The sequence below is a fragment of the Oenanthe melanoleuca genome, chromosome 8 (genome assembly GCF_029582105.1).
Source record: "Oenanthe melanoleuca isolate GR-GAL-2019-014 chromosome 8, OMel1.0, whole genome shotgun sequence".
Classification (NCBI taxonomy): domain Eukaryota; kingdom Metazoa; phylum Chordata; class Aves; order Passeriformes; family Muscicapidae; genus Oenanthe; species Oenanthe melanoleuca.
Window position 1 is genome coordinate 26,839,454 of NC_079342.1, and position 253,397 is coordinate 27,092,850.

The 253,397-nt window shown below is 48.2% G+C and overlaps 9 protein-coding genes and 1 long non-coding RNA gene across 11 annotated transcripts; 5 read left to right on the forward strand and 5 right to left on the reverse strand.

Annotated features, from left to right (window-relative positions):
* Positions 1–53,928: 53,928 nt before the first annotated feature.
* On the reverse strand, positions 53,929–91,458 carry LOC130256456 (uncharacterized). Its single transcript, XR_008841120.1, has 3 exons — positions 91,144–91,458; positions 89,132–89,386; positions 53,929–54,014 (listed from the first exon to the last, which is right to left on the reverse strand). It is a non-coding gene; the product is annotated as an uncharacterized LOC130256456 (long non-coding RNA).
* An 11,945-nt stretch (positions 91,459–103,403) lies between these two features.
* On the reverse strand, positions 103,404–116,533 carry NUF2 (NUF2 component of NDC80 kinetochore complex). The gene is made up of 13 exons (XM_056498017.1): positions 116,320–116,533; positions 115,455–115,529; positions 114,499–114,575; positions 114,276–114,337; positions 113,294–113,391; positions 112,823–112,896; positions 111,488–111,584; positions 110,517–110,579; positions 109,709–109,846; positions 108,699–108,839; positions 107,776–107,951; positions 106,239–106,374; positions 103,404–106,007 (listed from the first exon to the last, which is right to left on the reverse strand). Exons 1-13 carry the CDS (start codon positions 116,440–116,442, stop codon positions 105,858–105,860), a joined length of 1,410 nt encoding a protein of 469 aa, XP_056353992.1. The 5' UTR covers positions 116,443–116,533; the 3' UTR covers positions 103,404–105,857.
* A 1,749-nt stretch (positions 116,534–118,282) lies between these two features.
* On the forward strand, positions 118,283–120,965 carry LRRC52 (leucine rich repeat containing 52). The gene is made up of 2 exons (XM_056498056.1): positions 118,283–118,892; positions 120,706–120,965. Exons 1-2 carry the CDS (start codon positions 118,283–118,285, stop codon positions 120,963–120,965), a joined length of 870 nt encoding a protein of 289 aa, XP_056354031.1.
* A 1,882-nt stretch (positions 120,966–122,847) lies between these two features.
* Positions 122,848–128,404, forward strand: MGST3 (microsomal glutathione S-transferase 3). The gene is made up of 6 exons (XM_056497587.1): positions 122,848–123,580; positions 125,648–125,771; positions 126,606–126,679; positions 127,231–127,288; positions 127,955–128,027; positions 128,187–128,404. Exons 2-6 carry the CDS (start codon positions 125,655–125,657, stop codon positions 128,306–128,308), a joined length of 444 nt encoding a protein of 147 aa, XP_056353562.1. The 5' UTR covers positions 122,848–123,580; positions 125,648–125,654; the 3' UTR covers positions 128,309–128,404.
* A 206-nt stretch (positions 128,405–128,610) lies between these two features.
* ALDH9A1 (aldehyde dehydrogenase 9 family member A1) lies at positions 128,611–136,584 on the reverse strand. The gene is made up of 11 exons (XM_056497583.1): positions 136,287–136,584; positions 135,605–135,750; positions 134,404–134,533; positions 134,017–134,151; positions 133,373–133,569; positions 132,470–132,610; positions 131,592–131,780; positions 130,633–130,720; positions 130,174–130,315; positions 129,561–129,673; positions 128,611–129,457 (listed from the first exon to the last, which is right to left on the reverse strand). Exons 1-11 carry the CDS (start codon positions 136,474–136,476, stop codon positions 129,363–129,365), a joined length of 1,566 nt encoding a protein of 521 aa, XP_056353558.1. The 5' UTR covers positions 136,477–136,584; the 3' UTR covers positions 128,611–129,362.
* A 26-nt stretch (positions 136,585–136,610) lies between these two features.
* Positions 136,611–154,554, reverse strand: TMCO1 (transmembrane and coiled-coil domains 1). The gene is made up of 7 exons (XM_056497586.1): positions 154,310–154,554; positions 153,511–153,588; positions 150,419–150,478; positions 146,465–146,511; positions 145,760–145,827; positions 142,481–142,625; positions 136,611–136,938 (listed from the first exon to the last, which is right to left on the reverse strand). The coding sequence occupies exons 1-7, from the start codon at positions 154,377–154,379 to the stop codon at positions 136,840–136,842; spliced, it is 567 nt and encodes a 188-aa protein (XP_056353561.1). The 5' UTR covers positions 154,380–154,554; the 3' UTR covers positions 136,611–136,839.
* Positions 154,555–160,883: 6,329 nt separating this feature from the next.
* Positions 160,884–181,621, forward strand: UCK2 (uridine-cytidine kinase 2). Of its 2 annotated transcripts, XM_056497585.1 has the most exons (7): positions 160,901–161,209; positions 170,848–171,007; positions 171,954–172,050; positions 172,849–172,991; positions 176,874–176,971; positions 178,809–178,857; positions 179,670–181,621. In XM_056497585.1, exons 1-7 carry the CDS (start codon positions 161,111–161,113, stop codon positions 179,807–179,809), a joined length of 786 nt encoding a protein of 261 aa, XP_056353560.1. In that variant the 5' UTR covers positions 160,901–161,110; the 3' UTR covers positions 179,810–181,621. The 2 variants fall into 2 exon arrangements, with proteins under 2 accessions (XP_056353559.1, XP_056353560.1); XM_056497584.1 differs by lacking the exons at positions 176,874–176,971; positions 178,809–178,857; positions 179,670–181,621 and having other exon boundaries at positions 160,884–161,209; positions 171,954–172,941.
* Positions 181,622–186,056: 4,435 nt separating this feature from the next.
* Positions 186,057–213,510, forward strand: KLHL20 (kelch like family member 20). Its single transcript, XM_056497413.1, has 13 exons — positions 186,057–186,155; positions 187,956–188,016; positions 194,526–195,099; positions 199,053–199,211; positions 200,246–200,340; positions 201,548–201,663; positions 202,409–202,592; positions 203,642–203,785; positions 203,986–204,119; positions 204,645–204,853; positions 208,102–208,208; positions 210,517–210,597; positions 210,684–213,510. Exons 2-13 carry the CDS (start codon positions 187,994–187,996, stop codon positions 210,712–210,714), a joined length of 1,857 nt encoding a protein of 618 aa, XP_056353388.1. The 5' UTR covers positions 186,057–186,155; positions 187,956–187,993; the 3' UTR covers positions 210,715–213,510.
* Positions 213,511–214,620: 1,110 nt separating this feature from the next.
* Positions 214,621–218,053, reverse strand: CENPL (centromere protein L). The gene is made up of 4 exons (XM_056496974.1): positions 217,907–218,053; positions 217,559–217,810; positions 215,506–216,048; positions 214,621–214,692 (listed from the first exon to the last, which is right to left on the reverse strand). The coding sequence occupies exons 1-4, from the start codon at positions 218,051–218,053 to the stop codon at positions 214,621–214,623; spliced, it is 1,014 nt and encodes a 337-aa protein (XP_056352949.1).
* DARS2 (aspartyl-tRNA synthetase 2, mitochondrial) lies at positions 217,958–232,338 on the forward strand. The gene is made up of 17 exons (XM_056497412.1): positions 217,958–218,322; positions 219,367–219,466; positions 220,212–220,278; positions 220,548–220,649; positions 221,710–221,805; positions 222,900–223,023; positions 224,062–224,108; positions 224,773–224,879; positions 225,652–225,721; positions 226,258–226,437; positions 226,804–226,911; positions 228,042–228,104; positions 228,276–228,428; positions 229,262–229,480; positions 230,381–230,491; positions 230,711–230,786; positions 231,444–232,338. The coding sequence occupies exons 1-17, from the start codon at positions 218,052–218,054 to the stop codon at positions 231,629–231,631; spliced, it is 2,082 nt and encodes a 693-aa protein (XP_056353387.1). The 5' UTR covers positions 217,958–218,051; the 3' UTR covers positions 231,632–232,338.
* Positions 232,339–253,397: the final 21,059 nt, after the last annotated feature.

Genomic DNA, 253,397 nt, shown 5'->3' on the forward strand with positions numbered 1-253,397 from the left:
GCCCCCAGGAGTGTCCTGAGCCCCTCAGAGTGCCCAGAGCTGGGGGTGAGCCCCCGGGGCTGTGTGCCTGGCACTCAGCCCGTGACTCCTGACCCTCGCAGGTTATCGGTCCCCGAATGTTTCCCAGTGTCAATCAGGCCTCTCCTTTGATCACTGCTATAATCAGATACAGCACTCCAGCATGGATTATTAAGTTTTAACAGTTGACACATCATTTCTGATACCATAATCTGGCAGCACTTTACAATAAGTGACAGGTCCTCACTAATTCCTTTTGTATTCACTGTAGCAACGTTAATCATGAGTGATGAACTTTGCGTATTCATATGGATGTAATAGGCAGTTCCCAAGGACTGAGACTGTAATTTAGCTTTAACCTAATGGGCACTGATTGTAACAATAAGTAATTATGTCAGCTAAATGCAGTGTTGATGGCAATTGATGACAGCAGAGAAAGCCACGACACCATTTTGGAACTAAGCTTGGAATAGTCATTTGTAAAGGCATAACGGCCAAGACTGGGAACAACGTGTCCTCTCCTGTGTATCCTATCATCCAGCTACCTTCAGCCTGGTGAGGACAGTCCCAGCTGTGACAAACACCCTGTCAGCTCCCTGCTTTACTGCTCTGGCAGCTAATTTCAGGGTAGCCAAAATTCCGACCCGCTGGGTGGATGGGATCAGTGGTGCCCTGAAGCTCGAGAAAAAGAAGAGAGGCAGCTCATCTAAATTGGGGTATTGGGATCAATCCCCTGGATCACCTTCAGGTCCTTTGGGCAAGTCACACAGGGGGACACCTGGCCAACATCTGGTAATGTCACCTTTCCACAGCTGCTGGCTCTGTCCCCAAACAGCAAAGCTGCAGAAGACCTGAGCCCAGTGCTGAGCCCAGAGGCAGCTGAATTCAGCAGATGTACAATTAGGATGCACAATTAGGATGTACAATCATTCTCAGGCCTGAGAAGTGTGCTTGATAACCTAAACCACAGCACAAGTACATCCAGAGAAAGATGCTCTTCCATTACCCAGAAAGGCTGGTGTGACCTCTTTTTGGGTTAGAGAGGAAAATGAGGATGGGATATTTTTAAGCCAGAATATTTGGATTTGAGTTGCTGTCTTTAGGAAGGGGAAGTGTGGCAAAGTCATAATAATAATTCTGTTAATGACAGGAATAAGACTGTGAGTGCTGGTATCATCTTGAAAGGGTGATTTGTGCTGCCAATAAGAATCCTGCTTCACTGTAATCATTAATGTGGTCAAAAAATGTTCAGAGAACATGAAGTAGTGATAATGAAGTAGAAAGGACACCTTCAAGGAAACACTTTTGGGGGGGCTCCTTCAGGATGACATCCCTGTCTCTACCAGACTGTGAGGAAGAGGTTGCCTCCCTTGACTTCAGCAGGACCTTTGGGAAAGCAGCAATAAGTACTTATTAAAAAATGCCCATCTTAATGCCCCAGATTATCTATTTACTTACTATTTTAATTAATTTCTTAAATTCAAAACAACTTGTTGTTGTTGTTGTTGCAGGTAGTTGAGTGAATTTAAGAGAGGATAAATTGGGTAAATGCCTCCTGGTGTTGCATTAAGCTTGTGGCAGTCATTCCAATGGTCCTTATGGATAACAGTGAGCTGTGGGCAGGCAGCTGCCTGCAGGCTTTGCTTACCCCATGGATGAGAACAGCATCTTGCTTTTGGCATCACAGGCCTCTGTGATAGGGAAAAATGTTCTAGGGTATCCTAGAATCATGGAATTGTTTGGTTTGGGAGGGGTCTTAAAGCTCATCCAGCTCCCACCCTCTGCTTTGGCTGAGGGCATTTTCCATCAGACCATCATTGCTCCATCCAGGCTGTCCTTAACACAGGGATGGGGCAGCCACAGCTCCTCTGGCAACCTCTGCCACCTCCCTCAAAGGGAACAATTTCTTCCAAACATCAGTCTAAACTGTTTTCTGTCAGTTTAAAGCCATTTTTCTTCCCTGGTTTCCTTGTGGAAGGGGAACATGGGCAAGAAGCACAGCACAGATGTCAGGGAGCCTCGAGGGAAGGAAGGTGGGGAAACCATCGTGGAGGGCATCACAGCTGAGGAGAAATCACCTGAAACCTCACGGAGATCCTAAAGCACTGACAGCCATCCCTCATCCTGGGGTTGGCCAAGCATCAGCCCAAAGCACTTGCCACAGGGAGTGGTGTCAGTGCAGCAAAAACACACACAGATTATAATGCTTTCTCTTGATGACCAGGTCCAAAGCCAAAAACATTTGCCTTAAGTCTCTGATTTCAAGGGATGAAGAAGCTGTTATTGCTGAAAATGCAGTGGGGATGTGCAGCCACAGGTAAGAAAGCCTCCCAGTAAGTGCAGATGTGTGGTCAGGGGGATGCACTGCTCCTGATCCCACACAGGCAGCAGCAGCCCAGGGGATGGGAAGGTGAGAAGGGGTGCTGCTGGCAGTGCTGATGATGGAGAAGGCAACACTCCACCTCTCTGGCCAGCCCTGCTGCTGAGAGGGGCTTTCATCAGGGCTGTAATCAGTGCTGAAATGCACTGCCACACACAGCCACCGAGACCAGGGCCTGAGAGGAGCTGGGCAAAACGTGGGAGAGGCCCTTGAAAACAGCTCTGCTGGGGGAAACCTACAGGGGGGAGGATGAGGAGGGCTGGACTGCAGCAGTGACACAGGGCTGGCACACCCAGAGTTGCAGCATTGCCCTGCTGCAGTCACCTAATCTAATAAACTCTGCATCAACTCTTTACTCCACACACTCTTGGCTGGGATGCAAATCCCCATCCCAAACTAAAGCAAGGCCAAACCAGATCCTGGAAGAACCAGAGGTTGCTGACAGCAGCTTGTCAAACCTGCTGGGACTGAGTGGGTGAGCAGAGCAGGAGCAGCATGCCCAGCCCTGCTGCTGGGGCACATCTGGCAGCAGTGTTCAGGGCCACAAGGACATTTAAGCCTCTCTAAATGAGACTGGGGGCAGGAGCAGTACCTGCAGCTCCTGAAGGCACACCCAGGTGTGAAATACAAAACTCAGGGACATCTCCTGTGGCTGGTGTGAGCTGGCAGTGCTGTCAGTTCACCTCCTTGTCTCAGCTTGGTGTGTGTGTGACTGCAGAGCATCCCCAGTGCCAGCACCAGCCAACACCTGGCAGGTCCAACAGTGCTGGGAAGGATGAATCAGGAAAATCTTATCAAAATGATTGCCTAGCAAAAGATTTTGAGAATATGGAAACCATAAGTGAGATTGAAATGAAAGCCATCCTTGAGATACCAAACCTTAGTTACTAAAAGACTAGAAGACAATAGGATGACCAGCCAAAAGTAATCCTCTCTTGACAGAACAATGCCTTCTGCTGGAGAGCAGGTCCAAAGGTCAGAGAAGACCCTGCTAGATTGGCAGAAGGGGTCCAAAGAGTAGTTTTTAGGGTTTAAAGTATAACACATCATGGAATTGTAATTATTCTTATATGCTGTATGTAAATGCTTTAGGATTTGTATCTTGTATTAGATTGGTTAGTGGAAATTAGAATTTTCAACATAGATTTATTGTGTTGTAAACAGGAAAATCTCTCTCTTACTTCCCTCTCTTACCTCTTAGAGTTCTTACTATCCCCACTCTCTGCCCTGCTCCAAGCTGTGGCTGGCAGCTCCCAGCTGCTGCCACACCCGATGCAATACACTGCAAACTTCAAGACCAGAATACGGAGAGCCCCTGAGTTTGTCCTGACCACCGTCCCCCACCAGCTCCTACACTGGTGGCACCCCAAAATTCTCCGTGGGCGAGCTGCTCCATCATTTCGGATGGCTGCAGAGTCACCCCTGCCTCCCCCATTCCCTTGGCAGAGGATGCTGCTGGAGGGGGGACCCAATTACCGCTTGTCAGTGCCCCGGCACGGGGCGGGTGGCACGCACGGCGGCAGGGCGGTGACACACACACACACACGCGGTGACACACACACACGCGGTGACACACGCGGTGACACCGCTGACGCGATGCCGGGAGCAGGGGCGGTGGGCAGCCGGAGGGGAGCGGAGCCGCCCGCAATTAGCGCGGCCGGAGCGTGTCCCCCCGCCGGAGCAGGGATGCTGAGCACCGCCGGGATTGCTGCCCAGCCGCGCTCCGGATGAGCGGCTGCCACGGCTGGGCTGATCCCAGCGAGGTGGGCAGTGAATCCCGGCTGGCAGCAGCCTCGGAGCCCGGTGCTAATGACACCAGCTTGTCACAAGCTGCACTGTCCCCCCTGCAGCAGATGTGACAGCCCCCAAGTAACCAGGTACCCACCATGTCCCTGCTTGCTCTCACGCAAAAGTGACAGCCGGGACAGGTAATAGAAGTCCAGGCCAAATCCCTGACAGAGATCTGATGGCTTGAGCCGACTCAGGATGCTCTGCCCTCCCTGCCGGCTTCCTTTCTGATAAACAGCCACCCCAGCGGGAGGGGCAGCCGGCCAGAACGTGCCCTCAGGTGCTGACAAGAGATCCCAACACCCTCCCCTCGCTTCCTTTCAGCTGTCCCAAAGGCTCCTGCATTCTCAGAGGGGAAACTGAGGCAGGGCTCAGCATCCTCTCCCAGCCACCCCATCTCTGCAGCCAGGCACAAGGAGCCAGCCTTGGAGCACTGACAGAGCCCATCCAACAGCATCCTCTGGCCATCCACGAGCCTTCCTCCCAGGCAGTTTTCAGCCAGCTAAAGCCCAAGCTCTCCCATCACAATCCTCCTGCTGCTCCTTTGCTGACTGCAGCCCTTCTGTAGCCCAAATCACGCTGTAGAAAGCAGAGCTGTGGTGGTTACACTGAAATAAGAAAGCAGCAGCTCTGCCAGTGGCTGGGATGGGGTGGCTGGAGCTGCCCTGCCAGCCGAGGGCAGCAGCAGCAGAGGGTCCTGGCTGCTCTGTGCAGCCAAATCCTGCCCCGTGCCAGCTGGGATGCAGAGCAGTTCTGTGCCCCAGCTGCATTCCCTCTGCTCACAGAGCTGTCTGTGTAAGCCACCAGACCAGGGAAGTGCTCTTTCCTCCTGGTTGGGGTGGATGTGGGCAGTCACAGAGGAACTGACCCTCCCTTTCCCACCACACCAACCTCCCCTTCTGCTGCTCAAACACCTGTGAACTCTGCCTCGTTCACAGCAGCAAAGCCTCCTGCACCAGGCATCCACATCTGCTCCCTCATTACTGACCTGAATTCTTCTTTCACACCAAATTGGAGCAGCAGACAAATTTTTAGGCCGGCTTTAGGCTCTCTCATCCCTCTTTCATCCTGTATCTGCTCCAGCTCTTCCTTCCTGGGAAAACTCTGAGGTATTTCTTCTCCCGTGGGTCTGTAGCAAACCATCATTTGGTACCAGCAGGAAAGAGCTGGATTTCCATCATGGTATCACGTTGTTTCCAATTCTGTCACAAGCCCTGAACTTGTTCTCTTCCTTTAAGCCTCAGGAGATACAGCTTAGAGACAAGGAGAGGCTGCCTACCCAAAAAATCAGCTTCTAAAAGGCACATGAAAGGAAACAGAGGGTCAGGTGCATTGGGGGGCTGAGAAAATCCCCCTTCCAGGCAAGAGCTGTGCTGCTGGGGGCCACATCCCTGTGGGTCACAGGAGGTGCTGGCTGCTGCTGCTATCCCCACTATGCTGGGGATAAATAAGGAGCTTTCATCTCCAGGAATTCACACCAAAAGCTGGGAGCTGGGGTGAGCTCACAGGCAAAGCTTGTCACTCACATAAAACCTCCTTCCCTGCCTTTTTGCTTGCCTGCAGGACATCTCCCAGCTGACAAACCCCTCGGCCAGTGTGGACCTGCCAAGATGACACCAGGTTTCCAGCAAGGGGGACGCTCCTCTAGAGCAGGGCAAGCAGCTGAGGCACTGTCAGGAGAGACAAAGGCGCTGGCAAACTTTGAGAAATGCCTCTCATTATTTACAGAATGACACAAGAAAACTTCAGACTGAAACAAGAAAGGCAATTAGTTTCCTGTACGGAAACAAAGAGACATCTGTGCCAAGTATGCTAACATATACACTAGGGGCAGGTATACAGTACATGAGGAATTTCTTCCAGCTGCAAATCCACCCCCAAATTCTCAAGTCAATCTTGAGTACTACGATGCTCAGCAATCCTCTTAAAAGTGTCCAGATGCTTTAATAACTTAATTCTAATCTTCTCAGACACCATGTTCCATTTAACTGCTGAAGCACTGGAATAAGGCAGAGGGGTCAGGAGTGAGGAGTGGGGAACAGCAGGTTTTGGAAGTCTGAGAAGTCCAGTCCAGTGGCAGACAGGGTGATCAGGTTTATGTGCCACAGAGCACTGCTGGGACTCGGCCTCTGTGGTGTTGGACTCGAGGCTGGACCTTGCAAACAGAATCATGGAATGGGTTGGGTAGGAAGGAAAATGAAAAATCACCTTGTTTCAACCTCCCTGCCATGGGCAAGGACACCTTCCACCATCCCAGGTTGCTCCAAGCCACATCCAACCTGTCCCTGAACACTTCCAGGGATGGGGCAGCCACAGCTTCTCTGGGCATCCTGTGCCTCCCTGCCATCATAGGGAAAAATTTCTTTCCAACATCCAATTTAAACCTGACCTGCTCCAGTTTAAAGCCAATGCCACTTGTCCTGTCCCTCCATGCTGCTGTAGATGAAGAGCTGAATTTCCCTGCTGGATTGGGCTATGGGGTGCACAGCTCAGGCTGGGCCAGATGCATCCAGACCCCACCAAAACCAGTTTGGTTTTGTGCTAAAAATGCTAAAAGAGCTTGAGGTCTCCTTGCTGCATGTCTCAGCTCCTCCAAATTCCCATCTCAGCCAGCTGCCTCTCAGACAACACTTTCTCAAGATTGCTTTAATCGAAGGGAGGAAATTTTGGTGACACTTTAATACATAAAGTGCCTCTCATTTTCTCTGTGCCAAAAAGCAGAGCTCTCTGACACGCTCCCCAGTTAACATCAGGTGTTAAACAGACACACACGTTGTTTTAGCAGGAGCCCACCTTCTGTAATAGGCTTTCTCCCTAACAGCTTGATGCAGCCTCTTCCATTAAGCATTTATTGCTAATGCTTTGTAAAGTGCAACATGCTCTGAAAGAATGGAGCTGCCACGTCCTCCCCCCGAATAATGAAACACTCATGAACAGAACTGTAGGTTAGAGAGTTGTGAATAAAGTTCGGTCTCAGGGAGATCATCTAGAGCTCTGCCAGGGGATCCCAGCCCCTGGGGAACCCTCCTTGCCTTTGCTTTGGAGAAGTCCTTGGTGAAAGTGCTCCCCAAGCAAGAGTTTGCCTAAATACCACCAGGCTGATGGAGAGCTTGAGTTCTTCCTCAGAGGGACTCCCAGAGAGCCAAGTTCCCTGATTATTGACTCTCAAATAATTCAATACAAACCCCAGTAGTTAGGAAACCTTTCAGGTGACACCTCCAGCTGAGCATTATCGTATTTTTTTCTTATTATTCAATAAAAAGAAAATTAACCTTTTTTTTAAAAAAAAAAAAAAAGAATTGGAGCACACTGCCTTCCCCTGGCAAGTAGCCAGGGTTTTTACACAATCCTTGCCTAGATAAGGGCACAAGGAGCAATCACGGGGTAGAGCCATAAAAGAAAGTGGTGTCAAGACTGTTCCTTTGGAAAGAGAAATCATCTCAGTCTCTCCCCTCCCGCTGGTCTCACCCTCCCAGGGATCTATTTATACTCACACTGCTGCACAGCAAGTCCTGCCTTTGTTCCTTCTCCCTGCAAAAGCAACCCCCAGAGCTCCAAAGCCATCACCCTGCAAGCCCTGCAGCAGGGTCTTGGCAGAAGGCAGGAGTGGCACTGCACTGCACAGCCACCTGTCCCCTGGCATTCGGTGGCATCGGGACAACCAACTTGTGTGAACGTCCTCGAGGATTTAATTCGCACATTTTGGGGTGGGACTGACCTTAGGCTGGGTTGGCAGAGGGTGTTTGCAGTGAGGGATAACTCAGTTTTCATGGGGCAAGAATGAAGAACATCTTCAGCAGCACTTGCCAAGCTCACAACTGCTGGGCTTTTGCCCCACATCATGAAATTCAACACCACTGGCTTTTTCCAGTGTCAGAGCTGAGTGGCAAACCCAAAGCCTCAGTGACATCTCTGGGGCTAGCCAAATTGCAAGGCATTTTGGATGGTCTGGGCTAGTTCAACATGCTTCTGAACCAAAGCACTGAGCGCCTGGATCACCTCCACAAAAAAACAAAAAAACAAAAAAAAACCACAAAAAAACAAAAAAACAAACAAAAAAAAAAAAAAAAAAAAAACAAAAAAAAAAACATTGAGTTGTTGAAGAGGCTTCTGTGTGATGAGCCCCTTACCATGTGCAAAATCCCTTCACAATCTGAAAACACTTAAAAGAGACCTCCACAGACTGCTCCTTGTCCTGGAAGTCAGATCAAAAACGAATGCAGAGCCCTGTGTGTTCCCCCTCTTTGGGTGATGCATTTTCTAAACTTCTACCAAACTTCACCCCAAGTGTTTAAATGAACAGAGGAAAAAGTTCATCCCAGGCTGACACATCAGTGCTGTTCACACCCGCGGCAGCTCTCTGAGAGCCTCTTGGCCCGCTGAGCCCCACAAAATCCCCCTGGCTGTCACTCCCTGAGCCCAGGGAGGGTCCTGGGAGGGATCCATGAGGTTCCCCCCAGGAAAGGACAGCCTCCTTCCCTCCCGTGGTTCCCTTTGTGTTTACGGTAACACAGGGATGCTTTATTGCATTCCGCCCGCCCGCTGCCATGGCAACCGGCAGTGGCTGCGTGCTGCAAAAATAACCCTCCTTCTCTGATAGATCTCACTTGAGCGAAAATAACCCGTAAAAATAGGCTGAAATTTCCATACTAACTCTTGCAGGAGGTTCCAGGGAGGTGAGAATGAATTCCTCCAGCCTGGGCACCCGGCTCTCAGAGAGGAGCCCGTGGATGATTTTGGGGAGCCCCCACTTAGCCAGGTCCCCCAGGGTTGTGGTGGTGCTGATGGCACAGAATCATGGAATGGTTTGGATTGGAGGGCACCTTAGGAATCATCTCGTTCCAGCCCCTTTGCCATGGGCAGCTCACCTTTTGCTAGACCCAGGGCCCATCCAGCCTGTCCTTGAGCACTCCAAGGGATGGGGCATCCACAGCTTTGCCATGGCCTCACTACCCTCACCAGGGAGAATCTTTTCCTCAACCTATCATCTTTCAGTTTTAAATCAATCCCCCTTGCCCTTTCTCTAAACACCCTTGTAAAAAGTCCCTCTCCATCTTTCTTGTAGGTTTCCTTCAGGTACTGGAAGGCCAAATTTAGGTCACCCCAAATCCTTCTGTTTTCCAGGCTGAGCAATCCAAATTATCTCGACCTTTCCTCGTAGGAAAGGTGCTCCACCCCTCTAACCATCTCAGTGGCCTTCCCTAGGCTCACCCCAACAGGAGCAATGCAGGTGGAAACAGGTACATGGAAAAAAGGGCCGTGTCCAATGTCACCACATGGCCCACAGTGCCATTTCTGCACAGCCAGAATGAATGGCCAGTGCATGTGCTGGATCTTCTGGGCTTCTTGGTATTTACTGCAAAAGAAGAGGTGGTGTCCCCTCAGTGCTGTTTGGGTCTGGTTGGGATACAGCTCAGCTTCATCCCCTCAGCTCCTGTGCACCACAGCCCCTAAAAAAGGCTCTTCCCTTCCCCTAGGCACAGGGACTAGAAGCTGGTGCTGTCCATCAGCACATTTTACAGCTGGGCATCAGGAAATCTTCATGTGTTTTGCATAGATAGATCAGAGTGCATGATCACTCCTCAAAAAAAAGCTCTGCTCATGCCTGGGAGAGCTGCCATGGCCATCTCTCCACAGCCCCATGCCCAAACTCCTGGGACAGCAATGCTGTGAGGCTCATGGCTGATGCTGGCAGAGGCTCAAGTCTCCTTCCCTTGCTCCAGAGCACCTGTACCAGCCCCAGCCAGCAGAGAGGCACCCAGAGCCCTGCTCTGGACCAGTGAGGCTGCTGCTCTCACACACTCTTGACTCATCCTCGGCCCAAAAGGTCTTTTTCTCTCTTCTGGCCCATTTCTTTCCTTTTTGCTCTTCCAACCACTCAACTCCTCTACCTCCAAATAAAAGCCAATTCACATTTTAGAGGTGGCCCCTGATTCCTCCCATGAGTTTAGGTGAGTCGAACCATAAGAAGTGGAGTAATGAGATTATGATTAAAAGCACACCTTGATAGTGGAGCATCCATCAAGCTGTCATAGAAATCGTATCTTGGAGGCTGCTCTCATCAATCTGACCTTTCAATTATTACCCAGAGTTCATGACTCTAAGTGTATATAATTCCTACCTCAAATCTGGGAATACACGCCTTTGTTTTTTTGGCCTTCTGAGTGGCTGTGCAAGGTCCCCATTCCCTGGCACATCAGTGCTGCTTCACCATGCAAATTAACTTAAATTAGCTCTTCCCTCACCCAAAAGTTTGGGAACAAGATTAAAATGCTACCAGGGCACCTGAAGGCAGCTGTTTGAAATTTTTATCAATATTCTTTTGACTTTTTCTCAGCTATTTTAAAGCCAGTGGTCACTCAGACAACTCCAGGAGTGCCCCCAGCCCACACCCTGCTTTGCCTCATGTCCTTACAGAGAGAGGAGGCTGCTCCAGCCATGCCACAGCACTTCTCCAATCCACCCAAGCTCGCCCAGGCATCAGTACAGATGATTTTTTGCAAAAACACCACTGGAAAAGCTTGGTTTTGTGAGCTGCACCTCAGGTCACACAGTATTTCAGGAGCAGGATGGAGTCAAATTCAGCTTTCCATTGGCATCATTTGAGGATTCCTCTGCATATCCCTAGGAGCAGAGCACAGCTCACCTCCAACCAGCTCCATCCACCCCACCACCTGTCCACAGCAAGTTAGGAAGTTGTTCCTAGACTGAATAAAACAAATTAAACCATTCACTTTATAGGTTTCCTCCAAAGGAAATCTTGTGGTTTTTTTATAAAAGCAAATTCCCTGCTTTCCCTGTTTGTGACTTCTCACAAACAAGAAATCATAGCACACACATTGTAGGAGAAAAGAAATCCATGGTTGGTAGAGAAGAGGCAGAGGAAATAGATATGCCTTGTTTTGGGACAAATCAGGGTGTTTGTATAATTGTGGGGTCTGAGCAGCTTTCCTGTATGAATGACTACTGAATGGAAGATGCTTTTGCAAAAATCTCTGCACTGCTCAGGTGCCTGAACTGTGGGAATTCCCACAGCTGCCAGGCTTGCAGTGTGACCCTCGATCCTGCAGCAAAGGTGCTCAGGTGAGGTCAGGTGAGACCAGAAGAGAGACAAAGACACCCTCAAAAGAGGGAGCAGCTTTCAGCAGCGACCCTGAGCCCAGCCCAGCATTAGGGCACCTCTCTGCTAACTCCTGCTGATCCACACTGCCCTTCCCAGGGAAGCTGAGGGTGGATCCCACACCTCCCTCCATCCCAGCCTGGCCCAGCTGGCTCTCTGCAGACTCATTGCTAAGCCACTGCCATTACTGGCAAAGCAGACACCTCTTCCAGGGAGAAAACACTAAGCAACATTTCAGGCATAACTCTGTCTTGAAAGCCTAACAAAAGCCTGACTTACAGAAAGATGAAAGGCAAACAGCAGTGAATCCCCAGCTCAGTGGTGGGGACAGTTGTCCTTCAGATGAGCAGAGGGCAAGAACTCATCAGCCACGCAGCCATCACAGTCTCTTTTTTCATATAACCCTTGTCACCAGTTGTCTTTGGTTGCAGTACAGGATGTGGCCAGAAATGTGTATTCTGTCCCCATCTGCTGAGCCGGGTGGGGCAGTGACCCTGATCTCCTGGCACATATTATCTGCTAATGGGCCAGCTTTAAACCAGCTGGGCAATCATCTTTATCTTTCCCACAGCCCATCCTCCCTCCAGGAAGATATCATCTGCTGCTGGCCCATTCAGTCCCACTGCATGGCTGATAAAATTCCATCATCCCACTGGGAGATGCTCCAGCCAGGGGAGCAGCCAAGCCTTTCCTACCCAGATAAAAACTGAGATTTTGGACACCAAGGGACCTTCTTTCCACTGCATTCCAGAGGAAAGCCAGACCTTTCCACATCATCCCTGCACCTTCAGAGGAAAACTGCACCTTCTCCAGGAGCACTGCTCCAGCTGAACCACATCTGCCCCTGCAGGAGGATGCAGCCACCATTGAATGGGACTGTGCCAACACCCTGACTGACTGACGGGTGTCAGCTTGGATTCTGACTCTGGCAGTGTTTGGGATTGTTCTTTGTAATACTGTATTTCTATTTCAATTTTCCTAGTAAAGAACTGTGATTCCTAATTCCCATATCTTTGCCTCAGAGCCCCTAATATCAAAACTATAATAATTTGGAGGAGGGGGTTTACATTCTCCATTTCAAAGAGAAGCTTCTGCCTTTATCAGCAGACACCTGCCCTTCAAACCAGGACCCTGGTCCCGAATGCTGCACTGCAGAGCTCTGAGAATATCCCACAAATTCCAGTTTAAATGTCTCCATGGCACCTAAAGCCATCCAAGAGATCCCATCCAGCTGATGGACCAAACACCTCTCCCTCATGGGGCTCAAAATAAGCCTCAAGAAGCTGAGCCCAGCACTCACAGCCCAGCTCATGCCTTGCAGACTCTGAGGGTTTGGCTCAGTCTTGCTCCTGGAAGCCCAATCCAGATTCCTTTCTGACTGAGGAAGAGGCCAGAGAGCCACACACCACCACTGTCCTTTCTCTCCTCCCATAAACAAGCAGTCTGGAGGCCACTACATCTGCAGTGCAGCCACAGGTTGCTCCCTCCCAGCCCAGCCTCCCACACCTCATGCCAGCAGAATCTGATGACAGCACCAGCTGGAGCCTCTCTGTCACAAAAACGAGATGAAACCTGCAAAAACCCCGCTCCCATTTTCCCATCCTCCCTCTGAGACCAAGCCTTCACTCCCAGCAGTCACACCTCTGCTGTTTCAGGGGAAAATATTTCACTGACATCTCCATACTGTCCCAAAAGGAAGAGGGTGATTGCAGCTATCAGCTGTGGCTGCTGCATGAAACGAGCTGGTGGGCTCTGGCCAAGCAGTGTCCACCTCAGCCAACCCAAAACCTGTCCCTGCAGAAAGGTGACCCCTTTGGCTGTGTCTCAGTTGTGTTCCTAGGGAGAGGAAAGTTCCCTCTCTCCCAGGGAACTTCACTCCCACTTCACCTCCACGCTTTAAACGATGCTTAGTGCCTCCCTTAAGGTGGTAACTGCAGTCGAGCTGTGCTGTCAGGAAGGCTCTAATCCTGTGCTAATTTATTTTATCAAATTAAAAAACGAGCATCCATGGAACACCAGAGACCTCCTGTTCTCAGGGTCCTAGCAGAAAGCCGCATGATCCCCTTGTAGAGAGAGCTGGGAGGGGGAGTTGTTGTTTTGCTTCTTTTTTTTTTCTTGCCAAGAATATAAAATTAATAAAACAGGATTAAGGGAGATATGGTTTTAACCGATTCCTTAATCCCAGAGAATAATTAATGAGAGCAATGCACCACTTGGCTCGACTCTCCCCACATTTGAATAATAAATAGCATCCCAAAAAAAAAAAAAATAAAAAAAGAGGAAAAAGGAACAAAAAGGTTGAGCTGTACATTCTTAATACAAAGACCTTTTGCCATATGTACGTGTGTATGGCCTTTTGGTCTCGGATCCAGAAAAAAAGATTATGAAGAAAGCAGAGACCAGTTTTGGCCACACACAGATGTGTCTAAGCCAAGATTTACGGGAATCTCCACACTTTTAAGAAACAAAATACCACTAAAAGTCTGCATAAATTGCCCACACTAAGCTCTGCACGCAAACATCATCCAAGACTGACTTGGGTGCCATGAACTCAGTGCAAGGTACCAGCCTCAGTCAGAGCCACTCTTAATATTTTATTATTCCTCTTAATTCCCATATTCACTCTTAATTCCAAACTGCATCAATTACAGGACCTGAGCTCCTGTGACATTCATCTTTGTGCTTCCAACACCATGTGCCAAAGGAGGGCTGGCCTGCTGCAGGAGCAGCTCTGGAAAGATCTGATTCAGGCCTCTAAAACCTCTTTGAACCATTGAATAGCTGTTTAAGTATGAACATAATACAAGATCTTCAAGTCAACAGAGCAAGGGGTGTGGGGTCCTCCAGCTTAGGCAGCTATTTTATGGTGTGAGGAACCATCTTTTGGAAGGACAAGGAGCCCTCTGGATTCAAGCCCCTTAAATTCAAGTGTGTCCCTGCTGCCTTTCCTTGGAGATGGGACACGGCTTCCTGGGGCTTACTCCAAGAGTTTCCAGGCAGCACCCTGTCTCACAGGTGTCTCTCAGCTCCTGGCCTGAGGAGCTGCTCCTCTGAGGAGTGCCAGCATGCAGAAGGAAGTTTACCACCAGGCAGTGATGGTCTCACTGCTCTTTGTTAATCTTGGCTCTAAGAGGGAACAAGGATCTCCTGATTTTCAGATGACAAGCTGATACCCATAGAAGACTTGTGTCAGACTGCCCTGTGGCACCACCTTGACCTAGACAAGACCAGGTTTGGGGGTAGGATGGCTGGATCCTAGAAGGGCAGCTCAGCTCTGGAGGTCCCCACCAGGTCAGGGACATGAGGAGGAATAAACAGGGCCCCATCCCTGCCTGCAGCCCTCGTTAGGGCGGCCTCTGCTTTGAACTCCTTCCTGATGAAATGATTAATGAACGCCGTGCAGACTCTTCCCTTCCTTCCTCTGCTTTCACCTGCCACACTGAGCAATACCAAACGAGGGGATCATGACAAACACAGCTCTAATTCTTTATTAATATTAATCAGAGGCAACCTTTCCACTGACACCAGAACCCCTGCCTGTGCTGGCAGGGAGGGGATAACACTGCAGCAGTGACATTTCTTGGGTAGGCAATTTTATTTTATTTTAAAAAATTTTTTTCATCTCGCACCTTCCCTTCCCCCCCCCTTTAATATGGGCGAGCGATACCTTGTACAAACAGAGGAAGGAAGAAGCTGATTAAATAGCAGAGTTGGAGCATAATGAAAGAAAAAGCCCACTGCAAACATCTGCTGATTGTTTTAAACGGGAGGCACCGCGAGGTGGATTTCAGGTGATACCACGGTGGCTTCTCTCATAATCCCAGCTAAGGCAGCATTAGGGCTTTGGAGCTCAGGGTGAATTTCATCCAGTCCCTGCTGGCAGGGAAAGAGGCTTAGGCAGGATAGCAAACCTCGGTCCCATCTCAGAGCAGGGCTGGGAGAAACACAAAGACACACCACAAAGCTGCCCTGAGCCAAAGGGGCCCTTCCCTCCACCCAAAGGGGAGCTGTTCTGGGCAGCAGTGTGGACACTGCCATCTCCCCTTCGGGTACTCACCAACACACATTCCTGCTGCCCATGTGTGGCTCGACACTGGAAGCAGAAGGTGAAGGTCTCCAGGGCCACCTGCAAGATGTGCACCTTGCCAGCTGCAGGTGGGCTCTCAGGAGCTGCCACTCCCTGGGATCCTCGCTGGTGAAGATCCCTTTGGGCTGCAAAGGACCTTTAAAAGTCACCTAAATGTCAGCAGGGTGAGGGTGTTTGTAGAAGAAGCCATCCAATCCATAAGGAATGGGAACAACCACCTCCCACTCCTTCCCCCAGGGGAGCTGGGGCAATTTTCCTCAACTGGGAGGATGGTCACTGAGCACAGGCTAGTCCTACAGGTTTCCTTTGCTGTCCAGTTGTTGATTTTCCAGCTTTCCCCATCCTAATAGCCAAGGGACTACAGGGAGATCTGTACCAAGAGAAGCCCCTGGTTCTCAGCTGAGTGCAACTTCCCTCTCTCTGTCTCTTAAAACAAATAGATTTTCATTGAAATCAACATATCTTTCTGAATTGAATAGGTTTTCATGGGGACAATAAATTTCTTCAAAACAATGCATTTTTATTACAACATATTTTTGTTCAAACCAATACTTTTTGACAACCAGATATTAATGACCAGGCCAAAGCCATAAATTTGCCTCAAACTATGTGTTTACTCATGGAAGGAAATAATTTTTCTCATACAAATACATTTTTATTTGAATCAATCCTCTTTTTTTTTTTTTTCCCACCCCCAAAAATCAGATGCACTTCTGGGAGGGAAGGGGGAAAGCTGTGTACCCAGGAAAGCTCCTTCACTTTGAGAGGGATCAAGTGCTTGTGAGGATTGTCTCCCTCCCACCTTCCAAAGCCCAGAAGCTCCAGAGGTCACGTGAAGCTTAAAACATGAGCTTAAAACATGAACTGTTTTTCCCATTGCCCATGTAGCCAGGTTGTCAGCTTCTGGTAGGTCCTGCAGAAACAAAGGTTATGTCTTGCTGCCCTTGCTTTGCAGTTTGCTGTTTGAAATTGTGTTTGCAGAACCCAGTTCAACAATCCAGAGCAGGGCAGAGATGCTCAGGCAGGGCAGTCCATGCAGCATCTCCACCCACTTGGAGGAAGATTTTTGTTTCTCTTGGTTTTGGGGAATGTTTGCTTCTGAGGTGGCTGCTGCAAGGCCCTGTGGACACACACAAGGGACAGATATGTCTGCTCAGTCCTGCATCTTTCCTTGCAACCCACCTCTCAAACCTCCTTGGAGCCCATGTGAGGGACCTGAGCCCCCCAGGGACAGGGCCAGCACACCAGGTGTGCACATCCCCAGCCCTGCAGAGCCCAATCCTAACCCAGAGCACCCAAAGGCATCAAAATAATTCCAGCCAGAGAGATGCAGCTCTACCTGGGAGGGCTTGAGAGGAATATGGACAAGGGGCTGGCATCAGGGCTGAGTTTGCTGGAATTGCAAAAGCTCTGGCTGCTAAATTCAGAGCCTAAGCAGGAGCAAACCCCTAATCTCCTCCAGATCCCCATTCCCCCAGCTGACCATCCATACCAGACACACCCCCCCACCTCAGCAGCTGCCCACACTCACAGACACCTGAGCCCTGATGGAGAAAAATCACTTTTTGGTGGCCAGTAGCAGCATCCAGCCGCTTCGAGCCACGTTTCCAAGCCTGGCCTGAGTCAGAGCCTGGGGATCCCCGGCGCTCGGAACATCAGGGGCTGACAAGGGTTCATTTCCCGTGGCCCCCGTTGGCCACTCTTTGTTGAGCTTCCCCAGCCCATGTAAACATGCTAATTGCTTGGGCTCAGCACAGGGCTGGATGCCGCGCTGTTTGTTTTCCGTTGAATAGGATTAGGGATTCTGACACCGATGATTAATCGCCGTGCTGCAGACGGCTGACGAGCCCGGGGAAGGCGTCCTCTCCGAGCGGAGAGCGCGCACAATCTCTGCCAAGCAGCTGCCACCGACTTCTATCTAGCCCTCTGCATCTTGCCCTTTATCCTCCCTCTTCTCCCAAAATGTTTGCCAAAGCCAGCCCCAGGCTCCCAGGGAACAGTGGGAGAGGGGCCCTGGGCACCCCCTGCCCTGCTCTCAGCCACCACCATGCCCCATGCTCTGTGCCGTTTCCTACTTCAGCTTATCCCTGCATCCCGTGTTGCCAAAACCCTCCCAACCCTCCCTTCTCACACTTCCTATTAATGGCCAGGGAGATTCACACAATTTTTCCAGCTGCCATCGCCAAGGCACGGAAACATCGTGCAACAGCCACGTCTCTCTGCCAAGCTCTGTAAAGCCCCCAGAAGCCTCACCAGTGCCTCTCAATGGGCACAGGGCACCCAGCACTAGCCCCCAGACCCCTTCCAAGACCAAAGGATGTCAAGGGACCTGAGCAAGAGCAATGGGAGCACTGAATGCCTTTGCCACATCTACCCTCTGCTTGTGGCCACAGAAACATTCCTGTGCTCCCATTTTGTCCAGCAGCAGATGAAGAAGGGATGAAGTAGAAGAGATGGGAGAGGAGGAAGGCTGGAGAAAGCGGCCTTGCAGGAGGCAAACCTCAAATAGATGCAACCTTTGAGATTACCTCTTCTCCTGACCTTGCAGAAGGAGTGCTGGAGGCAAATCCACCCATCTCTGCTGGTGCCTTGTGCGACATACTGTCACTCAGACAAGCGACGTTCTTAATGGGTTTGTGGGAAAGGCCTGGCCTGCCTTTCCATCTGTACCTTCTGCCGGCTCCCCTCTCCAGCACTGCCTCCCCATACGACATTCCCTTGAATTATTTAGACTGGTAAATCTTCCTGCATCTCACATCTTTAGTCCATCTGTTAGCCGGGGCTTTGCCTTTATAGGAACTGTCCTTTATGCATGCCGGCATCTGTCAACAGTACACTTGCCTCTTTTATTCATGATCTTCCGTGGGAGATGGTACAAGCTGCAGAAATGCCTCATTTCTGGTATGCATTTCATTTTAATGGAAGATTACATGACTGGGGCCCATTTTATTACTTCTTGCCCTGCACATTCATCCATCACAGGCCCCATTTGCTGAGCCTGCACTGGGACGGCAGCCATCAGCCTGCTCGCGCCGGATTCCTCCCGTGCCGCTCTCTCCCCCTTTGGGATGGGAGGAAGCGCCTCCTGTTCGAGGAGGGGAAGGACAGCGAGGGGAGCTGATCCACCACGGGGCTCAGGGTTGAGTCAGCTGAGCCAAGCTCTGGGAAGCAGGCCTGGAAGTCCAAAAATCTCACCTCACATTCCCTTCCCAACCCACGCCAGTGATGGGTGTTGGGGTGCAGCCGCCCAGTACCTCTTTGGAAAGGCTCCACACCCCCAGATAAACACACACCATCTCCTCAGCTCCCTCCCTCAAGCCTCGAGCCATCCATGATTCCCTGTGCATCCCACCTTGCGCTCACACGCAGCACTGGGAGCAGCATAAATAAAATCAACGTGAACCAGCAGTGGTAATTAAACTGCCGGTGGTATTTGCAGCCTCTCTCTCCTGTAAGGAAGGTTGCATGCAATTAGTGAAAACATTTTGGACTGGGAACAGTGCCAGTTTGCTCTGTCCTTTCTTTCAACTCCCACAGAAACCCGAGGACCCCTGATTATCCTCCAGACTGCAGAAATAAAGCCCCAGTAAAAACATTCCACTTCTACGTTGTGTGGCTCCCTGAATTAAGGGTTTGCTGTGACCTGAGGCAGCAAGTGGGGTCAGAGGGGCCAGAGATGGAGGTGACCTCTTCAGAGATGTGGGGACCTCCCCAGCCCACAGTCCTTGGGCAGCATGAGACACAGTTGACCATTTTAACCCAGAAAACAGTGTCTGTCCTTAAAAATCCCAGCCATGAGACTTTTCACCAAGGACAATTTCGTCTCCATCTTGCTCAGAAGACATATCAATGTTTTCACTAAAGATTTCCTCCAAAAGTTAGGGGAACCCTGGTGTCTTGATGAGGTTCAGACAACACTTTTAGTGTAACTTGGTTAGAAAATGGGACTTAGACGAAGTAATGTGAGCCAGTCCTCAGCTGAGACTCCAAGTCAGTCCTTGGTAGGCTTCAAAGCATGGAAAACGTGAACAACAATCATTTGAAGCATGGAAAACCTGAGCCATAGTCATTGCTGTTGGCTGGGATGCCAGTTCTGGCTGGGAAAGAAAAAATGAGCAGCTTTTGGATGACAAGGAGCCCTATGGAAAAGCCAATATTCTTGTGCAACCTACAATATTAGCACACACTAAAAAAAAAAAATAGGAAAAAATTGCCATAAATAACGTGCTAACTACCACAGCGGAAATTCAGGGGGAGAGAGCCCAGACATGCCTGGAGAAGAAATCTGTGAGGCAACTGTCTCCAAAGTGGCTGGGATGAGCTGGAAGAGGCCGAGCAGCTCCTGCAGACGGGGAAGGAGCCGTCGCCAGAAGCCGCTCCCACGCACACGCACGGTGGGGAAACCTGCGAGTGAGAGCTCCTCACCTAGCAGCCAGGAGGAAACAGCACCACGTGTGTCCCATATGGCAGGAGAAACTGGGAAGAGTCTGGGCAAGCAGCTACAGCAGAGACTGAGGGAAGCAGATGATAGATTTCGTCAGGTTGCTCAGCTAAATGGTCACGGTGACTTCCATCGAATATTCAAAACAACCTCAGCTCTGCCCCTGTTTCACACCCCCCTCTAGTAGATGCTCTCCGTATCGTCCAACCTGATGGCATAACTCAGCAATTTCCTTCCAGGAATCAATGAGAACAAATGAAAATTTAATACGTTCTCCAGACAACCCAACTCCTTTCTCTCCCCCCATGGTAAATAAATAATGTGCTAGTCAAGTGATGGATGGAGCGCTCGGAGATCGGTGGCCAAGTGCTATTAGGGGCCAGGGAGGACGGTGGAGATGTAGCCTAGCACAGGATGAGGTGGTGGCCATGTGTGATTTGAGCACATAAAGAAACCAGGAGTCACAGGAGAGGTGTCTGGTTGATGCAGGAAGGAGGCATGGGCTCTCTTTTTTGGCCTTATGCACAGAGTTTATTTGGTTTCTCCAGAGGAGTAGATCCAAAGCCTGGTGCTGTCAATGAGAAAGGAAAAAAAAAAAAACCCAACAAAAACCACGTGAAACTTCTTTTGTCTTCAACCAGGTTTGGATCAGGAGATTTTGCTGGATGTGGGATTTTGGCTTGCCTGGCAGCAAGTGGCTGGAGAAGGCTGAGAATGGTCTGAGGGATCTTCAGCCAGCACAGCAGAGGGACAGGTGAACACAGATGCACTGCACGTCTCTCAGAGCCAACAGCAAAGGTGGAAAAGTGGAGCTAAGGAACTAAGGAGGGGAGACCTGACTGCAACATCACCTGGACAGGAAAGAGATGAAGTTTCTCACTCACTCCCCAGGTTGGGTGACCCTGTACAACCCGTGTACACATGCTTGCCTAGGAACTGAATCTGGCCTCGACCTAAATGTAGAGATTTGCCTTTTCCCTTTGGGCTGTGAAAAGGGTCCCCAGGGCTCCCCAGGTGGAATCAAAGTGGGCTCTGGGAGATGGAGCTGGGATGAACTAGCAGGACCCCTTGGAGAAACAGCTCCCAAAGCATGTGGTGGACAGGACAGGTGGTGGCTGCCACATGAACCTGGGCCAGACCTCCACATCTCCACCAGGACAGGACACTGCACTCATGAATTCCTACTAATCCGTACCTTCAAGCCCAGGTTTGGGGCTCGGGTCTAGGAGCCTGAGGGAGCACTGCTGGCCCCATTTCTCACTGCCAGCCACAGAGCAAACACAACATCTGTGCCTCCAGGGGCCAGGGCCCAGCTGGTGTGTGTGGTCCTGCTCACATCCCCCTCTCCCACCCCACACAGATCTGGCTCCTGATCCCGTTGAACTTCAGGATGCACAAACAACAGTGCCTGCTCTGCCTGGTCCCACAGCTGTGCTTATCTCCTGAGCTGACTGTGTACCTCCTTATCTCTGGGGAGAGCCTCTGTGTAAATATTGCTGTAAATTCTTTGGCTTCCCTTCCAAGTCGCGCTGTTCTTTAATGCCTTCCTTGTAAGACCTGCTTGCCCTACCCCAAGCCATTAGCTGTAACAGGACGTTAATAAGGAGGGGGTTTGGTATCTCTCAGGGATGTTGACCTCTTTCACTAGAAGCAAGGCACCCATTACAGAGCAATGATAAATCACAAGCCTTCCATTCCTTCCCCAGCAGGCACTTCTTTGCATGCATAAACACACGCGACTCGCGCTCCCTGCATTAACTCTGGCAACACCCAAAAGCTTTGCCAACCCTGGGGCCAGCTCATCCCCTCGGATCTCCCCCAGCCTCACAGAGCAAGGCACCCTCCAGCCTCTGGCTCCCAGCGTGGTCCTCCTCTGTGCAAGTCATAGCTACTCCCACGTGAGCCAGAGAGAGCATCAGCCCTTGAAACCATGGTCACACAGCACCAGGTGGACACCCAGCAGGCCAGAAAAGGACAAAAATCATCATTGTGCTCCCTAAGGATGGGACAACACCTCCCCATCACCTCTGCCAGCCAGGTTGTCTGCTGCAAATCCCACAGACAGAGCACAGACTCCACCCAAAGCTTCCCAGAGAAAGCAGCATCTCTCCACCCAGATCATTTTTTGTTATATTGAAGAGCTCTTGTGTTTAATGGTGAGTGCAAGCTTTGCCCATTGAGCTGAACCAGCAGAGAAGACACAGCAGGCCTATAATAACCTGCACAGGCAGTGGGACACACTGACAGGGGCCTTCAGATGTCACCAGAGCTGGGCTGCCACCATCCCTGTCCCCAGGTTCACAAAATCATAGAATATCCTGAATTGGAAGGGACTCACAAGGATCATCAAAGTGCAACTCCTCCCCAGGACCACCTCAAGAATCACAAGCTCTGCTCCATCTGAACCACCCTCAGACCCACAACTACGACCCATCAAAGAGTTTTACAGAAACAAGGCCCCCAGAAATTTTCCTGACATCCTTTAACACCTGTTTTTCCACCGTGACAATCAGTTCCTCCATTTCTCTTTTTTTTTTTTTTTTTTTTTTTTTTTTTGGACATAAAATCAAAAATACACTTGGAGACCTTGCTGGCTTGAGCATTCAGATTCAGACTCTGAGAGCTGACAACCCTGTTTTCACCATTGTTTTTTAAGCAAGGAGGAAAAAAAAAAGCCTCGAGCACCGAAAGCAAGAAATTTGGCTGAAAAAGAAGGAAAAAAAAAAGAAAACAAAACCAACATCTGCTTGACAGAGAATTGCTTTTGACAGGAAACTATTGACCAGGTCTAACAAGCAGGACTGGACCTGTTGGAGCAGGAGCATGGGTTTCCTCATCCATCCTGCAGTGTGCAGTGCTGAGTCCAGCCAGCCCCTGTCTGCTTTAGCAGCCAATTTGCTCTCACCCTTCATGGAAGAGCTGGAAAGCTGGAGAGCATCCCAGCCGTGCACATCCTGGTCCAGGGTCGTGCTGCCGTGCAGCAGCTGGAGCTGGGAATGGAGCATCTTCCCGGCATGCCCTCCCCTGCTCTGCTAAACAGCCTCTTGCAGAAGCCTCTGCTCATCCTTTAATTACATTAAGGCAAGATTTCTGCTGAGCCCAGCACAAAGCTGCATGCCTGGTGGTGCAGGGAGATGTTCCTCCTGGTCCTGGCTCTGCCTGCCCCATCCTGGGGTCCTGCCTGTTTCCTGCCTCAGTGTCCTGCTTTGACAAGTGTTCCTCACCCTCACACAATATTGCTGTCATTTACTTGCAGCTAAATAGTAACTCACCCTTGCAGTAAAATTTTTTTTTGCTTAGTTTGAGCAAAAATTAAGCCCCAAATTATCACCAGTAAATTTAGAGCAGCAAGTCTGGCCAGAGCGGCCTGAAGGGCTGGATCCAGCCTGCTGGGGATGGATGGATCCCCTCCATTCCTGCACTGTGTCCAGGCACAGCTGTTTCCTCGGCTGCTGTTCTACTTTGGACTCTGGCTGCTGCATTTGAAACTTCTCTGCTTTTCCATGCTCACCTCCTTCCTGGCAGCTCAAGGGCTTTTGCTCCCTGGGGCTGTCATTAATCGGTTGTGATCAGAGGTCGGCTATAACCCTTTCACAGCAGCCTCTTGACTTCACTCTCACCCTGGGGGATGCACTCAGGGACAGAGCAAGAAGCATGTTGAAATATAGCTTTTTTTTTTTTTCCCTTCCTTACAGTAAAGCCCTCGCTGTCATCAGAGTAAGGAGCTGTTCACACTTGTGACACAAAACCAGGAAATCAGGGCACTCTTACTCCAGACTCTGCAGCTGGTTAATGACCTTGGGCAAAGGGCTCCATTTCTCTGTGCCTTAGTTTTCAGTGATACATTTAAAAATATGGGTAAGAGAAGGGTTGTATTTCTAAGAAGGGTGCTGGCTCCAAAGGTGAGACCTAGAGGGCAAAGTCTGACTGTGACACCATTAGAAAGCCATGCCACCAGCTCCTGGTAGCAGGGGGAGTTTCCAAGGAAGGTCCTTTCCAGCCTAAATGTGATGGGAAGGCACAGGCTGGTGGTGAGAGCTGGGTAAGGCTCATCAGCCCTGAGAACTGAACGTGGTGGTCACAGAAAATGGGGTGGGGACAACAGGAATTCACTGAGGGATCAAGATCCATCTAAGCCACATTCACAGGAGCACACAAATGCAACGTGGGCAGATCACAACAGCCTTGGTGCAGTCCAAGCAGCCCTGTAGGGGCAAACATGACTTCAGCTGTTTGTGATATAGGCAGTCTGGTGTGGCAGGATCTGCTCTCAACCTGCAGCAGCCTCACCATGAAACCTGATTGCTCCCAGCACATTTCCATCCCCTGTCCCACCTGGAGCAGCTTAGCACAGGAAGATCTCTCTCCCAAGGAGCAACACAACAAGGCCCAGGCTCCAGCTGGGCATTAATGCCATATAAATTACCACAGAGCCATCAGAGGTGCAAATCCGCTGCGCTGTTCTACATGATAACACCTTTATAAAGGGACAGCTCATTTGGCAGGTTATTCCCTGCCAGGATGAGGGGAATGATAAGGACTTCGTCTCTTCTAACCTGTTGGTAAATTGATGGGAGATAGATTCCACACAACCCCATAAAATTAATACCTACAGATCAATCTCTCCTCACCCATTTTCCTGCGATTGCGTGGCAGGCAAAAACATGCACAAGTGATGATGAGGTGTATCCAATCTTCTGCTAGTGGGAGATGGGTTTCCACTCAAGCCCAAGACTTCAGGATGCCCATAAAGGCAACTCTCCAGCCTAGTGTGAAAGAGAGCCTTCAACACCTCATTATGCAGAGGGGTAAATTATGGCATGGTAAGTCATCAGTTCTTCCCATTTCTACTGGACAAGGATGGCTGAGAGGACCTAGCAGTGAGGATCATGTTAGGAAGGAAGGGAAAAAGAAGCCAGGGCAGAGGCATTGGTTAGGATATGCTTTCTGCCTCTGTGGGTTTCTCAGTAATGCATCAAAGCATGCCAGGTCACAGCAAGAGTGACATTGTCATACACATACAGGTGTGTTGTCACCTACCTACAGGTTCAGCTGGCCAGCCAGATCTTTAGTGGGTGAAAACTTGAAGGTTTTAGCTCAACCCATGGGAAACTGGACTTTTGCCAGGAGCTTTGTTCCTGCTGGGTGTTTAAAATGGCACCAGAGAGAGGGAGGCAGCACCACTGAGGGATGAGTGAAACATCAGGGGGCCTGGTAATAGAGCTGGGAAATCTCAGAACATTCAAATCCCTTTTATCTGGACACCTCTGAGTGCTGCTGCAGGCAGCAGAGGAGCTCAGAAGCAGGGTTAGCAGTGGGTGGGAATGCCACTTGATCCAAGCACAAGTGCAAGGGCTTTAAACACGAATTTGTACCTGGGATAAGTTCACATTGGCTTCAGGAAAATGTCAGGCACAGTACCTGCCAGAGCCAGGAATCCTCTCCAAGAGATGGGGAACCCTCAGCATGCAGTCAAGCAGAAAACTCCTAGAGGTATTAATTAAATAAACTAATTCACATATCATTGGTGGCTAAGAAGTTTAGGGGGAGAGTCAGGGATCAAGTGGCATAGGCACATATAATATGGAGAAGAGCCAGGATGGCTCTGGACCCTGGAAGTCTCCCCTCCTCCTTGATCTTGAAAATCTCTTCCAGCCCAGTGATTCTGTGGGTGATTCTGTGTAAAAGGAGCAGAGAAAGAAAGGGGCTGTGCCAGGCAGCACAGGGGCTGAGGACCAGGCAGGAGACCACTGAGAAAGGAATTAGAAAAAAGCCAGACAGGGCAAAAGAGGACAAGGAGTGACCAAAAGGTGCTGGGACAGGCTGGGAAAGGAAGGCTGGTTGCAAATCACACCTGGAAAGGCAGATCAGCCCATGTTAACCCTTAAAACTCACACAGCTTTTCCATGGAGGGATATTCCCAGCTGCTGCAGTCAGAGGCTAAGGGTTGTAGGAAGCATCCCACAGATGTCAAAGGTTTCTTGGCTTATAACTCTGCTCAACAACACCTGCTTTGCTGGAAGAAAAAAGCACAAAAAGCAAAGGCCACTGTGTGTTGTTTCCCAGTGTGCAAGTACTCATCCATCTGTAAACATCTGGAAGCTGGTGGAGTTCAGCACTAGCTGTACTTCCCCAAAAGAAGAGGACAAAGGTTTTGTGAAAGGTTTTGTGACATGGTTTTGTGAAAAACAAGGACATTTACAATGAGATCCTTCTGGGAATCTCTTGGAAGCTCTTGAGTGGGTTAACTCCTGTTGAAATGAGAACAGCAGTGAGCAAGGGCACAGGGACCCAAAAAAACAGAACTGCAAAACTCCCTGCCCACCAGCCAGAATTTGGGCTTTTTAATAAGAAGTTGCAGTTCTGGCCACATCAAGTCCACTTACCTTCCTGGCCTGGAGACATGACTAGAGCAGGGTCTCTCATGGACAAGTCCTGCAGGCTGACACGGCCCCTGGATCAATTTTGAACCTGGAGGGGGACTTCAGCCTCAAAGCAGCACATTTGGGTCACCTCTCCTGCTTATACTGGTACCAGTTCCTTGGCCCTGGAAAGTTAGACCTGCTCTGTGTCAGAGCTAAGCCTTCTAGAGCCAGGTTTGAACACTTCTGTCCCTGGAGCCTCGCCTGAGCTGTCAACGGAGTGAGGGGGAAGGAGAAATGTACTGTCAGGAAATGTAATCTCTGAAAAGTGCAGAAATCCAACTGTGGGAGGATTTACAGGAGTTCAAAACTAAGGGACGCCAGGAAAGACAGCTAAATAAACACATAGATCATGCATCTTGAAAGCTGATGTCAAGATCGTAAAAAATCAACTCGATTATAGGAGCAGACAGGTGGCGATTGGTGCAACCCCCACGCGCCGTGTCCTGCAGCCTTTGGCTGGCCCTGTCCCCTGCAAAGAGCACCCAGCAGATGTTTTCCTGATTATAAATGCTGTATAATTTATAATCCACAGCCTTGCACTTAAAACGATCCTGGGAGGCCGAGGGGTAGGGAGGCCAAATCCCTCCCATCCATTAAGGCAAGCATGCCCCGTCACTTCCCAGTGACACTGGGATGAGTTAGGGACTGGGTGCTCTCAGCAACAAGTGTGGGGGACCTCAGAACATCATTTTGATGCCACTGAGGAGTTACCTGCTTTTTCACCCTGCCACCAGGAGCATCCACCATGAGACAGCAGCAGAGGTGTGCTGCTCCCAGGAGGAAAAGCCCCTCTCGATGCTGTGCCAGGCTCTGCAAAGGGCAGTCAAGCTCTTTCCATCCTTTCCTCTCTCTTCAGAAGTTGGCTGAGCCTTGCCAAGGTGTCCGTGAGAAGTTTGCAAGTGTTATGGCTCATATCACTCAGAATTTGGAGAGCAGCACCTTGAAATGGAAAATCCAGCACTTCCTCCCCCTTTAGAAAAAAAAAAAAATCACATGTAGGGGCCCACGAGGGAAAACAATGAGCTATAAAAGTGTTCTGAACATCTCTTCTCATCTTGGCACAAAACACTGCTCTGGGCTTTGCTAGCAGAGGAAATTGAGCACCTCCAATGCCTGGTTTCAGAGACAATAAACAGACCTGCTGCTGGCCAGCTGAAATTGCTCCAGTGATCCCAATGGCCTGATGCTCCTGGGCAAACCCCAGTGCCTCCCCTGCAGGGATGGCTGAAGCCACACACCCTGGGCTGTGTGGAGTGGCACTGGGCTGTCACTTCGCAGAGCCACAGGACTCCCAGCTCCCTGCTGGGACATCAGCACAGCCTGATGGGGAGATGTCCCAAGGGCCAGAAGGGCTGATGGGGTCTTGCCCAGAGCTGCCTCAGGTGGTTTCAGGCTCAAGAGCAGACTCTGGGGGACACCAGCTTTGGGGACAGCAGCACTGTGGGTCACAGAGCCCTCCTGGGCTGCGGGGACTCGCCAGCCTGACTCCTGCTAGCCCAGCGCTCCCTCCCTGCTCACGGCCACATCCCCATGGGGAGGAAGCGGGGCAGAGGCAGCCAGCCCGTCCTGCAGCACTGCCCCTCCCCAGGGAGAGATGCTGGCACTCGCTGGGGAAGGGCTGCCAGCCCCCCAGCCGGGCTTGCCCGCAGCCCGCAGCCCAAGCCAGCAGTCTCTGACCCCCCTCTAGTGGCTATAAAACATAGCCAAGTTCACGAACCCGCTGCTCTGAGCGCAGGGCAGGCTCTGGGTGCTGGCAACCAGGGCTGGGGGGCAACTGGCCCCGGGCTCTGGACCAGCAAGAGCGAGGGGATGCCCAGCCCAGCTCCATCTGCTGACCCGTCAGCACCAGAGGATGCTGAGCCATGGGGAGATGGTGATGCCAGGGCTGTTTCCCATCCTGCCCCCTTGGTTTATTAGCAAATAAATACATTAAAATATGAAAGCAAACATCTTCCTCCAAGTCCCGGCAGAATGGTGAGGGGGCCAATGTCCCTCCAGACTGTACAGCCCCGAGAGGCTCTGCCCTTGCTCTGGAGCACAGGACACACCTGGGAGGAGCAGGCACACCTGCACAGCAAGGCTGCAAGCCCTGCTCCACCCCTGAGCCTTCTCCAGCACAGCTCTGCAGCCACTGCCAGCTGGGACAGGACAAGGAACCAGGCAGCACTTCCTTGCTGCAAGGCCCAGAGGAGATCCTGCTCCCTGATCCTGACAGGATGGGAGTTGGGGTTTTAACCTCCTCATGGGCAAGCAGCAGCCCCTAGGCAAAGCAGCACAGAGGCAACAGCATCCCCTGAGAGCTTCTTCTTCCCTCACCCCAAGGACAACACAGGGGGAGCAAGGCCAGCTTCAGAGGAGGCTTTAGTCGGTAACAGGCACAGCCTCACCATCAGGGCTGATAGCAGCATCTCTGCAGGGCTGGGATTCCCAGTCCCACAGGCTTTCCTGCTGCAGCATCCACACTCAGGCTCCCCAGGAGGCCCACGGGCTGTGTACCCCTCCAGCACTCCTCGAGCTCACATCCAGACGCTGCTGTGAACATTGAAGCAGACACACAGTGATTGTTATAATCAGTGCTGTAAAACATGCTGCTGCTTTTTAGCTGGGTTCCCAAGGAAAGTGGCTTATGCAATTACACCGTAGGCCTGTGTGTTTCAATCGCTTTGGAACCTGTCAGCTAATTTTAACCCAATTTAGCAGAGAGACAGAAAACTCGGGGAGTTTTAGTTTCACTAGGCTGTCAGCTAAAGGACAAACACCTTCTTAGTGTCCTCCCTTGAGCAAGGGCTGCAGCCTGAGCTCAGCCTCTTACCAGACACCAGAGACTACCCATGACCTTAACAAGCAGCCCAGTGCAGGAAATTGGGGTTACAAGAGCTCCCATCCCTCACCCAGCCTCACAACAAACCTGGGTGGCAAAGCTGCCTTCCCACCTGCCTCAGTTCTAGCCACTAAACACCATCACATTTTGTTTTTCTCTGGGAAGCTTAGTTCTTTTCATCCTAAGTTTTCTACAAATTAAAAACATTTCCGTTGGCTAGTGATTACCATCAAACATCATTATGAGAAAAACTCGAGAATGCCAAAAACCAAGTTGTTCTTTTACCTCTTTTTTTTTTTTTTCTTTTCAATTCCTTACTAGGAAAGGGAAAGAGCATTTTAAGACAAAAGTGAAAAAAAAAAAAAAAAGTCTGATGAAATACAAGGCAATCCAGTCACATTTGGATGGAAGAAATGTTCTACCAGCTACAGAGTGTTGGCACCTGCCAAACATCTGACCTTGAAAGATCAGGCCAGGCTTAGTATGTGTGGTACAGACAGAGTTTTAATACAAGAGTTTCAGCTATATATAGGAACCCATCCATTTCCACTCTTTAAAACAAAATGCAGAAGAAAAGCCTTGCTGGAGCCAGGGTGTTTGGGAGCCAGTGTGCCCTGGCAGCGCCGAGAGGCTGAGGATGCAGCAGAGCCCAGAGGAGGCAGCCCAGGAAACCACTCCAGGGGACGTGGTGTGAGACCATGGTTAGTGGTCAGCTCTCAAAGCACTCTGCTTGTGCTTGGCTGGGGCTGTCAAGATGAAATTAATCTTGCCTGGGCAGTCAAAGTTTGGATCTACCTTCGCTGGCCTCTAATGAAAAATGCGTAGTGGCAAGCGTTGGAAAATCCCTGACACTCAGCACCAGAGGGTACATTTAAATAATTCTATTAATATAGATCAATAAAACTAATGCACTTATAGCTGCTGTGTGAAGTATTCAAACTAGAATAAAAGTCATCTTGTATTACAAAGCCCTGTATTAATTCCTTGCACCTATTGTTTTACATATTCAATTAATCTTAGTCGGCAGAGAGCAGCTCATACACAGTATTAAAAGCACAAGGCAGTATCAGGGAGCCCAGACATCTTCATAACCAGGAGAGAGCTTGGAGGAAGGTGTTCCTGCAAGAACCCACTGCCTGCAGGCTGGAGGATAAGACACCACGTGGGCTGGAGGCTTGAGACATGCTGGGACTCCCAAATCCCTGAGTGTGTGGTGTCCAGGACACCTCGTGTCTCTGGGGACTTCTCAGAGCATCAGAGCAGGAACTGCAGGAACTGCACCTTCCCAGCTGAATGAAGACCTGGAGCACTGGCCACTCCAAGACCCAGCCATTTGCTGTGATTCACTTCCAGCACCAGCCAGAGGAGCAAAGGAGATAATCCATAAGGTTGTGGGGCTGGCTTTCCAAAATCTGTCAAATGCCAGCACCTCTCACTTAGCTGCAGGGAAAAGCTATTCATTGAGCAGCTATTTTAGGGATCTCCTCAGGGAGTTTGGAACAGAAATCTGTAGGACATGATAAAATGTTACATTAGAGGTCCAGACCATCAAACCAATTAGTCTAAAAGCTGTCAGCCTGGACTTGCCAGCCCCTGCCTTTTCAAAACCATACTTTGTGCGGACCCAAAACCACTCCAAGCCACATGACTGTTGGTATTTGAGTGCCCCACATTGCTGTGAACCCAGACCAGCCTTAGGGCTGGGCAATCAAATCCAGCCATGGCTTTGGGAAGGTTACCCCTCAGCTAGGAACTGAGGGAAGAAGGGGCAAAGAGTTCTCTGGCATCTTCCATGGGGATACAAAGGTTTGGAGGCCTTGACTCCACTGCAGGTCCCCTCTCAACTCCAGCAAACATCCAGCCCCACTTCTCCACCTGTGCTGAGCACTCTGCTTGCTGTGATGAACCTGGTGTTGGAGGGCTGCTCTGCTCTGGCACTGGACAACAGACTGCCCTTCAAGGTGGCACAGCTGATGCTTTAGAAGGCAGCTTTTATATTTTTCAGATCCTGTATTGCTTTAGTGTACAACTCTAAACTCCATACAGAGTGTTAGCCACTGCCTTCACATTTTTGTCAGACAAAGCAATCCCTCTAGGCCTGAAACTCAAGGACGCCCTACTGCCTCAGGCCCTGAGAGATGTAAACAAAAGTGAATTGGGAGGGGCAAACTGGGGGAATATGACTTCATTACCTGAAGCTGCAATTGGAGGATTAACCCCTGATATGTAAATGGACCAAAATTACAATTTTCTGAAAGACTCATGACCATTGTCCATACTGGGTGTAGCCCCTCCCAGAGGCTTTGGTGTATCTGTTTGAAGATTTTCAATAAACACCTGCTTTTATTCTCCTAATCTTGTCTAGCCTCTGTTCTAGGTGGCCACTCCAAGGCATCACCACTGGCCCACCCTCAGAGCTGCTCACTGTGTGTCACTCCTGACACCCAGCACTTCACACACCAGCCCTGGACTCTTGACCAAAATGACAGCACACTCTACATTGACAGCAAAACCTCAAAACCTACTCAGTGCCTTCAGAAAAGCCCTGTACCACCATCTCAAAAGACAAAGGAACGCTTAGAAAAAATACCCCCCAGAAAAGCTCACTGAAAGCACAGCATCCAGTGTGATCCAGCAGACAGAGAGCACCACTGACAGAGATCTGTGTTAGCCTATTAATAACACAATGCTAGGCTTGCATCTGGACTCATTTTGCTTGTATATTAATCATGTACATTCTGTATAATAAGCCCTGTGTGTTGCCACAAGGTAGGACACCCTTATTCCCACATGGCAGGTTTAACGACTTTGCAAGCCTAACAAAGCCCCGCTTTCTGATAGGAGGCTGGAGTTGGGTCCCTACCAAAGTGAGGTTCTCAGGAGGTAATAAAACACCAAGGAGATGCTATCTAGTGGATTTGGAGCATTTCACTCCCTTGAAAGTCAAGTCGACAGCTGATTTAAAGTTTCCAGCTAGGTCATACAAAAGTCAACAGCGGCTGCATCCAGCCAGGTTCAGAGTTTGAATATTTATGGTGTCAATCTGAAATCCAGATAACCACAAATAATCCAAGCCCATTAACTCTCCCTCATCCAGAGGAGAAAGCTCTCTGGACGTTAATGCCAATATTTCTAGGGTTACCACGGGATCATGGGCAGAAGGTTGTTTTTTGTTTTTTTTCTCTTTCTTTTTTTCCTTATTACCCTTTTTTTTTTTTTCCCCTAAGTGAGGGTTATTATGCATCGATGGCGGTGTGTCAGGCAGTTCCCGCCAGATCCGCCTGCCTTCCAGGAAAGCAGGAGTGGGCACCACAGAGGAGCTGTTTGGAAGCACTGAGACTCTGGTGTCCAGGTCAGGTTCAGTCCACCAGGGAACAGCCTGATAAATTGCCATCAGCACTGCACTGCAGTGCAGGAGTGCATGGTAATCATCCCTGCTCGCACACCAGCACCAGGGAGGAGGCACACACATCTCCCAAGGCCTAGAGGTGATGTGGGGCAGCAGGAGATGCCAAGGAAAAAAAAAATAATAGACAAAATGACAAAAATAGAGGCTGGATTATGTGAGCCTGAGCAGGGCTGGCATCCCAGCAGAGAGACTTGGTGAACGAAGCTAGAGAGGGAGCAGAGCTCCTTGCCTGCCCACCCACCAGCTGGATCAAGCTGAGGAATCACATCACAGTGACACCCCGGCCCTGGGGAGGCTGTGCCTGGAGCAGGGAACGGATCCTTCCACAGACATCCCGCAGAACACTCCAGTGGGTTACAGCAAGGGTTTCACCAGCACGAATCCACTGCAATACCCCAGACAGGAGCCATCCTGGGAGACCTTGGCACGCTGCCTCTGGCCTCTCTGCAAAAGCTGCTGAAGAAATCAGTCTCAGAGCTTTCAGTGCTGCTTTCGCATCTCCGTTGGCAACTTGGACGGCCCATCCACCATGTCAGCTGTTAACCCCATCTTTATGGCTTCTCCCTGGCACAAAGGTTTGGAAGAAAGCCTTTCTGTAAGGGAAAGAGGAATGCTGCTGGCGAGCTGGTGTGCTCAGGAGACCTTTGTGGGCAGGGTTAGGGTTCCAGTGCGATCCCAGGAACGGGGAGCGAGCACCTGGAGCAACACAGGGCATGCAGGAGCAGCAGCATTCCAGATTTTGACACGGCCACCACAGGGACAGCCCCACACAGGTGTGTTTTGGAACAGATCTGCAACACAGCTGCTGGTGCTTGCCAGAGCCACCAGCAGCCCGAGGCATTTGCCAAGTCCTGGGACTTGCTAGAGCAAGGTTGTGGGTATGGCAAGCCAAAGGAACCAGCGGGATGCTGGCAAGGAGGGCAGAGCAACTTGAGGTATGAGCAGAACCAGAGAGAACTCAATGGGTTATTCTAGCAAATATCTTCCCATCCAGAAATACGCCCCCAAAGACTCAGCTGAGTTTTCCTCTGCTGCTGGAGAAGAGTTAGTGCCCCTCGGTGGGTCTTAGGAGGATTAGTACAAGTATTAGGGTTAAAAACAGTTTTGTAACTGTCTTCGTGGACGTAGAGGAGCATGCCTAAATATAACATTAATTTCCATATGTCATCCAAATGGCTGCTTGATAAAAGCAGGGACTGAAACAACATGAAGAGCAGTTTTCCCATCAGCTCACACGAGCTCCAGCGTGCACCCTGTCGCACAAACAAAGCAGCTCCTGCTGAAGCCAGCAAAGTCAATGTGGGCTGGAAACATTTTGCTTTTTCACCTCTGCTCAGATGTCTGGCATGAGGCTGCTGTGCTTTTACTGGCCCTCCCTCCGAGCAGCTTTGGGAATTACTGGTGGGTTTTACTTCTGGGCTTTACTGGAGTGGTGTTGGATGTCAGGAGTTACAACAGCTCTTTGGGGCTGTTCTAGGTACCCAACCCCAGTGAGAAACCAGGAGGTTCATGCAGGTAAGGGTTTGAAGAGAAAGGCAGGCAGAGGCTGTGCATGTGCATTCTACCCACTGCACGATTGTGAAATTACGTTGAAAATCGATTCATCTGAAGAGGAAAGGAAGTTTGTTCCTCCTGTCGTAACAGCAAATTGAGATGTTGATACACGTCTCTGTTTTGACAGATCTGCGGGGCAAAGTTAAGCCTGAGCGGGTGGTGGAAGTCATTTGGGGTGATAATCAACACACAATAATTACAAGGCAAAAGGGGGAGTTGGCTGGATACCTTAATTATGCATTTTCAAACTTTCTGAACATTCAAGGAACTCACTAAATCAGCCTGCTATTTTCAGAAAGGAAAATATTATTGTGCGGTTGGAATGCCATCAGAGGAGTACACAGAAATATCGGGATGTGGAGTGCAATTACACTCTGCTTCTTCTGGGGCTCAGAACAAAGAGATTCAGGAGAGGAATTGCCCCTATTCTGCCCCCCCAGCACACGAGTGCCACTGGGCTTCACCAGGATCATCAGCTCAGCACATTTTTGGGGTCAAAGCAGAGAAGGGACAGGTCACCTGGACCTCAGACCCTCAGCTGAGGGGTTTCTCCTGGTGCTTGCAGAAGGGTCAGGCCATCCTCCAGCTGCTGAGGAGTTCAGACTGGGGAGAGCAAACTGGCCAAACCACCATCCCACTTATCCCTTTTTATCAAACTCGAGGGTAAGAGAAAAACTTTCTTTCCTTCAAAACAAACAAACCAAAAAAAACCCAAAACAAACTTCACTTGGACTTAAAACCAAAGTTCCATCTTTGGAGACTTTTCGTCTCTACTTAAAGCCAATCCTCCACTTCAGAACAAAATGCTGCTCCTAGAGTGAAACTAAAACATTTCGACTTGCCAAAAACTTCTTTCCCAAAAGAGACTGTTTCAGGTCAAGCCAAAACATTTTTTGGACCTGCCAGCAAATTTAGCAACACAATTCTTTGTGCTGCTGTAATTAGTATGAATGGGCTTCCTTAGCACCATTGTTTCAGGAGCAGCTGTGCTGCTTTGATGAATACCCATATTTTTGTGTGTCACATGCATTTTCTGTGGCCTGTTTATAAAAGTTTCAAATCATACAGTCAGGGAGCAGAAGAGAAATAATATCAGGAGGCTCGGGTGATCAATCACAGGCTGCAGACAAAGAGAGAAGACAGGGGTCTTGTTGTGGGACATGGGACAAGGACTCAGAAAACCCAGCTTTGGTTCTTGGCTCGGCCAAAGACTGAGCTGGGCAAGTGAAAAATGCTCTTCTGCTGGCAGGCAAAATTATCCAGAGATTAAATAACCTGCCAGCTTGTCTATTTGAATTCTAAGTTTTTTCACCAAAGGACTGTGCTACCTACTCATTTACTGTGGAAGTAGGTAAAAAATGTTCCATTACCACACACACATACTGTGTCTCTAAGCAGGGGAAAATGCAGATTCAGGAACATCGAAATACTTCTCAAATCACTCCACACTCCTTCCCACTGAAGGCTCCTCACACTGAAATATTTTAATTCTGCAAAATCAAGATGTCTAGCTGCAATATTTCTGAGCCCAGCAGTTCAGTTTTCCTCATCCTGAAATGCCTTTTGCTTCAAATTCAATTAAAATTATATTTCAAAAGAAGCATTTCAGTGACAGCACTTATTACTAAATATCAACAAAAATATCAGTGCTATTTTATCAAAAAAAATCTATTAATTATCCAGAATGAAATGCTGTATTTCCTTTTGGCTTTCAATTGAATTCTAAACCCTTAAACAGTTGTTTTTCCTCTGAACCTGGATGTATTTGCAAGATTCAGACTTGCCAAGAAGCCAAGCTCAATGAGACAAGGTTTGGCTTTAGCAGAGGGGCTGATGTAAAGGGAACAATAAATAAAGCAAGTCAAAACCCAAAGCCAGCAGGGTGGGTTTGAGAGGCAGCAAAGAGCCTCAGTATACTGGGACAAGAGGGGCTGCAGCATTATCCAAAACATCTTTCTCCAGAAACCCAGGATCTGCAGGTAACTCATATAAGTCAGGAAAGATCAACAAAACTGAACGGACCAAAATATTGACCAAACTGTTCCAGTCACACATCCAGCCCACCACACACTGACCCTCTACCTGGGCAAGCTGTCTCCCACCTTTTTACACCAAAGCTCCCATCCAAGAAAAATCTCACCTCACATAGTCAGTTTTAATTACATTTACACAAGTATCCTCAGTTAAGCTGATAAATGGTTAATGACCTCTCATTAAAACGAGATGCAGGCAGCACAACTGGCCAGTACCCCTGTGCTTCGTGGAAGGGCTCTTCCACCAAGCCCTCTCCCAACACAGAAAGTTGGGATGACAGCAGGAGGTGACAATAAAAATAAAGGCAGGCACACAGAGCACACGGAAGTGCAGCTAACATTTCATTTCTAAGCAGGATGGGGTTTTTTTTTCAGTGAGCCCCATTAATTTCTCCAAGGTCCACGGGCCTCACTGTCTCCCATCTGTCTAGCAGGGAATGAATATAGTGCCCTGCCTTAAACACTTGGAGACCTCAAGTTGCCTCTTTGCTCTCTGCTCAACCCACTGGCGAAGTCACTAACCCTCTGCAATATGGACACATTAATACTCAGCACTATGAAAGGAGTTCAAGGCTGATTCATAATTCACCTGGTCCAAAAAGACACTGGGTTTCCTAAGCATGGGGCCATAACTTTAAAATGTAGATGCTGTCAGGAAAAGGAAAAAAAAAAGAAAAAAAATCGAAGCAGTAAAAGGCTGCGAAATTTGCACACAGCAAAATTATTCCCCTTTCGCAAGGTTCATTTGAGAAGTTACTGTAAATAGTTCCCGCAATTCACACACAAAACAACATTTCCAGAACATTAATGAACCATTTTTTAAAGCCCTCCCTTAAAGTTATTCCTGGCAGAAAAGGGGAAAAGATGCAAGCTGTGGAGTCTGTGACTGCATAAGGGAAGAAGCTGTCGGATCCCATCTGTCGATGGGGAGGATAAACGAGCGCACACATCTCTCCCCTGAGTTAGCTCAGAGCCTGAGTCTGAGGAGAGGGAACCTGCTTGGTCACAGCTCTCAGCACAAGGATGGCAGCAAGTGGGAGTTTAACCCACATAGGTCTGCTCCCACCGTGCCTACACCCACAGCTTGGGAGACGACAGGCTCTGGATTGGCTGCAAAATGAACTAAAAATGAATTAAAGTGAGTGCTCTGCGTGGCAACAGGGATGGCAGGGAAGCTCTCCACCATGAAAAACCACGAGATGATGGGAGACACTCTCCTGGTGGGCCTGAGTGGAGGCAGAGCCACCCCTGTGACATCCCCCCATGCCACCACTGAGCACAGCCAGCAGGAGAAAGGTCCACTCCCTCCTGGGCACAGAAGAGCCCTTCAAAGCTCTCAGAAGAGCCACAGAGCAGTGCAGACAAGGACAACACGGGTCAGTGCTCCAGCAGATTCCAGCAGTACTCCTCAAGGCTGGCATTTGATATATTGGGATTAAGAGCCTGCAAATTGCAGCATTCCTCCACGGCTGTCTGGCTGGGAAAGAGCTGAGGTCAAGACCAGGAGTTACCTAAAGGTCAAAGTGCTGCCAAGAAAAATAGTGAAACAAAGGCCAGCATTTCTCCAGTCAATTGCCCAGGCTTACAAAGACAGCGTTAAACTTAGAGTAAGGAATTTAGGATTCACTTTAGACCTTCTCCTTATTTTAAGAGGCTTTTCTCAGCAGCAACACCATTTCATTTCAGTACCCAGCTAAAACCAGCCAACACTAACTTGAACTTCTGGGGTGCTGAGAACTAGAGGGTCTGCAGTTAATTTTTTATTTCCATTTGGAAGTGTTCTTTGGTTTGTGGGTGTGTTGACTTTTTGTTGGGAATTTTTTTGGGTTTTTTGGTTGGTTGGTTGGTTTTTACGTATAATGGACATTTGACATATCTGTGAGGAGTTCTGGTGGGGTTTTTTGTGTAACTGGCCTGAAGCCACAATTCTGCCCTCAGTGCAACAACAAAGCAGGACTCTTATGCTCAAGCAAGGGGTGGACAAATCCTTCATCTCCTTTTCCACATGGCTGCAGTCAGCTGGAGTTGAAACCCTGGCAAGAGGACAGCCACAATTCACCACTTCTGTTAACACCACCTCAGCAATACAGGATTGGTTTAGCAGCTCCTGGAATTCCCTTCCAACACCCAGAAGACATTATTTTCTGAAGAAACTTGCCCACTACAATCCTCCTCCTCCTATTTATCTTATAGCATTCCTTACACTGCTTTATCTGCACACAAATAGATTTTTTTTAAAACAGCTCTCAGCCAAAATCCTGCTTTGGGAACCTGTCAATTTCTCTCACAAAGCTCTCTTGTGTCAAAACTGTGACTTCCCAAATATTCAAGTCAGAGCATATCCCTATAGGGTCACAGCAGGCCACCAGAGTTCCCAAGTCATGGCTTTGCTGGAACACAGACAACCAAACTTTTTCTTCCCTCCTGGTTTTCTGTAGCAAGGAGAAACAGAGCATCTTCTTCCTGGTCTCCTGGCCATGCAACACCAGGTTTCTGAAAATCCTTTTGCATACTACATACAGGATTTCACAAGGAACACAAACAGAAATTGGCTCTTCTCTCTGTTATGAAGGTTAGCAGCAAATGGAGGAGTTTGGGCTCTACTGGACTTTAAAAGGAAATACTGTGCCATGTATTACATTACCAAAGAGACCCATTAATGGTTTCCCAGTGGGCAGTCTACAACCAGTTCAGCCCAGTGCCAGCTCAGATGACAGCATGGAAGGCCATCTGCAACTCTGTGAACTCAGCAATTAGCCCCTGAGCCCGGGGAAGAGTTTGTCAAGATCCAATCGCAGGCGAACAATAACACAGAAACACGGCTTTGAGGGGGAGACAATTTATCAAGCTGACCACAGACGTCTCCCTCGTTTTTTCTTTAATAAATCCAGCCTAGCTCTTGGCTGTGCTCAGTATCTTGTCATTGCTTTCGTCTCCTTTCAGGAATGCCTCCCACCTGCGGTCTTCAGGCCCTTTGCAACCCTGAGGCCATTTATTTTCTCCAGCATTTCTCCATAAAGACACACAGACTTTGTTCCCATGGAGAGGAGGGAAACTGAGGCACAGCAAAGGAGCTCCCTGGCCCTAAGCTGGGGAAGGGGGCAGGAATACCTGCTCATTTGGGGTGGGCTGATTTGTGCTGGCCATTTCCTCATCTGCACAAGGAGCATCAGGAGGCTTTCACTCCCTCTCGTGAACGAGCTGTTTAGGAATTACTCAGATGTTCTTTGCAATCAGATTTTAATCACCAGGAGTGCCTTCCTTGTGGGACTCCATGGGGTTGCTCAGGCAGCCAGCCAAGCTCCTGAGAGCCAGGCTTCATCTAAATACACGCACTGGTTATTTTTAATAATGGTGGGCAGCCACCAGCTTGGCTCCCATCTCATCTCCACCTCCTATCGCCAGCACGGCGTTTCTGTCTCCATTCCCACATTCCCGTGGTCATTGCAAGAGAGCAACAGGCAGCTCCAGGCTCAAATCCCTTCTCCAGCCCTTGGAGACACTCCTGGGAAGAGCCACATGTGGGTGGCCCTTGGAGGTCCGAGGGGAAGGTCCTGCTCAGGCTGCAGCTTTCGGGAGCACCAGGTATCAGCGCCGCGAGGCTGCCGGCAGACACGGCTGCCCGGGCTAATTTCACGCCCATCCTCTTCCCTCTCTGCGAAATTCCAGGCAGGCCTTCCACTTTGGCTGACATTCAAAACTGTCACCTCTCTGCAGACATTAACTTGGAGGCCTCTGTCATCCCTCACATTAAAATGCTATCACGGGGAGTCAGCACAGCTCGGCTAAGGGGCTGGCTCCGGCCACGCCGCGGGGACAGCCGGCTCACGCTTGACATCCGTGGTCAATTTGACAGTGATGGACATGCTACTTAGGAGTCATTTGCTGATCTCGTTTCCCCAGGTGGGAGGTCGTGCCACGGAGCTGCCTTCCCTGGGGAGGAGGAGTGGTGATGCTCTCCAGCCTCTCCAGGAGCAGGCACGCACAGATGGGCTGCTGCCCTGGCTGCTCACTGAGCGGGAGACAGCCCGCAGAGCCTGCTGTGAGCCCAAAATGCAGCTGCTCCTTCTGCCACACACAGAGGTGTCTTTGCTCACTGACAAGCATCTTGCCTCCCAAAAAAAGTGGTGTATGTTTGTGTGGACATTCCCTACATCCTTGGTTACCCCTTCCTGGCCAGGACAGGGAAGTCTCAGTCTTCTCAACAACTGCTTGCACTTTCTGAACCACACATGCTGTCAAAGGCACGAGAGATGCTGCCAAGCCAAGACACACCTGTGCTCATAGACAGGGCCTGGTCATCACACCCTGACCTTCCTCATGGCAAGGCACGATGCTCATTAAGCTCTAAATCACTCTTTAATGGGCATATCATCATCCTCCTTGTTCCAGGTCGTGTCTCTGTCTGGAGGTGCCCACCCTGCCACTGTACTCCCCTCAGAGCAGGCAAGGATCACAGTCACAGCCTTGGGGGAGCAGTGCTCCAGAAAGCAGTGGGATCTTTAAACGTTTACCTTCCCCAGGAGCCTCTGGCATCACCCCTGGTGTGCCCAGCCCTGGAATGGGTCACCATGGCATACTGCTGACTTCAGAGTATTGGGTCCTTCAGCATCCAGGGCCTCATTATCACTCAGACAGGGCAGCAGGCTAAGCAGACACTTAACCCAAGCTTAACCACACTTCCCTTGAGCCTGAAGGCCTCCCAGCACCTGATGCCCAAGCACGTTCCTGCCATAGCTCAGTTCCCAGCAACTCAGGGACAGCGACAGTCTCCAGCACCTCTGCAGGCATCTCTACAAACAAAGCCCACCTGCAGCTCAGGGGGTGCCAGCTCTAAACCAGCTGGGTCATTCTGGTGCAAAAATTCCAGCTAAACCACGCTGGGTTAAACTAAACTAAAATACACATGGAACTAGATAAAGGTGAATTGAAAATACAAGTTTCCATATAGGCACAAGGCCACCAGAGTGTGGTTTCCTGTATCTTTATACCACGGGAAAAGCACCTTTTTTTTTTTTTTTTTACTGTACAGAGAAATTTATAGTCTAATCACCTAAAAACTCCCTCCCACTTCTTACTGCCCCAGCACAGTGTCATTGGTAACACTCAAAATCCCAGGGCTGCAAAAGATAATTAGGGCAGGGGAACTCGGCCAGCTACTACTGGGAACTACTTCCCAGCCTTTCCCAGTTTTGGGAAGCCTGAGTTGAGCCCTGTCCTAAACACCCTGTAAAACAGATGTCTTGTGCAGCATGCCCAGAAGGCCTTCCCCAAAACTAGACACTTTTGGATCAGACAGAGGGAGCAAATTCCAGCATCCCCCGGCCCTTGCGGCGAACATGGCTCCTGTGAGAGCGGAGCTTGGAGAGTGCCCGTCCCCACAGCTGTGGCTGCCTGGCTCGGGGACAGTGGCTCACTATTTCTGTCACTGATGCCACCTGTCTCCAATGAAGGGGGCTGAGGAGATTGATTCCCCCCAGAGATGCCCACAGAGTTGATCCAAACCCTCAAAGACTTCCTTTCTTTCTCGAAGGTGACCAAGCACCAAGGGCACGGCAGTGACATCCTTACCCAGGCTAGTTTGGTCTCTTCCCTGGTTTCCTGTCAGCAGAGCTGGCATGGCTGGGTGGGAAAGGACCCACTGACAGACAAGTCCCAGACCTGACACCTTCCCAAGCACAGCCCCAGACCCTGACACTGCTACTGCAGGGACAGCCTGGCTCTGCTCCACCACCCCCATCCCCATCCCCAGGACAGGACCACACTCGCCTCCCAGTTCCTCTGCAGTCCTTTTATGGGGAAGATCATTTTATAGCAGGGTCTGGTAGAGTACTCAGCTCTCCCTTCCAGACTCCAGCAGAAAGAACTTGACCTGTGTCCTCGGACCCTCTTAGTCATCGGGCTGAGCCGCCTTCCCCTCCTCCCACCACCCTCCTCTTTTATGGAGTAGCAGCAGCAGCAGAGCATGGGGTGAGAAGTCAAGGGAAGGACAACTTGACTGATGGAGCTCAGGTTGTGGGGTCAGCGCAAGGCGTTGTGATCTGGGCTCAGACAGAGCCATTTCCTCTGTGATTTTATCCGCTGTGATTTTTATCTTTCGTCTGTTCACACGTCATGCCACCTGGACATAATACAGAGCAAGCCGAGTGCTGGGCTCCACACTTAACCCCTTCCCTGCTTCCCAGGAAAGCGGGAGGCCCCAGGCACGGCTCGATTCTGCGCTTGTGGCTTTGCCTGGCAACAAGGGGCTTTTCTTTACGGGCCCTTTTTATTGCCTGGAACATCTGTAAGTGGCAGGTTTATCCTTCTCTGCTGACCCCGTGAACCACATTATGATTTATCCACAAATTTCACGTTCTCGACAGCATTCATGAGATGAGATTTTTGGTGTTTGTTGTAGGAGACACATGCTGGTTTCAGTTCCCACTCTAAGCCATGCAAGCACAGCCCTGGTAGTTGGCAGCACAGGCTCCTCAAGTGATAGCACAGACATGAAAGGCAGGCAGGAACAATTTCCTCTTAGTGCACCAAAGATGTTCAGCCTTAGCAGCTGCTTACAAAGGGCTGGAGTAATGAGGACCAGCCTTCTGCTCCAAAGAGCCCCAAACCAAACCCGTGGGTGGAATTAGGTGGTGTTTGACATGAGCACAGGTGTTCAGGCCAAGCTTCACCAAGTTAGACCAAGAGCAAAGAACATTTTGTTCACCAGCTTAGATCAAGAGCAAAGAACATTTTGAAAGTCTGCAGGGAAACTGGCAATAATCCCCCTACCAAAATCTCAGCCATTGAACATGTCAGATCTAAAACTCTTCAAAAGGCAGATGAAAACCATCACCCCTTTCTGCAGGTGAGGACCAGCATGAAGAAGGAAGCAGAAGAAAGGAATATTAAATCCATGACCAGTTCCAAAGCTGTAGCATCTGATACCTCACTGACCAGATATCAGCTCACCTCCTCAGGCTGGGCAAGAGTCCAAGCACCTTCATGTGACATCCCCTGACCTTCCTTTCAGGTCCATGGAGCACCAAATCCCAAGGTCCAAACAGGATGCACGTGGGACACCCAGCCTGTAAAGAAACAGTGGAGGGACCTGCAGGAAGCCTGGTGACCCCACAGCACACAAACCACCCTTCTCCTCCAGACAGGACTCACCTTCCCAGCCTTTCCTGGCTCCAGCAGAGGGCTGGCTCCTGCATCCGTCAAATTCCACCACCATAAATTACCACCGGATGGGACAAAAGTAGAAACTGCTTTGAGTAGGGGATATTTTAAGGTGCTTATGGTTTTGGGGGTTTTTTGTTGTTGTTGTTGTTGTTTGGTTGGTTTTGTTTTTGTGGTTAGTTTTGGTTTTTTTTCCCAAGTTTCCTTATTTGTTTCCTTTCCTGCTCCTGATCTGATAACAGGAGAGATAGATAAACAACAGGGAGTTTCCATCTAGAAAGTCTGGGGAAAAATACAAAGTGCAGCCAGCCACAAAAAGCTGTACAGGCCTTGAGGTTATTTTTATTTTAATTTCTGTCTTCTTAAAACCAGTGAGCTCACTTTTTGAATTAGGCAAAAAGATATGGATAAAACAACACATCTTCAAATAAAACCCTGCTGGCCTTTATGTGTGGTTGCCAACTAAGCAATCTATGGGTGGCAAGGTGCAATATTTTTAATGGCCCTTTCACACCAAGTTAAAGCATCTTAGAAGGAGCTCTAAGCAGTCACAGTTCTGGTTCCCTTTTAGGAGTGCTGTGGTAGAGAACAGGGATGACTTGCTTTTTCAATAAACTGTATGCACAGTGGACGCATGAATTTTGAAATATTACATAATTCTCATGCAGAAAGTAAAGTCCTTTTTGACATTAAAACTCCTTAATTTGGGACAGTCCCTACATCAAAGCCAGGTAGATAGAGTGTGAAGGGTCTGCCCATAAATGCCCAGCTCTCATACACTCCCAAAGCACTCTGCTCTTGGCCACTGTCAGGAGGAGTTTGCTGTGTCAGAAATGATCCATCCAATTTGGCAGCTCTGATCTTTTTCTTGCAGGCACAGAGAGCCAGGCACACAACTGACTTCAAGAGAAATGGGCCCACTTAGCTGCAGCTCAGCACTCACCCCGTGGAGCATCAGCTCTGTGGGACAGGGGATTTGTGCTCCATGTCTCCACTCCACACAGTACAGGGGGAAGTTTGCACACATCCAGGAGTGTGAAACCCAAATGTGCAATAGCAGTAGTAGAAGTTTTACCCTCCACCAAAACTTGACACAACGCTCAGTTTGGCACAAAACAAAAACGACTCTTGTGCAGGAAGCTGAATGCATAAAGAAGTTCGGTGTTGTCACACCTACTTCAATGCTGTCCTCAGGCAATTCCCCTTGGCGTCTCCCCCTTCCTCTAACAGTTTGCATCAATCACCCACTCTCTGGCTGTGCCCTTGTAGCATGTCCCCAGAGACAGAAAGACTCTTGCCACTCCTCTCCAGTGAGGACACAGACAACTGGTGTCACTTGTGCGTATTCAAACAATATGCAACTAAAATGTCCATCCACAGACCTGCTTCTCTCCACACACACGCAGAAAATCACCCTGAAAAAACCCACATCACAAGAACAGTCACAGCCTCTCCCTCTGGACTGGTATCACAGCCACTCCCCCTCCCACCTAAAATGACCTTTCTGGATTTTTAAGAACTCTGGGTTTCCAAGACATCCAAAAACCAAACCCAGGTTTTCGTGGGAAGAATCACACTGTGCCACCAGGCTGGAGGCAGCAAATGCTGCTGTGCCTGCATCTGGACAACACCCCGGCAGAGAACAGGCAGTGAAGCCAACCCCAGACCATCAGACCATCTCTCTTCCCAGCAAGCTGCCAAGGGAGCCCTCCAGCCACATAAATTTTGGGGTGCCCTTGCTCTGTGGTCAGCCCCAGTCAAAGACATCTTATCGCCGGCCGTTTCCCCATGCGGCACAAATTCATGTCCCTATCATTAAAGAGACACATGGTTTATTTACTCATTACCATATCCAGCTGTTGGCTTTCCTTCTCCCCATATTTCAGGGTAAGTAGTGATTTGACATAAATAATACCTCATTCAGCTATGGCCTGAAAGATATTGTAAATATAAAAAAAACCAGTCTTGGGCTACAATAGCTCTTTCCAAGTGCTCAGTCCAAATCCTACTTAGTATGGGAGTGGGGGGAGGTTGGGAAAGAGAAAACCCAACGCCATTACCTAAATAGCCCCATTAAAAATGAGCCCAGAGTGAGTTACAGCTTTATTAAATAGATGACATTACATCAGGAATGATGAATCATAATGTTTCTTTTCGGGATTACAATGCTATACGACCTCTTCAGCTGTAATTGTTTGCCTCCTATTCCCAGCCACCACCAGGTGTGGTGGCCCCTGTCCCCACCACATCAATGCCAGCACTGGGGACCTGTGAGCATCTCATCCTTAAAGGCTCACAGACTGTCTTAGGGAAAGGAATGGAGGGGGACAATCCTTTCAGAAGTTCAAAGGAGATCCTGGTTTTTGTTCCCTGTCCAGAATGGGCAGGGTTACCTTCCCAGGAAAGCACAGGGTGTTTCTCCACATTTACAGACAGGAGGGGGTTTGGATTCTCAGACTCACCCTCTTGCTTTGGCCTCTCCTGCATCAGAGCTGAGCAGGGTGAAGCTACAGGAGGGACCTGTGGTGGGAACCAGATTTCAGGGCTGTGCATCTGTGCTGCTTTCAGCTGGGGTAGAGGTTTTGCTCCACATTGCCAGTGCAGGGCTGTGTTTTGGAACACAGAGATGTTTTTGTTGTGGCTGGGCAGGGCTCACACAGAGCTGAGGCCTTTTCTGCTTTTTATATGGCCACCATTTACATGGTGAGGGGGCTGGGGGTGCATGGGAGGCTGGGAGGAGACACAGCCAGGACAAGTGACCCCAAGTGACCAAAGAGATGTTCCAGACCACGTGACATCATGCTCAGCATATAAGGTGGGGTGGAAGGTGTTTTTAGTCTCTGTTTTTATTCTCATTATCCTGCTCTGATTCTGTTAGCAGCAAATCCAACGAGTATCTCTGATTCGAGTCTGTTTTGCCCATGATGGTATTTGGTGAGTGACCTTTCCCAGACCTTAACTCATGAACCCTTTGTTGTATTTTCTCTCCCCCATCCAGTTGCAGAGGGGAATGACTGAGTGGCTTTGGTGGGTGTCTGGCACCCACCCAGGGCCAGCCCACCACAGCATCCCAAGACTTTTAATACCCAATTAATTTTTCCAATTCCCTTCCAGGATGAGGGCTGCACTGGGGCACGTAGTAGGATTTCAGGAACAGTACAAGTATGGGAAATTTCACAGTGCAGAATGACTGGGACCATACAGGGTACAGCAATAGGCTGTAAAAGAAAGGACTACAGACTGCAGCTGCTACAGCACTGCTCTGCTGGTTCCCCCAACACAACTGCAGATCCCCACTCACAAAACCCACACATGGAGCTGGCTGCTCACTGCCTCTCCTTTGCATTGTGCTTCATCAGCTCCTTCAGTCCATCCATCCATCCATCCATCCATCCATCCATCCATCCATTCATCCATCCATCCATCCATCCCTTCTTCCCCTGTGTGTTTAAATCCACAGTGTCCCCAAGGCTGGTCACATACATGGGTCAGAGAGAAGAGCCCCTCTGAAGATGGACTGTCCTCCCTGTGTCGTTCCTTGCAGGATTTCCATTAGGAAAAACCCCAGGGTTCCCAGTGGGTACCAGCACAGCCCAAAACCACCATATAAAACATTTTCCACATTTTGCTCCTCTCACCCTTCTCCCAAGGTTTGCTGCCACCTATAAATAACCAGGAGATCATGACATCCCCTCTCCCAGATAAAGCAGCGCCGCAGCCCCACGCGAGCCAACAGCTTCTATTTTTACATCTTTGGTGAGAACCACGTGGCAGCTTTCAACAACACACACAAGGGGGGGAAAAAAAAATAATAAAAAAAGAGCCCCAGCACTGAGATCTCCACTCCCCCTCCTCCTTCTGCTCAGGCAGACCTCAGACAAGCGCCCGGCAGCCCCATCTGCTCATCACCTGCTGGCATTTGGGTAGCAGCTACGTCAAACGCCCGGCTCGCCTTCTCACATGTAGGAGTTTGCTGTTCTGAGTGATGAGGCTGTCTGTGCTCCCATTGTGCTCTGCCATCCTGAAGGTTTTTCGGGAGCCTTTAACAAAATGCTGTGTGCCAGTAGCTCTTATGTAAGTCATCAACCTCTTTGCCCCCGTTTTACAGACTGGGGAACTGAGAGAAAGCAGAGACCTGTGACTCCCTGCATCCCCAACCCTCTAGCCCTCTGCCCCGCCAGAAACTCCCTCCTTTTGCTCTGGATTATTCCTCTGTCCACTCATTTTCACAACTGCAGCTGAATCTGAAATGAAAAATTAAAAAAAAAAAATAAAAGCAGCATCCAACAATAAAAATCTGCCAAGGGAAGTTGAGCCCTGGCTTTGGCCCACAGAAAGGTCCAGATCTCTTTGCAACCCTGATCACACTGCAGGAGGCCAGGGACCAGGACTCCTCACCTACCTTGTCACCAGTAGGACTCTTTCAGTCTGCCCCAAACAGACACTCCTCTCTTCCCTCAGGTCTTGGTTTGACCTCTCAACCCCACCACAAATTCTCAAGTGCTAAAAAAAAGCAGAGGTGCAGCCCTAGAAAAGAGTCACTAACATGATAAGGGATCAAGCAGTCAAGGTCTCAGCTGTGATTCCCACCCCCTAGGTGAGCAGCAGCATTGACAGAAAACTGTGACTGCACATAACAACAAAAAGAAAAATAAATCCAGCGACTGTGAAGTTGGTAAGTGGACAACTTAAGTTCAGCTTTGGTGCATTAAAATCAACAATGGCAATCATTTCTCTTTCCACTGTAATTGTTGTAACAGCATTGAGTCTAATCTTACAGGAGAAAAAAAAATACCCACCCCGGATTTCGCTCCAGTCTGGAAGTGAGTCAGCTCTCAAACCTCAGTGAGAAAGAAAGGCACTTGCTAGGAAGGATGTGGGAAAATAGAGGGTTAGATTCACCAGGCTCCTCTTGGGTCATGCTAAAATTACTACGATTTAAGTTAATGAATAGATTTCCTTTTGTTCCAGCCCAGCTTCATTCTGCAGTGTTACAGCCCTTATCCCAAGCTGGAAGCAAGAGCTATTCAGATAAAACAAAGCCCAGCTTCCCTTTAGCATTACCACCAAGACTTCTTCATAATAATATTTATAAAATAGCTATTAAGATGGGAGGGGATAGTAAAACCGTGTCGGTAAAAGGCACTCAGGTTATAAAACACCAGGCATTAAATCCGCCCTGCAACACACATTCCCTTCCCACCCACGTGTTTGCTTGTTTCAAAGCACCTCTCAAGGCAGAGCTGCATCCTGCTAATTCCTTGGGATCTCTGGCTCACCCAGGCTGTGGGATGAGCAAAGGGGTCCCTGAAGCTCTGCTGGTGCATCTTGACACATCTCACTGCCCTGGGCTCCAGGCTCTGCTCAGACCTGCTTGGCACTGATTGCAGAGGCCATTTGGGTCAGGGCACATCCATTTGGATTGTCCCCAGCTCCCAGCAGAGCAGGGAGGGTCAACCAGGCTCTGCTCCGAGCTCCCCAGGGCAAAGAGGGAGGGAGGCAGCCACAGAGCCACAGCAGAACCACAGGGCAATGGGCCTTGCTCCTTTCCAGGCTGGGTTTGGCACCGTCTGTGCTCCTTCCAGGAAGCAAGAAAGCGTTTTTGTGCTGCTTTTGGCAAGAAGAGTTTTCCAAGGACAACCTCCTGTGCAGCACATCCCACCAGACTGCAGCAGCAGGGGAAACCACTCAACCTGGAGTCCACATCTGCCCCCTGATGCCTCCCAGTTCTTGCCCTACATCCCCACCTCCACCAAAAGGCAGCTCCGGATCACTGGGAAGCATCAGCCTCCTGGGAGGTGTCAGCAGCCAGGACAAGAGCTAAAAAGGTGAAGGCTTCCCCCATAAGGTTAATTTGCTGGAACTGAGCATCAGTGCAGTCACCAGGACAGCAGAGGGAATAAAAAGCACACTGCCAGCCCCCCAGGAGCAGCACAGACACGAGGTGAAAGCACGAGCCCGAGAGGACAGGCTGCAGATCTGCCCATCCAGCAAGGCAGGACCACAGCAGCACCTCTGGCTGGAGAGCTTTCCAGGCATTTTCCAATGTCTGCAAGACCCTGATAATCCCAAACCAAGAAGTATCATCTCACTGCAGAAACCTTACTCTGGTTTCCAGCACAATCTCAGCGCTGGAGGTGACCCAGCAAAGAGTCAGAGAGCAGGGCTGCAAGTACCAGCAAGCCAAGAGCCTGGGAGGGAAGGCTACACCTAAAGCCTGCACTAGCACTCCCTGGCTTTTTCCAGCATCTGAAAGGTAAGGAGGGAGCAGGAGAGGGGATTTGAGAGAGCAGAAAGATGCACTGTGTTTATCCAGGCTGACACCTCGCAGAGCACCAGCCAGAGCATCTCAGCTCTAACCCCTGCGCCCGCCAAGCTTTGACACTAATAGGACAACAGCTGAGCAATTAAAAGGAGGGGAGACAAGGAGATATCAAGTCAAAAAGGCTCATGGACAAGAGACAGAAAGCCCTAATTTCTGCTTGTTTGCTTTGGTGAGTGGAATACTGTCAGGCACATACCATTCTCAGGAAAAACTACATTTCTGTCACCACCAATTAATGCCTCTTTCTTAGGAGACTGGAATCCTCCTGCCTTTTTTGCTGCACCAGGTTTTTTCATGGACCTTATAGAAAGGGTGTCAGAATTTGGAGTGCACAGCATCCTTCTGTACAGGGAAGTGTCTGAGACAAGCCACTGGTCCCGTGCTAACTCTCAATTAAAGGCTGTTCACAAACAGTGGGAAACAATAATTTACAGCCCCTTTGCTAGGGGTAGAGGCTAGGGAAACACAGAGGAGAGCCTCAGGATCAGGAGGCAAACAGCATTTCCCTGAGGTCTTATTTAAACCCTTCCCCAGCAGAGTTAGCCAGCAGGACAATGTGGAAGTGGTTGTACTGGTTTGGGGGCCCCAGCTATAACTACTTCAAAATCCCTGTGCATGGGATTATTCATCCCTAGCTCTGAAAATCCTGGGCAGCTTTGGCTGGTGGGAGAGCCCTGGGGGGAGCAGGGCTGCAGGTTTGGGCAGGTGTCTCTTCTAACCCATCATCTACGTGGGCAATGGGGAAAAGCAAAGGGGAAAAAAACGGGGAAAAGCAAAGGGAAAAAACAATGGGAAAAAGCAAGCAGCAAGAAAGAGCTCCCTCCAGCCAGGCACAACTAATGCCCCTTACATCCAGCCCAGAGCCTCTGAACCCCTGTCCTAACAAATCCCACTGAGGTCTCGCTGCAAAATCCCAGTAAAAGGCACTGGGAGGGCTGAGGACAAGGTCAGGAAGGAAACTCAAGGTCAGGGAGGAGGGGCAGACAATAAGCACAGACAGACTGAAGAGCTGGACATCAAACCTGGTGCATGGCAGCAGCTGAGGAAGAAAAGCAGGGCTGGAGGCTGTGTGTCCGACCACTGCTTTCACTAGATTAAAAAATGTAAATTCCCTGTGCAGCAGTCTGCCTTGGAGATATCAGGAATAACAGGAGGCAATTAGGAGTAACAGATCCACAACAATGGCAGCAACAGGCAAATGTCTTTGGGAAAAGAGCAGGTTTGGGTGAGAGGCACAAATCCCCCTCTTTGAAAGATGCATGGGGAGGGGTGTCTGGTCCAGCTCCCAGTTTCCTTCCCTGCCAGTTGAATGCTTCCTATCCAGCAGTGGTTGTACCAATTTAATCTGGGTTAATAGAATTGCTGGCACGCTCAAGGGAGACATTGCTGGGAAGCAGCACAGCCAATGTGACCTGTGGGCCTTGGAAAGCCATGGACACACGTGGCTTTAGAGCCAGATGTGTGCTCTGCAGCTGGATCCTTAACAAACCTGGGAAATGCCTCCCAGTGATCCACTGGGAGTGGGCACAGCCCATGAGGGAGCAGCACCACATGGACAGCCCGTGGGGACAGCCCCACTTCCACCCAGCCAGGAAGTTTAAATGGAGCAGAAACCCAAGATTTAGACAGGAACAGCCAAAGCTGAAGGGAAATACCAGGAAAGATGGGACATATAAGGGGATGGAAACCCCCAGCAACCTGGAAAGCAGGGGTGAAGGAAATCTGAGAAATAAGAGATACAGGAGTGCTGGTGAGAAGGAGATGGAGTTATGTGGAGGCAACTGGGTTATAGGCAATCTTACATCAGTTTATGAAAATATCCCATTAATCTTCATAGCGCAATCTTAATTGCAAAATCTTTCATCAGCCTTGTTATTTGTGCACCTGTCACTGGAGACACTCGGAGTTGTTTTGTCGTCATTTCTCACACTAATTAGAGGGGCTTGGGGTGGTTTGAGGGGTGGGGTGGGGAGGAGGGGGGGGCTGTTGTTTTTTAATTGTCCTCGAGCATGGCTCAGCTTTATGGTAACACTGCCAATTAATGTCCTGCCCTGTGCAGGGCTTGTAAGCCTGCTAGGCACGTTGCACAGGACTAGAGGGGTTGTTTTAATTAAATACCCCCAGACTAGTAGAGAAATATTTAGAGCAATTTAACAATCTGCTGCAGAGTTGTTAAGCCTCCAATATATCTGCTTAATGTTCATTTGGGTATTTAATAATCTCCCTACCTTATCTAATCCTGTTTAAATTTAAAGAGATGCATCTAAGCTGGTGAAGTAGCAAGCGCTTATTAACAGCCGCTGGTTATTAAAACATATTTGAGATGTCATCACCAGTGAGCAGTCCCAGCAGCAGGCAGGGGACTTGGAGCCTGCTGTAGATGTATTTCTTTCTTAACTGGGGCTGCCCAGGGACAAGAGCCAGTGGTTTCCTCTTAAGCTCTGCTGTCACCACACTGGTACCTTTAGTTCCCAGCCTGCTTCCCCTGCCTGTGGAAGAGAAGGTGGTGGCTTTCCAGGGTAATTAGAGATACCGGTTGTTTATTTTTAAGGCTATTTTCCAGGTCTGCAGCTACTCAGGCTGGGGCATTTTTAAAGAACTGGATGTTTTGTTTTCGCAGTTTAATTAAAGTTGTGTTTTCTTCTGCTCAGACAGTTCTTCACAACTCAGTGAGGTCCAAATAATTTGCTTGAGGATAGCCTACAAGACCAGAAAGACTATTTTGCAAAGTTTTAGCCCAGCTGTGCTTATATAATCTGCTTATATAATCATGTTTCTGGTCTGGCTGCTCTGTGTTTGTAGCCTCCTTACCTTGATCGGATGCACCCATCCTCTCCCACCTCTCTTCTCTCCAAATCAGGCAGTTCCAGCACACTTCAGAGTGGTGCTGCCCAACACCCTGATTAGGGCAGGTTTCAAAATGCTGCTATCACAGACGAGAAGAGGCTGTTATAGAACACACAACTCTCAACTTGGACGACTTACACAAAAGGAGAGTCAAGCCAACAATTTAAGTTCCTGTGCAAAATGGCCTCCAGGCAAAACAAACAATTTTCAGGACACGAACAGTAAGTCACTCTTAAATCCCATGAAAATGAACAGCCCAGACTATTTCACAAGCACTAACCCACACAATTTTAAAGCACTTTCAACTGCCGAGGCTGGAAATAACAGCTGTGGAAAGAGAGGGAAAAACTCCGCCAGACAATTTAAAACACGAAAACACATCTGGGAGAAATCTCCCTGCCCAACAAGACAGGCAGCTCTGAAGAGCTAAGGCCATGATGCCTTGAAGGTTTAATGTCAGCATCCTCAGATGAGAGAGGTTCCCCATATATCTTGTTCAAGGGAGAGTATCTCAGCTTCTTACCTTAAAGGCTGATTTTCATCATAAGTCTGGTGCTCTGCTTTTGGCCACCGTGTTTTGAGACAGGAATGGACCATTTGGAGAGAGCAAGCCCAGAGGTGACACATCTGTCACAGGCATTGCAGAGGAGCACAGCCATCCAAGTTGGTCCTCAGTGATCTGAGAGCAGCTTTCAAACAGCCCCCTGGAAACGTGAAGGAAAATGTTTCCTCAGCCATAGCCACCACAGAACACAAACAACAGGCTCAAAATCGAGGCAAGGAAGAAAAGTTAACCAAAAAACCCAACACACTTTATGTGCTTGTAACAATGATGATTCTTAGAAGTCGTGGAGGAGGTATCCCCTTGGGTCTTCAGAAACAGATTAGTACAGCAATGACAGAGGTGGAGATGATCTTACCTTGAGGCAGGGAGAGAGAATCACACGACCTTGGCAAGCTCTCCTTGGGATGCTTGTGAAGCACCAGCAGCAATGCCCCATCCCCTCTTCACCCCACTGCAAGGGTCTGGTTGTGGCACCAGCCAGAGGAGCCTGGACACCAGAAACAAGCTAAAACAGAGACAGAGACTCCACAGAGTCCAGCAGAAGCAGCGTTCTGGCCTTGCTGGTCTCATGTGAACAAAGCAAACCCATCTCACAGCCCCAGCAGAACCTCAAACCCCAGCCCTCCTCCACAGTCCCCAACCATGTCGGGCTGACAGATGACCAGAGGGGACCAAACCGAGCAGATAATTTTATTTGTTTCCCCTTTGTTCCTCGTCTCTCAGACTCTGGTGTCATTCAGGATTTTTTGTGCAGACACATGAGCGCAGTGACGGGTCCTGTCTGGTCCCATCAGCGCGGCGGCGGCGTGTCCCCAGAGTAACGCGAGGGGACTGCCGCTCCTGCAGGGAAGGATGCTCAGCAGGAGGTGTCAGCCCGGGAAACACCACAGTTGTTTCTCTCCCGTCACTTCGGTGGCACTTGGAAACTTTCAGGGTGAGGGGGAAGGCTGAGTCTGAAGCCAGAGGTGTGCCAAGGACTTGCACTGAAGGCAGTGGAGCAGACTTCACACCCAGGCATCATCATCATCATCATCTCATCCCTGTCAAGGGAATAGGAGTAAGTGTACTTCAAGTGGCTGTTTCCTACAGGATGTGCCCTGCAGGGCAAGGAATGGAACTTCTGAGCCCTCCTCCCACTAGCTGACACTTCACCCTGCACTCCCTCATCACCTCTGTGTGCAGAGCTGCAGTCACAAATCATGGGGCTGCTTAGACTCTTGCAAAAAAAAAATAATAAAAGGATGCACGTGTTTACAATGCTATTTCCTTAATTCTCAATAAAGGATCCTATTTGCTTCCTCCTCCATAAGTCACCTCTGGCTGAGCAGTGTGGGAGCAGGGTGGAAGGGTGAGTTAACCCTCCAGTGCCCTCTGGCCAACACAGGTTTGGCTGTAGCAGAAATCCTTTATTCCATCAGAGGTTCAGGTTCTCCATGGCTGTGTGGAGAAAAGCCTGGTGGAGTCTTGTCATGCTGCTCTTCCTGCTGGGGACCTGAGATGCACCAGACACACTCACCAGCTGTATATCACCAGCTCTCCAGCCACCAAATCATCCACATTCCCCACCCTGAAGATCTCAGCTAGAGCTGCAGGTACAATTTTATACAGCAGACGAGGGAAGCTGCCTGCAAAACTCATCTTGCATTTGTCTTAGTGGGAAAGGAGCCCCATTCTGGGCTCTTTCCCTGCTCAGCAGAGCAGGGAGCGCCGATATTGAGCACTTGTACCACAGTGCCACATCCAGTCTCATCTCTGCAGCTCAGATGTAGCCAGGCCCTGCCTTGTGCCAGCAGGAGATGCCACGACACGGCTCCTCAGCGGGTGGGAAGTGCTTGGAGGAGCTGCTGGCGAGCAGCAGGCTCAGAGGGATGAAGCAGCAGAGGCATGCACAGAGCAAGTGATAATTTCCGTGCTGTGCAATTACAGCTGGGAAGGAGTAAACCTCTGGTGCACAAACCTGCCAACAGTTTACTGCCGACAAGGAAACAAAACCGACAGTTGACACTGGAACAGCTACTGATACCCTGTAATCATCTTAAAAATAGACTCTTTGCAAACCTGCTTGTTAGTAGTGAGAACATATGCTCTTTTTAAGAGAGTGGGGGGAGAGAAACCTCTCAGCATCTCCAAAGCAACATTTGCATTAGCCAGAGCACGTGTTTGGTGGAGCTGAGGCTGGAAGCTTCCCAGAACCTGGTCCAGTAACTGCTGGGTGACCAAGGCACATCGAGATCCTGCATGGCTACAGCACATTTTGCAGCATGAAGAGCTCTTAGTCCTCTGGGCCCAGCAGCCAGTGCTTTCACAGCTAATGCAGGCAGCCAGCTTATCCCATCTTACTCCACCTGCCTGCTCCCCAGGCTCCTGGTGCACAGCTTTTACTCAGGGTGAGCCCTCCCACACCTCCAGGGTGGGCAGAGGAACACCATCTTTGAGCCAAGGCCTCTGGAGTCTTGTTCCAGCCTGGAGCACTGTCCATCCCACAGAGCTGGATGGCAGTACAGCCCTGGCCCACAGAAAATGCCATGGGTGAGGTCTTTGCAGGAAAGGGAGCACAGCTCAGGGCTAATCCAGACCCCATCAAAACAGAGACTGGAACCAGGATTTGGTCTCCTCTAGGTTGGTTTTGTTTCTTGATTCCAGGCTGATTTTGTTGGATCTCTTAGAAGACAGAGCATCCACCCACAAAGACAGGCCTGTTTGTTTCCTAACACGTTCAGCACAAAATTCACTCACCTGCAAGTTGCTGTCCCCTCTGTGCTCAGCACAGCAGCACTACAGGAGAGAGAGGGACACGTTCCCTCAGTAAGTGCATTTCATTTTGGTATGAGCCACTTAGAGATTATATCCACTTCAATTTGGGCAGGGATCCAAGGTTAACCTCCCTGCTCTTGCTAACAGAGCTTTGCTCTCAAAAAGCCCATCAGCTCAGTTTTACATCTTCCTTGGGAAAGTCAGTGCAATGTTACACTGGGCACCAGGGTAAGGGGAGAGGACAGGCAGATCTTGGGGAGCTCTGTGATTGTTGTTCCCAGGATTCCTGGGCACCCATCCCTGGTCTCCTCTGTCTGCCACCCATGACTACAGACATTGCAGGCTGTTGTTGTACAGCAAGGGGTGTCTCCCCATGGCCAGGAAGGAAAATCTTTGCCAAACAGGTACAACACATGGCATGAGGGTGGCACCCTCCATCCAGGATCACAGTAGCACACAAAGGCACTTGATCCTTTTAAATTCACATTTATGCAAGCCACGGTTTCCCAGTTCTTGGAAATCACTAATCTATTTCTAGGGGGATACGACTCCCTCAGGGTCAGGCTAGCCAATGTACACTTTCCTGTCTTGCAATCCCCTTGGGAAGACTGCAGGCTGGGTGCCAAGGAGCAACTGCAGAGTCCATCCTGAGAACCACCCCATCACAAAAACTATTTCAAACTCAGCATTTCAGCCACCAGCAGGCACAAGAGTCCACCTGCAGGTTATGGAAAGCTGGTCTTCAACAGTCTGCCTTCTCCAACCATTTGCAACCCTCCAAAAAGCAGAATGGGAGCATGCTCTGGGTAACAGGGAGCAGTCTTGGAGAGGATCTGGCCATGGGGAGACTCTTTCCTGCACAACCCCAGCACCTGAGCAGGAAGGCAGCTCATTCACCCACAGCAAGAGTGAACTCAGATCAGCTCCCACCAGTCAATAGCTCCAGCATGAATTATTAATCCGTGTGTCATCCATCCTCGGGAGCTGATACATCCACACCAGGCAGGAGGAAAGCTTTTAGCAGCGCTCCCATGTCAGCACGCCTGGGCTGAGCTGGCCAGGCACCTCCTCAGAGCTGCATGCTGAGCTGCTGGGAGCAGCAGGAGGGACCTGTGGTGGTGTTCCCGCTGCCATCTCCCGCACTGAGCTCCCAGAGCCGGCTCCGTGAGCTCGGCACATCCACCTGTCACGCGAGCCACTCGCTCGGAAAATTATTCTGCTGGAGCATCACCGAGGACACCTTGCCAGTGAAATATCAGACAACATCAGGCAGTGTTTACTTGCTCCAGTGCGGATACTACACATTTATTATTTACACTTTGCAGCGTATTTCTGGAGTTGTGTCAATAAGACTGAGGGTTATCAAGTGATCTGTTTGCAGTCAGTCAGAAGCTGCCGTGATTCCCAGGGAATTTCAGGACAGGGATTTACCTTTCTGGATCGACCTAATCCACAACTCAAGCGACTGAGAATGTGGGAGATGTTGGGATTTGTAGGATCTCAAACTGAGTTTGTGTGCCTTGCCTTCTCTGCTTCCTGCACAAGGGTTCTCCGATGGGAACCAGTCCCAGAGGGGAAAAAAGGCTCCTGAAATGATCTAACAACAAAGTGTAGATCTTCTCCCTCAGTCCATTTGAAGAGATGGTTGGGTGGATGCAGCTCATCCAGCCTGGAAAAACTTGGGAAAGACCAGCTGGAGACTCCCTATACACAGGGGACACCGATGGGTCTGGAGGGTGTGTCGTGGCTGTCCCACCTGCAGATGTCCCCTCCTGTCCTAGACAGTGTTTTCTCCCATCTTTTCTACTGTCTTTTGTCAGAGGTGGGGAAAACCATGAGCTCTTCCAAGTCAGCCATGGCATTATTCCCTCATTATCCCCTTACTAAGAGTTCCCTAACAGTAAATTTAGAAGTATCTTCCATGGGACCTAAACACATTTAAATTTCTTGTTTTGAGCTGCTTCTTGAAATGAAATTTTACACTAAAGCTAGATGGACAGCCTAAACCAAGCCATTCTCACATTTTTGATTACCAGAAGTGCCTTCACAGTTTGGGCTGAGAGACTGAAGCATCCAGCCACACATCCACACAAAGCCACTGGGTGGGTGCTTTAGCAGCCATGATCTGCTGCAAATCCCATTCCCACGATGGGAAATATGCAAGATTTGGTTTCTGAAAAGCCCCTTTTTCATCACTTCTTGAGCTGGGCTGGTTCTAGTGTTCAGCCCAGCTCTGCAGTTTGGCAGCAGAGATTTGAATTCTTGGCCTAGTAATGAGTGCCAAGGCAGTTGTTTTCATCTTATTCAGTCAACAAGAACATGGAAATCAATTTTTCCCAATCTCAGTTATGGCTAGAAATCCATTCCTTTTAGGCCAGCTACAGGATTAATCTATTGAATGGTTTGCAGGCGTTTTGCTGACATACAAACATTTGAAGAATACATTATGCTTTCCCCCTCCTAGTATAGCATTAGTGCTTTTTTTTTTTTTCCCTGTAAACATCTTTGTCCGGGAATCCATGAGACAGGATGTGGAAATGCATGTCTGCCTTGCAAACAAGCCTGGTGTCTGCAAAGTTTCTGCACTTAAAGCTTGGTGACTTCAGGAAAAGAGTCAGCAACACAAAGCAGGAGCTCCACAGCCAGTGCTGAACAAAGGAGCAGCAAGTTTCAATGAAATAAATTACACTAATTCCAATTTCAGTGGAATCCTTGACCTAAAGACTTGCCAGTCTAACAATTAGTCTCCTCTGCTGGCTCCACAGCATCAGGGTGTGAGTGCAAAAACCATCTCACAGCTATCACTGCAGCAGCCTCATGCAATTCTGTCACCCCAAAAGGGGGTACTTGGCCACAGCTTGCTCTCTCCTCATGGAAAAAGGAGAATCTCATCTCCTTTGGTCCTTGCATGGGGCTCCACAAAGTTTCTTGCCCTTGTTACACTTACTGACACAGCTGAATTTTAATTTTTCCCCATTTTACAGGCATGGAAACACGATGCTTGTTTCAGCAGCATAAGCAGGTCTTCCTTTCAACACTAGAACTTTTCCAATTCCCAAAGACTTGTTCCCCACCCAAATCTGAGGATACATCACCCTCTGCTCCAGTATCTGCACTTATAAGGATCTAAATTTCCACTTGTCCAATATCACAGCTTTTCCACACCCAGACTCCAAATATCAGGATTGTTTGTAAAACTTTCCACAGGTGATGTATTTCAGGCCAAGGGCTAAGATTTGCTTTAAAATGTTCTTCACAAAATTTGATCTGGGCAGCAATATCGAAATGGTTTTGGAAGAACAGAGAAGGATAAAGCAATTATATCCCACACAGCAGGACAGCAGAAAGTGAGTGCATCCATCTCACTGCAGCTGTCCTTTCTTCCTGCAGCAACCTGAACCCAACAGAGTGTGCAGGTCTATTTCCCACTGCTGGGGAGGGCAGTGCAGGTATTTCTGAGACAGAAAATACTCCCTGTGCTATAATGTGTTTGTCTGACCAGAAGGGACATATCTAGTTATGAAGATATGAGAGCCCTGCTTGCTTACCCACAAAAAACCCCAATGCTCCAGGGCCACAGGGAGGGAGCAGAGCTGCCCCACAGCTGTCCCCACACCTGGACACCCCAGTGATGCAGGCAGCAGTGAAAACCTCAGCATGTTTACAGGACAGCTCTTAAAATGTCCCAGATATCACCTAAAAATGAGAGCAGGACAACAGCACCAACCACACAGTTCCTGTGAGCAGCTGATGCACACTCCAAAATATTCAAAAATCCAAAATATTCTGTGGACACTGACCTTCAATAGCACTACATTCAGCTGGAGCTTCACACTGTCCACTAAGATCTACTCTAAAGAGCTCTCAAGCAGCCCATGAAATGGATATTTGTACCTATCACAAAATCATGGTGCTCTCCTCCCCCCAGCTGATCTTTCCCATCTGTATCTGGATCATTCACTTGCTGGGCTGGGGCTAAAACAATACATGGAAGCTAGGAGCCAGTCTCCAAAAATGGATTTATCTCAGCAGCTCCCAGCACTTGCAGCAATGCATTGACTCAGGATCCCTCTGAATGGTCTCCAGCTGCCATTAGCACAACTTGGTCAACAGGTGAGTCCCTCCAAACATGAAGTAGGTCAGTTCTGACTATTTCTTGCAAGATTTGTTGCCTGTAGCAGGATATGGTGACCAGTCAAGAGCATGAAGGCACCTACACCCCTCTGGGAAGCAATTCCTGTAGTGGGGAGAGCATTGTGCAACACATCCATGCTGTGCACTGCCTGGAGGGGAGCAGGGGGTGCTCAAGGACTCCTTCAACCACACAGCACCACTGGAGAGCTTCCATCAGGTTCTCTCATCTTGCCAGGGCATCCAAGACAGATCCATAGTAACTGAATAATCAATTAATCCTCCTGTAGAGCTCCATTTACATAATGAAAACACAGCCTCCCAATATACCACTATTTTTCAGTTGTCTAGACCAATATATCTGTCCTGTAGTTGGAGGGGGGAGACCTAACACAGCTTCTATGACGGGTGGCAGAGTTCCAGCTGACATCACGTGGTGGCAATAAAACTTGTATTGATTTCATGTAAGTATTTAACCCTAGCAGAGCAAGCATGCCTTCAACAGCCCACAGTGGACTCCGGGTCCAGCAAGCCAGACTGAATTACAGTTGCACCTCACATGGAGCCTGGGGAATCCCTCCTCTTCCTCTCCAGCTCTCCAGGAAGCCACAGAGAGGCAGAGAGCAGACAGGCTTCACTGCACATCCTGAAATAAGTTTGGATTTCTCAGTTCAGTACCTGCAGCTTATCTCAGACCACAGAGGAAGGTCTCACCCTACAGCTCTCAATGAGAAACAAATCAGCTGCAATTCTAGATCCAGCTCATTTAGCAAATAAGGATCTGGGGCTGAGGTGTGTCCTCAAAAATCTGTTCCCAGACTGAAGACTGGGACCAGTGATGCTGAATAATCCCCTTTCTCCACTTCACACAGCACTGGCAAAGCACAAGGCAGTAGCCAGCAGAGGCTCTAGAACTGAATTAAAGCCCTTACTCTTCCCCCAGCTTTCACCAGCAAATAGGAAATGAAGAGCAAACAGCCAGTACCCCACAGCAGGGCCATTTGCTGGTCCTGGCTCCCAGGGATGGCTGCAGAGGAGGCTGAGGTTCAGCTGCAGCCCCTGGTCCTGCCACAGACTTCTGCAGGTCAACAGGCAAAGCATTTTGCATTTAACTCCAAACCCACAAAGTTAGTGCAAGGTTCTCTGTTAGTCTCAGACCAGACAGAAAGGGAACAGAGCTGCCAACAGCACGGCTGGGCTGCTGCAGATAAAGAGACAAAGCTGTGTCAGACCTCAGTGCTTCCATGAAACAAACTAAACACATCTCTAGGTGAGCTCTAGGCCTGCTTCTTCTCTTTGTCCTGTCCCACTTGACTTTCACCATCCCTCCTGCTCTTCAAAATGTGAATTCCAAGTTTTGCTATAAAAGGTCCCTCCACATCCTCTCTGAGCTCCTAAAGGGGATCAAAGTGTGGACTTACTTAGATTTCCAGGTACAGATTTTCTCTGTATCCTCAGCATAGAAGAGAGCATATCACAGCACTAAGAGCAGAGCAGAAATTCTCTGCTTCCAGAGCATCCCAAAGTTTCACCATGAAGAGAGCTCTGGGCTACTGTGATCATGTTCTACTCATGCAGGAGCACTAATGCCTGGAGTTTTCCATTTGCCAGGGGCACAGCACTGCCCAAGGATGACAGAGAGCAAGTCATTGAGTCTTGGCAGCCCTGTGTGTCCCAGGCACAAGTCTTGGCACAGACTCCAGAGCCTGGGATGCCAACATCTTCCTAGACAGCAGTGATGCTTCTCTGTACTTCTGTCAAGGCTTTCCCTGCTTTGCCCCTCAGGCCCTACATCCCTGGTGTCTTAGGCTGCAATGCAGGATGTGCCCAGAAGTTTGTATTCTATCACCATCTATTAAAAACAGGTAGGGCAGTGTTCTTTATCTTTCCCACAGCCCATCCTCCCTCCAGGAAGATATCATCTGCTGCTGGCCCATCCAGTCCCACTGCATGACTGATAAAATTCCATCATCCCACTGGGAGATGCTCCAGCCAGGGGAGCAGCCAAGCCTTTCCTACCCAGATAAAAACTGACATTTTGGACACCAAGGGACCTTCTTCCCACTGCATTCCAGAGGAAAGCCAGACCTTTCCACATCATCCCTGCACCTTCAGAGGAAAACTGCACCTTCTCCAGGAGCACTGCTCCAGCTGAACCACATCTGCCACTGCAGGAGGATGCAGCCACCATTGAATGGGACTGTGCCAACACCCTGACTGACTGACGGGTGTCAGCTTGGATTCTGACTCTGGCAGGGTTTGGGATTGTTCTTTGTAATACTGTATTTCTATTTTAATTTTGCTAGTGAAGAGCTGTGATTCCTAATTCCCATATCTTTGCCTGAGAGCCCCTTAATTTCAAAATTATAATAATTTGGAGGGAGAGGGTTTACATTCTCCATTTCAAGAGAAGCTCCTGCCTTTATTGGCAGACACCTGTTCTTCAAACCAGGACACTGAGGACCGTGGCAAGCACAAAGGAAGCTCATCTTTTGTATATCTCAGAGTGGCTTTCACAAAATAACTTTCCCCACAGGTCTGGAGCTCTGGAGAGCAGCCTACATCTGGTGTGGTGCCACGTTCGGAGTCATCCCCGCTCCCAGAGGACAGCCTGAGCCAAGCTTGTGCTACCAGCACCAGGAGCATATTCCCCACTTCCTAAACATTGCATCAGGGACTGTGCTGCACATGTGTGCCAGAGGACACGCACGCATCCCGTCTGGAAGCTCCGAGGCAGCTCCATCTGCCTTCCTCCGCCAACCGGGGACGCTCCGAGGCTGTCCCTGCCTGTCCTGGCTGCGCGCTGTGCCCGGCTCCGCAGCGAGCTCCGGAGCCACCTCCTGGCCGAACGGGTAACAGTCCTGCAGAGCGCCCAGAGTGCACATACATTTATTTTAAATGCATTTTAAACCCCCCTGGCGAATCCCAACGTCACCCTCCAAATCCCAGTGCCGTGCTTTCCGTATCGAGTTTCAGCATCACTCCAAAGAGAGGCACTTCCCTGTTCCCAACCCTGCCCCAAATCCAGGATTGTACCCTTGGAGACTTTTACCTGCCACCCTTGTCACCCTGGCTCCAGTGCTGGCATGCCTGGTGCTTCTGTGCTCACCCCAGTTCCATCCAATGTCCCCCAGCCACCAACAGGCTGATGGCAGGCATGGGGGAAGCAAAATGCTGAGACAGAAGCAGAACACCTGCACTGAGGCACAGGAATGTTGGCACTCTCCTTACCCCATCACTTCCCCCCTCTGCACTCGTGGTGGGCAGAGCCCACCCTGCTCTCCCCAGCTTAAAATATTTTTGTTTCAGCCACTTCTGCATCTGTCTGCACCAGGGTTCTTCCTTCTCTGCAGAAGGTCTGTGCCATTCCTTCACCAAGCTCAAGTCACACTGGGACAGCCAGGAAGGACAGACAGGACCACACACTGGTCCTTGGCCAGCACTACAGAAAAGGAAACTTTTCTCCAGACCGTGCTGTTTGATTAGGTTTGTTTCCCGGCCAGGCTGTACAAAACATCCAGGCAGCTGAGCCACCTCAGGGAGAGCAAGATGCAGTTCAAGTCCTTCCCCAGTGCTGCCAAAGGCAGGTACAAGTTTCCCCCAGGACTTTTCTCTCTATGGACAGAAAATGCTCTTCAAATCTGATGCAGCTTTGCACAGCAAAGGGTGCATTGCCCAGCTCTGTAGACAGAGGCCAATTAAAGCACAGATTCAAACTCTAAGCCAAGGCTGAGCACTCAAAAACAGCTGGTAAAACATCTGATTGAACCTTATAAAAAGGTTTTCCCACTGTAAAGGTGCTAACATCAGGTAAAGGAAGGGTTACAGCAATTTATAGTGATCTCTGAGTTTCTTTCATCTCAACCTTCTTTCTTGCTGCCATTTCCAGCTCATCCAGCACAATACAGAATATCCCAAACGTGAGACCAAACTGAGGTGGCAACTCAAGAGGTCTGGAGAGAGGAGAGCAGCACAGCTATAATCCCAGAGCAGGGAAACCCACCTCCAAGCAGGTAAGAAAGGTGAGCAGCACAGCCAGGAATGACACCAGAGTCCTTAGGATGTAAAATCCCTTCCCATGCTGCAGCATGTTGACCTGACAAGGTGCCATTGGAATTCTGAGTGATGTATCCGAGCGCTGGAACCTGCAGCAGCAGCCAGGAGCAGACAGGAGAGGCAATTACCCACGGGCTCCTCCAAGAGCTGACAGAACAGGCTCTCCTGGAGGCTGCAGCTGCTCTTCTCCACGTTTGGGAGGAGACGGGAATGCCCCCACAGGCTGCCCCAGGCTCCTGGGGTCCACCAGCCATGGCACAGCCACAGCCGTGCTGGTGTTGGAAGCCAGAGCACTGAAACTTCAGCAGCTGAGCAAAAACCAGACGTGGAGCTGGCTGGTTCATCACTGTGGCATTTCTAATTCGGGAAGGGGATTTTATTCCTGAGTCAGCATGTGCTTTAGAGCAAACAGAAGTTGTTGCCTTTTTGCCAACCTGGAAATGAGACTCGAGATAATTTTGATATAAAAGGGGATCTTTATTTGAAGGCCTCTAGAGGGAGTTGTGGAAAGATGTCCACAAAAGCCCACTCCCCCCAGGGTTGTGTACATTTTATAGGTTTTAGGAAATTAGTATAATTGATAAAAGGCACCAATTAGCAGGACAAGTGGTGATGCAATCCCCCCTTTCCCTGGACCCCCCCTTCAGCACCAGTTGTACTTTGTCCATGAAAATGTAACTCAAAGAGTTGTTCTCAACCTTGGTTCCCAGGAGAACCAAGACAGCTCTGGGGTCTTGTACCCGTGGGGTTTGGAGCTCTGGGATTTGTTTGGTGTTTCTGCCTAGGGAAAGACCATGGAAAAGTACTGGGAAAACGAGTCACTAATACAACAGACTACAGAGCTACAAATATATGTGTGAAGAATACAGAGAGTGTATAAAGAAAAAAGGCAAAACCTAAATGGCATCGAAGTGATGGAGCAAACTCTCACTCCTTCCCTCTTCCCCATTGATGGCAGCAAGACAAAAACTGTGGGATTCCACAGTACCCATTTCTGCAGCAGTGAAAAAGACATTTTGCTCCAAGAGAGCTGCCACTCCAGAAAATCCAGGGTCTCCTGGCAGCTTCTCAAAAACTGCCTGCACAGAGCAGGGTCTCCCTGTGGAGCACAGATTGTGATCCCATGGCCCAGGACAGCTTCCCTGACAAGGAAAGTGATTTGCAACAGCAAAGGATAAGACAACTTGGCTGGGGGCTCCATGTGCTTCTCTAGTGGCCTCTCCTGGCAGTGACCCTTGCAGACCTGATGGACTCAGGGGACAGGACAGTAATTCCAGCTCCATCCCCCGAGCTGCTGCTGCCCATCTTCCCAGCCATGCATGCACAGGGAGGTTGGGGAATCCCTGTGATGGATTGCTGTCCAAAGGAGGCTGAGCCACTGAGCCCATTTGATGGAGAAAGTGCTGGCTGGACATGAACTACATGAACTACTCTTCCACCCCCTCAGCCTCTTCCTAGCAAAGGCCCAGCCCAGGGAAGCAAATGTCCAGAATAGCAAAGGAGGGGGGAAAACACATCAGTGACCAAGTGCTGCATGGGTGTGAGAAAAACCCTGTGCCCATCTACTCCAGGAGAGGGGACATGGAGCATGTGGAGCCCCTTGAAGACCAAAACAGAGGTACAGTGGTGATGGAGAGCCTGCAATACCTGATTTCCCTCAGTGCTACCTGCTCCCCTGGCTGGTGGCCCAGTTTGAGCCGCAATGGAGTGGCCAGAGGGGGACACAGCACCTCTCTCAGTCAGGTGATGCTGTGTAAAATGTGGTGTAAAACAGGTGCTTTTCTTCCTCACACAGGGCACCACTTGTAAATGTGGTAACTGCACCGCTTAATTAGTGGCTTGTCCTCATTTTCTTCTGTCTTCACTGTCAGAGCCAGGATTAAAATCACGAAGGAGACGGATTTTCTTGTGTTCAGGCTTGGTTGTTTATTAAATCTTATTTAAAGTACAGAGAGTTCTGCAACACTTCTAGCTACCAGTGAAAAATGAGCAAAATGGAGGTGAATTCAGCTAGTTACAAGGTCTCTTAAAGCTAAACAGTCCAATAAAGAGCTGACATCTATATTATTTATACTTTTGACCCAATAACCAAACTCCTGTGACCTGCAGTACAGCACTAACTATCCAACAAGAAACTACTGCCTGAAAGCATGAAGAAGAAAGAAGACAGAAAAGAGACAACACCCAAAATCCTCCATCTTGTCCCATACCTATTACTATACTCTAAAAACCTTAAATTCAAAACTCTTCACCATATGAAATCACACACTTCTATTCTCACTACACATGACTTTAACTCCATCACCCAAATTTAAGAGCCTTCTCCAAGGCCTCAAGTCAAAAGCAGTGTTCTCCAGGGGGTCAGTGTCAGAAAGCACAGAAAGTTCAAAACTCCCAGGTTTGTGGGTACCAATGATGCTGCATGGCTGTGGCAGGTCCAGTGCTTCCCACAAATCCAGGAATTACTATTTTTGCCTCTGGAAGGTCCATTATTAACCAGCAGCTTCCTTGAGAAAATAGAGACCTCACAAAAACAAAAGCTGCAGCACAAGTTGTTGTCTCCCTAGCACAGCCAGCAAACCTGGGCTCACGATGCTGGCACAGGATCCTGGGAATCCAGGGCAGAGGAAAGATGTGTCAGGCTGTTCCCTCCCCACTCCCAAGGAAAAGGACAGGAGGAAAATGTGTATGAATCAAAAGGGTAATGTTGGCACATTATAGGCAGCAAGTTTAATGACACCTAATCATAATGCTACAGAATTTTGGAAGGGATATAAACCCTTGGGCTTCCAATGACCTTTGAAAGACAGAGAAGAATGGGAATAAGTCCCCCCTGCAGCTGCTTGCTCTTCAGTTTCCTCCACCTTCCACTAACCCACACAGAGCTGGAGCCCTCACAAACACCAGACTGAATCAAAAGGATCTTGGTGCAACTCCCACCATCCCTTCGCACCTAAACAATAAAAATGCAGCAAATAATTTCCTTCCTGACAGGCCTTTACTCAGTTGAGAGCCATTTTCTGCCACCTCTCCTCTTCCCAGTCCTTTACCTCAGCTTTTTTTTTTGTTTTTTTTCAATCCAAGCCAAATTCTTTTGGCAGCTTGGGACCTGAGCTCCAGGTACGGTGCTGTGCACAGTAACAGATTTCCCACTGAGCTCAAGGGAATGGGATCAGACTCCAAATGCCTCCAAGAAAGCCTCATATTTCTCTCCACCACATGTCCCATGAGGATCTGTTAACACAAGCAGCTCCTGTGCCATCCTGGTTGAGGCTGTGCTTGAGGAGCCTTAAAATGGAGCATAAACTCCTGCCTGCTCCTGAAAGGATGGGTGGGAAATTTCACACAGGGTTAGTTTTAATGCTTTAAATATTCTGTGAGGTTTGTGTTCAATTTCTCATCATAAAGTTTTAATGGGAACTCCTTGAAATTGCCAGCTCCTTCTGATGCATCTTCAGACAGAAACTGTCTGTCTCTGCAAAACTTGGTGAGGTGCATCCTTGGTTATATTTATCTGTCTACAGTTTTTAGTTTAGAAAAGAAAGCACATCAGATATGCAAGGTTTAGCAACATTTTTAACGAGGATGTGTCAACATTCGTCCCACACTTGCAAGCCTGATAGTCTAAATCCTTGCTGGAGGTTTATATATATTTGATAAAGGTGATTTTATAGTCGTCTCCAGCAATGGGAGACAGGGAGCTCAGGGCATCCAGGCTCAGCTCTGAGCTGCCACAAGTTAAAACCCATTCCCCTACAGGGCACTCAGTTCCTTCTCTCTGCCATAAAACTCTTGGAAACACCAGGGAACAAAAAACTTTGTGGGGAAAGCTCACTGCTATGCTACCTAACAAGCTCCCAAAAGTAAACTCATCTCTTCTCCCCTGAGACCAAGGCATTGCCAGCATGAGCAGAGCTGTGAGAGAAGGATTTCTAAGAGGCTGTGGGCAGCTTTTCTTAGCACATCCTGACTGTTCAGGGCTGGATCTGCACACAAAATTTAGTCCTAAACAGTCAGGGTCTTCAGATAAAAGCAGAGGAAAGGAATTTTAAGAATTGGAAAAAGGAAAAAAAAAGAAGGAGGTGGAAAATGGAGGCAGAGGGAATAACTAGAAACTTAATTTGGTCAGGGAGAAAAGGTAAGAGTGTTTTTTCCAACCTATCAGCTCACCATGAATGTCAAGCGTGCAGATCATGAAAAAAAAAAAAAAAAAAAAAAAAAGTTGCTTACAAGATAGCATGAATTCTGTAAAACAGAAGTGGTGATTCCTGCTCTGAGAGGGGATTTCTGAGCCCTTGCATGTTATGCTGTGGATTTGACCCTGCCTCTCACATGCTAAAGGACAGCACATCTGCTCAGCCTGCACAGGATCCCTCTGCCCCCAGGGAACAGCCACAGCTCCCAGCTCAGATGAAAGAGTCACAGAATCACAGCATGGCCTGCCTTGGAAGGGACCTCAGAGATAATCTAATTATCTGGATGGACAGGGACACCTTCACTAGCCCAGGCTGCTCAAAGGTCCACCCAGCATGGCCTTCAACACCTCCAGGGATGAGGCAATCACAGTTTCTCTGGGCAACAACAGGTCTGCATGGCTCTTTCTGGGCAGGAGCATCACCAGGGCACAGCTGGACTGCAGCATCACTCCTCACCTGGCCCCCACCAGCACAGCACCAGCCTCAGCAATTTTCTGGTCTCTGCCCCTGCTCAGCGTCAATCCCCCCCAAAATCAGGCAGCCTTTGGCTGCAGATTGGGGTGCACTTCATCCAGCATCCCTGGACCACCTCCAGCCCAGGCAGTGGGGCTGCATTTCTCCTGCTCCTTCCCCGTCTCCAGCACAAACACTTTATGCAAATCCAGTCTCTCCTCCGTGGCTCCCGCTGTGCTGCAGAGGGCTGAAGGGGAGGAGAGGGGAAGGGGTGGGAGGAGGGGGAAGAGGATGGAGCCTTGCTCGCTATCAGCTGCTCAGAAGAGCAGAGCAGAGACAAGATTGATGATGCTCTCTGGATATAAGATCTCCTCCTTGTGAAAGGCTGCTTATGAGGCCTGATAGACTTGTCATCTCTTAATAAACATCGCTGATATGTCGGTGAGGAGAAAGCGGAGGCGAGGGGAGGACACACAGAAAGGCTGCTGACAATTTACTCAGAGCACTGCTCCCCTCTTGCCTCGGCCTCCAGCTGCAATTCCACTGGCCTCTTCCCAAGGGGAGCATTCCCAGTCCAGCCTCACCAGTACCTGCCATCCCAGCAGAGCCCAGGAACAGGCTGGACCCAGCATTCCCAGTGGATGGGACAACCCCTTTCCCTGTGAGCCTTTGGCACACAGCTGGCCCTAAACCACAAAGCCATAAGGATTTTCCAACAGCTCCCACAGGAGTTATGGGAGCAGATCCCAGTGGGACAGAGTGCAAGGGAGGCATTTCAGCAGCACCTTGCAGAGTTCAAAGCTGTTTCACTGCTGCTGTGCCCCTTCTCTAAACTGCTCTCCAAATGGAAGTGGCTCTGCTCTTGCCCACAAGGCTGTAAATCAGAGGGACTTGCTCAGGAAACACATCCCTTGCTTTTATTTAACCTCTGTAAAGCAGCAAGGGAAATTTTAGTGCCTCGAGCGGGCATTTGTCCTACCCTGTTCTGGTCACAGGTAGAAAGTGTGGTGGGATCACCAGGAGCTGGTTTGGATACACAAACCCCACATGAGGCACGGGGGTTTGTGTGACTACAGCCACATTTCCCCTGCAGATCTGGCTCCATTTGTATTTAATCAAGCTGTGCACGGTTAAAAATCCTCCAGAGCATTAGCAGGTGCTTAGTGGTGCTGTGTAAGTGCAGAGCTAAGGAATAACGTGCTGTAAGCACAGCTAACATAAGTGTTCATGGCTCCCTGTGGGGATGGGGATGGCTGCAAACCAGCTTATCCACCCTGGGCTTGCAGCTGCCCAGAGAGGCTCCTACAGCCAGGCAGGCTCCTGCTGGGAATGCCTTTGGCCCCTCTGAGGTTTCTGCTGCTCCCTGTCCTCCCCAAAGCCTGCCCAGCTCACTGATGCTTCACAATGTGCTTCATCCCACACTATTTCTCTGTAAAAGAGCAGTGACTTTTTCCTGTCTTACACAAATTCAGTTGCCACTTTATTAGCATGGAATACTTTGGGTTGGAAGTGACCTGCAAAGGCCACCCTGTCCAGCCCTGCACTGAGCAGGGACTGCCTCAACTTGCTCAACTTGAACTCTTTCAGGGATGGGGCCCTCTCTGGACAGCCTATGCCAGGGTTTTATCACCCTCATTGTAAAGAAAATTCTTCTAAAACTATTTCATTAACAAGTTCTGAGACAAACTCACTGAGCTACAAGGACTTGCTATATCTGCAACCCCAATACTAATATTGTTAGTAAAGTAAGTCCTTTCAGGGCTTGGATTAATTTTTCTTCAGAACTCAGCTTATTTTTCACCATGGCACCTGTGTTTGCAGAAATCCAAAACTGGTTCCATCTCTTTCCAAAAAACTTAATATTGGAGCAGATTTTCAAGGGCTGGATTCATCATCTGCAAACACCCGAGCTAAATGAGCACAGGAGTGAGTACCTGGCAGAGGAAACAAATAGATTTCTCCCTGTTTTGCACATGACCTTTCCACCACACCTCCCAGGAGAGAGATATCAGGCCTCCCTCCTCCCCAGAATCAGTGACCCACAAGGAATGAGTTTCCCAAGGCTGGAGCCCAGAGCTCAGAGCAGACCAGCACGGCCTCAATTTGATTAAGAAGGAAAACAACCTCCACTCCAAAAGGTGAAAGTGCAGCTCTGGCATTTCCTCCCCTCGGCAGCCCAAACAAACCCGAGTCCCCAGTGTCCCCTTCTCAGTCAAAAGGGCACTTCAGCACTTGAAACCCTCCTCCTCAAAGAAAATCAGAGGGTTTTTTGCAACATCCAGCACTCAGGCATTGGAATGGGATTGCTCTCACAACCTGGAGTGTCCCTGCTCAGTTCTTGGACAGCCAGCACACCACTCTCAGTACACATTGGGACTCTCTAGCTCATATTTTTAATAAAAAACCAGCTGATTTTGCAGCTACTCTGCACACAAACATCTCTTACTCACATGGCACCTCAGCTCAGATCCATGAAATAGCAGTTCCACAGCACTTTCAAACAGATAAAATTCCAGCTGCCTAATGCAATATTCCTAAATTCTCCTTATTTCGTTGTCTTACATTATTACAGGAGCTTTTTTTACCCAGCTTCAGCAGCTGGTGGCAGGTGAACACATGAGAATCATCATAATTGTGCTAAAGGATAATTATAAGTTTCTAATCTCTATGGCTGGAAACCAGCAACAAATGAAGAGTCTCCAGCTGAATTTTCCTTAAATTTCACTCCCTCACATAGCCCAAATGGCCCTTCTCCTCAACTTAGGACTCAGAGCTCAGCTGGAGTTTCAGATTCGTTTACACATTCTTGCTTCATTGGGATTTTTCATTGCACTGGAAAAGCGATTTTTAATTCTAAATCCCTGCAAAATCACATGCACTTTGTAGTTTTTTCTGCTATTTCCTCTCAAAAAAAAAAACAACACTAAGAATAGAGGGTAAGAGGTTTTCACAAACACGAAAGGAAAAAAAAAGGCTTTGCTGAGGCTACAGACAGTAAAGAACCAATTAACCACCTCATCCAAGAAACTGAATTGCTGGCCATTAAAAAAAGATAGCACCAATCTAAACTCTGCCACAGTGATTAGAAACTTAAAGTACAGTATATACATTTTCTGCTCAGCACTTAACCTAATGGTTATAATGAGGATATCTAAGTGACTGAGGATATTATTTGGTCAGAGGGTCACCACAGAGCCAGACAGATAAAGCATAACTAGAAAATATGAGGGTATTTTCACATCATGTTGTACAAGTTGCCTTCCAATACAAATAGAGTCCAGGAAGTTAAAAAAAAAAAAAAAAATTGCTACACCATTTAGAAATTCTGCACGTTAATATAAATTTAAATAAACAACAAAACTACTGCAATAAAAACCAAGATTCATGAGTGATGAAGAGATGGAGTAGGAGTATAAAACTTGGTATTTGGGAAGAAATACTTAAAAAGAAAAAGTGTAACTGAATGTAAGCTAGAAAAAGAACCCACAAAGGGGAGAAGGAATAGGGAAGGAAAAGGGAAGGTGAAGGGAGGAAAGGAAAGGAAAGGAAAGGAAAGGAAAGGAAAGGAAAGGAAAGGAAAGGAAAGGAAAGGAAAGGAAAGGAAAGGAAAGGAAAGGAAAGGAAAGGAAAGGAAAGGAAAGGAAAGGAAAGGAAAGGAAAGGAAAGGAAAGGAAAGGAAAGGAAAGGAAAGGAAAGGAAAGGAAAGGAAAGGAAAGGAAAGGAAAGGAAAGGAAAGGAAAGGAAAGGAAAGGAAAGGAAAGGAAAGGAAAGGAAAGGAAAGGAAAGGAAAGGAAAGGAAAGGAAAGGAAAGGAAAGGAAAGGAAAGGAAAGGAAAGGAAAGGAAAGGAAAGGAAAGGAAAGGAAAGGAAAGGAAAGGAAAGGAAAGGAAAGGAAAGGAAAGGAAAGGAAAGGAAAGGAAAGGAAAGGAAAGGAAAGGAAAGGAAAGGAAAGGAAAGGAAAGGAATTTGGAGCAAAAGAGAGACTTGGAGGTCTAAGGACAGCTGGGGGGATATATTTCTCCAGCACAACCCTCCTTGAACAGCAAAGCTCTCAAAAATGCAGGATTGGAGCCCTTTGAAAGCTGCCTCCAGCTCGCAGCAGCCAAGATTAAAACCCCAGCAGTTCCCATCCATAACTCTCCCCGTTTGGCAGGGGCATCACAGCACTGCAAACGCGGAGACAAACGGAAGGTGTCAGCTTAGTAATTTCCCAGCTCTGCAGTGAGCAGCATGGAAAATATGTGAACCTCTATTTCATCCTCCACATCATGTCCAAACTCGGGTCTCCAGCAAGAGAGAATGCAAGTTTTCTTCCCTGGGAGGGTGGAGAGGCCCTGGCACAGGGGGCACAGAGAAGCTGTGGCTTCCCCATCCCTGGAAGTGTCCAAGGCCAGGTTGGACAGGGCTTGGAGCAACCTGGGATAGTGGAAGGTGTCCCTGCCCATGGCAGGGGTGTGGAACAAGATAATATTTAAGTCCCCTTCCAGCCCATTCCAGACCATTCTATGAGTCTATGAACTAAGCTCTTCTAGTTTTTGAAAGACAGGGACAGGAATGTAATGCAAGGAGTGTTTTAGAATATGTATTAAAATACCAAGTGGAGGGTGGAACAAAGCTAATGAACTCAAAAGAAGACATCTGAACAAGCAGTTCATTACCCAGATTCCTGCATGCTCAAAAATCATAGATCATTTGCTTTCACCTAAATGTCCATTATCTCTGTTTTGTTTGGGTTGATTTTTGACATAGAAAGACATTATCCCTGCTAAGATCTCCTGACAAAGATTTAATGCTGCCATTTGTCGTGGTTTAACTCAGCCCCACACAGTCTCTCACTCACTCCCCCCCGGTGGGATGGAGGAGAGAACTGAAAAGATAAAAGTGAGAAAACTTGTGGGTTGAGATAAAGACAATTTAATAAGGAAAGCAAAACCACACATGCAAAACAAGGAGTCCATCCTCCACTCCCCATGGGCAGGCAGGGGTTCAGCCATCCCCAGGAAGGCAGGGCTTCATCATATGTGTTTTTGGGAAGACAAACAACTTCACTCCTTGATGACATAAAGCTGAAGGTATGGAACATCCCTTGGGTCACTTGGGGTCCCTCCCAGCTCCTTGTGCACCCCAGGACTCCTCACTGGTGAGGCAGTGCAAGGAGCAGCACAGGCCTTGGATCTGTGTGAGCTCTGCTCAGCAACAACAAAAACATCCCAGTGCCATCAACACATCCAAAACACAGCCCCATCCCAGCCACTGGGAAGAAAATTAACTCCATCCCAGCCAAAACCAGCACACCATTTTGTAGCCTTTCACAGATAAGGAAATATCTCCTTCATCTTCTTAGCAAAAATCTCTCCCCCCTCCCCTGCTGACACAGGGTAATTCTCCAAATCTGCAGTTTCAAGTGAAAGCGAATCTGATTTTGACTCAGGCTCCAGATGGGTCTAGCTGTAAAGATATTGTCATGTGAAAGATTAGGCGCCAGCTTAGACAAAGAGGTGTTCAGCTGCAAGCTTAATAGCCTCTGAAACAGCAACTGCCACCAAAGAGCTTCCAGGTACTGATATTGCTATCCATAATAACCACGGGATTGCAACAGATGATGGAAAGGCTGGAAACTCCCCGTGGGATTCAGCACAGAAAGCTAAGCCCAGCTAGAGCTCTGATCCTTGCAGGTTGCCTTTGTCCAGGCAGGGACAGGCAGGGTGGAGCTCGCTCTGGGTGCCAGAGGGGTGGGATGCTGTGCAGGGATCCCTGTGCAGCTCCTGAGGGCTGGGGACCTGGGACAAAAGGCATGGAAAATGCAGGAGCAGGGTTAATGCCACCCATGCAGCCCACTGACCACCCACTGCTCTCCTCACAACTCTGACCCCTGCACAAGGCTCAGCACCTACGTGGCCAAAGCAACATTAAAGGGTATGAGTGAAGGAGAGATGGAAAATCAGCAGCACCAGGCCTGGGATGGAATTGTTACCTCCTGCCCAGAAACCCCAGAAGAGGACTGGGGGCTGGAATGAATCCCACTGTGCACACTGAATTGGCCTCCTGGCCCCAGCAGCTCAGAGTCATCACACAGGACATTTTCCCTGGAAACACTCTGCATCCCAGGTTTGGAGAGGCCACCTACACCCGAATCACTGCCCTGAGATCCTCCCTCTGCATCCACCTCAGCCAAAATGAGACAGCTTGGCCAGGTGGTGCAACAGAGAAGCCACAATGCCCATATGGCTTGGACATGATGATCACAGGTTTGAAAGCAAGTCCTTCCTCCCACTCAGTGGTGACACAAACCTAAACCTTTAGAAGCAATGGTGAATTGAGCAAGTGGGTTCACCTGGACACCTTCTGCTGGACGTGGAGTTTGTCAGATGGGTGCCAGAAGTGCTGGAGGAAGCTCATCAGGACCCACAAACACAGCAGCTGGTGCAGCAAGCCAAGCTGAGCCCCCCTTCCAAAAATCCCAAACTAGCACAGTGACACCAACAGTTCTGTGTGAAAAAAAAACCCCTCCTCCTAAAGAAATATTGCAAAGGGAGAAACTTCTCTGGGATTCTCAGGGATGAAACAGGGTCTGTGGACAGCAGGAGAAGCTCTGTGTACCTGTAAAATACCATTAAAGAGAATCCAGTATAACCACCTCACACAGCTGCCAACAGAGACAGCTCAAACTGGGAGATACCTCAGCATCCCTTCCACTTCATCCTAGAAAATCCTGGCTGAAAAAATCCCTAAAAAATGCCAAGCTGGAGCAAAGAGCTGGGCTTCCAGGGCATCCCATTTCCATGTTTGTGGAAAGCCACGTTCCTTCAGTGCACAGTGGAGGCACAGAAGTGACCTGGGAGGTGCCACATCACCATCACTCACCCAGCCCCAGCAGCACCCCCCTGCCCAGCCCACCTCCCTGTTTGCTCCACAGGAGGTGTCACTGCCCAGCCCCATGGAAAACAAATGGCCAGAGGTGGGGGGATGTTAGGGGTCCTCCTTTTTCTTTACCTCAGGTTAATTAATCTGCTCTGCTGGGTAAGGAGCAGGTCATACATTACACATGGAATTGTGGAGTTCAGCAATATTCCCTGGCACAGCCATGCAGGTAGAGCTGGGAAACACTAAATTAACCCTGGCTACCATTTGCAGTAGGCAAACACTATGGCTTTGGGGAACAACAACAACAATAAAAGGACTATATTTTTAGGAAATGCTACAGCAGAGCCAAAACATGCAGAGTTTAAAATGACAACAGTTATCCATCCTGTTATCCGTCTTGCCTCATGTCCAAGAAGCCAAAAAGGATCAGGCTAAAGGTACACTACTGGATCATGCAAATACAACATTACTGTGGACTTCCACCACACCAGCACGTACACAAGTGTAGCTGAGTGATTTTTACACAGACAGCAGGAAGAAAGTTCAGCTTCCCTAAGTTCACTTTAGGAAACGAGATCACAGATTTGATGAAGTGTGGGCTAAACTTTGTGCAACTCTTCTTTGTTGCAGTAGGTGATGAATAGATAATGGGGTTTAAGGGCTCTGAAAAGGTCACCTGCAGCATCTCCTTGCCCTAAAACAGGAGCCATAAACCATCTCTGTGCCTCCCCCTGTGCACATTTTATATTTGTGGAGCATCCAGCACAAAAGAGCTCCTTGCTGATGGACACTTTGATGATTTAAGTGTTAAATAACAGATAGATGCTATTTATGTGGAAATTATTTGTGTTGGGACAGAGACAAGAAAGCAACATTTTCTCCAGTGCCTCTGCCTGCCTCACCTGCACTCTCACTGCTCATCCATCTCCCAGGATTGCCTGGAACATTGCACATGTAGGAGCATTTTCAAACAGCTCACATTTTCTTTAGAAAGTCAACCTGTTCAGTAATGGCTCATTCTGCTCCTCCCACCCCCTGCTACAACACTCTCTTGGGACCAAGAGGGGAGAGGATTCAGCCTGCACTGGAAAGCAGCTTTATGTACATTAAAATATCACCACTTGTGAGTCTGATGCCACTGCAGCCTGCAAAGCCAGAAATAGCAGCTTTTTTTCCCAGGGGAATAGAGAAGGGCAAATTTCCAGCCTCCCAGAAGGGCTCAAGGAATGCAGGTGCACTTAGTCCTGCAGTACCACAATCTGCAACAGCAAAAATGTTACCAGAAGGATGGGAAAACATTGGTTGAGGTCATTATATTTTATAGAATGTCCTTGTGCACCTGTACAGTGAACCTCCAGCTTAAAGATTAAAATAAAATGTTTTACAGAGATCAAAGTAATAATCCCACGTTGATCACTTTCCAAAACACTGAAAGAATTTGATGAAGCATTTGGTGGTTTCAGGGACCTCTGTGGGGTGCTTGGGGAGGAAACAAAGATATCATTGAATTATTTGGGTTGGAAGACATCTTAAAACTCATCTCATTCCAACCCAGGGACACATTCCCCTAGGACCTCATTGCCCAGAGCCTCATCCAAACTGGCCTTAAACACTTCCAGGGATGGGCAATATTTGCCTGCAACCAGCCATCACCTCAAAATGACAAATAAAGACCTCAAAAAATTTTATGTTACCTCCTTTCCCATGATAATCAAAATCAATATTTAAATTTTCTAACAAAACCAAAAAAAACTTTCTTGTCCACAAAGGTGCAGGACTCCTGGCTCTGCCACAATCATCCCTGACAACTCATTCAAACCATTCCAGCTCAGATGTGCAAAGGCTTAGATGTTTCCAAAGTTATGCAAAGAATTGGGACAAGCAGGCAATCAGACACGCTGGTGTCTTGTAGGATTAGAAGCTGATGGCAGGAGTGCAGCCCACCCCTCCCAGAGGTTAGAGAGGACAGGGAGTTGCCACAGACTATCAACAGGGCTGTTGGCAGTGGGAAGGGTGAGGGAAAAAACAAGGATGAGGCTTGCACAGGCTTTTCCTCCCCACACTGAAGGAATTGCATAGGGATTATGGGTCTAGATCCTCCTGTGCTTACAGAACCATATCCCAAAAAGATGCTGGAGTGCAGCAAGGTGAGGCACAGCAGCCAGGAGCACGAGGAGCAGCTCACTCTCTTCCCTCAGAGGCCAAAAAGCCAGCAAAATTGCCCATTCCCAAAGAGCAGAGACACTTCAGGAGGACTCTCCAGCCATTCTTAGACACAAATGGAGGGCAAATCAAAGCAAGCCCTCAGTTCACTCCTTCCCCTGTTTCTTTCCAGCCCTTGTGGCCCCCAGGAAAACACTGGCAGACCAGCAGCTCTCTGCAGGAGACAGATCAGGACTGCCAAGGACTGACACCCACCACAATTCTTTATACACCAGGCTTTGGAGCTTTTTTTTGAGATGCACATGGCTGTAGGAGCAGCAGCCAGGCCCACAGAGGGATGTGCCATGTGACTGTATCACCTTTTGGGAAGATTTTGCTGTTCTTTGCCCCAGGAAACCTGGAGGGGACAGGGCTCCTTCAGCACCACAGCAACTGAGCTAAAGCAAGCAGCCAGATATTTAGGCAGGAAGCAGCCAAAAGAGCCCCAGGAGTTAAAACCAAGAGTTACTAACTCCAGCTATCATCTGCCTCTCGGTGCCATCACAGCAGCACACAGTTCTGCATTTGTGCTGGCAAGATGAGAGCCTCAGAGAAGCCAGGCAGAGAGAAAAGTCTTTCACTCAGCAGAAAACACTCTTGGATGGCTTGGATGACTTTTTCCCAGCCCTCCCAGAGTCACTCAGGAGTGTGCACACACACCCCACTGCTCTGCCACAGCCAGGGCTGTCGCCCTTGTGGCAGCCCCTGGGTCCAAGCTGGTGGAAAATGCACTGGCTGCAGGAGGAGAGCACAGTGGCACTGCTGCACAGCAGGAGCTGATGCAGCGGTGGCAGCAGCAGCAGCAGCAGGAAGCACCGAATTCCCATTTAAATAAAATGCCAAAAGGCAGTCAGCGAAAGTGACATTTATGGTGTTACTACAAATGCATTCAGTGGGAAGCTGAGTAGCAGAAGCAGGTTGGGGGGAAAAAAACAAGCTGTAGTGAAAACTGCCATCTGTATATTGTGCCCCATTTTTAATATTCTGTATTCTCATAAAAAGTGTTGTTTCTGTCACTATTCAATCTCCCAAACTCACATGGAACACTGTTAAAAGTCAGCAGTGTGTGAAATGGTATTTTAAAATAAATGAAACCCGCTCGCAAAGCTGCGGAGGAATATTGCAATGCCAGGGTGCTGACAGACAGGCATTGAAAAGTAACAACCGTTATCATCTTAAAGCAAAGCGGATTAAATAAAAACCCACAGCTAGTGGTGCATTACCAAGTCTGATATTGACACAGCTGCCGTGGTGGTTATTTTTCATTGTCTCATCAAGACAAAGCATCACGGGATATCAATCTTCCCTCTGTCAGGCCATGCCTGCTGTAAAGTTTTTCGTTTACATTTTCATTATATCCCTTTTATCTCAGCTGCCAGCAAAAAAATATATATATGTATTTTATATATAAATACACACACATCTACATATATATATATGTGTGTGTGTGTGTGTATCTGTAAGTGTGCATGTATGGATGTACTTTTGGGAATGCTGAGACTGGTTTTCCTTGCCAAGACACAGCCAGGAGGATGCTCCCAAGACAAAGCAAACCCCAACTCGCTGGGCTGCAAGGACTGGGTTACATCCCCTCCAGCTGGGGGTGAGGCAGCGGTGAGCTGGTAAAAAATTGACATTTTCAAAAGTATGATCCCCTGTGTGCTTTCTAGCCAAGAAATCCAACCCACACAGCTGCCAGTGCTGCCTGCAAACACCCCTTCCTGTAACCACGTTTTGCTGGGGGGACCAGCCACATCTGTTCTGCCATCAAGCTCAGTTTGGGGTGTGGAGAAGAAGAAGAAAACGAAGCAGAAATTGCAATTCTCCTTGGAGGGCACTGGCTGTCTCATCAATATTAGGAGCTGTTACATTTCTCCCTGGCTCTGCAGACTGGTCTCTGCAGCTGATCATTCCGCACGCTTCTGTCCGTCTTTAACTTTTCCAGCACACGAAGTGTTTTCAGGCAAGCCTTGGCAGGGCAGAGAACTCTCCCCGAGCACCCCAGAGCTCATCTATCCTTTCACTCCCACTAACACTTTCAAGGCATGAGACAGAGCCAGCTGTTTGCAGCTGGCCACAGCATTCCTCAGAGCAACAGGGACTGCAGTTAAAAAAAAAAATAAAAAATTAAAAAAGTGCTTTCCCTTATTCATAAGAGAGCTCCATCCTCCAAACGTATCCCGAATAGCTGATGTGGCTGCTCCCACAAGCGCTTATGATTTAATTAAGTGCAGCCTACGACATTTCTCGCTCTCGCATCTCCTCGGAGGCAGCTCGGCGCTGCCCTGTACAGCCCTGCAGGAGCAGGAGCTCTGGGAAACGTAGTTCAGAGTGGGAACTCGGGGTGGAGCTACAAAACGAGCATAACAAACAGCGAAGCTCCTTGGAAAGGGGCTGCAAACAGGCAAGTGTCGAAGTGACCACCACCAAAACCCCTGTGACCCTCTGATGCAGAACAACCCCCCCTCCCTATCCTCGGTTCCCAAATAACCAAACCCTCTGCAGTGTTGGGCACACACCTTTGCACCAGCCCACAGGTGTTGTGTCTCTGGTTACAGCTCCCCGTGCTGAGTAGCAGGAGGGAAAAGTCGATTACCCCGTCCCTAAGGCAGGAAGGGGCTCTCTGCCCTGGCCCAGAGGGGTTTTCCCCATCCAGGCAGGGATTGCCTCCGGAAAGCTCATCAGCATCACTGGCACTAGTGCTGGGGTCAAGCCTTCGCTGCTGAAAACCACAGGGCAAGGTAAAGCAGTTCCTCCTGCCACCTTCCCTTCCCTGCCTCAGTTTCCCCTGCATCCCTGGGCACTCCACGATCCCTCTCTTCCCATTTCCCCACTCTAAAGGCCCTGGCAGAACCTCCCATCCCCATGAAGGGTCTCCCCAGCCCTGGGATGTGTGTCCTTGATCCTGCTGCCAGAACCATTTCCCTCTCCATCCCCTTAATTTTTTCCTTCTTCCAAACAACCACAGCCTTCCCAAGGTGTTTTCATTTAAAGAGAGGATCATTAACCCGTAAAAAAGGAAAACTTCTGGTGGTTGAGCGATGCTCCAGCCCTCATCACCGCATCTCTCCAGGGTCACTGTGTTGGTGTCCACTTGAAACCATCCCAAATTCCACCCTCAGGTCCCGCCCCTCCAGCTTGGGGCCCCAGGGCAGCAGCATTTCCACCTCCTCCACGGCACTCGGCACAGCAAAGGGTTACACCCGCTCTTCCAGCAGCGTTCCCTCTCTCTCTCCCTCTCTGCGAGCAGCAGCAATTGCCATTCTGCATCCTTAATAGCAGCGTAATCAAAAGTTATGATGCATTTTTCAGTAATCACAAGAAATGATCCCCACTTAGCGTTAAGTAAAGCAAATTTGCCACTGGAAGGATGGACGAAAAAAAAAAAAAAAAAAAAAGAAGAAAAAGGAGAAGTCAAAAGCATTTCAATTTTCATTTGAAACGAATGAGTCAGAGTCAATTTGGTAAAGCAGTTAACAGCAGCTGTGCTCCCCTTCCCAGCCCTTTAACAGGTACAATTTGCTTTTAACAAACAACCTCGCAGAGGTCTCTGGCACCATGTTAACACAGTGGCATTCAACCCCTCTTGCTGTTGTGTATTTAAATTGGGTAATAGAGTCAGGCAGAGGAGATCCACCATGAATCTTAAGAAGTGCAATTTGACAGCATCTTAAAACAACAACAACAACAACAAAAGTGGGATGAGCCTTTATAAAAAAAATAATAAATGAGTTTGGAGCAGCTTTTGTTGGGTTATTGCAAAGCAGCATATTTAAAAAAAAACCAGAAGTCCCAGAAAGCCCCAGCACGGCAACAAGATCCCATCAAGTTTGGTCCCAAACCTGGGGCTCTGAGCACTCAGGGTACCTCCACAAAGAGCTGTGCAAAGCAGGGCAGGATTTTGCCAGCCAAAGCAACCCCAGGCTGGGTGCATTCGTGGTACTTTGCCCCACACCAAGAGCTTCAATAGAAGGCTGTGTGTCAGAAAAGAAGAAAAACAGCAAAGCCAAAACACAACAGAGCTGCACAACCCATGCCCCAACCCCTCAGGGCATCCTACAATCCCATAATCTGAGCATTTGCTTGCAGAGAGGGGAACCCCTGGGCTGGAATGAAAAATAGAGATATGTGATGATCCTTCTGCACCCCTTGCTATTCCTCCTGACTCCAGAGCAGCCCTGTCCTTCCCTCACCCCAAAGTCAGGCCCTTGACAATGCCCTCATCTCACTTTTGGTCCAGACAGTCGTCATCTCTCATTCATTTGTTCTTTGAAGAAATCTCATTTCATTACTTTCCAGGCTCCTGAGCTTCGTGGGGTATTACAGGAGGTCAATGAAAAATTCATGTTCTCAGTCAGTAATTGGCATTTTTGTTTCCTTTTTTTTTCTATTTTCCTTTTTTTTTTAAGAGGAAGGAAAGCACAGGAAAGGATGTGAGTGGGGCAGACAGCAGGGTGAGTGGGTATCTTCTGCCGGTTATTAAGATAAAGTCTCTCATATTGCTCCTGGCCACTGTACTCTGGTGCTTGCTCCAAGCAAGCCCTGTAATCCCACATATTGAAATCTGAAAGCATTCCTGGTGCTTTCATTAGAGGGACAAGTAATGAAAGCAGACTGGACACACACAATTATTACAGTGTAATCCTCTGGAAATGAAGTCAATGCAATCACCCGGCATTCTGCTTTCTTCTCATTTTTTCGACTTCAAGTAAGTGCTTCCCAAATTCCAGCTGAAGTTACTGTTACAATCAATAGCACAAGGGCTCTCAACATAAGACTCAATTAATATGATGCTTGCAAGTGCTCCCCTATTGATCCCAGGCTGGTCTGAAACTCCAGGCAGCGCTGGCACCAACTGCAGCATTAGCAAGGACGACAAATGCAAAACTGGAGGATGCCAGCAAACCTCTTTAAGGATAACCAAGGAAAAGAGAAACTCCTGAAAGCACAGGGTGCTCTCCAAAACCTAAAATCTGCCTGGCTGCAATCCACTCTGTTGGATTTGCCACCCACAAGCTTGAGAGCAGGATTCCACTCACCCAACTTGATGCCTTTTCAATGTTACCTAAAAACAGAGGCCAGACAAAGTTAAGGGACTAAAAAGCTATTATATTTATTGAAGGGCCTTCAGGTACATTTTGGGCAGACAAATTCCCCCAGGGGTACACCCAAAATGGATGATGAGTCACAAGTTTTTACTCTTATAAGTTTGGTCCATCTGCATATTGGGGGTTCATCTTCCAATTACAGCTTCATGTAATAAAGTCATTTTACCCCAAGTTTGCTCCCCCCCAACTCACTTTTGTTTACATTTCTTAGGACCTCAGGCAGTGAGGTGTCCTTGATCCCAGGCCTAGAGAGGAATTGCTGTGTCTGACCAAAATGGGAGAACAGCAGCTAGCACTGGATATGGAGACGGAGTTATACACTAAAGAATTACAGGATTACAAACAGATTAAAAACAAATCCTGAGGCACCAAAGTCAAGGGAAGAACCTTGGCTCAGTCATCCTCAAGGCCCTGCCCTGCAGAGCTGTGGCTACACCCAAAATGGATGACGGGTCACAAGTTTTCATACTTTTATAAGTTTGGTCCATTTGCATATTGGGGGTTAATTTTCTATTACAGCTTCAGGTAATGAAGGCATTTACCCTCAGTTTGCTCCTTGCCAAAACTCACTTTTGTTTCCATCTCTCAGGACCTGAGGCAGTGAGGTGTCCTTGATCCCAGGCCTAGAGAGGAATTGCTGTGTCTGACCAAAATGGGAGAACAGCAGCTCACACTGGATATGGAGACGGAGTTATACACTAAAGAATTACAGGATTGCAAACAGATTAAAAACAAATCCTGAGTCACCAAGCTCACAGAAGGAACCTGGGCTCAGCCACCCTCAAGGCCCTGCCCCGGCGATTCCCGCTCCGGCTCTCCGTGCCGCTCTGGCTCCCTCGCTGTCAGCCAGCAAACAGATTGCTGCAGCCAGCACCACCAAGGCTTGCCATGATTACATCTATTAGTGCAGTGCATCTGATTCGCCTCCTCCAAGGCCCCGGCGCTCGGTGACAAATGGGGACAGGCTTCCCCGCTTTGCCGAGCGGGGCCCGCGGCACTGACCCCAGCACAGCACCCATGGGAACAGCAAGGATGGAGGATTGACAGCTGCCAATCCAGCTGGTGGTCCCAGAGATTGTGCAGGTGCTTCTCCTTGTCTCCTGCCCTTCCTGCAATCTGCTCCAGTCAGGGTTGTCCCCAGTCCCACCACAGAGATCACTCTACTGGCCCAGTCCCTCCTGCCAGCAAAGGCCCTTGCAATTCCATCTGTTCCCATGTAGGTGTAGAAGAAGATGTAACAGGTGACCTTGCCCCTGATAAGTCACAGTTGTACTAAATGCCAAAGAAGAGGAACAGCCTTGCCCTTAATGGGTTGCATCTGTGACTAATAAAGGTAAGTGTGATAAAAGGGATGGGGTAGCTGGTCAGAAAAGGACCTGGAGGAGGCAGAGGAGCCTTAAGGAAGAAGGAATGATCCAGAGAGACACAAAGGAAGAGTTGCTGCTGTGAGGTCAGTATGGGTCTGATGGAGTTAGAGCCTACAGTCATAGCTGAGCTAGGTGAAAACTGCATTCAGAGTCTGCAAACCAATACTTGTAGCCATAATCCAGCTGGAAATAGCCAGCAGAGCCTGCAGATGGACCCTACAGTAGATACTTGCTGTAGTCAGAGCCAGGATGGCTAAGCTGTAAAGAAGAATAATCCGGGACCTTTTTCATGCTCTTCAGTCAGAGTCTCTGTCTTGGCTCATTTCTACCCCTAGCAAGAGGTTTGCTGCAACATTCCCATTTACTGCTGCTTGGGATCCACGTTTCCCTGAGGTCAGAGGAGGATCTGTTTCTCTGGACTTGTCACCTTCTTCAGAATCACCTCTGCTGACCCAAATCCATCAGCAAGGACAGCCACCCATTGGCAATTCCCTGGAACATGGGCTTCCCTTGAGCTTTTGTGACTCCAGGTTCTCCTGGTACCCCCTGCTCCAGAGGGTGGCAAAGCTCTGGAGGAGGCTGCCCAGAAAAGTTGTGGATGCTCCATCCCTGGAAGTGTTCCAGGCCAGATTGGATGGGAGTTTGAACAACCTGGTCTAGTGGAACACGTCCCTGCTCGTGGCAGGGAATTGGAACTAGGTGATCCTAAAGGTGCCTTCCAACCCAAACCATTCCCTGCTGCCACAGCCTGCCCCATGGCTGTTCCCTCAGGGCAGGGGGAGCATTGCCCTCTGCTTTCTCTACTCAACATCCCCTTGTACTTCCTCAGCACCTATCTCCAGCTGCTCTTTGCCCACCACCTCTTGCACTGAAAACCACAGAAATCACAATTTTAGCATTTCGACCGAAGATGCAAATCCCTACCCCAACCTGCTGCCTGCCTTTCAGAAATCAGCTGAGCTCCACTGCAGCCTCCAGGCCTGATTTACCTGGGGTGAGGCTTCCCCAGCCCCACACCTTGCCCCACAGAGCTCGTGGCTTGCCTGCAGTGCCCATGGCAGGAGAGAAAAGCCAGACAGGCATCGCTCCAGCATCGTCTGCTCCTCAGCCAGGCTGATGTCTCCTTGCTAACAGCTGCAGCCCAGGGTCTGGGCAGGGGGGAGGCACACAGGCAACCTGAAGGTGGACACTTAGCACATTTATTACCTGCTTATTAGATAGCAGGCTCCCATTCTGATGAATTGGCTGAGTGATGGCTCCCGGTGCTCAGCAAGGCTCTCTAATTCCATTTTGCACAAGCTGGGCCAAGGCGAAATTGTTTCCGAGAGGAAGGAACAAGCAGTTGTTTCTCTCCTGCATCCAAAACAATCTGACCCTCTGCACAATCTCAGCAGGACCTTCCCTGCACGCACTGTCTTCCCTCCTGACCACGTGAGTGAGTGGTTTAGACTGGATATTAGAAGGATATTGGGTTTAGATTAGATATTAGGAAGAAGTTCTTCCCTGTGAGGGTGGCGTGGCCCTGGCACAGGTTGCCCAGAGAAGCTGTGACTGCCACATCCCTGGAAGGGTTCAAGGGCAGCTTGGATGGAACTTGGAGAAGCCTGGGATAGTGGAAGGTGCCCTGCCTATGGCAGCTTCACCCTGTACAAAAGGACTCGTGCCAAGCTCTGCAGTAGAACACCACATCCATGAGCCTCCCAGTGCAGAAACTGCAGATGGAAACAGGTATCACGAGGTTAAGAAGTCCTTAGATGGTGCAAAGGCTTTTCTGGGAATGGAAACACTCCTGAAAGACATTTCAGAAAACTGAAACCCAGAGAGATGATTTTGCAAAGGAAAATTACAAGATGATAAGGAAATTCTTAATTGTTCCACAAAACCACTGCTCAGCTCTTCTTTTTCTTCCAGAAAACTGGAATCCAGGAAGGAGATGATTTTGCAAAGCAAAATTAGAAGGAAATCCTTAATTGTTTCACAGAGCCACTGCTCAAGTCATCTAAAAGCTGTAGGGAAAATCACAGCCAACAGGCTGATGGCTTTGGGTGCCTCTCCCAAGGGCTGTCAGTCCTTTTGTGATAATTTCTTCTGTATTCCTCAGTTCTGTAGAAACCTGTCCCGATATCCTTTATCCCTCCCTCAGGCCAGATTAAAAACTTCGTGCAGGGGCAGAAAGTTCAAAGAATAAGAAAGCTGCATTCTCACCCAGCCACTCCCAGACTCGGTGCTTTACACATTCTTGGGCTTTTTCTGCTAAATTTGATCAGTGAAGGCAATCATGGATGCCAAGCCCAGCAGAAATGACCAAGCTTTGCTAAGCAGGGCTATTTCATCACCATTTACCTCTGTTGGCAGGAAAGACACTCCCATGCTGTGGTTTGACAAGTGGCACTGACAGAGGGGAGGCAGTGCCTGTCCTGAAAGACACAAGGGCAACTCCTTGGTTGAGGGACAGTGGCTGTGAGGTGCTTTGTGACCCTTGGAGGTTGGCACGTGTGTTGGGTTGATGTGGCCAGAAATGTGCATTCTGTCCCCATCTGCTGAGCCGAGTGGGGCAGTGACCCTGATCTCCTGGCACATATTATCTGCTCATGGGCCAGCTTTAAACCAGCTGGGCAATCATCTTTATCTTTCCCACAGCCCATCCTCCCTCCAGGAAGATATCATCTGCTGCTGGCCCATTCAGTCCCACTGCATGACTGATAAAATTCCATCATCCCACTGGGAGATGCTCCAGCCAGGGGAGCAGCCAAGCCTTTCCTACCCAGATAAAAACTGAGATTTTGGACACCAAGGGACCTTCTTTCCACTGCATTCCAGAGGAAAGCCAGACCTTTCCACATCATCCCTGCACCTTCAGAGGAAAACTGCACCTTCTCCAGGAGCACTGCTCCAGCTGAACCACATCTGCCCCTGCAGGAGGATGCAGCGACCATTGAATGGGACTGTGCCAACACCCTGACTGACTGACGGGTGTCAGCTTGGATTCTGACTCTGGCAGGGTTTTGGGATTGTTCTTTGTAATACTGCATTTCTATTTGAATTTTCCTAGTAAAGAACTGTTATTCCTAATTCCTATATCTTTGCCTGAGAGTCCCTTAATTTCAAAATTATAATAATTTGGAGGGAGGGGGTTTACATTCTCCATTTCAAAGAGAAGCTCCTGCCTTTATTGGCAGACACCTGCCCTTCAAACCAGGACAGCACATGTGGCCAAGCTGCCTGCAAACCAAGCAGGCACACTGTTGTGTGAACAGTCCAGAGAGGGGCTTTTACTCTCTCCAACTTTACCCAACAAGGTCCTGTGGCCTCTTTTCCACCAGGCCCCCACTTCACTGTTCCAAAGGAATATTCACACAGAGACAGACGGGATGAGGAGCCCCATTCCCAGCGAGCTGAGCACAGAGAGGTGGCTGTGAGTGAGATGAACACCTGCCCCCCTTTGGGACGGGCTCCGTGCTCCAAGTTTCCCTCCCCTCCCATCGCTGGAGGGCCCCGAGCCCCAGCCCGGGGGAGGACCACACGTTCTACATATCCCTGCTGAACTGTTACACATTTCTGCTGTGTTCCTCAGGCAGAGGACTCTGCTACCAGCAAGCAGGAGAGGAGCTGCCATCTGGGACTGCATGTGCTTCCCAGACAGATGGCTGCCTATTCTCGTCGTGTTTTATTTCCAGCAATGGTTCGTACAGCAACAGCGCTAGTGTGAAAATGGGATGTGACAAGATGTGTATTGCTTACACCTTCTGGAAAGTTCAGATAAAACCAAGATGTACAGAATGTAAGAATCAATATAATTAGGTAATTAAGAGAAGCAAGAGCCCCCTGGTTTAATGCTGCATTGTGCTGGTGTGTGTTGCAGGCTGTGTATGTGTGTGTGATATGGAACATACATATGTATGGTTCCACGTCTGTGCATGTACACAATGCAAAAGCAATGAGAAATAATGAATGTATACATCCAGACATTAAAATGAACACAGCTACCTGCTCCAGCAGGCATTTCAGACAGAGCTGCTGACAGCCACACACTGTTTCACCATTTACATGGTGAACATGGGCAGGAAATTCCCTCTTGTGCTGGAGCAGGACACAGGGCAAGGTCCTGGTTCTGCCCATGTTCCTCAAATGTTTTTTTTCCTGTATTCTGCATTGAAGAACACCAACATCTAAAAATGTCAAAGCAGAAAGAAGAGCAGCACCACATGTACAAGCTCCTACTGGTTAAGTTGGGATCATTGCCTCTCTCTGCAGGGCCAGGAATTCAGCTCTGGGCAGTATAAGGACACACATCCACAGAGAGCTTGACACATTCCCAAGTACACAGGAGTGGTGAAACACAACTATAAAACCCTTTCCCTGGTTGTTTTGAAGCTCAGGTTGCAATGAAGGCCTGAACTGAATGTGTTAAAAACCACTGGTCTCACATGGAGCCTGCTGGAAGCTGAATTCCACGTGGGAACCCTGAGCAGCTCACAGCTCAGCAACTCCCATCTCCCACACAGGTCCTCACACAAACTCAAAGAGGAGGAAAAAGATGGCAAGGAAAGATTTCAGGACAGAAGTCCCCTGGCTGCCCAAAGGCACACCTCCCAAGAAACCCAAGAAAAGCAGAGATGTCCTCTAAAATAGCAATGAGGAGCTGTGCCTATAATCACAGTTCTTTATAATGGAGAGACCCACATGGAGTGTAGCACGCTGAGGTTATCAGCATCTAAAGTCCCTGCAAAGTTATTATCAGGCAGGCTAGAGAAAATGATGCAGCTCTCCTAGCATTAAACTGGGACTCAGTAAGGAGTGGGTGGCAGCCAAGACGAGTGTCCTGTGCAGGGACACCAAATCATACTCTGAGATAAATTCAGGGACGCAGAACAGGGGAAATTCAGCTGAGAAGCAAGAGATGAGCCAAACGGGTCAAACCACTGGCTGCAGGCAGGGATCCAAGGAAAAACCTTCCACCTCCACACCCCCCACAACTAACTCCGACTCAGCAAATGGGGCTTTTGTACTTTTAGTTCCCAAAATACCATGAAAAGGACGTTGCATAGAAACCAGACCGCGTTTGGGGAGTTTTGGCAACTCTGTCTTCTTGTCACTTTGCAGCTCCCTGGGTGTCACTCAAAGTGGAACCCTTCAGTCCGGCTCCCGTTAGGTGTAGATGTGTTTTCACACTTGTGCCGAGGCAGGTACTCTCTGTGCTGCTGCTGCTGCTGGTTAATTACTCGAGGATGAATCACAGCGCTCAGCAGGGAGGTGGGGCAGGCAGAGTTGGCTGAGCAGGTCTGGAGTGGGGAAGAAAACATCTCTGCATCAGGAGGGTGGGCACACGTGTGCAGGATTGGCGAGGAATAAATTCAGAGAGGAGCTGCAATAAATCTCCCAGCCTGGCCACTGCGGTGGGAGTTTCTTTTCTCCCCCTCCCCGCAACAGGGAAATTCTGCTCTTTCCACGGGGGGTGGGAAGTGGCACAGGGCTGCATTGAAATGTAAATTCACTCAAATTATTAAGCACAAGAGAGCAGCTCCTGCCAGCCCTTTGTTCCGCAGTCAGAATGTGTAATCTAGAAGAATAAATATAGTCAGATATCAGCTAAACAAAGAGACCCGGGGCCATGCATATTCAGCGACCCTCTCCCCCAGGACATCCCTTCCCCCTTTATCGGGGAGGCTCTTTCTGCAGTCAACAATTGTAGATCAAAATGCCCTCATTAACCAGGGCTGAGCTGGAAACCTTCATCCTGAGGGTGGCTTCCTTTATCCCTCTCCAGGAGCAGAGGTCTGCCCTGCCCCTGGATTCCTCGCCTGTCCCTTTTCCATCCCGGCAGGATAGGGTAGGGCTGTCCCTGAAGCTCATCAGAGAGATGGGGTGGCTGCAGCACAAAGTCCCAGAGTCCAGCAGCTCCTGTGGCTCCAAAAATTGTCCTGTACTTTGCTGCCATGTCCATCCCTGTTCCAGCCAGGAGAACACCCCCAGGAGAGGGCAGAAGCCACCAAATCTACAGTTCAGAACGTCCTGCCTGGACAGACTGATGACCTAGAGACTCAGAGATGCTTTTTAAAAACACCACCCAGAGAAACCATTTCAAATGTTTTTTTTCCCCCACAAGCTCCTCTCTCCCTGCAAACACCACAGCAGCTCCAGGTCCAGCTGCCTTTGCAGAACTGCAGGTCCCCTCTGTGCTGTGGTGACCAAGGATGTCTTACTGCTCTGGTCACACAGGGGCAGGTGACCACAGTGGCACAAAGCCATGCTGGGAACAGTGAGGGACAGCCCCAGCTCCCCACAGCCCTTCCAGCAGCACTGGGAAGCTGAAAAACAAGGATTGCCTCTGCCCCAAGCCACAGGGAGAGGTGGCTGGAGGGGAATAAAGCACCAGGGGAGGAAAAGAGGGTGCTCTCCCCACCACCTAAACACAGCTTCTCATCTCCAGTGCTGTCAGTCTCACACCTGTCACTACCACTGAGCCTGTTGCAAGGTTTAAAAATGAGGTGGAGGAGGGGGAAAGAAAAAAGAAAAAAATCAATTTGGCTCTTTTTGAGTTATATGAATATAATAAACCCTGAGTGTCCTGCTTTTGGATGCAGTTTGCTCTTCCAATAACTCAGCAATATATTCATTAAACAAAGAGAGGTAAAAGCAGCAAGCCATTAAAAATAAAGCACCAGGAGAGGGAAGGCCATGCAGGCTGTAAATATCTTTGACTCTTTTTCAACCTCCATTTTCTTATCCCTGCTCATTCACTAATTGACCTCTGGATCCTGCATCTCAGAACTGTTCCCATCACTGCACTTTGTCCTTCAACCACAGATGCAACAAAGGATCTCAGGCACTCTCTAAATGCAGAATAACCTAGATCTCCAAAGCAGGAGACAGAGCACATTTCCCTCATTACCCTGGTGCTGTCATGCAACCACCCCCTGCACAAGGCTACAGAATCCCCAGGATCAAAGATCAGGTGTCCCAGGTGAAAAAATACCTCCAGTTTTAATCTGGTTATGAACTGGGCACAGACTTTCTGTACAAACACATGAAATCCTACCTTCTGGTGTTTCAGCTTCATTGCACAAAGTCCACCCAGAGCTATGCAGACAGATTCTTCCTTCTCATCCATATGGAGGCATGCTGGCCACAGGACACTGCTCCCTTTGCTGGCCCAGGCAGGGCTGAGCTCCATGTGGCAGCCACCAGAGCCCCACATGCTCATCCAGACTGAGGGACAGCACACACAAACTGGCACCAAACCATCTGGAAGGGAGGGTTTCAGTCCTGAAAAGGCTGGTCCTGTCACATGCAGACCCTCCAAGCCTAATTCTAGATCACCAGCTTCCCAGCCTGGCTGCCAGAAGGGAGCCTCTAACCCATCTGAAAAAAGCATCTGAAGCTTTTCTTACCTTGCCCAGCCTAAGGGCTTTGACTCCCCAGTTAAGCACTAACTCCAATCACATGCCACAGCAGTGATTGAGCACCTGGCTGGCTCAGCACCCTCCAAAAGCCTCCCTAAGAGCTGGGATAGGTCTCCCACTGGCAGGGAGGAAAGTGGTTACTCATCAGGAGGCTCAGCTCCATCTCTGCAGCATCTGGTTCATCTCTGGAGCTCATCTCCCTCTACGTGGTCTCAGTTCTTCACAAGTTTCAGCAGCATCACCCAGTGTGACAGCAAAACAGCAAGTCAGGCTTCCCTCACAGTTTCTCTGATTAGGAAAATTGCTTCCTGTTGGAGGCAGGTTCAGTTTGGTGAGGGCACACAGGTTTTCCTGCCCCAAAACTCGTATGAGATCCCCCTATTCCTTGCCTGCAGGCACTCAGAATGCCACTTTTCCTCCTTTCTGTGGGATTTAAAAGAGCAGCCTCCTTATGTTCTCAATCCCTCCCAAAGCTCACAGCACATGGTGGTTTGGAAGGAAATTGGGTTAAGAGCATAAAGGCTATTACAGGAGTTTTGCTAAGAACTGGCTCTGCAAGGGAACAGTCAAGGGACAGCCTGGGGATGTCACAGACCTTGCTGGGCCTTGGAGAGCAGAAAGCAGGGCCAGGAACTCTGTATCTTACACCTCTTTGATGAGTTATTTGCATCCAGCCCTTGCCAGTGCTGCAGCAGAACAAAGAGCTCAAACCAGCTCTTCTCCCTGCTTTCTCTGAGAAAAAGATGTTCAGTGCAAGGAGGGACAAAGGATGGTGCAGCCCTCTGGTTCAACAACAGTGCTGCAGGCAGAGTGGCTGCAGAGGACCTGGGAGTGCTGTTTTGGCAAAGCCCAGGTGTGCCCAGGTGGCCAAGGGCACCTGGACTGCACCAGCCACAGAGTGACCAGCAGGGCCAAGACAGAGATTGTCCCCCTGTGCTGGGCACTGCTGAGGCCACACCTCAAATCCTGTGTCCAGTTCTGGGCCCCTCACTGCAAGAAGGACATTGAGGGGCTGGAACATGTCAGAGAAGGGAACAGAGCTGGGGAAGGGGCTGGAGCACCAGGAGCGGCTGAGGGAGCTGGGAGGGCTCAGGGGGCACCTTCTCACTCTCCCCAGCCAACCTGTGGCCAGGTGAGGATTGCTCTCTTCTCCCAAGAACAAGCAACAGGAGGAGGGGAGATCCTGAGTCACACCTGAGGAGGTTTAGATTGGCTATTAGAAAAAACTTTTCCACCCAAAGGGTGGTCAGGTACTGGAACAGGCTGCCCAGGAAAGTGATGGAATCGCTAACCCTGAATATATTTAAAAAAAAAAACAAACTAACACATGGGTGCAACACTTGTTTAGTGATGGATGAGTGGTTGGATGTGGTCTCAGAGGCCTTTTCCAATGATAAGGATGCTCTGATCCCACAATTCCTGAAAGTCTTTTTTCCCCACATGGCCCAAGGCTGATGGGAAACTGTCCATGCAACCTCTCCCTGCAGGCACAGCACATTGGACATCTCTGCTTTTTTGGGTTTTTCTCTTTTCTGGGGCTGGGCTGGACTGACTAAAGTAACCCAGGTGCCAACAGCCAGCAGCTTTCACTGAACAGCCCATTTTTAACTACAAATCAGCTAATTTAAAGGAAACTGCCACTTTCCTCCCCTAAAAACCACAGCTTTTCTCTCACTGTGATTTTACAATGGTGCAAGTTTAGCTGAATATAAATCAGAAGCAAAAGAGAGCAGAATCTGGCCTCAACTACTTGTGTTTTGCTCCCTAAACAAAACCACATTTGATCAGGGATCTCCTTTTCCACCTACTCATCACTGGCACTAGAAGACATTTTCAGAACAGCACAGCACTAGGGAGTTCCACGAGAGATTTCTTTACACTGTATTTTTCAGGAGAGTCCAAAAGTTCATCAAATGCTCTTTTACCCCCAGACAGCCTCTGATCCATGCCCCGGTGTGTGAACTCACACACAGATCTGACATGGAACCATTAGAGAGGAAAAAACATAATTCAGAGTCTCTCAGTTTGACTCATCAGCGAATATTAATTTCTATTGTCATGCAGTTGACTTGTAAATCAACTGGATCATTAACTCAGACCTTTTGTGCAGTAACATTACAAGTTATTTAGACACCACGGTGTTTCCTGCACTCCCACTGCTTTGAGCACAGAGTTCTGCTCCCAAGGAAAGAGGAGTTAATGGGTCCACAGAAATACAGATAATACTCCATGAGGCTGTCCTGGCTGTGAGCATTTGCCAAAATAACCACACCATGCCAACCTTGCCAGCCAAATAGTGCCTTCTCCTGGAATTGTAGGATTTGGGGATTAATGGCAGTCCCATTTCTGCCAAGACAAAGGTTTCCACATTAAGTTTACAGGTCTAGGCAAAAGGCTGAAGTTTTAACGAAGGATTTGTGGCCTTGCAGTTTCGGGGAGTGAACAGATCTGTATCGATTCTCAACATCAAAAGGCTCAGATCTTGTCTCTTTCATATCTATAAATAATAAGTATTGACTGTAATAAACCAATTGAGAACAAACTGCTGGATCTCAGGCTGCTGTGAATACTGAATCAGTGGAGTGATGTGAAGCACAGCCTCTTTACTTCCCAGCTTGCTGCTGCCACGGCTGTCCCATCTTGCCAAAGGTTTAATGAAGAAAGGCACAAGCATCCACAGCCTCTGCTGGAAGCTCTGATTTGCTTTTTTTCCAGAGAAAAGTTAAAATCCGAGGTGTTTCCAAGCACTAAGGAATGCTGGCAATAAGACATGGATTCACCTGGGCGACTTGCAGCACGTTCAGACCTGTGGGATTTGATGGGGGTTCCTAAAAGGGGCTGAGGATTTTCACGCGGCAGCCTGAGGTGTCACAAGGATGGACACAAAGGAGAGGGAAGGTGGCCCTGGAGAGGCTCAGGGCTCATTTCCAGATCAACAGCGACCTCTGCTCCCGGCAGCCTGAAGCGCGGGTGGATGCGCTGGCTTTGGGGACACCTTCAGACAGATCACTCTGCTTTATCTATGGGGAATAAGGACACATCTTTCACTCGTGGGCAGCCACCGTGACCTTCAAATCCCATCAGATGGAGCCCAGGGCTCCGCGGCCCCGGCACTTGTTAAAGCATCCCAGGATTTACCTTTTCCTACTTGGCTGATATTTAACCAGATGCCAAGAGAGACAAGGACACCTGGTTTCTAAATGGATTGTTTTCAGCGTGCCCCAAGAGGGAATATAGATATATGTGCACTCTCTCACACACACGAGACTTGCATGGAATCTCTGGAACAGAGCCGTGTAACCAAGGCAAACCAAAAGGAAGGTTCGGCTTCTAAACCTACCAACTGCTCCTGTGGGCTGGGGGCATTAATGGGAGTGGTGGGACAGCTGAAATTCCATGACACAGCACTGGGATCCCGCATACAGCAGGTCAGTTTGAGCTCTCCAGCCTGCAGAACCATTCCCATTATACCAAGGCTGAAGGATCTGCCCCAGCTCTTCAAAGCAGAGCATCCTTAGCTCTCAGCTCTCGCTCCCCTGCTGATCTCACCTCACACTCCCACATCCCAAGATCTGGGATGTCCAGGACTCTTCTAATTCTTCACAAAACATCGAACCAGGTCACAATCCCAGCTGTGAGAGTTCCCCACCCACAGCAGCAGAGGATCCCACAGAAAATTCCTCCTGTGCCGTGCCAGGGGTCCAGCATGCAGATCCTCTGTCAGGCTGCAGAAATCAGTGACAGCAATTCAGGCAAACACCACCTGCCCTGTGTGTCCTGCACAAGAGCAGAACGTGGTTTCCAGACCCTCTGAGGATCAGCAGAATAAATGGACTCCTCTCCCTGGGAACTGAAGGATGCTTTTGGCCATGGCAGCACTTCCAGCTGTGCCTCCCCACCCCAATAAACCCACACACAGCTGCCCCTTCTACCCTTCTCCAAAAAGCCTCAAGCACTGGAAAAAAAATCTATTTTGGGCTAAACTAAGACAGCAAAATGAGAATCTGGCACCTTGCAAGCTCCAGAGGTATTTTACAAGCTCCCCAAAATATTAAGAACAAGCTGAATATCCTAATGCTCTTAGGTAAAGCAGCTTTTGGGACTGCAGTGTCCTCTGTGTGGGAGAGCTCCACTCTGCTCCCCCTTTCTCCATGCCCACTCACACTACTGCAAGTCATTGGGATAATTCTCAGAAAAAGCAGGAAAGAAAATGAAGGTCAGTTAAAATACCCTCTCAGCTGCAGATTAAAAAAAAAAATCAAGCTAAAAATAACTGTTTTGAGCAAGACAGAAGAGCTATTAAGCAACTTTAAATTGCTGCAGCCAAGAGTGTCCAAAGCTTGGACAGAAGTTGGCAGAAAACAGAGAATAGATCTCTGTAGCTCCTGAGGGATTTGTGTGCTCACCCTACATATACATACAGATATATATATATTTAAAAAACCCCAAAACATTTATAAACATCACCCTAACTATAAATTAATGTCACCCCACATATATATATGTATATATATTTTAAAAACCCAAAACATTTATATACATGACCTTACCTATAAATGAATATATTGGTGGTTGTAGGAAGTATTCATATTAGCTTTAACCAATAATTTGCACAAAGTCTGTCCCCTTTTTCATAGCCCTGTGTGGCTTTACTCCAGCTCAGTATAATCCCATTTGTGTTCTCAGGACTGAACCTTCATCCACACCCCATTCACACAGAGCTCCAGAACTCAAAGGCAGAGAGCTCCAACAGGTGAAGCTGCAGTTCACCCAAAAATATTTATGCACAGACTTCTGTGTATTTTTAGATACATTTCTATCTCAAGATCCTACATAAACAAAGTTCTTACAGGGGATACATCAGTAAAAATAGGGATATTATATTCTAATTAAAACCTTCTCTTGTGTTTTGTCCAGGAGATGATTTGCCAGGTCCTGATGGGGACAGGTATGTGTGCATTAGCATCCATTCCATTTTCAGCACTTGGGAAAAGTGCTTCATGACTCTTAACTTCATAACTCTTCCCATTTTGTCACTCTTAATATTTATAAGACATGCAGAAAATGATTGATTTCCTTCGGACCCCCTTGTCATTCACAGTTGCTTATCTCCTGCGTGTGGGGGGCAATCAACAGATTTATAACAGCCCATAAAAGTTGTTACCAAAAGTACAGTTTCTTTGTGTGTGATCATTTCTAATAACTCTCAGGCACGATAGCAATTACTGACAAAAGTCAGCCTCTGGTAATAGAGTTTATCTCAGTTCATCATATATCCTTTGTCAGTGGAAGCATTTTGACAAGCCTGGGGTTAATTAAAACCAAGAAGACAATAAAATACACCTAATCAAACATTACAGGTACAGAAATCAATTAGCAGATTTATGGCACTTTGGAGCCCTCTATAACGTGCAAAATTCAAAGAAACTGTCAGTTCCATCCCCCCCAAGACAGAGTAATTGAATTTCTAATTGAAACTATTTTTCAATAGGTAACACAATCCGCAAAGTTTGATTTGCATTAAAGTGGCATCTGCAAAGGACAGAGGAATCTAAAAAAATAAAGAAATCCCAGGCTGCTCCTGTTCTTACCAGCAGTAATTATTATTATTATTTGCATATTTAATATTTTGCTGAAGCTCTTTAAAGTCTTTTGCCAAGACAGCTCTAGACACTGAGATTTCTGTAGGAAGAGTTCATCAGGGTGAAACAGGGGAAAGAAGAAGATTCAAGGTGGGCAGAAACAGGAAAACAAGGTGGGCAGAAAACATTTTGGGCCTGGTGATCAGAACAAAACCCAAGTGATGATGGTACATCCTTAAGGGAGGGACACTGGGACCAGTGTGTGGGACAGAGCATCCCAGCAGGGAGGGAACACCAGGACAGAGGGACAAGCTGTGTGCTGGAGGATGCTGACAAGAGCCTGGGGACATTCAGACACCTTCACTGGGATGTTTGGCTTTTGTCTCTGAGTGCAAACCTTCACACAGAGCAGCTATTGCCAATAATGATCTTCACAGAAGCGGCATGGTTCAGCTGAAAAAGGACTTCTCAAGAAATCACCCAGCTCCAAACTAGATCTCAACAAGAATAACAAAAAAAGGTTCTAAAAGGCCAGAGAAACAGGGTTCTACCCCAGTTTTTCTCTCTGAAATGCAGTGAGACAGAAAGAACAGGCATGCACAGCTCTAATTGCACACAGTGCTGCTCAGTCTATATTATCTATATTTTACACTGCTTCATTTCTTCTGCTGCTTGTAAGACACAGCTAGGAGCTATCTCTCAGTAATTTACTGGGAAATGGGAAAGACTAGAAATGAAAAGTCAGGAGAAATGAAGACACAAGGTCAACAAAAAGCTTTCCAGCACTTGCATCTCTTTCAGTGCAGTGAACCAGATTAACCTCTGATTTCAGCACTCTGATATCCAGAATCCAATATAAACAAGAGTATGCTATTCAAAATGAAATATTAACTGTTTGCTTAACTTGTAGTAAAATGTTCATTAAATTTTTTTATGTTACACAATAAAACAAAAGAAAAAAAATTAAAATTTGCTTTATTGAAATATTGCAAGTCCAAACTCAATTTCTCTGGGTCCTGCTTTGTGAGAACCTCAGCAGGAATAAGAGCAGAAGAGATCAGATTTTAAAAACAGCAAAGAGAAAAGAATGAATCAACAGCAAAATGGGGCTTTCTAGTGGATTTTCTCCTATTTTAAAGAAACTGAGCAAATGCACAAGGCTCTCAAATTCCACCCAGTTTTGTTTTCCTGCTGTCTCAGCAGCATCTCACGTGAAAGAAAAGCACCTGCAGAGAACACCTCTACAGGAGCTTCACAAGGCATTAAACCTGACCCCAGAGAGGGAGGGCATTCCCAGGCAGCTGCCTTGGCAGGATAAATCAGCAAGCAAGGCACAGGGATCTTCTCCCAGGGAGAACAGGCACCTGCAATGGTGATGGACTTTGCAGAGGAGAGATTCCCCACGTTTCCAAAGGCAGCTTTTCATCTGGATAGCACTCGCTGTGAAATTAAATCCTGGCACATTTGGGAAATGGTCCATGGAGAGGTGATTAATTCTATTAGAGGATGTGGAGGGAACTCATTCTTATTTCCTTTGTTAAGGAACAGAACAGTAGTCCAGAATTCAGATTGTAACAGAGCAGATCCTTGAAATTGTCACTGCCAGCCTACACTGCCATTTAAACTGTTCTGGAGGTCCCAATGTGCCCTTTGGAAGGAAACTGATCCCAGATGTCAAGGAAGCATCACTTTATCATCAACTCTACGAAGGGAGACATTTTCTGATCTCATTAAGGGTCTTTTTTGTGTTTGTTTTCAGTTGTGGTTGTTTGTTGTTGGGGTTTTTTTTTATTTTAGTTTCTTTTCCTTCCTCATCTTTCATTCCTTTCCACTGTGAGACCATCTTTTTGCTTACACTGTTCCTCACAGACACTGCTTGTTCCAAAAGAATTGGAGGATTTCTGGCACTGAGAAATCAAACCTTTCCCCTGGCCATCACCAGAAACAGCCCTCAGTGCCAGCCCCCACTGGAATATGCTGCCAAAGCAGAATGAGAAAGGCAGCAGGGAATAGGAGTTAAGAGTAAAAGCAGGTGGAGTTGGGGGGACAAAGGGCACATCCAGAGGGTTCCAGGTCTTTTCCAGGTGAGCTGGTAGTTGAGAATTGAAGGTTGTGGTTAAGGTTTTCCTGGTATCAGCTTCATTCTCTTCTGCTGCAAGTGAAGTTTAATTTTCTCCCTCTGTAAGGCTTGTCATTACTTAGCCCCCAGATCATGATTTCCCAGTTCTTTCCCCATTCTTGGCTCTTGAAATGCAAGCTGCAAGGCTGGATATGTTCTGCCAGCCTTCACCAGGCAGCACAGAGCAGTCATATCTCTGCCCCGACCCCACAGTTTGCTCCTGACACTCCTATTAATGCTTCCTGGAACGAGATTTCTGTTTAAAGGCACATCACTGACTCACTTATCTGTGATTCACTCTGGAGCCAAACCCTTCCCTGCAGTACTGCTTGCCTAGGCAGCTGTTTCTCATTTTTTTAATCAGATGTTTCCTCCCTAAAGGTAGCATTTGTCATGAATTTCATCTTATTGATTTCTAACCATTCCTGCTGTATAGATAATATTGAACTCAAAGCCTTCTCTGCAGACTGCTGGTAAACTCACACCTCACAGCATCTTCCTGAGGCATTGCAAGGGATTATTTCCTGTATAAACCAAGGTATTCATGCAGGAGAACTGAACTCAGTGTAGGGAATTTGCAGGACTAGGGGAATTTTTTTTAATTAAAAAAAACTTAAAAATCACTGTTTGACAGTAAGCCAAGGGCAACTGTTCTTTGAGAAATGTTCTTCCAATAAATAAGTGTGATTCCACTTGCTAAGCAAATTCAGTTTATGCTGATTTTACAGTGCTGTCCTCAAGGATAACAACTGCAGTCAATAGAGGCATTGCACCAACTGGCCCTTCCCTCACCCACCCAGCAGCCATGCATCCAGAGGAAAAATTCCCTTTGGATGATCCCCAGTCCAGGGAGAGAGGCTCAAAATGCTTCCTTGTCCCACCCAAATGATAATAACCTGATCCTTCCTATCTGGTATTTCAAAAGCCTTCAATCCCAATGGCACAGACCTTTCCACAACCAAACCATCACATTTCAACCCAGACAAAAATCTCTGGTTTTTTACTTCATTTCATAGAACCACAGCCTGGTTTGGGTTGGAAGGGACCTGAAAGATTATCCATGGGCCGGGACACCTTCCACTATCCCAGGCTGCTCCAAGCTCTGTCCAGCCTGGCCTTGGACACTGCCAGGGATGGGGCAGCCACAGCTTCTCTGGGCACCCTGTGCCAGAGGCTCCCCACCCTCCCAGGGATGAATTTCTTCCTGACATCCAACCTAAACCTACTTTCTCTCAGTTTAAGGCCATCTGACAGCAGCACAGAGTGCCAGCACAGCAAAGCCTGACCAGCTGACACATCTCCACTGATACAGGGCAGGACAGCTCAGACAGAGCCAACACGTGCTCTGCAATATGTTCACTGCTGCTTTAGAGCAGCAGATTACACCAATGCCCCATTCAGAAGATGTCAGGCTGTGTTGGCACATGGTCACAATGTGTTATTACATGGTAATTTTCCCCTCAGCCCAAATATCTCTAGCTTACATTCTGGCCAGCCACTGCAAGGTAATCCCAGGCAGAAAAAAAAAAAGAAATAAAAAAAGAAAAATCCCAAATTCATTCTGTGTACAACATAAATCTGTCTCATTTTCCCCCTTTATTTCAGCTTTTTGCCTGGCTGCAAGGAGACAGAGGTTTAAGAGGAATACATTAAAAAATGCTTTCTTAACATCAACTGCAAATTCACCTGTCTCCTCAGTGCTGTTACATTTTTCTTCAAAAGTTTGCATCCTTTGACATCTTTGCAGTCCCTCCATGTTCCTGCTGCTGTTTCTAAGCAATAGATAAGAAACTTCAAAACCTTGCTCTGCAATAATGAGATTCAAAAGAAAAGATTTTTTCCCAATCTTTCTACATAAAAAAGGCCTGAATCAGAGCCCAGCAGTGCACAAATATTACTCATGTCATTGACACTAAGAAAAGGGGAGCTGTGAATAAAAAATGTTAAAAATGAACACAAGGAGCATTGTTTGCATATCAGAAAAATTAATCTACATAGAGAAGTGTAAGAGCCTGCAATTCAGAAAGCAAAGAATTAGGACAGCCCAGCTGAGAATAATTTTCTAGCCAGTTAATTTAATTGCATAAATCATTCCTTTGTTAGCAATAAAGAGATATAATTAAAATGAGATTGCTTCTCATTTCTATTCTCTGGAAACTAAAGGAATTGATTTTGGGGAAAGCATTCTTCCAAATACCAGATCGGCAAATTACATTTACCTTTTTAGAAAGGCTAAATTATTTTGCACTAATATCATGGAGGGTTTAATTAATTATAGATCTGCCATATGATCTTAAAGAAATAATTTACTCAATGCCCACAGAACAGAAGTTTGTAAGTGCGTGTATCCCTCTGATAGATGGTGTGCAGATTTTTACAAACAGGTCACAAGCTGAACAGGTGGCTGTCAGGAGAAATGAGGAAATATAATAAATGTTTAAAGATAGGGGATGGTTTGAGAAGTGATGTTAAAGCCCTGCTTCCTGTTTATTGGCACATACCTGGATTGCTACTCTTTGAAAAGCCCTGAATTGGTCTTCTTTTAAATATTGTAATGATGGTTGTTTTCTATCCACAAATCTTCAGGGCTCAATAAGCAGTAACAGGTTCATAACAGAACAACAGTCAGAGAGAAAAAGAGAAAAAAAAAAAAAACAAAAAAAAAAAACAAACACAAAGCCCACCAATTAAACAGAATATTGCTTTTGCTGAATATTGTAGGGGTTGGCCACTGCCAGGCCTTTAGGAAGCTGTAACAAACACATCAGACAGAATAACTGGTTCCCTGTGAGGGTGGTGAGGTCCTGGCACAGGTGCCCATGAAGCTGTGGCTGGATCCCTGGAAGTGTCCAAGGTCAGGTTGGATGGGGTTTGGAAGTTGTCCTTGCCCATGGCAGGGGTGTTGGAACAAGATAAGCTTTTAGGTCTCTTCCAACCCAGACCATTCCCTGGCCCTATGGCAATACACTCAGCATCCTTTGGGATCCCTGCCTGCTCTTACCACCCTCTCTTTGTAACTACTTTGCATGCAGGGGAGCCCAAAAACTGAGGAAATTCATCCTCTTCCATCCCATTTCCCCCCTCCAAGGGCAGCCCCTCTAGCAAAGCCTGCTCAGAAGGCAGGGAACAGAATCCATTTCCTCTCTGCTGCACCAGGGTGGGGTCTCACACCCACTGTCCACTTCTCTCCTTTCTATACATTTGAGACCAGCAGCCATCCCATGAGCATTTGTGGTGATGTCCACTCTCCCAGTTGTCCTTTTTGTCAGGTAAAAGCTGCCACACTTCCACCTTCCTCCACAAGATACCTCCCCTGCCACCAAAGATTCCCATTCCCCTCAGCTGGGGCTTTGCAACGGGCAGAACACCAGGTACAAATTTAACTCAGGTACAAATTTAAGTCAGGCTTTGATGAACTCTCTAAACAGTCACAGAAAATCTTCCACAGATCTCAGGCAGGGGCTGCCCAGGATCAGCACACCTGGTGAGTCTTTCCTGCACACAAAAGCTGCCTCTGCCTCAAGCTCTTTCTTTTCTGTGTGCTTTGGAACAGAACAGGAGCAGCCTTGTCTCAGGAATGTCATTCCCCGTGGAGACCACCGTGGTGCAGTGACAGCACACCCACCAGAAGGGACTGGGCTGTGGAGGAGACAGGTAAGTCAAGAAAGGCTTTGCATGCAAGAGTTAAATAGCAGATAGATTAGATCTCATCATCTGAGTTTTCCAGGAAAAGTATTCTGTTGCTATGGAAACCCCAACATAACCTGGGTTTTCCCTCCTTTTGTTTGTTCATTTTCTACAAACACTGGCCTCTCCCAGTCCTCCTGAGTTGGACTTGCAGCTTGCAAAAACAGTGATATTTTTTCCCCTTCTAATGCCCATTTCTCTTTACAAGTACATTTTTCAGTGCTTGCCTTTCTCAATATCACTGCCCCAGCCTCCAGACTCTCCCTTTGCAGTAAGGATTGTTTAATGTGCTACCCATTAGAAACTCAGCTCCTGAACACCCTGCTCTCTTTTCTTCCTGGGGAAAAAGGGACAAAAGCCTCATGGCAATAAAACTTTTCAGTAGAAAACCACATGGGAACTCCTGCAGCTGCCACTTTATCTTGTCACACAGTTTCCCCATTTACAGCATCTCAAGAAACAGCATTTCCTTGTTAGCTTTGGAAAAAGGAATTTTGCAGGCAACAAGAATTTGTATGTTCATCTCCAGCCATTTATTTCACTGCATCACAATAAGGATTGCCTTTAAGGAGCCTGATGGAAGCATCAAGAGAATCTTTCTAAAACATGCCCTAGATGCAAGAGACCTCAACACACAGGAGCATTTATCTGCCAGATTCCTTTACTCTGCACCTCACAACCTCTTGATTTACACACACTTGAGCCCCTCACACTCCCTCCTAATTCCCCTGCACAAATAACAGGGAATGGGCTCCCAAGTGCAGGCTCCATCCTCCAGAGCAGCTCCTGCTTTGGCAGCATCAAGGGTCACACCTTAGATGGAAACATCTGTCAGTAAGTTTTAACTTGTAGCTTACCTGGTCCTGGCTAGTCCTAGAATATATGAGTGCCAAGCTGAAAAGCTGTTACCCTGAAGCTGAAGATTCAGCAGGTTTTCCTTTGGCTTCCTCAGCAGAGTTGTGGCAGGAATGGAACATGAATCCAGGGCCACTCTCTGTGCCAACATCCCCACCAAGTGGCCAGCACACCAGTTCATCTCACTTTGTATTTGAAAACACAAACCTGGCTCACTACCCTCACCCAAAACTAAAGGAAATCTGACTTTTGAGATGGAGCTCTGAGATCTCTCCAGCCATGCTCTGGAGTAAAGGCAAAAGAAGAGTGATAAAGAGGTAAAAAGGTGTCACAATCAACCCATTTCCCACCTTAGCCACTATTATTTTTTCTGCTTGCAGAATTTAAAAACTTGGTTAGATTATTGTTAGTAACTCCACATGTTTCAAAGAAGCAGTACAATTCAAATTTGCTACAGGCTTGATGTTGTACATTAAATACTGAAGTACTTACAAAAAAAAATTAAACTAAACCTTAAAACATTAGCTAAGGCAGAAAGATTAACAAATTTTTTTTTAAAAAAGGAAAAAACAAATCAACCAACCAAAAAAAGGACAAAATTTTGACTAACACTGCCCTCTTGAGGGAAAGGGAGCTGTATTTCCTCAGCTGAGCCATTCTCCCTTCCTGCTCCTCAGGCCATACTGAGCTCCCCCCACTGCCTTGCCATATGGTTCAAGGTGGGTAGAGGTTTTTGACAAGCAGCAGTAGGAATCAATTCACACCTAGGAATCAATTATCTCTACATAAATCATACCTTGGTTATGTTTTATTTTTAAGTATTTTACACAAATAAGCACTGTGAAAGCTTGGAAACACAAAAACCTGGAAAACAGAGTTTTTCTTTCTTCATGAATTGCAGGCTTTTATTTTACCCAACAGCTGGTGTAGCAAAATCTGAGAGCAGGACCCAGACTCCAGCTTTTTCTTTCTCCTGAAATTCCTCAGCACTGGGATACACAAGCATCATCTCTCTAGCCTAAGAACCTTGATCTGCTGATTGGAATAATCCCCTGCAGTATCCATTGGAAGTTTTTGGGATTCTCTTTCCCCAGAGCTGCTGCAATATCCAGGCTAGGGAGTGCAGCCTCCAACCAATATTTATAAAGAAGGAGATGGTACAGACGCCTCCAGAAGAGCCCCAGAAGGAAGCACCTGCTCTTCCTAACTGCTTTGTTAGCACCTCCAGCTGGTAAGAGATGAAGAATCAAAATTTTAAAGATGGCTTGGATCATCCTCCTCCTTTCAGCATAAAAGACTGCTCATAGCATACATTGTACAAATGTACAAAGCAAAATTTTTCCATTGAAATGTTCTTCCAAGTGAGTTAGGGGACTGGAAATATCAGAGAGAAAAAGGGTTAAACATCTTTATATCAACTAGTGCAAAAATTAACATTTCAATTTTCCAAATAATGAAAACCACTGTGGCACACCAAGCACCATCACAAGGTACAAAACATCAATCTATAGTTTTTAAGAGCATTCTAACACAGACTGATGAACAAAGAGGAGGGTTCAATACCCCACAAAGCAGACACAATGAGTTCAAGCATTGAGAGTGTACTGTTAACTAAAATGACATTAAAATGATACTTCTGAGTGTTTACAGTTACAGATATTTATGATGAGAGTAATTTGGCATTTAGATGGATGCTACTGCTATGTCAGCATTTCATCTTAATTGAATAATGGTGGTGGAGTATCACATGTGACTGACTTATCTTGAACATTCAAGCCAGACCAAGGCTCCAGGGGTTCCCATATCAAAGTTTGCAGTACGGTTTCTACAAATGCAGGGTTCTGCCTAAAATTTTGGTGTTAGCAAGACTTGCAATATTACCCCCCAAGACCAGGTGCTGACTGAAACAACAGAAACTGAGTGTTTTCTTATCCATATCAGCAAGCTCATGACAGCAGGATCAGCCTGAAAAGCTAAATGTGTTCTGACATGGTTTCTGAGAAAGCTGGATTTGCCTGGAATTATTATCCCTCCCATGCAAAGCAGAAGCTCTTGAGCTCAGGTATGAGCATGAACACAAAAAAATGGAACACAAGTTCAGACAGGCTTAAGGAGTACTTTCAGAAGACTGAATGCTGAGCAGGCCTCCCCTAATTTCAGCAATTTTTTCTGCTCTTGAGGCTGCAGAAGTCTTTACTGCCTTAAGGAGAGATTCATGATACTTGTCCAATACAGACTTCAAAATTAGTTGTATTTCCTGGAAAGAAAAGACAAAGGAGGAAAAAAAAATTCCATCAGCAAAGTTAAATCTTTATCAAGCACAAATGTCAAGTGAGTGGTCTGGTGGATTCAAATGATTTCAAGGGTATCTCATCCATGGCTTAAGAAGAAGCACTCACAAAACACAGGGGAGTCTGTTTAGAGGATCATTGCATTGTCTACACAGGAATGTAAGAAGATTCCTTTGGGAGGTAAAAAAACCCCTCACCTTGTCTTTTGCTGCTTTTTTTTCATAATCATCCTTCAGCTGCTCTATTTTGCTCTTCTGCTGTTTGATTTCCTTGCGAATGGCCATAACTTTGTCATACACAGCACCCCTCTTCTCCTTGACTTTGTTATAAAGTCTAAAGGTGACAGAAAAAAAAAAGTTAGTACTGAGCCTTTGGACTCATTCCAGATTAAACTGAAACCTACCATGAGCAAAGCTTGCATAAAACAGCTTCCAGAAGCAATAATAATGAATTTACTTTCTCAGAAATTGATGTGAATTTTAAACTAGAATAAATTAGGTACAAGAAGCGAAACTCATACTTAGCAGGAGCCCATGTGCACCTTCCTACCTCAAGGGAAAAGTCAGGACACATTGTTTTATTCACCAGCAAAAACTCTTTTCTCCAACCAAGGTTACCTCCCTTCCCCTCTTGCTTATCAAAGCATCTAATTTTATCACTCAAGGGAAATACCTGACACATTAGAAACAGAAATTGGCAGCAACTTTTGACCAAAAGGAGCATTAGTTGATACTGTTTTCATTCCTAAATTAGAGGCTACTTTTCACAAAATCATTGAAGTTGGAAAAGACCTTAGAGATCAAGCCCAACCTATGAACACCCCCTTATCACTTTGACCATGGCACTTGGTCTTTCCTTAAACACCTCCAGGGGCAGTGACTCCACACCACCCTGGGCAGCCCATTCCAAAGTGTAATCACCCTTTCTGTCCAGAAATTCCTCCCAATGCCTAATCTGTTTTCCTCCCAAATAATCTCCTTTAGCTGGTACAATGCACTAAGTGTCATTCTGCACACCACACAAACCTTAAGCATGACTAAATCTTACTTGTCTCTCTCAGCCAAGTGCAAGAAGCTCCCTTCCATCACAGCCAATAATGCTCCATATTCCCTTCCCTATCTGTGTACAAGAAAATTGTTCTAAAATCCATTTTCTGCCCAACAGTTGAGCACTAAGCTCACAGTGAAGCCAGGACCTTCCAGGGCTGCAGTTTGGTGCTGCCTTCAGCATATGGGAGGAAGGAAGAGGGGCTGAGAGGCTTTGATCAAATGACACTCTTCTTTTTGTTTTAGAAGCATCATGTCAGGATAATGCTCCTCAGAGATGTGAGCCCCATTTCCCCATGGGTCTTGAACATCTTTGATAATGAGCAAAAGTGGCAAGGGAAATTATGAAAAATTCATGAAAGGCAAATGGGGCTTTGTTGAAGTCTGATAAGTTGGAAAATTATCCCAATGTGACATTCTCTTTAAGAAGATAAAAGAATCAAGAATAAGCATTATAAATTAAATTAGTGCTCCAATAAAAGAATTGCTGTCAAGTCACATTGCAATTATTGATTTGAGACCCCAACTCCCTGCCTGCAGCATTACTGGTCTTCATCCAGAGCTGTCCCACACTGCTCATTTTCCTTCCCCTCACTGCTAAGCTGTGTGTTTGTAGCAGCCATGAACTTTGGCAGCACATAACAAAGACATAAAGCAGCATCAGGCAGAAGCATCAGCTCCTCCATACTCGAGCTCAGTGCACTTGTACTGCTCAATAACTTCACGGATCTTTTTCAGCTGGATCTCAGCTGTAGCAAGCTTCTCGTGCTTTGCAGTGACCACTCTCTTTCGGGAGGTTTCATCTTCCTTGGCCTTTTTCAGCTCCACCTGAGCACTCTCAAGCTGGTCCTCCAGACTTCTGGCCTAGAGTGCAGAAGTATAGAAATAAATTAAATGGGGGTGGGAAATTATCAAGACAGTATACCCTGCAAATGTGCTAAGATTACAGCTAGCTGGCTGCTTTTTGAAGATCTGATTGCCAACTCCTCCTCCCAGTTCACTGGTCTTTAGCTGATTATAAATACATCCAAATGGACAAGACCCCATCCCTCAGGATGAGCTTCAGAAGTGACTGACTCCTGCTGTAGCTTTTTGCCAAGAGTAATTTGAACACATGCTATAAAAATACCCAAAACCACTCCATACCATTTTTCAATTGCTGCATTCTCCCAAAATCTAGCAGTAAATAGCAAGGGACAGTATTGTGACAAATATTTCATCAGAAAATATCAGGCTTAGTAATATTAATAAAGTTAAAGGCACTTAAGACATGACTTTTCCTGAAGTAACAATTATTTGTTCTTTGTTTCCACTCTCAAGGCAGAAGAAGCTCAATTTCACTTTTCCCATTATTTCCTACCAACACCCCCAAGACAGTTCCAACTATTTTAGGTCAGGTTTCTATGGCAACAAAGGCTTTGACTATTCAAAGTGGTCAATAGCTAGTGCATAGTACATTACCTAGTACCACCAGCAGCAATGTTTTACTGACATTTCTAAGAAAGAATTTGAAAATTTCAAGGTGTCGTTCTTTATAGTGAAGAAGAAAGAGGGGAACATTGTTTAGACATCAAATTCTCCTTCACAGAATATAATTTGGATAATACAAACCTCTGATGATACACTGGCCAGTCTCTCCACATTTTCTCCCTGTATTTCCATCTTCTTTTGGTATAACTGCAATTCCACCAGGCACAATGACAGAACCTCAACTAAATCTCTATAACCTTCATATTTCTCAGTAACTTCTTGCTTTAAAAGAGAGAAAAAGACTGTCAATAAACAGCTTTAGAGTTATTTTATACAGAATTAAGGCATATTGAACTTTGAACCCTCCCCTCATTGTTTAAAGACACTAGAAGTAATATTTAAGAGTTAGTGAAATGAGCTCTTCACCTTGTAAAAAATAATTTTAAAAAGGCATTTATTTGGAAGCAGAGATATAAAGGTGACATACAAATGCTTTACACTGAATTAATCAGTAATCAGCTTTTTCCAAGAGCTTTCAGGAAAGAAAAAGCTGTACAGTGAAGAAATTCTACACTGGTAAAACCAGAGTTATGTAAAGCTTCATACCTGAAATTACAGCAATGGAGTTTACATCTTTGGAACAAAAATACATTCAGAGGCAAAGTGCAAACTTCACTGATGTGTGAGCAACCACAAACCACAGAAATGAGTGGATATTATAATAAAAATATTAAAAAAAAAAAAGCTAGGAGGGAACACAGTGTTCAGCATATTAGTGAAGACAGCCATCGATTCCAGAAACAGTGAATGACAACAGAAGCACTATGAAGCACATGGCCTAAATCCAAAGATATCTGGGAGCTGACAAAATATTGTCTCCTCTGGAGAGCAAACAGCCAAACAGATACAGATTCAAGAGTTCAACACTTGGTTTTACAAGTGACTGCAATCTTGCTTTTCAAAAGGTTAAAAAAAAGCCCATCAAAAATAAACCACCACAAATCTTCAATTCTCTCTGAGGCTGTGATTTCATTTCAGACTAACCACTGTCCTGCTGGTGTTTTACATCATTCAAAAAGCAGTTCTAGATGATGACAGTCCATGCTTTTCCTAACAGAATACCTTCTTGTGTGGACAGAGGAAAACCTCACCTGAGATCTCTTCAATTTCTTAATATTCTCTTTCATCAGCTCGTTGTAATTTTTCCCTTCTTCTGGATTCTCCACAATTTTGGATTTCAGCTGCTCTTGTTCTTCTTTTAAAGCACTCATAGACACTTTACACTCATTCTAGTTAATGGGACAAACACTTTCAATATTAGTGATTAGGTGAACAAAGAGGAATTGTGTAGCAAAGTTTGCCAGGATCTTATGAACAGACAGGTTCTTTGGTGTGTAGTCATTCCTCATTAGGAAGTTCTAAAATTAAATTATTCTAAACAGCATTACCATTCCAAATCAAAGCAATTAACAGCCCATTTTGCTTCCCAGATTTGCTTACAGGGGTGCACAAGAACAGCAGTTAACTGCTTTTTCAACAAAGAGGCTGCCAGCTAACCCTGGAATGGTTTGGGTTGGATCCTCAAGGATCATCTCCTTCCACCCCCCTGCCATGGGCAAGGACACCTCCCACTAGAGCAGGTTTCTCCAAGCTCCTTTCAGCCTGGCATATTGCCAGCAGCTCTCTCCCTCAGAGCTCCTGACCTAGGGATACTGAGGCAGTGACTGCAGCATTCCAGAGCCAGATCTATTACCCTAGGAGAAGAGCAAGTTTCCTGTTGCTTTCCTCCTCTTCTGCCTCATTAGCCCTCTCTATGCATGCAAGGTAAACCCACAGCACCTCAGGTCCATATTTCTAGTGATTTAATTCCAGGAATAATCTAATCCTAGAAAGAGAGATGATCTCTCAGTTGATCTGAGATGGAGGCTGCAGCCAGCACCCACACAGAGGTGTGCTCACCAATATTTGGGTTTTCTCAGCAATATCAGCCTTCTTTTGAGAAGTCACTTCTTGCAAAGCTGCCTGAAAAAAAAAAAAAAAAAAAAAAAAGCATCAAGCTTTCAGCAAGCATTTCTACAGCTGCTACCTGCCTTATCCTCCTATCACAGATCTGTCCACAGAAGAAATCCCATTTATGGGGTTCTTTGGAGTGTCATAACCAGCAGACAAAACTGCAGTCTGTAAGATTTCAAGGACAGGAAGGGAGAATATTGTCACCAAAGCTATTGGAAGCACTGAGGATGCAGCCAGCAGTGGCTAACTGGGAATAAGGATCAGAGATTGGCCCTGGCAGTTATTATACCCCCACAACTTCCTTTGCCAGGGGCCCTGTTCTTCAGGGGAACAATATAATTTAATATAAGGTCCCAAATAATAGTCAAGCACAAGGTTAATAAGGCTAATTATAGAGACATGACTTGGCAAAACCAAAAAATCCTGACCATAGATTATTTTCTTTCTTCCAAAGGAGTTTAAAATGTTATCTATGAGAGCTGAGAAGCAAGTTTCCACTGCTGAAAAGTTACCACCTACTCTTTTTGCCAGGCATTCTCCTGAGTGACTGACGCTTCCCAGGCCTCATTTCTTGCCACAGCTCACCTCCAGTTCCAATTCTTTGAATTCAAATGGAAAACAAAGAGGAACATCCCTCTGTTCCTGTTTGGAAGGGTGATGTGCATCTCCCAGGTCATTGCAGAAATGAATTCCAAACAAGAGTCAACTATACTTTTATATTCCCCAAGTCTGATTTAAAGCACGTTTCACATTCCTTACAGTGAAACAAAGAAGGGTCCAACATCATTTTGCTAAAATGGCCATTGTTTAAATCAGGAAAGTCCCTTTTATCCACTGAGTTAGAGGGAAGGGAATGAAATCAAGAGAGGTGAGGAAGCCATAGCAGCTTTCCAGAGAAAGAGAGAACATGATCCTACTTGTTTCCGACGATAATCCTGCCTCAGCAGCTGCTCCAGCTCCCGAATGTTCTCTGTGAGCTGCTTGACCTCTGCCTCATGTTCAACTGGGACTGTGCTGAGGGAAAAATAAAGATATTGGGCACTTTCAGCATCATTACAGTCCAGTCAGAGTGCAGTAGATAAAACAATCACCGTCTCCACAGAGTTTACAGCCAGAGCAAGACAGTCTCAAATTAATACATCTTATTTTCCTTTGCTTGTAAAATTTTGCAGTTCAAGCATAATCTGAAGAGCTATTTTGGAAAGAAGTGGCACAGACTTAGATAACTAAGTTTAAAGATTGTGTTAAGCAAAGCATGAAAGTACAGCACTCCTACCAATTTTGGTGGTGACTTTCATTTATGAAATTTGCATATTACCTGTCATATAAATAGCTTATATTAGTGTAGACCTATCCCAGCTAGAGAACCCCCTGTGTAGCACATACCAAGAGCAGCTGTCAGAAAAAAAAAAAAAAAAAAAAAAAAAAAAAAAAAAAAAAAACCACCAAACCAAAACACTTGGTTTTGAAAGCTCTCTTGGAAACCAGCCATTTCTTCATCCTATTATCCACAAGCAAAAACAAAACTTAATGGTGCAAAGACACAGGCAGTAGGGCTAAATGGCCTGAAACAGAGATTGTGGCGAACATGTCAAATAACTAAGGAAGACAACTTTACTCATCTATTAAGTTAAAGATGGGCTTCCTCCAGCTGATTAAGGCATAAAGACACATCACTAAAAGCAAAGAGTTTCAACCTAGTTCCCCACATACAAATACAAGATTCACTCAATGCAACCATACACTATAAAAGTGTTTTTTTTTTTTCCTCTCCAGCAGAGAATAAACATCCCCAGCTCCCTCAGCTGCCCTTCACCAGACTTGTGCTCCAGACCATTCCCAGCTTCATTGCCCTTTTCTGGACACACTCAACGTCCCTCTTGCAGTGAGGGACCCAGACCTGGATGCAGCACTCAGGGTATGGCCTCACCAGGGTCCAGCACAGGGGGGTGGTCACTGCCCTGGTCCTGCTGGCCACACTTGCTGATGCAGGCCACGTGCCACTGGCCTTCTTGGCCACCTGGGCAAACTGCTGGATCTTGTTCAGCTGCTGTCAACCAGCACTCCCAGAGCCTTTTCTGCTGGGCCACACCCCAGCCCCTCTTCCCCAAGCCTGTAGCATTGAACCAAGTTATTATGACCCAAGAATGGGGCTCTGCACTCAGACTTGTTGAGCCTCACACAGCTGGCCCACTGATCCAGAACAGGAAAGGCAAGCAGTGCATCTCATGGTGCTTGTTCCTCACACTCACTTCAGTTTCTCCAGCTTCAGTGCTGCCTCCCGATTCACAGTCTCCAGGTGCTGGATTTTCTCAATAGCTGATTTCTGCAAGTTAAAGATTTAATTTTAAAGAGTGTAGGTTCTTTCTGGGCTTCTATTAGAGCCTTTCTCATCATTATTTTGCACGAAATGCACCATCTCTGAACTACTGAGACATCCAGAACAGAAGCCACATACAACTATTGCACCAACTTTTCTCAAAATTATACAAGGAGTCAATCCTTCACTTACCAGGCTAAAACATCCAATAAGTTACTGGGAAAAAAAATAAATAAAAAAACCTTTTAGTAATATCCTAAGTAATAATCAGTACTTCCCTGAATTACTTGGCTACATTTAACATTCAATATGAGGTTAAACCACAAACTTCATGCACCTATCTCAAGGTTAATATCAATTAAACTTTTATAGATATTTGGAATAAAGCAGCACTCAATCTTACATATTCCAGTTGTAGCTCCAGGTAGGCTGTATGCTTGGATTTCATGAAGTTCACAAAGTTGAGCATGCCACTCAAGAAGCGAGAAGTCCTCTTTATCTCTGAAACAGGAATTGCAAGAGCTCACTGAGCTGATTTCTAAAAGCATTGCATTCAAAAAGTTGGGCCAAGCATAATTCAGGGAAGACAGATTACAAATCTAACAATCCAAATTTGTTCTTCCCCCACTTAGCTTGCAAAGATTTCAGACTACACAAAAACTAGCACCAAGCTGGTTACCAGCACTTAGCAATTCTGTGTAATTTAACAAATGAATAATGGCACCTGGGAGAAAAGGCTGCTAAAACACAGCCTCCCATTCAAACAGAAGCCAGGGAGTAAGAATGTCAATCTTGAACTACAGCTCTGAAGAGAGAACCTCTCTATAGCTATCAGCTGAAGGCAGCAATTTGAACTGCAGGGACTTTTTGGCTTTATTCCAAGCAAACTTTCTGAAAGATGATTACAAACACTTTGAATGTCTTAGATAAGACAGATCCAGAAGTGAAAGTGTTCTTCAGAGCAGCCTTTTCCAAGCTGTCTGAATCACCACTATTGGATATTGACAGGAGTGGAGCACAGGCATCAGCATAAGAAATCCTAAAGCATTCCTGAGCTGTCAGGGTAATTTTCATCACCATCTATTATTACACTGCTCTAACTGTGTCACAAGCTAATCTCCAGACCAGCAGTTCAACAGATTTACAGCATTTAAAACTGCCCTCAGTTACTGACCTGCACCAGCCCACATAAGGAATAAGAACTGCTCAGAACTAGAACCAAACTAGAACTGTTTAAGGGTCAGAAGAGCAGCAGGCAGTCAAGGACACTTCTCCACACTAGATGCCTGTCTGGCTATGCCCAAGGAGAAAAAGCACCTGGAATACCAAGCAGCACCCAGCACCCCAGGAAACACAAACACAAGGATTACAAGGCACTTGCTTACTTGGGCTTAAAACATCAGCAATTTGGAAGTCACTAATCCCCCACATGGGCAGCAAGCGCTCCCTGCAAGGAAAACAAAACACAACCTCAGCTGCAGTGACCGTGGCTCAGGTTTTGTGGCCATGACTCAGTTCTTGCCCTGTACCCATCTGATACAAAACAGATCCTCTCCTCTCATCCCAGAACATCCCTTAACAAGCACAAGACAAGCATCTTCTACTTACAAACGAATATACAAATTGCAGAGAGGTAGAAAGCCTTCATAGATCTCTGGGTACACTATGTCAACATTAAGTGGCATCTAAAGAGTAAAAACAGAGTTGGTGCATAAGTAGAGAATACTTAAAACAAAAATTATGCAGCATTTTTCACTGCATAAAGATTAAAAACACTGAGGATGATCTTCCCATCCACAGGGAACACATGTTAAAGGCTGGGAAATGTCATCAGGTTAATCAGCACACTATTTTAAGGATCAACTTTGGCTGGAAAAGATAAAAATACAGTAATAACTAAAGCAGCAACTTTACAAACTCTGGAACTCAATCTAAATGCTTTCTTAATTTGCTCATAACTTGCAGCACAACAGTCTCTGCAATATACAGCTACCAGCACGAAGTTCCTTCTGTAAACACCCCAAAATTGACACACTCAACTGCTTCATGAAGAAGTCTGGAGGAGAATATAGTGGTACACTGTCTCCTTTCTCTGTCATGTTAAACCTCATAGCACAGCATGGCAGCTGATGCCACTGTCTGGGAAGAACAGAGTTACCTCCTGCACATAATACTCGTCTCTTTCAGTTTATCCAGAAAGGCCATGACACAAAACCATTTACTCTCACATTCAAGGATCAGTTCTTGCCTAACAGAGGCCGTAAATAAATGAACTGTTAGCCAATTTAGGTATCAGCCTCTCCTCATTTTCCTCTCAGTTAACAGAGGAGTGGAGATGATCAAATATCAAAGCCAACAATTACATTCCCTCCAGATCAGTCCAACCTCCTCCAGCCATGGCCAAAGGAGGGAGCCCAGTATGGATTTTCATTCCCTCCAAACACTTGTCCAGTCCCTCCTGGACCTTACAGTCATTTCTGGCACCCTTAACATCCCAAAGACCAGGTAGAGTCCAAAATTCTTTTCCTTTCACATCCCAGCACCCCTGACACAGGCAGCCCTACCATGTAGATGTCCTCCAGTTGGATCCTAGACACTTTCTGCAGGATTCTCAGGTAAATCAGGTGTAAAACGTCATGCTGCAGGAAGAGGGGACATGAATCAGTATTCCATGTGTTTAATAAACAGACCAGGCCATGAAAGCATTCAGCTTTTAAACCATGAACACATTATTTCACTGAGCCACCATGACAACCAGGTTTAACTTTCCAGCATTTTGCAGTTCAAGCATTACTTGCTGATAATTGAGTTTGAAGGGGCAGCAGTCAGCTCAGGCAATTACAGCCCTGACTGTGTATGCCAGGCATTGGTTTCCTTACGCTGCTGCTTGCTAAGCACTTTCCAAACCAAGCAATGCCAAAAACCTAAAAAAAAAGTCATAGAAATGATAATCTAGATTATTAACTAGATTATTAAAATGAAGAGGCAAAAAATCATTTACAAGCCAAACAGATTTTCATTTATAGCATGATAGTTTCTAAAAAGCAAAATTATCTAAACAAGAAGGCTCAAACAAGCGATAACAGCACCAGGAATCACTCGGAGGCATCAATTCCACTTCAAAGCCACTTTTTTTCCGCCGACAACACTCACTAACACCAGTGATGAAAGGGGGTAAAGCAGGGAGGGGTTTAAAAGCACTAAGTGGATCGGACAAAACGTTGGAACTAGACACCGTGGCTATTTTTCCCAGTTCCCACAGAACTGGGGAAGACAGGCCGTGTGCTGTGGTGTCACCACGGCGCCCCGAGACTCCTCCGAGCCCACCGAGCCCCGCTCCGCCCAACCCCGCGGTTCCTCGGGCCGGGCCAGCGCGTCCGTCCCACACGGCAGCGAGCGGGCCCGGAGCCGCCCCGCGCCTCCCCTCACCCTGAGGTTGCTGAACAGGTCTTCCTTGACCAGGTTCCGGGCCTCGGCGCCCTCCAGGACATTGGTGCGGACGAGGCCGATGATCTCGTCGGGGGTGCAGCGGGGGAAGGTCATAATCTCCATGGTGGCGGTGGGGACGAGGCGGGGACCCGGCGGTGGCGGGGACAGCGGTGCGCACCCTCGGCTTGAATCCGCCGCGCCCCGCCCCCGCCCTCTCGCTGACCTATCAGAGGCCGTGTCGTAGTTCGGGGGCGGGGCTGGGCGCGTTCCCGCCCTCTCCCGGCCAATCCGCGGCCGCGCTGCGGCGGTGGGCGTGGTCTGTCAGGCCCCGCCCCGCCGCGGCCGTTGGCCGTGAGGGGAAGGGCGGCGTGAGGCGGCCGCGTCCTTTCGGTTCCGTCAGGCGCGGCTGCCACGGCCTCTGGGAGAGTCACAAAATCGCTGTCAGGAGCGTTAAAGCTCACCTAGTTTCCCCCTGCCATGGGCAGTGTGATAATTGATAAATGATTCGTGTTAATCATAGAAGTTTTGGAGTTTGTATAAGCCAGAATACTTAAAATAAGAAAAGAACATGGACCTAGATAAAGGGAAATATATGATTAAACCCACTCTGTTTAAATCCCCCTGTTATGAATATTGTATATACCAGTTTGTACAAGAGAAAAAAAAGGGATTTTCCATACTCTGAAAAGTTTTTTTTGCAGAATTAGATTTTCTGCCTTTGTGTGATCAATCACACATGATCTGCTAAAGATCAGACTTCCCACTTCTGTTTTTTATCTGCCAAGACCAGATGGTTACATGAACAATTGTCCCAAGAGCTGTCCCACGGAAGTTTGGAAGTTTCTTTGACCACCACTGCTTACCTTGCAGAATTACTACAACAAAACAATAACAATTATTGATTACTCCAAGGAAAACCAGACTATAAAAAGGGAGCTGCAAACCAGGTTCGGTGGAAGCGTGGAGTGGGTGGTGACCCCTCACGTTTTCCCCAGCGCTGCTTGCTCTGTCTATATAAAGTAAATCAATTTAAATTTCACTGAATATTGAGACTTTGTTTCTCATTTATAACAGCAAGGACACTTCCCACTATCCCAGGTTGCTCCAAGCCCTGTCCAGCCTGGCCTTGGACACTTCCAGGGATGGAGCAGCCACAGCTTCACTGAGCAACCCCTCATCACCTTCCCAGGGGAGAATTTCTCCCTAACATCCACTCTAAAACTGCTCTCTGCCCGTTTAGAGCCATTCTTCCTTGTTCTTTCATTACCTGCCCGTGTAAAGAGTCACTCTTCCTCTTTTCCAAAAGCCCTTTAGGTGAGGTGTCCCCAGAATCTTCTCCAGACTGCACAGCCCCAACTCAGCCTGTCCCCATACCAGAGTTGCTTCAGGTCTCTGAGCATCTTCTTGGCCTCTCTGGACCTGCTCAAACATCTCTGCCGAGATCCCCAGACCTGGACACACTACTCCAGATGGGATAAAACCTCCTGGCTTCTGAAAGGAGACAATGCCAGTCCAGCACTGCACAAGACTCTCGCCTTACCAGTACCCCCTCTTGCAGTGTGACACCATTTCTGACAAAATTCTTGTTGTTCACACTCTCCCCACAAAGTTCCCATGCTCCCATGCCATGCACAGCTTCCCAGCTGGAAGCAGGTCAGCAAGGTCACAGCACTGTCCCTGAAAGCAGGCAGCTTCTGCAAGCCACTGACATCAGGGAGGTGTCACCTGGCACCGAGTGTGAGACAGAGACGCTCCAGCCACTGTTCCGCACTTGCCCATGTAAAAGCCAGGCTCGGTTTCCAGCTGGGCGCTCTGCCAAGGGCTCAGGTGAGCCACAGACACAAAGTGCTTCCCCACAGCCCCGCAGCCGGACACCTCCTCGGCATGGCTGGGAGGGCAGTGCAGATTCCATAGGGCTGCTTCCAGTCCACCAAGGGCTAAGCAGCCTGGAAGGTCCCAAACCATGTCTCCTCCATGGTGCCTGAGCCTCGTGTTTCTTTTGGGAATGGCATCAGAGGGGATCAGCTGCCCGAGCAGATGTAGCTGTCAGTACCTGGAGGTGAACTGCACCGGGCAGCAGTTGCAGGAGCTCCCTCTGGACATCCCTCTGGACACCAGGCAGCTGATTTTAGCAGCAAACAACGTCTCGTACCTGCCAGCGGTGGAATTGAGCTTCCTGGCTGATTTGGTCTATCTGGACTGCAGAAAGAACCTCTTGGGGGATGACCTGGATTTCACTTTCATTGGCGTGGCCAAGCTTGTCTATCTGGACCTCAGCTTTAACAACCTCACACAGGTCACCTTCAGCACCTTCTCCCACCTCCTCAGCCTGGTGGTGCTGAAGATCTCGGACAATCCCAACCTTGTGGCCATTGAGAAGGATGCTTTTGCCAACAACACCTGGCTGAGGCACCTGGATGTGAGCCGGACGGGCTTAACCTTCCTGGACTCCAGCACCATGCGGGACTTGCCCAACCTGAGGCTTCTGGGGCTCAGTGACAACCTGTGGCACTGCAACTGCTCCTTTTTGGACTTCATCACCTGGATGATGGAGAGCGATGTGCATTTTCCAGGTGAGGGCTGTGTGAGCACAGATTTGTGTAGAACAGAGAGCCCTCTGTTCTCTTTCTCAAAAGTTCAGTTCACAGGACTGTGCCACTGCATGTCAGTGTGGGTGCCATTTTCTGCTGTCACACAAGCCAGGGTGGGAGCAGTTGTTCACATCCCCAGGGCAGCCAGGGAGGTGCAGGCTGTAGCTGGGACACTGCTGCTTCCCTAAAACACCTGAATCCAGCCTCAGGTATCCCTGTGCCTGCACAGCACCCCATGGCTGCAGCACCAAGAGCAAGGAACCCAACACAGCTCCAGGAAGATATTCACTGGGTAAAATCATTGCTCTGAATTTCCTGCCCTGTCTCCACCCCAAAATCAGCTGTTGCCCATCATATTGAGAGATTCTATAAATGGGCCTTGGAGAAGCTGAGACAGGGTAATCACCAGTTCCCTCTCCCATAAAAGCACTGTCCCAAGGGTGATGTTTTGCTTTGCAGCTGCAGCACATGGACTTCGTTTTTCCAGACTGAAAAGACACAGCATACATGAGCAAGGAAAGCTTTGGTTTCAGTAATGCAGGGCACAATGGTGAGAGAGAGCTGCAAGAGAGAAACTGGTTGAGAAAGTCTGTCCACTGAATAAGAAAGGGCCACAAAAGAGCCCAAGGGAAAAAAAAAGGAAGGACAATTAGAAGCTGGTGTTAGGACAGAACTAAATTAAAGACATCTCAGGGTCTTTATCACATGTAGTAAGCTCCTTATAGACAATAAAGGGTTGGATTTTTTTTCCACATACAGGCAATTATGGAACAGTGGAATAAAGTACAGCTCTCAGCAGTGAGATTTGAGATAACCCACTGAACCCTGCAACAGGAGAATAAAGCTCATTGCAGGCTGTTGGGGAGGGGAGGAGTAGGAAAGGCAGCCTTAAACTGAGGGTTATTCCAGGCCAAAGGGGTATTAGGACAGAGTCCTGGAATCTGCTGCAAGCAGACCCCAGCCTGGTCTTTAGAAAGACTCTTGACCTTCAGAAATGTCAGAATTTTGAGCTCAGCCTGGGGGCTGACACAAAGCTGCCCAAGTTTGGATGGATTTAGGTAACAGAGAGATAAAAGCTCTCCAGTTTTACTCAGGAGCAGGAGCGAGATCAGCATGAACAACATCACTCAGTCATGTACAACCTGTGGCTCCCTTTCCCAGGCTATTCCATCCTGTCCATCAAGCAGTGCCCAGCCCGTGCCCACCACGGTGATCATGTCTGTGGGGTCCAAAACCTGCAGAGGAAGGAGGGCCATGGCTGAGGGCACACCCCACACTATATTCATCCCTCACTAACTTGAAAGGGAGCAGGCAGCATCTGTTTTATCACTGCAGATATTGCAATGTGACAGGGTATGGTTGTTATTTCAGTGGAACTGAATCATTGATGAGTTGCCTCTGCTTTTCTCACAGAGCAGGTAAGGCTGTCCCTGACTGCAAACCACCCTCGTTGTCAAACACACAGCAGCCTCATTATTCCAGCATAATTTAGGCTGTATCACTTCAGAAGGTGTTTGAAATTTAAAAATCAACAAACACAGGTGCTCTTATATGAAGATGAAAGTGCTCAATCAGCAGAGATGAGCAGGGCAGGGACAGCAGTTTGCCACAGTGGCATAATCCAGTGGGAAATATTATCCTATGGAGCCAACACTGCAAAAAGCATTCTGGCAATCTGAGAATTGTGCTTTGGCAAGGGGTTAGCACAGGTTTGGCATGAGTTTATTTTAATAATTTTAATTCATTAAATTATGGTACAGGCTAGAGAGTCCTGCTTCTGCTCATCTCTCTGCAGATGCTGACAAGATCACCTGCTACACCCCAGCAGGCCTGCGTGCCCTGAGGATGCCAGCAGCAGAGGCACAGCTCCACTCCAGCTGCCTGACCCAGCTGCACAAGCAGGATTATGTCTTTCTGTGCCTCGTTGGCTTCTGCATATTCCTTGCTGGCACCATGGCAGCCTGGCTGGCCGGCAGCTGTGCTGTCATCTACGAGGCCCATGCCTCAAAGGGAGAGGAAGAGGAGGAGGAGGAGGAGGAAGACACAGCCACTTAGGATCAGCCCTTCTGAGCTCCCATTGTGGGAACTAAAGGCAGAACTTCCTGCCTGATTTCCCATGTGGTCCCACCCTAGATTTTTTTTTTTTTTAATTTTTTTTTTTTTGGGGGGGGGAAGTAAAATAAAACTGCAAGAGAAGGAAGTATCTGTGCTCCAGTTTCCCTTGCTGCTCAAAACCGAGACTTCTGCCACTGGCAAAATATTTATTTTAGGGAGGTGTAAAATGTGTGCACAGTACCAGGCATTTCCACTTCCACCCTGTCTGGAGACCACAGAACAGTAGGCACATAAGGACTGGCTTGAAAAGGTACTGAAATATGGGAAAGGTCCTGGCACTGTGCTGTAGCCAAGGAGGTCATCAGGCCCTTCCTGGCCAAAAGCCCAGCAGGGCTTACAGGGATCAGCCTACACAGCTTGAGCCCCAGGGAATTACTGGATTGCTGGAGGCTCAGGGAGTCCAAGAATTTCCTTCTGTGGAAAGGCAAAGAGATTAAAACCAAGACTTTTAGGAGCCCAGAATCCCATTGGTTCTTCCTTTTTTTCCCATTACAATGGTGTCAGCAGAAGAACCCTCTGTGCTCCTGCAGTGCAGCCAGACCGCCTGTGCCTCCACTGTTATATGAACATTTACAGAACTGGAAAGTCCAGCTCTGCTTTTCTGTCACATAACCCTAAAACTGGAATGTTTTATAAAGTAAAAATACTGCTTACACGCTCTCCAAATATTCTTGGAAATGGGTTGTGTGTCCATACCGAAGTGTCAGAGTTACATCTACAGGGAGATGCAAGATCCTTGCCAAGGGAAGTATCTGCTTACATGAGCCAGCACAGCAGCTCCAGGTGTGAAACACCGGCTACTACAACCAGCACTGCAGGGTCTGCTGAGATAACAGGGGAAACCAGGAGATTTCAGCAAGCACTGTGTGAATTACCAAACTTAGAGCCATTAGACTGCGAATCAAAGCTGAGAGCTCTTAGCTATAATGGGTATGGCAAAGAGGATGTTATGTTAAATTTAGCAGCAATTTATTAATAACAGCAGTGGTATATAAATGAATACGATCAAAATACAGTATTACAGAAATTTGAGTAAATACAAAATTTAGCAGTAATTTAGTATAATAGAGGTTTGGTTCGGTTGAATAAAGCATAAGCAAAACTGACCGGGGGTATGGGGAGGGCCAAATCAGTCAAGCTAAAAATCTCACTTATATACTATTTACTAATACATATTAATACAGAAGCTTCTAGGAAGCTCCTCCTCGTTTCACATCCTAAAATCTACGTCACTATGTTGTGTTGCACATGCTTCACCAGTGGTCGGGGGTCTCTCCTCTTTTCGGGGGTCTTGTTTCTGATGAAGGCTCTGGGTCTTCCTCAGTGTTTGCTGTTTGACCTTGCAGGTAGCGCAGGTGCACTAAACTAGAAGTTATATAATTAAATATATGTTCCCACAACAGGCCTTATTCCAGTGTCTAGTGCCTGGAATGGTTCCAACTGGCCCAATTCAAGGTTGAAAGTTTTATTTCTAGATGCTGTTCTTAGACCTATACCCTTCCTATCCTCACACCTACCAAACATCTGGAGGATGATTCCATCTGCTTTGTTTAACCATTTCCTTCATCCTTTTTGCTTTGCAACAATTAAGGATAATTTTTCTATTGATTATAAACCAACAATTTTGCTAATACAGGTCCAATTACCACGAATCACATATATAAAAAGGTTATGGGAGACAGAGTGAGGATAAGGATGTCTGTGTGCTGGGGGACATGGGCATGGCGAATCCCTCTGCTCAGCAATCGCGATTCCCTTCTCCTGTCGCAGCTGTGAGGCGGATGGCGGCTGGTCGAGCCCCGGCCCCGCCTGCGGGTGGTGCTGAGGCGGTGCTGAGGGCAGTGCTGCAAGCAGTGCTGCAAGCAGTGCTGAGGGTAGTGCTAAAGGCGGTGCTGAGGGCGGTGCTGAGGGCAGTGCTGAGGGCAGTGCTGCAAGCAGTGCTGAGGGTAGTGCTAAAGGCGGTGCTGAGGCGGTGCTGAGGCGGTGCTGAGGGCAGTGCTGAGAGCGGTGCTGAGGCGGCGCTGAGGCAGTGTTGAGGGCAGTGCTGAGGGCGGTGCTGAGGGCGGTGCTGAGGGCGGTGTTGGGGCGGTGCTTGCAAGCAGAGCTGAGGCGTTGCTGAGGGCGGTGTTGGGGCGGTGCTTGCAAGCAGTGCTGAGGGCGGTGCTGCAAGCAGAGCTGAGGCGGTGCTGAGGGCAGTGCTGAGGGCGGTGCTGCGGGCAGTGCTGAGGCGGTGCTGAGGCGGCGCTGAGGCAGTGTTGAGGGCAGTGCTGAGGGCGGTGCTGCGGGCAGCGCTGAGGCGGTGCTGAGGGCGGTGTTGGGGCGGTGCTTGCAAGCAGTGCTGAGGCGTTGCTGAGGGCGGTGTTGGGGCGGTGCTTGCAAGCAGTGCTGAGGGCGGTGCTGCAGGCGGTGCTGCGGGCGGTGTTGGGGCAGTACTGAGGCGGTGTTGGGGCGGTGCTGCGGGCGGTGCTGAGGGCAGGACGGCCCCTCTGCCGCTCCCTCCCCTTCCCCTCCCGGCTCATTCCCGCGCTGCTGGGCTGCTCCGCACCGCGCTGAGGGTGAGTGCGGGCCCGGCGGGCTAGGGGATGCTCCCGGGGCCTGCTAACTCGCGGTGTCCACATAGAAAATGCTGGAAGCGCCGTGGGCACGTCCCAGGCGGGAGAGGCTGCGGGGGAAGGGGGCTGCGGGACGAGCAGGCCGCGGGGCTCTGCGGCAAAAGGCTCTGCCGGCTCCAAGGCTGAGCGTACATCGGGTCATCCAGGCCGAACCCACGCGTGGGTCTGTTCAAGGGGCCTTAATGCGCTCTGCTGACTCAACAACGGCTGCAGTGTTGTGGCAGAGTTGGAAGTGGCCCTTTTTCTGCTGCCGTTCTTAGGCCGTGTCCTGCTCCAAAATCTCCAGCCGGAGCCATCGCAGGGTAAAAGGCAGAAATTGAGTCTTGTGCACTTGGCGGGTCAGCAAAGCCCTCGCAGCTGCGGGCAAAGGTTGCTGAAAGGCCCCGGGCACCACAATCCGGAAACCAACGTGGGAGTCCTGGTGACTTCGGAGTGCTTTATAAGGCTCCAAATTACCTGAGCAAAGGCCTGAGGTACACTGTTATCACTAGTGTAAGAGCAGCAGTTTTATGACACACCCGGTTTAATTCTGTGCCGTGCTCTTTGTTCCCGAGATAAAGGCCCAGATTATGACTCAGTGCTGGAAGATGAAATGCCTGGTTCTCCACCAACCTTGTAATTTGAAGGGGGAAATGCGACCACCAACCTGCTCTACATGTTCTATTTTCAGTGTGTTACCTGGCAGGTGCTAACCTCAATTACAGGTGTACGCAGCTGGCTTTTCTTCATTACTTCAGGGTTATAATATTCTTACTGATAATTGTCTGCCACACTTCCTGTGGACAAAGTCAGTGTTGTCTTCACCTGGCTCCATCGGTGATAATCCTTTGCAAATGAGAAATAAAACCCTCTAGTCCCTGTGTGAGGGATGCAAGAGAAAGATTTTGCAGCAGTTCCCTGAGGTGGCTTTTTCCCCACACTGACAGATTGTGCTGGTGGGTCAGTGCAGGAGATGCCAAAACATCGTGGAGGCACCATCTGGAGACAGGCACCAACTGGGGTCTGATTGGGAGAATTGTCTCAGTGCTGGAGGGAGGTCTCTGCTGTTTTCTGCTGTGCTGTGTCATGCAGCACCCTCCAGGGTCACCCAGACAGGCATCTGAGGTTTGGGGTTGTGCAAGATGGCTGTGGGGAAGGGCCCTGGTGCTCTCTGTGCTGTGTGTGGAGCAGGGCAGGATTATGGGGGCTGGTGAGCAGGAAAGAGTGAGAATGTGGAATGTGGGGCAGCGTGGCAGAGGTTGCAGGATGCACCTTCTGCCCCATGCTTCTGTCTCAGGCCTGCAAGAGGGAGCACAGAACCATTAAACAAAAGCCACATAGACCCTGGTGTCCCCTGGTGCAGTAGCTGTGTGTTGTTGGAGCTGTTCTCCAGTTTTGACTGTGAGAAGGATCCTGGGAGCTGCAGGGCTAAGCATTGATCATCTGGCCAGTGGCTCTTTACCCAAAATTTCAGTTATCATTGCTGTGGTGGTAGGTTTTATTAGTACTTTATATAATGATAACCTTAGCAGTACAAATGAATCATTGATATAGCCCAGCTCCTTCCAGCTCAGGATTTCTGAGCCAGGTTCTATTGTAATTCCCAACTTACCTCTTATTCCCAGAACTTGTCCAGTTTCCTGTTGAATTTATGAACACTGCCTGAATTTACAATGTCCCTTGGCAAGGAGTTCCACAGGTCTGGTTCCTGGTACATGAAGAAACATCTCTCTTAGGGAACAGGCTGGAAATAAACTGACTTCATTTGGTGGCCTCTAGCTCTGGAGCTGGAAAGGCCCATGAGTTTCTGCCCAGGCTGCACTAAGGTTCTCCAGACAGCACTTCCCACCAACACTTAGGTGATTTTTAAGGCTCACTTGACAGGTTTGTGCAGGCTCCAAAAGGTACAAATTCCTTCAGTCAGTCCTTGTGCTGGTCGCTCTTGGGGTCCAAGCCCAGCAACTGTTCCATGCACACATATCATGTGTTGCCCCTTCCCCAAGGTATTCACAGGCTCCCTTTCTCTGGCAGCACCACGATGACTGTTCTCTCCAAGGAATATGGCTACGTCCTGCTGACCGGGGCTGCCAGCTTTGTCATGGTCACGCACCTCGCCATAAATGTGAGCAACGCCCGCAAGAAGTACCATGTGGAGGTGAGTGCTCAGGCTGCAGCCAGGCTGCTGACAAGCTTGGTGACACCTTGAGCAGTTTGGGGTGACTTGCTGACATTTCCTGCCCCACCACTCAGATGTAGAAGGGATGGAGCTGCCATGGCTCTCCAGAAAGCATGACTGAGCTTGGGATTTGGGAGATCAGGTGCTTGGCACCGAGCTGAAAGCATGTGGCTTTGAGGTTGGTAGCACTGATGGGCAAGAAACTGCTCAGCCCTTTTCCCCTGCAGATAAGACTTGATGCAGCACTGGGGGAAGGAGTCATACCAGCACAAAAGTGACAGGAGAGTTTCTCAGACTCGGGGAGCGTGTGAGCTCTGTCACAAGCCTTTCAAGTGACCTTCCCTCAGCATGCATTGGGGAGCCTTTAGGCCAGGCAGAGCAGTGGGCTGGGTGGGGACAGTTGTGAGTCAGGGCCATGGCATGCAGTGGCTGCTGTGCCACTCGGCCTCAGCACAACCCACTGCTGCTTTGCTTTCACCACCTCACTCAGGGAAGTGACAAGCAGCTGTGGGCACGAGGACAGCTCCAGCTGCCTGTTGGGGTGGTCCCATTCCTGCTACATCAGGATTGGAGCAAATGTACCCAGTGTGTGTGGTGCACAGAGGGCTGGATTTGAGGCCTGGGGAAGCCTCTGCAGCTGCTCCAGGAAGGCAGTGACCTTGAACACAGCTTTTGTGGGCCCCAGGGCAGGCACAGGCTCTAACCTTCCACTGCAGGTTGGTGTTGCAAGCACCCAGGCAGCCCTGGGCTCCTGGGGAGAGGAGGTGCAGGCCACACTTGCTGATGCTTTGCTGCTGGTTTATTTTTTGGCAGTACCCAACCATGTACAGCACAGACCCTGAACATGGGCAGATGTTCAACTGCATCCAGCGCGCGCACCAGAACACGTGAGTGACACCTTTGAACAGGGACCTTGGAACACACAGGGCTGAGGGGCAGAGCCCACAGCCCCAGGGGTGCTGCTGCCACTGCTTTGAGCCAGCCTCAGACCTGCAGGAAGCTGTGCTGGCTCCTTCCCATGCCTTGAACCATGGGATAGTACTGTGAATCCTCTTCCCCTGTTCCCACCGATTTGCTTCCATGGGTAGATCTTAAGATGAGAGGAATCTTGTTTCCAGAAGGTATTGATCTGTTGTGCTGCCCAGATCTTCCTAGGGAGAGACCAAAGTCCACCCAGCTCCTGGGGAATGTTCAGAGTGGCTTAGGGAACAAAATGGAAAGAGTGGTGGGTATCTTGGGAGAGAGGCACAGGCTGGGAAGAAGCCCCAAAAACTGTGTGTGCTCAGATCCCTTCTTTCCTCAGGCATAGCACTGAGCACAGACTTGTAATGAGCCCAAAATGTCCTTGGCAGGGGATGTTTGCAGTTTCTGCCCTTCTGGAGTTTTGTCTTTGTAAGCAACCTGAGCACAAACACAACCTCCTCACTTTTATTTTCAGATTGGAAACCTACCCTGCTTTCCTGTTCTTTTTAAGCACTACTGGACTCTACCACCCGGTGAGTGATGCAGAACTCTGCTCTGGCTCCCTGACCTGGGCAGAGTGGGGGACAGGAGGCCACAGCCCCTTCAGTAGCCACATCACACTTAGTGCCAGTGCCCCATCTTAAAATTTAGTTGTAGAAGGTCTTCTGCAGGAGAATCATGAGTAATAAACTCATTGCTGCTGTTTCAATATTAGAGCCCTTTCGTTCCCCTAAAGGTGCCCTGTTAGACAAACAGCCTCCAGTCACTGAGTGGGAAGAATCCTTTCCAAGCCCTTCCAAGGAAGTCAAGAAAAGCCTGGATTATTTTTAACTGAAAGATGCAGACAACTTGGGAGGAGACAGGCACATGGGAGAGGCCAAATCCGGTAGCTCTGTCTTTGCCATCAAAGGACAAATTAGGCCTTTCCTGAAGCCAGACTCCTTTTCCAAGAGGGAAGGAAGCAGCATAGGCACATCTGGCAAATGGGAGCCACACTGGAGCAAGCTCTTAATTTAGAGTCAAGGTGGAAGCTTGGAACACCTACTGGAGGCAGGGCTTGGAGCAGCAGCTGCCTGCACAATCCTGGTCCTCACTCTGGCTTGCTAACTGGGCAGGGGTGAAATGAGATTGAGCACCTGGTTGGCTGCATGACTTTGCTCAAGCCTGCAGAGCCTTTAACACTTCTTCTTTCTCTGCAGAGAGTTGCCACAGGGCTTGGCGTGGCCTGGATCTTTGGGAGACTCCTCTATGCCTATGGCTACTACACAGGAGGTAGGACTGCTGTTGGCAAGAGCTCTCATCCACCAGGGATGCCTGAGCTGGTGCCTGCTGTTTAGCCCTGGGGATTTCCCTTTAGTTCCTGCTCCCTCTTCAATCTCCAGGCTGGGCCAGTCTTTTCAGTGCACTGACAAATCCTGCTTTTTTTTCCAGATCCCAAAAACCGAAACAGAGGGGCCCTTGGCTCCCTGGCACTCCTTGGGCTGGTGGGCACAGGCGTCTATTCAGCCTGCCAGCACCTGGGCTGGGTCTGTGAGCCCAGGTGCAGATGCTAAAGAGAGTTTTCTTCTGTTTTCTTTTAGAACACTTGGCTTCCAGTGTTTGTTCTCTTTTCTTACTCAATAAAGGAAGTTGTTCGTTCTGTGTTTCCATTCTAAAGTTAGAGGGTTTTCTTAAGAAGCTCTGCAGAATGCTAGAAATACTCTGGTTTTGTAGGACTACAGAAATCTGTCAGGCAGAGATGTTCCTTCTAGCTTTTATGATTTTAGTGATCAAAAAGCCACCTTGCAGCTCATTTAACCAATACATCAGCAGCCCCATTTCTGAACCCCTCAATTCATGTCACTCTGAGAAGATGTTCCAGAGTAAGTATTTTATTTGATTACTAAAAAAAGACATAGGCAAACAATTAAAGTTGTTGTTTCATCATGTGTATAAAGGAAGTTTACAGGAAGGAAGAGAGATAGCTTTCACTATTCTGTGCTGGAACTCACCACCACTCTTGTGTGGAGGTGATTCTCAGGGCCATGCCTGGCGCAGGCAGCATCAGCCAACCCTCCTCACAATGCTTTGTCCTACTTTTAAGTAAGGTACAGATAGAAAAAAACAAAACTGGAGGCTACCACGGGTCTAGAGGGAATAAACAATGCTACACTTAAGGCTTTCATGTGGTCACAGAATAGACAAGGTTAGAATAGTTAGAGGATGTCGTTGTGTCCAAGAGCTTATACATGCTTTGAGAAGGGTCTTACCAAAAGAAGCCAAAACTGAAGCTGATGGAGGGTGGAAGGCAATGGGAATTAAGGCACACAGTCTGGGAAGCTGGGCCTGGCCTTGGCCACTGACAAGCCTCTGGTAACACCTCTGTGGCTGCAGGAGCTGCTGCCAAAAGCCAGACTGGTGCCTCCTGCTCTGAGCTTCCCATTGTCCACCAGCCAGGTCAGAGCTGAGCCCTGTGTGTACAACCCCCCCTGCAGGAGCAGGGTGGCTAAATGCTTGCTCCAGCTCTGCTTCCTCCCAGGCACTGACAACTCTAGGGTACTTGATTGCTGGGTACATGATCCACTTCTCTGGCTGGCAGGAAGGAGCTGCCTGGTGCTCCCCTGAGCACTAGAACACAGACTCCACATCACCCATCTCCACACAGACAGTCTTCAGCTGCGAGTAGTACTCGATGGCTGCCCGGCCATTCTCCCTGCCAAAGCCTGCAGGGAAGAGCTGCAGTGAGCACACAGCTCCAGGCACTGCCAGCAGCCACTCACAGCCCCTGGAGCTGGCATGGACCAGGGGAGGTCACACAGAGCTCACCTGAGGACTTGTATCCCCCAAAAGGCAGCTCCACAGGGCTGACGTTGTAGTTGTTGATGAAGCACATCCCGGCCTTGAGAGCAGCCACTACCCTGTGAGCCTTCTGGATATCCCTGCAGGAAAAGGGCAACTCAGCTGCATCCCCTTCTTCCCTGCCAGGCAACATCCACTGGAGAAAGGCCAGCAGGCCACACTGCTTTTCAGAGTCCAACCTGCCCTACTCTGTCTTTGCCTGCTCAAAGAGAGCAGCACCAATTCCCAAGGATGTTCCAAGTGCATTCAACTCAAGAGGGCTGGACAAGGACACCAGCAATATGGAGTGGGGCAAGCAGCCAACAGCAGCCCAGCAGGCTCCTGATGCATCCTGGAGCTGTAGGAAGGCAGGCAGCAGGCCAAGCCAGGCTGGGAGGAACCCAAGGGACAGCTGGGTCCACCCAACACTTCAGGAAAAAAATGGCAGCTGTGCAGTCATTCACAGATTTCCCTTTTGGCAATCCCTTGCTTCAGCTTTTCTGGAAAGAAGATACCCATGCCCAGGCACTGCAAGAGGAGCAGCAAATCACTGTAGTATTTCCCCTCCCCAGAATGATTCCACAGCACTGCCCAGTCATACCTGGTGAAGACACCACCTGCCAGGCCAAATTTGGTGGCATTGGCTCTCTCCACAACCTCCTCCTCCGTGTCAAAGGGCAGGATGGCCATGACAGGCCCAAAGATCTCCTCCTTCACACATGTCATGTCATCCTTGCAGTTCCCTGGAAGCAGGGCAGAGCACAAGAGCTTCAGGAGGAAGAGCAGCAGCACAGCCTGTGCACTCAGCAACCCACACAGCCTTGGAGACAGCACCCAGCATGGCAGAGCAGCCAGGCACACCCTGCACCTCAAAGCACCAACACCACCACTCCTGCCAGGCCCTCCAACAGAACAGATTTCCCGGATACACTTCTTGGAAGCCTCAGCTCTCTCTAGGACCTCCATCCAGACATCCCCCCATCTGGGGACATTACAGAGCCAGCTGAGCTCAGCTTTCTCAGGAGAAATCCCACAGTACCATGACAGAGATGGATCCTACCTAGCACACAGGGGCGCATGTAGTAGCCATTCTTCAGCTTTGGGTCATCTGGCACATACAGGTCCCCACCACACAGCACCTCTGCTCCCTGGAAAAGAGCCAAGAGAGGAAGGGATGCAGGCACATCCAGGAACATCCTGCCCAGCTCTGCCTGGCCCTTGGCCTGTCCCAGCATGCTCTGCTAAAAAGTTTGTCCCTATCTTTCCTGTCAGTTATGTACTGAAATGCTGCAATCAGGTGTTCCCAGAGCCGCCTTCTCTCCAGGCTAAACCACCCCAACTCTCAGCCTTTCCTCATGTGTTTTTCCTGTGCTGAGGATTTCCTTTGCTGAGAAGTGGGGTCTCACCAGAGCAGGTAAGAGGGGCAGAATTCCCCCTCTCCTGCTTTGGATGCAGCCCAGGACATGAGGGGGTTTCTGGGTGCCAGCACACACAAGTCCTTCCTCACAGGGCGCTCCATCTGCTCATCCCCAGCCTGGATTGATACCAGGCATTGCTCTGACCCAGGTGCTGCACCTTGTACTTGGCTCCAACCACCTCTCTGTTTTCCACATGCCTTAACACACCTTCTAGGAGGATCTGTTCCATGATCTTTCCAGTGTCACAGCAGTGAGGCTGATGGGTCTGTAATTCCCAGCCTCTCCTGTCCACTCTTTTTTGAAAATGAGCATTTTTCCTTTTCCAATCACTTGGGACTTCACCTGACTGCTATGACTTTTTAACTATCATGGAAAATGGCTCAGCAACTACATCAGCCAATTTTCAGAGGACCCTAGGATTCATCCCATCAGATCCCACAGACTTCAGCACCCAGTGGTCGAACATACCCACTGAAAAAACCATAGACGACCAAAAAAACCCAGCTTAACTGGGAAGGCACAGGGCAGGAGAGCCGCTGGCAGTGTGTTTGTCTAGCAGGAGAGATTTCAGGGCAGTCATGAGGCAGCATCACAATCTGACCTGTTCCTTTGCCTGCTTAATAAAGCCCTGCACACGATTCAGGTGGGGCCGGTTGATGAGGGCTCCCATCCGTGTATCTTCCAGAAGTGGGTCTCCAATTTTGATCTTCTGGGTGCGTTTCACCACCTCCTTTGTGAAGGTATCCAGGATCTTCCTCTCCACAAACACCCGGGTGCCGTTGCAGCACACCTGGGACACAGGACAGGCAGCTCAGAACAGGAAACAGCACTCCACAGTCCTGCCCTGCTTGGGTCCTGCTCCAGAGGCTACAACAGCTAACTTGTCCCTGGGGACAAGGAACACAAAGAGACTACCCTGGGGCCCTGACTGCACTGAACAGTCCTTGCTGGACACAGTGGTTCTGATGCCACCAGGTGGCAAAAAAGCCACCAGGTCACCAGCAGCAGAGACCTTGAGCTGACTTCTGAATTCCCAGAAACGACCCTGCTGAGCAAATTTGCCAACAGTATTACACAAAACCTGCACACAGATGGATATCCTGAACTGGGGAAGGACAGAACCCTGTCCTCAGGCTCAGCACACCAGCCTGGAACCTGCTGCCCCTCCAAGGGATACCAGCACAGCTTCTCCTGACCTGTGAGTGCCAGACTGGTGCCCAGGGCACAGAACAGCTGTGCTGAGCTGGGTGCTTGGTGCCAGGGAGGCTCTGTGCCTGGGAAGGACAGGACACTGGCTAAGTGTGTACTGGGGGAAAGGCACACTCTGCCCTGGCTCACACAAGGGCATATCCCTTCTGCCACTGCACAGGGAAAGGAGCTTCAGGGCACTTCCAGCAGGTGACAGGCTGGCCCCAGTGCCCAGTCCTGACCCCACCCTGCCTCCCTGGGAAGGAGCACTCCTGCCCCACAGACACTCACCTCCCCTTGAGTAAGGAAGTTGGCCATGAGGGCTCCCTTCACAGCATTCTCCAGATCAGCATCTGAGAAGATGATAAGGGGGGATTTGCCCCCCAGCTCCAGGGTGACTGGCTTTATCCCTTTAGCTGCCATCTCCATGATCTGAGGGGAACAAGGACCCAAGAGTTGTGACCCACTGGCCAAGGGGAGGCTGGTGGGGAGAGGCAAGAGAGACCCAAATGGAGAGTTCCTGCAGGACCATTCACCAACAAGAGAAGCAGCACAAAGGGCAAGCTGGATTCCCTAGATGTGGTTAATTCAGACTGAGGATGGCCTCAGAGGGTTTGGGGGCTGTGTTTTTACAGATAAAACCAACAAAATCTGGAGAAGCATTTGCAGGAAGTCTTGTGCTCAGTGTACGATGCAGGCAATGATAGCTGCCATCTGCCACTCCAACCCATAGGCACACACTTGTAGGGAGCACTCGTGGGACATTTCCCCTTCTTCCAGAATTTATTTCCAAAAGTCTTTCTTTCATTTTGTAATAATAAATTGAGGGTGAGAAGCTCACAGAAACCACCCTCTTACTTAAAAACAGTAGGTTGCATGCAGCTTTAGTGCTTTATAGCAGCCAGACACATATTTTTCTTGTGCTGCTGTTTTGTTTGCTCTCCTCACATCAACACCCACCTGAGCAGCTCACAGACTTCTTTGAAACCAGGGGCTAAGCAAGTGAAGCTGACCAAGGGGTTCCCTCCCAAGCCCATGTCCAGCAGCTTAACTGGATCCCCAGCATGACCCTGCACGTGCTGTGAGCTCCTTGCCCAACCCCAAAAACGCTGACCTACACCCTGCCTCTACAAGCCCCATGCAGAAAAGCTCAGGGAAGTATCAACTAGACCCTTTGTCTCAAGGTGCTTTTACCTTCATGCCAGTTGGCACACTGCCAGTGAAAGAGATTTTGGCCACATCTGGGTGGTGGCAGAGGAACTGGCCTGTGGCAGCCCCACCCTGCACCACGTTGAAGAGCCCCTTGGGCACTCCAGCCTCTGTGAAGATCTCTGCCAACCTCACTGCAGAGATGGGGGTGAAGGGTGAAGGCTTGAAGACCATCGCATTGCCTAAAGGAACCCAGACACAGGCAAGGTGGGGTTAACACCCAAACTGCTTGAGGGAAGGAACAAAAAACAATTCCCACCCCACACCATCAGTTTGTCTCAACAGATCCCAGATATTTCCCTCAAGAGAAGAGGAAACACTTTCAGCTGATCACTGCAACTACCAAAAGGGTGCCCTTCCTGCTGGGGGAGATGGGGCTGCTGGTCTTGCCCTGCAGACATTTCCAGAGACCTTCCCCATCTGGTACAAAGCCAAGCTATCAGTGTTTTTCTGTGTGCACTCCTAACCTCTTGACATGTTCCCCCTTCCATTTCCCTTCCCTTTCTGCCAGAGTAACAGCCTGAACATTCTGCTAATCCTTCAACACTTCAAGGTAATTGTAGACTTCATCCCCGACAGGATCCCTTGGCTTTGAAGTGACACTTGTGTGGGCAGAAAGGCTCCATTACCACAAGCCAAGGCCGGGCCAGACTTCCAGCAGGCAATCTGGAAAGGGTAATTCCAGGCTCCAATCCCAACACACACCCCAAGTGGCTCTCTCCGAGTGTACCCAAAGGATCCCCCGGGAAGCTGGATGTGTTCACCTGCAAAGAAAAGAGCAAAGTTCCTTCTTGTCTGATCAGAGCCCCCGGGGGGCTCACAGCAAGCTCACAGAAGGTGTGTGAGTGCCCACAGAGCATAGCAGCATTGGGCAGAGACCTCTCAGAATCCTTCCAAGGTATTCAGGAAAAGGACTAGTCCATCTCTCAGAGACATCAGCAGATGGCTTTGTGCCATTGGAGTTAGCAGGGAAGGTGGGATAGGGAGCAAAGAGCAAACTGCAGCCATGTGCTCACCCGCCAGAGATCCTGCCAGCCCTGCGTAATACTCCAGGCACTGCCAGGATACGTCGATGTCCACTCTGGCTTCAAAGATGGATTTCCCATTGTTGATGGTCTCCATGGTGGCAATTTCATCTCTCTGCTCCTGTGAGAGGCACAGGACAGAGATGTTAGAGAAGCCTGGAGTGGAACTCCACAAGGAGACAGCTGCTTCCCTAGCACACAAGTCCCAAACAAGATCCTGCCATGAGAAACAGTCATCTCCAAAAGGGACAATCCCAACTGCTGTTTATCAATTTCCCCATGGTGACTGAGTGCAGGGCAATGTCAAAGGGGAAGCTGCTGGGGTTCACTGCTGGTCCAGTCTTGTTTAACATCCCTGTTTATCTAAAAGATGAACAAACATGAACTTAGAAGCTGGTTGGCAAACAGTGATCAGAATTCGCAGAAGTAAACTGGGAAGAGCAAACAGCAAGATCAGGATGGAAGCAGAGGTCGGTGAAGAGGGACAAAGCAATGCAGCTGGGAAGCATCCTTTAACAGTCCCTCTCCCAGGCAGAAATATTACCCTGCTCTGGAAGTCTGGCAAAACAAAAAGTCTGCCATAAAGAAAAGTTTTCTCATGACTTATACACAATGGGGAAAGAAGGTCTGGGCTCTTACAGATCTGTGCCTTGATGGCACAGAGATTAACTGTGATGTCCAAGAACCTGCTATCTCAGAAAGGAGTCTGTGCTAAACCTCGCTTATGTGCATCCACCCTGTGTGTATTAACTGATAAAACCAGAACTCCTACTTTCTCTGATTGCCAGGACACATTCCAGTCATGTAACAACAGCCTCCGACAAGCCAAAAGTTCAGCAACGCCAGTTATGCAACTTCAGCTCTGAAACTGTGCAGTGAAATTTAATCTTTGGAGCTATTAAAAGAACCACAAACCCCGCAAGATGCCAAATGGGTGGCTTCAGTTTTACGTCTTCTAACAGAATTAAGCTGAGAAAGCACACACTGGCCTTGGATCCAGTGATAAGACCAAAGCTGCAGGCAGGGATGCTGACTCCAATGATAAGAGCAAAGCCCTGCCTGAGGCGGTCTCTTCTGGCCAAAGGTGGGTTTTAACTCCGGAGCAACTCCTGGAGCTCTGCAAGTCCTGCTGTAGCTCGAAGAGCCACAAGGAAGCTCAGAGACAGAGCCACTCCTCTCCCCACCAACATACCCGAATAATTCTGGCAGCCTCCAGCATCACCCGGCAGCGCTCCATGCCCGACATCTGACTCCATATTTTAAAGGCAGCCTTGGCACTCTGCACAGCCAGATCAACTTCCTTCTCCCCAGAGCAGGGCAGCTTGCACAGCACACGACCTGGGCACGTTTCAAACAGGGAATGAATGAGATGGAAATCTCAGAAAAGGGATTTATCTTACACCACATACTTCAGTCAGGCCACCTAAAGCAGGCAGAGGGCTTGCCAGTGAAACCCACTGATTTGTAATCAGCCATAGAAGAGGTGCTGCAATTCAGATGGCCCGAATTAAAGAGCTGACACTCTACACAGTCGTGTTCTGGTTACTAATTAGCTCCAGTTGCTACAAAAATCCTAGGTTTCCCAGTTGAGTCGGTTACATTTCCACTACCCTCTTCAGGACTCTGGTTACACATTCCTCAGGACGCTTAAACACTTAGAAGTGATTCTGCTGAACACTACTACATACCAATAACTATAATTACATAATTACAGAGATATTTAAACCGTGGGGTTTTGCCAAAATCAGACTGCGCGTGGCAGAGTGAGGGCTGATTTCTGCATAAACAACGATGGCCAAAGGCTGCCGAGGAGCAGCAGGGACGGCCGGGGGAAAGGCGCACCCGGGGCCCTGCGGGCGCAGAGGTTCCCGTACCTGTGGCCGGCTCGAACACCTCCTCCAGCTGCCCGCCGTCGGCGGGCTGGACGCGGGAGCCGCCGCGGTAGTTGAGCGGCTGCTGCACGGTGCTGGTGCCGGTGGCGGAGCTCATGGCGAGGCCGGGAGCGGGGCGGCGCAGCCGGGACAGCCGCAGCAGCAGGCTCGGCAGCCGGGGCTGTGCCAGCATCGGCGGATCCCGTCAGGCGCCGCGGCCCGGAGGCGCCGCCTCTCCCACGGCCGCCTTTTCACCGCCAGAGCCCGCCCCGCCCGCCAGCCGGGCCCGCTCCCCACCGCCCAATTAACAGACGCTGCTAACAGTAATTAACATGCCCATGCCGTTTATTACTCAGAAACAAAGGTCGCGCTATCTTCCGAGTGAAGTTTCTTGGTTGGATGAACGGACAACTGCTGGTGGAATACTCCAAATGGGTGATGATTTCAATACTGCATAGCCTGGTTCTGGACAGGTGATGCCCGGAGCAGAATCCCGTCTGGTTACCTCGCCGAGGCAGTCGTGTTGCACTGTCAGGCTTCCCGTGGGGGCTGTGCTTCAGGAGAACTTCCCTGCCTGAGGTGGGGGGCCAAGGAAGCCTCCTGCCTGCTTGGTGGCAGCCCGGGAAGGAGCGAGGCCCAGCATCTTCTGGATGTTCTGCAAGAACAGCAAAGAGCAGGGAGGTCAGGCCACGGTGAGGGAAACAAAGAGCAAGAAATCCCCACTCTGCTCTCAGAATAGCTGGGGTTAGAAGGGACCTCTGGACATCATCCAGTCACACCTCCCAGCTAGGGCAGGGTCACCTGGACGAGGTAACAGGAACACCTCCAGGTAGGTTTGGAATGTCTCCGGACAGGGAGACTCCACACCTTCCTTGGCCAGCTGTTCCAGTGCTCTGCCACCCTCATTGTAAAGAATTTCTGTCTCACGTTGAGGTGAAACTTCTTCTTGTTTAGTTCATGGCCAGTGCTCCTCATTCTGTTGCTGGGCACCACTGAAGAGTTTGGCACCATCCTCCTGAAACCCACCTTTGAGACATTCATATGATGAGATTCCCTCTCAGTCTTTTCTTTGGACTAAACAGGCCCAGCTCCTGTAGTCTCTCCTCATTAGAGATGTTCCAGACCCCAAATCATCTTTGTGGCCTCTGCTGGACTCTCTCCAGCAGCACAAGTAAAACCTCCCCACCTGCTTCAACAGATTCAGGTTCTCACCCACATAGCCTTAATCCATCTTAATCCAATCTCTCCCTAAATGTTCAAAACAGCTCAGCATGGAGCCAGACAAGAGTGGCTGGGCCATTCTTCCCACCTCAACAAAAGCCTCTCAACACCATATTTTGGATGAGGGTGCTTTCCCATTTTCAGCTACACACCCCACACTGTTTACACACACTATTTAAATTGCAATGGTATTTCATCTAACTGCAGTGCAGGCTCCCAGCACCACTCACAGGCAGACTCCTGCACCTCTTGGTTTTCCCAAATTCCAGAAAGCACTGCTGCTGGTGGCCATGGGAGCTGGAGTCTCCTAATGCAGCTGGAATTTGGGACAGCAGCATGGCAACCAGAGTGTGTGCCAAGTGCAAGTCAGGAGCTTAGTCCCAGAATTAACATGAATGCCAGTGCTGCACACAGAACAATGGGGCACTGGAGACATGCAGGATAACAGGACATATGGAGCAAACCCCAAAACCTGACTATTGGGATGACCTCATCTGCATCCCAGCCGAGTGTTTCAGTGGAAAACAACAAACAGGGGAAGAACTAATTAGCAGAGCCAGGCATAAGCCAAAGTATCAGAGCAAAATATATAAATTTGAATGTTTTTCTTGATTTTTGTGAAATTTCTTTTAAATTTCACAACAGTGCAACTACAAAGAGCCACCAATTCTCTGAGTTTCATCCTTCACTATAAGAAACTCCAGCTCAAGATGCTGCTCCTGCAGTGCTGACAATAAAGGGGCATCTGAGACACAGGGGAAAGAAGAAAACAACTGTGGCCTCCTCATGTCACCACCAGTGCTGGCTATTGAGACAACAAAAGGAGGAAGGATTCTCTTCAAACCTGAGTGTCCTCTCCAAAATAACTGTCAGGATAGGTCAGACTGCAAGGTCACAGAGCTCTTGAGCTTTTTTTATCATGGAAGGAGAATAAACTAAAAAAAAAAAAAATTAAAAAAAAGAGAGAAGAAGAGAAAAAAGAAAAAAGAAAAAAGAAAAAAGAAAAAAGAAAAAAGAAAAAAGAAAAAAGAAAAAAGAAAAAAGAAAAAAGAAAAAAGAAAAAAGAAAAAAGAAAAAAAGCAGATAGTTTTGCAATTCCACAGTAGCTAAAATAAAACAAAATTAGGATTAATTCCAGCTCGAGATTATGAAAAGGAAGGTTTCAGCCCACACATAAGGAACACATGAAGAGGAATTACATCAGGTTTAGTCCATGGCATACATAAACCAGCCATGGTTGATGTTCAGCAGCTGAATATGTATGTATGAGAGAATTAACTCCTTGCTGTGGTTCCTCTTAGTGGACAGAAAGGAGGAAAGGAGCAGTCAAGGGACAGACCAGCACAGCAGAGGGTGCTGCAGAGCCAGCAGCCTGCAGGACCCTGTCCTGTCAGCTTCCTGCTGGCTCACCCACGGAGCAGAGATCCTACAGTGATCCATGGAACCAAGGACCTGTGCACTGCCTCCTCCCTGCTCCTTCTAGCAGGGAGAGAGAGGAGAACTGCAGTGCTAAAGTTTATTCCTGCTTGAAGAAGAAGGGAGATGACAGTCTGTCTGTCTGAGTTCCAGACTATAGACACTGTCCAGCATTACCCCTACATGCAGACCCCACTGCTCTGTAAGGCAGAAAGCATTGCACACTAGCTCCAAAGCACGTTTTGCTGGACAGCAATCCTGAAATCTACACCTGGAAACACCAAAGATGGGGCAAGGTCCAGCAGAAACCTTGTCCCATCTGCTGTGGGCCACGTTGGACAAGGAAATGTGCTGTCTACTTCCAACACAAGCTCGACCATCACCCTCAGGGGCAGGGAGGGAAGAGTAAGACTTAGGGATCCAAATCTCTCATCTGAGTTCTTCTGATTGTCCCTTAAATGACTGCACGAAGCACAGGAGCTGCTCCAGAAGGGACCTCAGACAAGGCAGCAAGTGGCTCCCTGCCCTAAGACCAGGCTCTGTGGGAAAGTGCAGTCCTGGTAGTAGGGATAATTGCTGGCTCCCCTTCCCCCTGGGAATACATTTCGGTGAGAAGCAGCCTAATCTACAGCTCAGCTGCGTGTGAAAAGGAAGTGAAGAGCAGCAAACAGCCCAGGAACAGCAGCATATCCCTCTTCCCAAACAGCACAGGTGAAGGCTGGGAGCTCAGGAGCAGGGGCAGCGACAGAGGATGTAACCCTGACACTGCACCTCCCACCCAGCCCAGCAGCAGACTTTCCCAGCTGAAAACCCAACAGCTCAAGGACCCTTGGAAGGCCTCTCCCAGCAACCCTCCTCTCTCCAAACAGGAAGGCAGGAGGAACTAGGGGACAGGATTTACGTGCCAGGGAGAGCTGGGAACAGCGCAAAGGAAGTTACTCACTGTGAGGTGACTATTTTGGGAGATGCTGGCCAGGTCACAGGCAGCAGAGCTTCCCAGTCAGTGTTTGAAGAGTTTATCACCCCCACATGAAGAGAGTCCCTGATGCTGCTCCTGCCTGTCCCACTAATGTCACTTCAATCACCACCCCAGCAGTCTCCCACCCCTGCAGACTCCCCTGCATTTCCCACCAGGTCGCTGCTTTTTCCCACACACCCGAGTTCCTGCTCTACCTCTGAGCTCCACAGGAACACCTCTTCCCTGTTCTTGATGGTTTCACAGACAGCTCCAGGATTTAAGGAAAGATTGAGGGACTATGGTCTCCTTGGTTTGTTCACAACCTTTTCCCTGATTTTTGGTATGTCTGCTCCTCCTCTTGTTTCAGCAGCATCAAGCCAAACACCGACTCCCACACCACTTGTCCTCCCCGGGCCAGCACCTGATTTGAAGCCAACCTGGCAAGATTTCCCCTTCTGCACAAAGGATCACAAAGCCTTCACCTCCAAGGTTACAGAAAGCACGAAGTGCAAGTCTTTGGCACCATTCTCAGCCCTTAATTACTTTCTTGCCCTCTCCCCCAGCCTGTCAGAGCTCTGAAGTGCTCTTCCCAATGCTGTTATCACCTAGGCTCTTTCAAATAGCAATAAAGCCAAGAGCAGGATGCCAGCAGCAATCACAGCTTCAGTTCTGACCTCTTGTGCAAACTAAGGTGTCCTTGCCCTTCCCTGGAGCAAGGAGGAAGAAGCTGAGCTGCCTGACAGCTGGAGAAGTGCAGGAATTGTTAACCATGATCACGTAGATAAGCAGCACTGTGGAGACTACAGTCTCACACCCTTCTCCAAAGCAATAAACTCACTTTCCTCCTCCACAGGGACATCAGAAGAAGCTCTTGAGCACAAAGGCAATTTTTTCCCCAAAGTTTTATGCAAGCTTAACCCACTGCAAAGAGCTTGGCATTTCTGCCCCTCAGCTCATGCTGCCCACCAGTTTCACCATCTAAATCATCAGGAAATGCCCAGCATTAGAATTAACCACAGGAATTATATTTTTGGACAAAAAAAATGAGGGATTTTTCAGCAAGAGAGTTCCCCAATCAGCCCAATGGTGTAGAAAAATCTTGCTGGTGTTGCTATTTAGTTCCCTATTGTAATCTACAACACTGTAAAAAAGGACTTTCCATGTAATAGGTAAGGCACAGCAGTACCAGCCAAGATTGCCTGAAGGAACATCATCACACCACAGCATCCCAGGAATTCTGGAAGGTGATCTTAAGAGGTCAATAAGAGCTCTCAGTGCTTTCAAAGCAGCAAACCCAGCTCCAGTCACTGGGAAGTGAAAGTTTATCTTGCAGCAAAGAGAGTGAGGAAGCCCCTGCCTGGCCTTTGGTGGAGCTGGGCCTGCTTGGAGTGAGGGGTGCCCAGATGAATCCCCAGGGGATCCTTTCAGCATAAGTGATTCTATAATTCATTATCTGCTTTTGCACAGGACCAGACTGGGATCCATGTCAGCACAAGCACCCAAAACAAAGGGCTGTGGGGAATTCCATCCACAGCATGCACTTTGTGACTAAAGGAACTCTGTGCTAAGGAGCTGCTTCATCAAGCTCACTCCAGCTCCACTTCCCTTTGATCTGCTTTAAGTCTAAGTCCCTTAGTCTAAGTTTCCTCGGCATCCCTGAGGAAAAGCAACAAGTGAGGGAGAGAAAAGCAGCAAGAATTCAAGAAGTGAATCAAATAAAAGGGAAATATAAATACAGAAGAGAAGGTAATTTGCAGCTAGTTGCACCAGCATTCATCCAGAGCATATTAACTTATCCCCAGAACCCTGTGGGTGGAAGTGTAAAATTAAATAGAATTCTTGTTGCACTGAGAAGGCCTTCTTGTCCTCACCAGCCACTTGGGCTGCCAGTGTATCCTCCTGAACAAGTCTCTTATCCTCACTGATATCCTCATCTTCTTCCAAAAGATGGGACTGTGGAACTTTGCTGGAGAGCTCTGTGGAGCCTACTCCTGGCTTACCATACCAGACTCCCTCTCTGTGTCACGTCCCTAATGCTGGGAGAGACTAGACACCAAAGGTACAGTTCTTCAGACTCTGAAAAAAAAACAGGCAGCCAGCAAAAACAGGAAGGACAAACCCAAAAGAGCAGCTTTAACTCTTTCCTCACTTTTCTAGCAGCTTTATGGACTGGTGAAACTTCTGTAGAGCTGCAAGCCATCTAGGAAGTTCCCCCTAAAGATGCTGCTGTTTGTACAGATGCACATAATGCATAATGTAAAAAAATTACATAATGTAAAAGTTGTAATTACTAAGGAGTAGCATTTAGATCAGCTTCTGAAGGAGACAATCTCTTGGTATGGCAACCCACAAAGTTATCACAAAAGTCAGGAATCCATTTCTGCCTACTCTGTCCCAGAGCCCTGGTGCAAGTCTCCAGCCAAGTCTCCATGCCCCTCCAGGACAGCAACTATTTTAATGATTCCAGCCTAGAACTGCTTTGAATAGGAGGCACAGGAATGAAGACAAACACAGCAACCCCAAACAGATCCAAGATTACACATGAACACTCCTCTTCCTGGATGGGGATATGCTTTCCCTGCTCCAGGGAAAGTGTACTCACCTGTCTGATTGACATGGTGCAGAGAATGTAGAGGAAGATGAAGGAGCAGTCGGTGTAATCCTCCCCCAGGAGGTTGCGGTGGGAGAGACCTTGGATGTACGAGAGGGGGATAAACGGAAGCTTTGCCACCACTCGGCCATCAAATCTGGAAAAGAGAGCACTGGATCACCACTGGAGACAGCACAAGAGCTTTTGGATATAGAAAGAACAAGTGACATCATCAACAGGCCAGCAGAGCAGGTAAGGCCATGTGGAAGGCTAAAGCACCTTGCTGCCTTCTCCAGCCCCGCTCCATACACTACACCAAGGAGGATAAAGACATCTCTCTTTCCAAACCCTTCACAGGGCAGGATTCCCTCAGGAATAGTTTCACCATCATCAAAGTGTTTCCTAGTGATTTAAGTGATCGCCTGGACAAGCTGCTGGTTCATGAAATCTTGGTGCTTTGCAGTTTTCTGGTGCATTTTACTTCTAAGTCAGGTTTAGCAGAACACAGTCAGCACTTCAATAAAAGATGAATGACTGTCACCCTGCTGTACTGCAGCAGCAAGACAGACCCTCTGCTTCAAGCAAAACAGCGTTTTTTAAACCAGAGCATAAATCAAAGACACCTTTTCCTTCCCTGTGCTCCTCCCTGTGCAGCTGTGCTCCTCAGGATGCACAAGAGAGCCATCAGCAGCACACTTCATAGCCCAGCTTCTCTGCATTAGCTGTGGGGATGCAGGCAGTGCAGAGGCAGGATGATGCCGCATATTCCGAGCGGCATGTCCTGCTCCTGGAATCCCTCCAGCCCCACATTCCAGGGCATCAGGCAGAGTGTGAATTTTGGCCAGTTTGCAAAGATTTCTCCCAAGCCAGACAGTCGACCCAATCTTTTGATGTCAATGTGTATGATGCCTCATCAGCATGTGCATATTTGGATGTTATTTTCTCTGCATGTGCTGATTTTTGAACAGGTGTTTCTTGTTTCAAGAGATCCTAAATGAGCCTTCTTTCCTGTGGAGATGCATTCACACAGCCACGGCTCAAACACACGCCAACTTTGTTTACATCTCACAGGCAGTTTGGCAAAAGAGCTCGGAACGGATGTTTATCTCCCTGGAACATCCCCCAGTGGCTTAAAATTCTGCGTTATTCCTGCTGGGAGAATGACAAGTACTTCAGCAGTAGCACCCTGAGGTACCTGCTTCTAATTCCAGCAGGTTTTCACAGTTATCAAGAGGTACCAGAATGCACAGCTCTTAGAGTAAGGCAGGGAAGTGATTGCATGAAAAAGTTCCTGGCAAGAGAAAATGAAGACAGGCAGAAGGTAATTTCTGCCCCAGGTGAAACCTCTGGTGGCCTGGAGGCCACTGCTGCTGCAGATCTCACTGCTATAATGAGCCTTTTAAGCCACAACAGTCACTCAGCTGTTTGTCTCAGGTACAGCATTCTGCTCTCTGGGTTTAAACCAGCCTTGCAGACACTTCCACATCCTTCCATCACAGTTCAACCTGCTGCCCCAGTACTGCTGATACTCCAGGAATGGCAGCAGGAAATCATCCAGTGATTTCCAGTTTGACTAAGGGAACACTTGGCAATGGTGAGGTGCTCAGACAGAATAGCAGCCATCTGCAAAAAGGGTGCTGCTTCCACATAATTCCTGCTCCTTTTTTCCCAGCAGCCATGAACTCATTCAAGAACAGGAATAGCAGCAAATGTGGCCACAGCCATTGCAGGTGTCAGCCACCCTTTTCCTCCTTTTCCTACCACACCCACCATGCCTCCATGGATACTCCTGCTGCTCAGATTCCCCCTAAAGAAAGAGGCAGTTCAATAAAAGATATGCCCAAAGGTTCACATCAATTCTTTGTTCAGTAGAACAAATGGTCTCTGTGGGCAGGAATCCTCAAAAGAGGAACAAGTAAACTTGGTAGAAGTTTATTCTACCTTTTTTTTTTCCTTAAGTTCATATCTATGGAAGGAGGAGCCATACAAAATTTAACCCAAACCAACTCATTCCTAAAGTCCTTAACAAACTTACAGTTCTGTAGTACTTGTAAGTCACAGAATACTCAGAGCAACTGCCTCTTCCCGCTCTAGGAAGGTGGGCACAGTGGGGTAAAGCATTTTTAGTTTGGTTTTCAGTTTGCTTTAGGGGCAGGTGCTGGTGTTTGTATTGTAGCCAAAGAGCAAGGCAAACACTTGGAGGTCTCAAGTGCAGCCCTACAAATGCTCCCTCAGGCCCCTCACTGCTCACAATGCACCTCCAGCCCTGCTCAGGGCTGCAGTGAAATGAGACATCACCAACTTAAGACTGTACCCAAATTTTAAAATTCTCCAGTGCTGGGTTGCTTTGCTCTGCTCAGAACACTCAGTGCTGAAGTCTGACTAAGCTGAATAAATAAAGGATCCACACAGTGGCACTTCTGTTATTATGTTACCCCATGTTTGCAATTTATCCACCCACAGATCTCCAGAAAAATAACAATTGGCTATCCTGGGGACTGCCAGCACAGAAACCAAAGGCTTCAGAGCCCAAGAATTCCTGTAAATTCCTGTTTGCAGGGCAAGGATATTGCCCAGATCTCAAGCAACCTCCTAAATGTTATCCTAACAATATTCATGTCATCTTCAGATTGAACAGCCAACAGCTCATATTTAAAGTTAATCAAATTTTAAAAACCAAACACAGCCTCTCAGATTTGCATATCTGAAACAAAGCTGTCTCTAACCATGCAAACCAGTGTGGGGTTTCTTGTCTGTACTTTTAAACTACACCTATCCCAGGTCACTTTTAAAGCAAATGAAGCTTGAAGCCCATGCCTGGACCTGTTTATATCTGGACTCTGATTACCTCAAGTAGGGCAACAACAAACTCTGCAATTACATTTCATTTCTAAGGGCAAGGGAGCTGACTCAGTTTGGTTTGCAAAAGCATTCTTTGGTCACACACTACTACAGCAAAGCCAAAGCAGCTGAAGACTGAAGATGTTTGCCTGACAGGCACCAAACTTGCCCTAATCAGGATGTTCCCATGCAGAAATGATATTAAAGCTGTGTCTAGACTGAATGCAATTTGTTCAATTTGCCTGTGTTCAGTACTCAGTGTTCCCTCTTGAGCAGAGTGTGAATGTGACAACCAAACCACCACATCTTCATAAGAAATATGGATCTATTTATTTATTTATGATTCTTGGCTGGACAGTGCCACTCTTAACACTTCAAGTGATGAAGGGAAGGTGGAAAATAGGTGCACCATAAAGATTTCAGAAATAAATGCAGGAAGTTGATACTTACATGGAATTGAACATTCCCATCAAGGCAGTGAAGCAGAAGCCAATGGCAAACATGGATTTCATCCGAACCTGCAAGCAGAAATGTCAGAAGTATTTAAAACAACAATTTAAAAGAGATATTTAAAACAACAGGCCCACACTGAGGTATTATGAGCTCACACCCTTAAAAACAGGCTTTGTACAGATCACTGAAATCAACAGGGAAAAAGGATGACCCAGGAGACAGAGGGGTTGTAAAAGTGACTGGAGAAGTCCCAAAGAGACTGGGTATGAAGGCAGCCACAGTGTGGGCCTCTGATGGGAAGTGCTGCTTCAGGGAGATTAAACCAAAAAGTGCTCAAGAATTGTCCTGTCACCTTGCATGGGCCGGTTTTATTTTTTTCTTAAGCCTATAAAACTCATCAGGGGGATTCCCAGGGGACTCCCAGCAGGGGATCATTACAATGACCAAAGTTATAGGAAGCCAGAAAAATTAATTCTACTTTGAAAAACATCATGGAGACTTATAAAGATGAAAATAGCTAAGGTCTGGCATGAGATGAGGCAGTAACTCTGTGGCTCATACTAAAATCTGTAGTTATTAGAGAAAATCCAGAAGGACCTTTCCAAAGGAAAAGCAGCTTTGTCTGCCAATTGAACTAAGCCTTTCTGTTGGAAAACTGACTGAAATCTTCAGCAGTTAGCACCAGGCTTTGATTTTTCATACCATTGACAAGTCCCTGTTGTTATTCTTCAGTTTCTCTTCTTGTCTCTCTGGAAAGACAAAATCAACAGTTATAATCAGTTATGTCAACCTAGAAACCAGAGTGTTTTTATTTCCAGGAAAACTTAACCTCTTTGGCTCTCCAAACAAATAACGCTTCCAAAATCAACTCCAGCTCTCTTTGCCAGACAGTAGAAAGTGAAAAATTGTTCATAGCCAACTGCTTCTCCACCACAGCAACATGCAGCAAGTCAGGCACAAAGAGAGGAGGCGGCTGGAATCACCCATTCAGCACTTTTGAAAGAAATGCACCCAGTGTCAGATTTGCTAACTCAACCAACTCACACAGGGGCATGAGCACTGCTGCCAGGAAATAAAAACAGTGCCCCTCTACCACAGTTCCCAAAGGGAGTAGTGATCAATTTGCTGCACACTATCATATATACATTGAATAAGTAAGGATTTTCTTTTGGAGGTCTCAAAAGGGAAAACCATGCATAGAGCTGGGAGCTGCAACTCAGCAATGCCAAAATCCTGCTGGTAGTAATGAATTTTGCACTCTTCTCACACCTAGGAAAGTCTCCAAAGAGGAAAGAGATTTTCTACATGAAATTCAGTAATGAGTGTATTACTGTGCTTTGCAGGATATACTTTGGAAATTTAGTCTGTCCTTAAACCACCACAGACTTCAAAGATACTCATATTGTCAAGAGGGCATTTTCCATGTCTCTCACTGGAGGGCTGCTCTGGCCTTCAGCATTACCCACTATCTGTCACCTTCCCTGTCCCATGTCCCAATTATGCCTTGTGCTCCTCTCAGACCAAGGATCCAGAGGGGCAGCCAGGGCTGGGAAGCAATAGCCAGCTGAAGTAAGGATGTGGATAATGAAGGAATAGCCAAAGAACAGCATGAGTGAAGAGGGTTGATGCCTTAAGTTTTAGCTTTCTTATTTTCCAGACTCTGTACTGCATTAGTGTGTAACTCTGAACTTCATATAAAGTGTTAGCAAGTTCTCCTCACAGTTTAATTAAACAAAACAATCCTTTTCCAGCCCCAGAACCAAGGACACTGCTGAAATTTCAGCCCCAAAAAGTGCAAACAGCAGCAAACTGAGGAGAGAATCTGGGAGGATGGGACTGCAGAACCTGGAGCTGGAATTGGACAATTAACCCCAATATGGAAATGGACCAAAACTTATAAAAGTGTGAAAACTCGTGACTTGGAGTCCATCTTGGGTGGAGCCATGGCCAGGCTCTTGTACTGCCCAAGTGAATCCTTTGAAGGGCTTTTAATAAATCCCTACTTTATCCCTTAAATTCTGCCTAACCTCTGTTCCAGGTAGCATCTCAAGGCATCAGGGGAGGATGCAGAAGGGCTGCCAAGGGCTATCCAGCATGGGAATTTGGAGGGATCCCCACTGAAGTTTCAGTACAAGAGCCCCACAGCTCAGAAATTCCACAATTCTCTCCCAGGCCCTGCTAAGCACAGGAACTCACAGTCAGTGTTATGAAAAGCAACAGCAAGATCCCTACCCAACTTCTTAGAACCCTCTTTGCTATTTCCATTTGCTCCAAACTGCAAACCATCCCCTCTGGCAGGAACCTTTCAGACACCTGCTTCCTGAGTCAGGTGGAAGGTTGTGTCCTGGGACATTTCAGCAACCACAGGTCAGCTCTTCAGGAATCCCATTTGGCACAAATACTTGTTTTTTCCCCTCTGCTGTTAACTGAGCATCTATTTAGGTGGGCTAAAGGTTACATAGAGGAAAGAACACAGCTCTGATTGTCCAGTATACCTGACCTAGCTCTCACCTATGTCTACAGATTCAAAATGAACATGTTCTGGGTGATTTACCAAGCTATATAATGGTCTGTTCCTGCCCAAATCACACATCAAGAGCCTGATAAGCACTTTACTGGGTAGTTTACAGTTGGGTAAAGACACAGAGAAAGAGGACTGGGTTAACAAGTAGCTCCCTGGAGGCCAAAATCATCTTATTCTGCTCATTGGAACACAAATCATGAGGATAGAATGATAGAGATTTGCCAGGACTGGGGGTTTTTATTTTGTTTTAGTTTTGCTGTCCATCCAGCACTCGTGTGGACTCCTGGGAATGTCACTGTCTTTTCTTCCAGAAGCACATGGACACAGAAAGCAGTAGCAAGGTTTAAGCTAACAAATCATCTCTTTAAACTGAAATGGCAGAAGGCTACACCAATGCTAAAGGTGTCCTGTTCCAGCAGTGCCCAAGGTGATTTATACATAATGTGACAATTGGTTCATTATACAGCTAAAATTAAAGATTTTTAAGTAGGAAACACCAAATTAAGCATTCCCAAGCAACATTCCCTCTACCTCCTTGTGCACATGCATGACTCATCCCTTATGAAACCAAGTAATACCATCCACACACCTCCTGTCTTATTCTGTGCTCAGAACAGATGGCAACTGAGGCAGGTCTGTACCACAGCTGTTACTTATCCATAAAGCCTCAGCTCAATATTTACTTTTTGTTAACTAAAATGGTAGAACTTGGAAGAACTCCAGCACAAGTAGATTTGCTGTGACAACAATGCCCCATCTTGCAGAATGATTTGACACCCTTGACATCTTGACAAGTTACTGAGATCAGAGATTTCCAAACCATTTAACAGCTGTGAGTCATTTTCTGCAAGTCCAGTATGACATTTAGGGTTTCGTTTTTCAGAAACACCAATAATTCATCTTTGCCTGAACACAAAAGAAATACTGAAGTTATGCAGCACTTGTTAAAAAAAAAATTGAAAAACCCCAAAAAAATCAGTGTGAGAATCTTAGGCTTGGCCAGCAAGCATCACAGCAAGCAAAATCAGTGGTTGTTTCCTAAGTTCTGATCTTTGTCCCTTTGTGCTTTGTTTTTCATCTGCAAAGCAAGATTATTTCAGTGTATAAAAATTGGTGGAGCATCTGAAGTCCTCAGGTTCTAGTGTTTATTGGTTTAGTCCAAGCACAAGTAAAATATTGTCTGCTAGGAACACAGCTTGGATGGTGCCCTGCAAAAAAGTCATTGTCACGCTTTTTTTATTGAATGTTATCTGCAGTTGTCACATATGGTCCCTTTCAAAGTTGCCTTATCCACCAAGCAGTGTTCATCCCATGCAGGGATTAGTCAAGATTAAGAACTGAAATGCACTGAAAGAGGAAGCATTTTGGCTCCTGTCCCTTCAGGAACCTAACGACAACAGGTTTTCTACCTAGGAAGAGCTGTTTGAAGATGTGTTTATAATTCCCAAGCTTTGTACAGATCAAATGACTAATCCAGCTACCTGGTGTTACAGAGGAATGAGGAAACCAACTCCCAGGAGCTCTCAGAAGTGTTCCTGCCACGATCTCTGTAATAACTTTACTGAGCTTTGCTGCACGTTGCAAGTCCTGTAGACAGCAGAACCTCCTAAAACCTTTAAACATCTCTGTACCATGCTCTTGCTTAGTTCAGTACTTAGTTACCCTAACCCAGAAAGAATTCTGCTTACTGACAAAGAATGGAAAAATAAATCACTGCCTAAAACTGAACAAAACTGATTTGTCAAAACTGAAATTAATCTAAGCACAGTTACAGTTAACATGAACATCTTCAGCTCTAAAGTGTTCAAATGAAGGGGAAAAAAATACCAAATTCACAATTAGAGTCCTGTAGCTACAGCAAGCTACCATGCACTGCAGCAAAGAGCTTTGACAGCTGAAGTTAGTAACAGCCATGGATATCAAGGCTAAAATGGGAGAAAAAAATCGGGGAGCTCAGCAAGAGGCGCTGCTCATCTCAGTGATCCATCTATCTGATCAAAACCATCAGGAGGCTGGGTATCTCCTGCCTTGGAAGAGTAAGGCAAATGAATAAATAACCTTGAAAGGAAGGAAAGGATAATCACTTCCATCAGTTTCTCAGCTTTCCACCATTCTTGAGGCACCAGTCTTACCTATCTTCTTTTTCTGCTGTCGGCCTGCTGATTCAGTTATCGTTTCCTTCTTCTTTTCCACTGCAAAAGGAAAAGATACTCCATCATTTCTACACAGTGATACCATCACTTCTTTTCCTTACACCAAACAAAACGTTTTATTCCTCTGCAGAACAGGGACACAAAAAGCAGCCAAGTAGGACTAAGAACATGTTCAGAAACACTGAGTAATCAACTACCAAAGCTGATTACACCAATCACTTAAAAACTGTAATAAAAAAGTTTCAAAATCTTGGGTAAGATACAAACATATTTAAAGGGTTAATTTTGCACTCTGTCAAGAGCCCATTACATGTGGACTGAGCAGTCTGGGGACAATTTCGGCTCAAGTGACCCTTGCTGATTTGTCATTAGCATCAGGCAGTACTTTTGATTCAGCAAGTGGAATGAAAAGAGCTTTATGGCAAGCTCTGCTCCCAATTATCTGCAGTGGGAAGCAGAATACAGCAAAGTCTGTGTTCTCCTACATCCCTTCTCCACAGGCAGCCATTCTCAGGGGAAATGCTCTCTGTTCTCCAATTCCTTAGTACTGAAGTATTTCCAATATTTTAAAGCAGAAGCCTAAGGTCAAAGGTACTAAGACCCCAAATCAGACTTGCCACCAATCAGCACTGCAGCACAGCAGGCCAGCAGAGCCAGCACAAGGAAATGGGAACACAGTAAATGTGCTGCAAAGGAAAAAGCAGAAAAGGCTTTTCCAGGAAGCAAGAGACATTTTCATTCAAGACCTATAACGAGAGTACTCCAGGAAGCAAGGATGATGAAGCATGACCATGGTCTAACAACAGATCAGCCCTTTTTCACTTTGAACTCTCTGTATTTATGCAAACTGCATGTACCACATCTACTCTATCAACAAAAAGCCTTGGCTCACTGTTGGCTGACAGATACCTGACTGCTGGGGCTCCCCTCCCTCAGGAAGTACCAGCTTAGCACAGACCTTCCAGTCCTGATTTCAAAGCCCAGAGGAAATGAAGACAGCCAACCTTCCAAGCCACACCAGGATTTGTAGGGCTGCCATATGAAATGCCTGGGTCAGTCACAACTCCTCAGAAAATCACATCAGCCCAGACAAGTCACCTCAGCATCAACCCTCTATGGCAATGAAGAGACACAATTACTTTTCCCAAAGAACAAGAGGATCTCTGATGGGCAGGGAGGGAAACAAAGAGCTTGTGTCCCTCGGGAATATGGGAGAGAGGTGTCAGATGACACAGTGCCCACAGAACACTGTCTCCACAGCCTTCCTTATGCCAAATTCAGCTGGGAAAACCCCATCAGTCCATCCCTGCCCTGGCCCACACAACCCCACAACCCCAGGTCTAAACTCTAGACTGTGCTATTAAGCCTTATGCCAAGCCTGAGGAACTCCAGGCCCCAATTCCCTCAGGACTGTCGGTGGGAACATCCACTTTAACACATCAGAAATTCCAGGGACAGACTTCAGCCTGGTAAATTTACCCCTAGATTCTCCCAGAACAACCCCTTCAGCAGCCTCAGCCAACGCTGAGCCTCTGCCTAGGAAGGAGAGGACAGGAAGAGATGAAATTAAGAAGTAACAATGTCTGCTCAAACACACTACCCAGCCCCTTTGTTTTTGCAAATCCTAAGGATTAGCTAGGACTCTCATGGGAGAGCTTAAAGGTCTCAAATGTGTTTTTTCCTGTTTCAGATGTGTTAGATAACAGTTGAAAGGTGTGGCTCAAGTGGTCCACTTGGCAAGCTGCAAGCCCTCAGGTCAGCCATCTGTCCTCAGCACAAGAGAGGAAGGGAAAAAAAGCAAAGTCGAATTTTTACCGACTCCTTATTCAGCTTTACCTTTTTTTTTGGGGGGTGGGGAGGTGAGGGGATTAGGGTTAGGGTGGAATCAGACAAGGAGATAAAAAACTAATTGAGATGCATGAACCTCATATCATTCCTTTAACAGATGATAGCCTAGATACCAGGAGAGCTATAAAAGCAAACAGCATTAAACTCTTACAGCAATCATTAAACCCTAGAGATTAAACCCTGCTAACTGCTTTTGGAATTGAACAGCACAAACACTAAGTTTGCAGCTGAGTTTCAACTCCTTCTCTAACTTGATCTTCTGGGGCTAATTCCATCCCACACACAGGACAAGTGGGATTCAAGGGAGGCAGGCAGAGATGCAATCCCCATCTGCTCCTGCTGTGATGACAAAAGCCCTGAATGTCGGAGCTGTGACACAAACATGACTATACTTCAACTCCTCAGTTTAAATTGCCCAGGGGAAGGCTGGAATAAACTGGGCTGGTAGGAGCAATATGTGATAATATTGTTCTCTCATGCATTAAAGAGCACTGACACCATAATGAGATATTTGTAAGGTGAAACCAGCTCTATTTTGGCCCCCCAAAAAAATTTTGGTCGTGTGCTGTCTGTCACTGCTGTAACTTGGGTGGGGTGTACACAGTAGAGGCTGAAAGGTCAGAACTTCTCCTCTGCAACTTGGCTTCTGATACAGACAGGCCCATTTAAACACTCCATGCTCCCTCCTGTTTACCATTTCTCTTAATATTTGACACAGATCTTTTGACTGCTCACCCTCAGCTCCCTTTTCTCTTCTTCCCTCATCCTTTGTTTACTGCCTCCCAGACCTCTCTGTGGAATGATTCTGGGACTTTTTTCTTAATATTTCCTAGCCTATTTGCTTCCAGTTTATATTAGGATAATTTGGCTTTACATCAGCTGATTGCTCAGACCTTTCTATGATGGCTTTGTCTTTACCCAATGCCCACCATCAACCACCACTTCTAATCTTTACATAAAATGCTTTTTCCTCGTGGTATTCATTATTCAACCCAAAATCTTTCTTTCTACAGATCTCAAATTCTCCTCTTCACCCCTGAAAGGCAGAAATTGCATCTTTGAATGTATTTCAGACATTTATTTCAGTCACTGGCTGCTCATGTGCAGAAAAAATGATGCCAGTACCATTCTCTTATTCCCTCCTGTCAATGACAGGAGGGGCAATTTAGACAAGGCAAAAGATCAGAATTAAGGACAGAAACAAGCCCCTGGTGAGTACTTACATTTCTTGCTCTGTTTTTCCACTTCAGCCTTTAATCTTTTGTATTTGTCTGTCCGATAAACCAGCACCCAGGTTATACCTGAAACAAAAACCCAACCAGTGATGAGGGAAGAAAAAACATCCTGCAATAATGCTGATATAAGAGAGCAAATCCAGAAATTAAACTTTATGTCTACAAAAGCCACTTAAAAACAGCCAAGGGAGCACAAAGCACCAGCAAACTGCACCATCCCTTCCCTTCAAATCCCCATTCCAAGTTCCTAGTAAAATGGAACTGTAAAATAAACCATGAAGTGAGCTACAGGTGTAAAACTGAAACAAGTTTTTAGTTGTTACTTTTATTGATAAACCTGTTTTGCAGGTGTGGGATGAAGATTTGGGACTGAGGAGCGTAGATAAAGGAAATTTGGGGATAAAGTATGATGTGAGAAATAGAACCTGTGACTTGTGACTACCCCAAAAGGCACCTATCCAACACTTCTTTAAAAAGCTGCCCCTATTTCAACTATTTAAATATAAAAAAACCTTTTCAAGCAGCTTAAACCACCATCACTGCAAGGTCAGGCGATTTCTCCACACCCTTCCCACAACAGCTACTGGGCAAAACCATGATGTCCCCACGCATCCTCCTGTTCTGGGGGATTCAGCGCCGTTCTGGGGGATTCAGCGCTGTCCTCTCCGTGAGGCGGTTCGGGTGACCCCGAGCCCCGTTTCACACCCCGCCTCTCCAGGGCCCCGATGCCGCCCCTTCTCCCGCTCCCGGCCGCCCCCCGCACACAGCCCCCACCCGGCCCGCTCACCCTCGGCCAGCAGCGCGGTGCAGACGGAGATGAACACGATGAGGAGGGTGTCGGCGAACATGGTGCTCATGGTGGTGCCGCCGCCCCCGACCCGGTAACACCGCGGCGAACCCGGAAGTGCATCCGCAACCCGGAAGCTGCCTTCCCCGTTACCTAGCAACGGGCGGAAGTGACCGCTTGCGCTTCCGGTGAAGCCGCCGGCTGTGCGAGACGAGAGGGGCGGGGAGGGCGCGGCGGACGCTGCTCTGATTGGGCAATGCAGTTGTCAATCTGTCAATTGTGGTGACTAGCGCTGCGCTGATTGGGCGGTCCGGCTGTCAATCGCAGCAGTGGGTCCCTCCCCCTCAGCGGGGCTGAGGGAGGGGCGTTGTTATGGCGGGGTCCGGGCTCTGCTCCTGCCGCAGCCCGCCCGAGTCCCTCACAGAATCAGTTAGCTTGGGAAAGATCTCCGCCATCATCCCGAGTCCAACGTGGGACCCAGCACCAAGTGCCATGTCCGGTCTTTCCTTAAACAGCCGCAGCGACGGTGACTCCATCACCTCCCTGGGTAGCTCGTTCCAATCAACCTTTCTGTGAAGAAATTGTTATAAATGAGAAACAAAAGTCTCGATATTTAGCAAAGTTTAGATTGGTTTATTTTATATAGACAGAGCAAGCAGCGCTGGGGAAAACGTGAGGGGTCACCGCCCACTCCACGCTTCCACCGAACCTGGTTTGCAGCTCCCTTTTTATAGTCTGGTTTTCCTTGGAGTAATCAATAATTGTTATTGTTTTGTTGTAGTAATTCTGCAAGGTAAGCAGTGGTGGTCAAAGAAACTTCCAAACTTCTGTGGGACAGCTCTTGGGACAATTGTTCATGTAACCATCTGGTCTTGGCAGATAAAAAACAGGAGAAGTGGGAAGTCTGATCTTTAGCAGATCGTGTGTGATTGATCACACAAAGGCAGAAAGTCTGATTCTGCAAAAAAACATTTCAGACTATGGAAAACCCTATTTTTTTTTTTTTTTATAAACTCGTATACAATATTCAATATACAAAATTCATACTAGGGGAATTTAAACAAAATGGGTTTAACCATATCTTTCCTTTTATCTAGGTCCATGTTCTTTTCTTATTTTAAGTATTCTTAAGAATACAAACTGCAAAACTTGTATGATTAACATGAATCATTTATCAATTATCACGAAATTCATCCTAATGTGATAATTGATAAAAGATTCATGTTAATCATAAGAGTATTGGGGTTTGTATAAACCAGAATACTTAGGTCTGAAATGAAGCATCACCACTGCTTACCTGGCAGAATTATGACCAAAAAAAAAAAAAAAAAAAAAAAAAAAAAAAATTATTGATGACTACAAGGAAACCACACTATAAAAGGGAGCTGCAAACCAAAGTTTGGTGGAGCATGGAGTGGGCTGTGACCCCTCTGCCTCCCCAGCGCTGCTTGCTCTGTCTGTATTAAATAAACCAATCTAAATTTTGCTAAATATTGAGACTTTTGTTTCTCATTTATAACACTAATGTCTGACCTACACCTCCCCTGGTGTAGTTTGACACTGGGTGGGTGTCTGCCCTCCCTGCACCTTGCAGGGATGTGGTGCCTGGACCTGCTTGCCAGGGAAGATGCAAAAAGCTTGGTTTGGAGAAGCCTTCCTGCTTTCTACAACTCTGCCCTGGGTTAATTTGCTAGTGGTGTGAGTTGAAGAGTTCAAGATCCATTTGGATAGGTTTTAGAGCTAAATCAGGTCTAGTGGAAGGTGTCCCCATCCATGGCAAGGGGGTGGAATGAGGTGATCTTTAATGTCCCTTTCAACCCAAACCATTCTGTGAATACTCTGTTAGTGCATCTCACCAGGAGGCACTTCCTGGGATCCAGCATTTAGGAATATTGCTGCCTGCCCTCTATTGCTGTCCCACACTCTCCTTGCAAAGCCAGCATTGCAGTGCAGCATTCTGTGATTCACAGGGAATTCCATCTCCCATTGCTCGTGTGTGTAAAATATTCACAGGTGGGACGGGACTATGAAGTGCATTAATGAGGACAGTGCAATAATGGCAAGGATTTGGCAGACAAATTGACTTTTATTGAGGCTCCAGCAATCACAGCTGGAGCAGCAGAACTAGACCAAACCCACGGGTTGTAATGGGGTGAGGAGACCTAGAAAGCAGCAATCCAGAAAAGGAAACAGGGCAGGCAGGGAAGGGCAGGTTTGTGCCTGTCCTTACGTAACAGAGGAGTTTGCTGTCGGTGACAGCGGGGCACTGTGGGATTACACGGGCAGAGCTGAGTGAAAAACAGGGAAAGGAAAAATACTACCACCCTCAAATTAAACATGCCAGTCAGAAAGAGGGTGAGGAGCTGTAGCTCAGAGAAGACAGCACAAGCAGTGATGAGGGCATGAGGTCAGGCAGCAAACCTCTCAGAGCCCAGGGATGGGCACACAAGGAAACCAGAGATTGTGTGCAGGTGGCTGAGGCAGACATCACAGAGAGGTGCAGCTCCACACTGCAGGAAAAGTCCCAGCACCCTGTCTGGGCACAGGGAGCTTCCTGAGACAGCAGGGCACAGCTGAGAACTGCATGTCAGCAAAATGGGACTCAGGGAGACAGGGGTAGAACTGAGGGTGCATATTTCAGTTTGGGGTGAGCAGCAGGAAGATGTTGACAGCTTGTGATGTGGCATGATTTGTTTTATACAGAAAAAATTCCTCCCTGTGAAGGTGGTGAGGCCCTGGCAGAGGTTGCCCAGAGAAGCTGTGGCTGCCCCTGGATCCCTGGAAGTGTCCAAGGTCAGGCTGGATGGGGCTTGGAGCAACCTGGGATAGTAGAAAGTGACCCTGCCCATGGGAGGGGGCTTGGAATGAGATGATCTTTAAGGCCCCTTCCAACTTAGTGCATTCTGTGATTCTGTATTGTTTTGTGCCACCTCATGCAGTTCATGCTGTATGCCATCCTCCACCCTCTCTCCCTCTCTTTAGAGCTCCCTGACTTTCCTGGCAGTATCAGCATCTCTCAAAGCAGTATTTTGAAATAGCTTCTCTTATGCTGCTGAGGGAAATGTTTCACATGGTATCACTTATTGATACTGAATGAGTTTTTTTTGGCAGATGCAGGCCAGGAGGAGATGGTCAGAGACATGAACCTCTTTTCTCTGCAGTGTCCATGCTTTGAACTGGAGGTAGAGGTGACAACAGGCTCTTTGTAATTTCATCCTGTCACTTTGAATCACACGGGGATCCTTATCAGCAGATCCTTTTTTTCAGACAACACACGGCATATTACCCTCAATGGCATTTCCTTTTCAAAACAGCATTCTGTGCTTTGATCAATGTGTAAAGGATAGATGAGGGTTGAGTGCAGTCAGATTTGATCTACCAGCCTGGGATATGAGAAAAAGGAAGGCATTTGCATAATACACTGCTCTGGTTACATGAGTCAGGGGCTGCTGTAGTCTACAAACATTCTAGATATAGAAGTGGTAATATTTATGGAGGCAACCTTGAAACCAGATTGCAGAGACACATAATCCCAGCAGGTTTCATATACTGAAGTCTCCAAACTTAAACTGAACAAAAGTTTCAGTTGCTTTGCACAGTGTTAGTGACCAGCAGCCAGTAGAAAGGTGAGTAAAATTCTCAGTTTTGAGGAAAGGTGCCATCTGAAACTAACTGGGACTTGGATTTTGTTCACTTCTAGTTCACAGCCCTGGCCTGGTTTTCAAGGAGCAGTTAACCTGTCCTTTGCAAGTTCACCTTGTGTCCTGTATAAATAAGCCTTGGATACCCCTAGCTCAAACCCCTCCAGGGCCCATCAAGAAGCATTTCCTTCTCCTTTCCCCTGCAGGTGTGTCAGCTCCTGCCACATGTCCAGTGATAAGGGGACCTGGAGGTGAAATGCCACGATGGGCATCCTGCAGAGAATCTCAACACAACCAGCACAGCCTGAAACAGGTGCAGCACAGCAGAGGGTTTGGACTGTCCCCAAGCAGGGCAGCAGGGAGGGCAGGCAGGAGGAGAACCCAACAACCTGGAGTTCTCACTGTCCTGAGGGAGTTTTGCCATCCAGATCCAGCTGTGTCAGCGCTGGAGTAAGAAGAGCTGTGAATAGCTCCTGAGTCCCAGTGGGGTGTGCAGGAGCTGTGCCCATGGTCAGCACTTGGAAACTGGCAGGGGGCCATGGGAATCCACAGGAATTCATCCCTGCAGGAAGTTCTCATCCATATATAGCTCTTCCTTCCCTGGCAGCAGCTGCATGCAGTGCCATTCTCCCATGGCACTGCTGGAGAGGAATTGGGAGCAGTGGGCAGAGGGGTCAGGGCTTCCCAGGAGATCCTCTCTCACATCCTGTGTAGTGAGGGCTGGGACATGGGACCTGTCTGGAAAACATCTCCACACCTGCTTTGCTGTGTTGAAGTTGGAAGTTAGAAACCTAAGGGAGAGTTCTGATCCTCTCTGAACAGAGCTGGGAGGAACTTTGGGGCATTGCTTGGTCTGGCTCCTGCCCCAAAACAGCATCAGCACTAAACACTTTCCATACAGGAGCATGTATACTGATTTTTTCTAATTGGGTTTTTTTTTTGTTTGTTTGTTTGTTTTTAATCCTCAGATTTTAAAGTGGAGAGTCCTTACTCTCATTAAACAACCTTTTCTAGATTTAACCATTTTCAACCCTTGAAAACGTCCCTGAATTGTCCTCGTTACAATGTTGAGCTGGCAACATTTTGTTTTAATCCCTACTGGGGAAAAAAACCCAATTTATTCCCTTTCTCTTTGCGTCAGCCTTTTAGGTATTTAGAAATGGTTATTGTATCCCCACAGTCTTAACAGCCCAGCAGAGACTTTCCCCAGACTAAACACAGATGGGTCCTGCAGTCCTACACAGCCAGACCCTGAGCTGTTCCCAAGTACCAACTAGAATCTCTCCACCAGGCCTCACCTTTCTCAAAACATGATACCTGTGATGTTTATAAGCCCAATGAAATGTTTGCCTTTTTCACAGCGGCATCACCAATTGATTCTTTGATCCACTCTACACCAGATCTTTATCTGTAAAAGGCCTGGCTAGCCAGCAAGTTCCTATCTCACATTGCCATGGATCATTATCACATGTCTGCATGGACTTGCACTCTGCATGCTGCCAATCCTTTTTCCATTTTGTTGAGGTCATTTTGACTTTGAATCCTGGCCTCCAGAGTGCTCAAGGCTCTTCCCATACAGGTCCCATTTGCCAAAAGCATAAGCATAATTTTTATTCCTGGATTTGGGTCATTAATAATAATTTATGAGTGCCTGCAGGACCAGGGCCCAGGTGGGGTGGGAGAATCACAGAGTCACTAGGGTTGGGAAAGACCTGCAAAATCACCCAGGCCAACCATTGCCCAGCACTGCTCACCATGAAACAGTGTCCCCAAGTGCCACATTTGAACATTTCCAGGAATGGTGATTCCACCATTTCTCTGAGTAGGCTGTTCCAATGCCTCAGCACCCTTTGGATGAAGAAATTTTTCCTAATATCCAATCTACTCACCCAAACCTTGGGATAAATAGAGGGTATTTCCTCTTGTCCTGTTCTCTTGTTACATGGGTGAAAAAGGCCAACTCTCACCTGCCACAACTTTCTTTCAGATGTCATAAAGCTCCCCTTGAGCCTCCTTTTCTCCAGGCTGAGCCCCCCAGCCTTGTGCTCCAGACCCTTTCCCAGCTCTGCTGCAGCCCCTTGTTATAAACGAGAAACAAAGTCTCGATATTCAGGAAAATTTCGATTGGTTTATTTTATATAGACAGAGCAAGCATTGTGCTGGGGAAAACGTGAGGGGTCACCGCCCACTCCACGCTTCCACCGAACCTGGTTTGCAGCTCCCTTTTTATAGTCTGGTTTTCCTTGAAGTAATCAATAATTGTTATTGTTTTGTTGTCGTAATTCTGCAAGGTAAGCAGTGGTGGTCAAAGAAACTTCCAAACTTCCATGGGACAGCTCTTGGGACGGTTGGTCATGTAACCATCTGGTCTTGGTAGATAAAAAACAGAAGTGGGAAGTCTGATCTTTAGCAGATAGTGTGCAATTGATTACACAAAAGCAGAAAATCTGATTCTGGCAAAAAGCCTTTCAGACTATGGGAAACCCTTTTTTTCTTTTACAAACTGGTATACACAATATTCATAACAGGGGGATTTAAACAGAGTGGGTTTAATCATATATTTCCCTTTATCTAGGTCCATGTTCTTTTCTCATTTTAAGTATTCTGGTTTATACAAACTCCAAAACTTCTACGACTAACACGAATCATTTATCAATTATCACACCCTCAATATCTTTCTCGTCGTGAGGGGCCCAAAACTGAATCTAGTTTTCAAGGTGTGGCCTCACCATGCCCAGCACATGGGGACGGTCACTGCCCTGGTCCTATGGCTGATCCAAGGCAGGATGCCAGCGTGGGAGACAAAGAATGGCGTTCTGCCGGGGGCAGCGCGGCGCGGTCCCAGCGCTGTGTGCGCTGAAGCGGAGCAGAGGGGCGAGCGGAGCGGTGCGGGCCCGGCGCGGTGCGGCCGCAGCGCCTTTGTCCGCGGGCGGGCGGGCAGAGGCAGGGCGGCGGCGCGGTGCGGGCCCATGTGGCCGCAGTGCCGCCCGCCGGCGGGCTGGGGCTGGGCCCGAGCATGTGCAGCTGCGGCAGCACCTGGCAAGGAGCCGCAGCGCCGGGGATGTGAACCAGGCGGGGAGGAAGGCCCTTGACTCATCAGATAAATCCGGCCCCGCACGGCGAGCGAAGGCGGAGGAGGCGCGGCGACGAGCCGGGGAGGATGGCGGGGGACAGCGAGCAGCGGCTGGAGGAGCAGGGGCAGCCGAGCGGCGGGGAGCCCTTCCTCATCGGGGTCAGCGGCGGCACGGCCAGCGGCAAGGTGCGGGGCCCGGCGGTGCGGGGCTGGATTTGGGTTCGGGTTCGGGGCCGGGCGGGCTCCGTGCGGCGGCCCCCGGGCCGGGCGCGGCGGCCACATGGCAGCGCGGCGGGTCCGAGCGGCCGCCCCGCCGCCGCCACCGCCACGTGCGCGGCTCCGCGGCCGGGCCGCGGGCTCGGGGCGAGCGCTGGGGCTGCGGGGGAGCCGGGGTGGGGATGGGGATGGAGCCGCGCTGGGTGCCCGGGGATGGGCGATCCGGCCGAGGGAGCGCGGACACCGAGGCCTCTGCCCGGCACACGTGGAGGGGGGTGCGGGCTGGCTGTGGGATTCACTCGCTCCTTCGCTGCGGCCGGGACCTAGTGTCTCTCTGTGTCCCCGGGCAGAGCTGGGGGCTGCGCGGAGCAAGGGTGGCCGCAGCTCGGCCGGGGTAGAGGCGGCATTTCCCCTCCAGAACCTTTCTGTGGCTGTGTGCTCAGCGCTTCCCCCGTCCCCTTCACCTGCACTGACCCCTGGGGATGCCCGCCCTGCTGGGCACCTCGGGGGCGATGCAGTTTTTTAATTTCCTCCCCTCCACCCCTCGCCTCCAATGGTGTCCGCCGTGCATGGGGGTGCCCTTCTCTGCCCAACTTTCGGGTAGCAGGAGCGGGGATTCTGCAGCAAATGCTGACTCACAGCGGCTGAAGGACCTCCTGGCTGCTGTGCCGGGAGGGGCTGGCCCTTGGCAGGTGGGAGCGGAGCGGGCGAGGGCTGCGGGCCCGGGGCAGCCGCCCCCGGGGCAATGCGGGTGTTCCCGGCAGGCTGCTACACCCAAACTGCAGCGCAGGGCAGCCTTACGGCTCCTCAGCCTTTTCTTTGCCTTGTTTCATATACCGTGTGTCCGTCTGAATTTGTTTAACCTCTCTAGGTCACTTTATTTCTTAATAAGAAAGGAAAATTGCCTTTTTTTTTTTTTTTTTTTTTTTTTTTTTTTTTTTTTTTTTTTTTTCCTTTAAGAGCAGTAAAAGCAGCTCCGCAGCTCATCAGCGCTGGTATGCAGGGCAGCACTTCTGCCTGTATCTTGGAAAGGATGAGCAGCTATACCTGTGAAATATTTCTTGCTGAGAAAACTGAATGTGGGCTGGCACAGGGGAAGGATGAGCTTTAGATCTCCGGGTTGATGCTGTTTGGAGGGGGATCCCTCCTTCTTTTGAAGGATGGCATAACCCAGCTGCTGAACTCAGCCTGGTGTTCTAAGCATGTGTCTCTGAGCACCCTATTGATTCTTGGACTGCTGTTGCTGCTGCAAGGGGGAATAATCCAGCTGTAACAGGGGAGGGATGGTGAGAGAGGATGCCATCTCCTCCGGTGGGAACCAAAGCTGGATTGTTCTTGCAGTACAGCTCCTGGTGACTCAAACACGCTGGGTTTGTCTGTTCTCTGATGCGTGGGTCTGCCTCTCTGTAGTTGTCCCAATAACATCGTGTCTGGCGCTGCTGAACTGTTATGTCTCTGAACATTGTGTCTCAGGCCCACAAGGTAAAAGCAGTGATTACAGTACAATGCACCACAGTGGTGCTCAACTTCAAAGTGAAAATGCTCAAGAGCAGCAGGCTGCCTTAGGAGAAAAAAATAGGGAAATGGTCCTTTCTAGCAAGGGAGATGTACTAACTGGCTTTTCCTGTCTCTCAGCTTTGATTTCCCCCACTCCAGTGACTGTTGGTTGAAGGGAATCCAGCAGATCACTACAAAGTTGGTGGGAGAAGGCTGCAAGAAATATGCTGGCAAAACCCCCCTCCAAACAACAGGAAAAAAGGACCTGGGGCTTGTGCCCACAGCCCCTCAGATTCACATTTGGTGCAGCTGCAAGGCAGGGGTGTGGGGGGCTGTGCCTCACTGGCTGGTGACAGTGCCCTGTGCCCGGCAGTGCTGGATGCTGCAGTGGGGCTGATGTGGTTTGCTTAGCTAAGGGCTTGCCTGCAGCCAGAATCCAGCCCTACCAGGGGCTACCGTGCAGATGTGCTGGCTCTGGGTGAAAAGTGAGTGCTAGCAGGAAGGTGAAGCAGGCACCTTTCCCCCTGGGAAAGCGGCAAATCCGTCCGACTCGCCTTGACACCAATTGGGGGTTGTTGTCGCAACACACCCCTTTGGCAGCACACCAGCCCTAAGATAACAGAGGCAATTTGCCTTCCAAGGCCCCCCACAGCTCCTCCCACTGCTGCTTTTGGGTCTGACATGGGGATAATAGGCCCCACAGTCCCATCCATCCCTCTTGGTGTACCAGGCTGTGGAAGGATGGGATTGTGTTTTGTAGCTTGCCACAACTCGTGTGGTGTGGTGCCCTGGGGAAGCTGGTGTTGGAAGTGGCCAGCCTTCCCAAAGAGCTGGGGATTGTTTGGCTGGTGTTCCTTAAGTCTGTGAGAACTCAAGTTCAAAGGCTGAGTGCTCTTCCCTAGTGAGCAAAAGAGGCTTGAGCAACTTTGGCCAATCCAATAGGGGTAGAACCCTGAAGTGCTTTCCTGGTTTTTGGCTCTGGAAAGAAAGCTGGACTGTGTTGGGAGCAAAACTGGGGAGCTGCAGAGCTCCTGGGCAGTCTGGGATGCTGCAGCCTCTGTGAGGGCAGTGCAAGCTGCACAGTGGCTGTTTTGAGCCAGCTCAGCTGGGACAGGCTCTGCACACAAAAAAAGAGCTGTCCTCTGAAATCCAAGCACTGTGCAGTCTGGACAAAGCGTGCTGCGGTTTCCTGGGGTGGAGATGACATTAAGACCCCCATCTTGTGTCAAACCTGAAGAGGACTGGAACTGCCTGGTTCCCTCAGAGTGCTTCCCAAGGCTGGTTGTCGCATTTTCTTTCACCCTGTCTGCTCTCAGGTGTTCTGCTGGAGCTCTCGTTTCCCTCTTGCACCCATGGCCTTTGTGCTAACAGCTTCTTCCCTTGCTCCTGCAAGACGTTCCTGACTACCAAGGACTCTGCAGCGTACAAGGCAGGCAGCCAGGCTGCGGGCTGGAGGAAAGTTCAGCAAGCTGCTGAGATGAGCTGGGAACTATTGGGATACCTCCTTAAGCTCTTTCTGTCTGCTCACTTCAGCTTAGCTGCTGGGACCTGCCAGCTCTGCCAAGCAGTGCCTGGAGCAGCTTGCTCGCAGCAGCAGGGTGGCTGCAGGCATGGGGATGGCTCTTTGAGCTCAGGCTGAAGCCTTATTGTTGTCCCCACGAGAAATGAGGTGCTGATTGCTGCCTTCCAACAGGAGCTTGTAAGATAAGACAGATTTGTAAAGGGCTGATTGCTTTGGTTGGCTGCTCATCGCTCAAATTATAGTGAGGGCTGAGTATGGGTGCCACTGCAGCCCTGTAGTTACATCATTTGGGTCTTGAGTTAGCACATCAAGTTCCCAATGTGTGTTTGGACATGCAGCCTCAGAGTTTCCAGCCTGCAGAGCACCGAGATTGCAGGCTGTGTTCAGCCAGGTGTGCTCTTCATTTACCCCACTAGGCACTTTGAGAAGAGTGAGCCAGCCAGGAGGCTGGAATTGCCCAGCCAGGCTGGGACAGCCAGTGTTGGCCCCAGAGAAGGAGTGGCCTGAGCTGCATGAGGCAGTTCCATCTCTGCATGGAACCTCTTTTGTGACACAGCAAGGGCTGAGGTCCCCGCAGCAGCCCGGGGGTCACTGCCACAATGTCACCACCCGGATGGCTGGCAGAGAAAAGCCCGGGGGAGATCCGGGAATGACTCCCCCGTGGGAGGGGGACTAACAGGAATTGCAGCAGCCCTGTGCCGGTTCAGCACCATTTCCTGGTGACGTTGGTTTGTGGCTGGCAGGAGCCCTGCATCACAAGGTCTGACTAGTTAAACACTGGTGTCAACGTGTGCTAGAGACTCATCAAACTTTCTAGTAGAACGTTGTTCTGTGCCAGCCCTGATCGGTCTGATCCACAGGACGTTTTGATGGGTCAGCCCTTTCCTGTTACTGATGGAATATGTGCTCATTATGGAGCCTGCTTACCACAGTCCCGTGGGCTCAGCCAGCTCTGGGCTATGGAGTTTGCAGCAGGGGCTCGGGAAAAATATCCTGTGCCTAAAACCAGAGGATTGGGAGGGATTGTGTTAGAGGGCTTGTTTTCCTCCCTGCATGTAATCTGTGTTTAGAGCCTCTGTGTGGGCCTGTTTATGCTCCAGCCCGGGGTTGCTGATCACATGCACAGTGTCCCAGGGTGAGTGAATAGAAACCTGGCTATCCTACTCCTGCTCTGCCTGGCCTGTGGCTCACAAAAGGGAAAGGCAGGGTGGTGAACCTGCCTGGGAATGCTCTGGGTGGAGGCCGAGGCTTTTGGTTCAAGAATAGCAAGTTTCCAGTGCTAGTGTTGCCACATGTATGTGCTCCCATTAGGACTGGAAAGGATGGTGTGGGTCACGAACTGGCTGTCTGCAGTCACAGGCATTTTATAGATGCTCTGGGACCCTTCCCAGTTTGCTGTCTGTTCTGTGTGTCATCCCAGTCCAAGCACTTCCTGGTACTTTATAATTACCATAACTTTCAGGAAGACACCAACATCTGTAACTCGTGTGCTGCAGGAGATAAGCTGGAGATAAGGGCAGCGTGCTATAGAGGACAGCAGAGAAATTAAACAAATAATTACAGTGGTTCCTTATGTTTGATCTGGGTGAAAATCCTGTCAGAGCACAAAACTGGAGACTGATTTATCCTCAAAGGTGTGATGAGGACACCCCAACCAGGCTGCTGCAGATGCAGAGCCATCGCTAGCTCCTGCCAAGCCAGCTCCCAATCAGATCCTACAGGAAGGGCATTATGGCACTGGTGTCCCTGGAGATAACCTCTGGGCTCCTCTCCCTCTGGGATGTGACTGCTGCAGTCTGTCCTTGCTCCTGGTTGTGCTGTGGGCCAAGGGCATTGCTCTGTTGGGGATGACTGTCCTCATGAGCAGCCTGCAGTGGTGTGCCTCTCTCTCTACCTTGTGCTTTTGGCACAGCCCTTTTCCTGCTCCCAAGGGATCTGGCAGCTTCAGTGCTTCTTTAGGGCTGGAATCAATTGATCTGGCTAAGTCACTTTTGCTGGGTGTCTCATCTAGAGTCTCTGGGAAAATAGGAGCTTGAACATCCCTCTGCAGTGTTGGGTTCCTTGGGGATGGACAGATTGCTCTCAGCATCTCTTAGCATCTCCACCTGCACAAGGCTTAGGAGTTCCTGCTAGCCCAGGACAGGCCTTGCCCTCCTGGGGCTGGAGGCATCAGCTGTGTCCTGGCCCCTTCTCGTGGTGGTTGCTGCTGGGTGACTGTGGCACTGCCCATCAGCTTTCTCCTTAATACCCATCGGAAACCGTAGTTCACTGTCTGAATTGTAAGTCATAATTCACTGATCAGAGCTACCCAAGAGGGATTGCAGGATAATCTGCATAATAATGTCAGGGAATTAGTCAGCTCCTGAAGAATATCTGAGCAGCTGGCTATAGGCCACGAGTGAATGTGAATTAAATATGTAATTAATATACTCCAAATAAATGTCGGGGTTAGGCCTCCAAATACCCATCTGTTGAGTTTCTTCCCCTGTGTCCCACCTCTCTGCTTTTGGGAAAATAAGTTGGATTTCTTCCCCAGGTGCCCTCTGCATCTTCCCTCCCCAGCAGAATAAAGCTGTACTTCTTCCTTGAACACTGGCTGTTTGTGTGCTTGGTTCAGGGGAGGAGTCCTGCAAGGGGAGCTGCAGCTGCTCCTGCTCAGGAATAACCTCTTGCTTGCACAGTGCTGTGCTGATACCTTCCTTTCCATGAGCTGTGAGGTGTGGGCTGGTTTGCACAGCTTTCCCAGGGAGCAGCTCGAGCACAAAGCCTGGGGGAGGGCACTCTGGGGGTTTTCTCCAGCCTGGAGCCGAGTTCCCCTCGCTGCAGCGTGTGGGAAGTCATGAGCGATGGCAGGAGCCGGGGTCCCTCCCTGCCTGCATGCCTGGAAAGTCCTGCTTCAGTTCTGTGTGGCCACCATGGGAAAGGTCTGCTTGGCAACCACGGAGCCTCAGAGGCTGCTGGCTCCTGGCTATATTTAGTTTTAACCAAGTTCTGGAGGAGGGGAAGGCTTTTTCTTGAGAAAGCATCCTGTTGCTGGGAGTTTGCTGCGGCTGAATCACCGGCAGTGTTGGCTTTGGCTTGTGCAAGGTGTGCCAGGATGAGGTGGTTATGGAGCAGGGGCTGAGCAGAGACAAGAAGCTCTGGCATAGCTCTCCTATTCCTGCAGATGAGTTGTGTCATGTAAGGCGCAGCTAGTGCTGGGCTTGTGTACTGGGATCACATCACCTTTCTCAAGCCATCCTCTGCACTCCTGGGCTTCTTGGAGAAGAAGCAATTGTCTTCTTCCCTGGAAGAAGCAGTTTGGAATTGGCAAGAGAGGGAATCTGAGCCCAGGCTGCCCCTTCAAGTGGGTGCTAAGTGCATGTTGTCAGCATGTGTCCCCTGCATCCAGACTGGTGCACAGTACTTTGGAGTCATGCTCTATTCTTGCTCTTACTGGGCATCTCTGGGTCTCCCCAAAACCTGGCTGTGCTAATTTCCAGTTATTGATGGATCTTTTCACAGTCACACATGTATGTTGTGCTGCTTTGGGATAAAAGGGAGCAGGGAATATGTCATTTATTTGGAGGGACACTTCCTGAGGCTGGGAGTTTCTGTTCCCGTTGTGTAGGGGAGTTTCCAAGCTGTGTGTTTCTGGTTTTTCTTCCTCCTTAACAGTGGGTGTTTATCAGCCAAGGGGAAAAACTGCATGTCCAACTGTAGGAGTTGTTCAGGTTGGCATCAGGCACTGCCCCTCATGAGACACTGTTGTTCCTATCACAAATGATAGTGAGAAAAGGAAAAACCTTCTCTTGGATGTTGCTGAAGTTCACTGCCCTACTAAGGGCTGAACACAGCCCTGGAATGGACTAAGGCAAGCTGAACATGCCCTGTCCCCCACTGTCCCTATGTCCTGCTGCACTTCTTGCAGGTGCCATATGTGAGCAGAGCCTGGCCCACACCTGCAGGACCAAGGGGACAAGTGTGCCCCTTCCCAGAGCCAGGAGGTGACATCCCTGCTCACCCAGGCAGTATGGGGTGCTGAAACTGAGCATCTCTCGGTTCTGGGAGCAGAATGTCCTTGTGGTTGTCTTTCTCCACCACTTGTGCCAGCTCTCCAGAGCCCACCAGGGAAAAGGGAAGGGTCCACTCTTGTCTGCCAGGTTGGTTTTTCCAAGAGGCACCATCCACCCCGGAGCCCTGGATGGCAATGCATCTGGGATACAATCTGTTCCTCATCTGGAAACCTAGAGGGAGGGAGGATGTGTTCCTATCTCCAGCTGCTTTGGGCTACTTTCTCCTTGGGCTTTTCTCACCATCAGGTGTCTCAAATTGTGAGGTATGGAACTAGAGGGTGATTTTCAGAGCTGGTGGAGGCTCTTCTCCACCTTCCAGAATCCATAGACCAGAAATTACTGTGCATAAGGCTGAAGGAAGACTAGCACTGTTTGTCTGATGCTCTCAAATGATTTTATAGCCAGTACACATGCTGAGGTCCAAGGGAAGAGAGTGAATGCAAATCCACATGTTGCTTTCACTGATTCAAAGGAAAGAACTCCTGCTCCCTCCCCTGGGCTGGCAAAAGCAGTTTCTGGTGCAGATCCACGTGGAACCTGGGAATCTGTCTGTGTGGCTGTGGTGAAAGGTGGTTTATTCCTAATGGCAGAGGGCCTGGGAAGTTTGTTACCCTCGGCAGCTGTGGGCAAGGCTGAGCCCTGCTGTGCTGCGTGCAAGCAGTGGTGTCTGGGGGAGTGAGCGGGCAGGAAAAGTGGGAAAGAGGCACTGAGCACACCCTGGTTTTGCAAAACCTATAGCTGGATAAGCAGTAGGGCTGAGAAGGATTTGGGGAGTAGGAAAACCGAGGAAAGGGAGAGTGAGCTGCAGCTTTGACCGTGTGTGGACGGGCAAGTGACTGGCACGGAGTGTCAGGGCTCTGTTCTGGGTGGGAGCAGCTTGCTGCAGGGCAGGGCTGCCAGTGTGGCTTGGGAAGCATGTCCTGCCTGCTGGGAGAGGCAGGAGAAGAAGGTGGGATGCTCAGGAGACCCCATCCCTGACCCAAAACCCAGACTACTGCCCAGGGCTGCCCGGGCTGCTGTGGGTCAGCTGGAGCCGGTTCTCTCCACAGCAGAGCTGTGTGTGAGCCTCTCCAGCCAGGCTGGGGATGACTCACAGCCCAGTGGTCACAGCCAAGTCAGGTCAGCCTGGCCTGGAGGGAAGAGACAGTCTCTGGAGAGGGGAATGCTGTCAAATCTTCCAGCTTCTCAGGCAAACAGCCTTGCTCTCTGCCTGTCGGGGTGACCTCCTCTGGCAGGCATGCATTCCCCTCCCTGTTCCCTCTCACCAGGGCTGTCTTCAGCTCTGCTGCTGGAGGTTGCCAGCCAGGTATGGAGCAGATGGCTGAGCCATCCAGGAGGTGGGAGCATGGAAAGAGCCACTGGCAGGCTGGAGAATGCAGGCTGGGGCAAGCATGCTGCTCTTTGCAAGGCACAGGGTTCAGCAGAGTGGGGCCAGGAGCAGCTCGGCTGGGCACATGCAGCCAGTGTGATTCCCTGAGTGGGAGCAGCTCCCTTTGGCACTGGGCAGTGGATGCCATGGGGCAGGAGCAGAGCACTCCCCAGCCAGCCTGGCCTTGGCTCCCAGTGGCTGGGGCAGTGCTGGCAGCAATGCAGTCACCACCAGTGCATTGCACAGCGCCCAAGCACTCCCGTGACTAAGGAGAAGGGACTGCAGCAGGCTTGGGGATTTGTCCCGAGCTGTGCTCTGGGTCGTGTTGCAGTGGTGGCCACAGAGCCGGTGCCAGGCACCCTCTCCCAGCCTGCTCCCTGTGCAGTGTGAGGTGCCTGCTCCCTGTGCAGTGTGAGGTGCCTGCTCCCTGTGCAGTGTGAGGTGCCTGCTCCCTGTGCAGTGTGAGGTGCCTGTTCCCTCTGCAGTGTGAGGTGCCTGCTCCCTGTGCCACCCTCTCCCTGTGCAGTGCGAGGTCCCCGTCCCTGTGCCAGCAGCACTCGGCAGCCGGGCCCACGTGGCTCCTGAGCCGCTGACTCTGCAGTGCCCTGAGCTCGCTGTGCCAGCAGGCACCAGGGTATGCTGGCTCCTCCCAGCCCTGGCAGCTGTGGCAGAGATCCCTGATAAAGTCCCATGGTTCTCTTTCTCATGTCTTCCCATCCTGGGCTTTGTTTGCTCTCCCTGAGGACTGTCTTGTGCTGGAGCAGAGCTGGGGGAGCCAAGACTGCTTTTTCAGGGAGGAGGCTCAGCCCTAGTGCCCACGGGGAGATGCCTGGCAGGCTGGAGTGCCTGGGGCCCCTGGGCATGTGGCTGAACCCAGGTAGGAGCCAACTGTTTTTCTGCTGCCACTTGTGCCCAGAATAGCAACTGTGGGCAGGCTATAGGGGCGGAGGAGAGGGTGGCAGGCAGCAAACTTGGTGCTGCTGTCACACTAAAGAGTACCATGGTGATGCCTCTGGAGCACTTTTCCCTCAGTGGCTTTGGGAAAACCACAGACTCTTGGCTGGAGATGCAGCAAGGAGACAGGGATGCTACCTGGGGACATCTTCCCTGTGCCACTTAGGTGTAACTTGCTGCTGATGTGCTTTCTTTGCTATTCCTTTCCCAGTCATCAGTGTGCTCCAAGATTGTCCAGCTGCTGGGCCAGAACGAGGTGGACTATCGCCAGAAGCAGGTGGTGATCGTGAGCCAAGACAGCTTCTACCGGGTCCTCACCTCGGAGCAGAAATCCAAGGCACTCAAAGGCCAGTTCAATTTTGACCACCCAGGTGAATGGAGGATGGTGAATGGGCTGGAGTGGGACCCCCAGCTGCAGCAGCAAAGAGCCTGCATGGACACTGGGGCTCTGAATTCTCCTGGGACAGGAGTGGGTGGCTGGCTTAGTTAAGCTCTGGTAGAGCTGGTTGCATTGCTGGCAGGGTGGTTGGGATCACCTGTGTCTCATCTCCATCCTTCTTGGGAGAGAAATGGAGTGGAGTGTTTGGGATGAGAAAAACTCCTTAACACCCTCCTCTTCCTGCAAAAACATCCCCCAGTTTGAAGGGACCTTAAAGGTTATCTTGTTCCAGTACCCTTCATCTAGAGCAGGCTGCAAAGGAACAGATTGGTTTTTGGTGCAGCTGAGTCAGGCCCAGAGGATCTGGCCTGGCAGAGTCCCTGAAGCCAGCAGCTCCATGTCCCTGCTTCAAGCAGGGAACCAGCTGTGCAGCTGCTCTGCCAGCCCTTCCAGCGAGGGGCCCTGCCCTGTAACTACAACAGGGGCTCTTTGAACCATCTCTAGGCTCGGTGGGGAAATTCCAGAGCTGCTGTCCCTTCGTCCCTGTGAGGACAATGGCCAGAGGCAGCGAGCACTGAGCAAACAGAGCCCTGTCTGTCTGGCAGCTCAGTGCTGGAACACTGCTCCAGTCTCTGTCCAAGGGCTGGAGCCCTGGAGGAGATGCCTTCCTGTGCCTGGGCTGGCAGCACTCCTGCACAAGGACAGTATTGATCTCTGCAGGCCAAATCCCAGGCTGGTGCAGAGCCACAGAGCCCCGTGGCTCTGGCAGAGCTGGGCCCTGCCTCGTCCCTGGGGAGGTGCAGGCCTTTCCTCCCAAGTCAGTCTGTCTGTCTGTCCCCAGTGCGTGGTGCCAGCGACTCTGGCTCGGGTGAAGCTCAGCATCTGGCGGGTGGGAGAGGTTGCAAAGCTGCCTCGGGTAACGTTTGCTCTCTCCTCAGATGCCTTTGACAACGAGCTGATTGTGAAAACACTCAAAGAGATCACAGAAGGGAAGACGGTCCAGATTCCTGTCTATGACTTTGTCTCCCACTCCAGGTCTAACAGCTGCTCCTGCCTTGCCATGCCTCTGCTAACGTCCTGTGGTGCTGCACGCTGCCCTGCCCTTCCCAAACTCCTGCTCTCTGCTTGGCTGCCTAACCTGCCAGCACAGAGCTTCCATCCTAACTCCTCCAGCCCTGGGTTAGAGCATCCCAGGCAGATACAGGCACAGGCTGAGGGTCTGGAAAGCTGTGTAGCCACCCAGCAACATCCAGGGGGTTATGACCTCCCTTCTCTTCCCCCATCCACGCCTCCACTCCCCAGAAACTCAGTGTTTGCGGATTTAACAAGTACTCAAACAGCCTGGCAATGCCAGGAAAGGAGGAGGACAGCAGTTCTTGCTCCTGTAACACTCCCCTTGCATGTGTTCAGCTTGTTCTGGCATGCCCATGTTGGTTGTGGATGGCGTGGCTCTGCTCCGTTTCCCACAAAAGCACAGGGAAGCGCTGCCTGCATCCCAGGGAAGCAGAGCTGCCCGTGCAGGTTCCTGTGCTCAGCCTTTCCTGGGCTCCCTGGCTTGGCACATAACCCTTGTGAGCAGCAGCTGCCGAGGTGGGGGGAGAAGGGCTGGCGTGCTTCCCGCTGTGCTGTTTGTCCTTCCAGGAAGCGTACGTATGCCTTGGATTCCCTCCACGGCGGTGGGGTAGGTCTGCCCTCTCCTCGGTGCCCCCCTGGTGCAGCAGTGGTGTCCCAGGGTTGGAGCAGTGCTTAGCAGCACCGCTGTCTCCCCCCACCTCTCTTTTTGCTCTCCGGCCTCCCCCAAACAGCAGGTTTTGACTGTGCTTGCCCTGGCAGGAAAGAGGAGACGGTGACCGTGTACCCTGCTGACGTGGTGCTGTTTGAGGGCATCCTGGCCTTCTACAGCCAGGAGGTGCGGGACCTGTTCCGCATGAAGCTCTTCGTGGACACCGACGCTGACACCCGGCTGTCCCGCAGAGGTGAGGACAGAAATCCCCCTGACTGCTCTGGGCAGCTGTGACACCAGAGCAGGCTCAAAGCTCAAAGAGTGTCACTGGGGCAGCAGGACAGTTCCTTGCTCTGTGTCTCTTGGGATGCAGTGGGATTTTTGCTGCCTTGGCTGGAATTCCTCCTTTGATGACTGCTGAGTGTGCTGTGTCCTCGCATGGCCCCGTGGCACCAGCCCAGTGCCAGCAGCTGCTGCCAGCCAGCAGATGCCAGCAGGGAAGGGAGCAGTGGGCAAGCACAGCATCTGGGCAGTTCAGTCAGAAGGCAGTGCCTGATAGATCCACTCAGGGCCTGGGCTGTGGGTGTGCTCGGAGGGTGGCATTCGGGCCGTGGGCAGTGCAGATGGGGAGTCTGGCTGTATGTTTGTGCAACCCAGTGTGGAGCCTGTGTGATACCTGGCATTGGGGGGTGATGGTTTGGGGGCAAGGAGCCCTAGAAACCAGAGTGTCCCTCTGTAGGAGTCCCCATGTCCTGCTAGCTTGGCTGTGGGAGGGACACCACACTGCAGAGCCTGCGTGGTTTGAGATGTGCTTCTTTTCTCAGCAGCCTTGAGGGAGGGGTGGGGTCACTGATGCAGCACCTCCTGGGTGACTACAAAACCATTTGGGGACTCTGGGGGCAGAATTGCCTTCTGTCTGAACTATTCCTACCCCTGCCTGGTTCTGACAGGCTCCACAGGGTGCCTGGGGATGCAGAAGATGACCTAGAGGAGCAGTCCCTTCCAAGAGCTCTGTGCTGTGACGAGGGGAGCGCGTTCTCAGTGCGTCAGTCTGGGACTGTTGTGTGCATGGATGGGACTGTTCCACTCTGCAGTGGAGCTGGTCTTGCCTGCCCTCCTGCTGTCAGACACATGCAGAGCCTCCTCAGCTGCTGGGATGTCATCAGCAGTGATTAACATCTCCTTTTTATGAATCCCTCTTGACCCTGCCCACTGTTCTTGCATGACTCATCCAGGGAGGTGACAGCACAGTCCTTGCAGGGAGATGTAGTAGCAGGTCACATATATCACTTGCAGGATCCCAAAATGTGAGCCCTAATCCCTTAAACTCTGCTGTGCAGGGGCTCAGGGCCATACCCAGCTGTGGGGTGTGACCCCAGCCACACACAGCTCCCTGCTCAGCCTTCCCTGGTGGGAGAGGATCAGAAGCATAAGAGTGAGAAAACTTCTGGGTTGAGACAAAGACAGTTTGATAAGTAAAGCAAAAGCCACAAGGCAAGCAAAGTGAGGAATTTGTCACCACTTCCTGTGGGCAGGCAGGTGTTCAGCCATCCCCAGGAAAGCAGGGCTCCATCGTGTGTAATGCTTATGTGGGAAGGTAAACACCATCACTCGGAATATCTCACCTTCCTCTTTCTTCCCCCAGCTTTTTATCATCATGTATGTGGTGTGGAGCATCCTTTGGGTCAGTTGGGGTCAGCTGTCCCAGCTGTGTTTCCTCCCCCACTGTTGGGGTGGGGTGAGGAGCAGCAGAGACCTTGGATCTGTGTAAGCACTGCTCAGCAATAACAAAAACATCCCTGTGTTATCTACCCTGTTTTCAGCACAAATCCAAAACACAGCCCCACACCAGCCACTGTGAAGAAAATTAACTCTATCCCAACCAAAACCAGCACACTTTCCACCCCTTATTCCACTTAAATGATGCCCAGGTCCCACACTATCCAGTCCATTCTCATTCCCCACCTTTGGTGTAACACTCATATCAATGCCCTATTTTATGGATCACTCCTGTAACAGATCTCCTGAGTGTCCACTGAGTTAATTTAGTTCCTGACTTTTGGGCTCCATTCAGGACAGGAGAAGGTGGTGTGTAGTGTGGAGCTGTTGGGTCACTGCTGTGCTCACACTGCTGCTTGTAAGGCTTCTACTTCTCCCACTCACCATCAATCACTTGCAAAAGGGCAGCATTGCTGATGGAGGTGCTGCTGTCTCCTAGTTACTGCAGCTCATTGTTCTCCTGGTGGGAATCTGGCCATTTCCCTGCCATCAGCAGTTGGTAAGACCACTGCAGCATCAAATCTGTTTACTGTATGTGCCTGTCATTTCTGGGAAAGGAGAGTCTGTGTGAGAGGTGCCAAAGGTATAATCATGTCCCTGGAACGTAGCTGGAGGCAACTCATAGCAAAAGTTGGGATCTTGTGTTGTGATGTGGCCCTGAGTCATCCTTCTGTCCCAGAAGTGCTGAAGGGTTGCAGCAATTGGGTTTTCAGCTGGGCAGCAGCAGGAGATGAGGTTCCTGGAAGTGCAGTGACAGCTCAGTTAATCAGTAGTGCTGGGGTTCAGTGTGTGCAACTCACACCATCCCCATCTCAGCACCTCTCCCCAGAAATTCTGCTAGCAGAGTGCAAGGGGCAAGGTCTGCCAGGTACCTCAAACAGGGATCCATGGGGAGCAGGGACCTAATTCTGGCTAAGCTCCCTCACTGCCCTGTCCTTGGCCGGTTTTCCTAAAAAATAAACCAGGTCCAGTGTCACGTGCATGCTTTGGGTCCAGTTTGAGTTTGGACCTGCTGGCTTCAAAGGAGTGCTGACCTGTCCTTGGGATATTTGCCTGCCCTGCCAACAATCCCTCTGGACAGGGTGTGTGGCCTTAGCCTGGGCTGTTTGGGCCAGGTACAAGACAGCAGGTGTTTGACTTGTGTTTGTGTGTGGGGTGATTGTCCTGCTGTGGTGTGCCCTGGGAAGAGGCAGGAGAGCTTTGTCCTGTCACACCAGCCCCTGCACCCCAACAGATAAGGTGTGGGACTGGGAAACAAAAGTGTTATGTTTTCCCTTTCTCTTTTTCTGTGTTGCTCAAGCCAGGGCTCACTCCTGCTCGCTGGAGCAGGCAGGGAGCTGGCAGCCATCCTGCTGCCAGCCCTTTCCCCCATCACTTCCCCCATGCAGGGCTGTGAAAGGCCATGCTGTGAGGCTGCTGGCTGAAGGCACACAGAGCCACGGGGACAGTGCCAGAGCAGCAGCGTGCTGGCCCCCAGAGCACACGGGCACTGGCTGCCCAGCAGGTCAGGCAGGCTGGCAGGGCAGGGCTGTGCCTTGGCTCATTCCAAACTCACATGCTGGGGAAAAGCCAGCAGCCCCCCAGGGACAGCCAAGAGCCGTCTGCTCAGCCACAGGGCTCTTCCTTGTGGATTGAATTCCTGCTGAACTGGGGCACTTGTCCATGCTGAAGTGGATTCAGACTGGAGATGGCACTGGCCCAAACAGCTCGTGCAAACAGGGTGAAAGGCCTGAATGGCAGAACAAGCAGGAGACTGGTTTGCTCTCCTGCCTTCAGGCTTCCTCCTGAGCTGACCTGCCCAAGCACCTCCTCAACCTCTGGTTCTCCTGCTTGGCTGGGACTGCACAAGGAGCCTGGCAGAGCTGTGCAGGTGGGAGAGTTTTACTCTCCTCACCTCTGCAGATCTGAGTTAAACTGTGCCTTAATGTGTGTGTGTGTGGCTGAACCCCACTGCTTTTCTGCTCTTTGGGCAGCTCTGCACTGGGATGGCTGAGAGAATGCCCAGGCAGGCAGGACAGAGTGACATGAGGGAGGCAAAGCCTGAGGCTGGGAGCACTTGGGACTGGGCTGGCACTGGTTACAGCTGGAATGTGCATGTAGAGATGAGAAGGGCGGGAGGCCAAGAAAAGCCCTTGGTCAGGTCAGCCTGCCCTTGGCTCCCAGGAAAACTTGGAAGCAGGTTAAAAGCATGGAGCAGGGCTGGGATGTGCTCAGACACATGGACAGCAGCTTCCAGGAACGGTGATCTCAGGTACAAATACAAAACACCTGGGTCACTGGCTAAGGGCTCACTGAAGGGCAAGGGGGTGGAGATCTGTGCCTCAGCTCCTGACTGTGCCTTACACCTTGCCCTCAGTGCTACGAGACATCAGCGAGCGAGGCAGGGACCTGGAGCAGATCCTATCTCAGTACATCACCTTCGTCAAGCCTGCCTTTGAGGAGTTCTGCTTGCCGGTGAGTCAGGCCAGTGACAGCTGGGGGGGTTCAACAGGAGCTCTGTGCCCAGAGCTCACACCACCCTCCTGGGCCTTGCTGCCTCTCTGCAGGCTCTGGCCAGGGCAGGGTGTGATGGGGACTGTTTATACAGCCACTGCCTTCCTGCTGAGATCACCCTTCCCTTCGGGAAGGCAGCATGGCCAGAGGAATCCCTCCCTGTGGAGGGCTGACCAACCACTGGGCAGCTCAGCCTGGGAGAGAAGGTGGAAGGTCCTTGGCTGTATTTAGCTGGGGAATGGGAGGTCGTTGCCCCCAGGCAGAGATTGCTGTGTCTGCCTCCTCTTTTGGGCTGTCCTGCCTGCCCTTTTCACCCTGCTGGCCTCATGCTTGGGAGGGCAGGGAAGCTTCTTCCTTCTCTCTGTGCCGTGGGATGTGGCCTTGCAGGTTGCATTTCCTGGCTGGTGAGTGGCAAGGCCTGCTTGGAGAAAGGAAGCTCCTTTGGGAGCTGATAACAGAGGCAAGTCCCTGCCAGACAGGAACTGTGTGGGGGAATTTACTGCAGTCCTGCAGACTTGCATGGAAATAGCATGTTTGCAGGATCAGCCATTGTACACCTTTCCTGGCTCTCATGGAGAGGAGCCTGTGCCTTGGTTCTCAAGGTTTCTCAAGCAGATATGGTAGTTATGGTAGCTATACAAGGATTTTTTTCTTTTTATTCTGGAGGAAGTGAGCCCTGAAACCTGGGAATTGCTGGCCAGCACCACAGACAGGAGTTAAACTGCCTCCCACCTTAGGAACATCTCTATGCCTGTCTATCTGGTCAGCTTTGCCCCTTACCTTAAGAGGGACTGATTCTGTGCTACAAGGTCTTTTCCTGGCTCTTGCACAGCTCCCTTTTTTCAGTCTCACTCAGCTGAGGCTCTGGGGACCAATTCCAAAGCCCAGAAAGGCTTTTCCTGAAAGGCAGGTCCAGCTTGTGAGGCTCTTCTTCTTGCAAGTCCCCAGCCCAACAAGATAAATTCACAGTTTTTCAAAGCAGCAGATGCTGCATCTTCTGCTGAAGAGTCCGTAGGAGAATGAAGTGAGAAACAAGGAGGGCACAAAACTGCCTTGTTTCTACCCACAACTTTGCAATGGTCTGCTCCCACTTCCAACCTAGTGTTGGCTCAACTGCAGAGCAATGCAGGCTCAGCACCCACTGTTGCTGTTATTTGACTCCTAAAGCAGCTCTGGGCCAAGTGGTCCAGTACTGAAACAGTCCAGCATATGCTGGTGATTTTTGATATGTCTGGAAGCACTTGGAGGTGTGAGGTGACACCCATCACCCCAGCTGGCTTGGTGGGCTTGCACGCCAGCTGTAAAACTGACACAAACAGGGAGGAAACAGACTGGCACCTGCAGGTGAAACTAGGTCAGGACTGCTGTCCTGAATCACACCTTCTTTGCAAGTGATGTGGTAGAGAATTCTCCCCCCTTCCCAGACAGATCTTGTGGCTGTGCCCAGGCAGGCCAGCTCATGCTCTTGGAGCAAGTCTGGATTGGATTCAGGGAGAGTGATGTTCCCAAGAGCATCAGCTGCTGGAGTCGTGTGATTATGAGGCTTCTTAATTGCAGGTTTTGTTTAGGATGCCTCTTACTGGCTTCTGTGTGAGCTGATGAAAATGGAGTCAGGGCACAAAGCATGGCCTATAAACACAGCAGAACACAAATAAGATCATCCCAAATGTACTATCAGCAATGACATACCTCCCAGTGGGTCTGGGTTGAGCAAGGAGCTGCCCCAGGGAGCAGGGACAATGCCCCAGCCTGGTGTCTCTCCACTTTCCCTGTAACACAGTGCTCTCTCTCCTCCCAGACCAAGAAATATGCTGATGTGATCATTCCCAGAGGAGCAGATAATGAAGGTAAGCACCCAGACCCTGCTGGCAGCCAGCTTTGGGCTATTGCTGTTGCAGTGGAGTTAGGCTGGAGGTAGCAGCACCTGCCACAGAGGGGACTCAGGCCACTGCCACCCGAGAGTGCTGCTACCACAGGTGTGCCAAGACGAGTGTTCCCTTTGCTCCTGCTTGGAGTATTATTGACTGGGAGTTTGTGTTCCACTAATGCCTCCAGCCCCACTCTTGATTCATCCCACACAAAAGGCAGTGTGCAAGTGGGTCAGCCAGGTGGAGACCATCAGCCTGACCATCCTGGGATCAGGTCCTGGGGGATAGGAGGGGGTAGCGTTGCCTGGGAAGGCTGACCTGGAACAGAGACTAGACAGGGCAAAATGAATAAAACAGGCATTTATTGAAAGGACACACTTTGGGCAGTGCAAGAGCCCAGCTAGGGTTACACCCAAATCAAATCCAAGATGGATCCTGATCATGAGTTTTACACTTTTATAAGTTTGGGTTCATCTACATATTGAGGTCAATTTTCCAACCACAGCCTCAGGCTATGAAGTCTCAGCCCCCTTTCCCTCACTGCTGTTTCTGCTTTTTGGGTGCCAGGTGTCTTTGATTCTGTAGCTGGGAAGGGATTGCTTTGTCTAACTACCCTGTGAGGAGAGCTTACTAACACCTAATATAAAATTTCAGAGCAGCGATTCTGGAAAACATAGAAGCTAAAACGCAAGGCACCAATAGCAGTGGGAGGGACAGCAGGGGCACAGCCCTGCCTTGCCTGTGGTGGATTTGCAGCCATCCTAACGCCACCTCTCCCCTTTTGCTCGCAGTGGCCATAAACCTGATCGTGCAGCACATCCAGGACATTCTGAACGGAGGACTCAGCAAGCGCCAGAGCAACGGGTACCTGAACGGCTACACTCCCCCGCGCCAGCGGCAGCCCTCAGAGTCCAGCAGCCGGCCCCACTGACCCGGGCAGAGGCCACGGCCCCGCGGCCCCTCTGTACATACTGACCACTCGTTCCCCCCTTATCTATTTAAGAATCCAGACGGAGACGAATGCCTTTAATTTTGTATGTTCCGATTGCCGAATGAGAAGCAGCCGGTTGCTCGGGAGCCCGGACCACCCTCAGCTCCCGGCCTCGCTCAATAACTCCTCCAGCACGGAACCGGCTATAAATCTCTATAAATATAGAATTGCTCTATTTTTGTGTAAATGCAGAATAACGGAAAATTACTTGCCAGGCTCAGTGTTGCTGGGAGGGACTGGGGCTGGGAAAGGGGCTCCTGGGAGGTGTTGGTGTCAGGATCTTCACCTCAAAGGCGGTAAGGAAGGAAGAGCTGTGGTGTCCTTCCTGGGAAAGGGCAGTGGCAGCTTGAGTGTGGCCCGAGTGTTACACCTCAGCTGGGTTTGTCTCTTCCTGCTGTTGCTGTTCAGGTCCAAGCAGCCTGGTTTTGGCTGGCAGGTGCTGCACAGTGCCTCTGGCAGCTGGGAGAATGATGTGGAGTATCTCCCCCTGACTCTCTGCAGCTCCAAGTCTCAGCCTTTCAGCAGCATCCCATTCTGTGCCTGACACCCCCTCCCACCACAGGTGTGGGGCTGCTGTCACACCCTCCAGCCAGGACCTGGAAGGTGGTGCTGGGTATGTGGCCGTATAAACACGGCCTTTTTAGCAGTCTCAGTGCCTGGCTCATGTGGGAGCAGCATGGGGATACCTTCAGCCCCTCTGGAGCTTGGTGGCTGTGTCTGGTGGCACTGTTAGTTGACCCTGGGCTGACAGGCCTGGAGGTTGGCTTGCAGGTCAGAGGTGTGTCTCATTCCTCACTTGGTTTTGCTCTTGTATGGGGGATTTTGGGGCTTATGAGGTATGGTCAAGGGACAACCAGCCTCTTCTAAAAGAAAGGGGCAATGGCTGATAAAAGGCAGCTGCTGAGCTGCCTTTCTGACGGGCTCAGCAGTGTGTAGTGGTCCCTGCACTGCCTTGCATCCCCATGTGGGACATCAGCAGGTCCCATCTGTGTCGTGTGAAACTGGCTGCCCAGTAATCCTCTGCTCCCTGTTTCAGTATCCTGTGTCCCTTTCACTGTCCTGGGGAGGACACTGTCCCTGCAGTCTGTTGTCCCAATGGCTGCCCAGGGTGAGAGTTAGTCTCCCCTAACTTGGTGGTGCTACAGCAGCCATGTCCAGAGGGGCTTGGTGGGGTTGAGCTACAGATTTAGGGATGCCTGGGGAGGCCCCCTTCAAGATGGGGCATTTTGGCTGGGACAGGGACTTGGTGGGATGGTAGCCAGCAAAGATCCTTCAGCCAGTGCTGCTAAGACTGACTTGCCCTACCAAACCCAAAATTTCACAGGCATCCCACAAAGCTTGGAGCAGAGACCCTCAGCCTTGCTCCCTCGTGGCTTTTCCAGTCTTTCCAGAGAATTGTTTTTACTCTGTGGTTAAGAGTTTAATGGACCATGCTCCATTGCTCTCCAGCCTGATGTGAACTGGGACAGGCTTTGGTCTTGGAGAGAGCAAGAAAGGAAACACCTCCCCCCAGTGACTGCTGCTGGGGCAGACTCATTCCTTCTTGCTCTTTGATGAGGCAGCCTTTTATCCCTCTCCCCACCTGCCAACACTCCTCCAGGCACATCACCTTTGCCATGACCAAGGGCTGGCACCGCCTGATTCTGTGTAGGTAAGAGGGACCAGAACTGGTGATGCTTCTCAGGGCTCATGCAGAAGACAAGATAAAATACTGGCCTCCTCTCCCCAGTGAATAAACACAGAATAAATGGATGCTGGTGTTGTCTCCTGTTTGGTGCTGCATGGTGCTGATTGCAGTCCCAGGATAGAAGCAGACTTGGCCAACCTTGTCTTAGTTCTGCAAGTCTAAGCCAGACCTTGAGCAAAGCTGCTGGCACAGATCAGTGCTTTGGTGAAGAAGGAAGCAGCAGCTCAGTATTTTGGCTGGCCCCCCTCACTGTAAGCCTCAAAAAACTCACCTGACAAGGCTTTTTAAAGGGCTGATGGTTGTTGATGTGCTTTCCATTAGATGCACAGGAGAAATACTGACAAGATACTCTTGAGAGGTCAAAACAACCAAAAAGACCTTATGGCAAATTTAGAAAATCAAATAACTTTGGCAGAAGGTTTAGAGCACTTTCTTCAAAGGATTAAATTGGCCCATTCAACTTTGCAAACTTTAAGCCCATTCCATTTGAAATTATTTGTGAATTCCAAGAAGAGGGAGTTAGAGGAAGTAGAAAGCAAGAAAAGGTAGAGAAAATGACACATATAGCTACCCCCTCCTGGGTTCCAGAGGTGTTTTATCTGATGAAAACTCCACGAGGAGATAGGGTTAAGACCTGTGCTCACTTTGAGTTCAGCTTTAGCTGCTCCTTAGCCTTCCTGAGCCCTTGCCCCAGGTGGGTTTTCCAGTCATTAGGCCACTTGGGAACTTGGTTAGGGCTCCAGGGGCAGGTGTGGAGCGTTGCCTCTGGGATTGGCAGCCCCTGCAGGGCTGGGATACAGGATGGGAGATGTGCAGAGCAGGGCCTGACCTGCCCCTTCCCCCACATGCACCCCAAAATGTCTCAAGACATCATTCTGTCACACTCAGCAAGTCCTGGTGCCCATCTGGCTTGGGATGCTGTTGTGAAACCCCTCTGCTCTCAGAACAGCAGAGGTGGACAAGTTCAGCTCTTCCCAGTAAGTATCTTGAATAAATGACAGTCATCCAAAGATGTCACAGGCAGGGTGGCATTAGCACCAGCTGGGTGTCAGGCACGGGGGGACTGCTTTTAGCAACGTTTGTGGCAAAACACTTGATGTCAGCATGGATGCAAAAAGGGGAAGTCAGGCTTAAATGACCTGACAATCCTCTGAAAAGGACTGGTGTGGTGGGGGAGGGAAGAGCAGGGCACGTTGTCTGCCTTGGTTTGAGTGAGGTGTTTGATAGGATCTGTAATGTCCTTGTAGTGTTGATGAACAGGCTGGATAAACCCAGAGATAGATGGAAAACTGGCTGGAAGACTGGTCCCAGAGTGTGGTGATCAGTGGTGTGGGGTGTGGTGGACCAGTGACTAGGTCCAGCCCATCTGACATCGTCACTGAAGATCTGCATGATGGAGAAATGGGCTGATAGAAACGTTTTGGTGTTCAGCAAAGGGAATTGTAAAGTGCTGCCCTTGGGGAAGAGTGCTCCCATGTGCCTGTACATGCTGAGACATCTGGAATGCACAGAGAAGGCTGTGAGGGTCTGGTTGTCCAGGAGACAGCAGAGGGCTAGTGGATGATATCCTGGGCTGCTTTAGGGTGATCCTTCCCCTATGCTCAGGTGAAGCTATACCTGAATCCTGTGTCCAGTTCTGGGCTTTCCAGTACAGGAGCTACTGGGAAAAGTCCATGGAAGGGTCATGAAGATGATGAAGGGATTGGAAGACATCTCCTATGGGGAAAGATTAAGAGATGTGGGATTGTTCAGACTGGAGGAGGCTGAGGGGGAGTCCTATTAATTATAGAAATAGCAGGAGGGAGGGTGAAAAGATACCCAGTGGTTGGACACAACCTGAAAAAGAAGGGGTTCCCTCTGAACATCAGGAAACACTTGCTGGGCAAGTAAGGGAGCACTGGCACAGCTTGTTCAGAGGGTTGTGGAGTCTCTTTCTGGGAGATATCAAAACTGTAGGAGTTCACAGGCAACTGGCTTGAGACTTCACCTGAGCATGGGCTTGGACAATTTGAGCTTCCAACCTCAGCCAGTCTGTGAATTTGAAATATTCCTTGGCTGGGAGAGGAGCTGGTGGCAGGCTTGTCCCTTCTCCTGAGTTTGGCTCTATGCCATGTCCTTCCCCAAGGAGACTCCCAAACTCTGCTCCTTTCCTCTGGTACTGCTGGTGCTGGAGATCTTGCAAAAGCCTGGTGGCCCCAAGCATCACCACAGTTTTGGCCCTCATCTTGTACAGCTGGGGACATGGGGAGGTGCACTTTTCCTGGCAGTCTGTCCTCATGGAATGTGAAGCTGGCTGTCCCCATCCCTGGAAATGACAGGGCCAGGCCTTACTTGCACCCCACAGAGCCATCCCTTCCTGTGTGACTGGTTTAGATTGTTAGCCCATCTCTGGTTTTCCCACACATTTCTCCAGATGCTGAGGGCAATATGAGCCAGGCCCAGCATGCCCACAGTTTTCCAGGTCCTGCAGAGCAGTCAGGACATGTCCACCTGGGCAAGGTGCTCCCAAAGCTGGCCCAGAGGTAGGGCAGGTCAGAGGCCACTCCCTCCATGACAGGGTGGGGTTTTTTGTGCCTCAGGAGCAATGGGCTCCTCTTGGAATGTTGCACCTGTGGGGTGCCTGCTCTGTCCCATCCCAGTTCTCCCATCTCTCCTGGAGCACACACACATTCTGGAGGCTCACAGACAGCAGCCTGGCTGACACTCCTGCCTTCCCTGGATGCCCTTTGTACCAAAAGAGCACGTGCCACAGACACAATAAAATTGATATGAACTTTGCACAAAGATTCCCAAAGCTGGCTGCTCCTAGCAGGGATTTTGCTGCACAGGCATGCTCTGACTGTTGTATTTAGGGAGACAGATTCCTGGCCTTTGAGATGGCAGTAGGCCCTTTGGGAGGGTGGCAGAGGGGACAGGCAGTGGAGGAGCCCCTGCCACAGGAGCCTTTGGTGGGCTGAGGTATCTTGTGACTGGTTGTCATCCTGGATGAAAACACTCCTGTTGGCATTGTTATCCAGCCACTTCCAAACATCTGCTCCTCTTCCAGGTGTGATCCCACCAGCCTTGGAGGCTCCAAGGACTAAGGAACCCAGCAGGCCATGGGCAGGCACTGGGCACTGTCACCTTACAGGGATACATGGACAAAAAAGTCACTTTTGGTAAGAGGAAAGCCAGAAATTCACAGAACTATAGCATATCCCAAGTTGGAATGAATGCACAAGGACCATCCTGGTCCTGCACAGAATCACAGAATGGGTCAGGCTGGAAGGGAACACAGAGGGTCATTGGTCCCACCTCCCTGCTCAGGCAGGGCCATTTCAGAACATGGCATTGCTCTGTATGCAGGCGGGTCTGGGATGTCTGTCCAGGGAGACTCCTGGGCAATCTGTTCCAGTGCTTGATCACTGCACAGTAAAGAAGTTCTTCCTTCTGTTGAGGTGGAGCCTACCGTGTATCTCATCACAGTGTTTGGCACCACTAAGAGCCTGGCTCCACCACCTCAGCATCTCCACTTTGGATATTTACACACATTAGTGAGGTCTCCTCATGCACAGGGCAGCCCCAGAATCACAGCACATGCCATGTTCAGGTACACTGAGAAATGCATTACCCACTGAGAATGAGAAGTGCTGTTTATCTGGATTTATGGAGGGATGGGGGGGGGGCTAGGGAAGTGATCACCCCTTTGTACTCGGCATTGGCGAGGCTGCACCTCGAGTGCTGCGTTCAGTTCTGGTCCCCTCACTTTAAAAAGGACATTGAGGTGCTGGAATGTGCCCAGCGAAGGGCAGCAAGGCATGTGAAGGGTCTGGGAAACAGGTGCGGAGCGGCTGAGGGAGCTGGGGGTGGTATCTGCAACCACAGGACAAGGTAGTGCAGCCAGGTGGGGTCGGTCTCTTCTGCTAGGCAAGAGGAAACGGCCCAGCGGAGACAGGGGAGGTTCCGATTAGATATTGGAAAAAAAAAAAATAGTATCACCGTCGGGGTGGTCAGACATTGAACAAGCTGCCCAGGGAGGTGCTGGAGGCACCATCCCCGGCGCTGTTCCAGACGCTGGTTCAGCGCGTCCAGCGGGGCTGCTTGTCACATTAAAGCTCTCCCCACCTTGACTCTGATTGTACGACAGCACCCACGGGCCCCGTGCCCGCAGGCCGCTCGCTGGGGGCTCCCAGCAGGCTGCAGGGAGGGACCAGGCGGGCCCGGGCTGGAGACCGGGGCTGTACCGTGAGGGACCCGGCGGGCCCGGGCTGCAGACCGGGGCTGTACCGTGAGGGACGCGCGGTCCAGCCCGCACCGTGAGGGACCGGGCGGGCCTGGGAAGCAGACCGGGGCCGCACCGTGAGGGTCGCGGGGTCCAGCCCCGCACCGTGAGGGACGCGGCGGGCCCGGGCCGCACCGTGAGGGACGCAGGGTCCATCCCCGCACGGTGAGGGACGCGGCGGGCCCGGGCCGCGCTGCGGCGGCTCCGGGGGCGGAAGGGGCGGGCACCGCTCGCCGGCGGTTGGCGGGGGCAGCGCCGCTTCCTGCGGCTGAGGACGCGCTCGGGCGGCGCTGCGGGACCGCGGCTCGGCGGCGGCTCGGAGCCCGCGCCCGGCGTCTGTGAGTGAGGGAATGAGGGAGTGAGGGAGGCGGCTCCGCGGGCCGGGGGCGCGGGGTGGGCCGGCGTGGGCTCCGCGGCTCGGTTGGGCTGGGCTCGGTTGGGCCGGGCTCGGCTGGGCTGGGCTCGGGGTGGCCCTCGGGCCGGGCCCGGCGCAGGGGAGCGGTGCCCGTCCCGCAGCAGCCGAGTTGTGCCGCGGGCTCCGGGGCCGCGCTCTGCTGGCAGAGCCGTCCCTCAGCCTGTTGCTGCCCCGCGGACAGCGCGGTGTAAATGTCTGTATTTTGTGTATGCGTGTGTGTGTGTGTTTTCCCCTCCTCCCCGGCTTTTAACGTGGGTTTAAGGGGATTAAATCTAAGAATAGCCCCGTCCACGTTGCCGTGCATGTGCGAAGTGCTCCGGGTGCTCGGCGCTGCGGGCACACGGGACAGCCCCGGGATGCGGGAGGGATGCGCCGTGCCCCGGGAGCTCGCCTCCGAATTGGTATGCGGTGCCCTGATTCCTAAACGATTCCTTAAAAAATTCCTAAAGAAAGGAATCGCCTTTCTTTATTTGCAGGCAGCTGTGAACCTGAGTAATTTGCTAGTGTGGCAGACGGCAAGTCTGAGCTTATTCTTCATTAGCTAGCTCCGCTTGTGTGTCTGGGATAATGCTCCTAGAGAGTGCTGCGTGTAGAATGAGGTTCTTCTTCACGTAGCCAGAGCTGTAACAGTTCTGTATTTTAATTTAAATTGTGCCAAAAATATTTTGCGTATTGTTGGATGCAAGGCTCCAATCTGATAGTTTCAGTCTTCCGAAATGACCTTATTCTTCCTAAATTTAATTCCCCCCCCCTCTTTTGAATGCTACTTGAGTTTATTTTAAGGTTTAATTAATTCTCATTCTGTCATTGCTTTTCCCATAGTTCAGTGGTTTCCCGTTTCTCACTCTCCTTCTGGAGGGGTAGAAGCCTATGACTATCAGTGTGGAAGCAGAACACCTTTCTGTTCTTTTAATAGATTTTTTTTTTTTTTTTTACAAAAAGTTAGGCTTATTGCTTTGAATAATAATTGAATTAATTGTATTCCTAAGTAAATAGCTACCGAAAATGAAATTGGGGCAAGCTATGCCCTTGTAAAAAGGGATAATTTACATTAGAATTAGAAGTTAGTGGTTGAATATGAAAAGCCTGTGCAGTTTGCAATTGTTACTACTCTCAGAAAATGAATATTTGGAGTGGAAGTGTAGTGAGCATCAGGCAGCATCGTTCATCTTAGCAGATGTAGTAGCATTATTAGCATCCCTCTTACCTCTGGGGCACAGTTATCTTCAATTTCCAGACACAAGTTTTATCTTCTATCAAATTCTGGCTCTGCAGTGTGGCTGGTGAGCAGCGCTGTGCTGTTTATTAGGTGCCAGCCTGCCTTAAATCTCTGCTAAATGTGTTAAGGAGAGATACCTCCTGGCTCTGAGCAAGGAGTGACAGTAAGCACCCTGTTACTTCAGATTTTTTTTCCTTTGGTAGAATAGTTATAGGGATTCAGGGAGGCAGGCAGTTTGCTGACTTTATCATGTGTGTGTTCTGTTTGGTGAGGAATCTTTGTGCAGCCGTGGTGAAAATATTTTTAATGTTGGTAATGTTTTCTGCTTTACTCTCTGCAGTCCAGGTGTTGTTAGTCTGGGCTGTGAATTTATAACTGGATAAGAGCTTAAAAGCACATTAGTATGTGTTGTTGGGCAGCTGTGCTCTCTTAGAGAGAGACTGAAGAGGGGAAAGAAGGTTCTTCGGATTCATAAATCACCTCTTTTTTTCTCTGTTGGATCAGGTCTTGAAGTGTAGGGTGAAGGTTTCTCTTCACGGTGCATGGACGGAAAGCCAATGCGCAGGTAAGGCACAAAAACAATTGTTCTTCTCTTTCCCAAACAGGATAAATCATGTGAGTTGGTTTTGTACGTGCCTGGACTGTGAAATGTTGTGTGGTTTTGGTTTGTCTTTTTTTTTAAAAAAAGCCTGGCTATGGGGAATTGGGAAATAAATCATTTCTCTCTAGTCCTTTCTTAAATGTATTTAGTTTTCAATATTTACAAGACCAAATGTCTTTCAGGAAGAGTATGGAAGACAAGTTACTGTAATTCTCCATCCCCTTTTTCCACTTCCCCCATTTACAGTCCTATTTAAAATTCAGTATTTAATTACTTAGGTATTCAAACTGTGGAAAATAAACTGCCTGGGAATAAATTTAAACTTGTTTTCCAAAGGGCATTTTTTTTCCCCTTAACTGAAGGAATTTGGTGAGGTCTTGGGTGAAAAGGAGATTTCCTTTTCTAATTATGGGTGCCAGCTGCCTCGGTTCTGATGAGCTGGAGATGCAGCTGAAGTTTAATTCAGGGGAGTTCTTGCTGTGGTTGTGTCAAAAACATTCTCCCTCATGTAGAGAAAAAGTTGTCACAGTAATTCAGCACGATGACAGGTTTGCAAATAGGGTTTCCTGCTAGTTCTTGTTGATTTTTCTTGCTTGATGGCAATCCCACAGCAAAATTTAACAGCAGATACATTTCTTACATGATACAGGCTGTATGGAAGCAAAGTAGCCTGAAGTTCTTCACCTCTAAAGGAATTGGAGAGAGCTCATGCAGCTTGCTTGGTCTGTTTGTGCTGTTTGGGATGTTGAAAGAAGGAAAACTTTATTGTGGGTAAATCTGTAAACACTTGTGTAAGAGAAGACAAGGCTTTTAACCATAGATGAATATATAGAGCATTTTTAGCCACAGAAACCATTAGCCTGGTTTCTGTGTAAGGAGGCAAGAAGCAAGTAGTCACTTAAACCCTTGAAGAATGGCACAATGTTGTTTTAATTAAAAGGATTTAAATAAATTTAATCTGCTGTGCTGCTGCTGCAGTTCAGCAGTGAGTAAACCTGGGACATGACAGGGGCATCGCTAGCCTGGGTATTGTGCTGCATTTTTGCCAAGATAAGGAATGTGGTTTGGTCAGTGAGGGGCTGTATGTGACTGTTACAGTGAATTCCTTCTCCTCCAAGATGGGTTCAGTAGCAGATGAGCTCTCTTTCATTGTGGCCTTCTTCTTTGGAGATTGTTTAAATCTTAACCAACATAAAACCACAGCTTTTTAGAATTTGAGGTTGTGCTCCGTTTATCAAGATGTTTCTGCAGAATGACATAAAATTGGTGACTAGCTTGGCTTGTGTTCTTGTTTTCTCCCTACTTTTTGTGGGAAATTGAGGTTCTAAAATTGTTCCTGTGCCTGCTGTTTTCTGTGTGTTGCACTGAGGCAGAGAATTTACATGCTGGAGTTCGTGTGTCTGTTTGTGGGTTTGTGGCCTTGGACTTGCTATTGTGGAAGTTCTGTCTGACACTCAGTTTTAGTTTTTGTGGTGGGCAGCAGCACAGAGCTGAAAAAGTGGAGGTTTTTTATTATTGCTGCAGCCTGGTCTGACAAGCTCATCTCTGCTGTGTGCTGTGGACTCCAGTTCTTGAATACATTTGCCTGTTTAAAGGGCCTCATTGGGGGTTGTTAAAATTTCTGTTTGTTCTCCTCCTATTGCCTGTCTTAGCAGAAAATGATAAAAGGTTCCTGATTGGATTTTGAGCACAACTCTTCCTACGAACTCCAGCTTAGCAGATGGCAGAGCACTTTCTTTTATCCTTTTACTTAGGGCTCTGAAGCCAATTTAACACCCCCACATGAGGGCTGTGCTAGGTCCTGCACAAAGAGGGGAGTGGGGTTTGGCCAGTAGTGGGTTAATAAGCACGGTGAGATGGTATGAAATGTGTACAGCATTCAGAGGGGAGGAGGAACTGCTTGAACAGACAAGGAATTCCAGCTATTCCTGTCAAGATTATAGTAGGGTAGTAGGGAACACGAATTGCTGCTGCAAACAGGATTTACCCTGCATTAGGAATGAAGGGGTGGTTGGGGCAGGCTGTTCTTGCTTTCTTTCAGGGAGAAGCAAGAGAATGTGGTTTTGCTGAAGGGCAAGACAAGGCAGCAGGGACCTCTCAGTGAAGGGCATGGTCCCTGAGCACCTAGACAAGGAGAGCAGAGCAGATCTGATGGCCAGGGCCAGCCAGGAGTCCTGGACTCCTTGGGCAGGTAGGGATGAGGAAGGAAGCAGGGAAATCAACTCAGCATGGGTGAGTGCACAGTCAGATGCAGACACATCTTTAACTTAGCTCAGGCATGAGGGCTTGAGCAGCTCCCAAACAAGCTGGGGAAGCTCTCCCAGCTCTTTCTCACCCAGTTTTTTCCTGGCAGCCTTTTCCCAGCTTACATCAGTGCTGTATCAGAGCAGGCTTGAGCAGCAGACCCAGCAGGAGGAAGGAGCCTTCAGATCTTGATCGTGTATTCAGGAACTTATCTAACTACCTGGACATAGTTCTTGTCCAAAGCAAACTACAAAAGGCTCAGGGAGGTTTAGGAAGGCTCCAGTAATGACCTCTTTCAGAGTATGGGCATCCTCAGTTTCTGAGCTTGGGCAGTAAAAAATCAAACCAAGCAATATAAATAGGGGCAAGTACACGAGATCCTTGCTGTTTTCCTTTTGTGTAATATAAAATAGTATTTCAGCCAGGTTTATCTGCTTGTTTGCATATATTTGTTGAGAAAGCTTACTGAAACCTTGCTAACTAGGCAAGGAAATGAATCAGTGGTATTTTTCCTGATTATCAGACTTTTAGTTAACTTAATTCCTAGAGTACTGATGCCACAATAAAGCATTTCCATTCAGTTGGTTTGCATGTTGTGGTGGTGACTTCTGTTGCCAAAAGCTGGGCCAAATCAACACCCCTTGTTCTTGCAGCTCTGTAATGAGTATAGGAAATATTTCTGAATTTAAAATCAAGGCATTGACAGAAATCACTACCCATTTGGTTAGTTATTTTTATTTGCTGCTAAAATCTGACTACTGAAATCCACTCCAGCAATGTATGATTTTTTTTTTTGGACTTCAGTTGATGTTTTTAGCCTGAGACACGTGTTTCATAAGCCTTAGGTCAGCCTGTTGTTTTCTGCTGAACTGTGTTAAAGCCTGTTTATAATCTTGTGCTAAAGCACACATTGTCTTAAAAAAATGCAGATTTGAAAGTTAAGATGCCCTTGTGACAGCATGGGAGGGAATTTTTTCTAGGTGTGTGTTATTAGGTATTTTTTGAACTTTGGGAGGAGCTGCTGGGAGGTTGGATGTCTCATAGATGCCCCTGTTAATGAATGAAGTTTTGGGCACTGATGTAGTGGAATAAAATGGAGGCAGAGCAGTCTGTTTATTTAGCTGACTTAGTGTTGCAGACTGCCTGTGTTCCCATTTGTACTTCTCAGCAGTGTGCTACAAAAACTGATCCTTTGTCAGCCCTTTCTTAATCCCATTGTATTTGCTGATTTCCCCAGCCCTGCATTTTGATGGAAGCTAATCCCAGAATATCTGCATAGCTGGGTGTGAATGTTTTATCCAGGCACACACACATTTCCTCTGGATCCTCAGCCCTCCTTAATCACTGGCTATTTAGGAGCAGCTCTGAGTTCTGTGTGGGGGGAGGCAGCTCCCCTGCCATGTGAGAATCAAGTGCTGCCTTCTGTCTTTCACACCTCTAAGCTACTGACTCATCATTTCATTCTCTGTGCATATTTATGCATAATGCACACATAATGCAGTGGAATTATGATCCTCGTGGAGACACAAGCCAGCAGACGTGTCCTTTAAATTCACACTTCTGTGCCTGTGTGTAGCAGCAGCCCACTGTGCTTCACATCAAAGCATCTGGGTTGATCCAGCTTGGAAATTCTTAAACCAATTGATCAGTGGCTTCTGCACCACCTAGAGATAAGTTATGGATGAATCAGGAGAGCTCGTTTGGTTGTTACTCTTTTTTCCATCCTTTCAGTCTTCTTTAATCATTAACCAGCACTTTCTCCCCAGGAGTAAGGAGGCTGAGTACAATGCAGGCTTTCAGATAAATGCTGGTAGGAACAATGCAGGAATGACTTCAGTTCTTGCTAACCAGATGCCTTTTCAGTGAGTTAAAGATGTGTTCAGCAGGGCCTCGTTTGGGCAGAAAAATCCTGTTCTGTCCTGGCTAGGGAAGATAAGGGCTAATCTGGCCAAGTAATCCCATGGCACAAGGTGGCACATCCCATTGCTCTGCCTTGGCAGGGAGTTTTGAGCTGTGGGATTGGCAGGAATATTGTGCATTTCTTCTGGTAGCATAGCCTTAATCTAATCTGTCTGTGCTTAGAACCCGTGCTACTCTGAGATCTGGTTTAGGGCTGTTTTTAGGGGGAGATGTCTTTGGGGGAAACCTACAGGTGTGACAGAAGAGTTGTGTGCTTTCCAAAAGGATGCCCTGTCCTGGGTGTGCACCATCTCTTCTGAGCTGCAGTTATCGGAAATGGGTTTTTATTTGAAGAATGCTTCTTCTGTGCTTTGAGTGACAGCCTGGTCAAGACAAACTGTCCAGAACTGTAGGAGCATGTGTCTTAAAAGAGCTCTTATTGTGTTCTTTTTTTCCTTCCAAGGATTGGTTTGACATAGTTCAAAACACCTAGTGCACAATAAAATTGACTTAGCTTGCTTGGCAAGAGCCAAACTCTACAGGGGAATGTTTGTCACCACCTTTCCCCATCTTTTGGTAGAGGGATTAAATTACTTACCTTCTGGCCTTGGCTGCTGAGGACTATGAAAATAAGCCAATTAGGTAAATTAATCTTCAGCCCAGGTTTCTTGGGAGTTTTGTAGGGGTACCATTAATTGTGGTTTGTGCGTATTGCTGCAAGGGGAGTTTAGTTTATGCATCGTTGTGAGGAGCTTGGCAGAGCTTTGGGAATGATTGTCAAACCCCCCAAAGATGAGTTTGGGTTGTGAGGGTCAGGGGTACGTGGAGGACAGTGACAGGCAGTGTAACAGCAGAAGGATTTCTCAGAGGTGTCAGGAAAGCAGAATGGTGATGGATGTAAAGATGGAGCAGGGATTAAAAACCCAAGACATTTAAGGTGCAGAGGCTGAGCAAGAGCAAGCAGCAAAACCCAGAGGGGAGCCTCAGCTGGATCTGTGTAACTAAGATAGGAGGGAGAGGTAATGGTCTAAAACATCTGAATATGATGATCAAGGAGAGGGTGTGGAGGGAATGGAAAAACAGGCTAAGATGCAAGTGAATAATTTGAACTGCTGCAAAGAAGACTGGTTTCCCAGTGCTTAGGAAGTGCATTTGACATAATAATGAGGGGAAAGGATGTGAGGGTTTTTTTTTTCTTCAAGTCTGCTGCAAATTACATTGAGCCGTGGCAAAGCCAAGCTTGGTTTCTTTTTAACTCTTAATATGAATAGTGAGGTAGGGACAAATGCCGGTGCACCAGGGAAAAGCTGGTAGTGCCAGCATGTTTTGGGTCTTTCAGTACATCTCCAATGGCCATAAACCATCAATGTTCTGATGTTCTTTAATTGTTCTAAGTGATGATTTTCCTTTGATGTGGGAAGAGGCAGCAGTTTCCTGGTTTTTCTTTAACTGTTTGTGGAACTGGGAAGATACTATGTTTACTCTCTGTGCCAGTAAATTAGCTGATGTATTCTTAAATGATTCCTCTCCTCTAAAGTTACCATTCTGACTTTCTGTTCTTCCTTTTTTTGTAGGTTGATAGTGGTGGATACTTGTTTTACCTTTTTCTTGTTTGGCTTGATTTGTTTTCCTCTGCCTTTTGCCATTCTTGGGAAAGATTAACCTTCTTTTGACACGTGTCAGGGAGGGAGGATTGGACTCAAGAGCCTCCATAACTCAAAAATAATTGAAGAGGTGATGATTAAAATTGGTATTCTGTGAACCTGAAAGATGTTCTGGTAGTCTGCGGGCCATCTCGAGCTCCTGAAGTCTGTGTGACACTTTAGTGTGTTCAGACATTACAGTGATGAGTGACCCCATTAAAAACGTAGGTAGAAGAACAGGGAATTTTGGTTAAATCACAGAGCTGGAACTCTTTGCAGTGGAAATCCATCTCCAGCTCTGTCAAAGAAAACTCCAGTCCTTGACAGCGGGCAAGTCAGCTAATCTGTGCTTTGAGTCACTCTGTGAAATGGGGATAATGTGCTTTTACCACACAAGGCTACGGTGAGGTTCAGCTCATAAATATGTACGTGTAGCTGGATATTACAGCCGTGTGTCATAGAAAGCGTATAAAAATAGCAATAAATAGAAGCCTGCTGCAAGTTGGCATTTGTTTACTTCTAAGCAAGCTTTGGCTGGAGATGGATTCCTCTTTCATGTGGTCACGTGCTTGTTTTCACGTCCCGGCGCGGACTCGCGGGCAGCGCTGGCGCTCGGCGCTCGCTGCGGCGCTTTGGAGCCCGGGGCCCCCTGACCATGGTGCTGTATCTGTATCTGCTGCGCTGCAGGTGTGCCAGCACTCGCCCAGGAGAGACCGGAATGGACGTGACCAGCCGCTGCACCCTGGGGGACCCCAACAAGCTGCCCGAAGGCGTGCCGCAGCCCGCGCGCATGCCCTACATCTCCGACAAGCACCCCCGGCAGACCCTGGAGGTCATCAACCTGCTCAGGAAGCACCGCGAGCTCTGCGATGTGGTGCTGGTAGTGGGGGCCAAGAAGATCTACGCCCACAGGGTGATCCTGTCGGCCTGCAGCCCCTACTTCCGAGCCATGTTCACCGGGGAGCTGGCGGAGTCGCGGCAGACCGAGGTGGTGATCAGGGACATCGACGAGCGCGCCATGGAGCTGCTCATCGACTTCGCCTACACCTCGCAGATCACCGTGGAAGAGGGCAATGTCCAGACCTTGTTGCCGGCTGCTTGCCTTCTGCAGCTGGCTGAGATCCAGGAGGCCTGCTGTGAGTTCCTCAAGAGACAGTTGGACCCTTCCAATTGCCTCGGCATCCGGGCCTTTGCTGACACTCACTCGTGCCGTGAGCTGCTGAGGATCGCTGACAAATTCACACAGCACAACTTCCAGGAGGTAAGGAGAAGGAATTGTGATAGAAAATATATCAATGTGGTCTGTGAGAGCTTTCAGCAACTCTCATTTGGTCCTTTTTTCCAAATCCTGCCTTTACGGTTGCCCTGATGGTGATGGGTGCCAGATGTTAAGGGGAAAGAGGTCCTGGCAGGCCTGTGTTTTACCAGTGGTTTGTGTATGATCCACAGCATTTCTTCCCTGAAAGATGTGTGGTCAGTGCTATGTGGGAGGCAAGGTCGTGGGTGCAGTGGGATTTGGCATTGAATCTGTGTGTCTGCACAATGGTTTGACATTCCACTCCTCTTTCAGAAATATTCTGGATGCTGCATGGTTGAAGAGGAGGCAGGTGTTAAAAGTGAGGACAACATATCAATATAACACAAAAAATTTGATGTTGAGCTCTGGGATTGGAAAAGTGGGTGTTTGGGGAAGTGTGAAGCTGCCACAGGGGAATCTTCAAATCCCTTGTAGTAGCAGAACTGGAGCTTTGCATCTATTATTCAGCAGAAGCTGTCTGAAAGTAATTCAGATGTGTAATATTGTAGCTGACCTTTATAAACTCAGGTTTCTAATCCTTTGTTAATTCTGCCTAGATTATTTTTTGGGGAATAAAAAATGGCAGCAGCTGGTTCTGAGAAGGATCAACATAATAATTAAGGATTGTATGAGCTATAGTCAGATAAGAGTGGGTCTTTACTGAACTGCTGCAGAAAAATCTCTTCTTGCCACCAGCTTCAAGGGGAGATCCTTCCCAAAGGGAGGAACTCCAGGAACTCCTGGTGCTAATTTAGTTTCCCCAGAGAAGCAGCAGTACAGCAGTATGGAAGTGCTATGAATGACAGCAACTTCTCTCCTTTTTTTTTTAGTGTTTTTTTTTTTTTTTTTTTTAGTTTTTTTGTTCTAACATGCAAGAAGCAAATTGGAATTGTATTAATTTTAGTCAGGTAGAACTTAAGAAAAATCTGAGCAGAAGACAATTCTTGGTATCTAACTGTGGACACAACATAAGTTTCCTCCAAAAGCTGCAATTAAATACATCTTTTCTTACCAAATGGAATTTGCATCCAAATAGGATGAGTTTGTTTTTTGCAGAACTTGGTGGTTTCCCAAACCCCTACATTTTAGCTGGCCACTTCATGTGCTCTGTGCTTGCTCTGCATTTTTTTCTTCTGCTTTTTTATTTTTTTTTAATTTATTTTTTTTTTCAGCGGGGGGAGCAAGATGCTATCCAGATGGTTGTTTATTTTCAGTGCTTAGTTGTTTTGCTGGTTATTAGATCTTGTTATTACATGAGTAGGGCATGCTTGCAAGCCTCTAAATAACATTTTAACAGCTTGACAGTTTTGTTTTAAAATGATTTAGCACTAATACATGCAGCTGGCTGTTAAGAGCTGCATGCATTGGGCTTCTTTTCTTTTGCAGTCCCTTGAAGACAACTTTCTGTCTTCCTTATCCCTGTTAAAGTATATGAAGACAAAAGAGAGCACTCTTCCTCAAAGATAATGCAAATTATAATTGACTTAACTTAAACACAGCCTCTGGAAAACAGAGGCTTAGATTAGAGCACTATTCTATTTCATTGGCCTGGGCAGGTTTTGGTGTCTGTTTCAGTGCCCCAGGAATTCTGCAGGTCTTCATCCTTAATAGTCACTTCTTTTGCTTTCACTGTTTCTCTGCAGACAATATCAGTGGTGCTGCTCATTGGGATTGTATTCCATTTGGGCAGTATTTTCCATCTGGAGAGTGGATTGGTGATCCCTGAGGGAAGCCAGGCACTTGTCTATTTAACCTTCTTCACTGTGGAGGTTGAAAACTGATAAAAAATTTGCCTTCCTGTGCACAGGCTGTGTGGTTGTCATTCCTCCAAGCTGGCAGAGAGGAACGTGAGCTGGGAATTTCCTGGATGGCAATGTGAAATATTAAGCAGCAGGCACCAGGCCAACCCATGCAGTGACTTTGAATTGCTTCATGTCCTCTGCTATGCTAACCTCTGCTTCTATTAATTTTTTGTGTATTGCTGCATTACATCATTAACTTTTTGGTAAAATGTTTTTCCAATTTTTTCCATTCCTCCCAATTTAATTTGTTGCCTCTAACCCCTAGTGGATTATGTGTGTGTAATGTGAAATGGTTCTATTAACTGTAAACTCCACTGTAAAAGAGCTGCTTTTGTATTTTTGGATTTTTTGTCTCTTGGCATTTGTGTGAAGGGAAAAGTTATATTTATGGGTGGACAACTTGTGCTTTTATCAACAGACAAAAATTGCACTCCATATTGTGTAGTCTGACATGAATTCTCTCTGTTTGTAAAAGCACTGATGTATAGAAATGCTCCAGAGGAAGTGAAATCCAGCCAATTCTTGTCCACTAAGCAAGTCAGTCAAGTAGATCATTAATATTAGTCAGGTAATTATGAGTGTCCTGATAATTAAGCCAAAATATGCCAAAGCATTTTAAATAATGATTTGTTTTACTATGTAAACTAACAAGTTGTACAGTAGTAATAATTTGGTTTAAAGAAGTGCTTTGAATTTTGTGAGGCCATCAGTGCAATTGGCTGTCCTGAGGGTCAAAGGGAGAGAATGGATGAGCATCTTTAACTCAGGCATTTCCACAGCTGCTGTTTTCAGACTCTGAAGCTGTATTTTAAAACCATCAGACTAAAGTTTACACATAAGCTTTGTAGGAGGAAGGGAAAAAAGCTGATAAAGATCTTTAGTGACCAACCCAGTTCCTACATAGAGGCTGAAGGAGTGTGTGGGCCAACTTTGTAGTGGCCTTTAGTGTCCCCAAAAGCTCAGGGTACCCAGGAACCAAGTCTGGTAACTGATCTCATTGTCCACTCGGTTCTTTTTTAAAATACTTTCTGTTGTCAGTAACTTGGCAATCCCTGCATATTTGTTTAGTGCCCTTAAATACCTTCTTCAGGTAATTAAAAGGACTGCACAGCTGACTGCTGTTGAGATGATTGTGTCAAAGAGTGTTTTTCTTTAATTTATGCAGCAAATTGTGAAATAAGTCACTGAATTCTAATGTGGTCGTGAATGATAAGGGCAAGCCAGCATTCAGTTTTTTTCTGTCCCTGAACCTTTTGGAAATTGCAGGCTACAGACTGGGAGTGCTTGCAGGGAAGGTGAGCTGGCAGTTATCAGTCAGGTCATTTCTGCAGTTTTAAATTTGATTCTTGCACCTTTCCCATCTATCTACTTGGTGTCTGTGCAGGAGCTGTAGTGGTGTGTGAGCTCCCAGGGCAGTCTGACTGACTCATGCTGTGTGAGCAGTCCTCCAGCAGCAGCCAAGGCCTCCTGAGAAGCTTGGTTGCTATCTTGGATACTGAAGGAATTAATGTGTTTGTCAGTGGCTTGACTTTCACAAGAGATCAGTCCTTAGGGGCTCTGGAGGCTCTGATTCCCTCTTTAGTGCATCTCGACTACTGCATACTCCATGTGTATATTTAGAGCAAATGAAAGAGGCAGGATCAGATGAGCCTCCTGAAATATTTTCTGTTCTGCCACAAATCAGGCTTTCTGTGTTCTCTGCAATGCCTCTGGTAACTTGTTTGAGACTCTTATTTTTGTGCTCTGTTTTGCTTTCCTTGTGAATCTCTGCACTCCAGTGCTGCTTTTTAGTCACGTATTTATTGCGGTTTTATTTCTGCTTTATGTATTAGACATGGCAAATCAGGAGACTGACTTTAAAGAAAAGCTTTGTTTTTCCTGAATTTTGAAACCTGATCAGTGCCTTCTGTGTTAAAGGGTTTAAAAGGCATGCCCATCTAGAAGTGTTTTGTTGTGTTGCTGGGGCTTGTGTTCTGCTCTGTGCAGAAAACCCTTCACGTGTATTGATACTGATGATGATTTGGCTTTTTCTGGGTCAGTCCATGAAGTGCTGGAGTGATGAATGTCTCTGATGCTTTGTTCTTACTCCCTTCCTTTTCTTTCTGCCTTTCTCAGGTGATGGAGAGTGAGGAGTTCATGCTGCTTCCTGCCAACCAGCTGATAGACATCATATCCAGTGACGAGTTAAACGTGCGCAGCGAAGAGCAGGTGTTCAACGCCGTGATGGCCTGGGTGAAGTACAGCATCCAGGAGAGAAGACCCCAACTGCCACAGGTAATCTTGGGCACAGTGACATTCCAGGCTGCTTTTCCCAGGGGGAGAGGAATGAGGGATGGTAGGGTGGTGCCAGAGCGCTTCTGAATGATACAAAGCCACCAAAATTCTCTCTGACTCCCACCTGTGCTAGGTGGCTTGCACTGTCCCTTCATCTAGTCTGGCCAGAGCCTTCATTAGGGGATTTGTTGGATTGTTCCCAGGTAGGACTTGTCAAACGAGCTTACTCCAGCAGTGTGTCCAGACAAACCTGCCTGCACTGCTTGGAGAGTCGTATCAAAACCACAGTGGAGAAGCAAAGGCTGCTCTGGCTTTGTGGTGCTTCTTTAAGCTCTGCTGCTTGATTTGTGCCTCAGCCCTCACGATGTTACAGAAGAGCTTGTCAGAATGGTTTTGTTGGAATGTGATGCTTCATCTAAGCCAAGGCATTTCACGGAGCAGAACCCATTCTGACAAAGCTGTCAGCCCAAAGCCTCTGAAGTCTTGGGCTGGCTGATCAAAAGAGGTGAGCATCTGCCTGCCTCGCTGCTTCTGCTTTGGAAAGAGACATTAAATGCAACTTTATTTACTGGAAAGCTTTTGAAAATGGTTTTAAGTAAACAAACCAAACTGGAAAAAGCTGCTCTTCTCAAAGCAGCCTTTAATGCCTTTATAACTGTTTGCCTCTGTGCTTGGGCCTTCAGATTTTAAACCATTGTGAAAGATCTGTTATTTCTTACTGTTCATTTACTCTGCAGTACCACTCAGGTTTAAGAGAGCTAAGTGGTTGATAAAACCAGTAACTTAATTAGTGTTCAGGCAGATGTCTTGTCATCTGTCATTTTCTAAAGGTTTTCAGCTGTTAATAGATCCAGTGGATTGTCCCTTTCTGAAGACTGATTTTCTGCTGGGTATGTAAACTGGGATATATTGAAAAGACAAATGTGCTATGAGACAAGCTGCATTTAACTAAAATTCTGTTGTTTTCCATTTGGCTTCTTGTATCTCTCTGGGTATCTGTGGTTTCACCAGAGGTGTTCTGGTTTGTGTTTTAGGTCCTGCAGCACGTCCGCCTGCCCCTGCTGAGTCCCAAGTTTCTTGTGGGTACAGTGGGTTCTGATCCACTCATTAAGAGCGATGAGGAATGCAGGTAAATCTCCTCAGCCATTTACAGAATTGGATTATGTTGTCCTCTGAAACTGTGCTCATTTGCCACTGGTAAATGGGTGATGCCTCACAGTTTTATCTTTGGCAACTAGGAGGATAGGAAAAGCAAGAAAAATTGTTTTCTATTTGCGTAATAGTCACTGCTGCACCCTGGAAGTGGTTTTGTTCTTTCAAGTTTTCAGTGAAATAGCAAACTTTGAGTGTGCAGTTTGACTGCTGGTGAAAGACCTTTCAGTGTATTGATTTTCATTTTGCCTTTTTTTTTCCCCCCATCCTCTAGTCATGGTCTTTTATTGCAGCTTAGCTCTTGCATGGCTTTCATGATGATTTCAGTGTGATCTAAAGTAGTTGTTCTGTGTAGAATGTCTGCACTTTGATAACTGAATTGATCTCTGGGATTAGAGTCTGCTCTTTCCCACAAGAATAATGCAGGGAAGTTGTAATTTCCTCCTCTAATGGTATGAGTCTCACCCTTCTGGTTCTACAGAACTCTGTGTCATCCACAAAGCACAGGGTTTATCTTGTGCATATTTTAAGGAAGTTCAGGGCATAGGCTAAATTGTTCTCTTCCTGAATAAGCATTCAGACTGGGGGAATTCCACAATTGTAGAAGGAAGGAGGACTTTTTTGTTCTTTTTTGTTTTATTCAAGGGTTTGGAGTATTAGGATTAGTCCAGGTGGCAAGTCATGAATGGATGGACAGTGTGAGCTGGCCAGAGCTGATGGAGAAAATATTCATCAGAAGGGTACTATCTCCATCTATTGGTCATGTGTGTATTTTGTATTCGTGTGCTTTCCAACTCCTGTTCTCTTCTGAGAGAAGAGAACCACTGACGGTTAAGTTTTAGCTTGAGGCAGGCTAGGTTTTTCTTTCCTGCACAGTAAGCCTGATAAATCTCTTGTCTTTTTTTTTTTTTTTAAATCAGTCTTTTTATAGCAAGCTATATCTATTATTAACTCTGGCCAAGCACTGGTGCTGGTTTGTTGCTGTCACTGTGTCAGTGGCTTGTAAACAATGAGGAGTATTTAGGCGACAGCGCGCGTTTGACCGGAGCTGTTCGTGCTCTTCTGGTGTGACTGGTGAACACCTGAGCTGCATGACTAGTGCTGACTCCTCTTCCCATCAGTTCTGGTTCATCTCTTCTCCTGAGACTGAGCTCTGGGGGTCAATATTTTCCTGTCTTGCACAGGGATCTGGTGGATGAAGCCAAAAACTACCTGCTGCTGCCCCAAGAGCGGCCGCTGATGCAGGGACCGCGAACGAGGCCGCGCAAACCCATCCGCTGCGGAGAGGTGCTCTTTGCAGGTGTGTGTGTGTGTGCTGACAGCAGGGGATGCTGGAGGGTCTACAGGGGCTCTGTGAGGAGAGCTGACGTTGTTTGGTCTGTTCTGCCTGAAGAAGAGACTGAGAGGAGAGCTCATCACGGTTTGCAGCTTCCTTGTGAATGGAAGAGGAGGGGCTGATCTCAGCTCTCTGGTAACCAGCAACAGAACCCGAGGGAATGGCCTGGAGCTGTGTCAGGGGAGGCTTAAGTTGGATATTAGATAAATGTTCTTACCCACAGTAGAGTCTGGCACTGGAACTGACTCCCCAAGGCAGTGGTCACAGCAACAAGCCTGACAGAACTCAAGAAGCATTTGGACAACATTCCCAGGCACAGTGTGGGATTCTTGGGGCTCTCCTGTGCAGGGCTATGTGTTGGACTTGGATCCTTCCAACTCAGGATATACTGTCTTAGGCCAGGAGACTCCAGGCAGGATTTTCTGGTGATAGTGTTTCCATAAAGTCTTCATAATCTATTTCTGATGTGACCTGTGTATTAATATTTGAAAGTTTGAGTTAACTTATGCTTTCTTATATAGTTTCTTTGGTGCTGTGAATGCCACAGCTTTCCAAACTTCAGTCCGCACTCTTGAAAATCTAATTTTATTTTGTAGTTACAAACCTCAGAAGGAGTGACTTAGAGATGAGTCCGAGGGGGTGATTTGTGCCAGGAGCACAGGCAGTCTGTGAGTGTTGTTGTGACCCTGTTGTTTGTGTTTGGCTGCAGTGGGGGGCTGGTGCAGCGGGGACGCGATTTCCAGCGTGGAGCGCTACGACCCCCAGACCAACGAGTGGAGGATGGTGGCTTCCATGAGCAAGAGGCGCTGTGGTGTCGGGGTCAGCGTCCTGGATGACCTCCTCTATGCTGTGGGAGGCCATGATGGCTCCTCTTATCTTAACAGCGTGGAAAGGTAGGTCTCCACAAGGCCCCTATGCAGAATTTCAGCTCTGAATGTTTAAACCTGCGTGCAGCCCCTTAGGAATGAGTTGATTTTGCCATTTCCTCCTGCCTTGCACACCCCTGGTGCAAAACACTTTGTGTCACATTATCCCCAGTTTAATGGGACAAGATGGGTCTGGGTTTATTGTTGGAAGGAGTGGTGATCCTGGTTAACCTTCCTTGCAATTGCAGGTTTGTTTTAAGCGTTGTTGAGGAAGGTGAGGTTACAGGGAGCATTTCTTAGATGCTGAGGGAAAGATGCTGGAATTTTATTGTGAAGTGGCAACTTGAGAATTAAGGAACCTTGGCACACAGACAGAAGAAGGAAAATATGTCAGTTTAGGCCTGTGAAAGATTAAAGTCAAACAAGTTTTACCAGGCTTCCTGTTTCTGGGAGCTGCATAGGGCAATTCCCATGCCTGGAAGCCACATGACTCAAGCTCTCCTGCTACTCTAAATCTTGGCCCTGTAACAAACCCAATGAGCTGTACAAATGCCTCCTACCATATCCAGCCTCCCCTTCTTCCCACCTGTCTCCTTGAATGCTCCCAGCCTCCCAAATCATGACCACAGCATTTTATCTCCCATGTCCTTCACTTCCTTGCTATGCGCTGTATTTCTTTGTCTCTGGATTCCCAAGTCCATCTTGTTCCTCCATATTTTATCTGCTAGTCCCAGTGCTGACTGAGTTCCTGTGTGAGCAGCAGGGAACAGAGCAGAGTTAACTCTGGCTGCTGCTCTTTGCTGCAAGCTACCACATGCCAGTCAGTCTCTCGCAGGAACCTGAGCCTTTGATCTTCAGCTTGATTCATCCCAACCTGCAGTATGAACATCCCTGGAATAACATGTACTGGATGCACTGTATCACTTCAGGCCTTTTATCCAGCTTACAAAGAGCTGTGTTGCAGTTGAAGCTCAGGATAGGCAAGTTTCACAGCCTTAGTAGAGCTCCCAATCATGGGAGAGTCTGAAGCAGACCTAGGCAGGTAATTTGTGGTGTTTGGTGTGGTTTTTTTCCAGGTATGATCCAAAGACCAATCAGTGGAGCAGTGATGTGGCTCCCACCAGCACCTGCAGGACCAGTGTTGGAGTAGCAGTTCTTGGAGGTTACCTCTATGCTGTGGGTGGCCAGGATGGTGTCTCTTGTCTCAACATTGTGGAAAGGTACTTTTTCATTACAAAAACAACCAAAAAAAGTGGGGCACAGCAAGAAAGGGTGGAACTGATGCAGACAAGCTGGAGAGAACATAGGAATTGTATAAATCTTACAGGGATTTTTATTTGGGGAGAATAAAGTCAATCTTCCTGCCCCTTTGTGAAGATGTCAGCACTTCACTCAGCTCTGGTGTTTATTCTTTTGCCAGGTATGATCCCAAAGAAAACAAATGGACTCGAGTGGCTTCCATGAGCACCAGGCGCCTGGGAGTGGCAGTGGCTGTGCTGGGAGGCTTCCTCTATGCTGTGGGAGGCTCTGATGGAACATCCCCTCTCAATACTGGTATGTCTTTTGCTGTCCCTTAATCCCAGCCAGCCTTTGTCCTGGTCCTGGGAGCCCGTCATGTCCCCAGATGGCTGTTGAGTATCTTAGTGGATTGTGGAGTTTTCTTTCTTCTTTAAATATTATTTAAATATTATTTTAATAACTCACTCTCCAGACTTGTGAGCCCCTATTACCTGGTTATGTGTCATATTTTTTCTTTCTCAGTGCTTCATTTGGCAGTGTGTCCTGAATACAAGGCTTTGATCATTTGCACAGCAGTTGCCAGCACTTTTTTAAATTCCTGCAGCAGCCATTTTTGCTGTAGGAAGGAAGGTGCCACAGGTAAAACTGCTGCAGGTCAGTTTGCAGCATTGAGTGAAGATCTGAGCGTGATTGATGCTGGAGATAGGAGAGAGACTAGCAAGAGTTCTTAGGAAATAAAAGGGAGAACAAACTGGTTCATGGCATTTTTGGTGGGTGGAAATTGAGTTCCAAAATTGCTCTACCCACCCTGCTGACCAAAGACCTTCCCTTCCTCCTCAGTGGAACGCTACAACCCCCAGGAGAACCGCTGGCACACGATAGCCCCCATGGGCACGAGGAGGAAGCACCTGGGCTGTGCTGTGTACCAGGACATGATCTACGCCGTGGGAGGCAGGGATGACACCACAGAGCTCAGCAGTGCTGAGAGGTACAACCCACGCACCAACCAGTGGTCCCCTGTGGTGGCCATGACCTCCCGGCGGAGCGGGGTGAGTGTCACACCTTCAGTTGTAGATTCATACTTTCCACATTCTGTACCGCATTGGTGTGTGACTCTGAACTTCATCTGGAGTGTTATTAGCCAGTTTTCTTCACAGCTTAGTCAGACAAAACAATTGTCTTGGTTTGAAGGACAGTTATCTGCCAATAAAGGCAGGAGCTTCTCTTTGAAATAGAGAATAGAAACCCCCTCCCTCCAAATTATTATAGTTTTGAAATTAAGGGGCTCTCAGGCAAAGATATGGGAATTAGGAATAACAGTTCTTTACTAGGAAAATTAAAATAGAAATACAGTATTACAAAGAACAATTTCCCAAAACACTGATAGTCAGAATCCAAGCTGATACCCCATTAGTCAGTCAGGGTGTTGGCACAGTCCCATTCAATGGTGGCTGCATCCTCCTGCAGGGGCAGATGTGGTTCAGCTGGAGCAGTGCTCCTGGAGAAGGTGCAGTTTTCCTCTGAAGGTGCAGGGATGATGTGGAAAGGTCTGGCTTTCCTCTGGAATGCAGTGGAAAGAAGGTCCCTTGGTGTCCCAAATCTCAGTTTTTATCTGGGTAGGAAAGGCTTGGCTGCTCCCCTGGCTGGAACATCTCCCAGTGGGATGATGGAATTTTATCAGTCATGCAGTGGGACTGAATGGGCCAGCAGCAGATGATATCTTCCTGGAGGGAGGATGGGCTGTGGGAAAGATAAAGATGATTGCCCAGCTGGTTTAAAGCTGGCCCATGAGCAGATAATATGTGCCAGGAGATCAGGGTCACTGCCCCACCCGGCTCAGCAGATGGGGACAGAATACACAGTTCTGGTCACATCCTGTACTGCAACCAAAGACACTCTGAACTTCATATAAGATGTTAGCAAGTTCTCTTCACAGCTTAGTGAGACAAAACAATAGTTTTCCAGCCTGAGAACCAAGGACACTGCTGCAGCTTCAGACCCAAAAAGTGTAAACAGCAGCAAACTGAGGAGAGCAATTATTGGAACCCTGGAAACAGTTTTAGATTTCTGTGCTGACAGGCACTGACCCCCAGGAAAATACTGCTTTTGACCTGAATAGAAGGCTTCCAAAAATGAGTGTTCAAACTGGGATCACTGGTGTGTAGTTTGAATACAAGTGTGTAATATCACATGGTGGAAAATTTGACATTTAAGGTTTTCTAGCATAGGAAGATGGAGGTATTGGGATGGAGGTTTCTTTTTTCTTCTTCATGGGTCTAGGTGAGATCTTGTTTAATTGGATAGAAAAATCCACGTTGCGGGTCATGGGTTATTGGGTTAAAAGTAAAAATAATTTAGGTGTTAATTCTTAATTGGACAGATTGCACCTTAAAAAGCTTCATAGAGAGGGAGATACATAGCCATTTCTAGCTTGTTAACTAGAAGTGCTATAGAACTCACTCTAATATAGATAAGAATTAATAAGCAAGCAATCTGGGAGGGTGGGACTTCATAACCTGAAGCTGGAGTTGGACAATTAACCCCAATATGGAAATGGACCAAAACTTATAGAAGTGTGAAAACTTGTGAAGTCCATCTTGGATAGAGCCATGGCCAGGCTCTTGTACTGCCCAAGGTGTATAATTTGAAGGCCTTTTAATAAATCCCTACTTTATTCCTTTAATACTGCCTAGTCTCTGTTCCAGGTAGCCTCTCCAGGCACCAAGTGGAGCTTAGTGGGCTCATCCATGCCACACATCACCATGTGGGGACAGCAGAGTGTCAGTCTGCATGTGGAGGGGACACAGGACACAGTGGCATTGTCACTCTTGTTGTGGGCAGAGCACACAGTCAAGTGTCAGTCTTCTCCCAAGGCTCTTCTGCTTCTTCACCTCTTTACTGTGAGGGGGAAAGTTTGCCAAAAGCTCTCTAGCAAGACTAGAGGGTGAAGAGATAGCTGAGTCATGCCACAGGCAGCTATTTAGGATGGGGAAATTAGTCATTTGAGGGTGTTTTGAAATATTTTTGGGCCCTGATAGCCTGAAGCAGAGGAGCTTTTAGGTGATGCAGTTGTACTTGGTATGAGATAACCATTAAAGAACGCTATCAAATTAGTATCTGGATCTCTCTGGATGAAATAGGAGGTGAAAACACCCACTTGCTCAGAGGAAAAAGCTGGGAAACTGGGTTAGCATGTGTTTAGATAGATATTCCCAGCAGATTGTCCTTGCCTTGAGGTGTTTGTGGGAACAGGGTTCCTGGGCTTTCACTTAGGCTGTTGCCTCTCCTCACTGAATCCTGTGAGTGACAGCAAGTTCCCAGCAGCTGCTGATCGTGGTGCTCTCTTGTGAACAACAGATTACTGCAATGTTTTCAGTAGTCATCATGGCTGGGGAGATAGGAATGATTTATTTGGTTGTTTATCATTAGACACTGGATTATGTGATAAAGAGAGGATGAGTTCTATCTGTGTGTTAGTGTTCCAGAGAGGCAGGTATGAATCACAGTTTGAGAAACCACTGGTTTTGGAGGCAGAGAACACATATTTATTTCTGTTCTCCAAGCACAGAGTGAGCTGTCAGCTTTTCCAACACTGTCCACTTTAGTTTCTCATTAGACATTGACTTTTTATCAGCTGCTTCTGTATTTGCTTTCTATAGAAGCTGCTAAACCCATGTAGCTGCATCTGCAGCTCTTCTGACTTCCTCAAAGCCAAAACAGGGACCATTTCACATTGTGTACCTTCCGTTTTCTCTGTTATACTCCACGTTTTTCACTGGAAGTGATCATGTTTTTGATGTTTCAGTGATTTTGTGCTTCTGCAGAAAGGCTAAATAGAAAGTCTGGAGGCCAAGGTGCTTACACATGGTCCCAGCCCAAGCCTGAGAGGTTTGGGACCAGAGGCTTACCTGTGGTTCTGCTACTTTAACCAAGTGTTGTGGGCTGGTAGATTTTCTTCTTGGGGAAGAATTTTAGTCCAGAACACAAGTTTTGTATGAAAAAAGTTTAGATTCTTATGTATTTATCATCATTCAGATGGTTCTACTCCTTGTAGCTGGGAACTCTCTGCTTTTTCTTTGAGAGATTCTCTATTCTGAGATACATATTTAACTTTCCACATCTCATTTTTTAGGGTATTTTATTTGTGCCATGCCCTAAATTAAAAAAAACCAGCCCTCTCCTGCAGACTGCCTTTCACCAAACATGGTTATTAAATAGTTTTATGAATGTTTTCATTTTAACCCCTCTTTTCAGGACATCCCAGCTAAGTAGCTGCTTTCTGATGGCTGTTTTGCAGGTTGGCCTGGCCGTGGTGAATGGACAGCTGATGGCAGTGGGGGGCTTTGATGGCACAACGTACCTGAAGACCATTGAGGTGTTTGATCCAGATGCTAACACGTGGAGGTAACTTAAATTTTTTGACAATCAAATAGTCCAATCCAGCTGGAGCTGCCCCAGGCACCATAACAGAGAAATTGTGTGGGGTAGAACCATCACAACACTCCCATTCTGGCTTCTTACCTTGCAAGAAAGAGTCAACATTTTGAAAAATATCCCAGTGTGCCCCTTCTGTTCATTTTGGTCAGTCTCTCCTGCTTCCCAATAAAACTGAGCTTGTCCTTAGCAAGAGGTACTCACAGCCACCAGGTAGAGTTTGGCCTGTTCACTTCTTGCTTTCAGGCTGAGGCAGTGTTTTCTCAATCCTTTTGGAGGAGCTGAAACACTTCAAGCACATGATGTTATTCCCCTTTTAAATCAGCAAGATTCAGCCACTGGAAGAGTGTCCAAGTTGAGACAAGTAATATGAAATTGCTGATCAAAATATACACTGACAGAAAAGAAAAGAGGAAAAATTGCCTTTCCAGACATAATTATACTTGAAAACAATTGCTTGTGTATTTATTCCCAAATGTAATTAGCATAAATTATCAACCTCCTGTGGCTATGTTTGCCTCTGTGGTTATCTGCAAGGGTGGGGAATAGAAAGAAATGAATGTCCTTTTTCTTAACTAGTGATAGTAGTAGTTTAACCCTTCACTGATAAGAATGGCTGTCATGAGCAGCAGTGGAGGAATTTCCCCTGGTTTGGTGAGCCATGGATCCACAGGATCTTTTGAACTGCTGAGCAAACCAGTTGAGGAGAGGGTAGTCATTCATCAGATTCCTTAGTGGAATGGTTTCAGCTATTCCCTGTGACAGTTCAGAGTTAGCAGTTACTGCCTGGCAGGCATTCACACAGGTTGGGAGATTATTCAAGGTATTATTAGCTTGTGGTTTTTTTCCCCACTGAACTCTATATAGGTGACCAGCTCTGAGATCTTCCCTTTCTTTTGTTTCTTTTTTTTATCTTTAAAATATTTTTTATTTGTGCAGCTTGACTGAGAAAAAATTCTGATGTAGTTTGACGTTAACAAAGTTGTTTGGAGAACTTGCTTCTCCTGTTCCTGCCAGCAGGCTGCAGTGGCACAGAGGGGAATATGCAGCTGGAGTCTGTAGGGATCTGATATCCCTATGAATTCAGACACCATTGCAGTCAACAGATGGTGCTCAGGATGTGTTATATCTTGGGTGGATCAGCTGAATGTAGGGGTTTAGAAATATAAATTAAATTAGTTGAATTGTGAGGACTAAGCCTAGTCCTGCGTTACCCAAAATGTAGCCTAAGGTCAGCTGCAGCCTACAAAGTTTTTTTCTCTTGCCCATTACTAGACAGGGAGCAGGAAGTATTTATTTGAGTAATAGAAATTTGGTGTCAAAACAAGCAGTAGTTTCTGTTCTGAGAGAACAGAAAGGCATGAGCAAATACAGCTGTACAGCTGTTTACTTTTGAGGTGTGTAAGGTGAGAAGCAAGGCTCACTCTAAAATTTTTGGAAGTTTAATAAGGATAAAGGGGACTGTACACAGCATTGGGGTGCTTGGCAAATTGCTAGAGGCACCTAGTTAAGCTTGAAACATTTTTCTTATATACTTCTTCTTTACATTGGTTAGATGCGTATTCATGAGCATTATACATATTCAAACGTTCCTATGAGTTTACATGTTCCAGGAATTCTTTTGCTTGGCTGGACCTTTGACTTATCTCTATGCCATCCTGTAGATGAAATTTATTTCTTTTATTTCTTCTTGAGGCTCTGTTCTGTTGTTTGACACTTCTGATACCCTGGAGGGTTGGTAGTAAATGCCTTGCATTTTTTTTTTCTCTTGGTGTTTATTTTCCTGGCTCTTTTCAATGTTATCTTATCATTCAGATAAGATACTCCACAAGTGCATTGAATCACCATAGCTCTTTCACACAATATTCTGAGCTCTTCCTACCATTGACAGGTAGTTACACGATAAAAGCATTTAACATTACAACACAAAGTCTCTACTTTAATATTTTTTGAAAGGCTACACTATAATATATTTATCACCATACTACACAGTGCATTGGCTATAAAGCAATTAAAAGTGATTACAAACAGTACTATATCAAAATCGTTGTGATTAATAATAATTTGTGAAAGCAACAACTATATAGTTATTTATAACATGTAAGGTGGGTGCTCCACAACTACTTCTTCACAGCCCACTTTAAGCAGACATTAATGGTGATAACATGGGATGGTTCAGTCTTTCCCATGGCAGCTGCCAGGGGTTGGTGACCCAATGTGTGTGAGCCTGGAATGTTGTCTCCATGGAGGATGTGACCCTGGAACGTTTTCTCCGCAGGTTGTACGGCGGGATGAACTACCGGCGGCTGGGCGGAGGCGTGGGGGTTATCAAAATGACACACTGTGAATCTCATATATGGTAAGCTTCCAGAGGGAGGGAGTCCCCTGCCTTCTCAATTCCTAGAAAAAACTGAAGAGACTTGTTGACACTGGACCTCTTTGCAGCTCTAGTATGCACGGTCTAGATCCAATGTAACTCTTTGCCGGTGAACTCTTTCTATGGAATTATAAAAATTGACTTCTGTGAGAGTGTGCCCAGCGGGAGACCACGTTGTCAGACTCCAGGGAACCACTGGACAAAAGTAGAAGTGTTGCTTATGTCCGTATTTTTTCTAAATAGTTCTACATTTTTTTAATAAACCAAACTGTAACAGTTATTGTAGCGTAAAGGATGCTGGTGTAGAGCCTACACTCTGTACTGGGAGTCTGGCCAGGAGGAGGGATTCCTGCTTTCCCTCCTGCTGTGGGAGCAGTGGATGTGGCAGCTGTTTGGTGGGCGAAGGAGAAAAAGTGATACAGAAAACATTGCTTTTGCCTTATTTACAGAGAGCTTCAAAAAAAAAAGTACTTGACCTGCAAGGTGCCACCTTTGCACAGAAGCTTTTCTGTGCACAGAGTATATTTATTTTTTCATTTGATTTGTATCATGTATTTCCTTTGTATCGCTCACAGCGATGATTCCAGCTTTTTATATACATCCCTGTGTTTGCATATATATATATATATGTATTTTATATATATGTATGTATATGTGTGACATGCATTTTGAGCAGCTGGTGGTTTGGGCAGGGCTGTGTCCTGCCAGCTACTGTGGTTCCAACCCTTGTGGTATGATTTGGGGTCTCTTAGAGGACAGGAGAGCTGTGTGGATAGGTGCCCTGAGTATCTTTTCAGAACTGGAACTCTCATTGCTCGACTGAATCAGTGAAGTGCCCAAAAAGGATGAGAGGAAAAGGATTTCAAGCAATGCCTTTTTACTGTACAAAAGTTTAGCTTTTCTCTCCTCTCTCTGGTATGTGAACTTATACTGGTTTGAAGGAAAACCAGCAGGAGGAATTAACCCCACACAAGGACCTTGTGAGAGATTTCAATAGAAATATTATAATAAATGCAACAAATACAGAAAGACTGGCTTAACACCAGTCCTGAATAAACAGTGGTTGGAGTAATGGATGAGGTCTTGTCAAAAGCCCTGGTACTGTGGAAAGGCCTGGTCCTTATCTAGTGGTGGTGGTTGTGTCCAAGTCCCCAGCCCCCAGATCACAGACCCTCAAAGCCCAGGCAGGAACCTTGAGTCCCTCCCCCAGGGCAAGGGATTTCCCAATGGAATGATGGAATCCCATGAGTCATAGGATATTTTGGGGAGTCCTTGGGGGCCCATAGGCAGAGATAACCCCCCTTAGGCTGGGTGTAGTTGTCACTGTGTAGACAGAGAGAACACTGCACCCAGCTTACAGCTGTTACCAAGGACCCACCACTAACAGTTCATCAGGAATAGTGCAGATGGGTATGGGACACAGTTTGGCTACACCCACACTGGTACTTTTTCCTGCAACCACTGACAGAACCTAAATCCAACTAGTTCTAGCTCACTTCTAAAAGCCTTTTTCCTCCTGTTGCCTGCTTGATACCAGTTCTTGATTGAAGCAGGGTGCAGGTATCATCTTTAATTCTGACACCCACTCCTGTTCTTGCTGGAAGGGCAGACCCACAGCCAGCTCCTTCCTGCTGAAAAAAAAGCTCAGACCAGCCTCACCTCAGCTGCCCTCTTGGCTGTGTCTGTAGAATTCCTCACCATGATGGACAGTGCCCTCTCTTTGAGTGATTTTTTGGGTAGAGCAGGGAAAGGGTGAGGCTCATTTAAGAGTTTGAAGGGGAAGGACTGTTTGTTGCTGGCACTGTGAATAACTGTGGAGTCACACAGGAGTGAGGGGAGAGCAGGGAAGAACTCAAGACTCAACAGTTCTGTTTGTACTGTAATTTCTATTGAGTGTGGAAGAATGACCTTTTGCACCTGATCTAACTGTGGAACTTAACTAAATTTGATTTTGAAAAAGGACTGTAAATTCTTGAGATGAAAAAGGCAGTGCTGACATCTTAAGTTCTTAACTTCATAGTTTGATTCATGTAACTCAGACTTTAATGTGCTTGAATATAGTAAAAGATACACTACAGTCATAAACAGGACATTAAAACTTTTCTAAAAGCCCCTTTCCCCCTAAAGGTCGGTATTCTTGTGTTTACATATGAAGATCATTTGCACCTTTACAAGGAAAACAAGTATTCTGTAAACAAATGTTTACATGTATCATTTATGCTTTTTTCTAGCATGAGTAACTTGTATAAATAGTGCTATCTTAATAAATTTCTTCTACGCTGTTCTTGGTTTGTTCCTTGGGGTTGAAAGCAATGTGGGAGGGAGTGTTTTTCTGTGGTTTACATGGACAAAGATGCTGGAAGTTTATTCCCCAGATAAATCCCAGTAAAAGAGGCTTGTTACCCTTCACATCACTCAGAACCAGTTTTTTGTGGAAGGAAGAATCTGTACGATGGGTAAATCTTATCTCTGCTCACTTAACTGCATTTATCAATAAGGACAACATAAGGAAGAGGTTAAAAGAGGCTATAAGAATTTAGAGATGATAAAAGAATTTTAGAGATGATTTATGCAAATTTGTTGGAAAGAGCTGAGGATTAGATTTAAAACTTATCCTTGGATATAACAGTCCTATTTTCAAACCAAATACAGGTGCCAGTTATTTCCAGACCTTGTACTCCTTTGTCCAGTGCTCTCTTGACTCCAGATAGCAGACTTTGAGATATTTCAAAAAAGGAAGCTAAAGCATCACAAGTGATAGTTAAAGTAGCTGCTGAGCTGCCAAGACCTTCAGAAGATAACTTAGCTGCTTGTACCAGGTTAAGAGTTACCACAGACTTCAACCTTAACATGCAAAAATAATCCATTTTCAACTAGTAAAGAATCTGAAACCAAGTGTGTGTTTGTTTAATTCTGGAAATAGGTTAGGAACTAGGCATGCAGTTATGTCATGGTAGGTAGTTTTGCATTGGGAAAAGGAAACTTGCATCCATGTTTAGGAGGAGGTCATAGCACAAATCAGGTCCTAGAGATGCTGCAAGCAAGAAACTAAACTTGGAATTTTGCTGCTCACAGAAGCATTTAGTAAGTAACAAGTGGTGGTTTGGTCAGGTAAGATGTAGTTGGAAATGAGCCAATGCAAGGATACATTTAGTTAGATTGAGGTGGTCTTTCCTTAAGACAAAAGATGGAAAATATTTTCTTTATTTAGTACTGTATTACAAGATGTCTTAGCAGGTGCTATTTTCTGCTCTTAGCTGTCCCTCTGAACTCTAACCTGCTCCAGAAGGGAGGGATCCAACATCAAGTTACAGCACACAGCTCTAACCCTGAGAGCTCTCTGGCCCACAGGATTACATCCAAGATTACAAACATCAGGACAAAGCCTAGTAACTGTCAAGCTTATCCACACCTCACTTTCCTATCTATGAACTTGCCTGAGAGGACCTTGTGTCCAATCTCATGCCCAGCTGGAACATAAATAAACACTATTATTAGCAAATACCCTTAACAAGCTAAAAAGTGAGTTAGAAACCTGTTTTTTTCTGCCCTGGAATGTAGAGCATGCACCCATTCTCAGGTGTGCTAAACTTTGCATTTAGACTAGCCTAAGAGTAGGCACAGTTTAGGCAAGGCCAAGTTGTAGCTTAGGCTGTCCAGTGAAAACCAACTTTGAAACAACAGAAATACCTGTCAGTAAGTTGCATCAAGAATTTGCACTGTTTGAGCTGATACCTGCACATAAATGAAATGAGTGGCATTGAGAAAAAGCTGCTCAGGAAGCTGACACAAGTTTGTACTGCAGCCCTTCTTCAGGGCCAAATGTCTGCTTTACTTTGCTGTGCATGGCATGGAGTTACACAGCTACGTGCTGTTACAGCCTGACATTGGACAGCCAGAATGAGAGGAAAGAAGATGCTGCAGGAGTGAGTTTCCTGGTGGTTCCTCAGAACAGATTGTCCAGACAGAAAGCCTTTTTAGTATGAAGAGCTACTGAAGTGGCTCTCACTGTATCTGAGAGATTGCAAGTTCAGTCAGTAGCATCAGCACTCCAGGCAGGTATTGGCTGTGGAGAATCTGCAAGAAAAGAGAATAAAAATCTTGTCAAAGCAACAACTGCAGCTGCCAGATTTCTACAGCCTGAAGCCCTGGTTGGAAGGAAACTACCAAGTGTTCTGTATGTTTATTCAGCTGCTCTGTTGTTGCTTTTCAGGTACCTATACTTTTCCCACACTGATTATACATGACTTGAACTCTATCCAATTATGAAAAGCCATAACTGAATTTACACAACACACATTCCACAAGAACACCCTTCAGAAATCCTGAGATATCTTTGTGTACTTGCTTGCAAAAGAAAAAGTTGTTTCAGACAGCTATTACAGTTAAAAACAAGCAATGTACTCATCATAATAGGGTAAATTTAAACAATTGCATTTACACAATGTGCCAAGGCCCATCACAGGGTAAATTTAAACAGTTGCAATTACACAAACTGTTCTTTAACTCAGAAGAAAATACTGCTTGAAGAATATTAGATAGCTCTGTAGAAAGGCCAGCACCTTTATGAAAAGGGTTACATGTGAAAGAATCTTCTGCTTGTGTCTTAATAACTACAACAGTAGAAAGCTAGTGAACTATTTTGAGATCTTTTTAAGTCCAAAATGAATTTTGTTATGGCCTAAGAAACTTTCCTGTTCTTATCACCACTAATACACCTATTTCTGGCCCCAGGCAAGTAGCTTCTTCTGCAAGACAGTAGTAGTAAAATACTGTACTGGCAGCAGCCCCAACTCCAGAGCATTCTTTGCAGGAAGTCATGCAAAACATGAGATCTTCAGGTACAGCTATTTGGCCAGCATTAGGACAACCTGCTCCTTGGGGCCTCACCTTTACAATCCCATCACAGTGTGCTGAGGCAATCCCTGTGGAAACCTTCACCAGCTTTGCAGCTGACAAGTGGATCTTGAAGTGCCTGTGGAAGTGGGCATAAAGGCAGTCCATGAAGACATCCACCTCCCCCTGGGTGATCTCTCCAGGCGTTTTTTGCACCGTGTCCCACAGAGCTTTGGCATCCTCTGGGTGGATGGCGTATGAAATATTCAGGGGCTGGGACAGGCGGGGCATGGAGAAGACGAGTTCCACGGCAGAGGCAGCTCTCTCCAGCTTGTAGCCAGCCCACATGGCCACCATCCAGCTGAGGTTCAGGGGGCTGATGGCCAGGCGGCGGAAGCAGCAGTCAAAAGTCTTCTGGAACCAGCTTCCAACCAAGGCCGTGTAGCTCTCGGCCCCATGGGTCAGGAACAGGGGCAGGCAGGTGAAGTTCTCCGGCACGTTCTCGGAAAGGTCATCTCCACACACGGAGCAGAACCAGCCTGACCACACCAGCTTGTCTTCAGAGCTCCTGGAGGAAGCTCGTGACCTTGAAGAGAGCTGGGATGGGGAGAAGAAGCATTTCAATGCTGCACAGAGCAAGTATAGATTTTTTGTTTCTTTGTCAGCTAAAAATAGATTTTGATTTAAAATTCTGAGTTTTTGGTAGAAGTGTTTTTTTCCCCTTAGGACCGTGCATGCAATGCTGTTTTCTGTCAGACACATACAGTTATTCAGCCTATCCATTGCATCCCTAAAAATTGAATGCAATTCTGCTGAAAACAGCAGAAAAAGTGCTTTTAACTTCCTTAGGAACAGTCCTGAGTTTTAAGTTTATGCTGCTTAACCTGTATGGTACATCCTACAACCATTGCCACAATGAACTTGACATTTCAGTAGCACATTTCACTTGAAGCAAAGCATTTCAGAAATATTAATTAGACCTGACTCTGGTCAGGAAGTGGGATTATGCCAGCTTTATCCAGGAAGATAAGTCATCCAAGTCCTGGCAGTAAATTGACTGCTGAACTAAAACAGAACTAAATCAGACAGAGGTTGCTCTGTATAGTCGTACTCTGATGCTGTTAGAAAGTTGAACTCTAATTTGCTATTTACTTGCATTATTTAGGGGATAACAGAATCAATTAGGCTGAGAAAGACCTCTAAGGTCATCAAGTCCAGCCTGTGACCAAACACCACTCTGTCATTAGACCAGGATTTTGACTGTGTCACCTCCAGAGATGGTACTGTGATAAATGATGAAAGATTAGTGTTAATCATAGAAGTTTTGGAGCTTGAATAAACCAGAATACTTTAAAAAAAAATTAAAAATAACATGGACCTAGATAAAGGGAAATCTATGATTAAACCCACTCTGTTTAAATCCCCCTGTTATGAATATTGTGTATACCAGTTATTAAAAAAGAAAAAAAAAAAAAAAAAAGGTTTTTCATCGTCTGAAAGGTTTTTTCGCAGAATCAGATTTCCTGCCTTTGTATGATCAATCACAAACTATCTGCTAAGATCAGACTTCCCACTTCTTCTGATTTTTATCTGCCAAGACCAGATGGTTACATGGCCAATTGTCCCAAGAGCTGTCCCACAGAAGTTTGGAAGTTTCTTTGACCACCACTGCTTACCTTGCAGAATTACTACAACAAAACAATAACAATTATTGATTACTCCAAGGAAAACCAGACTATAAAAAGGGAGCTGCAAACCAGGTTCGGTGGAAGCGTGGAGTGGGCGGTGACCCCTCACGTTTTCCCCAGCACAATGCTTGCTCTGTCTGTATAAAACAAACCAATCGAAATTTTGCTGAATATCGAGACTTTTGTTTCTCATTTATAACAGCACCTCCACCATCTCCCAGTTCTTTCTGTGAAGAAATCCTTCCTAATGTCCAACCTAAACCTCCCCCAGCACAGCTTAAGACTATAAACACTCCAGTTAAAAACAGACAGGACTCAGTTTCGTTAAATCACAGCGGCTGCTCCATACAGCTAGGGTTTAATTCCGGGATTTTCTTACAAGACAGAGCGCTTCCCCACAGCAAGAACAGCCCGCTCACCTGCACCAGGAGGGCAGCCTGGTCCAGCTCGCTGCCCCGCAGCTCGGCAAGGCTGGACAGGGCCACCTTGATGTCCAGCTCGACGCCCACCTCCACGGCCAGCCCCTTCTGCTTCTCGGCGGCGATGAAGGCGCTCAGCAGCCGCGCGTAGTCGCTGAGGCGGGCGCGGCGGAAGCGGTGCAGGGGGGTCACGCTGTACAGCGTCCAGGCTTTGCGCAGCACGAACGCTGTTTTCTGCGGATCCGCGTCCTCCTAGGGGCAAGCAGAACCCATGGGATAAGGCTGAGGGGACAAGAGCGCGGCTGAGGGGACAGCGAGGAGACAGACAGCGAGGCGGCCCCGCCGTACCTGAGAGCACAGCGCCGGCACGGTGAGGCGCCCGCTGGCGCTGACGCCGAGGCGGCCGTAGCTCCGTGCGAAGGGCAGAGCCCGGGAGAGCTGCCTGAGGCTGGCCAGGGTCCGCGCCGCGCCGTCCTCCGGCGCCTCCTCCGCCATGGCGGCCGCGGCCCGCCCGCGCCGTTCGAACGCGGCTCCCGTCGGCCCCCGCGCCGGGCCGCGCCCCGCCGCCATCTTTGGGGCGGGCGGCAGGGAGGGAGGGCGGTGGCGCCTGAGCTGGTTTTGCCCTTTTCCCCTCCCGAGCTCTCGTTCCTCGCTTCCCGCAGGCTTGTGGCGCTCCTCGCGTGTTTCCCGTGGGATGGCGCTTCCCCGGCTGCTGCTGCGGGCCCTGCACCGCGGGGCCGCTGCCGCCGCACCTGCGGCTCCAGGTGAGGAGCGCTGGTCTCGTCCCCTCGAGATTTGGGCTCCTTTTCTCCCGGGATACAGGTCAGGGTAGTCCACACAGCCGATTAATATAAAGTTATTTTCCCTGTATCACTTTATTAATAGTGTTGTCTAAATCTCTTTTAATTCTGGAGGCTGTGATGAAGGTTGGCTCATAAAATTATTTAGGTATGTCCAGGTAATGGTATCCTTCAGGCTTTTCCTTGCAAATAGTCTGCTTGGTTCTATAACTTAGGCCTTGATTACAGGCACACTGAGGGTGTGCAAAGTCTTCTGTGACCGTGGTTCAGGCCATTTCCCACTTGTTCCAGGCAGTAAACATTTAATTTTTGCCTGCATGGTGAGTTGGGTGTCCTCCGTGTCCATTTAATTCCTGCTTTGTTAAGCCGTGTTCTGCTGTGTCGCCACCAGGAGCTGCAGTTGGCAGGACAAGGGGGAACGGCTTTGAACTGAAGGAGGGCAGGTTTGGGCTGGGTATTGAAAGAAATTCCTCTCTGTGAGGATGGGATACTCTGACACATTGTCCAGAGAAGCTGTGGCTGCTCCTGGATCCCTGGCAGTGTCCATATACCAGGCTGGATGGGGCTTTGAACAACCTGGCAGTGCAGGAAGTGTCCCTGCTCATGGCAGGGGGTGGAATAGCATGAGCTTTATGGTCCTTGATTCTACTCTGTGATTCTAGATTTAAATGTGGCATTGTCAGCGTCCCTCAGGATTGATCTGTGACTTTTGCTTCTCTTGCTTCTGGAATTTGCAGGGCAACAGTTTACAGCAGGACTGTGTTCAAATATCTTTATGAAAAGTTTAGATGAGAAACATAAATAATCCCTGTTTAAAATACATTTGGACTAGTTTAATTTAGTGTTTATGACATAGTATCTTAGTGCAGATCTATATATGAAGTAATTTCTCTGTATATGTATAAATTGTATTGGGAGGGAGGACTCTTATTATATATTCTGTCTCATCTGCAAAAGCTATAAGAGATTATACATATATATATATTTACTTTTTTTTTTTAATGTAAGACTTCAACAGTTTTGTCCCTCGGACCAACACATGTGGAGAGCTGCGTTCTGCTCACGTGGGACAGAAGGTGACCCTGTATGGATGGGTTCAGTATCAAAGGTAAGTGCAAACCATGGTGAAAAGGGAGATGATTATTTGCCAGACCAAGTCTAAGCTGTGTTTCATCCATCATTGCTCTCCAGGGATGGTCTGTATGGGATTTTTGATTTTAGCATCTCATCTTTGAGCAATTGTAGATGGAAACCCAGGAAAAGGAGTTACAGTTATTGCAATGTGATCGTGGTGATTTTGTTTTTCAAGATACCAGATCATGTCTCACTGGGCAGTTTTTTGATGGATAAAGCACAAAGGCATCTGTTCCTGCTGCATCTTGAAGAAATCAGGATTTATGTTTCTGGGTCTGGCAGTGTGGATGTGGATTGTTCATGTGGAACTTTTTATGGGACAAGTGTTCCCCTTCTTGACTTATGATTGAATTTAGTTGTTGTTTTTATTCCACGTGCACTTTAGTTTTATTGCTCATTTAATTGTTTTTAGCTGAATGATGTTTCCACCAGGAAAATTCACGTGTCCAGAATCCCTGCTCTGTGTGCATGAAAGCTCAAGCTAAAACTCTGCCTCTCCTGGTTATTTGCATGTTGTCTGAGGCTGGTCACAATGGGAAAGAAATTGTTCAAGATTAGATTCAGGTGTGGGAAAAGTGTCTATGATTCAGTACTTGGAAGTGCTTTGGGATGAGTTGCAGGGTACTGAAAGCATAGCCAGTTGCCATATGCTTTTAAAAAGTAGAAACTACTAAATTTGTGAAAAAAATGTTCTTCCTTTTGTGCTTTTCATGGATCAGACAAGGCCTGTTTCTGGTTTTGAGGGATTTCCAGGGACTGACCCAGGTCATCATTCCTCAGGATGAGGTAAGTGCTACCAAAACACAACTCTGTGTTTTTATTTTGCCTTTGATAGCTTGGCTTCAGCAGCCACAGAGAGAAGGAAGGACTTTGTCAAACTGAGTGCTCTGACTCACAAGTAGATTGAAGTGTTGTGAGAGCCCTGACCTGACACTGCAACAGAACCATCAGTGCTGTTTCCCCTCCCTAAGAGTGGTTTTGGACTGGGGTGCTTGGTGCCTTGAGGTGCCTTTGTGCTGTTTGAATTTCTGTGGGGCTCTGCCCTCTCCCTGCAGGCACATTCCCACGTGAAGGAGCTGCTGTCCAGCGCCCCGGTGGAGTCTGTGCTGCGAGTGACCGGGACAGTGTCCCCTCGGCCCCTGGGGCAGCAGAACCCGGTGAGGAGGGGCTGGGGGGGCTCTCAGGGCTTCCATTCCTTGAAGGAAACAACCTGGCTGGTGGGATTGTGGTGGGCTTTGTGTCAGAGCATTGGCACAGGTTCTGGTTGTGTGGCAGCCCATCCTCAGATAGTGTGAGGTGAAATAGGTGTTGTGTCAGATAGCAGGAGGATCTCAAAGCATTTTACAGACACACACAAATTAAACTGAATCCCAACCCTTGGCAGGGGTAGTGCTGGCTTTTCCAGGCTTTCAAAGTGTGGTGGGAATTCCTTTTGCTTGAAAGTAAATATTGTCATTTTGAGTTCCATGGCATGTTTATTGATTTTGCCAGTCTCCTTGTATAGGAAACAATTTTTTAATGTTCTGCATTCCTCAGCTGTCGTTGTAATCAGCTGTAGATTGATCTTTCAGGATTGTACATGCAACTGGCAGGTCTAAAAAGAGGACTGTATTTATGACCATAACTCCTTTTTCCTCCATCTTGTAGATGTCCTCTTAAAATCCAGTCTTCATGCAATACCTTTCTTTCTTTTATTCATTTCTTGTTTTGTGGGAAGGCTGTGTGTCCTTTCCCCTGGTAAACAGCAAGATCCTGCAGGATCAAGTGAACTTTTCTGTGCCTCAGTGCTACGTGAGGGGAGCTGCCTGCCCTCCCTTGGGACAGAGTCAAAAGAAGACCAGTTCTGAGAACTGGTGTTTAGAGCTGGAAGTTCTGAGAAGTTCCTCATAATTTGCCTTTTCTGACTTGCATTAAGGGCTGCTGCTGCTCATGCTCACTGCAACCTACACTGTGTGGTTTTGCTGAGGTTAATGTGTTTAGAGACCAGTATGCTACTGGGAAAGAAGCTGCCATCTTTGGTGAGGTGACTTGTGTTTCTCTGAACAGAAAGGAAAGCTGGGAGAAATCTGTCCTTGGGAAGAGCTCTCTGACTTATGCACTGTGTTAGAAGGCAGGGAGGGTAATCACATTGCTTCTTTTTTTTCCTCTTTGACCATCTGTGAAATACCTTTGTCCAAATGTTTTGAGTTTAATTTTTTTCTTGCCTTTTTGTTCTAGAAAATGCCAACAGGGGATATTGAAGTGAAGGCAGAGACTGCAGAGATACTAAACTCCTGCAAGAAGCTGCCTTTTGAAATCAAGGATTTTATCAAGGTGATTGTGTTTTTCTTTTCTTTTTTTATATCAAAGTGGCTTTTCATTAAATTGGGAATTTTCCCAGGGTGATGGCAAAACATATGAGAGTTGAGTCTTGTTCTCCCCATTTCACTTTGGAGGAATGATGGTATTTAAAACAGGGCTGCTGTTTGTTTGCTGAGAGGATTTATTTCCAGTTAGAGCTAAGCAGAAAACAGGGCTTGAATGATCCCAGATTTCTGGAAGAACTGATGGTAAAGGAAAGAGTGAAAGAAATGGGGCTGTTGAGTGTGAAATGAGGCTGTTTTATTTGACTTTGGAATCACAGAATGGTTTGACTTGAAAGGAACCTTAAAGATCACCTTGTTCCAAACCCCCTGCCATGGGTAGGGATGCCACCCACTGCACCAGTGTAAGGAAAATTAATCCACAAATACCAGAGGTTTATGTCCAAAAAGGAGACAGAGGAGTCCTTTTGGCTTTATTGGAATAAAGGGAGAGGCCATGGGGCATTCCCCTGGGATCCCTCCAATTTTTGGAGGACGCAGCCTCCTTTTATCCCAATTTCCCGGCCGCTTTTCCCTCTCTCTTTCCCCACTGGCTGAGGTACCTGAGAGGCACAGACTTCCCTGAATACCTGATACCTAAGATTCCCCTCTAATATATAACCCTTCCTTTTAATTTTTAATTCTTATGCTATTCATAGTTTTTCCCTGTTGCTTCTTTCATCTTCCAATACCCAATTTCATTTACTAGCAAACCTACAGTTTGTTTGTAAAGGCAAATCTCTTTTCCCATTCATCAGTCAGTGGTATCCATCCCATTGTTTCTTTTATCTCTATCTACCAACAGATCTACAGCTTGTTTGTAAAGACAAATGTGACATTCCTCTCACCAGGTTGCTCAGAGCTTCATCCATCCTGGCCTTGAACACTTCCAGGGATGGAGCAGCCACAACTTTTGTGGGTGGTTTGGTTTTTTGTTTCGAGTGATTTCTGTGGCAACTGAGCACCATCCCTTTTTGGCTTCTCCCTTTTTCCCCGTGGCTTTAGGAGCATTTCAGTGGTCATGCAGTTTGAGTTTTCTCCTCATGCTGCTTCTCTGCTCCCCAGAAGTCGGAGGCGCTGCGGATGCAGTACCGGTACCTGGACCTGCGCAGCGCCCGGCTGCAGTCCAACCTGCGCCTGCGGTCTGCCATGGTGATGAGGATGCGCCAGTATCTCTGCGGTCTGCACGGTGAGGGGCTGCTGGGAGTGGTGCCTGAAGGGGCTGCCTGGAGCAGAGGCTGGACGGTGCTAAAGGAATAAAGCAGGGATTTATTAAAAGGATAATGGGGCAAAACAAGACCCCAGCCGTGCCTCCACCCGAGATGGACCCCGAGTCACACTTCTATAAGTTTTGGTCCATTTCCATATTGGGGTTAATTGTCCAATTACAGCTTCAGGTTATGCAGACCCACCCTCCCAGATTCTATCCTCAGTTTGCTGTTGTTTGCACTTTTTGGGCATGAAGGTGTAGCAGTGTCCTTGGTTCTGGGGCTGGAAAAGAGTTGTGTCCAACTGAGCTGTGAAGAAAACTTGCTAACACTTTATATGAAGTTCAGAGTCACACCCCAGTGCAGTACAGAATCTGGAAAATAAGAAAGCTAAAACTTAAGGCGTTATTTCCCCCATTTAGGAATGAGGAGGACGGGGTGCAGCAAACTTTTCAGCTCTCCCTGCTGCTTTTTCCTAGTGCTGGCACTACTTGCTACTCCAAACTGGTCCCATGAAATAAGGACATGTTTGTTTGTGGTGGAGTCTTTAGTGGAGTGTTGTCAGGCCTGAAGAACAAAGTATATTGAAATCTCTTGGCAGGTTCCAAGCCAATTGTTTCAAATTAGCTGTTTCCAATGAGAAAAGACTCTTTGCAGGTAATTGCCCTATTTTGGTCACCCAGTTGAGGCATGTCAAAGGGATGTTGAGGGCTTTGCTTCTCTTAAAATCAGGAAGTGCTTTTTGGAAAATCAGTGCCTGGTTCAGAATAGATAGAGAATTAACACATTTTCAGCCTGTTTGGAGTCCTTTGTCATCAACAGTTCTGGCAGAACATCAGAGTAGCTCAGAGCTTTAGATCTGTCATTACAGGAGTAATTATTAGAAGTAGTAAAGTGTGTTGGTCTTGGAGAGGCTCCATGGTATGCTAGATGACCTATTTTGCTGACTAACCCTACTCTAGCCTACTCTGTCATGTTAATTCTCCCTCCTCTCAGCATATTCTGTATTTGTTTCCCAGGATTTGTGGATGTGGAAACTCCAACTCTGTTTAAAAGAACCCCAGGGGTATGTATGTGATGCTTTTTGGCCTCCTGCAGCTGCACAGTCAGGGCTGAATCATTTCCAGTTGCCACTCAGCCTTCATTGCTTTTCCCTTGCTAAATAAGAGCCTGTGGAACTTCTGATGTCATCCACAGATCCTTTTTAAAGTAGAGGGAGAGAAGGAGGAGAGATGGTAACTTCTGGTTATGTCCTGGTTTTGAATCTTTAAATGAAATAAGCTTCTGCCTTGTAGATCACATGTTGAATGCAAGTCTATCTTGGGATTATAAACCCAAAAAACTTTAAAACGCTGTCTTTTCATCATTTATCTCTTAACCAGTAGGTTATTGTGGAGGTCATACTCAAGTAAATTTAATTTCTGATCTTATATTCATTTCTTTCACTTCAAAAATAGTCAGAAGAGAGCTGTAGGTGAGGAATTGTTGATGCAGCTAATCTGGAGTTCTTGCATTTAAGATGGATGGTCTATTATGCATTAGTCTCTCAGATGAGAAGGTAGAGAATTCTCCTTTGGAATATTTTGGACCAAGTTTCTTAACAAATGTTAAGTGCAAAGTACAAACAGTGGGGAAAATAGGTCCTTTCCTCTTGCACTTCCAGTGTTTGCTGTGTCAGGAATTGGGGCCACTTACTTGCTGAACTCTGTAAATTTTCTTTCTGATGTCAGGGAGCCAAAGAATTCCTTGTGCCCTCGAGGGAAGCAGGCAAGTTCTACTCTCTGCCACAGAGTCCTCAGCAGTTCAAGCAGCTCCTCATGGTAGGAGGCCTGGACAGGTAAGAGTTTCTTGGACTCCTGTTATCTGCATGTCCTGTCTAGGGTTTGATTGCTTAATCTGTGAAGTTTTAGAGACTTCCCCAAAAAAGAACAACTTACTGCCAAGAATTTTTGTCTTGAAGAGGGATCCTTAAATACTTGGGACTTTATAGTCAGATGAAATGCATCCTTCTGGGAAGCTGCAATCTTTACTGCTGTGTTAAACACAAACCTGATGTGAAGCAGAGACTGCTTGAAGGACAGAAAATCTAATGTGTGATAAAAGCAGCTCCAGGAGTACCCTACACAACTAATTGAGGTGAGGCTGGGCAGCTGAGCATGCCTGAGACAAGGAAAAAAGCATGTCAGGGTGCCCAAGTGCAGAGCTTTTAATTGGGCTTTATTAATTGACAAATGAAGTGGATGGACAGGGAGACAGACAATTTTTCACACTGTGAACTGCAGGCCAGGTCTTGTCTGAGAGTTTTGGAGAGTCCTGGAGTGGAAGGTGGAATAAAGAGTTGAGTGTGCTGCCCTTGAGGGACAGCTCACCTGGCAGTCTCCATATGCCTCTGGAAGATATGGCTGGAGATGGATACAGCTGCTGATGGAACTGCTTCCACTCAAAACTCCATTCTTTTGAAGGGATGGGAGCAGAATCACCTGCTGTGGGAACAGAGCACTCTCTCTGGTTTACTTCTTTTTTCCTTATCTTTTTTATGATCAGTTCTATAGCCACAGTTCAGTTCAGGGATGCTCTAAGTTGTTCTCTAAGTCAAAGTGTCACTGCAGGTACTTCCAGGTCGCTCGCTGCTACCGGGATGAGGGGTCACGGCCTGACAGGCAGCCAGAATTCACCCAGGTAACCACCCTGCCCCTCAGCCCAGCTGGCTCATAGCTGTGCTCCCTTCTGGAGGCTTAGTCTGGTGCTGCTTGGGGGGTGCAGAGCTGGTTGGTGTGTGTTTCACAGACACAGCCCTTGGAATTGATGTGGGATGCCTGTGTGGCTCCTGTCCCTGGCTGGCTGCAGTGCCCCAGGTGCAGATGTGGGAATTGCATTGCAGCAGTGATTTTACTTTGATGATGCATTCTCCTCCTGTGCTGCTAGGTCAGACATCCCATTCCTCAGCCTTGAAATCCCAGGCTGAGTTAGCCTGGTTCACTCAAGGCTGCTTCTGGTGTCCTTGTCATCATTACCTCATTCACTCTCTGAGGAGGCTGTTGCCTGAGTCATCAGCCTGGAGGGTGATCCTAAGCCTGTTCCCAGCCTGATGCAGTCATGCTGTGATGTCATTTTGTGTGTTGTTTCTTTTTTTGCTGTCTTTGTACTCACAAATAGCAGCATGAAAGCACAACCTGTAGCTAATGTGGAATTCCCCCCTTGTTCTCTGTTTTAAGATAGATATAGAGATGTCATTTGTAGATCAAGCTGGGATCCAGAGGCTTGTAGAGGGCCTCCTGCAACATTCCTGGCCTGAGGAAAGAGGCTCCATTAGAACTCCTTTCCCTTCCATGACATATGAGGAAGCACTGGCTGAATATGGGACTGATAAGCCAGACACTCGCTTTGGGATGAAGGTGAGGGTTTGCCCATTGGAAACATGCAGCTTTTCCTTTCAGTCAGTCTTTTAATAACCTTTGGATCATGGATACATGGTTGGCTGGAGTTTTGAGTGCTGTAATTTACCCAAGATTCCTGTCCCACTGTTGCTGCTCTGCAGTCTGCTTAAGAAGAGAGGATTTGATTAGTTGACTGTGGAAAATGTATGTTCTAATAAAACTTTATTTTAAAGGTGATGTAGCATTAGGGACTGCATCTTGACTGTTTCAATAGCAAAAGCTCCTAAAAGGGAATAGTGTTGAAGGTGTTAAGACAGGTGCAGGAATTTTTCCCTTTGTATTCCTACCAGCAATGCTTTTTCCTGTGCTCTCTCCTTTTGTCAGATCATGGATATCAGTGATGTTTTACGAGGATCAAACATTCACTTTGTTCAGAATGCCCTCAGTTACCCACATGGCTCCATCAGAGCCATTTGTATCCCTCAGGGAGTGGTAAGTGATGCTTTTACATCTGTTTATGGCTTATGTGGAATAAATAAAATGCCAATTTGAATTCCTTTGTTGGTATGGAAATGTTCCTTGCTATTACTGGTGTTCTTAAGGGAATTTGGGATTGGTTGTAATCCATGTCAGTTTGGGCTGAGTGGTGTTAGAATGATAAGGCAATAGGAAGAGTATTTTATCCTTAGGAAGAGGAGGAAAACAATAGAGCTGCAAGATCCCCTGAGGATAGGGAACCCTCTCAGGGTTTCACCTTGTTTTTTGTCACATTTTTGATATGCATCTCCATAATAAATTGTGCCTTGCAATGGGAGAGTGAAACAGAGTTGGGCATGGCACAGCTCTGGGACAGGGAAAGAAGGGTCAGGTGGTTCCCTGTCCTTCTGTTTCTTTCTGCTGCATTTTTGGGTACAGTTTGTGTCTTGTGATGAGAATGTCATGGACCAAATCCAAGGCTGACAATAGATGTGGAGGATTTTTGACACAGCCCTGCATTTTGGCAAGGAAGCAGGTTTAATTCTGGCTGTAGGAATCTTTGTAGTATGGAAAAAACAAATCCTCTAAATATTGAGTTGTATTTGGGGAACAGGGCTTTGTGGCCATGGTTTCCCTTGGGATTTCCTTTCATTCCTTTCATAAAGTGCAAGTTTGTGGCTTCTTATGAGAGGGGACAGAAGTGTTTGTTTGAGCAACACAAAAGTGACAGCTAGACCCCCCTGAAACACTGGAGTAGATGAAAAAAAAATCCAGATCCTCATTTACTGCATGGCTTTGCATGCAGGAGTCAGCCCAGTTGTTTTTTCTCTGTTCTTCCTCCAGTTTGAGCTCTGCATTCCTCAGCCACAGTGTGGTGGTGTAACCTTGTTCCTGAGGCTGGAGGCAGTGATCTGACCCTGCTGATACATTTATCTGTGAGAGGGGGGAAGAAATGCAGATCTAGAGGGGCCTTTTCCTGAAAGGTCCTAGAGCTAAGGACCCTGTCGTGTTCCACAGCCCTCAAAAGAACTTGAGCTAGAAACAAAAGAATGGAGAACTTTGGAACCAGCTTAATAAGTAGATTTGATACCTAGTCAAGTTTTCCGAGCTGATCTTTGCTCTGTCTTCTCTTGCTCTTTCCCCAGAGGTGTCTTACAAATAAAGACTTGGAGTCGTTGAAGGAGTCTGCAAAATCCCAGTTTAACCAGGTGAGACAGGAACTTTCCTGAGGCTTTGGGAAGGGTGAGTGACAAGGTGTGATAAAGGCAGAGGGAGGTAGGGGAGCAGTTTTTAATAGCTGAGAGTCAGAGCCAGAGCATGTGATGCTTTGAGGCGAGAGAGGGCAGCACTGCACTGAACATGCCCTTCCCTTTCTCCAGGAAATCATGGAAATTATCCTCAGACCTGATGGAAGCTTGAAGTCTCTGCTTACCAAGTTCCTTGGTGAGAAGGAGCAGGCAGAGCTCATCCAAGCTCTGAACATGCAGGAGGATGATGTGGTGCTGCTGGCAGCTGGAGGACACAAGCAAGTGGTAGGAGGCACTTCTTGGGTGGCTCTGTGAGCTGAATGTTGCTGATGATGGTTTTGATGTTATCTGACCTTAGTCTGATTCTTCTTATTATTAAAATAGGTCATCATCTAATTTTCTGTTTCTCTGGAACAGCAGCTATAGCAACAGCAAATAAAGCATGAAATGTACCTATTATTTTTATGGCCTCTAGTCAAATTCTGGGCAGGACTTGTAAGTGAAATGAAGGCTGAAATACAAAAATCCCTGCAACAAATCAGTGCTTTCTTTTCTCTTAACTTCATTTTTAAAGCATCATACAGATTGGAAAATGAGGTCAACTAGGTAATTATGCCTCCCATAAGTGCATGACTTATTAGCAGCAGTGGTGGGAGATTTTATCCCTATTTTTCTCTCTATTCTTACCAGCAGATGTTGCTTTCCAAGCATTGTTTTATTGTAAGGTGTTACACTTTGCTCAATAGCATGACAACATTTTGTTGTATTCTCTTTTGTGCCTCCATTTCCCTGTCTGCAAAGTGGGGATCTTACATGTGCTCCCCCAGTTAATCCACGTGTGTGGAGCTGGAGGTTAGTCTGAGAAAGGTCTGAAGATGAAATAACTGGAGAAACATGGCCTTTCAGGCTCCTGACTTGGTCTCTGTCAAACCCTGCTGCTGCTGCTGCCTCAGCAGGAAGGTGATAGCAGGATATGAGGCAAAAGTGTTCAAGGCAGCAAAGCATTGCAGCTGGTGCTGTCTGTGGTACTTTCCTTATGGAGCAGTGTTTCCCTGGTTGGTGTTTGAGGTTTCCCTGCTGGTGAAATGCCTGTCTCATGTCTCCCTTCTCTGTTGCAGTGCTCTGCGTTAGGAGCCCTGCGGCTGCTGAGTGCCGACCTCCTGGAGGCAGCTGGGCTGCCACTCCGAGATCCCACAGCCTTTCACTTCCTCTGGGTGGTGGATTTCCCCCTTTTCCTCCCCAAGGCTGAGAATCCCACTGAGCTGGAATCTGCTCATCACCCGTTCACTGCCCCTCATCCTTCAGATGCCAGCCTTCTGTATTCTGATCCCACAAAGGTAAGCAACTTCCTGCCTGCCTGCTGGCTCCTTTACAGCTGCTCCCATGGAAAACCAGGCAAGCAGCAGCTGGGTTTAGTGTGAAAAGAGATGTTGTTTTGTGGAACTGACTGCACAAGGAAGATGAGGATCTTGAAAAGAGTCCAGAGGAGGCTGCTAAGGTGATCCAAGGGTTGGAGCACTTCTCCTATGAGGAAAGGCTGAAGGAGCTCAGGTTATGCATCCTGGAGAAGAGAAGGCTCAGGAGCAACATTAAAGTCCTTTCCAGTGCCCAGAGAGGCTACAGGAGAGCTGGAGAGGGACATTTTGCAGGGGCAAGCAGTGGTAGGACAAGGGGAAACGGTTTTAAACTGAAAGAGGGTAGACTTTGATTTGTATTAGGAAAAAGTCTTCCCTGTTAGGCCCTGGCACAGATTGCCGAGAGCAGCTCTGGCTCACCCATCCCTGGCAATGTCCAAGGCCAGGCTGGATGGGGCTTGGGGCATCCTGGGATAGTGGAAGGTGTCCTTGCCCATGGCAGAGGGTTGGAATTAGAGGATCTTGAAGGTCCCTCCCAACCCAAACCATTGTGTTATTCTGTGATCTTGTACATGTCTGGAAGAGATGGCTTCCTGATGACTGCAAGTATCCACATGTGCCCCAGCAAAAGGAACTTATGGGAAACAGAAATCTTACATTCTGACCCATCCCATTTGCTTCAGGTTGGATGAACTTTTCAAAAGTATTTGTTCTTTCACATCAGTCAGAAGCAGTCCAGCAGGACTGGTACCTGAATTGCAATGTACCCCTGAGAGAGCAGTTTCCCAGAGTTCCATGGCTTCATTCCCAGTGTCTTTGCCTCTCTGTGCAGGTTGTTTGTAGGTGCACTGTGCACAGGTGCCTGTCCCTGTCTCTCTGCAGGTCCGTAGCCAGCACTATGACCTTGTGCTGAATGGCAGTGAGGTTGGAGGTGGCTCCATCAGAATTCACAATGCAGAACAGCAGCGTTTTGTGCTGGAGAAAGTGCTGAAGGTAACACCTACAGATGCCTCTAATGCTCTCTTGGAGATTTAAAAGCAGTAATTAATTGAAATATTAGTTGCATATTCTGGAAGAAACACTCATGTGCTCTTCAGATAGAGACATAACTCCTAGCCCTGAGCAATAGATGATTTCATTGTACCTTAATCTTGTGATGCTAATAGGAGGGGCATTGCTTGTCCAATGGCACCTCTTAATGTAATTTTGCAGGAGGATTCTGAGGTGCTTTCCCATCTGATTGAGGCTTTGGAATTTGGAGCTCCACCTCACGGAGGGATTGCTTTAGGTGAGTGATTTGTAGCTCTACAGATACAGGTGTATCTCACTTCCCTTCTTCCTCACCTGTTTTGCTCATTAATTCAGAAAATGTCAGGGTTTGTTTTTTTCTCTAGAGCAATGCAAGTTTGTGGTTTAAAGAAAGAGGGAAAACCCCCACCCAACCAACACCCTCTTTACACTTGCCAAAATAAAAAGCCTACCAAAAACAAAGGTATTCTAACCTTTGTGGTCTTCCAGTTTGACTTTCCTCCATCCAGTCACCCAGAGGCTTTTATTCCTCTTGAATTCTTCTTAGCAGTTGTAATCCTTCTAAACTGGTTGATGCAGAGCTCTGAGCTGTAAAGCAGAGCCCTGCCAGTGTTCTGCCATACAGCTGCCCAGGTTTTGTTCTGCTATGTTTGCTGTCTGTGTCCTGCAGCCCTTAGTGTGTTACAGAACTTCATGCAATATTGAAAAGCTTTATTTTGGTAGACATTTCTGCTCTTGAGGCAAATCTGTTTATCTGCTACCAGCTGAGATTAATTTTTTTTCTCCCTTACTTGTTTCACTCATTTTCTTCAAGCTCAGTGATATTACCTCCTCAATCTTTCTGGTTTTTCTGGCTCAGGGGAGGTAATAAAGAGCCATAACTCAAGTGTTTCACCAATTTGTTTTCTGCTTGTAGGACTTGACAGGCTGATCTCTCTCATTGTTGACGCTCCAAGTATCCGGGACGTCATTGCCTTTCCAAAATCCTTCAGGGGACGAGACCTGATGGGCAGTGCTCCAGACTATGTCACTCCAGAAGAGCTGGAGCCATATCACATTCAGGTTTCCTGGCCTCTTGAAGAAAAAGAGGCAAAGAAAAACTGACTTCACGCCAGTGATGTAAGCTGATCTGATCAGCCAGAGGTGGTTGCAGCTTCTAAAGTTCAGAAAGTATCAGCTCTTGTGGCAGGGTGAGGAACAGTCCAACTCCACTGTACTGTGGCAGTTTCAGGATGGAGTGGGGAGGAGATAAGGGGCCTTCCTGATAGGAATTCACCTTTGGGAAGTAATGGGAAAGACATGCAAAAAAGCAATAGAAAAGCACATAATATATTTTATAATAGGATATTGAGACTGTTTGCTTTAGGGTATCATATTGGAGGGAAGATGGAACCTGGTTTTTCCCAGCCCTCAGTTTTTACATGCTCCTTGTAAAGTATTCCTCCTCCCCTATGGAGGAGATAGTCAGCTTCTCTGGCAGGAATTAAATCATGATCCTCATTAAATCATGTCAGCTGAGCACTGTGACAATAAAACTGTGCTGGACCAGGAGCTCTGGACACTGCACAGCCCAACTTCAGCACAGCCAGCAACTTATCTCCAGATCATGCAGGACTTTGCCACTGGGAGTTCACACTCAGCTGTGCTTTCCCTTCAAAGGAGAGGGAGAGAAGCATCAATGATGTTTGCACCAGTTGTCCTTGTAATACTCATCAAAGAGATGTTGATCTGTCTTTGGGGCCTGTGGTCCTGGTGCTTTCAGCACAGTCATTCAGGAGTTTGTATGTTGAAAATAAAGTTTACCTGGTTCTGTGTTTTGCCTGAGTGTAGCTTTGGACTTTCTCTACCACAGCAAGCTGCCAGTTTGGTTTTGTGAGCTCTGGTCATCTCCAGGAGATGACAAGAAATCCATGGGAGCACACCACAGTTCCCAGTCTTCTGTGAGCACTGCCTGCTCCTGCAAACCTGCTGCTGTGAGGCACAGCAAGTTCCTCCCAAGGAGAGCTGTTCATCCCTGTCCCACACCAGAACATCCACAGAACAGGGCAGAGGTGACTGTTCTGAGGAGAGGTGAAGGTGCTGAGGGAAAGAGGTTCCTTGGTGCAGGTGAGAAGATGGTGCAAAGGAAGAAAAGGGAGAACGGTGTCCCACCTGGGAAGGACAGCAGGAGGCACATGCCAGGGAAGTGCTGGAGGACAGAAGGAAGACTTGTCTGAGTTCTTGTCTGAGCTGATACTGAGCTCCTGCCTTCTGCCAGAGAACCTGTCCTGCAGATTGTCAGATCCTGCTCTGCTCCAAGGGTTAGCCACTTTCAGTCTCCACATCTGGGGTAACACTGCATGGTGGTCACAGTTGTTTTCTGCATACTGAACTGTCCTGCTGATGAGAATCAGTAAATGCAGGTGGCTCTTCTCCTTAAGGGTGATTTTTAGTTTTGTTTTTTTTTTTAGTACCATCCATAGAAAGTGGCACTAGGGCTGATTTGCTGCTGCTTTGCAGATTGTAACATGGTGCAGTTACATGTGTAAAAGAAAAATGCTTTCTTTGCTTTTGGCATGATTGTTATTTTCAGTCTCAGAGCTGGTTAAATACTATCTAAAGCAATACAGAACAATCCTGGATTTGTATTCACATTCATTTTAGCCAAACACTGAATTCCTTCATTTTTTTCCTCATATGGGCTATTCATTCCTACTTGAAATCAATTCATCTGTAGTTAAACTTTTTTTTTTTCTTCTTTCTGTCAGTGAGTGAGAAGCTGACCTGAAAAATATTTCCCTAAGCAGATCCATGGTCATCTTTATGATCATCATCTTTGTGATCTTCGTGGGTCCCATCCAACTGAGGACATTCTGTGATTTTAAAAGCAATTATTTCATTTTTGTTGTTGTTTTTGCAGGGATCAGAGTCACCCTGGAGCAGTTATACCAGATATTTTTGTTCTCCTGACTTGTCAGTGGTGATACAAAATACAGCCACTGCAGGCTATGTGTCATATTCAGATTGCTGGTTTAGAGGATGCTGGATTTTCTGATTTAGTTTCTTTACTGGTAGTGTGATTAAGATTTGCATAGAATTTACTTGAGGATCATCTGTGTTCCCAAAGCAGGGATGTCATAGGTTTGTTTGAGATCATGGAACATAGGAAATAAGTTGCTTTCAAAAGTTCTTCACTCCTTCCAGGCTATTATTTATAGTAACTGTAAACAAAATGTGCTGAACTTTGTTTTTTAATTGTGAAATCAGGAGTAGTGTATCACTTGCTTAGCACCTGCTTGCAAAGGCAAATGCTGTTTACCTCTGATGAGTCCCAAATTAGGATTATCAAGTGTTCAAGGGGAAGCTGATGCTGTGGGAGGCTTAGGCAGAAATGTAACCCTGCCTGGAACATTCTTTTTGAGAGCACTTGTTAAAACATGTGAGCTGTCTCCCAGCCATGCACATCCCTTTTGTGCAAGCAGCTTTGGGTGCTGCTTGTTTATCCACTGCTAGATGAGGGAATCACTGCAGACAGAAATAAAAACTGCAACAAAACACCTTGTCTGAGCTGCTGCTGTCCTGCCACAATTAGGGTAAATGTTAAAAGGTGTGTCCCAAATCCAGGCCAGCCATTTTTGGCTGGATTGGTGAATGAAGGTGGCTTCAAAGACCAGAGTGAGTCTGCCAGGGTTGTGTCAAGGTTGCCACAGAGAAGATACTAATATTTTTGTTGTTGTTGTTTTATAGAGCATTATGTCAGATTTTGCTTGGGCTTGTGGAAGCCAAATCTACAGAAAATCCCTGAAAAACACAATCTGCTTGGCACACTTTGCTGCACATTTTGGTAGGAGCAAGAGTAGACAGGTATTACAAAGAAATCCATGGAAATCAGGGCTGCTCACAGTGCGCTATCTCCTGCTTGCTAGAGAAAAGGTGCTGGCCTGTGTTGAAACCATTGCTTCAGCACACTGTTCATCAAAAACACCTCCTGCTAATAATCCAGACTGCAAATTTTCACAGACCCCTCGTTGCTCCTGCTCTTCATTATTTTCCTGGATCAGACAAACCTGTGGAGAAATGCTGCTCTGTCAGCTGTGCTAGAAGATGCCAAATCCTGGGCTCCTCTGTTAAGAATTATTCTTTAGGTAAGAATTTGAGGTTGAATGTTCCCTGACATGATCCTCTCCACTCCAGAGAACTTCATGCTTGGCACAGATGGGATGTGGAGTGTACAAGGAGTGCTCTAGCAGGAACCAGATGGATGTGAGGCCTCTGCACTCTCTAACCCCTCCTCTTACTGATTTTCTTCTATTGGATCTGAACTGAACACTGGTAAAATGAGGGACAGTTTATTCCCCACCTCTAGGAGTACCTGCTCTGTGTATGTTTCAATAGATTTGACCAGAACAGCTCTCTAGTAAATTTATACTACCCCTTTGTGGAAGCAGAGATCATTTCTGCTGTGTTTCAGTGTATTTTTCCCCCTTCCACAACAGATGGGATTCTCAGCAGCCAAAATGCAAGTTATTTTAGTTAATTTTTTTTTCTTAAAAGTTTCCAAGCCTATCCAGAATATTTCAGGTTGGGCCAAGTTGGGGAGAAATAGCAGCCTTTTGATTTCAGCCATCCCAGGTGGTTTGGGTGAATTTAGCTGGAAGGGTTTTGTATAAAGTGCCACAAAGAAAGTGTTCCCAGAATTTAAGATGGAGTTTAATCCTGTATTATGCTGATATCTCTCTCGAGATTAGCTAAATTACAATGTAATTTACTAAATTGCAATGTATTACAGCAGCTTTGTGTAATCCCATGCTGCAGATACCCAGAGGTTCAGAGTGCAGATTAATTCCCTGTTCTGCTGAAAACAGGAAATATTATCATCTGTATCAAGTCAGCTGAAATATTCCAAGAGTGTTTTCAGCTGTTTGCAGCTGGATTTGCCCTGAGTGTGAGCTGGAGGTGGGGCTTTGTACATTCCCAATCCCAGGACTGCCTCTGCTGCTCTGGATTCCAGCAGTACCTTTCCCTCTGTGAGGAAAGTGATGCTGCACTGAATGCAGGCAGCTCCAGAAAATGAATCTCTATTGGTAAAAGGAGATGAATAAAGAGAACTTATGCTCTCAGATATATGGATTTCTATTTCCCCCCCAGTTATTTCTTACCTTTGCTTGCACTGGAGTGTGCTTGGAGCACTCTTGGTGTGTTCTGTGTGCTCACAGCAGCAGAACAAGCAGAGACAAACAGAGCCCCCATGTCAGCCTCACATGACTTCACCTCTAAATGTTTGGGCTCTGATTCCAGGCTTATGCTCCAGTTTGTTGTGTTCCTTTGCAAGCATTGTTTTCTGTAATTAAAAATGATGATTACATGCAGTCACCAGCTGTGCCAGGCAGAGTTCTGCAGCGAGCAGAGCTCCGTGACAGATTCCTCCAGATGGATTGGTCACATTTCTCTCTAATAACCCATCAGGAGCCAGCTTGCTTGCTATGTTTTGATAGTCTTGGTGTTCTCTGCAGAGCTGAAGAAAAGCTTTGTGGATGGTTCCTCCATTAATTTGGTTATATTTTAACTATGTTTGCATTTCGTAGAATCCACAAATGGTTTGGGTTGGGCTTTAGTTCCACCCTGGGACAACTTCCACTGTCCCAGGTTGCTCCAAGCCCCATCCAACCCAACCCTGGACACTTCCAGAGATTCAGGGGCAGCCACAGCTTCTCTGGGCACCTGTGCCAGGGCCTCATCCCCCTTTCTGCCCAATACCCCACCTAAACCTATTCTCTGTCGCTTTAAACTTCTATCCCCTTGTCCTGTCACTTCATGCCCTTGCAAAAAGTACCTCCCCCTCTTTTTTGTAGACTCCCTTCTGTATTTTTATAGGCTTGAGTTTTGATAAATTATGTGTTATTCTAAAAACTACTTCCTCATGCTTAATTTAAACCTCTCACCTGATCATTGCACAAGGCACTTTCCCATGTAGCTTGTAGAAGTAATGATATTCAGATTTCCTATGTGTTTTCTGTTCTGCTTATAACTTCATGAATTAATATCCTCTTTTTTTTTTTTTTTTTTTTTTTTTTTTTTTTTCTTTTTTTTTTTTTTTTTTTTTCCATTCACATCTATTTTAAGCTGTACAGTTTCAGGCAATTTCGCCTACTTTCCTGGGGAAATCCCTGCATACCTTCTGTGCAGTGACTTTCCATGTACCCATGGACAGGTGGATGGCCAAAACTGAATGCTCTTGTTGGTTGTTTTGGTGGTTTTTTTCCCCCCACATCTTGCTGTTAGCATTTACCAACCTTCAGTTCCAGTGACTAGGTACTTTTTTGGTGCAAAAACTAGTATTAAATCCCATATTTGTATATATATTTTAAAAATATTAACTGCTCAAAAATATGCCAATCTACCTGAAAAAAACAAGGAGCAAATTTGAACAACGCTTTTTATTTGCCCAAGTGGCAAAGTGAACAATATAAAAACATTTCCAAGAACAGCTGGTACAAGGGGCCTGTTCCAGTTTTCTCTGAACAGCAGTCACAGTGGATTCTTTATTATTACCCTCTACTTGGAGAGTGATAGATTTAAAACAATCTCAGTCCTGAGAATTTTACTTGTTTACTTGAGCAATTTGAAGGGAAGTCCTCAGCTCCTTGATGGTGTCCTTTGAAATGCAGGCTCCTTGTTTGTCATCTATTCAATTTTCCTTGCCATTATTTGTATTTGTATGTAAAAGAAAAAGACATCCAGGGTGTTTCTGGGGAAGAAAAGCCTTCAATAGATTTTTCCTGCAGCATGAACAGAACTAATTTGACAGCAATTACAGCACCAGGGCTGTGAGGAGAAGGACAGCATCACTTCAAGTGGCAAAACAACAATGGCCAGAGCCAAACACTGCCCAGAGCTGGGAGCTCTCCTGAGGATGACACAGCCCCTGGTTACTGTGGAATTGCCCTTTTTTTTGCAGCTTTATATAAACCTACCAGAGAACTGTGAGGAGATGTGGGTGGATGACAGGCTGAGTATCTCAAGGTGCCACAGGGTATTGTCCCAGAGGAATAGCCTGGGGAAGAGACATCATTGTGCCCTTCCAGAACTCTTTTTTCCCTGTGAGGAAACCCTGTGAGGAAGCTGTGGCTGCCCCTGGATCCCTGGAAATGTCCAAAGCCACAAGCTTGGAGCAACCTGGGACAGTGGAAGGTGTCCTGAACAGCAGGGGGGTGGAATGAGATGTTGTTTAAGACTCCTCCCAAGCCAAACCATTCCATGCTTCTCTGAGTACTTTAGGGCTCACATAGGAAGCTCACTCATCTCTAAACTCCCATGCTTCTTTTCATGGAAAGAATTTAAATAAAAGATATCCTGTCATATTAATAGCAAAAGATTAAAAAAGCAATTATGGAAGGCGAGAGCTTGATTTGGATGTTTAAGATGTCTTGTAAAAATCCCAAGAATTCTCTAAATAGAATTTAAACTGAAAGCATATGAAGCCATGAATTCTCAGCTCCTATTTTCACTGTTAATATTGTGTAACTAAAGCCAGATCCAGCAAAAAAAGGATTCTTTTAATGGGAGGAGCATAATTTTAGCACAGCTGCCACAGAAACACACAGGGCCAAGCTCTGCCCACAGTTGCCTCTGGAGATAGCTGGGTTTAATGCATTTGCAGGAGCCATGTGGAGAAAATCTCTGGCATGCTGTTACTAATTTCATTTGTGGAAGATGAGATAAATATTAATGAATATAAACACCTATTAAATGTAGACTCACCAGTTAAATAACTGTGCTGACTGAATTAATGTGCAGAGAGGTACTTTGTAGTCAGGCACGTTCAGCTGGAATGATGCTTTCTAAAAGGCAATTTCTGTGAGTTTATCATTTTATTAATGCTACCTGAAAAACCTCCTGTTGAAGCTGGGAGCCTGCAGACATTTTTTCTTCACATCAAGGTCATTTCCATCCCTTTTTTCTGCTCCTTGCTGCTTCCTTGGCAGCACTGATCAAAGCATCTGAGGGGTGCCTGATGAGCAGCCCTTCATTATTTCAACCAGGACCAGATTTTGGACCCAGAACACTGCATGGCCTCCTAAAACAGCTGCTGCAGTTCTGGTGAGGAGCAGGACTCAATAACTGAGCTTTGGAGGGTATAGAAATGAGCTGACAGAAATAAAATAAGGTGCAGCTAATTCGTGCTGCCTCCCCATGGCTCCAGCTTTAAAAGACTTAAAAATACTGAAAAGTGTCAAAATAATCAGAATCTATTATGCAACAGTAGGAAATACTGAAGCTGTTCTTTAAATAGCCAGTGACACAGAAGATTTTTGTGTGCTTTCCTGGGGGTGCTGTTCCTTTTGAAATCATGGAAGAGGTTGCTGCTTTTTTCCTTAGCCTTTCACAGTAGTGGGAACTGAAAGCTGGAAGTACAAACTGTGTGTAGATATATGAATATTCTGTGATACTATGCATTCTGTAGTAAAGAGCAGGCATCATATAATGTGCAGCTATAGAAAACTGTAGTCATCTTAACAAATTCATAATCAGGAAATGCCATTTAACCTAGAAGTCGATGTATTGTGCTCATTTATTTATTAAGTATACCAGGAGGATAGGGAAAATTGAGGATGAGAATTCTGCTGGAGGCTGTGTCCATCATAAAAGAGGATTAAGGTTCTCAGGAGGGTGAGTTGCTTCACTCACCTTGCTCTCAACAGTCAGGGCTTGAACCTTATGCTGTAAAAACAGGGGGCTGTTTCTGATTGAGCTGAATTTGAATTATGACCTCTTTGGCAACACTTGCATTTCACTTGGCTTTGCTTTTGAGCTGCTGCAGGTTTGTTTGGGGCCCTCCCTGAAGCTGGAGTTATAAATTTCCCCTGTAACATTTCATGATAGATGGAGTGTTGGACTGTTGGGAATGAGCTTTTTTGTGACACTGACCTAAGGTGCTGCTACTCAAAGAATGAAAACACTTCTCCCTTTGTAACCCTGGGCTTGGTTTATTCTCTAAACCTGCAGGAAAAAGGCATTTTGCTTCATCATGATCCATTAACGTAAGAAATACTTGTTCTGACTGTGACAACCCTTCCTTTCAGTGGTAATCAAAACAAATGAGGTCAGCATTTCTCTTGGTCCTCCTCAGGCTGTTAATGTCCATGTGGGATAATCATGGGGACAGAAAAATGTCAAGAAGGCCAGAATGGTTATTTTTCATCGTTGTCATTGTTAGAAAGTTCAAGAGAAAGAAGTGCTGAGTAGCACTGCTGGTGATAATGACAAAGAGTGAGGGCTTTGCTTAGAATAGAGGGGAAAAAATTTCATTCAAGAGAGCTCTTGGGAAATCAGGTGGTCTCAAGCTGCCTGGGGGGCAGGAATTTCAATAAGGAGTTTGAAGTGATTTCAGAATAATTTGTGGTGTTTTCTGATAAATTTGGATGGATAGGTGAGGAACCTGACTGCTGTAAAACTCACTCAGTACCTGTCTCTAAAAGGAAGAAAGGTGACCTGGATAATTACAGATCAGTTTAATTTTCACTTGCAGGCAGAAAAAAAAAAACAAACAAACAAACCTGAAAAAAAACTCAGGTCTGGAAGGTGCTGGAAAAAACCACAAAACCATGTGGTTGTCTGAGGAAGTGTCATCTCAAACCAGTGTAATGTCATCCTCTGATGAGATTAAAAGTTCTCACTGCTAGGGAAGAGACATTATGTGACAAATACCAACTCTTTAGGGCATGGTGATACTGTGCCAGACTCAGGATGAAACTGGGTGCAAAGTGGTTGGATGATCATAGAGCAGAGGAATGGTTTGGGCTGGAAGGCACTTTAAAGATCATCTCATTCCAACCCCCCTTCCACTAGACCATGTTCCTTAGGGCTCCATCAGCCTTGAACACTTCCAGGGATGGGGCAACCTTCACCACCCTCACTGGGAGGGATTTCATCTTAATATCTAATCTAAATTTATATTCTTTCAGCTTTAAACCATTCTCCCTTGTCCTGTCAGTACATGCTGGTATGAAAACTCCCTCTCCAGCCTTCCTGTAAGCCTCTTTTAGGTACTGGAAGGCTGCTATAAGGTAAATTAAATGGGTATTTTCAGGTCATTTAATTCAGTCTGGGATGGTGAATACAAAATGTCGTTTCCTGTATTTGTGAACAAACTAGTACAAAATCAAGAATCTGTAGGCTAGTGGGAGAGGTTTCAAGCCTTGATAAATTGGGAAATGGTCATGGAAAGCCCAGGAAAAGCGCTCAGTGAATGTGAGATGATGTGTTTGGAGGAAGCAGCCCTGCAGCCAGCAGCTGTTGTGCCAGCAGAAGCTGCTGCTGCTGACGCTGGGTCACAAGCTGAACATGAGTCAACAACCTCGGCCCATTGTGCAGAGGCAAACACCACGCTGGGTGTAAAGTGTCCTGCAGGGAGCAGAGCCACACTGCTGGCTCCTCCTGCTGCTCTCACCCAGAATTCCCCGTTTTGGGGTTTGAGGAGACCCTGCTGCCCTAATCCTGGTCTGTGCTGGCACAGGGTCCTGGTTTGGAGGACAGGTGTCTGCCAATAAAGGCAGGAGCTTCTCTTTGAAATGGAGAATGGAAACCCCCTCCCTCCAAATTATTATAATTTTGAAATTAAGGGGCTCTCAGGCAAAGATATGGGAATTAGGAATAACAGTTCTTCACTAGGAAAATTAAAATAGAAATACAGCATTACAAAGAACAATCCCAAAACCCTGCCAGAGTCAGAATCCAAGCTGACACCCGTCAGTCAGTCAGGGTGTTGGCACAGTCCCATTCAATGGTGGCTGCATCCTCCTGCAGTGGCAGATGTGGTTCAGCTGGAGCAGTGCTCCTGGAGAAGGTGCAGTTTCCTCTGAAGGTGCAGGGATGATGTGGAAAGGTCTGGCTTTCCTCTGGAATGCAGTGGAAAGAAGGTCCCTTGGTGTCCAAAATCTCAGTTTTTATCTGGGTAGGAAAGGCTTGGCTGCTCCCCTGGCTGGAGCATCTCCCAGTGGGATGATGGAATTTTATCAGCCATGCAGTGGGACTGAATGGGCCAGCAGCAGATGATATCTTCCTGGAGGGAGGATGGGCTGTGGGAAAGATAAAGATGATTGCCCAGCTGGTTTAAAGCTGGCCCATGAGCAGATAATATGTGCCAGGAGATCAGGGTCACTGCCCCACCTGGCTCAGCAGATGGGGACAGAATGCACATTTCTGGCCACATCCTGTAAGGCAACCCAAGACAGCCAGAGCAGAGCTGTTTGCTGCTGCCTCCTGACCTGGGTGCTGGATGGGCCTGTCTGGCACACAAAAGCTCATTTCTCCTCCCTGCCTGCCAGCAGGGAAGGCAGAGACTGATGTGGGTGAATAAATGGGGTTCTCTTTTGGGTGCTGTGCGTGGTGCTGCCCTGGCCCACACAGAGGTGACCTGCTGTGCCTGCATGCTGGGACACTCTGTGCCCACTCTGTGACCACTCCAGCATGTTTAACAAGATGGAGAGATGCTCATACTCAGGTGTTTGTGGAAGTCCATTCTCTTAGTTTTAACCATACTGTCCCAGAGGATGACCATATCCCCTGCACTGGATTTCTAGGAAGATGTTATTCACATAGTACCTTGTTGCATTCTGTGGGTGCTGCCTGAAGTCCACAGGACTCCTGGGAATTGAATCCATGCTGACTATGCAGTCAGTCTGAGCTCAGAATGGATCTGGATCAACTCCTCTTGTCTGTGCAGCTATGGGGTCTCAGGAACATCTCATTTGCCTGCTGCTAAAGGCAGGTGATGGAGCATCCTGAAATACCTGGGGGTCACCTTGTTTGGTCACATATAAGGGGACTGCAGGATCTGCAGAATTTGGGCAATAATTACAGGTTAATGGCTTTAAACCACAGTGAAGACAGGTAGATTTTAACAAGCTGCTAGACCAGGCTTTGGAATGCTTCTGCATTCCTCCCCTAAAGACATCCAAAGAATTTTTCTTGGCTCTGTAGCATTGCCAGGAGCAGAAGGGTTGGTCTCCAGTGCTCCCTACAGCAGATCCTCAACAGTGCTCAGCTACTGTTCTGCCTCCCTGAGTATTTCCTGGAGAATTTTCAGACCTTCCCATCTCATGGCTGTTTATGAGACTTTCTGCTGGCTGCCAGCAGCAAGTTCTGGGTTTTGCTGGGCTGTGCTGATGGAAATGTGGAAGATAAATTAACCTGCAGGTGCTTAGTCAGAGCTGGCATGTGGTTTTCCAGGCATGGGAGCCAATTCTCAGGGTCAAAGTGTCTGGACTGCATTTGGCCAAGTGTCTGGATGGTGGCCAGCATCACGAGAGTGGCTAATTACAGCAGGCTGGGCAGGGGACAGGCATGGCTTGGTTCTTGGCCACTCGTTCTTTGCCAAACGGTGCTGGTCTCACAGGGAGGAGACACACATGTGTCCCTGCTCTTGGAGCAGAGGCTCAGCAGCATTCCCAGATGTTTGTTCAGCAGTGGGAGGACTAAACAAACAGCAGCAGATGGGGTGGCCCCCGTTGTGTGCTCCACAAAGCTGTGAGACAGCTCCAGGACACGTTTGGCTGCTCGCAGTGGGTCGGGTTGAGTGATGGGGGAGGAAATGAGGCAGCAGCAGGATCTCTGTTGGATCCTTCTCAGTTCTGATTAGGAGGAGCATTGGAAGATGATGGCTCACCCCTCAGCTCCGTGTGCTGCTGCTGCAGCGAGGGCAAATACAGAATCAATCGCAGGTTTTAGAGCACTGTTTGTTTTTTCTTCCCCAGAAATGTTTTGCCGAGACAGTTGCTCCCAGGGGTATTTATTTTAGGAGAGAGGTTATCTCAGGAGCAATTTCCCAAGAGACTTCTCTGTTATGTGATGTTTTAGCAAGAAAGACCTTCCCCAGGGACTGTGCTTTCTCTCAGGGGATTAGTGTTTTGCAGAGCATTTCCTTGCATGTTTCAAAAAAACAATTTACGTCCCCATTTATTTGAAAACAACAACTCATATCAGCTGTAGCCTTCAGTCTGTGATGTGGTGGCCTCCCTCTCCTCCCAGGTTGGACTTCAGGTGACAGGAGTCATCCTGCTGTCTGCAGCCAGTGCCTGTGATCAGTGCTGCCCTTGGCTACAGGTACTCAAAGCCCTGGTCACCATCATTTCTGGAAGTCTCATCCCTTGCTGCTTCGGGATGAGTGTCCAGGAATATGGCCCCAGGCTCAGGGCATAGAGGAGCCAGAGGCCACAGAAGCTTCCACAGTCCAGTCCTTTTTCTCTTGGCTCCCCCACAGGAATGACTTTGCTGCCATTTGTGAGCCCAGATCAGCCCTTGAAGGGCTTTCCCAGAGTCCCAGGGTGACAAATTCAAAGCCAAACAAGGAGCAGTGTCGTGCTGTTTCCCACCAGTGCCAGCACTGCCACATGATGATTTCTGGAGCTGAAAGACTTCTGAAGTGCAGTGTTGTCTGAAAAACCCTGCAGTGCCTGGCTCTGGGGCTTTCCATTTCCAAGGATTCCCAACCTGCTTTAAGTAGGGCAGAGAATGTGAGTGGAAGGGGAAAGAAATGTCACAGGCTGGCAGGGAGCTGTCTGCCCCTGCAGGCACCAGGCTTCCCGAGGTGGATCCGAGCCATCAGGGCTTCACAGCCAGGAGGAGCTGCTAATTTCAGTGGTGGCACTGCCCCAGCTGCCCTGCTTGGAAAAATGCTGGGGTTTTGTTTGTGCACAAGGGAGTGGTGTTCTGCGGGTGCCCCGTCCGCCACGGGGGACGTCTCTGTGAGCAGAGGCCAGCACTAATGCCATCCTGTGCGGCTGGGAATGAATTCACCCTTTATTCCCTGCTCTCCAGCCCTGCTGCCCCGCTCACAGGCGGGAGGAGGTGCTGCCCTTCGCAGCTCCACACCCCGCTGCCTCTAATCCCGGACAAAACCCAGCCCGTGGAGCAGCCGGCACAACAAGACCTCTATTCTTAGCCTGGAAAGGCTCAGAGCTGCTTCTTTGGGGTGTGGGGCCATGAATATGCAGTTGCTGGAGCTCTCACAAAGCCCTGAGCTGGGAGCAGGCTCTCCTCTCCCATTGGATCTGTAGCCTTCGCTGCAGCTTCTCACAGTTACATAAATTTGGCCTATTTTCCCCTCACAAATTAACATCTTGCTCGCTAAGTTTAGGCTTTTGCTTGCATACAAAACAAACCTGCTTCTTCACACACAGCTGGAAATCCTGGGTGGCCTGGGGAGAAGCTGTCCCTGCCCCTGTAAAGCTGGGGGGCACCTTCACAGTGGTGACAGACACTGTCCCCTTGCCAGTCCTGGACACCACACTGCAAATCATCAAATTGCTCTTTTTGTGAGATCCCAGCCTACAGGGCTGCCAGAGGGTCTCTCCTCCTGGGGACTGGAAGTTTGGCTTGGGGCACAGAGCAGACAGCTCCTCACTCCACACAAGACACAGATGTGGGGATTCTTTTCCCCAAAGATGGTTCTTGCCCACCCTCCCCAAATGGCTCTGCAGTGTGTCTGCATTAAAAACAGCCCTGCAGAGAACAGATGTCACTTGGACATCTCCCAGCCCTGGGGTGTGGGAAGTCTGTGCATCCTCAGAGAGCCTGGCAGTTTTGTTAGGGATGTAAGTAACAGGTATGCCCACATCCCTCTTTGCAGTGACAGTGCTCCCCATTTTAGCATCCCTAAGGGGTCCAGCTCCCCAGCAGCACTGGGATCTCTCTGGGATGCAGAAACAATCCTGATCTTGACATGGCATCAAACCTCAGCTCCTCTCTCCGCTTGTGGTGGGAATGAGGATGGGATACCTGGCTCTAGGCCCTGAAGTGATCATCCCTTGGGCCTTGTTTGTGCTTCTCCAGGCAGAGAATCCATCCACAGCTATGGATCCACAGTGAAACCTTCCCTCTTGTGGGGCTGACAGAATGCTGAGACTTGAAATATGTTCTGACAGCTCCTGGCAGGGTGACCTGTGAGGGGGAGGTTTCCTGGAGCTGGGTGCCAACACCCTGAGGCCAGTGGAGCAGGCAGGCAGGGCACTGGATTTTGGCTGGGGAGGACTGATCCTACCCTCTGCTGTGGGAATGTTCATCATTTCAGGTGAGTCTTGGAGGTGTGTGACTGAACACAGCCACCCAGAGATGGGGATGGCCTGGTGTGCTCCCAGGTTAGCTGCTGGGGAGGGAATTGACTTGGAAATGCTGCACTTGTAATTCCATGCATCACCCATTGATTTCTATTAACAGCAGCCCTGTGGCTAGAGATCCAAGTGTCTGCAAACACCAGTGGGAAACCTTGGAGTAGAAGGGGTGACTGGGGTTTTGGGGAGGGTAGAATGCCTCAGACATCTGACTTGACTTTCATTTTAAGCCTTCTGACCAAACTGTCCTCCCCCAGGCGAGACCCAGACCCTCTGAAGTGGCAAAGCACCAGAGCAGAGGAGGGGAAAAGGTCTGGGAGCTTTCAAAAAGCTGAAAAAGGCACGAGGTACAAAGCTCTCACTTCCTTCCAGAGGATCACACACTCCTAAGCACGCAATGTTTGAGAGAAATAAAATCTGAGAAGTGAGGAATTGGTGTCCTTTTGGGGAGGATTCTGGCTGGATCTCTGGTTCCCACTGGTTTGGGTCTGTCACTGCAGCAGATCAGCAGTGTCAGGGACTGCAGGCAGCTCTGCCAGCAGCTTCCTGACAGCATCCCAAGGGGAGGTGTCATGGCTGGAGTGTCTTTCCACCCTCTCTAACAGCCCTGTCAGCCCTTGGGATCTGTACCAGCACGACCCAGATAATGGGGATGAGAGGGATGACTTTACACCCTGATTGCTTTGGGGATGTGCAGCCTGGCTCAGGCCAGCTCTCAGTGCATCCCTGGGGTGTGCTGGGCTTGTGGGTTTGATGTTAAAGGAAGAAAGGAGTCACCCAGGACAAGCTGAACTATCGCTGCCCCTGCCTGGTCCCAGCAAAGCCCACGCAGTCCCTGTGCCCGGGCACGATGGTGTGTGGGGCCCTCCTCTCCTTCCTGCCCCTTCCCCCGTGCCCACAGCCGGCAGCAGACGCTGGCCAGCCCTGCATGGGCAGCAGCCAGCCCGTGGCAACAATGAGAGCAAGTCAGGCAGTGAGTGCCATCCTATGCGAGCCTCTGCTCTGTGTGTGTGTGTGCATCTGCCAGAGCTCCCTCTCTCCCTTCTCCCCCTTCCCTCCCTTCCCTAACCCCCCTCCTTGCAGCAGCCCTCGTTCTCTGCACGAGATGCAGGGCTGGGGAGCCGGGGGAAGTGGCACAGCCCTGCTGCTCTGGAGGACAGAACCGCGGCTGGTGCCTCGCCCTCCCCGATGCACCGGGACCCCAGCCAGCCATGCCCATCCAGCACCCAAAGCCAGGTGGCTGCAGCACAGGTAAGAGCCAGGAGGGTGATGGAAGGCCCCATCCCTGCATCCCTGGGGGAGGAGGGATTCTGCCTTGCTCCTGCCCCAGATCCCGCCGGGCAAAGTGGGAGGGGAAGGCTGCTGCTCGGATGCCACCCCTATTTGATGCTTCTCCCCGTGCAGTAATCTTCCCGTGGCATCTTGTGAATGGCCAAAGGGACATAGGCACGGCTTGTATTTAATTAGCAGGCGGGGAAAGTGCGGCGTTTCTCAGGCTCAGCCCAGCGCTGGCTGGGGAGGAGCGGGGCTGGCTCTGGGGTGATCTCCTTGCAATGGGATTAGCGCTGGGCCTTTGATGCTGCGAGAAAACATCAGCCCCTGCTTGTGCCTGCTCCTCTGAGATCTTCACCATCTTGGCATCGCCCCCCTCCCTTCCCTGCTTTGCTACTGTTGTGGTTTTAAAATGGTGGATTGTGTTTGATTTGAATATTTGGGTGTCTGTGACATTGTGGCTGAGCGCTGGGGCTGAGCTGGTTAAAAACGAGACTAATTGGAGCGAAAAGAGAGCGTGTTGGAGGCGAGGGAGCTGCTCTGAGCCGAGGCTGGAGTGAAAACTTGCAGATGGCAGAGGCACCTGCACCCTTTGGGGGAAGAACCAGCTAAACTGGGGGGGCTCTTTTCCTGCGGTGAGGGTCAGCTCCTTGCTCTCCCATGAAATAAACTGGGACATAAACTGGTTATCTGGCACAGCTGACGAGTACAGGGGGATGTGCTGGCATCCTCTCCCCGTGGCTGATCCCGGCTGCTGTGCCCCGTCCCAGCGGGATGTGGTGGAATCCCTCCCTCTGGGAGGAGTGCAGGATGCAGAACGAACGGGCTGAGCTCCTGTGTCCTGCTGTGCTGCCCTCCTTGTCCCTGCGCCCCCAGAGCAGCGCTGGGACCAGCCTGGCCTGTCCCCCTGTCCCCTTTCCGTGGGGCTCTGGGGGCCTTGCTTTAGCTCAGGCTTTGGCAGAGCTCAGGGAGCCTGGCACAGCCACTCTCCCGAGGAGAAACTGGTGCTGGATGCATCCATGAAAGATCCACCTGGAGAAAGAGGACGAGCTCGTCTCGCTCGCCTCATTTATATTTTAGTTCAGGCTACAGCAGCACCATGCAGGGACAGATGAAAGAGAAATCCCAGCCCACCCTCGCGGCCGACTCTGTTTGTATTTCACCCCACAAGTAGCCAGGCCGTGTTTAAAGCTCAGCACGTGCTCAGGTGTTGGGCTGTGGAGGGAGTGACCTCGTGGCACAGCTGTGTATCCATGGAGCAATGGATAACGCAAATGGCCCCAGGAAATCCCTGCTGGGGGACCTGGCTGCCCTGCGGGCCGCAGCCTTTGGAATGGCAGCGATAAGAGCAGAGCAGCAGCAGACCTTGTCATAAATGGCTTTGGGGCTGCAACCCCGAGCTCCGGGGCTGATTTTTAACACTCAATAAACAGCTCGTTCGCAGTAGCCAGCTCACGGAATGCGGGCTGGGATGGACTCCCGGCAGAAAATTAACCCTGTCTGTCAGCAAGCCTCGCTCCCTGACCCGTGCTGAGCGCCGGATCTCAGTCAAGCCCTGCGAGGGATGGGGAATCTTTGTGGATGTGTCCCAGCTCGCAGCCCCGCACAGAGCAGCGCTCCAGCCGCTGCCATATTGACAGCAGCAGCGATGCTGAGCGCTGGGAGGGCTCCAAGGCGGCACAGAGCAGCTCTGTGTCAGCTCCAATCCCTTCTGCCTGCCTGCTCCGCACTCGCAGCATCCTCCCCGGAGCGCAGCCAAGCCGCTCCTGGGCACGGCGGCGCGTTTCCTCGGAGAACAATTACGGAATTGTAACCAAGTGCTTTAAAGGGGAAATTCTTCCCTTTGACTGCTGCCTGCTCTCCTCAGCCTGGAGCTGCCTGCCCCGCTTTGCTGCTGGTTTTGTGTCCCACCTGCCCGGAGGAATTCGGGAGGGAGCAGGAGCGCAGCGGCAGCATCTGCTCTGCTGCAGCAGCCACAGGAGCCACAGGCGTGGCCAGGAGACACTTTTGTCATTGACACAGGGGACAATTTAAATAGCTGCCGTGCCCTGAGCTAAGCCACAGACGCATCTGCGGATCCCATTTTATGTAACTCGCTTTTCTTTTTGAGCGCATTCTTTCATTTTCGAGCGGAGTTTGGCTCGATGGGTGTCTCCCATCTCCTGCCCTGCCTCGTGGAGCACATGTGAGGTGGTTTTCCTGACCAACCCCCATCACCTGCCCCTGAAATTCTGGCTCTCCTTGTTTCACCTTCCAGGATTTCCTCCCAGACGTGGAGAATGATTTGAGGTTGAAGACGAGTAGATAAATCAACTCCTTTTAAAAATATTCTGGGTTTCATCTGTGGATATTTCCTGGTGCTACCTGAGATTATTTTTTTTTCAGAAGGGGGTTCTGTTTGCAGCTAAGATAAGCATGTGCTTTGTTTTGTAGCTTAGCAAGTGATCTACACCCACCAGAATTCCTTCCTTCCAAGGCAGTCACCTTATGCTGGACCAAGTGTGCTTTCAGACAAGACAGCAGGGCAGCTTGGCACAGTGAGCAGGGTTGGATGCAAGCTACAAGTAATTCCCTCCCAGGTTTAATTGCAAACGGTGGTGGAGAGCAGCAGTCTCTGGAGAGGGATTAATTAATTACCAATCTGAATTCCCTTGGGGTTGGGCCCACATTGGTGCCACTCTGGATTCTGGATAAATTTTGAATGGCTGTGAAGGAGAGCAGATGACATTTTATTCCTTTCAGTAGTCCAGCAAAAGCCCAAAGCCCCCTTTGGGTCACAGCAGTGTGGTTGCAGGTTTGTGGCTGAGCCTAAGGCAGGATTTGCAGCTCACCTGAATTCCCAGAGCCTGGACTACTGTGGGAGGCAGCCAGCTCCCTGTGATTGGTATTTTGCAGTCACAAAATCCCAGAATGGTTTGGATTGGAAGGACCCTTAAAGCTCATGAAATTCCAACCTCCTGCCATGGGTGAGGGCACCTTCCTGTGGTTGCTGAGCATCCTTTGGAAAGATCTCAGAGGCAACAGAGTCCCAGGAAAACACACCAGGGAATGGCTTCACCTGCAGGGTTGTAGCTGCCCAGCACCACAGCAAAGTGAAGAAGTGCTTTTCTTGGCAGGAGGGAAAATCCTCTTGGACCAACAGGTTGTTAAAGCTTGAACAAGGCCCTTGGAGCACAGCAGCAAACAGGAGAGATGCTGCCAAAAACTTGAGAAAAAATCACAAAGAAAAAGCAACTGAAGCTGGTGGAGCTGTTTGGTCTGGATGAGAAAATCCAAAAAAACATATGAGTAATGGTCAAAACACCTGGAATGGGCAGGGAGGCATTGAAAAGAGAAAGAACCCTGGAGAGGGAGATTAATGTGTAGGGAAGAGGCTGCAAGTTCCCTTCTGCCCTTCCACAGTGGCAGCCAACACTCCCAGCCCTGCACGTGTTCACTGCTTGTGTGTTTGCTGCTGCCAGGTTAGGAGGAAATTGCTTTAGAGTAATTGTTGGAGAGATTTAAATTTCTGGATGGCATTCAAGCCTAATATCAAAATGAGTTATTTTATTAAAAGCATTTAAATAGAAACTAAAGAGGGGTCGGAAGCAGGGGGGCTATTTTAGAGGGAATTTGCTATAAACCTACTGCACAGAAGCTTTCTAAAATATTACCCTGTAAAAACCCTATAATTCTCTTTATCTGCAATTTAATTACATTTCCTGTAGTGCCTGTGTCAGAACAGTTCACTTATTCTCGTTCTCTATTAACTCACACCTGCTCTGGGAAACTAGAAGGAAAAATTGTTGCCATACAGAGTAATTTGTGTGTTATTCAGGATCTCACTGAGCTCACAAAAAGGGTCTAATAAGGCACTGGAGAAATAGGAATTGGGGGTCTCATGCTGGTGGTGGCTGTGAGATGGCAATATCTAAAACTGGTGTAAGAGCAGAGGGAGAAGTGGGCACTCCCAAGATCCAGGGATTGGTCCCATCCAGTTAGTGGACCAGAGTTTGATCTGTTTGGGACTGCAAAGTATCTGAAAAATGGAGCAGAATCGTCCAGAGCTGTGTGGATTGAACATTTTAGTGACCTCCTCCAGCCCACAGTGTGTGAGTGAGAGCTCAGGGATGTCCTGGGACTGTTGTGAAAACCTCGTCACTTGTGACCCCCTGCACTGGCCAGAGGGAACCTGGGGGCATGGAAATGATGTATGAAACCAAAAATGACAGGTTGGAAGTTAAATTTGGCTTGGCTTTTGGGGCAAGGGCTGCAGCTGACTGTTATTTAACTCGGATAAACCAGCCTGTGGTAACAGAGGCAGAGGATGAACCTCAACCTTTGACTGTGGTTCAGAGGAGATTTCACTGGCCACAGCATTTTTGCAGTGCTTGTCTTCTGATAACTGGAGATGTGATTTAATCCCAGTCGGGATGACCTGGGCTTTGCCAGGGGAGGGTGAGAACAAGGCAAACATTTCCAGGCTGGGAAGGAGGGGATCCAAGCTGATGGAGAGCCGGGATCTTTGCTGCAGTGCTGCTAATCCCTGTGTTTTCCTGGGAGGTTTTGCAGGACTCTGCCTCTCCCCAGGGATGGTGCCTGGGGATCATGTGCTACCTCAAGGCATGTTTCCTGCTTCTAGCACCAGGATGCCAGGGCCAGCAGTGCTTTAGCAGAGAGGGTGACTACAGATTTCCAGGGAAAAGGCAATTATTAAACTGCCAGGACATTATTATTATTATTATTATTATTATTATTATTACTAATTATTACTAATAGTAATAGTAATAATAATAATTTTCTCTCTGGTTTTGGGGGGGTTTAAAGTCATTCAGCTTTGTCAGGATCAAAAAGCAATGGAGCCCTCAGTGAGCCCGTGGCCCCCATGAGAGCCTGTGTGACTCTGGGTTGTCACTGCTGTGCTGAGCCCACAGCTGGGGGATGTCGGTGCCGTGGCTGAGGCTGGTGTTCCACCCACAGTGGTGCCCTGGACATCCCGGGGATGTGCTCTGGAGGATGGAGGAAGAGGAAAAAGGGGGATTGTAGCCCATAAATTGGGGTGAGGGCACCAAGGGAGCTCGCAGGGATGTACAACCCCAGATCGTTCAGGGGGTTCACACCACTGGGTGTTTTTTTGTCATCCTGTGCCCAGCAAAAAAAAATGCGCTGGGATGCGCTGGGATATGCTGGGATGTGCTGGGATGCACTGGGATGAGCTGGGATGAGCTGGGATGCGCTGGAATGCTCTGGGATGAGCTGGATGAGCTGGGATGCGCTGGGATATGCTGGGATGTGCTGGGATGGACTGGGATGTGCTGGGATGCACTGGCATGAGCTGGGATGCACTGGGATGTGCTGGGATGCGCTGGGATGCACTGGGATGTGATGGGATGTGCTGGGATACGCTGGCATGAGCTGGGATGCGCTGGGATGCGCTGGGATGTGATGGGATGTGATGGGATGCGCTGGGATGTGCTGGGATGCGCTGGGATGAGCTGGGATGTGATGGGATGTGATGGGATGCACTGGGATGAGCTGGGATGTGATGGGATGCGCTGGGATGTGCTGGGATGCGCTGGGATGTGATGAGATGTACTGAGATGTGACGGGATGCACTGGGAGCTCTGGGATGCGCTGGGAGCTCTGGGATGCGCTGGGATGCGCTGGGATGCGCTGGGATGCGCTGGGTTCCCGAGCAGAGCGCTCGGGCTGCGCAGCCGGGCTGAGCTGATGCGAGAGCGACTCTGAGCTGCGCGGCTGCTGCTGCTGCCCGGGGAGATCGGGGAGGGGCGGGAGGGGTGCCGAGGTGTGACTGTCACCCCGAGCAGGGGGCTGGCTCTCAGGAAGCTCCGCTCTCTCCCCAGAGCCTCGCCGAGCGCGCTGTCGGCTCAGACCCACCGGCAGGGAGGACAGGTCAAAGGCAGTGAGTATTCTTTCCCTCGGTGTCTGTCTGTCTGCAGTGCCTCTGTGCTCGTTTTTTTTTTTTTTTTCCCCTGTCTTTCTCTGCATGTGAATGGATGGTCTTAATCTCCCGAAGCCCCTGAGAGATCTCGTGGTTTGCCGTTGTGTTTATTTGTTCGGTCGGTTTTTTAACCTTTGTGCTGCTGTGTTTTTGCATTGGGATGGCTTCTTTTTCTTTGCTCAGGTGCTTTGATAACCTGAAGGTCCTAATCACACCCCTCCCTCGCTGTCTCTCAAGGAGAAACCCCCAAAACACACCCATGATGAGGCTGGTAATTCTCCTTGACCGGGTTCCTTCCGTAGGAGAGGGAGGCAGGATGGAGGATGGAGCAGGGGAGGCAAAACCCCTCACCAAGACCTTTATTGCCATTCCCCAGACACCACAGGCTGCATTTTAAAGCCACGACTGACTGGATTTGTTTGCAAACAGAGGGAACATCCACGGGTACGCCAGTGGGATTGCCTCTCTGGGAAATGTAGGTCCCAGCACCCCTGAAGTCAGGCAGACTTGGGGATCTCAGGGAAGTTGGGTGCTGCTCAGAGCTGTGGGGGCTGAGTGGGGGCGAGCA

What these genes read in the sequence shown, in the direction of transcription:
- LRRC52 (XM_056498056.1), top strand. Translation starts at nt 118,283, where the DNA reads ATGTCTCCTCCATGGTGCCTGAGCCTCGTGTTTCTTTTGGGAATGGCA. An exon ending in GAGCGATGTGCATTTTCCAG is followed by an intron (nt 118,893 to 120,705) that starts GTGAGGGCTGTG and finishes ATCTCTCTGCAG; the next exon opens with ATGCTGACAAGATCACCTGC.
- KLHL20 (XM_056497413.1), top strand. Translation starts at nt 187,994, where the DNA reads ATGGACGGAAAGCCAATGCGCAG. An exon ending in AAGAGCGATGAGGAATGCAG is followed by an intron (nt 200,341 to 201,547) that starts GTAAATCTCCTC and finishes TGTCTTGCACAG; the next exon opens with GGATCTGGTGGATGAAGCCA. An exon ending in CCAGATGCTAACACGTGGAG is followed by an intron (nt 208,209 to 210,516) that starts GTAACTTAAATT and finishes TTTTCTCCGCAG; the next exon opens with GTTGTACGGCGGGATGAACT.
- DARS2 (XM_056497412.1), top strand. Translation starts at nt 218,052, where the DNA reads ATGGCGGCCGCGGCCCGCCCGCGCCGTTCGAACGCGGCTCCCGTCGGC. An exon ending in AAATCAAGGATTTTATCAAG is followed by an intron (nt 221,806 to 222,899) that starts GTGATTGTGTTT and finishes TCTGCTCCCCAG; the next exon opens with AAGTCGGAGGCGCTGCGGAT. An exon ending in CTGGAGGACACAAGCAAGTG is followed by an intron (nt 228,429 to 229,261) that starts GTAGGAGGCACT and finishes TCTCTGTTGCAG; the next exon opens with TGCTCTGCGTTAGGAGCCCT.
- NUF2 (XM_056498017.1), bottom strand. Translation starts at nt 116,442, where the DNA reads ATGGAGATTATGACCTTCCCCCGCTGCACCCCCGACGAGATCATCGGC. An exon ending in TGGAGCTACAACTGGAATAT is followed by an intron (nt 112,897 to 113,293) that starts GTAAGATTGAGT and finishes TTTAACTTGCAG; the next exon opens with AAATCAGCTATTGAGAAAAT. An exon ending in CTGAAGCTGGAGAAACTGAA is followed by an intron (nt 111,585 to 112,822) that starts GTGAGTGTGAGG and finishes TTTTTCCCTCAG; the next exon opens with CACAGTCCCAGTTGAACATG.
- MGST3 (XM_056497587.1), top strand. Translation starts at nt 125,655, where the DNA reads ATGACTGTTCTCTCCAAGGAATATGGCTACGTCCTGCTGACCGGGGCT. An exon ending in CAGCGCGCGCACCAGAACAC is followed by an intron (nt 126,680 to 127,230) that starts GTGAGTGACACC and finishes TTTTATTTTCAG; the next exon opens with ATTGGAAACCTACCCTGCTT. An exon ending in CTACTGGACTCTACCACCCG is followed by an intron (nt 127,289 to 127,954) that starts GTGAGTGATGCA and finishes CTTTCTCTGCAG; the next exon opens with AGAGTTGCCACAGGGCTTGG.
- TMCO1 (XM_056497586.1), bottom strand. Translation starts at nt 154,379, where the DNA reads ATGAGCACCATGTTCGCCGACACCCTCCTCATCGTGTTCATCTCCGTC. An exon ending in ACAACAGGGACTTGTCAATG is followed by an intron (nt 145,828 to 146,464) that starts GTATGAAAAATC and finishes TTCTGCTTGCAG; the next exon opens with GTTCGGATGAAATCCATGTT. An exon ending in ATGGGAATGTTCAATTCCAT is followed by an intron (nt 142,626 to 145,759) that starts GTAAGTATCAAC and finishes TCTCTTTTCCAG; the next exon opens with ATTTGATGGCCGAGTGGTGG.
- UCK2 (XM_056497584.1), top strand. Translation starts at nt 161,111, where the DNA reads ATGGCGGGGGACAGCGAGCAGCGGCTGGAGGAGCAGGGGCAGCCGAGC. An exon ending in GCGGCACGGCCAGCGGCAAG is followed by an intron (nt 161,210 to 170,847) that starts GTGCGGGGCCCG and finishes TTCCTTTCCCAG; the next exon opens with TCATCAGTGTGCTCCAAGAT. An exon ending in GTTCAATTTTGACCACCCAG is followed by an intron (nt 171,008 to 171,953) that starts GTGAATGGAGGA and finishes CTCTCTCCTCAG; the next exon opens with ATGCCTTTGACAACGAGCTG.
- ALDH9A1 (XM_056497583.1), bottom strand. Translation starts at nt 136,476, where the DNA reads ATGCTGGCACAGCCCCGGCTGCCGAGCCTGCTGCTGCGGCTGTCCCGG. An exon ending in GCTGGCAGGATCTCTGGCGG is followed by an intron (nt 134,152 to 134,403) that starts GTGAGCACATGG and finishes TTTTCTTTGCAG; the next exon opens with GTGAACACATCCAGCTTCCC. An exon ending in TGGCCCGGCCTTGGCTTGTG is followed by an intron (nt 133,570 to 134,016) that starts GTAATGGAGCCT and finishes GGGTTCCTTTAG; the next exon opens with GCAATGCGATGGTCTTCAAG.
- CENPL (XM_056496974.1), bottom strand. Translation starts at nt 218,053, where the DNA reads ATGGCGGAGGAGGCGCCGGAGGACGGCGCGGCGCGGACCCTGGCCAGC. An exon ending in AGGCTGCCCTCCTGGTGCAG is followed by an intron (nt 216,049 to 217,558) that starts GTGAGCGGGCTG and finishes TCCCCATCCCAG; the next exon opens with CTCTCTTCAAGGTCACGAGC. An exon ending in ACTGTGATGGGATTGTAAAG is followed by an intron (nt 214,693 to 215,505) that starts GTGAGGCCCCAA and finishes CTTTTCTTGCAG; the next exon opens with ATTCTCCACAGCCAATACCT.